The sequence below is a fragment of the Dryobates pubescens genome, chromosome 8 (genome assembly GCF_014839835.1).
Source record: "Dryobates pubescens isolate bDryPub1 chromosome 8, bDryPub1.pri, whole genome shotgun sequence".
In the NCBI taxonomy this organism is placed as follows: domain Eukaryota; kingdom Metazoa; phylum Chordata; class Aves; order Piciformes; family Picidae; genus Dryobates; species Dryobates pubescens.
In genome coordinates this window covers 19,565,463-19,853,820 of record NC_071619.1, presented here as the reverse complement: position 1 = coordinate 19,853,820, position 288,358 = coordinate 19,565,463, and the positions used below count along the sequence as shown (strand labels likewise).

The 288,358-nt window shown below is 42.3% G+C and overlaps 8 protein-coding genes across 12 annotated transcripts in view; 3 read left to right on the top strand and 5 right to left on the bottom strand.

Moving 5' to 3' along the window:
* The window catches only part of NDST2 (N-deacetylase and N-sulfotransferase 2), a 50,427-nt gene extending 25,460 nt beyond the window's left edge, over positions 1-24,967 (top strand). Inside the window, exons 2-14 of the mRNA XM_009897651.2 lie at positions 1-853; positions 8,185-8,272; positions 8,459-8,613; positions 10,086-10,271; positions 10,662-10,790; positions 15,689-15,871; positions 16,645-16,741; positions 17,991-18,114; positions 19,567-19,741; positions 19,982-20,152; positions 21,446-21,555; positions 22,913-23,015; positions 23,173-24,967. The exon at positions 1-853 is cut by the window's left edge and continues 544 nt beyond it. Of these exons, the coding sequence (XP_009895953.2) occupies positions 1-853; positions 8,185-8,272; positions 8,459-8,613; positions 10,086-10,271; positions 10,662-10,790; positions 15,689-15,871; positions 16,645-16,741; positions 17,991-18,114; positions 19,567-19,741; positions 19,982-20,152; positions 21,446-21,555; positions 22,913-23,015; positions 23,173-23,298 (2,500 nt within the window). The 3' untranslated portion in view covers positions 23,299-24,967. The remainder of the gene's footprint in view (positions 854-8,184; positions 8,273-8,458; positions 8,614-10,085; positions 10,272-10,661; positions 10,791-15,688; positions 15,872-16,644; positions 16,742-17,990; positions 18,115-19,566; positions 19,742-19,981; positions 20,153-21,445; positions 21,556-22,912; positions 23,016-23,172) is intronic.
* Positions 24,968-31,463: 6,496 nt separating this feature from the next.
* On the bottom strand, positions 31,464-92,457 carry ZSWIM8 (zinc finger SWIM-type containing 8). 2 transcript variants are annotated; one of them, XM_009897652.2, is made up of 26 exons: positions 92,256-92,457; positions 68,712-68,865; positions 67,519-67,613; positions 62,251-62,423; positions 60,358-60,465; positions 57,762-57,843; positions 56,406-56,526; positions 55,869-56,070; positions 55,292-55,467; positions 51,984-52,992; positions 51,049-51,180; positions 49,375-49,554; positions 47,925-48,108; positions 47,299-47,397; positions 46,281-46,405; positions 44,020-44,251; positions 43,083-43,235; positions 42,272-42,494; positions 41,784-42,073; positions 40,824-41,047; positions 40,050-40,532; positions 39,277-39,445; positions 36,879-37,052; positions 35,450-35,569; positions 34,332-34,510; positions 31,464-33,097 (listed from the first exon to the last, which is right to left on the bottom strand). In XM_009897652.2, the coding sequence occupies exons 1-26, from the start codon at positions 92,431-92,433 to the stop codon at positions 32,894-32,896; spliced, it is 5,469 nt and encodes a 1,822-aa protein (XP_009895954.2). In that variant the 5' UTR covers positions 92,434-92,457; the 3' UTR covers positions 31,464-32,893. The 2 variants fall into 2 exon arrangements, with proteins under 2 accessions (XP_009895954.2, XP_054019299.1); XM_054163324.1 differs by lacking the exon at positions 35,450-35,569.
* A 13,401-nt stretch (positions 92,458-105,858) lies between these two features.
* Positions 105,859-123,072, bottom strand: LOC104297673 (neurotrypsin-like). The gene is made up of 15 exons (XM_009897653.2): positions 122,555-123,072; positions 120,468-120,513; positions 118,932-119,168; positions 117,529-117,652; positions 116,655-116,830; positions 116,021-116,168; positions 114,014-114,192; positions 113,458-113,599; positions 112,200-112,402; positions 111,247-111,388; positions 110,783-110,988; positions 110,158-110,236; positions 109,787-109,909; positions 108,550-108,830; positions 105,859-106,881 (listed from the first exon to the last, which is right to left on the bottom strand). Exons 1-15 carry the CDS (start codon positions 122,624-122,626, stop codon positions 106,571-106,573), a joined length of 2,469 nt encoding a protein of 822 aa, XP_009895955.1. The 5' UTR covers positions 122,627-123,072; the 3' UTR covers positions 105,859-106,570.
* A 1,456-nt stretch (positions 123,073-124,528) lies between these two features.
* Positions 124,529-128,716, bottom strand: CHCHD1 (coiled-coil-helix-coiled-coil-helix domain containing 1). Its single transcript, XM_009897757.2, has 3 exons — positions 128,578-128,716; positions 127,854-127,972; positions 124,529-126,547 (listed from the first exon to the last, which is right to left on the bottom strand). Exons 1-3 carry the CDS (start codon positions 128,714-128,716, stop codon positions 126,437-126,439), a joined length of 369 nt encoding a protein of 122 aa, XP_009896059.2. The 3' UTR covers positions 124,529-126,436.
* Positions 128,717-136,020: 7,304 nt separating this feature from the next.
* Positions 136,021-145,499, bottom strand: FUT11 (fucosyltransferase 11). The gene is made up of 3 exons (XM_009897654.2): positions 144,831-145,499; positions 143,011-143,636; positions 136,021-136,268 (listed from the first exon to the last, which is right to left on the bottom strand). Exons 1-3 carry the CDS (start codon positions 145,491-145,493, stop codon positions 136,121-136,123), a joined length of 1,437 nt encoding a protein of 478 aa, XP_009895956.2. The 5' UTR covers positions 145,494-145,499; the 3' UTR covers positions 136,021-136,120.
* A 1,605-nt stretch (positions 145,500-147,104) lies between these two features.
* SEC24C (SEC24 homolog C, COPII coat complex component) lies at positions 147,105-183,676 on the bottom strand. 4 transcript variants are annotated; one of them, XM_054163847.1, is made up of 25 exons: positions 183,559-183,676; positions 175,606-175,808; positions 173,413-173,496; positions 171,024-171,165; positions 169,881-170,059; positions 169,026-169,475; positions 166,549-166,679; positions 165,260-165,328; positions 163,438-163,549; positions 162,483-162,610; positions 160,233-160,371; positions 159,159-159,274; positions 157,777-157,901; positions 157,319-157,510; positions 156,251-156,344; positions 154,748-154,864; positions 154,138-154,308; positions 153,695-153,791; positions 153,258-153,403; positions 152,631-152,769; positions 151,794-151,912; positions 151,299-151,478; positions 150,467-150,658; positions 149,952-150,041; positions 147,105-149,512 (listed from the first exon to the last, which is right to left on the bottom strand). In XM_054163847.1, the coding sequence occupies exons 2-25, from the start codon at positions 175,778-175,780 to the stop codon at positions 149,372-149,374; spliced, it is 3,528 nt and encodes a 1,175-aa protein (XP_054019822.1). In that variant the 5' UTR covers positions 175,781-175,808; positions 183,559-183,676; the 3' UTR covers positions 147,105-149,371. The 4 variants fall into 4 exon arrangements, with proteins under 4 accessions (XP_054019822.1, XP_054019823.1, XP_054019824.1 ...); XM_054163848.1 differs by lacking the exon at positions 183,559-183,676 and adding an exon at positions 179,088-179,105; XM_054163849.1 differs by lacking the exon at positions 165,260-165,328.
* A 2,328-nt stretch (positions 183,677-186,004) lies between these two features.
* Positions 186,005-221,092, top strand: SYNPO2L (synaptopodin 2 like). The gene is made up of 4 exons (XM_009897656.2): positions 186,005-186,310; positions 199,886-200,037; positions 204,241-204,899; positions 218,763-221,092. Exons 1-4 carry the CDS (start codon positions 186,206-186,208, stop codon positions 221,090-221,092), a joined length of 3,246 nt encoding a protein of 1,081 aa, XP_009895958.1. The 5' UTR covers positions 186,005-186,205.
* Positions 221,093-234,873: 13,781 nt separating this feature from the next.
* On the top strand, positions 234,874-249,237 carry MYOZ1 (myozenin 1). The gene is made up of 5 exons (XM_009897657.2): positions 234,874-234,982; positions 236,588-236,769; positions 245,179-245,413; positions 247,763-247,922; positions 248,685-249,237. The coding sequence occupies exons 1-5, from the start codon at positions 234,907-234,909 to the stop codon at positions 248,914-248,916; spliced, it is 885 nt and encodes a 294-aa protein (XP_009895959.1). The 5' UTR covers positions 234,874-234,906; the 3' UTR covers positions 248,917-249,237.
* The last annotated feature ends 39,121 nt before the right edge of the window (positions 249,238-288,358 follow it).

Here is a 288,358-nt window from a genome sequence, read left to right as displayed (position 1 = left end):
GCCGCCCCTGCCCTTCAGTGACTGCAGCAACCAGCACCGTGTCTTGATCCCACCGCAAGCCAGCTGGAGGCTCACAAAATCCGTGGACACTTCACGCACAGATCCTGTGGTGCTAGTCTTTGTGGAAAGCATTTATTCCCAACTGGGTCAGGAAATAGTGGCCATCCTGGAATCTAGCCGGTTTAAATATAGGACAGAGATTGCCCCTGGCAAAGGGGATATGCCCACTCTGACAGACAAAGATAGAGGACGCTATGCTCTTATTATCTATGAGAACATCCTTAAATATGTGAACCTCGATGCTTGGAACAGAGAGCTGCTGGACAAATACTGTGTAGAGTATGGAGTGGGGATTATAGGCTTTTTCAAAGCCAATGAGAACAGCCTGCTCAGTGCACAGCTCAAGGGTTTCCCCCTTTTCCTACATTCCAACTTGGGGCTGCGGGACTATCACATCAACCCAAGTGCTCCCCTGCTCTATGTCACCCGGGCTAATGAGGTAGAGCAGGGTCCCCTGCCTGGTGATGACTGGACTGTGTTCCAGTCAAACCACAGCACCTATGAGCCAGTACTGTTGGCCAGCACAAAGTCCTCAGACTCTATTCCTCACCTGGCCACCCACAAAGCATTGCATGCCACAGTGGTGCAGGATCTCGGTCTGCATGATGGTATCCAGCGGGTTCTCTTCGGCAATAATCTCAATTATTGGCTGCACAAACTCATTTTCGTGGATGCAATTGCCTACTTGACTGGCAAGCGCCTCTGTCTCACGCTTGATCGCTATATCCTCGTCGACATTGATGATATATTTGTGGGGAAAGAGGGCACTCGCATGAAGGTGTCTGACGTGGAGGTAAAATCCTCAGAATAACAACTGTCTTTTGTGTGTGATATGCCAGGAAAGGCAAGGCTACATTTAATTTGAGAGTTGATTGCTGCAGTCATTCTTGTCTTAAACACAGAAGTAGGCTGCATAGATGCTGAGTCACTGGATGTGATGCTCTCAACAGTTTTTCAGGTTTAAATGGAGCATTTTTGCTTTTGAGACCTGTAGCTGTCTTGTCTGAGTTTGAGAGGAGGATGCCTGTGGTGGCCTATCCTGTCTCTTTAATCCAGTAACCAGGTAAATGCAGATTTTCTCTGTTAAGCTGTTTGTAGCTGTAAACTCTGCCTTTCAAAAGGAAAAGGCTAGTTGTGCTAGAATACATAGAATAGATAGAAAAACTGTATTCTATCTCTTATGTATAAACTGTCTATAATACATTGCAAAACTGTAGGCCACTTCTTGCAGTGTAAAGTGTTACAGTCTATGTCTATGGACATAACCAAAGTGGGAAAAGAACTATTTTATTTAACCCTTCATTGCTCTTCCATCAACAACCCGTGTCCCTGGGCAGGGAATGTCCAAAAATTCACCAGGAAAATATGCTGAGACCAAACCTTTATGAGAACAGTGTCTCTTGCCTCACAGTTGGGAAAGAGATGCCATCTTTCTGGTTTGCTTTTCTTGACAGTTCCCTGAGTAGTACAGTGACTTACTAGGAAAGGATGTGGGAAAGATACAGACAGATTTTGTGGAGGAGAGGAGAGTAAGAAAGGCAAAGGAGAAAACAGGTAGGAAGAAGGCGAGAAAGGAAGTGCCCCTTCTAGTTCTCCTTGAAAGTATGTGATAGAGTGTTCTCCCAAGTCTCATGACGTGTACATATGCTGCCTCTTGGAGCCAAGGACTTGCCACTTCCCCATCAATTCTGGTTAGTAGCTGTTACAGCAGGTGCTCTGCCTGTTTCTCCAAGTGTACCAAGGTTGTTACAGAGTTATGAGGCCCTGGGCCTTTCACTCTGGATTCCCATTTAGCACTTGCCATTAGATAGGTCCTGCATTTAATTCCATGGGTACCAGAAATTATGATAATAAGCCTGTGACAGCAGCTGCCAAGCATGCTAAGCATGTTTCCAAGACAACTCCAAAGTGGGACAACTTTTAACCTTGCATCTGAGGGCATTTGAGGCAAGGGTGGAAAACAAAATAATGTTGTACATACATCCCTTTACTTGAACCTCATCTGTTACATCCTCCTAAGAGCACTCTTCCACCTCACTAGGAGTCTTACTACCTGTTCTACGGGTTTTATGCATCCGTGCAAAATATCACAGAATGTTAGGGCTTGAAAGAGACCTCCAGGGATCCTCAAGCCCAACCCCACTGCCAAGAAGGACCACCTAGAGTAGGCCACACAGGAACACTGAAAGTCTCCAGAGAAGACAACTCCACAACCTCTCCAAGCAGCCTGTTCCAGTGCTCTCTCACCCTCACCATAAAATGACTCCTCATGTTGAGGTGGAACCTCCTGCGTTCTAACTTGTAGCCATTGGTCCTTGTCCTGTCACTGGGCACCACCAAAAAGAGGCTGGCACGGTCATCCTGACACCCACCCCCCAGATACACGTAGCACTGATAAGATCCCCTCTCAGCCTTCTCTTCTCAAACTAAGCAGCCCCAGTTGTCTCAGTCCATCTCCATTTTTTCAGGTCTTAGAGATTTTAAGTTCTGCTTCTGATCCCAGGTTTAGCTTGGGGAAAAGGAAATCCTTGCACTGTCTTGGGAGGTAGCTTTATCTTTTCAATTCATTTGAAGCTGCATGCCTGAGGCAGCTTCAATTAATTGCATGTCGTTATTTTATTTGCTTCATTCTTTAATCATTCTCCAGAGCCACCTTTGACCATAACAAGTATAAGAAAAGTGTTTTCAAGCAGACAGCTATAGAAAAATGAAACAGTTGTGTATCATACTTATTTAAGGAAAATGCTAACATTTTCTTCATTTCACTGCAGTGTCCCTGTGTTTTGAGGTGCTGGAATGCTCCAACAGTTCTGGGTTTTTTGAAAGTTTACGATCTTACCTTAGTCCTAAGCAGGCCTTGCACCCTCTAGTCCACAACCAGCAGAGATAGTCACCTCTCTGAGTGTTTGTGCAGGTTACCGACCCACATGGGAAAATAGGAGATAGGTGCCCAAAGCTTTTGGAAACAAAGGCCGTGCTAGTGATGTTGAAAACAAACCCAGACAAGATAATTCCAAAAGATGCTTTAGAATAGAATAGAATAGGTTTTAACAGGGTGAAATGGAGGAATAATCTGTGATCAGTAAGCAGAGAATCTCAGGCAAAGCAGATAAACCCCAGATTTATCCGTTTAAAAGAAGCTCTCTGATTGCAGAGCCACGAGAGGTTAATGAATTTTTATGTTTTAAAAGCGAGAAATAACTGCATGGTTTTGTTGATAGCCTCTCCCCATGGGGAGAGAAGGGGATATAATAGTGACGGAACAGCTGGCATTTTCTTTGGCCTTTTATATGAAAGCTCTCTTTCAGGGCTGTTATCTCAACACACAGCTCCTTATCTTAAAGCCTAGATTACAGTGGTCAGGGCAGCAGTTTGAAGATTGGGTGTTGTGTGAAGGTGTAAAATTGACTCTGCTGTCCCAGTGAGCCTGTTTGCCATATGCAGGTCCACGTTCAGAGAGCTTCCAGGACAAAATGACTATTAAAAGAAAGTGCTGAATATAATTTGATCAAATGCATGCCCATGGTAGATGTCCTGTGTGAGAGGAGCAATAATTTTATTTGCTTAACGGAGAGCTGAACAGCTTTCTTCCCTAACCAGAAAAATGGGAATCGTGCTTGCTTATATTTAAAGATGATAACCCTTCAGTTCCGCTTTCTGATAAAGGGCTGCAGCAGGAGCTTGTGTTCCTCAGCTGAAAGGAAACAGTTGGAAATGGCAGAAGGAAGACATTTTTCCCTTGTAAAATTTACCAGAGATTTAAGCTGCACATAATTAACAAAACAAAATCTCAGAGAATCTCTTCTCAATTATTCCACATTCAGTCTCTTCTAAAATCGTAATCCTTGGAATTTAGGAACCCTTCGTAAAACTGACCAACAAAGATAAGCAGAAGGATCTGGCTTTTATCATCCTTCCTGGTTGTCTTTAGGTATGAGGAAAGAAGATTAAGTAGATGAGGTTTTGTCTGTTTTGCTGGTAATCATTGCGAGGACATAAATAGTGAGCAGTCATTGCTAGCAAGTCTGAGAGCAAGCTCAGTGAGAATCAAGGACAGTCATTTCATTTTGGGTTACGAATGGTGAGGGTGGAAGAGAGAAAATCTGGTGAGGGTGGCTGTCAGCCAGCTGTTTTCTTTCTAGATTGTAGATGACGATCTTACCTGAAATGAAAATACTCAGCAGTTTCTACCTTCCTGATTCTAACACTATCAGAACCACAAATGCTTTCGCTTCTGGTGGTGCTCTTTTGAGCTATGCCAGCGCCATTAGAAAACGGCAGAAAATCTCTTCAGAATGTGCTGCCCAGTATCCACAGGGCAGTTCGTGTGAAGAAGGTGGGTTTTCTGGAACATGTTTGACAGTTGTGAAGAGGCTGTCAAAGCACTCTGCTTTCTTCCTCCATGTTATATCATGTTGCTCTTCATTTGTCCATGTACTGTTTTCCTAGCTTCATGGTATCTTCTCTTTCTAGTATCTGACTCTCAGCCTTGTCTTTCCCCATTTTGCCCCTTTTTAGAAGGACCTGAGATAGAGGGGAGGTAATAGGTAGGGTTGGTATGAAAAAGATAAAATCTGTACAAAGACTTTTGGAACTTAAAACTTCCGTAGATAAAAAAGCAGAGTTGCTTAAAGGCTTAGTATGAAGTATTATTGTGATGACAAGGACTAGACCCTAAAGATAAGATAAAGAGGGTACACTCAGGGTGCTGTGGCTTCCCATGATTTCTTTCTTGCTCCTAGAATTTTAACCCCTTTGAGAGAGCTCTTATCTTTCACTGGATGGTGTCAAGAGCTTGCAGTGACTGTTGAGTAAATCTTTGCAGATCTATCAGTGAAATATTACAGGTTTGTATTTTTTTATGTGTTGCAACAAAAAGCACTATTTTAAACTTCTTCTGACATTGGTGTGGAAGTAAACATCATATGAGATTGTAAAAAATACTTCTTTAAAGCAATGGGCATCAAACATCAGAGTGAAGCTTAGACTGTTTTTGCTTTGTGACCAGAAATGTGCATTAGAATGGAGAGGTCTGTGACTCAGGCCTGCAGCACAGCCACCCCAATTAAGTACTAAAAGCCTCCAAAAACGCAGCTCGTGAGTTGCGGAGGATATTCTCTGATGGACTGCAACAAGCACGAAGCAGGTCTGGCCTTGATGTGGCTTATCAATTCTGGTGGACAGTGCTGGCAATCTCTTGAAGACCCCATCTGTTCCTTCCTGAGAAGGGCCTGGCTGAGCTTCTAGCAGGGGGTGTAGCTGGGGGCAGGGGAGGGGCTGTTCTGTCTAGCTAGTAGGCTTGGTTGCATCTTGGAAGGATTTTTGGAATGGAAGTTGGAAAATATAAACCCGACATGCCAGAGCAGAGCAAAGTGTCATCTTCCCCACCTGTTGCCACATCTGTATTGATTCACCTCACTGCAGCTCACAGGCCTCTTTGAACCAATGTGCTAAGGAGCAATGAATGCATAATTTGTTGAAACAAAGTTCCTAATATTTTCCTTAGCACCTAAATCTCTTTTGTCCTGTGCAAGGGAAAGACGCTTCTTTAAACCTGTGCCGTGTCATGGATGTGGCTGTGCAAAGGACATCCGCAGAGGGACGGCTCGTGATTAGCAACACACTGGTGACAAACTGCCAAGAAAGCAGGACTCTGCAAGGCTTCATAGACTCAGAATTTCTGGGGCCCCCATGGCTCTTGCTTGGTCCCTCCCTGGACACAAAGAATTGGTGGCTGCTGGAGAAGGGCTTTTTGAGATTTGTCATCAGACAGATGTGTAGTCATGGTAACCCCAGCCAGACTTTAAATCTCCCTCTGCAGAGGAATGCTAAGCCTCTTAACCACTGTCTTTCTTCTCTCTACCTTCCTACCCAAGTGTGAGGAGTTAGGTGTGCCTTTCGGGACAGCAGGGAGAAGCAGTGAGGCTTGGGATAGCTCTGCAGACAAAAAAATGGCACATTCCCGTCTAAAATGTTGGGTGATGTGTTCCAGGTGCTGGTCCCAAATTTGCTGTGGTATTGTCATCCAGCTAAATAGACAGGTGCTTCTCTTTAGAGAGGTGTACAGCTCTTAGTCTATACTCCCCGATTTGTGGAATGAGTCCCCATTCTTAAGGAGTTACATGTGAGAAGGTGACCTCCCATTGCCTGTTCTGGATCTTGAGCCTCAGCAAAGGAGGCGTCAGCCATCAACACTGCTGGCATACCACGTTTTAAAAGCTCTCCCTGTGTTTGTGATAAGTTGTAGGAGATGTCATGGCTATACTTTCCTCAAAACACTACTCTTAGATGGGCACTGGGGTAAGGTTGTGGTAGGCATGTGGCCACGGAGGACCTGGGATCTTTCAAATATGTCCCAGTCTGCATTTGATGTCACAGTTGTACATCTCTAAGGACAAGTCTGAAAGGAGTGTATTGAGAGTGTCAGCAGCGCTGCAGAAATAATCCATCTGTTCTTCCCACCTTGCTGTGTGTGAGAGGCCATGGGCTGCCTGCCTTGGGAATGAAACAGCTTAACTTCTTTGCTCCAAGGTACATTTGCAGTGGATGGGTGATTGAAGTAAATGAAGAAATAATTTATTTTTTTTAAATTAATGTGAAGAGTGCTTGGCCTGCACTGCTTTGATATATTAGTGACAGTGGGGATTTCTCAGGGTATCCTTAACTGGTGGGTATCAAGGCTGGCACCTCCACTGAAGGAGTCTGCATTTGTGAATGCACTTTCACCACCTAGGGTGCAGTGTAGCCAAACAATGCCTATAGAGTGTGAATTGTGTGAAGGCAGCATTGTAGCATTCTGTGCTCCTTGGAGCTGGGTAGCTGATGCAGAAGGATCTGCTCATCTTTCCCACACAGTTTGCAAAGTCTGTGTCCTTTCCCCAGTAATTGTGCCAAGTTGCCTCTTGTGTATTGTATCTGGCCCAAGTGTGCTGAGTGGTCATCACCTTCTCCTTGGTGCAGCCACCCATCCATTGCTGTCTTGGAAAAGCCATTAAAAGTTAAATAACCACCTGGGCAAGGACCATCTCTGCCACTTGCCAACACCCCTACTGCCAGTTCCTCATTTCAATGAGAGCTTCTCCCATAGGGAGCTGCACCAGTGACGCATTCACTAAAGCATGCAGGTAGCAGCAGAGCATGCATCTCAAGGATTCTCTCTATCTGTTGTTTTCCAGCAGACAAAATGTGACTGGAATTAGGTCTTGTCTTGTCTGTGACATACCGAGCCCCTGGGTTGGCTTTTTTTTTCTGCCAAGGTTGTCTGCTGTCTTACTCTGTGCAGTGCTGGACCTTGGGGTTTGTGGCACAAGCCTTGTTTCATCCCTTCACTTATAGTAATTACTTCAGACATTCAAAGCAGACATAAGTGAGCAAGAGAGAACCTGTAGAAGATGTGATGACTCTGAATGTCAGCTCACCCAAGTTCTCTTTCCAGAACCTAGGAAACCACCTTGCTGCAAAAGGGTTTTGGCACTTTGCAAGGACACAGAGCCAGGGATCCCTGCAAGCCACCATAGAATTCTTTGTATGGGAGTTCTGCTAATCCACCTTTCCTCATTAAATAAAAGCTGCCTCCCCTTGGATCTATTAGTTACTGCTCAAATAGTATTTACCTTCCCTTTTTTCTTTTTTTTCCCTCCTTTGACTGTGCACCATGTGCTGCCCCAACCTTACTTTTTTATCACATAGGCTCAGAGAAAAGGCAAGATGTTCAGTAGCAAAATCCCAGCCAACATGGCAGAGGAATGGAGCATTAAGGTTGAACCCAGAAGAGGGAAGGGATCTGTTGCTTGGAAGTGAGAGGGGGGTTTGTGTTTTGTTTTGATTTGGTTTGGTTTGTTTTTCAGTCCCTTTGCCTTAGTACAGACACTTGGGGTCTTTCATATTAAAGTAGAGAGCATCATCTGACTGTGGCTTTAAAATGGCATCATTTTAGTATAGCAGGACTTCAAATAAAGGCTTTGTATATGGAGCACCTGGCTACTCTGTTTCACTCCACAGGCAACAATGCCTTAGCCCCATGCCCTGTTAGATTCTTTAGACCGAACTGGGCACCAGTAGAGCACAGAGAAACACTACAGAGCAACTGAATATGAGTATTTCTTTTTCCTTTCATTTACACAGGCTTTGCTGAGCACCCAGAATAAGATGAGAACTTTAGTTCCAAATTTCACCTTCAACCTGGGCTTCTCAGGGAAATTCTACCATACAGGTAAGCCTGTGTACAGCTCCCATATTGGGGAGGGCGGATGTGTGTGTGTGTGTGTGTGTGTGTAACATGTTAGAACTTGATTCTCTGTTGGAGCAGTTCAGCATTGCAGGGAATTAGCCCCTGCTTTGAAACACTGAATGCCTATTCTGCCTTTTGGTTTTTTACTTCTTTTTCTGCTGTCTGTAGGCACAGATGAGGAAGATGAAGGAGATGACATGCTGCTCAAACACAGGAAGGAGTTCTGGTGGTTTCCTCACATGTGGAGTCACATGCAGCCTCATCTTTTCCACAATGTCACTGTACTAGCTGAGCAGATGAAGCTCAACAAACAGTTTGCTGTGGTAAGGGTCATCACAGTTTGTTTACAGTACTAACCCTTAAACAGTCTTCTTCTGGAACAGCCGTTTTAGACTGGTCGAGTTGCTCAGCTCTTTTTAAGAAAAGCAGTTCTGAAAGTTTAAACTGGTGCGTGATTTCTGCTGTCTTCAGGCAAGAAACACCATTTGGGTGCCGTCCTGCACAATGGGAAGTGTTTCCTGCCACCTGAATGGCCCCAGGCAGCTCCACTCTGTTTCAGGATGCAAATCTCAAGGCTCTTGTTTGCTGAGGTGTGAATTTGTAGTATTGCCATCCACACCAAATTAATTTACAAAGTGTAGCAGCGAGAAAGCATTTTCTTTTCCATCCTTATTCACTGTGATTTTGTAAAGAAGTCACCTGGTCAGTAGTACAAAGTGCCCTGTGTGCTCACAGCCCTGCTTCTGGCCTCCCTGGACAACGCTGCAGTTACTTATCTAGGAAGTCGAGAGGAAATTCCCTGTGTTTAGACAGAGGAGAGGGGAAGCCTTGAACATCCTGCACTGGTGGAACAATGTCTGTTTGATGCTTACAGTCCAGAGCTGAATATAGCATACATGTTTCTCTGAAAAGAAATGTCCTCTTCACCTCTAGTTTGGTTCTTTTGATGGAAATCCCCTTGGGAATAGCAGGCTGCTGTCTTGTGTTCCCATGACACACACAGATCAGGAATGGTCTTGAATTCAGAGCAGAGTTGCAGCATTATAGAAACAATTCAAGCCTCTTTTCCTGGTTAAATAACAGTGCACTCTTTTGCAAAGAGACAAAGCACAGAACACAATTACACATTTAACATAAAACAGGCTAGCAGTGGGAAGGAGAAGGTTGCTGCTTCACTGTGGGACTCTGGGTTTAGTGTACATCACCAGGGCAGAGCCATCATCATTGGCATTATTACCAGAACTACACAGTTGAATTAAAAACCATTGCATTCAGATATTTCCTGTCACTTTTATATAGCTCCAGGCCCTGTATCTTTACCCTTAACTGTGTCTTGCTTCTTGTCTGCTTTTCCTTTGAACTGCTAGAGACAAGACAGAGCCCAGGCATCATCTTCCTTTCCTTTTATATCTGTGAAGGAAGTTTGGTTTTTTTTCCTTCACTAGTGACTCAGATCTGGGCATTGTGGGAGTGAGATGTGTCACTTAACACTATTGATTAGTTTGTAGTAGCCAAGGAACCATTATTAATCTGGTTTGTCACACCTGCAAGCTACAAGACACTCTTACAGCTGTTTCCAGTGCTGGATATGCTTACTGATACAGAATCATCCTTGTATTTCTATAGATCTGTAAAACAGATTTCCCAGTCCAGAGAGTTTTTGTGTTACTCTGTCACCTTGCTCCATCTTGGGGTCTATTGCTAAACATGATCCTTGTTAAGGATATTATGTAAATATCCTTATTAAGGATATTAGTCAAGTATTGAATGATCAAGCTGCATATTCTGTTTCCAGGAGCATGGGATTCCCACAGACTTGGGCTACGCTGTAGCCCCCCATCATTCTGGGGTTTATCCTGTCCACACGCAGCTGTATGAGGCATGGAAATCAGTGTGGAGCATCCAGGTAACGAGCACAGAGGAATACCCACACCTCCGGCCCGCTCGATACCGGCGTGGATTCATCCATAATGGAATCATGGTGAGCACAGCTGTGTGACTGGAACTCACTTGCCTACCCAAGGGACAGTCTCCCAGTGACCTGCATCAGAGAGATGAATCATGATACCACCAGTATTTCCAAAATCATTAAGTCACACAAAGAGAAAAGACTTGGCTAAGGGCAGTTTCTGTGTTTTTCTGTGCAGTTCAGAGGTTGGTAAAGAAGGGAGAGCAAATGCAAGCACCATAGGATTAAACTAAGATCCCACTGACTTGTTCGCACTGTGATAAGTAAATGGTTGGGAGGAATATTGAGTCCCCTAAACCTATGTCCCTTATGTCCCTTACTCTTTGTACTGATCCATAGAGTGATGCTTAGGTTCTGTTGCATCTGCCTCTTACCTCACTTTGTTTTTTCTGAAATTGACAGGTTCTGCCTCGACAGACCTGTGGTCTTTTTACTCACACTATCTTCTATAATGAATATCCTGGTGGCTCAAAGGAGTTGGACAAGAGCATTCGTGGTGGTGAACTCTTCTTGACAGTGCTCCTGAACCCAGTAAGCTCATCTGAAAAAGGGATTGGTGCATGGGTGTCTCAGTTTATGTGCCTGATGTGGGAAAGGACTAGATCTTTTGGGAGAGTCAGTATAACCATCCATCTCCAGTGTGATGCTAAGGAGATGTGAAAGAGGGCCAAGGAACTACTTGCTAATTATTGCTGCTTTGCTTTACATGCTGTGAAGGAAGCATTGGTACTGAGTCTTGAGAAGTGCAATACGCCACAGGGATCTGGCCAGGGTGACATGCTAAGCGTGGCCCAACATAGAGTGGCACTACCATGGTTGCTGCATCTTCATGAATCAGAAATGAGATGTGCCTTGCCTCCCTCTGTTCCACACACATTGCTGCCTGTTGGCTTCTCTGGCTCACTGTTTTGTCCAGAATAATTGCTTCCTTTGTGCTTTCATTATGAAGCATCCTCCCCTTTCTTTCAGTATGTGTACACTTGAAATGATCTTTGCATGCTTTTTTGTGTGTGATGTAGCTGTTGGCTTAAGGCATTCTGGGGGGATCTGGGTCTAATGCAGGTGTTCTGTTTCCCTTTCAATACTTGACAGCTCCATCAAGTCACCAAGTTAATGTATTTTCAACACTCTGCAGTTCCTTCCCAGTTCTTGGCCATGGATGGCAAATCACATGATTTTCTCGTTTTGCACTGAGGCTGGGAAGATGTACCAGGTGGCAAGAGGCACAGAAAACCCCAGCCATTCTTAGAAAATTCTGAATGGATGGAATTAGGAGATGAAGCTTTGTAGCCGTCTCCAGCTATGCTGCACCTGTGTTTTTTTTCTTACTAAAGTGTATTTGGCACCTTTTGTCCTCCCTTTTCCTGAGTGAACATTGCCCTGACAGGTTTAGATAGTGATTTTATAACATCTACCTCTGTAGCCACTCATGAGTACAATGATGTTTAAACTTTTCTCATGACTTCCAGATTTTTATCTTCTTACCTCTCCTTTATACCTATTTTCCACCAGTGCCTGAATATGGGCAAGAAGCCAAGCAAGCAGATCTGAGAGAAAGTAGGTTGTTTCTCTCTAGCATCCTAGGTGGAAACACTTGGGTACTGGTCCCAGTCTACTTGTTAGTGTGATTTGTCATGTAACATTTGTGGCTGTGCTCACCAGGATGCTTTCTTTCATCCCTTCCTTTGTTTGCATCTTGATTGCAGGGTTGGATACTCAGCTTTAGCCACTTATGGTTGGGGCTGCTGAGGCTCAGTGAACTGGAAAATCAAGCTTCTTCCCTCAGTGAGCTCTCTCTTCTAGTATTTAGTGCCTCTCTACTCCTAGAACTGTGATAGTGAGAAGACACTCACAATATGCTCTGGGTGCATCACACAGCCAGCCTGTAGTTTACCACAGGCCTTGTGTTTAGTGTGTGACCAGCATTGTTTTGCTGTATGAGATATGCAGAAGGTATGGGTCTGTAATAGCCCTAGCTAAAAAGCTGTCGGAGTTCATACTTCCCACTCTGTAAGCCAGCCTTCTGTCCCTATCACCTGAGACAGAATTTCTATCTTTACACATAACCACCAAATCTACCTGCTTAATCTAAGTCTATAGTAGTTTTTCCATTACATATGGAGTGATTGGTCAGGTGGAAAGAAACTGCTGTCTTTTCTGGGCTTCTCTTCCTGTATACTAGATGAATTCCACCTTGTCCCACTTCATAATTGTCAGATCAGGCATAAGAATGCCTGCAGAAATAGCCACTGTAAAACTTAGAGCTCTAGGTTTCTCGTGGAAAACCAGTTGCCAGACTGCATTCCAGAGATCAGTGCTGGTTCTCACAGCCTCCTAAGGCAGTGCCAAGGAATTTGTAGAAACAGAGTGTCTAGTGCTACCCATTAAAATTTACTGATAAGCATGTGATGGTCAAAACAGCTGGCAGTGGTCTGTGATCCAAAATGTTTGGGAAGATTGTGGTCCGGTAGAGGATGAGCTTGCTTGCCAGATTTACTATTGACTCTTCATTGTGACTTCTAAACCACTCTCAGGCGCCTTTACATGCTCCCAATGTTTACACTTCTGCTTTCCTTTGGCAGTGGGACATTTTTCTCTGTCAGCACTGGAGTAGTGTGCTCTTAAGCTCCTCTTCATTGCTCATGTTTACACAGTGACTCAGATCATTGCATTCTCCCCTCAGTGATAAAGCCATCTCCCAGACCTGATAGAAAGCTGGCCAGCTTTGTGGCCCCAGCAGTGATCTGTGGCAGTCTTGGACTAGGTTCTTTCAGTCTTTTTGGGTGCTTCCAGCTCCCTTTGAGTGGATGTATGCATACAGGAGCTTCCAAGCCTGTATGTGTATGATTAACTCCACAGTGCAAACAGAAGATGTTTGATCTTCTGACTAGTGAACAAGATCTGATGTCAGAAAGGAGAATAGCTTGATGTTCAGCAGACCCACTGATCACTTCTCAAACACTCCTGCTCACTCTAAACAGACAGCTTACTGCTGTGCCCACAGCTGCTTGACGTGTATTGCAAGGATGCTCATACCCTCCTGTCTAGGCTCTGTGTGACCTTTCCTCTCATCTTTCCTCAGTGTAAAGGAAGGGAAGCCATGGCCTACTGACAGTGGAAAGGAGCGGGGGAGGAGGAAGGTGTTATTACCAAGCCAGTCCCCAGGGTCACTGAGTGTGGATGGAAGGAAGAGAGAGATAGGACTTGAGTGTAGCTAAAGACAGAGGTACTGCTCAGAGCTGTTGTGGCAGCAGTAGCTGTCACAAGGCAGAGCAAGCTGCCAGTCCTCATTAAACAGTGCATGTGTGTTACAGGATATGACTGCATGGTCATGGGAAATGGTTCTTTGGTTGAGCTTGGCTTGTCTTCTAAATCCAGTTGCTTGGGACTGATTGCCAGTGACAGCATTACCTCTGTGAGCAGTTTTACCAAATGTAGTCGGTCTTGAGGCACAGTTGCTAACCTGGATCCCATGCAGGCTGGGTTTTTATTCTGCAAATCTTCAAGGGGCCCCAGGTGGTTACCTCCATCCTCCCTGCTGCAGTAGTTGTTTTTATGCCAGTGAGACAGACACTTCATGCAGCAAATTTTTCCTCTAAATCTTTCACTAGCAAGTCAAAGACAAGCCACCCTTTGCTGTCACACCTCCTTCCCGGTGGCTCCTGTAAATAGGCAAAACACAACATGAGACACATACTTTTGCCACCTTATGTGCTTCGTGGCAGTTAAGCAGAAGGTCTTTCTGTCCTCTGCTCTGTGTTGTATTTAGCACATCCTTTTTACACCACAGCACTGAGCACATGCTGCTCTTTGAAGTATAGGTGCCAGAGACTGTCTGGCAGGGCCTCTCTGTCAGCTCAGTAGGAAACCAGAAGTGAAAGATTCATGGACAGACAAATGGGATAAATCTTTAACTCCATTTACTTTTCATGTGTCCCAGAATTCTACCACTGTTTTCTGTTGCTTACCGAAAGATTCTGTGGTGTGAGCACATTATGGACAGGATCAAACTTACTTTGCAGTGTCTTGGGCATGGGTCAGGCACAAAAAGCTACTTACCTGTCAGTACTTCTCATCACACTGAGACTCTGTGGTGACACTGGGCAGAAAACTGAATTTGGACCTCCTCAGTGCTAGCAAATGTCTTCATCTCAAGACCATCTGTCTCCTCCTTCCTCCTTTTGCTCTTTCCCTACTGTGAGTGGGAAAGCCATTCCTGCCCCCTGCCAGGGAAGCCTGTTGTTTCCTGCTAACTGTACCTGGCATCATCAGAATCTAGCCTTGAACAGTGCAGCAATGGTTGTTCCTGTTGTGTCTGAGGTCTACTTCCTCAACCTGCAGACAGTGGGCAGGGAGCACTAAATCATTCACACAGTAATTCTTACATTTGCCTTAGTAGTATTCTTCTGGTTTGCACTAACTTGTATTGGTGGTGTGGTTTGTGTCTGATAAACTGCTGTTGTGTTACAGCAGTGGGCACTGGGATGCCCAGTTCCATGGAACCTGTGAAAGCCACACTCGAGAGTCAAGCTGATAGCAATCTTTTGCTCTCTTTTCTGAAAGTAAAAATACTGAAAAACAGCCAGAAGGGAAATGAATCTGCATGAGAGAAGAGATGGCTTGGCAAGGCAGAGATAGCACAGCAGCTCCTGAGCACTGCTCTGCTTGGGGGCACACCTGTGGGTGCTCAGTGCCACTTTCATTCACTCTGGGGGTTTACATCCTCATGCTTGGCAGAGCCCTTGTGAGACAAAACCTTATCAGCTGGTATCTGTTCCTACGACTATGTCCTAGTGCAATGTCTTTCTGCACCCCTGTTCAGATGTTTGTATTTTAAAGTGTGAATTGCCATTCGTTCCTTTACACCTGAGATGTCAGCTCCAAAGCAGATGAAAGCTGACAGGCTGTGGGCCTAGAAATAACTCCTGTGAAAACTGTCCCTTGTGCTGCCGTGCCACGGGCTGCAGCATGCTGCCCATTTCCCTGCCTGCTCCTCTGCTTCAGCAGGCACCACAGCTAGAGAAGTTGCCCTGGTTGTGCCTTCGGGGAGAGGGAGGGAAGCCCCTCTTCTCCCATGAAAGAGGCTCTACAAAGTTTCTACTGGGAGAGAGTCACTGACTAACCCTTGTTTCCTTAAATGTCCCGGAGCCACTTGAATGGAATTTTGAAACTATTCTGGCCACGCATCCAGGGCCCGGGTGTCACCCCCACACCATTCTCAGGTGGGGATGAGAAGCCTGTGTTCCTCCTCTCTTGCAAGCACATTTACTTCATTTTCCATCAAGGCGGGGCTGTATCCTGGCAGATGGTATCCATCAACCCAGACAGCCAGCACAGTCTGAGATGTGAAGAGCCTCTTGCTGAGGCAAGCTAGAGAAAGTGGTACTGTTAGGTGATTTACCAGTATCCCATCTCTTTCCTATTCTCAGATCAGCATCTTCATGACTCACTTGTCCAACTATGGGAATGACCGTCTGGGACTGTACACTTTTGAGAGCTTGGTCAAGTTTGTGCAGTGCTGGACCAACCTTCGCTTGCAAACATTGCCCCCTGTCCAGCTTGCAAAGAAGTACTTTGAAATCTTTCCCCAGGAGAAGAATCCTTTGTGGCAGGTGAGAAGACAGCTTTAACCACTCCAAGTAGTTTTTCCAGGAGGTATGACCCACATTTAAAATGTGGCAAGACTGTGATCCAGAGCACAGAATGGTAATGCATAAAACTTTTAGGTTTAACCTTTGTGGCTTGAAGCTGCAAGTGACAAATTGCAAGGTGGAAGGGGTGGGGAGTAGGAGCAGTAGGACATGGTTGAGATGTGAGCTTGGAGACCAGAATGGCTGTCATGAGTAGGGAGCAGGCTTATAAGCACTGGATCATGAGAGAGTTGCTGCTGTGAAACACTAAGTGTGCATAGTTATGTTTGGTGCTAGAAGAGCTTGCAGGCTTGTTAATGTGATTAATCTGAAAGTAATCTCACAGTGCAGGATTCATGTTCATTGAAGAAAAGCATGCTTATTCCATTTTATCCCAGTGCAGCAGCTCTCTGCATGGTAACAAACAGATGAAATGAACTGGAGGTGATAGAGTTGTCTCTCTGCCAGAAGTTCACAGATGCTGAGCTCTATCATGGTGGCCCAGCCCATCATGGCTACATAGGGCATGGCCTACAGTTCAGGCTTTCAAAGAGGTTTTGGCTCCCATCTCACTTTGGAGCTTTTGAAAACATTTCCCCATGTTTGTATGTAAACATGATGCCTGGCAGAGCAATGTGGCTGTGAAGTGTTCTTCATATGCTAATGGCATTTTCTAAAGAGGGCTGGCCCTCCAGCTTTTCGTCCCTTTCCATTAGCTCCTGTGGTAAAGCTTACTCCTGTCACTTGTGCTGCAGAATCCCTGCGATGATAAGAGGCACAAGGATATCTGGTCCAAAGAGAAAACATGCGATCGACTGCCGAAGTTCCTCATCGTGGGACCTCAGAAAACTGGTAATGTGAATACTTTATCTAAAGATAGATTGCAGCTTCCATCTCATTCCTCCAGAGAGGAGAGCTGGGAAGGTCAGTGCTGTAGACCTCTGACTCTGCCCTTGGTGCAAGCTGCCAAACGGCTGCAGAGGGTGTCAGAGAATCTCAGATTCTGGCAAGTCTGTCAGTACTCTGCACCCTAGCACTTTGCTTGGCTCAGTGTGACCTACAGAACCTGCAGATTTGTGTTTTGACTTTTCCATATAAGCTCAGAAAAAACAAGACCTCTCAGTGTCACGACATAAACTGCCAGCTGGACTAAACTCAAGCTTAGCAAGGGAGATGATGAAAGCCTCCTAGTGCTTGTATTGTGACAGATCTATATACCCACTGCATGCTCCATGTCACTGTCAGTGGGAGGCAGGGATCCTCTTTTCTCTGACCTCTTAACTGCTGCATCGCTGTGTATGGCAGTAACATGACAGTATATACTGTACTGAAGAGCCCCATCCAGGCTGAAGAGAGCAAAATCTCTTCAGCCAAAGCCAGGTCTTCAAACTTTGGTGTTCTCTATAGCGCAGTGGAACAGCAGCTGCCAGCCATGCACAGCAGTCATCCTGGCCTTGGAAAGAAGCCTGTCCCAGTCAGGCTGCTGTCCGCTGCCTTTGTGAAGCTCGGTTGGTGTGTGCACAGCATGAGCCCTCCTGTATCGTGGTCCGAGCTGCTTGCAATGATGTGGCAAAAAACCCCTCTCAGCTGATTTATTTGCTCCTGGAGGCCTACAGCTGTGTGCTGAGCAGGATTGTCTGTTTCTATGTGGTAAAGGGAAAACATGTACAGGCAGGCCGAGGCAACTCCAGCTGAATTCTCATCTAAGGACACTAATTTAGCACATATCCTTCCCGAACGTACAATACTGTCCTGCAGTGCCCAGGCCACCTCCCATTTGGCAGGTGTGGGCTCTGCCTCATGACAGCGTGGCTGAGCCAGCACCGTAAAAAAGGCATGGAGGTAACCAACATGGGTGTGGCAGCTGTCATGATAAGGAGGTGACTTAAATCAGCTGCAGAAGATGAAATATGGGATTGAACTGCTCAGTCAAGCTCAGTCCCAGCATCCTTGGTGTCACTGCTGCTGCAACCTGCATGAGTTAAAGAATGCATGATAGGAGTGTGCCCATCTGGGGGCTGTTTTTGCAGTGTAGGTAAGACTTTGTATTCAGCCAAGTCCGATGTGTGGCCCAAGTCCCATTATCTGGTTCCTGTTGCAGGTACAACAGCTGTGCACTTCTTCTTGACTATGCATCCAGCTGTCACCAGTAACTTCCCAAGTCCATCTACCTTTGAGGAGATACAGTTTTTTAATGGACCTAACTATCATAAAGGCATTGATTGGTAAGAACTCTGATGTATTGTATTCTGTGATCTGGTGCACCCCTGTCTTCTCTTGAATCACTGCATGTCCACCTCAGTAGCTTCTCTCTTACTGAACAGCTGTTTTCATTGCTACTGCTCAGTGTATGTTCTCTATTTTCGTGCTAGCCCCACTTGCTTAGTCCCAGGAGCAGGACAGGCAGTTTCTGATTTTACTGACTGTTCACCAGAAGACTTCTAGGCATGGTTAAGCTTTAAAACTTCAGAGTCTTTGTTCAATGCACTTCTGTCATGAGGTTTTTTTTCCTGTGACATGCAAAACAGACAACAATGTGCTCATAAAAATGTTCTCTGTGGTTTCTGACTTACGACAGTTAGTACAGTGGGGACAACCTTCCTGCTGTTCTGAGCCCTTTAGACTTAGAGCCATCACTACATTCCTTGCTCTGGCTCCAACATCCATGTGCATACTTTGACCTTTACCTGTAAAAGCATGCAGTTACGATAAAGTGTTAGCACCTGGCAGAGAGATTCTAGTGTCACTGGCACTACCATACCAGTTTCCAGGCAGAGAAACACAGGTGTTTCTTGCCCAAAGCTTAAACTCTGCAGTCCCTCATGCATGGCTCTGAGGCATACCTGTGTGACAGTGAGGCATTCTGCCATAGGATTTCTTTGCCTGTGAGCTGTAGATTTTGTCCAACTTCTCTGATCACTTAGAGGACCATTGAAAAGGTACTGAAAAGTGGTTTGTACTTGAGCAAAGCTTATTTGAGTCAAGTAGTACAAAGCAATTGCTCTAGCTGACAGGTAGGCCTAGAAAGCCTAGGCTTCTATATGCATCCCCTGGAAAAAATCATCCAACTTGATTTGAGTGTAACATCGCATGCAGGAGGAGAGATTTTGTGTTTAGCCTAACATTTGAGTTCACTGTACAGCTTAAATCTCAGCTTTACAATGCCCTGGTGCCCCATTGCCCCCTATCCTACCATTACCTGAATGTCTTAAGTTTCTATGTTACTAATTTGCTAAACTCTTGAGGCAGAGCAGAACTCTTTGCCCTGCATCTCAGCTCTGGCCTCAAGGTATGGAGACATATGATTTAGACAAGTTTAAACTAGTGGTTAGTGGCAGGGCAAGCGGTTACCTCAGACCTTACTCGGACAAAGCCTCTTTTCTGCTGAGCTTGCAATTAGTACCCTGCCCTCAACCTTTTCCTTCCAACCCCCACCAAGGACTTGGGGAACACACTCACAGCAAAATACTTTCTTACCCTTTTATCATCTTCAACTTTCTCCATCATGCTCCACCACTCGTGCCAGCTCTGCACTCATTTGCCCATTCAGTGCATTACTGGGAAGGTGCAGTTGTCCTGTGAAGTGTGCCTGTTGAAAAGCAGCAAGGGCATCATTTTGTTGTGTGTCATTTCTTGGCTGGACCATGCTGCTCACCAGCATCCCATCTGTTTGGCAGGTACATGGAATTCTTTCCTATACCCTCCAATGCCAGCACAGACTTCATGTTTGAGAAGAGTGCCAATTACTTTGACACAGAGGTGGTACCAAAACGTGGTGCAGCCCTGCTGCCTCGAGCCAAAATCATTACTGTTCTGATCAACCCTGCTGATAGAGCCTATTCGTGGTACCAGGTAACTTCCCTGCAATATTCTGTGGGTGAGGGCCAGAGAGGTGTTCTGGGGGTGAGGCACAAAGTCCATAGATCAGTTTTCACAGAAGGGTGAAGGGACGTGATGCAGGCTGCCTGCAGAGTGTGGAGAGAGTTACTGACAAAGGCAGTGGGTGGTTGCGTGGAGTCAGTGGGATCTGCAGAGAGGTGTGTAAGGTGGGATGTTGTGTTCCCACTCCTAAGCACAGCCTATGTTTTTCAGCACCAGCGTGCTCACAATGACCCTGTGGCACTCAATTACACCTTCTACCAAGTGATCTCTGCCAAATCCCAGGCCCCTCAGGAACTGCGCAACTTGCAAAGCCGCTGTCTGCTCCCTGGCTGGTATTCGACTCACCTGGAGCGCTGGCTAACGTACTACCCCTCTGGGCAGGTAGGAGGCTTGGCAGCAGAGGCTCTCACAGAGCCCCTTGGGAGTTGAGTCAAAAGAACAGTGTAACACATGCATGTGCCTCCCCTTGTTTTCATTTCACTTTGTGTCTTGTCTCCTGGAACAAGAGCCATCATTTGCTCCCTCCCATCATGACCTGGTAAGAAATCAGGCTTGACTACTGTGATTTTGCACTTCAGTGTGTTTGTGAAAGTGAGGACACTGTGCTCTCCTGGAGAGCTCCACCATATTAAGAAGTTCAGCAAGCACAGCAGTGTCAGCCCCACCTTTCTTCCTTTCATCTTGGCAGCCTTCAGCCCACGGACCCTTTTAAGGGCCAGTAGGTGTTCAGCTACTTGCTGACATTTCATTGCTTTAAAGGGAGGCTTTTGGCCTCGTGACACTTGTTAGTCCCCATGCTGTGAAGCCTTTAGCTGTCTGCTGAAGCAAAACTTCACTGCAGGGATGTCAGGTTCCTGTGTTTTGTGTATGTACATTTGCAGAAAGTCAGTTATAGACAACTTAGACCATTAGTATATCTGAATCTCAAAAAAACTTAGAAACTGCCTGATAAGTGAGTCAGGACTTGTTTTTCCAAGTTCCTTTCTGCTGCTACAGCTATCTTCAGTCTGTAATCCAGCAGAGGCTTATAATGCCAAAGTAACAGCCTGAACTGTGCATGACAGATCTGCCAAGACTAAAAGAGACATGGGAAAACATTCTTGGGCTTGTATCTAATTTCCTTACTATTCCTGGAGGTAACTGCTGTGAGGCATGATAGAGCCAGACCCACCATGCTTACCCTACCTTCCTGCCTCGCTCAGACTTCAGTTCATGTGACTATTTTTCTGTTCTGTTCTTTGGACTAGGTAATTTATTAGCACACCTGTTGTTAATTTATTTGCTATGCTACATGTAACAGGAGACTAACCGTAGGTTACAGAGGTACTTGGCACAGTGGCTGCTGACATCTAAAAACAATACATGAAGTTTCCAGAGACAATCTGAAATCATGCTACTGCTGGGCCTTAGTGCATAGTTACAGGAGTTTGGCTAAAGGCAAGTTTATTAGGCAAAGCCTCTGATGATCTGTTGGCTTATGGAACTTGTGGTACTGTCATAGCTTCTGTGGTGATAAATGAGCCTCATCCCTGCAGCATGTTGCTCTAGAATAAACAAGCCTTAGCAGCCTTTACTCATATGTCAGGGCAGTTTTGAGATCAAGGAAGCTCATGGGTGTCATTCAGCACAAGCTGTCAGAAGCTAAGGTGGCTGCTGTCTCTGCTGTCCTTGCAGCTTCTCATTGTGGATGGTCAGGAGCTGAGACACAACCCTGCCTCTGTCATGGACAATATCCAGAAGTTCTTGGGAATTACACCGCTCTTCAACTACACCCAGGCCCTCAGGTAAGGAAATTGTTCTTGGGAGGACATGTTCTTAGCCAGGTGTGATATTAATAAGTACTTGAGTGGAAGAATACTTCTAATCTCTGACTTGAAACACCTGTTAAGGCTTCAGAGGTATACCTAACCATAAAAGCAGGTTTAGATAGCAGTGTTGGGACTGGAATCCAGTGATTAGGCTTTCCAAAAATGACGGGGAGGGTGTTTTTGGCACTGTCATGGAGACACAGGATGAAGTTGCTTTGAGAAGTAATTCCAGTGGTCTTTACGGTGTCAGAAAAGGTGCTTTTTGTTATACCTGTATCTCACAGAACATAGAAGAGGTAGAATAAAAAAAGTGGCAAGCTGCTCCTATCTTCAACCAGATGGAGCTTAAGGGCACATTGCAGAGTTTTGAGGTACAGAGCCTATTATTACAGAAGACAGTGGATTGGGCAGCTGTCCTGAGCTATCCCAGGACGTGGAGCCACTACCACACTGCTACTCAGTTAAAGCCCATTATTGTGGCCTTGCCCACAGTGCAAGTGCAATTAATCTGAACAGATAAAGTGTTAGTTGAAGGGGAACTGTGACTCTTACCAGTCTTCAGTGGAAACTGCACACCCAGTGGAGATCCTGCATGTTGTTATTTGCAGCTAAAACCTGCGCTTTCACACCTTCCCTGCTATGACTGCTGAGGCTAGTTGAGGGTAGTGGGTGGTGTGTGTGGGTGCAGGCATACAGCAATTGCCCTTCAACAGCAGAGGAGAACCAATTCATTTCTCCGGCCACTGTTTTTCATGTGGGTGGCAGATGGCTGCCCAGGGGAAGGCACTGGGGAAGCCTCACTTGCCAAAGCACATATGATTGTAAATGGACTGTTTACAGTGGTGGTCTTAGCTGATACCCTTAGGGCAAAAATTAAACAGTATTGGTATTTGCTCAAACCTCAAGCTCACGTTTGGACAACTGAGGGGACCGACCAGACCCAGACATGCTTCTCAGTATTGCCTTAGGCTGGTTTTTTTTTTAGCAAGAAAATACCAACTGACTCTTTACATAATTGGAGGATTCTCTAATATGTCTCAACTATAGTAAGGAGATTTAAAAGCATTTACATGCACTAAAACAGTTATTATTTCACCTTCCCCAAGCTAAACAGACAAATGTTCCAACACCTTGTTACATCTGCAGTTTGCATAAAGCTGAAACAGCCATGGTCAGAATGGGTAACAAGGAGTGCTAGAACACCAATACCACAAATAAACCCAAATCCAATTTGTAAAGCCTTGAATTGGGAAATACCTATAGAGTTACTTAATTTCTGCAGCTACTAATTGGGCATGTGGTCATGTCTTTTAAAGACAACTGTCCTTTTCAGATTTGATGAAGCAAAAGGATTTTGGTGCCAGCTGCTAGATGGAGGAAAGACTAAATGCCTAGGAAAGAGTAAAGGAAGAAAATACCCTGATATGGATTCCTCGGTGAGTAGCTGCCTCAAACCTGCTGGCAGCGTGAGATGTGGAAGGATCCCAGCAAACCAATCCTGATTTTCCTACCATCTGTGTCCTAGATACCCTGTGGAATGTCTTAAGAATATCATTTTCTTTCACAGTAATGTGGTCTGTATTTTCCACACAGTCACGGCTGTTCCTGAGAGACTTCTACCGGGAACACAACATTGAGTTATCCAAGCTGATGAACAGACTCGGGCAGCCCCTTCCAACCTGGCTCCGAGAAGAACTGCAGAACTCCAGCTGGAGCTGAGAGGGACTCCCTTACCTTCAGTGCCATGGGACGTGTGGTGCTCCAATGCCTGCTACAATGCCATGTCTTGTCAAGCCAAAACATCTGGACCAACTAATTGGAGCAGAGAATGTGCATGTGGAGCCTTTCCCCACCAGTGGGAAGGGCTGCTGCCTCTGATAGTGCCCTGGGGTATGGAGTGCAAGTCACATTCTTTGGTATCAGTGGTGTGGTACACTTGACTCACTTCCAGGAAGCTATTTGGAGCAGGGGAGAGAGCACGGTTAACACCTTATGTTTCAATTACTCTTCCCAGTATATGAAACAGGCACTAGCTGGAGGGTTAATGTGTTACTCCTCTTGAGTCCAGAAGTAAACGCTTAAGAGGCGAGCTACCGAGCCCGCTGCTGAGAGTTGTCTGTCTGGCAGCAGCAGGGTACAAGAACACGTTTTCCTCCCCCTGCAGAATACAGTGGCCATGATCATTACTTACTTATAGTGCCACTGCATGTGGCTGTGGAGGACTGCACCCCACAGATGGAATAGGCTTAAGATTGTCTCTCCCTATCTATCTGCAACATCACTGGTGTGTTAACAGTGTCCAGAGACTTCGGTCAAGGGGCAGTGGGAGATGAGAAAAAGCTGCAGATATTGACACAGAATTGATCTGTTATCGTAGGGAAATCATTGCCATATGTGGCAAGTACTTCTGGGCAGGGACTTGAGACATTTCAAGAGATAATGCACCAAGGAGCAGTATGTCCCCTTAGAGCACTTTGGAGGCATGTGTTAGTGCAGCATAGCAGCAGGAGGAGGCAGAGCTCAGGTATTGTAAAATGAGGCTGATAATACAGCTCAAAGGAGATAATTCAGTTCTCCATGTCTGCTCAGCTTAAAGGAAAAAAACCCACAACTAGCAACATATAGGCTGCCAGCTAGCACCTGTTTTAATCCCCTTGCAGTCCAGCAATCTGAGGAAAAAACGAAAACAAACCACAGTTACAAGTGGAAGGCTTGGAGTTAGCAAAAGTGGTTTCCTATGTCTAAAAGGGGCTGTTTAATTTACTACTTCTGCCTACCATCAAGTACACAAAGGTGCTTTGCCTCCTGCAGTTGCTGCACCATTATTCTCAGAGGAAATCCTCCATCACAGTTGGACATGTTTTGTTGCTGAGCCACAGGCTTCTAGAGTTGTGTAGGCTAATGTCCCTCCCTCCCAGGCACAGATGGTCCTTGGGAGATAGCTGCGGTTCCAGAGAACAGAGGGCCAGGGCCTATACGAACAAATTATGGAAACTTCCACAACTGTCACAGCTCCTTTTCTCCTATCCAGAGAGAGAAGCTGCTTCAACCAAGCTTTTCCATTGAGCCTTAGGTATTGTGTATTTCTGAAAGAATGGTGCATTTACCGTTGTATGTAAATGTATATAATATGCAATACAGTATTTTATTTCATGTGCCCTTGGAAAGGGTTATTTTGTGCAGCCAAAACGAAGGACAGAAAAGACTAGAACCCCCCCTCTCTGGCTCCTGTTAGAGAGAAGAGCCCAACTTCCTGCACTGGATTCATGTATAGCATCATTCACATTGAATGATAATGGAGAAATCCTTGGCTCTCGAAGCTGAGCACAAGTGTCTGAATAAAGGCTAGAAGTAGTAAGTGGAGATTCAATAAATGTACTACTTATTTTTCTTCTTTGTGATCATTTGGAGTGATGTCATGGACTCTAAAGCTGGTGGAAGGGTAAGAAAAACTGAAAACCTGCTCCAGCTCCTGCAGCTGGTATTTGGGAGAGAACAAAGGTGGTTCATTTGTAATAACTCAAACATTCTATGGGTTCTTGCTCTGCAAGTGCACCTGCAGGCTTGCAGAAGCTGGCACACACACAACCCCTAGTTAAGACTCAGTTCTTACTGGTCTGCACTAGCAATGACTTTTGGGCTGTCCCTGGCTCCTGCAGTAGTTTCCAGCTGCTGTGCTGCAGCTACAGAGCTTTGCTGCACACTGCCTGCCCAGGGCTGCAGTAATAAGCAACCTTACCCTGAACTGGAAGCAAAACATTGTTTAAATTGTCATGGTTGTGACAGCTCTATAAAACAGCCTGCAGCTCTTCACCAATAAACACAGCAGCAGCTGGTTTTGCATGCTGCCAAAGGAGGAGGGAGAGGATCTCAGGGACCAATGCTAGTGACCCTCCATTAACATGTTTTCCTGCTCTTAATCCATTACAGGTTATCAATTTACTTACACAATTGCTTCATGCTATACCTCAGACTATGGATCATCTTTGAGGAGATGGATTTAAACACAAAAACAATCAAGGTACCAGGAATAAGTGTTGGGAGGGGCTCAGTAAATGCCAGGGTAAGTGTACTGGCAATAGCAGCAAGGGGCAGCAGTGTAATCTCATTATTTATTATTTCCTTCCCCTCAGCTGTCTCATTTCTATGTTATACTTACTTGTTTATGCTAATGGCAAACAAATTACCTGCTGTGGTCAGACCCAATGGGCTGTCTTTGTCTGATCTAGCTGATGAAGAAGCATTTTCAAATCTGGTAACTCCTCCTGACAGCACACTGCTGCAGAAGCTACTCTCTTTCCAGACATCCCTTCAAAGCTGTGGAAGCAAACATCCCCTCCTAAGAGCAGCTCTTTTGTCAGAAACTGTGATACCAAAAAGCCAACAAAAACACATTTTCCAGTGAGGGAACACCAGTTAATGGATACTGACCCATTAGGCACTTACACAGACCCTCACACTTCACTTAATTTCAATACTGGAATAAACATCTTGACTCACTGTTCAGGAACTAGAGCTTCGTGGTAAGCAGGTCATTTCTAAATCAAGGAGAACACTACTAGAATCTGATACATAGAAAACTCACCCATTTTATAAAGGAATCACTCGGCCCAGGTATCAGAAAGACAGCTGACTGACTGTAACAGAGAGAGTAGCCAGGTCACATCACACTAAGAACTGAAAGGCTGCACAAAAGGTGAGAATTGACAAAAGCTCTAGGAAACAACTTCTTTAAAGAAAGCCATCAAAACAACCTCCAAAAAGAGCTCAGCATATGCAGATGGAACTACCCACATGCAACCTCTGGAATTCAATCAGTAAGATATTTAAAAGCAGGTTGCTGCCTCTTTCTGCTGGGTACAGCATCTACTGGTAGGAGTCTCAGCTTTACAGTAAAGACCTTTTAAGGGACCTGGGAGAATTTCTCCATAGCTAACAGCATGCATCAACTCTGTGTAGATCTGATCACTGAAAACTGCAAAGGTGCAGGAGCCTGCAGCTCATGAAGTCAGAATGACGCACAAGTCTGGAATCTAACACGCTCTCAAACTCATCCTGTTGTAGTTCAGCCTCTCACCCACGGCTGGTAAGAGAATCCTTTGAGTCCTTGATGGTGATTTTGCTGTATCAGTAGTACATGGTAAGAAAAGCAACAGGTCTGAACAGGCCAAATGAATGTGAAACAATTCTGTTCATCCCTTTGCCGAATCCTGAACGTCTCCTGGCTGACGTGGTGCAGCTGCGAGCACAACACCAGAACAACAGCAGCTAATACATACAGGCTGCCTCAAGCTAGGCACAGTGCCTGCCACCATGCAGGACGACGTAGATTGAACATTGATACCACCTCTGCAGTTTTCAGAGCTTTATACTGACAGTTTGTTCCTTCCCCTTTTTTTTTCTCTGAGTATAAACACTGAACATTGTTAAGATGAGGAATTAGTGCATGCTGCTGAGAAACCCTTTGCAAACTGGCTTTGCAACAAGAAAGTATTCCAAACTCGTCTCCACTACTCTTGAGAATTATATAGAAAAAAATTATTAATTGAAATTTGGCTTTAAATCATGGCTTTCTCCCAAGACTATTTGTCCTCATTCTCATCTGATCTCAAAAATGCCTGTACACCAGCATGACCATAATGGTGACACAGTCCCAGCAGGCTGAAAGCCAGCTCACATTTATTTCACTTACGGTAACCAAGGATCATAAATCAGTTTGGTCTCAGGTTCCTCCCCCCATGCCATCGGAAAAGGTGCATTTCAGGACTTGGAACAATGTGTTGACACTATGGTTCTCTACAGCAAGTGTCCCTTAAGCCCCAAACTTCCTGACAGAAGCTCTCCTGCCTGACTTCAAGGAAAGCATGACATGGAACAAAAATTGTGGGGAGGCAGTCCCGGTTCACAGTTCATGCTATGTGCATGTACTATACACAACAGACATTTTTAATGTATTTCTAGCATTTTCCCCTTCTTGTAGCTCACATCTGCTTCATGGCAATAAAGTAACTGTGCAGTGGAGCCTGTGCAGTATTAAGTAGGGATGAGAGCTGTAATCAGGCAGCCCCAACATGAAAGAAAAAAAGCAAAAGTCTCTTGCTCAGGGAGTAGAGTCACTGTCTTCATAGTAACATGAAACACTCTGCCACAGCAAAGCTGCCTGCTGACAGCACACACAGTTTGCATTTGGACATTTCCCTAAGGAAAAACACTGACTAGACACAGGCTCAAACAAAATCCAAGCATAGAAAAGCCCCAAGACACACTTACAGCTTTCACAGGTTAATGCCACTCTAGGGCAGGTACCTCCCTATCCCTTCCCCAAGTTCCAGTACTCTTAAAATAAGAACTTCAAGAAGCAATAAGATCAAAACTCACATCTGAATTATGAGTGGAGGGGGTGGGGTGCCAGTTACAGGGGAAGTTGTTTTTAAAAAAGGCAACACAAATAAAAACAGGTACCACTATGCAAGAAAGACTTCACCATCAGCAGGTCATACGGCACTTGAATTTGGACACCAAAAGAGCAAACAGAACATTCCAAATCAACTGCAGTTTAGAGCCATTCACTATCAACCAGCCAGACTTAAACCCAAAGTCATGAAACACTCATCAAATAATCCTGAAAAGTCCTCATGGCCCACCCTGCCCTTTTACTCTCTTCAGCAGACTGTCAGCACACTTCTGTTTCTGCACACTCTCTCCCCAGGTGCATTGTGGATAATTCAGTTTAATACCTAGGCATTAAGAGGAAGACAGCGTAAGAAAAACAGAACTTCCCCAACTCTTACAGAAGATGATTTCAATTGTACATAACCTTACAGCTGACTGACTTGTACCAGGAGAGAGTGATGAACTTCATGGGTACATTAATGCTTACTCCATTTCCATTGACTCTGGGTTGCTTGCGAGATACTCTAGCATTGTGTAGCAATAACCAAGCTAGTACTAAATAAGCAGGGAAATAAAAGCTTGTATTCTGCTCCAAAACACAACAGTGCTAGGCATGATAAAAGCCAAACCCATTCAAAGAATTAAAAACAGTTTAGGTTCAACAACTCCCCAGGAAGCTATTTCTGACAGGGTTCTCAGAGAAAGAAAATGCATATCCCACATAAATATTAACAACAGTTAATAATACTAGACAGCAGCACAATTTTCAGCTAACTCCAGCTCCACCTATTGCTAGGCACATTGCTTGATCAGATGATAACTCCAACTCGGATTGCTCAAGGGCTGCTAATACACTGAAGTCCAGAGGCAAAGAATTCTGCTAACTCATACTCAACAAGCAAGGAAGATGGTTATAGGTGAACAGGTCCAGAGAGAGAAGAGAGCCACCCCTCTCAGAGGCTGGCATAATTGAGCTACATAGAAAAAGGCTACCTGCAGCACGTGTTCTGAGGAATGACACTTGCAATGATGAAAGTCTTTTATTCAGTCCTTAAGAGAAAAATAAAATAAAATAATAAAAAGTCACACTAATCACAGAGTGGCTTCGTTTGGAAGGGACTTTAGAGACCATCTACTCCAACCTCCCCACCTCTCAACTAGACTTGGCTGCTCAAGGCCTCATTCAGAACAGCCTTGAACAACGTCAGGGAGGAGGCATCCACAACCTCCCTGAGCAACTTATTCCAGAGTCTCACCACCTTCATAGTGAAGAACTTCTTCCTAAGATCCAGCATAAGCCTACTTTCCCTCAGCTCAAAACCAGTTCCCCCTTGTCCAATCACTACACACCCTTATGAAGAGTCCCTCTCCAGCCTTCCTGTAGGATCCCTTCAGGTATTGGAAGGCAGCTCTAAGGTCCCAAGAGGAAACCAATCCAGCATGTGAAAGCAAGTCATGGTGAACAAAGGACACAGGAAGCAGTACAGTCTAAAGATCTCATTTGTCTTACCTTCAAGGAACAGGCAGTGAATTAGACTTTGCCCAAAATGACAATAAACCATTGCAAGGTTTGCTACCACAGAACGTCATCTGTCTTCATGCAAGTTGGGGCCAGGCCCTACCCAGAAAAATACCTGTAGCTATGAGTGTTGACTAAATTCAGCATTTGCTGCCCAGCCTGGGAAGAGGTGGTATCAACACAGAAAACAGCTTCTCAGCTATGTAAAACCATTTTCACACTGGAAAAGCTGTAAAGCCCTCTCTGCAGCCACTTCATGTGTTGCTGGTAAGGACAAGGACCTAGAGAACATTAAATGAAAACACATGGGTTAACTGAAAGTCAAAAGGAAATATGAGCTGGCTGCAAACTTTGCTCTTTTACATTCTTCTGCTAAAATGTGTCTTCAGAATTTCTGAGCCTAAGTATTTTCACCATTCCTGGAACAGTGACCAAACAAACAAGATTGCACTAGTTAATACTTTTTCTTGCTTTAAGAGCAAGTTGATGCTTCTGGGACCACCAGAGCTCATCACATCTCTTACAAAGGGAAAAATACCTCAAGAACCTCCTAGCTATAAAACAATAAATTTCATTATCATCTCATCTCAGTTTCTCCATTCTTTGCTCAGATACATTTCCATGGGATATGGCTCAGGGCCGACAGATTAAGAAATGCAGATAAAGTCACAGAATGCACAGGGTTGGAAGGGATCTCTAGAAGTCATTTAGCAAAAGACCCCTGGAATAAGCAGGGACATCCCCAACTAGATCAGGTTGCTCAGAGCCCCATCAAGCCTGACTTTGAATGTCTTTAGGGATGGGGACTCCATCACCTCCCTGGGCAACCTGTTCCAGGGTTCCACCAGACTCTACTATATAGTAAAGAGCTTATTCCTAATGTCCAATCTAAATCTCCCCTTCTCTAGCTTAAAAACATTGCCTCTTGTCCTGTTGCTACATACCATAGTTAACAGTTCCTCCTCAGCTTTCCTGTAGGTATCCTTCAGGTACTGGAAGGCAGCTATAAGGTCTCTCTGGAGCCTTCTCTTCTCCAGGCTGAACAATCCCAACTCTCTTATTCTGTCTTTGTAGGAGACGTGTTCCAGCACTCTGATGATTTTTGTGGCCCTCCTCTGTGCCATCAGGTCCATATCCTTCTTGTATTGAGGGCCCCAGAGAGAAAATCTCTCTCTTGTCACCAGACTACCAGGACGCAGCTGCCAGCCGAGTTAAAACCAGGACAGTCCGTATTGGCAATGCGAGGCTCAAGCCTGAGGATTCAGTTCTGCTAGAGTCAATCTGTTCACCTTGTGTTTGCTTTAGTTTGCTTCCCTCCACCTTGAGGTACTCACTTTCCTGGCTGCATTGCTGTTTCTGGTCAGGCTCTGTGAGCTCTCACACAGTTTATGTACCTGCATAGCCTGTGGGATCCTCTGTTCATCACTTTGGGGAGATGCCTTAAGGTGCTGCTGGCACTGTGCAGCTTGATGGCAGGTTTAGTATGCTCTGGTTATTTGGTCCAGCTGGGTTTTGTATGCAGTGTCACAACTTAACAGTCATCTCACCCAGCTGATTAATGGAACAGAGGAGAGCACTTATCCATCTTATGAGGGTTTCCAATACCCTTGAGACACAACACCAGCCTGCTTCTGTTGTTGCCTCTCAATTGTGTGCCTGCTCTTGACCATTTTAACACAAATCTTCTCCAAGAATACCATTTGGACACCTGCCCTGAGGTTGGATAATTGAGTGACAGGGCATGTGGGAGAGTATGGACAAGTACCTAGGGCGGTGGTCACCTCCAGTGCTTTGGAATTTCATCCCTGAGCAAGAGCAAAACCCTGACAAGCTGGTGAAATGTTTGGAAGAAGAACGTTGTCAGCTTGGAAATGTCTGAGAGGTACAAATCACTGCGATGAGGTGGGGAATGGCCCATGCCTATATCAAGCTCTTCTCAGTGCTGTTCAGCATGCAGAAGAGAAAGAGGAGGTGTTTGGGCCTACAGACAGAGCAACAGGCATGGCAGCTGTACTGCAGAGCCAGCCTGTGCCAGTATCCATTGCCCATCAGGTCCATGCCTTTCTTGTGCTCAGGGCTCCAGAGCTGGACACAGTACTCCAGATGAGGTCTCACCACAGTAGAGTAGCAGAATCACCTCTCTCCATCTGCTAGCCGTGCCTCTTTGGATGCAGCCCAGGACAAAACTGACCTTCTGGGCTGCAAGCACAATCCAGGACTGAAAGTGAAGATCTGAATAAACAAGCATGCAGCAGTTCCACACAGCTTCCACCTCTGTCTGCTCACTATGAGGAACGTTTTTGGAGAAAAGACTGCAAAATTCTGAAACTACTGACCTGTGTCTCGTAGCACTGAGCTGTCTGTTCAGTCAATGCCAGCCTCTGCAGAGATGCATAATTCTTAGAGCAGTACCAAGCAAGAAATCTTTGGCTCACAGCTTGTGTAAAAGCTCTGGTTATCTGCCTTGTGCCGGACTGCTGTTCCCCAAGGCAAGATGGCTATCTACCAGGGCTCACAGAAGCTCCCACTGACACATTGCTGGCCAGCTCTATCAGACTGTCAACATCATAGCAGAGAGAAGAGAGAGTCAGTCTAAGAAAACGAGTGTTTAATCAGGAAACAAGAAGAGACAAGGGATAAGAAACAGGAGAATAATACCCCAGCCAAAAGAAACACGATTGTACAACTTGGAACAACCAGGATCAAAACATCCTATGAGCCAGCAGTGCCCAGTGGTGGACACTCCTGAAAAAGAACCCAAGTACTTCTGGCTGTCTCCAGGTAGCTCAGTGCAGTTATGGACCCTGACTGCCCAAGCTCCAGCCTCTGCCCTCAGCAGGTGCTGCAGAAAGCCACAGAGATGGCCCCGGCCCTGCTAATCCAGTCTCAGCTTCTCTCAATAGGAGGTGCTGAAAGGAATAAAGGGGCACTGTGCACAGCAATCCCAGCCTCTCCCAACAGGAGATGGTGTGTAGAGTAAGAGAAGCCCATACAAAAAAAAAGAAAGTTTACATATTTATAAATGTCAAAATAAATATTTAAGACAGAATCCCCCACCCCTCTAACACGTGCGTAATCAGACTGCAAACTGCTCGCAGGACAGCCTCCAGGGGCTCAGGGAAAAAAGCAGTGACTACACCACAGGGCAGCCAGTTCAACTTCCTTCTCGTTTCCCGATGCTTCTGAAGCCTGCAGCCCACGGAGGAGGAGGAGGAAGAGCGAGCAAAGCAGAGCGCCAACACGCAGCAGTGCTGGAGAGGAATGTCATGGTATAAATACATCAGCTCAGTGGTTTCCAACAAGGTAAAACTAAATAAAAAAGACACCATAAGGAAGGATGGTATAAATGGAACTACAGCTATGCGGGGCAGAGGTTGCGCGTCCATGGAGCTCCGCCTGCCGTCACGGCGAGAAGGTGGTCATTTCCAGAGAAACCCTTTGCCACAGCTCCTTTGTCTGCTTGCTGCGCTTTAGGTTCTGGAGAATATCATTGAACTGCATCACACCCATGGGAGTCAGGCAGAAGGCGATTCTGGCGCTGCGGATGGCATTCACAAAGTCATCATAGTCAGCTGACGTGAGATGGATCAGCCGATGATGGATGTACTGGATGGGAACAGGGAAAGAGCCTTAAGGTATTTGTTCACCACCCTCATGTTGATGACACTCCGAGGAGCTACCGCTGCACATGATCCTGTTACCCCATGAAAAGTACCAGGATTCAGAAGCTCTGACAGAGGAGAGCTAGCTCAAAAGACAGCAATGTTATATCCTGCATCTTAACACAGCCACGGTGAGTGCCCCCTCAGAGCACCAAAATGCACCACACGGCATCAGCAGACACTCTTTCCTTCATGAGCATCAAATTGTGTCACAGTACAGCACAAAAGGGCTAGCTAACACCACCCTGCCACCCACCAGCATCTAACCCTCACACCATTCATTCTGTAGGTTATACTTGGGGATGCCTTTGCTAAGGTGTATGGAAGGAGTAAAGATTACAATACAAAACATCTCTAGATTTAGCACTGTCACTTCCATCAGCTTCTCAACTAAGGCCCAAAAACCGCAGGTCCAGCTTCTGAAAATCTATTTCCCTAACACAGCTAAGAAAAAGAGCTCAAGTGAACAAGCTGTCTATTCTCAAAAAGATCACCTAGGAGATAGGACAGCTGATCCAAACTGGACAGTATGTCTACTGGTCATTTATTCAAAAGAAGATGACACACTCAGGGTGTCCTGTTCACACTGCTTTAAGGAACAGGCAGCTCTGGTATTCCAGCTGGCTCACTGAAACACACTTCTGGATTCATTAAATCCTGAGATATCTCATCTATACTGGTAGCTGACCAAACCACTTCCACTATTAGTGTCAGCACTGGCACACCAGACTGCCATGCCAGAGCTTCATGACAGGCTACAAACAAGGAAAGAAAGAAAAAATAAAAGCCCAAGATAATAATAATAATGACAATAAAAAGCTAGGAAGGGAGGTGGACAGGGGGTTTAAAACCTAGCAAAGAAAACATTCAGATACGGATAGCATCTGGCGGGGGAGGAAGAGAACATGAAACAGAACCCTGGAAGAAACACTGAAAACTGAACACTAGAAGAAAGAAGTAGCACAATGAGGTCCTTTGTATGCAGCCTCCAAACAGGCAAGCAATGCCTGCTCTAGACCCTGCTGAAGGTGACAGATGCAACAGACAGTGGACCAGTTCAGCTACCACCACCCAAATTGCCATCTCCTCTTCAAACACACACACACACTGAGGTAGTACCTGTGAGGCAGGCAACGGCCTGGCAACTTTGCTAGGCAAGAAGACAGACCACACATTACCTGCATGTAGGCCTGCTGGCACCTCTGCACTAGCTGGTGGAAGGCAGGTGTGCGCAGATGGTTGTGCAGATGGGCAGGGTTGAGCCTCTGTAGAGCTTCCATGATGATCTCCTGGAGCACAAAAGGGCTCAGCACACCCTTGGCTGCACCAAGGCAAAATTGATGCACATAGTTTACACCTGCACAGGAAGGAGAAATCAGAACAACAGAGTTAGGAAAACAGACACACAAGTCAAGTACTTCCCAGCAAGAACCTGGATTTGGAGCATGTTCTTCTGAGTGTAATATATCCTCCAGCAGGCTTGGGGGAGATAGTTTAGGAAACTCACAGGGACGAGAAATCACTCTGATACATTCCCTAAGTCTGAGTGGAAACAAGGACCTACCCTCAGTCACTGATATTCCTGATTCATCTGTCTTATAAAGGGGTTATGAAAGAAAAACTATGAGGCAAGGTAATTACATAGGCAAGGATACGCTGCACTCCTTCCATTGTTCCTTGTCTGCCCATCTAGGAAGCATCTACAGCCCCAACACTCAGGCCTTAAGGAGGCTGGAAATAGTAAAGCTTCCCCACTGATGCCTACAGTGGAGCTGCCCTAGCAGCAGAAGCCATGCCACTAGACAGATTGTATGCAGACTGGTTTGTTGGTTTCTTTTTAAGAAATAATTGGGGGGGTGTGGGGGGTGTGTGTGAACAATCAACCAAACCAAACCAAACAAAAAAGATCCAAGAAAAAAGTGAAACCTAAACCATTTGTTTAATGAACAGGCAGTGTGAGCACAGGTCTTCACGAAGGTGCAAACATACATAAGAAAGAGGAATACCTACATGACAGTAGAAAGGGAGAAAGTTGTTGTAGAAGAGATACAAGCTCTGATCCCTATCCAACCTCATGCCTGATCCCTATCCAACCTCATGCCTCAGCATGCCTGCAGAACCCAGAAATGGGACAACTGCCTGCATGAAAGAGCAGCAGGGTACTTCCGAAACATTCTCAGATATGGGATCAGGTATCAGGTTAACCCTTGAAGTTTCATTCTTTGGAGAGCTCTTTCCCACCATGGTCCAAATCCCAGCAAGTGGATTTCTGCTGAAGTACTGCTCTGAGCCTTACCTAACTTTGCAGCTAACCCAAGGAGCCATTTTACATCCTCTGTGTAGGGTGGGCTGCGGGAGAAGTTGTTTGGATGGTCGTTGTGAGCTCTTCGGCCAAGCATCTCCAGAGCCAGCATCCCTGTGAGAAAGGGGCAGCCAGAGTCAAGCAGCACTCCTGCCCAGTTAGGCTTAGTCTAGCACCTCTCATTGCAATACAACTTGATGGCCTGCCCTTCATCAACAGAAAATTCCTAGCTGCAAAGAGTTCAGAGTGAAACAAAAGGCCCAGCTTGGAGCCTGTCACCAAAAGAAGTATCTGCAAGAACATCTGGATCTGCTACTCCAGGCTGGGAAATGCGCACAACCACCACCCCTGCATGTTACTGCAAAGAGATGGTTCACTAGTTTCTACAGCAGGGTCAAGCAGAAAGGCAGGCTGCACTACAATGCATTTGCTCCAAATTTTGCAGCAAATCAACCTACTCAGGAGCAAAGATGAGAGGCTAACACCAGTCTGCAAACTTTTTGCTTATTCCATTACAGCTCTTCACACAAATCCTCCTATTTAACAAGTTTTAAAATGGCAACAAGCACTATGTCTTGATCTTCTAGACCCTCTTCCCTGCCCTTGCTTTTCTGTCACTCAGGCTAATGAACAACTTCCCAGGCTTACCTGAGCTTACCACTGCAATGCTGCCAATGACACGTGCACCCTTTCTGGCTAATGAGCAGTTTCTTCTCTAGTTTCAACAACAGCAACAACACCTCAAGCAACCTCAATTGAGCCTTCCTTTAATTTTTCTTGCTGTTTCTGTTGATTTGCTGCCCTGTGCTGGTTTTGCTTACATTAGAGGCTCCTTCCTCCCTCCTTAAGTATCCACTGGGTTGGACCATGACTGTGTAAGAGTAGCTGACTGCAATCTAAGCTCAGTCAGAAATCCCAAGACATCCTTGTACCTATGGCAGTTCAGGCAGAGACTGTACTTCCTCATAACCAGTGTGACTGGGGAAGGGATGCTAATTACATACCCACACTCCACAAAATATAAGTTCCCTCCATGTAGGTCTTCAACAACCTAGCTAGAAAGGCACAGGTCACATCCCTCTGTGCTTCTGAAGACTCAGCTGGTATTAAACCAGAAGTGTGCCTTCACCATCCCTGAGCAGCAAGATCTGAACTCCATTTTTTTCACTGTCACACAATTGCAAAGCCCTAACCAGAGTCCTTCATGTACAAGGCAAGAGTCTGCCCAGCTCTAACCCACTTAGCTTGATCTTCTACTCTGATGGCTCTTAACAGCAGTTGTTCAACATGCTATTGCTTTGTCTCCATTTTTAGCCTCCATGTGTCATCACAAACTGGATTTCTCCAAGTGACAGTGAAAACCTGCAGCCCTGCCCTGAATCCTTCTCAAGGGGGCCACAGAAACCCACTTGGCTGTCCTTACCAACTCGGTATGCGGAGTGGAGGTAGTGCAGACCCTGAGGGCTCACGGGCTGACTGTGCTGCTCATCCTCGGCAGGAAAACCCCCTGTAACAAGGGAGTTGGGCTGTGAGGACAGAGTTGTCAAGGAAGCCCCCTGAATCGCTGGGAACGTTGATCCTGCATGGACGCTTCCTACTGAAGAGAGCAAAACAGCAGCATTAGGACCCACCACCAGCTTTAAAGGTTTACCTTGGCCATCATCTCCCTCACCTGACCTGGCAATGTTGTGTTCTGCTCTCTCAAACAAAGTGATATAGTAATCATGAATGACAGACTTGCAACTGAAACACAGTGGGCTTGGAACATCATCATTTCATTTGCAAGCTGGGCCCAAAGGGAGCCAGTTACATGCCTGTCCATCTCTTTTGCAGTATACTGTCAACATGTACATTATCCATCTTTTAGACAGAAATACATGTGCTGACACAAAGGTCTTTGCTATTATTAAATGATGTGCCTGGTTCTGATTTCTTGCCCAAGGAAACAAGCATGTGCATGTCTACACCTGATGAGAAACTGCTGAGGAAAATCATTGAGCAGGAACAGTGTGAAGATCAAGTCCAACATTGTGAGGTTCCTCCGCTTCTGCTGTAACACAGGTATCACCCAGTCCAGCCACTATGCAGAGAGAGGGATGGATAGCCTCCAATCCATCCTTGGGAGGAACAGCCATTGCATATGCTGAGAGCACATATCAATAGCAAAGCAACTTGAAAAGCTGTCACCTTCATATACTGAACTAGGATGAGCAAAATCCATTATATTGTACCACCTATACTTGTATTGACAGCAGTTAATACTGAGCCATTAAGTTGCACTCTGACAACAGACTCAGGTTTCAACTTTCCCTCTCAAGAAAGGTACAGAGAGGAAAAAGCTTGAGAATTCCAGAGCAGAGATGCCATTAGGTGTGTGCATGTTGTTACCCTTATTTTCACATCATCTCTGTGGTGCTCAGTACAGCAGGTTGGGCAATGCTCCAGGTTCCGATTTCTCCTCTTCCCCTGCCACCTCTGCCTTTTGCTTCCTTCTCCCCTCAAATGTTTACTAGTGAATAGTTGAATAACTGAGAACAATGTGCCTCCCAGGAAAGAGCTGTCTGACCTTCTGAACCAAGCAGACACACAGTACCAAGTAACTCAAAGAGTGAGGCAAAAATCCATGCTGCCTTTGAAGTCTGGCCAAGGAGAATAACCTGTAAGAAGGAGCTGAATTGTTGCCAAAGCTCAAGTGTCATGGTGTGACCATGTACTCCAGGAATAGTAAAATAGTATTTTCAGAAGTGAAAATAGAAGTTTATGCAAGCCATAAACTATAGCAACTGGAAAGGGTGGGGTTGGTTTGGCCTTTCATTATTCAAGCGTTCTAAGATGAGTTGGTAGTTCTGGAAGATTTGTAACTCTTTGGAGAAATATAGAAACAATTTCTCACACTTTACAGCATCAGCCCAGGACTAAGGCTGTCAAGCATTAATGCTTTTCAGATCCTGAGGCATTCAGGACTATTCTGATTGCTTTTGTGGTGGCTTTTTGGCATCAAAATGCAAGATAAAAATAACTGAAAAGATTCTCCTGACAATCTGGGTAAGAAGGCCAACACAACTCCAAAATGTTTTCCCACACACCAGTGTTCCAGCATTTGGTGACTTGTGAAACACTGATAAGCACATGTACAAAGAGGCAAACATAACAGCCTTTCCAGTGAGGGGGCCTGGGTCATGACTGACCCACTGGTGCAAAACTGCATGGCAATGACAGCATGTCCACAATTCACACATCTGTTGTTCCAGTGCTGCACACTATTTGATGGGTCTTTACCATCACTCTAGCCCCAACACAACATATATGCAATTACTCAAATTTTCACTGACATATCCTGTCAAAACATCCAACCTCTTTCCAGAAGTTCCACCTTTCGGGTACTGACTGGCACCAATCCCTTCAGGCAGGAATGACATCTATTAGAGCTACTGTAGCAGAAGTCTGCCTGCACTCTCTCTTCATCTCATTAAAAGAAATCACAAGAGCCTGTTCAAGGATCATCTATGCTCATCTTGCCCAAAGGAGATGGGGTGAATAAAGCTCTTTAAGTCACAACAGCCAGGAGGGCTCCAAACGCACTTTAGTCTGAGAGGCCAGAGTAATCTCATACTGGAGAAATTAAAACTTCTCCAGCTGAATCAGGCCCCCTCACGAATCCCAGTACTGCTGGGTACCCAAATTTTTAGTATGGAGGGGATTTGGCCATAACCCTTTAGTGCAAGAGTCCTAGTTCCACCTGTGATCAACGAGGAGTGGGACTTGACTGAGGTACAGTCAATCAACCCATGCTGCACACAGCGTGGCGCTGGAACACTTACTCGCTACGTTGGAAGACAGAGACAGTCCTGTCTCACTGTGATAGGGATGCACTGCGATCTGCGTCATGGATGGGACGGGCACGCCGGGGAATGACACTGCTGTAGCTGCCAAGGATGGTTTGGCTACCGAGTAAGGGTACTGTGCTCCTATGAATGCTGGATGGACACCCTAAAACAGAGGACAAGTAACAGTCATTTTCTACTTCTTCTGACCATTCAGAAGTAGTCCAAAACACAGTGGCCCCACACAAACCCCAAAGGATGCAAAGTCCCAGCTGAAAAGGAGGAAGAAGCAGCACAGAAACTACTTGCATCCCATGATCATTGTTATCTGTTTGCTTCTCCTTTCAAATCTAATCAGTTTGTAGGAAGTCACTCCAAGAACTTTCAAAAACAGGCAGAGGTTAAATGGACTTTCCTTTGGCTTTCCCCCTGTAGTCTCTATTTAGCCTGAAAGCTTACAAGGAAACAAACCGTCTGCCCAGTGCCTTCTGACAAACCATAGAGCAACAAAGTTTAAAACTACCAATGTATTATTTTCTGTATTCCCTTGAGACTTGAATGCACCCACCACACTTTAAATGCTCTGTATGATGCAAAAATTGACACAGGGAGCCAAAGTGAGTATCACAAACTGGCAAGTAAGCCAGAGCAGTAGCTGGATCTCAAGCCACGGCAGGTCTGAGCCCCACACTCTCCCCAGTCTGATGCACTCCCTCTGGAAGCAGCCACACAAAGTCACCATAAATGAATAGGGCACAAGTGAAACTCACCTGCGGGTACGCTGAGCCAGGGACCGGGAAGACAGCTGGGCGTGGCATGTGCTGGATGGTGTGTCCAATATACTGGGGGTTACAGGGGATGTGAGTCTGAAGGGTAGTGTAAGGGTGGAGACCTTGTGTGTGTGTGTGCGCCATTGCTGGCCCTGCCATGGTGTGCTGCTGGTACATGGTAGACCCCACAGAGATCACCGGCATGACTGTTGCTGCCGCAGTTACCGCAGCTGCCACTGTTACAGTGGTTGGCTCAGAGGTCACCCGGCTGTCTGTCAACCCATGTGCTGCTTCAGAGGCAGCCCGTGCACCACTGGCACTGCAGCCAGTGGCACCTTCTCTCTGGGCTGGGGTTCCACCAACAGTCTGTTCGTAAAGCCAGTACCACTGGTGAGCTACTTCAAAGAGGACTTCTGGGTAGACACCACCTCCTTTGGCTGTCTCTTCTACTGCCATACAGGCCTTTTCCAGCATCAGATTGTCCTAGGAGCAATGAAAGAAAGGCAGAAGTGAAGAATGCAAAACTAGATACATGAGATGGCAAAAATACAACTGGAGAAATGTGTAAGGCACTCTAAAACGGCAGGTGCTGTGGGGAAGCAGACAGATCACAACTATGCAGCAGAATAACCAGAATTATTTGTGAAACATGAGAAATCCACAGAAATGGGATTAGGGCTGTCTAGTGGAACAGCTGAGCCCATTGCACAAGAAACGGCATATTATTGATGCTAGGAATCAACTTGCACTAGCCAGTCCCCATGCCAGGCTCACCTGCTCCTTACACTGCACCAGAGCCCTCTGGATCTCATTTGGATTCAGTGCATGGGCATGGGGCAGGCAGCTGAGTGCCAGCTCAGCAGCTGCCCGCACCATGTTGGAGTCTCTGGCCCGTGAAGCTCTGTCTGCCAGTGACGCCACCTCTGGAGGAGTCAGATGTCCATCCCAACACTCCACCAAGATGTTCAAGGCTGCACTACCAATCTCCATTGCCTGCCCTAAAAGGAAGAGAGAAGACTTTCACACCACTGTATGCCCAGCACAGTTCCAATCAGCTTTCCCTCAAATGAAAGTGCACTCCTCACTTTCTTCAGGAGCAATGAAATAGCCCAGTTGCTCCCTTTAGGCTTCAAATCAAATCTAGCCTCTTCCTCACAAAACACAAAGACAGGCAACAGCCCTCAATAAGCAAGTATTGAGTGAAGGTACCATAATCACAGTTAAGGTAAAGATGCATTTGAGGCAGTGAGAGAAACTTGCTATATCTGATTTCACTACCCACAAACCACAGCTTGGCCTATTACTCTATTTCCATCATGTCAGGAAAAGATGAATTTTCAGGGTGTGTTTTTCAGGCTCTAGAAGCCATGTGGATAGAAAACAGGCAGTAGGCCTGGGTGCAAACAGAAGGAAGAAAGTGAAACACTAGAAACAGCCAAAGAGCATGTTCAGACTTTACAAATGTCTGTGTCTTCAGCAGACCCCTGATGCAGAAGCTAAGACCAGTGTGAGAAGACTGAAATATGTTTCAAACAAGAAATAGATCACAAGAACTTCCCAGACCAAAGCAAGCACCACTGTGTGTATCATAGGTGCTCAGCTTCTACTGCCAGCTGAGCCCACAGCTTACATGAATACAACAGCACATCAGCATCATCATTTTTGGGAATAAGCTTGCCTCCCTCTCCTCCTTTCTGCCCAAAAGTAAGCTTCCCAATAAAGATTTGCTGCAACCTGTGATCCAAGAGACATGGGATGAGTATGTTCGAGAGAGCCAGTTGGGAGACACAAAGTTGTGCAGCCCTAGTGCATACAGTCCAATCTCAAATGCGCAGAGATGAAGGTTGCGGTGTGGTCCCTGGTGCCCACCACTGGAGGAAGGGTGGGTGAAGATAGAGGTACTGCTGTTTCCACCTGCTTTGATAAGGACTGTCTTGGCCAATTCAAAGTAGAAGTGAGCAGCTGCCTCTGAGGGCTGGTTTGGGACATGAGGAGCATGGCTCTCCAGCCGTCTCCCTTTGTATCTAAAAGAAAAAGACAGAGGAACCTTTCAAATAGCAACAAGTACCCCAAGTTCACTACCTGAAGTGGAGAGTTCCTGTCTGCAGGGTCCAGAGGAACCAAAGAAAATTCTCTCAAGGAAGTACTTCATGATGCACACATGCTGCCTTCCTAGCATCAACACCTAGAGGTTGCCTCTGCACATTGGTATTATTTAGTACCTGCCAACTTCCACAGTCTTTGCACGGGCTCCCCCACTGGCTCTCCTACTGCCACTGGAAGATGAAGATCCCAGTGAATCACTTGAAGAACTGCTGATGCTGTCACTGTCCTGTCCTCTGCCCCAGGATGTTGCTGCCCATCCTCCACGTAGTGGACGCCGACTGAGTGTTGGAGAACTGTCAGAAGTAGTTTCAGGAGCGCTGCTGTCAATACTAGCCATGCCTACAACACCAGAACCAACACAGTAACATCACCTGGTTTGGTCTCAGTGCTATTTTAAAGTTCTCAGATTAAAAAAGCAGAAGAGTCCAAGAACAATGCATCTTTATTTCCCTCTGTACACTATCCCAGCCCCTGACTCCATCTGCCAAGCTTTGTGGCAGAGTGTATGTATATTTGATTCTCGTTACAGAGTCAAGTCCTACAGATCATATGAGTATGAAGAAAATCCTTCTTGTATATGCTGCACAATATACACAAAGGCTTTTCACATTCTCCACCTCTAACTTACACACTTCTATTGAAGTGCAGAGAAGCAGTGGTTCCTTACACAAACAAACTCAGTTTCTGGACCCAGGAACAGAGTGCTCTACTTCCAGAGTCCAGCAGTCATTCAGCTCCAGACATCTAATCCATCACCCAGAACATACCTGGTGTGAGAAAGGTATGGTAGCTTCCCAAACACCTCAGAGGCAATCAATTGCTTCTGTGGCACAGGAAAGACTGACAAGTAGAATGAAAGAGCAAGAGAACTGCCAAACCTCCAGCAGGCTACCTAGCTAGATGCTATAAGAACTACTCAGTTTCTACCTGTGTGTTTCTTCTTCTGCCTGACAGGTGAACCCCAGCATCTCCCATTGTATCCACCTCGGCTTCCAAGGGCCAGACGACTGGGGACCTTTCCCTCTTGTTTCAAGACGGTGGCCTCTGCAGCTGGCTCACAAGGGGACCTCTGAGAGCTCTCTGCATAAACAGGACAGTGACAAGGTAAGCATTCTGGTTTGTTCTGTACCTCTAAAACCAGATGTGGCTATTTAAGATATAAACAGCAAAAGATGCGGGATGTTTATAAAATGAGTGGCATTTTTGAGCAGGATTATCTCTGTTTTGTTTCAGTACAAAGCACATCATCTGCTACCAGGCCACAAACATTTAATCTTAATAAGCCAAAATTTGGAAAAATTGCTGCATGTACAGAAAAATTTTAGAATTAAAAATGTTCCAGGCAACCCCAACTTTACTGCAGTCACCCTCAGCTGGTATTGATCTGTGGGAAGAATTAAGAGAGCACTTGCTTTCCACCAAATGTTGCTCTGTGTGATGTTTGCCACCAAAGTGGAGACATAGCTTGAAGAAAACCACATTTAACTCTAGTGTCCTTCAGCAACCTTAGTTACATATCTTGCATGAAGGTACCTGGCTCAGTGTGTAACTTTGAAGTCCTGCACCTCTGTGATACAAACCTGCAGGTTGGGAATCATAGTAGTTTTGTGTTAACTGATCGTAGAACTGGCTCAAGATAGGAAAACCAGAAAATTAGCTTAAATTTCTATGCAGTAAGAATGTGTACAGAAATAGAGCCAGACAAACAGATAATGAGGAAATTACATTCTAGTAAAGCAGACAGATTATAGTATAATCTACCACTAACTACCTCCCAAAACAGACCTCCCAAAAAAATGCACAGTTCCAGGTTTGTACTGCTAACAGAAGGGTTTCAGTGTAGCCCTTGCAAAGCACCTCTTACCCTGTGTACTCTTCTCCACAAAGTTCTCAGGACTGCTCTGGACTGCAGTGCTTACAGCAGCTTGCTGAGTAACAGAAGTCCCTGGAAGCTGCTGGATAGCTGCAGTGGACTGCGCAGCATGTTTAGAAGGAGATTTTTGATTTGCTACTGCAGGTTTGCTGGATGAGTAGAAAGAACTCAGAGTCTGTGGTTTGTGAGTTTGACTCTCTCTGTCCAGGAGTTTGTCTAAAATCTTTAACAGCAAGGAAAAAGGGGGAAAAAAAAAAAAAAGGTGAAAGAAAAAAAGGGTGGGGGAGGTAAAAGAGAAGCATTACACTAAGACATACAGGGAAATCAGCTTCATGGTGGACAATAAATTCCATTTGTTGGATTGAAAAAAAATAATAAACCAAAACATTTATTTTCTAGAAAGCAGGCATCATCTTCCTGCACTGAAGATCAGCAACACCAAGTTGAGAGCCGTGTGCTCTGTATTACTGAGGAAGCAGAGATTCATTTGTACTCAGTAATATCCCCATGTTCACTTCAGGCAGCCACTGGATTTACTCAAATAGCACCCAAGACAAACAATACAGAAGTAATCCTGGTACATCAAGGACAGAAAGGAGGACTCTGTGTTTACTTCTGCTAGTAAGGACCTGGGGGTGCTGGTGGATGAGAAGCTCAACATGAGCCACCACTATGCACCTGCAGCCCAGAAAGCCAATCACATTCTGGGCTGCATCAAGGGAAGCATAGCCAGCAGGTTGAGGGAGGTGATTCTCCCCCTCTACTCCGATATAGTGAGACCCCACTGGGAGTACTGTGTCCAGTTCTGTAGCCCCTATTACAGGAAGGATCTGGAGGAGCTGGAACATGTCTAGAGGAGGGCCACAAGGATGATTACAGGTCTGGAGCACCTCTCCTATGAGGACAGACTGAGGGAGTTGGGGCTATTCAGTCTGGAGAAGAGAAGATTCTGAGAAGACCTAATTGTGGCCTTCCAGTATCTTAAGAGAGCCTACAAGAAAGCTGGTGAGGGACTTTTTAGGCTGTCAGGTTGTGATAGGACTAGGGGGAATGGAAAAAAAAAAACTAGAAATAGGTAGATTCAGGTTGGATGTTAGGAAGAGGTTTCTTAACCATGAGGGTGGTGAGACACTGGAACTGATTGCCCAGGAAGGTGGTGGAAGCCTCATCCCTGGAGGTTTTTAAGGCCAGGCTGGATGTGGCTCTTGGCAACCTGATCTAGTGTGAGGGGTCCCTGCCCATGGCTGGGGGGGTGGAATTAGATGATCCTTGAGGTCCCTTCCAACCCCAGCAATTCTATGATTCTTTGATTCTAAGTACAAGAATTCTGGGCTCACCACAAGTGTGACAGAGCATTTATTTGTAGATGACTGATATCTCTTATTTCCAGGAGAAGAGCATAGCAAATATGCTTCTCCTTTGGGAGACAGAAAGACCCTAATACTTCTCTTTGGGTAGAATGTTTCTGAATATAAAAGATACATAAAACTCCTCTCTTCTCCCAAGCAACCAGCACCAGAACAAGAGGACCCAGTCTTAAGCTGCGCTAGGGGTAGTTTAGGCTTGAGGTGAGGAGAAAGTTCTTCATAGAGAGAGTTGTTATCTGTTGGAATGGACTGCCCAGGGAGGTGGTGGAGTCACCATCCCTGGAGGTGTTCAAGAGGGGACTGGACGTGGCACTTGGTGCCATGGTTTAGTGGTCATGAGGTCTTGGGTGACAGGTTAGACTTGATGATCCTTGAGGTCTCTTCCAACCTTATTGATTCTATGATTCTACGAATATTCATTCAGCATTTTTTGGTATTTATTCCTCCCTTGAGGAGGGGCAGAATTTTACTGTCTCTCTTGCATGAGAAATTAAGGCACAAGTGGACTGAACTAACATAACAAAGAGGTGAGAGGTTAAGAAACTAAGGCTTTTCTAGATACACTGTTCTGTAAGCCAATACCCCTGCAGCAAAAGAGAATCAATCCCCAGGTCTCACACACAGTGTACACAGAAAGCAGTGAAAATGTATCTGCTGAGTGGACCTGAAGAAACCTATAGAAAAAGTGCCTCTTTCAGGGCAGTGCACACTGTGCCTTCAGATTTTTGTATCAGCAGAAGGATATAAATACCAGAGCGTGGCTTTGTAAATCATCGGTACATGACACAGCAACTTATGCTCACTGGCAGAACTATCAAATCCATCAAAACTCAAGCATCTTTTTTTGCTCTGCATCATCTTCTTCCATTCTATAGGGAAACTCACCTTCTTCAGCTTAGACTGATCATCCTTGTAAGTAATCATCAGGGCCACTGCCAGATCCCCCTTCTCCCTTCGGGTGCCTTCACACAACAGAGGATGTTCTGCTTCACTGACAGTTGTTTTCATGCCTGCAGGCCAGAAAAGAGGATGAAGAGACAACTGAGCCTATGAGACTACACCACATCCTGAGTACTAACTAAACCTCAGATTATTTTACTCATTTTATTCTCACAGGCAAAAAAAGACACACATACCCCACCCCATTTTTCTGTTAAGTTCAGAAATAAGTCATAAATAAAACCAGAAGCTGCTGTCTGTCTCAGAATATCAAGTTTGCCACAGTTGTCAGAACAGTCAGAGAGTCCAAGCAGGCTCACAACTCCATGTTGAAACAAACTTTTCCAGTTTCTGCAGATGCTATGAGCCAGCACTGCCACACCATAAAGTACTCATGTTCCACATTTCAGATATGAGGAAACAGAGGACAGGCCTTATTTAATCTATTACATTTCTTTTGCAAGCTGCTTTTAAACAGGCACACAGTATTGTCAACATAATATACAGGATCAGCACTTTTTGCAGAAGCTGATAAATGAGGCAAGAATCCATTATTACTATATGATGGTGAATTACACAATGCTTAAGAATACTTCTGCCAGTCTTTCACTATCATTGTCCAACCTATTCTGAAAAAATTGCCTTTCTTTCCTGAAACCAACCATCAATATTAAAGCCCAGGCAGTGCATCTTTTGCAACAATAAAAGCAATAGGAAAGCTAAAATTCATGTTACTGCTTTAACACTGTTCCTGTCCTGTATGCCCCTTTCATCTTCCACAGCTTTGTAAAGGCACCTCAACCCTGGCACATAGAATCCTTCTGCATCTGGTTCTCTCCAACAGAGCAACCACTTTCCTTTCTGCACCAAACTGGAATGAACTGCTAGCTCTCACTAACCAAAATAAGGCAGGATGTAGAACATAGATGAAGAATGACAGACTTTTCCTGTAAAAGATTCTTACCAAGAGCAGCAACAGCTGCCTCAAAACCAAGCTCTTCATCTCCGGTCATTTCAGTATTCCAGTTACGGCTTGGTGGTCTGAAGCCTGTAAGAGAAATCACTGACAAAAGACAATACAATTAACACACAGCTCTCAAAATTAGGACCTCAAGGCAAAAGCCATTTCTGAGGGCTTTCTGAATTTGCAGAGCTTCCTGTTGTCCTATTTATCCGTTTCAAGACCACTGAATTGTGTTGGGTTTTTTTCCCTTTCTCTCCCTAAACTCAGAAGACTCTGCGGCAGGTATATTGCCAGGTCAGTTCAGGCTGTTGTGCTCTTTTTTTAAAGACAAGGTCTATATTGGCTTCCCCTAAATATAATCAGCATAAGAGTAGACAAGTCAGTCATTTATAACTACTTTACAAGCATAGCACACTGAAATGTGTGAGTTTCCAGTTGTTTTCAAGTGTAAGGAGTGACAGTTCCCGAGGCCCAAAAAATCTCTAAAGCAACGTGGAGGGAAGTGCAAGCAACAGTTGCAAAGGATAGGTTGTTCTTATACATAACACAGTTTCTCATTGAAAAGCCCTGAAGACCTGGCATCTCAGAACATGCCCTTCACGCATTCAGGATAGAGCAGACAGTACCTGGAGTGCACAAGACATCAAATATAAAGCTAGCCAACATCAGAGGCAAGACAGGACGGTAGTCACATAGTGTCCCTTCTCGTAGCTCTTCAGCCTTTCCTCGAATAGTGTTCATCTCATTAGTGCCCAAGGGAATCTTCTTCAAGAGGGCTGCAATCTCAGACTCCTGATGTGCCAGCTTCACCTGGTAGTATCCACATGGAAACAGAAGCAGTTGTCATCAGCACAGGTGCTATGGCAGTCAATCTTTTTTCTGAATAAAATACAGCAATAGTGTCTATTGGTTCAGTAAGTTATAGCCACTCTTAGCACCCCAGCCATTACATTTTTGAATCTAATAGAATTCTTGCCTCATATTTATGCACTCTTTTCTTTTTTTTTTTTTTTTTTAACCCAAATATTCATTCTTGAGGTGCACACAGAAACACCATGCATCAGCTTTCATAAGAACATCAGGATAAAGGTTAGACTGGATAAGCCAGTGAAAAAAGTGATTACTCACAACTGCAGGACGAAAAGGATGCTGTGTTAAGTAACATACCCGGCTGAGACAACAGAGACTGACTAGCAGAAGAACGGGTATGAAGTGGCAGCACGCATGCCACCAGGATGAAGACTGTTACATTTCACTATTTTGTGTCATTTCTGCACTCTCTCCCTTCGTAACATGTGCAAGTGATTGTTTTCTTTTAGATACCAAGTGACTGCCAATCTCAATCTTCTAACCAAATCATAAAAAGTACAGATAGTTCGCAAACCAAATGTAGTCTGCGGATTCCTAGCAACAATACACACCTCCAGGGACTGCACAACTCCGCAGTGCAAAGCAAGGCAGCTGACAAATCACACAGACAAGGTCTTAACTGAACGTGCCCTTTTTCTAAACGGGAAGCCTGGTAGTAATCAAGCAGTGCCCAGAGTAATACACCTGTACAGTGCTTATGTTCACTTGCCAACACATGAGGTGTCAGCAAGAGTTACATTTTTCAAATATGTAACATTTGCATCGATTCACCCTGAGGAATAAGTTTCAAACCATTTCATCAATGCAACTATGAATTATTTTCAGTTTTATTTTCAGTTTTTCAAGTTGGAAACAGTTAAGCAGTAAGCTGTTGCAATCAAAATAATACATTCATAAATGATTCTATATTTTCAAATATTTCAAAGCCTGTGACTTCACATGAAACAAAAGGCCTGTTGAAATAGGATGTCTAAGTTTCCTATCAATGAAGGTAATGCCATGTGAAATGGTATTTCTAATCACTTCTCTGGCAGATCAGTGTGTGCTAAACGGATGTGCATAGTCCCACTGCAATCAGTTTTAAGGAAGCACATAAAAGCATAACCAAATATCAGGAGTTGAAATGGAAACCACACGACCAAAAGCATTCAAACAGAACAACGTTGCTCATGGATTCATTCTGCTGTTTTTTGAGATGTTTCATACCTCCAGAGCCTTTGTAGAAGCAGGTGGTCTCTGCAGCTCCAGAGCAAACATTCCTATTCGGAAGGCCAAATTGTGGTACTCCAGTCGCTCACTCAACACCGTCAGCAAGAAAGCAGCTTTAGACAAGGTGTTGGTTGCCATCCACGTCTGCTTGCTGGTTGATACCTTGTTCTTTTTGCCCTGTTTGGGGAGGAATTTGTCACAGGATGCTTTCCTAAATATCCTAAATTTTTCTATGCTTGTCCTCCTACTCTTTGCAAGAATTAGCAAAATAAAACATCTACAGATTTTATTCCCTTTGCTGAGGGATCACAACTCACAGTGGTTATTGATAACATCATTAATTCCTCTTTCTCACCCACAGCACACCACAGTGGAAGAGGTGGCTCATTGATAAAACCTCTGTTCACTACTGGACTGATGCTGTGCAGGCAGATGTTGCATGGGTTCCAAGGGAATCCTTCCACACAACAAACACTGCTTGGTGTCACTACAAGTGATTTTCCAGAAGTTTATGCTTATTTCCTTCCTCTCCCACCCTCTATCCTGAAACAGCAAAATTTCTAATGTTTCCATTGGTGTACATCATGAAACAGGAGACTAAGGTTTTGGAGAGACTCACAAGAAACAGGGTCACTTGCACAGAGCTGCACAAAAATCCAGACATTTTATGACTGCTATATGATCTCATAGCACACAGCACCAAGTATCTCTTAGACACAACATCCTCTGAAACTGATGTTAGATAGTGTGGTTTGTTCAATTGATTTAAAATACATTCATAAAGGAGCTGCAGCTTTGTGGTGGTGAGAGAAAGTTCAGTTCTCCCCACACACACAAAGAAACCACGGCTAACTCAGTCGGAGAAGCAAAGATATGAATTAGCTGTATTTACAAACAGGATGAAATGCAGATGGATATATACACAATATACAATATTTACAATATATAGAGAGAAATATACAGCAAAAAACGTAATACAGAACAAAACTCTCTCCTCCAGCCAGGAGGGTGTCCCCCCCTGTACCCTCTCTCTCCCCCTACCTCCCTTTTTTCCCAAAAAGGGTTAGAGAGAAAGAAAAAGGTAATTATTAAGAAGGAAATTCTGTTAGCTCAAAGCATATGCAAGAATTAGTTTTTCTCATCTGTTAGTTCAAGGTTAACTCTGTCCAGCAGCTCTTGCTCAGAGAGACTGAAACAGGCTGAAAAAGAGACAGAACTGCACTAACTGAGATTCAAACTGAACTAAAAGTTGCATTCTACCTATCTACCAATGAAATTTGTTTAGAATATCTTGTTTTCGTTATTATTTCCAAGACATTCAGAGTGTTCCAGCAACTGTCCCTTTCTTAAAGGCACAGCCTAAAACAGTCACAAGCTTTTAACAGCCAAACCAAGCTTCTCTCTAAAGCATAAAGAATAGTGAAGAAGCTTTTAACTAAGTTCAAGTTTCTGAAGACTCCAAGTCCTGCTGAATGACCTCTTTATCTTTCTCCCTTTTATTCACCTACACACACATAGTGATCAAGCACGTGAATGAAATCTGGAAGTTCAATGCAGAGATAGCATCAGCAAATCACAGCAAATGAGAAACGCCCAGGAATGTGTGGTATCCATCCCACATATTCATTTCAACTTACTCCCTACTCCCAAAACTAGAGAAGATCTCTCTACCTTAGTTGGTGGCTGCTCCACTTTGAGGTCTGGAGGGTTGGCCAATAGATCCCTGGCAAGCTCTACGGTTAAGCGGCATGCTTCATTGCTGTATCCATGCGCATGCAGGGCCTCTGCGCAGGCAAACAGGATCTGTGAGAAAGAACAGATGGTCATATTCAAACCACACTCTCGCAGGTTGTAGCTAGCCTGCTCAAACCACTTGTTGCAAAAAAAGTCTGCAATTAATTGCAGCAGTAGGTGTTTTCAGTGTTCTTTCGTGGACCTTCAACATCAGCCCTTTAAGCACCTCCCATAAAGCCTTTTCTTCCATCTTTCCACCCCCTCCTCTCTCCAAGCACTACAAGAGATCAGAGAATAGCTCAAAAAAACCCTACAGCCCAAACTGTCTGACTATAACTATTTCCATGCATCTCCATTTCAGCTGCTTGCTCATATAGGTGTAAGGTCTGGATGTATTTTGAGGTTACTACAGGAATGTGACAGAGCCTGTTTAGATTGCCTCTGGCTTTCTAGAACATTTCTGCCAACATAGCTGTATTTAACTTTTTCCTGCTAGATACATCTCAGTTTTACTGTTTTAATTTCGGCTCAATATTGCCACCTCCAAGGGTAAGATTGAGTAAAAAGCACACAGTGTTTTCTCTACGTTTACAAATCTTGGAGTGTGAAGTGGGACAAGCTCAATCTGCGATGCACTTGAAGTTCACCCAGAAACAGGGAGTCAAGCTTCTGGGAAACAGACGTCCGACACCAGTGCATTAAGACTGTAGATACCTTATGATACGTTAAGATATGGGTTATAGCAACATTATAATTAAGCACATAATTTAACAATGTACTAGGTTAAGCATGACAGATAGGAGGGTGCTAAGACTGTGATGTACACAATAGGTAAAACTGCAAAACAGTGGTTTAAACTAGATTCAGCTCACCTCCATCCGGTTCTCCTGCTCCAGAGGTTTTATACCAGCAAATATATCCTGCTCCTCTTCATTTCCCCCTTCAGCTTTGTCATCATCTTCCTTGGATACTTCTTGTGGATTCAGATAATATACCTGGTAATCATCTTCCTCTTCTCCATCATCCCCTCCACCTGCTGCACCATTCTCTCCCACTTCTTCTGGCTTCAGGCTCACACCACCACTGTTCTCATCTGCGGAAGGCAGGTCATCATCACCGCTACCCAATTCCCCCACAGGATCCTTGGGAGATTTCTTGGCCATGGAAGCATTCCTGATACTGGGCTCAGGTCCCTCAGAAAAGTACACCCCACCATCCTCCTCAAAGGTGTCCCGGTAGCTCCTGCTCAGTGGGCTTTCTGTAAAACTAAACGTGTTGCTGGCTTCCGCCCCCAGAGCCAAGCTGCTGTCATCCAGGCTCATCTCTGCCAAGTCCGGCTCCAGAGAGCTGTCCTCACTGCTCATGCGGCGTTTCCCACTATGCTTATTGGTCAAGCTTTTACTCACTGGCAACTTTGCTTTGCCCACCGCAGTCTTGTACACAGCTTTGTCACCTTCTGCTGAAAGCCGTCTCAGAACCCTCTGCGGCATTTCAGAGACAACTTTCCGCTTTCCCGTAAGTTCCTTCGGACGAACTGCTGGCTCCTGGGGAGAGGGACGCAGCCTGTCCCCAGGCAGCAGACATGGTGCCCCAGGCTCCTGTCCATGGGTTCTTCCAGCCTCACAGGCAGTTTCTGTACACTGTAATCGGCAGCTCCTCTGCTGGATGGCCTTTACCCAACAGAATGAGTTCTTCTTGTCTGTGCTGCTGTATGTTATCCCAGGAATGGGATAAGCTTCCTCCCAGTTGAAGTAACAGGCTTCCACAGCTGGCTTGAAACCCTGGAAAAGCTTCTCCAGTGATTTCTTGTGCTGACCCCTCTTAACATTATCTATGACTTTCAGCTGCCACTGTCTGAGCTGTGAGCAAAGGTCCCTGCGCCTAAGAGAAGAAAGAGTACAGGTGAGAAAGTGGGCACAAAACACACCTGCAACAAACCACCTCTCAGCCACAGAACACCTCCTTCTCTGGATCACAAACATCTCCTGCTGAATTAAGTACAAACAGGATGAAAAAAGGGAACACGGGTATTACAGCCAAGTGCAAGACAGGCCCATGATAATCAAACAAAATGTGAACAGTACCAACATGAAAGCATGCTATAAACCAGGAGGTGTGAAATTAAATACTGGCTGTCCTGTTTGCTATCTGCCCTAAATAAGGTATTAGTAATGTGAGCCTCATCAGTCTCAGTCTGACACAGTGAGTGCCATGGGGAGCTGCTCTTGGAAACCTTCACAAAAGCTTGCAACTGCTGTGAAAGAGATTTGTGAACAACTCCAGTCAAAACGTTCACAACAATCTAAACAGCCTACCCAGGGAAGCACAATGCCAGATAGGACCACCTAATCTACCTCCCAGGTATTCACCTCTTTACCCTGACACACCAGTCTAAAGCTCAACAATTTAATTTAGGCTTTAGCAGACTATCATCAGGAGATTAAACTGTTGCAAGTCACAAGCATAGAACAAGACAAAAATAACTGATGTTCAAATAACTGAGGAAGCAGCAAGCTGCTAGAGTTATATAAACTTAAAATACACAGCAGTTAGTCCCATGGCACATAATACCACAGGAAGAAGAAAGCATTTCTGCATTTTCCAGCCCTAAATCTCACACAGGGTCTAAGCATATGAGCAAGACATCTAAAGAGATTACACATTTGAGAGATTTAATTAAAGAAGAAAAAGACATTTCTAGAAATTGCAACAAGTGTCTCAAGCAATTGCCATCTTGCTTCTGCCACAGATTTCAGAGAACTGAGGTACAAGACCAAGGCTGCAATCCTCTGATTTCCTATCAAAAGCCAAAGAAAAACAACAACAACAAGTGACCCCAAAACCACAAAACAAACAAACAAAACAATCAAATTAAAATGGTGTAACCCAGTTTAGGACAAAAGTGACTAAACAAAACAGACTGCTTCTATTTGGCCATCTAAGAAATTAACAAGGGAGCAGACTGATAGCACTTCATCAAGGAGAGATTTTCAAAAGGAAAAAAGGTGAAACTATTTATAAAAGGTAACTAGGAAGGAGGTAGCAAGTCTCAGTATGATTTGCTAGGAAGAACAGCAAGAACAAGTAGAAGAGGGTTCTTCTTGGTGACTATTCAAATGCCAAGAGAGTAAGTAATCAAACAGAAGCATTTCAATTATGCATGAGCTCAACCAGGAGATCAGAGCAAATGTGAACTGCACCAAATAAGTCAAATGTGAATACACATTGCACAGCTTCATACTGTATTAAAAGCCAAAACCTTTTTTGGTTTTTCTATTTGAACTGATTGATGCTTGAGTTTATTTTAAGCCTTATTCCAGTTTCCTACATTTTTTAATTTGTTTTCTTCCCCTGTTTAGCTACTTCATATTGTAAACTGTATGTCCAAGACAGAAACTGCACTCATTTTGTTGTCCCTGATGTACCTTACATATATAGGGCATTTTATTAATGTTACACTACTCAGAGAAAGCAAATCCCATTAATTTGTAATTGTGTTGAAAATACCACCCTGTTTTCATTTGTTCTGAAAAACTTTTTCTGGTCATTTATGGCACGTAATTCAGTATATTTTACAACACACTTTGTAGACTAGATATACCAACCAAATTGATAGTAGTGATATACCAGGACACAAAATGGTTCAGAAACCTGCTGAAACCTCACAGTTTTTCCTTAGACAATTTAAAATATTGACTGAAAATCATACACAAGTGATGCTGTTTACTTATACACTGCACAAAAACTCCCTAAGAGCACAGAAAGCAAGAAACAGTTCATCTTGAAACAGACAATAGTGTGTGATTGAGCTGAACAGAAATCCATTACATTGCTGCATAGTCAAATTAAGAAACCATTAAAATTTATTGGTAGCCAGTGTTAGAATTCAAAGAAATATTCTCCACTGAGACACTGAAATGCAGAATTACATACATATGTAAAGAAGAACTCTCAAAAAGCAAATTATTCACAGTAAGTGATATTGCTAAAAGTGAGCAGCAATAGCAGTTAAAGTAATTATGGTGCTCTTGAACCTTACATGGCACACAGTCCAGGAGGACTGATGGTTGAACAGGTAATGAGGTAATGACACAAATACAAGAAATCTACAGAAAGAAACCCTTGAGTGTGCTTGAGTAACACAGAAATAAATGGGAATGCATCTGATTCTGGTGCTCACCTCTGTGGGCTAATAGTTGGGTCAAGGACGGCCAGCCTCCAAAGAACCACCATCTCATCACACATACTTGCACAAGCATGAGCAGCTACTTCTGACTGGCCATTGCTGCGTCCCGTGTGCCCGCTGGCACTGCTGTGTGATGCAGATGTTCGCACGCTGTACCACCAGCCAGTTATCTGTAGAAGAAAATGTTCAGTGGAGCTGTGTTGTGACCAAAATCTCACCCCCTGCTCTCACTTAAGCTCCTAATCACAGGATCTGTAGCTGGTACCATGCTTTCTGGGTAGAAATGAAGTGAAATATGCTGAACGAGAGATAAGACTCTATATATTCATCTTAAAAGGATTGAGGTGTGTTACTGGGATATCACTAAATCAGTACAAGAGCAAAATGTAACATTATTTCAGAATTTGGGGTGGGTTTTTACCATTTTTTTAGCTTTTAGGAGAAGCATGTGCATATAGACTACTATATATATATATATATATATATATATATATACATATTCAGCCATGGATTGTACAGGGACGGTCAGTGGCTCAGCCTGGTTTCACACGCCACAGAGAGATTTGACTACCTGCTCATAGTTGAGACACTGGTCAGTTAAAATCTCCAGCAAAGGAGCTGCATTGCTATCTCGTCTCTTAAACATCTCCCGTACAATGGAAAGCAGGTTCCAGATTCCTTCAGGCTCTCTTCCTCGTAGGGGACGCAGGAGACATGCCCACTCAGCAGCAGCTGGTGGCTCCGTGGAAGAGAGATACATTGAATTCACATCACTGCAGATAAAACAAAAGAGCAGGGATGAGAAAATTTTAAATCAAGCAGAGCCACAACATCTCCTGAGCATATTCCATATAAAAAAGGTGTATTTATACCTCAAATGGGACAGACACACGTGACCTAAAAGAGAGGATGCATAACAAAACTGAGAACATCACACAAAGCAAGGCATTGTGCAAATCCGTGTGCTGCACTCAAATAACATTGGACGATACAGTCCAGAAGAGTGACCGTGAAACTAAGCATCCTTCAGCCCAAGGCATCACATAAGGATACAGGCTATACAGATTACATGAATATCACATTTTCCCTTCAATGGGAAACAGTTTACCTGAAAACAACAGGAGAGGGTCCACAGAATTTATGAAGGGTTTTCTTTATGTTGTCACTCAAAGTAAACTCATCTAAGTACCAGGTGCTTTGATCTGACGCAGAGGGTCCAGCAGTGGGATCTTGACAAAAGAGTAACACAAATATAGTCTGCAGGTTCTGAATGATACTCTCTTCTCTGTGTCCAGCCACAGAGATTATAAAGAGAACGCAGGCAGTGTTGCACAGTTTATTTCACCTGTTTCAGAACTACCTCAAAATGCCATCATAATGTTACCTTAACCACTGACAACACCAAATTGGGAGACTTGGCTGGCATGCTGAACGGTAGCATTACAACCAAGCGAGACCAGGAGAAATTTGTGGACTGTGCCAACAGAAACCGCATGAAGTTCACTGAGGAAAAATGTACACTTCTGAGCCTGGGACAGAAAACTCCACACACCAGTACAGACTGAAAACCAAACGGATGAATAGCTGATAGGTTTTGGTGATTATGGTGGATGCTAAGCTGAACAACCTGCAAGCTGGGCTATATTAAGAAAAGCACAGCTAGCAGATTTAAGGAATTCATTCAATCCCCTTCTACCTTGGACTGGTAAAGTTAAAGCTGGAATATTTAATACAGTTTTAAATCTCCCCAAGCCAGGAACTGAGAAACCAGAGTGGATATAGCAGAGGGGCATCAAGACAGTTGGAGGCACAGAGCACATGACCTATGAGGCAAGACTGAGGAAAATGGGCTAATTTTATCTAAAAAGGGTAATCATTAACAGACTACAGCTACTTGGAATTGCAAACAATGCAGAGAAATTCTTCTTGGTAATAAAAGATGCTAAAAAGGATAATTTATTCTTGACATTAGGAAAAAAATCTTAACTGAAGGGGTAACACAACATCTAAATTAGGAATACCTCTAATACAACACTGAAGTAAGAATAACCTCTTTGGTAGCTATGATTTGGCTAAGATAGCAAAAGCCACAGCCAACCCAATACAGTGTTGCAAACAGTCCTGTTTCAAATAGGTTGGAAAGGTACCTTTCAATCAATATTTCCAGGAGTCTGTAATTAATGCCAATTTAAAAAGAAAAAGCTTCCCTTAAAAAGGTGCATCGCCTGAGGATCCCTTGCTCTGCATACACTCTGAGGTGACCATTACACCAGCAATTGCCTCTTGCTGTGCAATACATGCATGCAAGTGTCTGTACTCATCCCTTTTCTTGAACCTCCACCTGCAATCCCCACCTCCACTGTCCCAATATGCTAACAGACCAGTTCAGAAACTTGAAGCAATGGAAGTATATCCACCTCTTACCTATGACAGAGATTACTGACATAATATATATTTAGGTTACCTGGGGCTCCACACACTGTGTTGATGGCAGTAGACTGAGAAGATAACAGCTCGTCCAGCAAGCGCTGAGCTGTTGGAAGAATCTGAAAACATGAAGCAAACTTTCAATACACACAGCGCTTCTCACCCTGATCTACCTAGCCAAAGATCTGCCTGGATTATCATGACTGAAACACTGATAATTTCAGAAGTATTAAATACACACAGTCAGGTTTTCAGAAAGGACGACAGAGGGTGCTAAAGATTGCATAACAGCAAATCAGCTCTTAGATCCTTCTCTTTCTCAAAGCAAGCTCATATGCAAGGCTACATACTACATTCACACCCTAAGAAGTAAACAAAAGCATCATAGGTAATTAATTAGTTCCTTTCTCATTTCTAGAGTAGGAGCTCACAGAGAGTGATACTACAGCTATGTTTTGAGAACTCAAGATCAACCCTTTCCTGTGCTCTGAGTGTTGTTTTTCGTTCCTCAATCCTTTCATTAAAACCCAAGTTAATGGGAACAGAGGCAAACTATAAATGCCATCTACACATAAGGTTTTGGGCAGACTTTAGCTTTTTTACCATCCTGTTACCATAGGGATCGTCTACATATTAGCTCACACTCAACAGTAAACTAATCATAGCTACTGGACAGTTCAGAGCAAAGAAGGCTCACTTCTCTCCATGGAATAGCCAAGGTTAAGGATCACATCTACTGTGTAAAGCAAGGCATATGCTGTACACCTGCATTTGCAAACAGAATGGATGCCCCTCAGAAGATGGGAGAAAAACAATGCTTCAGAAGGATATTTTGCATATCAGTTATCTGAGGAAAGCACCTCAGCCTTAAGCTATTCTTGTACCATTTCCCGCTACTATGTATTTTAAGTCACGACAAAGCAGAAAAGTCCCAGGTCTAGCTAATGTCATATCTTAAGGTTGAAGCATCAGGGACCTGGAGCAACTACCTTTCAGGTACTTTTGCCAAAATATTCATATTTAATTGGAAGAGGATTACTGTCTTCACAAAGGGAAATAACTCTTGGGAGAAGAACTGGGTAATATATTCCAGCATCACTGATGTTGTCATACATATGGAAAGCACTTTCTGCAGAGGCTTCAAAAAACATCTCCTTATCTAGCTGTATTCCCCCAGACCACCATGCCTTTACACTTGAAAGTAATTCAGCATTATATGCTGACCATAATGTCATTCACAAGGTAGAAATACAGATAAAATACAATTATATGCACAGCCTACTCTAACTCTAGACTATGTAGTCAAAATATGGTATCCTAAGGTACCAAGAGTATTTATCTGCACCCAGAAATCTTGAAGTCCCAGAATGAGACTGTTGGGAGAGTCTATGGCATGCATTCCCCTTTTCAAGGGAAGACAAGTTGAGATGTATGTGCCAACAGACTCCAGACTTTTCTGTCAGGCAGCCTCCATCAGATTATCTGGCAAAAATACGTTAAATTAAATAATCCAGACATTCCTGAGTGCATAGCTTGTACAAAGGACTGAATAAGAAATAAACCCCCAAAAAAGGAGCAGACAGAATATTTGAAAGCAAACAACTTGCATGCCATTCAGGAAACAACTACTACCACTGACAGTCTTTCAAAACCTTCCTTTATTAAGCATCAGACTAGATGACAGAGCTTCAAGTCCATAAGGAGAGAAGAAAAGCTTTGTCTGTTATGTAATGCAGCACACACTATGGGTGCTGAACTCTCAGCAACACAACCCCAGTATTTTTATATCACTTTCATATTATACTATTCCTCTATTTGCTTTCGTAAGAGGATTAGTATTCTGTAGGAAATTGAGAGGACATATTAGCAATAGAATATCCCAGTGTCCCAAGCACAGCATGATAACATGAATTTTAGGCACATGCTGACAGTAATCTAACTCCTACTTAAGACATTATGCACACACTACTGAAATGTGACAGATAGCCATGCAGATCATTTTTTCCCTCAAGCTCCTTTGGGTGAGCCAGCAAAAAAAAGTTGCTAAGCTCTTCTATTTTTTTAAGCAAACATTTCACAATCATTTAGGTGCTCCTGTGTATTTTGTGCAAGCTTTGTAAGTGACCTGACTTTGAACAGCATAGATACTTAGGGAATAAGGGAGAAAATTTGACTAAAAAATAACACCAAGAAGTTACACTAGGGGAACCCAAAAGGTCACCAAATGGGTGCACTGGAAAATGCCCATCTAAAGCACATACAACACATCCCCTAGGTAGTCTTCTCCACTTAACTAACCCAACACACAGACAAAAAACCCAAATTCTTATTTGTGCTGGCATAAAGTTTTCACCAGCGTGCATTGATTTTATGCTGAGTGTATATTCATGTTAATATGCATAGCCACTCTTCTTTCTCCTTTTAAGACACTCCAAATCTTTTACTTGGCAATAGACAATTGTCAAATAATGGATTGTCAAATGTGGAAGGGCAAGAACTGAAAGGCTTCCCAACAACTCACAACTAAATGGCGTAACTAGTCATCCTGCAACAAAAGGCATTATATAAATTGACTCAGAATAAAGACAACTAAATTTCACAAAAAGCCAGTCCTAGTAAGTGTCCCCATTTACCTGCTGTGGAAGTTCACTGATTAGGTACTGAGCAAATTTTTGCAATTGGTCTCTTTGTAGGCGAGACAAGGACTCAGAAACAGGTGCTCGTAAGCATACTGCAGATGCCTGAGGAGAGAAAAGGAGATAGAATACGCCATTAACAGGTCAGACTTCATGAAGCTGTCTCCACTGAATAGGTAAGTGTTATGAACAGTAATTATGCTGATACATGTCATGCTTCATCTTCATGGGCAGGTGGGTTGGGTTTTTTTCTGTAATTATGCGGTGTATTGCAGATAAGATGCAAGTAAGTTGTCTAGGCTTTATAAAAACTGCTTTTAAGAATTTATCTGAAGCTGTGCTTAAGATCTGTTGTTGCTAACAATTGCATAAATACTGGCAGAAATTTCACAAGTATCTTAAAGCTTCTGGCAAACGAAAGCTTCTGGCTTCTGGCTCTGTGGGAGGCTGTTTCACAGAATCAAAACCACCTCTTTCATCTCATTATTGGGTTTCTCTTCAGTATTAGTATCAGTCTTTTCCCACAGCTTTCAATAACTTATAGGCTGTAAAAACAACAGGGAAAAGAAAAACAAAACCACATACACAAAAAAATAAAATGGGAAAAAAAAAACAAACCACCACACCAAAAGTAGTTTCTTAACCTTTATCACTCTACACAACAAAACAATGTCCAGATGTCACCTACCTAAAAATGAACCTGGAAACAGGCAAGAACAGTTTGATATTAAAGATGCTTCTGATATTGATTTCTCTACATAGGGCAATATGTCTCAGCTTGTAACTTCCTAGGGTCAGTAATCAGTATATACAGATATGGAAACCCTTTCACCATCTTTTTTTTATAGGTAGAATAAAGGATCGGAGGAAAAACAATTATCTTTAATCTTACACTGTGTCCTAACTTTAGGAGTGTAAACAACATAAATGAAAATTTGTTCCCTATCCTCACTCTCCATACCCACCATTTAAAAATGGTACTAACAATTCAAAGCAGAATATACCGCTTTTCCAACTCTCCAGTGCCAAGTACAGAAAGTATACTGATACTCTGGTGACTTCACAAGACTATCAGTTTAAGTCTATTATAACTGTCCATCGTGAAACATTAATAAGCTTCAGCAAGTTATTAGCCCTAATTCAAAAATCTGGAGTTGAGCATGTTAGATATGAAATGTTCTGTGACAGCAGAAAATCTTCTGTTCCTTTCAAGCTTTCTTTCCTGAAGAGGTGTGTTTCTCAGCTTCCCAAAGACTGAGGAAACTAATCTGCATGCAAGTCTAAATCCTCAAACTGCATATTTCATGTTTATTCTACCCATTTTCACCTGGAGTTTGTTGAAACAACTAGTTTTCACTCTACAGAAAGCCACACAAAATACAATCAGTCAAATGAAAACATAAACTTGACCAAAATCTTACAAGACAAAATGGTACTTACCTGCCTCAGCATGTTAAAATGAACTGGTGAACATAAAGGGTAGCAGTGATCAAAATTACTTACTTTCCGCACTCTGATCAAAAAAAATACAACCCAACCCTAAAGAAAGTGCTTTCAAATCCCTTATTTACAAAGGCTTCTAATAAAACACTAACTACTGGTGACCTTTTACTCCTTGTAGAACTGAAGAATGAGTAATTCTAGCATTTAAATGAGAAGCAGGAAGGGGCCTAAAAGGACTCTATCTACCCTTAATTTGCATATTATCAAAGAACATTGCCTCAGACAATTCACTCTGCAGACTGCAACTGTGAGCGAACATTTGCACAATCTGTAAGCAAAAGAGTGCCAAGAACAACTTCCCTCAAGAAGGAGTGTGTCCCATAGAACCATGAGGAGGGGCTGGGAGGAGATGCCTAGGGGAGAGCAGAAGAGTACTTAAAGGCCTACATTGTGTATGCGGAAGAGGCAGAGCGCCACGACGTGAGCACACCACTTGGCCCTAGCTCCACAGGTACAGCTGCACGATGTGATTCTGCATCGGTCAAACATCACCGCCACGTTGTATGCACCTTTAGGTGGCACCATCTGTGGGGGTACCACAGTGGCACTCAGATGGAAACCTGTGAAAATTCAAAAGTCCAAAGTGACTCTTCCGGTGCTTAGGAGACAGATCCAGTCTGTGCCATTTAAATAGTGAAACATGGACCTAGAATTTCCAGTACTTCTTTCTTTCCAGTCATCTACAGCGTAACATTAGCAGAGAAGCATAACATGTTATGAGCTTGAAAAAGACCAGCTTTACAAAATATTCATATCATTCATTTATACAGTTAGAGTAATATTTAACAAAGAAATGCATAACTGGATAAAGCCATCACTGAAAAAAATAGGGTTTTGATCACAAGGTCAAAGCTAGACTACACACATTTTAGGCATGATTTCTATGTTAATGAACTCTGGCAACAGGCTAGGCAACTTCTTCCAAATTATTTTTAAGTCAGACAGCTTTCACAATCTTACTGTGAACTAAAAACAGCAGCACTTACACCTGAACACTTAGATTTACTTTGAGGCTTCAGAAGCTACCCGTTTCTCATAAACTGAGTACCCCTTGCAATTCTGCAAATATCTCATTTTTATATATCATGTACTCGGGATACAAAAATTCACTCTTGCTTAGAATAAAATCAATGGAAAAGGGAAATTTCAGCAGTTACACTTCAATGAATCCAGCCCCATTAATCTGTGATCAAACAAATAAATTATGAATCTCATCTCAGGTAGGATGACAAAGAATGTTAATGAGGCTTGGCTTTACGTAAACTCATGATGCAGCTTCTTCTATGGGTAATGGGTTATCCAGAGGCAAGCACACTAAGAGCAGGAAAGGGTCATAAGGAACATAAATCTTCTACTTGTCCTGAAGGTCCCTATCACCATTAAATCACTCTCTACAGCAATGAGTATCAGCCTCACAACCTTTCCGCTAGTCTCAAATTCTGTTTTAATGAATCACAGGACCCAGGGTATCAAAGCCATAGGGAAAATTCAGTTCAACAATCTACCCTAAGTGAAAACACATGGCTTGGGATAGAGGCCTGAAATAGTTTCTCCATCAGCAGCACATGGAAGTGCATTATAAATCAACATTATCAAGTTTTTGTTATGATACTGTGATAATGTAATAATGATCTCAGGCGGTTGGAACTAGATGATCTTTAAGGTCCCTTCCAACCCAACCAATGAATCTATGATGGTGTTCAGGAGTGCACTTAACCTACTAAATCCCACTTAAAACAATGTGCCCTATTTCTTACTCAAAATGTAACCTCCATGCCAACACAAACTTGCTCTTACCTTACCTAACCTTTCTATTTCTTACATTCACCAGAATTCAAATCCACTTCCTGATGTGGGTGATTATTTTGATTAGTGCACACGGTATCATCCAAATTCTTCAGCCATTTTAGCAATTGGAACAGAATCAAAACAAAAGAAGGCATTCACACAAAATTACTGCTGTGCTTATTACCAGCTACAGTTCTAATTTATGGGATAATACAACCCAAACAGTTCAGCTAGTCCTTCTGTTACACTAGAAGCATCTCAGACTAATGCCAAAATGCCCTAATTTTCACAAAAGCAAATTAAGCATTTCAGACATTGAAGTTCAGCAATTCTATTTCACTGAGAAAAAGAAGTATTCAAAAGGTGTTAGAGAAGAACGGGTCACAGCTATGCAATCCCAGCAAGCTCTTACCGTGAAGACAGTTAACTGATCAAATGCAAAGAGGGAAAAATAGTTAAAAAAGAGACAAAGAAAATTTAAGGGGTTCAGCACAATGTACCACAAGCTTCAACTCGAACTAGCTTGATGATCATGTCAGCTATTGACACTGCTAATTCAGGCAGCTCTGCCCAATTCTTTTGCACCATCAGTCTTGCTGTACTGAACAACTGTTTGTAGGACAGCATAGGAAGCCATACCAGGAAAAAATTCTGGATTAAATTAATAGTTACTTTTACCAGGAAAAACACCACAATTCAGTTGACTGTGCTGTCCAAGCATGCAGGGACTGAAAATGTGACCATGAGGAGGACGACTGTGGAATGCTTTAGCCTAACACTACTGTTTAAAGAAATGCTCATCCCACTGTCCCTGTCAAACTGGTTTAACTATCGTTTTCTGCAAATCACAGCTCTCACCCTCCTCCTTAAACATGAAGAGAAGAATCACATCTACCATACACCCCAGAGACCTGGCCACCTCATGGAGTCCCCAAGAATGTTCTTGCCTCCCCCCTCTTCCTGCTCCACTATGTGGTAACAGTTTATGCACTCCGTGCATAGAACGCATACATTCAAAACCACATCTATATGTACCAGAAGCATCCATTCTGCAACTGCATATAGCCCACCAGAAAAAAAAACTAAGATCTATACCCTGTTCTTGGCAAGCTCCATTCCCAGGAGACCTTGAGAGCAAGCAGCAAGCCAAAGCAATTGTTCTGCCAGGACTCTCACCACCCAGCTACCATGTTTCTTAAATGCACTGTGGGCACAGCGCAAGCTTAGTGCCTCTGTGAAAGCACTCGGGCTTTCTACACAGAACACGCATCTTACACTTCTTAGGAGCACCAGTTTTACTGCTTATGCACAGAACAAATGTCAAGCACCCAGCATCAATGCTTTTCAGGATGTGTCAGGTACATGACACAGAGAGCACCAAGAGTAATCTACCACACCATGAAGCAGGTTTTATCACTGCCCTCTCTGATATTCAAGACATGTATTTTGATCAAACATAAAAAGTACTCCAAAATAGCTTCTCTTGTAGTCCATAATCTATCCTTCTCACTGCTCTACACCTGAAACAATGTCTCAGAAAGAGTATACAAAAGAAATATATGCTTCCCAATCATTAAAATACAGCTTTCAGAATTTTAGGACAGTAATGTCAATGTCTTTGGCATTTAGTAATTTATCATTAAAGTCATTTATTAGGAAATTCCAAGTCTGTTTATTCGTTTTTCTGAGGTCCCGTTAGTCCTCATGATTTCAGGTAGAAATGCACAATTTTGACACACCCCAAGCTACTCAATAAGCACCTGGAATTAAGAGTTAAGTGACCTATGAGTTATCAACATCCTCCTAAGAACGCTTCTTGCTGTACAGGCACAAAGCTTTCTTCATTGCTATTTAGTACTTCTGATGCCCCTATAATAAAGAAAGCAAACACACCTTTGCATAGGAGTAACTGAAATGGGAAAAGAGAACTGAGCAAAAAAACTTTCAGACAGGAAGTAAAGCAAGGCAATTGTTGATGTTTGTTTTAAACCAGGAGAATCTCTAAAAAGGGAAGACTTAGTGACACTAGTCAAGGAGAAAAGTTACAATCCAGACTGAACCTGCTGCTGCCTTCTTCATTTTTTAAATAGAAATTAAGATTATGATATAAAACAAGTCCTTGAAAGCAGCAACCACAACATACCTACTTGAGAACACCAATAAAGTCTCCAGTGCAAGGAGACAGGTATGTGAGCACTACTAAAAGAATGTGCCATAGAATGTCTCCAAAAGCCATTTCTTTATCTATATACAGCAGAACACTGTAAAAAAGTACATTTTTGGAATATTGGAAAGAGGTGCTAGTGTCCAGAAGTTAATATGGACTTGCATGTTGTCAAGAGGATTAAGAAAAAACATACAAAAATCTTATACTGCAAAGGAAAATGTGCTCAAAGGACCAAAAGGGACATTTCAAGCTTTGTCCTGTTGATCACAGTATCATAATGCACTGCCTAGTATCCCTCCAAATTAAACTCTCCAAGGGCAGCTTAATTTCCTGCATTTCTTTTCCCATTTATCAGTATACAAAACTCAAAACTGCAATCATGCACCCTAAATAATGTGGAGCAGACCACTGATGTTACAGTCACCCCCACCTATACTGCACAGCTTCTGTGCTGTAACTCATGGGGAGGCAGGAAGGAGAAATCACAAACACCTCTAAGTTTCTCTACTAAGGAGGAAACAACATCACTAAATAAAGTTACTTCCTTTCCTTCCATACACATAATCCTTTGTCAAGAAGCCTAGTTGCTCTATATACGTGACAAGTTCCTCCCCTTTATCATTCACCGCCACCTCTTTTCCCCTACTCCTCTCCCTCTTTGCCCAAGCACAGGTTTTGCATTAATATTCCCAGCCTTTGTTCATTTACACTCCTTTTCACCTCCGTGCCTTTTTATTGCTGAAAGAAATTTTGACCTCAGTCTTGACACTGTCTATTAAATATTCTGTTCTTTTCCATCATGAAAGCCCCAGGAATCACTGAATTTCAGCCAACTGTATTTCAACTCATTTTGTCTTGCTTAAACATTTGCCTTCCTGAAGTCCAGTAAATGCCTTAGAGGCCTTCTCTCAGCATTTCACTGCTGACATCTGGAGATTATGAATGTACTCAAAGTCAGTTTAATCCTATTTAGCTCAATTTTATTAAATGTTCCAGAATTGCTATCTGGTCTCACTGACAACTCGGTATGCCTTTATTTATGAGATACATTCCTCACACATACACAATTCCCAAGAATTCCTGCTATTGTTTTTACAGTAGACAACTGCCTAGAAAAAAAAAATAATCTTTCCAGATGCTTTACCCTATATTCTTGTAAGAGTTCACTAGTTTCTTGCAATTTGTGTTTCTCAATGCTTATCTCCCACTCTTTTAGTTCTTCCCAAACTTCTGCTTCCTTCTGCTAAAATACTACATGAGTAACTGTATTAAATCAACTCTTTTGCTACAAGAGGAATTAAACCTTGCAAACTTCCTCTCTGCCATAGATGCACTTTAGATAAGGCATCCATTTGATCAGACCACTAGAAAATCAAGGTCTCTTTATCAATGAGGAATTTAAACATTATGCAGACAAAGGCATTCAACACAGGTGTTTTTCAAAATGCTGAGACAGATTAGATTAAGGATATCTAATTTTCAGAATACTTCACTAAGTTTCACAGCTGAACTGATTGAGGATGAAATAAAAAGTATTTAATAGCTCACTACAAGGAATGCATCTGGCAGGGAGTTTAATCTAGGATGCCTGAAAAGCTCATCTTGAGCCACAGCCATACCACTGTTCTCCCACTGCAGATAAGGTTTTATGGTTTCAGGAATATGAATTATCTAGAAATGTGGAGGTGCAATGCTCTTACCTATCTGGAGAGGGTCTTTGACAGCCCTCACCCGGAAAAGCTGCTCCCCTCGCTGGAACTCATCTGCACTGCCATTCGCCAAACATGAGTACAATCTGCAGGAGAGACACATAACACATCAAGATCAGTCTGTCTTCAAGAAACTTCACAGTATTATGCTCTTTCATTCTTTATTGACATGGCTTTTGAAAGACCCTTACTATCTTAAAGTTTTTGATGAAGTCTAGCTCTTCTCTGCCATTTCTCCACTACAATTCCATCATACAAAACATCAGTCTTTTCCTAAGTTTATGTATAGCCACAGGCATTTCTAGGAATTTCAACCTAAGGAAATACATTCATTTGTAGTCTAACATGAAGCTTTTATACACAGTATAATATCAATTTAAGGTACAATGTTAACATGCCATAATAAAAACTCCTTGTATTTCTAGATCTGCATGCTCATGTGAGGGGTTTTTTTACATCCATGCTCATCAGAATAATGAACATGTACAACCAGCTGGCTTGCTCTATTCTCCCCCCAGGGGATCTCACAAATTACATCAGCCCTTCTGACATTACCTCCTCCATCTGATAACAGAATGTTACATGAATGCATCTAAGAACTTCCAGGATGATTCTTTCTAGAAGAGTACAATATCGCTACTTCGCACAAAATTATGAATGCACAGTTCCATGGGTAGGCCTCCTATAGTATAAAAGCCTCAGCAAAATCTTTGTTAAAAGATCAAAAAGCACAAAGTTTTAAACTATGTACTCACACAATTTATGTGGAAACATAAGAAATACATTTCTCTCTCTGACTGGATCCACTCAGCAAATTCTGATTCTCCTACTTACACCAACAAAAGGCTTGTGCAGCATACTAAGCCCAGTTAAAGCTCTGACTCAAGCAACAGATTAAAACTGGAAAGAATACTGTGTAAGACTAACATAAGCATAAAACTCTACAAACTATTTACTGCCAGGCAAATTAAAGGGTGTATGTGCTCTTCCTAGGACTTAGGCACAGCAGCTTACTCTGAAATAAAATCCTGTATCATAGCATACCTCATAGTAATCCATCCACACAGAAAACACATGAGAACAGCAGAAGCAGCAAATATACAGGTCAGTAAACAGACAACCATCCTCCCTTAGCAAACAGAACTCTCCTTAAGCATCAATGAAACAGAAGTAGTATTCATTACCTGATATCTTCCTCATTTTCTGGGAAACTCCAGAAGGCGATTCGAAGCTGCAGTTGCTCCGGCACTGGAGGATAAACTTTCTCCACCACCTCGAATGGAATGTGAAATGCAACCTGTTTTGCAGACAGTTCCACCAATGGGATCACCAGCCCATCTAGCAAGACAAGATAGAAAATGCAATCAGCCATTTAGAGAACAAATTTCATGAGAGACTAAAGAGACCACTGGAGTAGGGAGCTCTTCCACTTCCTCTCATCTCACAAAGTTCAAGGACCAATTCTGATAGTAAATTTTCAGTCCCTTACGGCATGGGTACACATTCCCCAAAACCCCAGTTCTTCATCAGGAGAGCTACATTAGCCTAGCAGGTATCAGTGACTCAAATTTTGTCTCCTGACAAAACTGAAGCCATTTATAGCAACACTTCAGGCAACCAAATATTTTCCATACATTTCTGTCAGAATATGGCAGCAACATGCTCTGAATGCCTGGTGATTACAGCAGAGAAGAGTTACTACAGTGTATATGCACATGATAGCAATTGAGAGGTTATCCAGGAACCTCAGTATAGACTTCTTTGGTATCATCCAGTATTTGGCTACTGACAAAATTTCAATTTCAGTTAGCACTTGTTTGATTTCTCTTACCCATGGTGTATGTCTTTGTATTTCAACTTGTTTACAGAAGCAACTGGGAATTCACATTTGTACAGTGCTGACTATACCAAGCCCATGTTAAGATCTTAGCTGATAACAAGAAGACCATTATATAAACACATTTAACCACCATCTTTCTACCAAACTAACTCTACTCTGTATATTTTTAAGTGCAGCTGAAGATTCTCTATCATCAGGCTATGGGAGTCTTATGTTTCTGCTTCACTCTGAGCTATATTACACTCTATACAAAATGCCAGACTTTTCTTATCTGCAACCACCTCACTGCTTTACTTAGATCACTTCCTGATACATCACCACAGCAGCTCTGAATCCCTCATCCAAATCCTGTTGCCAAGAGCCTAATTAATTCAGTTTCAGATATTCAATGTTATGTCTCTTCACCTCCCTAACCAGCTTCTAAAACACCACTGGAAGCCAGAATGTAAACCAATCTGCCCCTCAGTTTTCCCTCCCCACCAGCCTCTAGGCAACATATCAAAGGAAAACTTAAGCCCTGATGTCACTAAGTGCTTTCTCACCCTCTGCCTAGAGAGGCCCTCCAATCCAAACAGCTGCAAAACAGAGCGGAAAGGAGAGGGCTTTGAAAGTACAGCAAAGCAGCCATCATTTCCCCTAGTACTGAGCAGACCTGTCAAATGGAAGGATTATATAAATATGGACAGAAAACACAGTTTTCAAACACCTGCATTTATGACTGTTTGATTGCACTGAAATTAGTTTCATTAGGCAGCATTTCTTTTTCACAAAGGATTGTTTCTCCATCACCAGTGACTTTTGCTTCATGATCTAGACAGAGCTTCTGTTTAACAGTGCTATTATCTCATACAAAAATGTGAGTGCAGCAGACTGTAAGATGAATAACAATGGAAAAGTAGAGTGCTCCTCCCTCTAGAGCTAGGAGATAAATGAGATTTTGGGAAAGAAAAAAAAGCCATCTCATTTCCACTTTTGGCAACCAGAACAGGTGTAAAATTTTCATCAAGTAACTAGAAAAAAAATAACACAACCAACAACAACAAGACAACCTTACTATTTTAAAATAGTCAATAGCAAATATATATATATATATCCTGTTTTAAACAAATGCAACATAGTCAGCTTAGATACCATTGATGCTACTACAGCAGTAGTGGATACCATAGAAAGTTCTAACTGCGGCACTTACATTCTTGAAATTGAGCAATGAAAAGAGAGTTATTCTTGCAGTTTTAATTGTTAGGGTTGGAAGGGACCTCAAGGATCATCTAATTCCAACCCCCCTGCCATGGGCAGGGACCCCTCACACTAGATCAGGTTGCCAAGAGCCACATCCAGCCTGGCCTTAAAAACCTCCAGGGATGAGGCTTCCACCACTTTCCTGGGCAATCAGTTCCAGTGTCTCACCACCCTCATGGTTAAGAAACCTCTTCCTAACATCCAACCTGGATCTACCCATTTCTAGTTTTTATCCATTCCCCCTAGTCCTATCATGACCTGACAGCCTAAGAAGTCCCTCACCAGCTTTCTTGTATGCCCTCTGAAGATACCGGAAGGCCACAATTAGATCTCCTTGGAGCCTTCTCATCTCCAGACTGAATAGCCCCAACTCCCTCAGTCTGTCCTCATAGGAGAGGTGTTCCAGATCTGTAATCACCCTTGTGGCCCTCCTCTGGACATGCTCCAGCACCTACAGATCCTTCCTGTAATAGGGGCTACAGAACTGGACACAGTACTCCAGGTGGGGTCTCACCAGAGCAGAGTAGAGGGAGAATCACCTCCCTCAACCTGCTGGCTATGCTTCCCTTGATGCAGCCCAGGATGTGATTGGCTTTCTGGGCTGCAGGTGCATAGTGGTGGCTCATGTTGAGCTTCTCATCCATCAGCAACTGTCCTTTTCTTCTGGGCTGCTCTCAAGCCAGTCACTGCCCAGCCTATACTGGTGCTTGGGATTTCCCCAACCCAGATGCAGGACCTTGCATTTGGTCTTGTTGAACCTCATGAAGTTGTCATGGGCTCACCACTCCAGCCTGTCAATGCCCCTCTGGATGGCCTCCCTTCCCTCCAGCATGTCTGCCACACCACACAGCTTGGTGTCATCAGCAAACTTGCTGAGGGTGCACACAATGCCACTGTCCATGTCACCAACAAAGATGTTGAACAAGACTGATCCCAATACTGATCCCTGAGGGACTCCACTTGTCACTGGCCTCCACTTGGACATGGACCCATTGACAGCCACCCTTTGGATGTGTCCATCAAGCTAGTTATCCACTGAATCCATCAAACCCATTCTGCACCAGCTTGGAGATCAGGATGTCATGTGGGACAGTGTCAAAGGCTTTGGTCAGGTCCAGGTAAATGATGTCAATTGCTCGGCCTTCATCTATTAATGTTGTGACCTTCTTATACAAAGCCACCAGGTTTGTCAGGCAGGATTTGCCCTTGGTGGAGCCGTGCTGGTTGTGCCCAATCACCTCTTTGTTATTCTTCTGCCTCAGCAGTGCCTCCAGGAGGATCTACTCCATGATCTTACCAGGCACAGAGGTAAGACTAACTGGCCTATAGTTCACTGGGTCATCCTTTTCCCTTCTTGAAAATGGGAGTTATGTTTCCCCTTTTCCAGTAGGTGGGGACTTCCCTGGACTGCCATGACTTTTTCCCTCAGCACCTGTGGGAGTTATCTCATCACATCCCATGGACTTGAACACTTTCAGGTTCTTCAGATGGTCATGAACCTGATCTTCACTCACTTTTAGTATAGAGGCACTTGACCCAAGTTTTTACTAGACAATACCAGAAAAAGAGATAACATCTAAACAACCTCTGCAAGGTACAAGACTCAAAAAAACCCTGTGCAGTACTGGGTGAAACACCTGCACATTTTCCTAAGAGCTACAAGCCTGTGGCCTGGATGGCATTCTTCTATACAAGGATTTGGTACCAGGTGTGTAGGTTAGATTAGAAATGCTAGAGGCAGAGCTGATTAAAAAAAAAAAAAAAAGGCAATGAAGGTACATTATTATTATTCTATCAGTACACCTCACTCTTAAAAAGACATGACTTTACTGTTGCAATGCATTAGTACACACATACAATCAGTTACTAGTTCTCAGTGGTACTAGTACTAGAAGCAGTTGTACAATCACTCCAGTCTCTGCATTACATAGCATGGCTGTTCTCTTTCAAGCTAAACTAAACTAGCTGAAGAAAAATACTATGACAAGTGTTATGGAAATTACCTCTCCTGAGAAAACATTTCTTCTAAGTGGGAGGACAACACGAGACCTCCTCATCTGCTCCAGTGGAAGTCCAGTGCAAGTCAGCCAGCTTGATTTCAAGAGTTTTTACCCAGTGAACTAAGGTAACAGGCTGACTTTGCACTGAACTCGTTAACCAATTCATCAGCTGTACTGTGTTAGTGGTCATTAGCAGAAGACAGGTGGCCAATTATCTGCCATACCATAATCCACAGTTAGGCATTCACAGCATACAGCTGAGACGCTTTTAGAGTAAGATGAAAGCAGTAAAACCTGTTTGGGAATCTAAAAAGTGATAATCTATAAAACCATGCATCTTTCTAAAATGCTGAATTTTCTACAAGGGAAAATAGACATGGAAAAGAAATAGCAAAAATAACTGAAAAGTAGGAAATATTTTTTTCAATGTTACTTTAAGAGTGGGTGAATTTGCAGTTGCTAACTTGGCACACAAGGTAAATACAAAATTAATTAAGTTCAGCAGCCTTAAGTTTCAAGCAGGTATTCCCCCATGTAGCCAAGGTGAGACACTTCCTTAGAATGTGAAGCAGAGCATCACAGCTTCTTTCCCCCTTAGGCCTCCTGTAAAGTCAGCTGGATGGTCTGAGTTAGGTGCTCCAATTAGATTTCAAATAGTCTCCTTTGAGTCCCAACCAAAGACAGATGCATCAGAAAAGTTGTCTCTAGATATGCAAATCCGTGGTTGGTGGACACTTGTATTAAAAAGTATTATCAATAAAACAGGTACTCTCAGGTTCTACAATCAATGTGTTTTGTGCCAGAGACAAAATGTCTGCTAACAGAAAAGGAGAAAACAACAAAGCTGTTCAGAAAGCAAAGACAAGGGCATCAAGAAAGACTGCAAATTTGATATAAAAAACCCCAAACAAACAAACAACCACACGCAAAAAACCCAGTAGTGAAATCAAAGCTACTACAAAATGGACAAATCTGCAAGATAAGTCTATCCAAGGGAGGAGATCCTTTTAAATTGTGGAGGAAAAACTAGCAAGAATCACTGCTTCCTCTTGGGAAGCAGACATGATGACCCAAGCAGAACAAAGGAAACATTTCAAGTCTTGGAAGATAAAAGCTACAAGCAAAGCACAAGCAATTTCAAACAATTCTCATGTGTTAAACGACTTGCAAAACCCAGGTCAGGAAAGGATTTTGCCAGGCTACTCTATACCTGATCAAGCATATCTAAACCATTCTGAACAAATCACATCTCATCTACTTACTGCTATGTAGAATAGACAGCATTGATGAGGACTATCCTACCATTTTAGATCCTGCTTTACAGGAATTACAGGTTTGACTTTTATAGCCATTTTGTAACAACTCAAACATTAATATAATAATTCCTGCAGGAACAACAACAATCAAAAAAATCCCTAACCCCAAAACAGCCAACACAAGTTATGCACAAAAGCACCCAGAAACACCAGTGGAAACAACATCTGTGCTAGCAGAGCTTCCTGACACAGGTGCACACATAGCTACATTACCTAACTTTCCCTAACACAGGTTAGGCTGGAACAAGTCACAGTAAACAATTGTTCATAAAAACAGATCATGTTCAGACTGAGCTATTATTCCTTCAGTACAATAACTAGTTTCCATGATAGACAAATACAAAAGGAACTGCTTGAATAATCAGCAAAATAGGGACCAGGAGAATACCAAAGAGTTATTAATGGACCTGAAATAAAAAACAACTGGGCCAAGCACTTAATGTATTTCTTATCTGATTACATTATTTCCATCAGGTTGCTTTTACATCACATGCAGATCTAAAAATAAACTGTATGTACAAGTGAAAAAATGCAAATCTCACAGCAATAGCTAAGAAACAGTACAAAGACAGGACACATTGCTTTTGCTATATATACCTCAAGAGAAAACGGTACACTAACCTGCATTATGTTTTTAGAGATGAGTCTACAGCCTTGATTTTACACCTCTCTCCAGTCCCCATCTCACATTTCCCCCTCACCTTTCCTACTGGCAGCAGTCCAAAATGTAACAGAGTGGAACAAAGACAGACAACTATACATAGAAAAAGGATATGAATAAAATTAAGAGAAGCACTTCTGATGACCAGTAAAACCAACAAGAATAAACAGAATGCAATCTTGACCAATGAAGGAGGTACATGGGGGTGTTATTAAACCTGTTTTACAAATCTAATTTTTAAAATGGTAAGTATTACATGGCTTTCACGGGAGTTGCCATGTACAAAGTTAAATCTGTTACTAGAGAGTGAACTTTAAAAATTTCTGCTTGCTTTGACTACCAGCAAAATGCCCCTTGACTTAAATCAGCAACGTATTTTCTCTCTGATAGCCCTTTAAACCAAAAGGTGATGAAAACTCTCAAAGATGGGCAAGCAAAGCAAGTATTATATTTAACCATCACATACCTAAATCAGAAAGGGAATATCTTCAGGAATTAATTAATACACTTGTAACCTGTATAAGCAGTAAGGATACATTTCTGTCTGCTTGCTGGTTTGTAGCTTTCAAGCGCAGACTTACAAGACAGGTAGCTAGTATCAGGCTGGATGCTAGGAAATACACCTCTTCACAGAGAGGGTTATCAAACATTGGAATGGTCTGCCCAGGGCAGTGGTGGAGTCACCATCCCTGGAGGTGTTTAAACAGCATGTGGACCTGGCACTTAGGGACGTGGTTTAGTATTGACCCTTCAGTGCCGGGTTGAAGGTTTGACTGCATGATCTTTGAGGTCTCTTTCCAACCAGATGTTTTCTGTGATTCTGTGATCATACAATCACCCAAACTTCATGTAGTATTAAAGAATACAGCACATCTGCAATGTACTAGGAGTATCCTTCAGTAGTCTTGGGACAGCCGAATTGACAAAAGAAGCTGCCCCACACAACCAGTTCTGGTCCAGCTTGACCACATGGAGAATGAAGTATCTGAAAAGCTGAAGATGCAGTGCAATATTCAAATACTGATTCCCAGATGTCTTAAATTAGCAAGCATTCCTCTGCTTCAGATTGATCATTCCATGCCATCTTATATGAACAGAAAAATACCCACAATGTTCTTTGTGAAAAAAACAAGCAATGCTAAAAAGTAGGAGTTTATTTATTTTTTACAGATGAAGGAAACAGTTGTGAAGCTAGGAGTTCCTGGTCCCTCAACTACTCAAGCAATGTCAATCCTAAAAAAACAAGCAATTCCTTTACACTGGAACACCTGCTGTACCAAGAAAGAAGAAAGTTTCAGCTGTTTGTTTTTCGCATTCACCCACTCCAAACGAATTCCCTGCAAACAACCTCAGCATTCACAAAGCCAGCTACAACAACAGAGAACAGTAGCCTTTGCTGGAGTACACCTCCACCATTTTTTCACATGCTGTTTCAAACCAAGAAGGTTAGATAAGGCAAGAATACGGATCAAGTGATGGAGAATGGATGCTACATACAATGCTGCTGACTGATTATTAATCAAGCTTGCTCAGAAAAGATGATGCAAGGGAGTACTCTGTCCTGAGCACTCCTTCAGTTTTGTTTTCTCTCAGCATTTTTGTGTTTTTACCATGTCCACATACTCATAACAGGCTAGCAAGTTCTGCTAAACTGATCTAGAAAAACAAGGACAGGGCACTGTAATACACTCATCAGGTATTTCAGGCACAGCTAGCCACAGGAAATATTCTAAAAATAGGGCTTTCTCCACTAGGGTTCTATGGCAGGATGATATTCTCACTACTCAAGAATGAACATCTATATATACACTCACACACAAACAGATATACAGCTTTTCTTTTTTTTTTCTAAATAACTGAAAACCTAGCCCCAGAGAGAACTAAGTGATCAAACAATTAGCAAAATACTCCAGAGAGCAAATCAAGGTTCAGTTTGAATCACTAGTAAACTGATTTGCTCACAGGATAAAACAAGCAACCAAAAAAAAAAAACAAAACCAACCACACACTATCAGGGTTACGTGGTTATATTTTTTTCTGACCCTGTAATTTACCTGCTGAATTTGCACATTACCCTTCTTAATGCCTGTGAACAGCACAGAAGGAAAGTTACCAACTAAATACAGCAGGTGGGTTTTTTTTAAATTAGGAACAGGTCTGCTTCTTTTCTGTTTTGTTCTTCCTCCACTGCTATTGCCCCCATAAGCTTACTAACAGTATTAAACCCCTAATGGGATCTGTGTTTACAAGATTTCCTTATATCTCTTATTTCCTCAGCTAGAATTATACATCTCTACATGCATCCCATAACCATTCTGCAGCGGTGAAATTGTGCTAAGAATAATGTAGGGTGCTCCAAACCTCCCTTTCCTCACCTCCATCTGTGGAGGTTTGAATGGGGCAAGACAAAGGCACGAATTCCTTTCCCCTCTCCCGGTGGCTTGAGCACGGAAAGGTAAAAAAGGCGCCATTCTTCCCGCCAGGAGCTGAAGTCCTCATGTGTATTCCCACGTGTATTCACCCACACTGGGATCTGGAATTGTGACTGGCTGGGTTCTTCATGCCCAGTATATATTGGCACTGGACACATTGTCTAGAGAAATCTTAAAGAGAGTGACCAGAAAGCAGTCTGGGGCTCATTTTTGGACGGGTTCTGGAACTCACGTTGGGCTTGGACTCACTACATTCGCGGCAAAATTTGAGAGCTTAGCCTGCAGCACACGGACCTGGCTTCTCCCCGGACCTGCCTACCCTGGGGTCCTGATTCCTGGCCCATGCTGGAGCTACCCTGCCTGCCGTGAACTGCAGCTGTTCCCTGGAAACGTGCCAGCAGCGCGGCTTCCCTTGCGCTGCTAAGACAACACTGCTCCACGAGATTCGACTCGTGGGAGCCATGTCTAAGGAGACTTTAACTTTGGCGGGTCCCTTTTCCTTGGGATTTATGCCACGTGATCCACAAACTGGATCACAAAGCTTGCAGTTCTGGAGGCTGTCGCCAAGGAGAGATCCAGGGACCATCTCCAAATGCCTCTTTCACTCTCATGAGTAAAATCCAACAGTTAAGAATATGAATAAGCAACAGAACTTTTTCATTAGCATTTATTGGATAAGACTGATGAGATTCATAGCCAAAAATCCTTAAAAATACAAATCCCAGATGAGCAAATTGCAATCCTGAATGGGGAACCTCACACTTAACTGACAAGACTGCAGCAAATACCACCAAATCAATTCCTTTGCAGCCAGCAGGATGACATTTTAAGAATAGCCCTTTTTTTTTTAATGCAATGCAAAAAGGTTTGTTTTATCACAAGAGGATGTGACATTCACCTCCAAAGTCTCCAATACTTACAGCAAAAGCCATAGCACAGAGTCAAATTTAATCTCAAATTTCTGAAAATTGCATCACAAACAGCGAATACAGGCAAGTCAAAACATTTAATAGCTCAAACTACCTTTTTGTTGCTGTATTTCTATTTCCCCTTAAAATGAGGAAAATATTTTATTTGGAAGACTGCATAAACACATCCTGAGATCATGACTTCTGGCTTCAAGATGAAGACATTTTAGGAAGCAAGAGATAATTTCTTCAGTAAGGCACTCCTTCAAAATACATCAAAATATCAAACAAATAACACTCTTTTGATATCCATCCAGGCCTGCAGATTTGCAGACTAGAATACTAAATCACACTGTAGATTCATAGTGGATGAGCGGGTGATTTTTTTTCCAAGTACCTGCTAAGACTTACAGTTCCCCTTCTGGTCATCTGAATTAAAACAACAACAACAAAAACCAAACACACACAAACCCCCACCCAAAACTAAACAAACAAAACCCCCACACACACACACCACCACACCATCCACCAAAACTTTAAATGTAAAAGTTTCTTACGAATCCATTTCAGAACAGTTTTCTACACTCACTCTCTACATGCATACAGAGCATTAAAACAAACTAAAAAAAAGGCTGACTTAACTCTTATTATTGCTTGCCTGTTAGCAAAAACTTTCTCCAGGTCTAGAAAGTGGTCATGATCTAACTTCAGAAAAGATTTGAGATGTTCTAGTTTCCAGTGCCCATTCTCTTAAAGCTAAATCAATGTTGAAACAAGCACATGCACACAGATGAACAGCAGGGGTTCTTACATTAGCCTATATAGTGCACATTAATTTGTGGAGCATTTACTTTCCCTCAATTTCTAGAGGCTTGTGAGGAAATGATACCTTTTTCTTCCCACACTCTCTCCAAATGAGACTTCTCTCCTGAAATCAGACTTCCCAGCCCTGTACCACACAGGATGAGAACATGAGACACATGGAAAGCAAGTTCGATGCCCTCTGACTGCCAGACCAGCTACTCAGATCACCTTGTCAGATGATCCAAATACAACTCTGTTTGGAAACCTCCACAAAATGAGCCATAAACATTCTTTCATCCCACTCTGTTAGAGTCCTAATGCAACAACAGCCCTTGGTGATACTGTTAACTCCAGTCACAACTTAATCAATAGGGAGAAATTATAAGTAAACCAAGTAATGTAGTACTGGCAGTACTGGGGAGCTTAGTACTGCTGAGCAGACCCGTGCTAGAAGAACAAGGCCAATTCTTTCTCCTACAGGACTTTTTTAAGGAGTAAGAACAGCTCCTCAAGGCAAGAGGCTACAATGTACATGAAGATGGAGGTAAACTTCTCAATACCCCTTAAAGCAGCTGCTTGCTTCTACCCCTCCCAATTTCATCTACGGTTTCCTGTGTCAGCAAGAACACCTCTGAAGGCAAAACATCTGAAGGAATTCTCTCTTCAGAGCAGCACGAGATGTTAGTAAGAAAAATAACCACTCCTGTTATGTTATTCCTCTTTTCACCACTGGTAAACATGACTAAAGAGTTTCAATACACCCAAGTAAATTTTACTTGCCAAGCAGACAACCTGCTGTGCAATCATGCCTCAAAGATCCCCTTGCAATTAGTAGACCAAAGAAAAGCTGCACATCTGAAAACATTTTCAACACTCCAAAAGTCAGCTGGCTGAAAACCAGATTTCCCTTCTTTCCTTACAAACGTGACTTCTTTATGTATTTAAAGCATCATAGCTCCTATATAATAAAACAGATCTCTAGAAAACAAATGCTTGAACCAAGTCTTCAGGACAAAACAGAGGTGGAAAGCTACAAGTTACATTTGGTAACAGAAACACTCTCTTGTGGGGGAGGGGAAGGAAACAAAGATGAAACCAAAATCCACAATTTGGTTCCCGAGACCAGCACATTCTTCCATCACTAAACTTAAATTCCTAAGCTCATAGTCTCCTAAATTCTGCCTCATGGTTCACACTAGATTTTGGTAAACTTTTACAACTCGCCTACATAAAACATCTGCTCTGAGCCAACGTCAGAACCTCTCCAAACACAAGGCAAATCCAGACCAGCAAGGTGTATTTTCCATTTAACTCTGTTGCTTCTTCTATGCAGTAACTGAAAATCTCCTGCACAAGGCTGTGCTGAGGAAACTGTAATATTTGATGTTATGTCCATGCCTTATGCCAGATGAGATCTATTTGTCTCTTCATAAGCTCTTCATCTCAAGAGCAAAATCCTGGTAAATTCTTTCCTCAGCTCTCACCTACTCTAACATGATTGAGATCCCAAACTGTAATTCCAGCATTAAGCAGGCATTGGCCCATTCACAATTTGACAACCTCCTCTGGAAATGCAGACAGGAGAATTCTTAATCCAAACACCCCTGCATTTCCCTCCCTAAAAAAAAAACAGAATTCATTTCATAAAAACAAGCAGCCTGGGTAAGCAACCAACAGCTATTAGAAACCCTAAAATGAACAGCAGATTTTTGTAAAGCAAGACAGACAGTGCTACAAAACACCGTATTCATGCCAGTGCTGGCCAAGGTTTCATGACAAATTGGGCAGCTTGAATTCAGAATTACCCTACAGCTGATGAAGCAGATCAGCTTCAGGCAAGTAATTTCCCCCTGCACTGTTACTCCTCGCTCTGTCACACCATGCAGAAAGCCTACCGCATAACCAGGATTGTGCATTCAGAGCACAGACATCAAACAGCTCCTATTTGCAGAAATCAAGGCTCAGTTATTCCCATTTCTGCCCCATACAAGGTATTTTAAAAGCACAGATTTCCAAATTCTTTCCAGTAGCCTATGGAGGAAAAAAACACCAAACAAACAAACCAACCTTCAAAGACCACCAGGGATCAGACATTTTTCTGAATGTAGATGATGCCAGACTGCATCACTGCTAAGGACAAACCTCTGTCAGGAACTAGTGATACGTTTTCAGATACTGAAAGGAAGTCGTACTAAACACCATGCAACCACTACTGCTTAATGTGCTGCTTTCTACCATGAGTATCCATCCTTTAATATTACAGGCAAAATTAATCTCTAACCAGCTTTTTTCCTGTGCCTAAATCCCAGAGCAGTATCACATGGCCACCAAAACAAATGCACTGGCAAACACCAAATCATTACTGAGCGTATCAGAATGAGATCAGGCCACTTTTGTGGGGGATGATGGGAAAGTTATTGTCTGAAAAGAACAGCTCAAGAATGAGGTATTCTCACCTCCAGGATTAAAAAAAAAAAAAATTAAATTAAAAAACCAACCAAACAAAAATCATCTGTCCAGAATTAAAAGAAGATACCACATCTTGGTATCATCAACAGGAAACCATTATAGGTTTAAAAATCTGCTTCACAGACAGTAGTCAAAAGGAGTCAGATATCCAAATGCTTTTGAAAAATATCTTACCTGACTTCTCTTTTTATATTCTTTGGTTTTGTAAAATATCTCTCTAAATCTAACCCCAGGTCTATGGCTTTATGAAGGATTACAAAGCCCGCTCAGCAACATCCTCCAATTCTGTGTTCTTCCACCACAGTTCAAAGGTGCAGCACAGCAGTCCCTGACCAGCCTGAATCACAGCAGTGGGACACAGGTTTACAAAGCCAGCAGTCCCCAGCCCTCTTCAAGCTCTCAACCTGAAGCAATTACATTTCCTCTCACTCAAAGTCAGCCATCCATCTGAGCACTTCTTAGTATCTTAGGGTTGGAGAAAGTTCCTCCTCTAACAAGACATAAATTCTCTTTCACTTCCCTTGCATCACCTATAGAAAGTACAAAAGGGGAAAACAAAACTGGACACCACAGAACACAACCTCCTTTTTTTTCAGTCTCTCAAATATATTCTCCCCTCCAGCATCCAGCTTTTCTCCCACAAAGGGACAGGATTTCTTTTGAGGACAGATTTTGTCTTCCTCCCTCCATCTTACCCGTTTATCCTCTTCCTTTCTTCTATATGCCAATCCTTATCCCACATGAAAAGAAGAAGCTTGAAAGCTCTACTACATGTCTCACAGCCACAAACCAAACCTCAGAGGAGAAAAAAAAAAAAAAAAAAAGCCACAAAAGTCACTGAGGTATCAAGAAATAACACTCAGGTCCTCCTACTCACAGCAGCAGAATGAGGATGTTAACAATTTGTTTAAAGATACTACTCTGCAATCTTTTCTGCTTTCCCTCTTCTGTGAAAAGAGAATGTCTTCTCTTTCAACTTTTTTTCAGTACTAACCACACACCAGCAGAGATTTGGGTGAAAACTGAAAAATCAACACAGAGTTCCCAGTATCTTAAACACATTCAAGCTTCTCGTAACTGATGCTGGTAAATACTGACATTTCCCCCTTTCTTAGGTTTTTACTGCAATACAGAAACACTTAAAACGATTCATAATAGCAATGATATTTCATTAAAACCAGGTATTTTTCACAGCATCACTTTTCTCAAAATACACAATTCCAAAAGATTTTAGGTAATAGGAAGATCACCACTTGACCAAGCTCCTTTATTTCATTCTTTTCAAACACAGTACGTTTTCAGCTGTATGGAAGCAAATATAGGTGAATTAATCTAAAGCGCAGTTTCCACAGGCCTTATCCATGATGTTTAAAGAACCGTCAGGAAATATGCTCAAACCCATATTTTTTCATATTTTCTGTTAAAAATGCTACACAAGTATCTACAGCCTTGCCAAAACATTACTGCCATTCTACAGGCAAAAAAAACGAGGAAGAAATGATGCATCAAATTATGAGAATCTTCTGGTTGGTAACCCTAACTCTTCATGCTCAAGACCACACAGCCTCACTTCAGAGGAGGTAACTTAGAAACATCTGATATGGTATTTTCAAGTAAGAACCAGTTATTTTAACTGTTTGACATACTATGAATCACTGCTCTTGAATCTTTTTTTAAGTTTTAACTAATTGATACACATGTGCTTTGAATTTTACATTTGGAGGGCTAAGAAGAGTGGCACAAAACAGAAGGAGGGAGGAAAGCCATTAATACAGATAAAGTGCATTAAAATAAAGTTGAAAAAATAACTTCTAGTTAAGTCAGTATTAATTTACTCTTATAACTGCTTTACATTCTTACATTTAGATGACAAAGAAAAGTTGTCAGTCTAAAAAGAGCAAAGAAATCTTATGAACATTCTTATTCTTTAATAACTAAAGAATCAATTGGGTTTGACTCTTGGCAAATGTTACTTAAAAGTAAAAAAATAAACACAATCCCAGATTAATTATAGATATTCTAAATAGCCAAACATTTACTCTGCATGTTCATAAACATACATAAAAATTTTTTGAAGCTGTACATTCCTTTCTTCCTCTGGAACAAAGTACTGTGTATTAACCAGGACATCAGACAATGGTCTCTGATCCCAGTTTTGTAACTAGCATTAAGAGAACCTTTTCAGTATGACAGTATCGCTAAGGCTGGAAGAGACCCCAAGGATCATCGAGTCCAACCTGTCTCCACAGACCTCATGACTAGACCATGGCACCAAGTGCCATGTCCAGTCTCCTCTTGAACACCTCCAGGGACAGCAACTCCACCACCTCCCTGGGCAGCACATTCCAATGGCGAACAACTCGCTCAGTGAAGAACTTTCTCCTCACCTCGAGTCTAAACCTCCCCTGGCGCAGCTTGAGACTGTGTCCCCTTGTTCTGGTGCTGGTTGCCTGGGAGAAGAGACCAACCCCTTCCTGGCTACAACCACCTTTCAGGTAGTTGTAGAGGGCAATGAGGTCACCCCTGATCCTTCTCTTCTCCAGGCTAAACAATCCCAGCTCTCTCAGCCTCTCCTCATAGGGCTTGTGCTCAAGGCCTCTCCCCAGCCTTGTTGCCCTTCTCTGGACACGCTCAAGTGTCTCGATGTCCTTCTTAAACTGAGGGGCCCAGAACTGGACACAGGACTCAAGGTGTGGCCTAACCAATGCAGGGTACAGGGGCAGAATGACCTCCCTGCTCCTGCTGGCCACACTATTCCTAATACAGGCCAGGATGCCATTGGCCCTCTTGGCCACCTGGGCACACTGCTGGCTCATGTTTAGGCAGCTGTCAATCAGCACCCCCAGGTCCCTCTCCGTTTGGCAGCTCTCCAGCCACTCTGACCCCAGCCTGTAGCTCTGCATGGGGTTGCCGTGGCCAAAGTGCCAAGTTTCAAATCACTGCTGTCCATTCCTGTTTCCTCAAAGATATACTGGGGGAAGAGAAGGTTTTCTTTGCTTGTTTAAAAGACTACCCTATGATCTTTGCCATTCTTTTTTTTAATAAATCTTTATTTCTTGTTTCAAATTCCCTACTGTTAACATTTAATTCACTGTGTTAACCCTTCCTCAGCACACTAGAACAAACTGTATTAGCAACCACAGACTATCAAGAACTTGATAGGACATAAAAGCTCTCTCCCATTCACCAGACTAACACTAATGCCTAGATATTTTCCTTCTATTCTACAAGGGTTTAAAAAAATATGAAGACACCTTTGTTAATATCAGTAGCTAGTAGGGTAAATTCACATTTTAAAAAGCCTAGACATCATAGCCAAACAAATGTTCATAAACTAAGCTACAAAAAAGCAACTTAGTTATCCTACCAAAGGGGGGTGGGGGGGGAAATAATCCATCTGACTACTTCAACCATCTCTAATACTCTACCAAGTTTTCAGAGCAACTGAAATCACTGAATATATATTTGCTTAGAAATTAAGCTCACCACAGTTATTACACCAATGCCACAGAACAGATGTGGACTGGAGTACATCCTACTTCAGAGAGTGAAAAGGGGCCTGGCCTCAAGTCAGCATGTAAGTCTACTTCCACAATTCATACAAAGAATAATTTTTACTTTGAGTACTTTGTATTTGAAAAGGTTTGGTCAGTTCACTTCTTTCCTCACTAAAGCCACAAAAAATATAGACTGTACGAAGGTGCTACTTTTCCATATAGGTTATGCTATGGTTTTATTGCTGTTCCTCAAACTGAGCTGGAGCTCCCAAGCTTGAATACATATCTATTGAATCACATTTAACTGATGGCTCTCCAAGCATACAGGTAATGCCACTGTATTAGGATTAAAGGCAACACCAAACCAGAGCAAAAGGAGCATGGAACTAACAACAGCCTAGTGCAATTCATGAAGCTAGGAGGACATGTCCTCCTACTGAACAAGACTGACTTCAGAAAAACTCCCATCACTTTCTGAACTAAGCAACATGCAAAAAAGTCTCCAATGGTCAAGTGAAGAGTCACAAAACCCACAATGCAGAACATCAGCAAAAAACAGACTGAGAAAACACAGGTTCTGAAATTGAGTCAGCCTGGAGAAAAGAAGGCTCTGGGGAGCCCCTACAGTGGCCTTCCAGTACCTGAAGGGGACCTACAAGAAAGCCAAGAAAGGACTTTTTACAAGGGCTTGTAGTGATAGGACAAGAGGGAATGGACTGAAGCTTGAGGATGGTGGATTTAGACTGGATATTAGAAAGAAATTCTTTACAGTGAGGGTGGTGAGATACTGAAACAGGCTGCCCAGGGAGGCTGTGGATACCCCGGTCCTTGGAGGTGTTTAAGGCCAAGTTGGTTGAGCAATCCGGTCCCTTGGAAGATGTCACTGGCCCATGACAGGGAATTGCAACTAGATGATATTTAAGGTCCCTTCCAGCCCAAACCATTGTATGAATCTATGAAAGAAGATGCATCTTAAGAGTAACTAAGCTCAATTTTAAAATCTTCCAGATGTTTGATCAGGGCAAGAATAATATCTTCTCCTACATGTTTCATAATCTATCAGAAAAAGAACCCAAAACTGGTCTCTTTTACTCCTGGTCTTTAGCAGCAACATTCCAGAAGTTGCAAGGAATTATTTTTTTGTTTCATTCCCCACTGCTTCACTGATAGGTGACTTCAAGATACACAGAGGGCACATGGCACAACTCAAAGCGCAGGGCTCACTGTCCTGGCTAAAGACACAGAAAACTACTCCCCTGCCTACTCTTCCTACTTATAGTAGCGGACTAAATTCAAATACATTAATTAAACAAGCAGACAACTTTTAGTGTTAGCATTCAAGTAAGTGAAATAAGCAGTACTTTTAAACATGAAGACCCCTAACTTGAAAGCATGAAAAGGCTGGTGTAGCATGCGTTATTCTGTGTAAAACACTTGACAATCAGAAGACGTTGGTATTTCATTGTTGAACTGCATTTCCCCAGATAGCCACACACTTGAAAACTGAAGTGCAGCCTGAAAGAAATCATGAGATGGTTTGTCTTCATTTTGGTTTTTACCTCAGGACAGACCTAGTTACCTACCGCTAAAAAATAAACAGATACAAATAAACTCAAGCAAACAAACACAAATTTGGGGGTGGGGGTGGTGAAGGAGAGAGAGTGATAAAGGAAACAAAGGCAGAGCACAATCTGAATTCTCACAAGCCTCATCCTTGCTTGCACAGAGTTAAACACACCACAGAGAAGAACAACCTCTGTAGCTTCAGTCAGCCTGAAACGCAAATAGAGCATCTGTGATCTCTGGACTTTCTGAAACAGAGATCTCCTCAAGGTGAAAGGAAGGATAAAACAAACACAAAAAGAAAAATCCATGGAAGCTGGGAAGAAAGCCGAGTAGAAGGATGAGACAGGAGAAAATGAGACATTTCCCAGCAGACAAGACACTTCCCAGTAGAAAGATGAGACATTAGAATAGCCGAAGAATGTGCAACACTTCTTGTGAGACAAACAGAAGCTTATCTAAAGAAGAAGGCCAGATCACAAGCATTAAAACTGGACTAGTCATCAAAATCTCAGCAATATTAAAGCATCTTTTCCTGGTAGCTTCTTTGTGTGATTTCTCTTGTATCAGTTTCTGAAGAGAGGGTACACATACTCAGTTATCTCAGAAACACCGGGAAATGCAAATGAAGAGGCAAATGTGTGAGAGTAATTCAACTTGTCATCATTCCAAAAGACAGAGGTATTACTGCATTGTGAAAACACCTTTTTGTTTAGCAGAGACTTCCAGATAGCCTCTGAAATCTGCATCTCAGCTCTGAAGCAGTGCATTTAATTATGCCAACCAGTCTTGATAAATGATTGTGTCTAGAGTTTCCCTGTGGTGTCTTCAGCTCTAATGAATCAATGTCCCCTTTGCACCTTGTATTACAACCCAGTAAATTCCATCCTGAACTTGACCTCTCACTACTGCAATACAGCAAGTCAGCATCACCAGCCACTATGGAATAGAGTACAGAAGTAGACACAATTAATTTACTAGGATGAGAAACCTGTTTTCCACTAGCATCTAAGCCTTCACTTTCAGATTGTCTTTACTGTTTGGGCACCTAACCTCTGTTTATTTCAGAAGCATTTGTGGTATCTTCTCATCAACATTTATATTTTTAAAAATTCTGCTGCTTCTAAAGCTCAGTAGGGAGCTAAACAATACTTCTGCTCAACAGTTACTGTTTTGGAGTTTTCATGTTATTAGTGAGCTCGGATATGCTATAACAGATATATTTGGACTCAAACAGATTTGGCATGTGTTGTACTAAGGAAAAAACCCAACACGATAAATAAGACATATTACACCTGGTACCTTCTGGAGGCCTGAGTTGTTTACCTAATCTCTTAATACCAGTGGCACAACTAAAGTAGGAAGAAGAAAAAAAAAAATCTGTTGTAACTTTATAATACACAGCAACAAAATGGCAGCAAAACACTTAAGTCTTCATTTCCAGCTTCACCATGCTCAAGGAGCAGACAGACTTTGGATGGCACCAATATTCTTCTCCAAAAAGAACATGAGTCTGAAGAGCACAGTACAAATTTGAAAGAGCCTACATGTTTCTCCTGCTGCTTTCTGCAAATTACTACTTGAGGAAGGGTTAACTCAAATTAATTAGTTACTGGCAATCCCAAGGAAGAAATGTTGCTAAGTCACCTATTCTTTGCCTGTATAAATTGATGAAAATCAGTCACTGTCATTTTACCAGTGTAGACACTGCTCAGATTTTGATCACTGTATCCCTCACCTCAGGCTCTGTCTATTCTTAGCCAATGATTCCCTCTCTGCAGCTTATAGTTGAGGCCCTGTGCTCAGAACTTAACATTGTGGGCACTTTTAACAGTTTGGAAGAACCTAAATTGTCTGGAGCTGGATAATGAGAATGTTTTCTAGGAGATCACTGTCTACATCAATTTTTAGTTAAGTCTGAAGGGGTTTTGCAATGCATATACAATAGTTCAAGCTTAAAGTAATGGAAAGGGGGGAAAAATCAAGTTTTCTTCCTAGCTGCCTATAGAAAATAGTTTCAATACAACTCATCAGCATGCTTCCAGCAGAAGCTGGTGTAAGTAAATACACACCGAGCAACAAATATTGTGAGCACACTATTTAGCAATCATACAGTATTTATAGCAACTTTCTAAGTGTTTGGTAAACAATTATGCTTCAGAAACTGTGAAACAGAAAGGACTAAGAGTGGGAAAGAACGCAGAAGTTTTCAAGAATAAACAAAGCCACAGTGGGTTTAGGGAGATAATGAGCATACTTGAACATTTACTCTTAAGACCTCCATCATAAAAATCTTCCCGTGATAACAAACCACTTGCAGAAACACTAAGCTTATTTCCATTACAAATTAAAAATGCAACAGTTCTAAAAAGTGAGAAGGGAAATGAGTAGATCATAAGTTTCTGGGAAAGAAAAGACTGTCTAGAAAAGTGGAGAAAATGCAAGTGGGTGCATTCATTAACAAACTGGTGGGATGTAATTTGATATGGAACAAAGTGAGTTGGAGCCACAAACCAACTTGTGGAACCTGATGGTTCTGTGTACACTACAAGGACATTGTTCTTCAAAGCATCCATTCACCTTAACTTCAGAGCAGAATCCCATTTCTGCTGAGTACAGCTGAAAGCTGCTAATCAATGATATATACAGGCAATGGTCAAGTATCAGTTACAAGCATTAATCCCACCACCACCAACAACAAAAAAAAACACCAAGGAGTGAAAAAAAAAGCAGTCAAGGTAGTCAAGCAAAAGAACAAGCTATTCCTACAATACAGGTTAAAAATTATGAAAGGATTCCCAGTATTCCCAAAACTGGCATGCTTTGAAGTTTCCCCTGGGATTTCAGCACAGGTGAAACAGTGAAGAATGAGTGCAGTTTCAAAATCTAAGGACATCCATAAAGTGGATGCAATGCATTCCTCCTTCACGTCAGCAATTCTACATTTAAAGAGAGGACTCCTTTTCAGAAAGTAATACAAAAAGACTTTAAGAGGACTTCACCATAGTGAAAATTGTATGAAGGAAATTTAACCAGTTACAGCCCTATCTTTATGATGTACCTATTCAGGACACCTCATTTCATAAGGAATTCCTTTTGAATGCTCATTTTGGAGAAATTCAGGTTTTTTTTCCACCTTCCATCATCTTTCCAACAAACTGAGCCTCTGTAGTGAATACTATGTATATTTTCAATGAGCTACCCCAAGCCTTATTGTTAAATTTACAGTAAGTATATTCATAATATTAAAAATACCCAAGAAGAAAATAAACAGCTGCAAAAAGTAAGAAAGCTGTAACTGGTGTCTATGGATGGTTCAAGAAGAGGACTCCCCAGCCAACCGCACTTCCATCAGTCTCAGGGGGACTCTCTTTGAACTAATTAATGAAGAATTGGATGCTCACAAGAAAACTGAAAACAATTGAAAAAAAGCTAGAAATCGTTTTTATTACATAACTTGTCTGACTGATTCCAAATCAAAACACAGGCTGAACTCCAAACTGGAGGGAAAAGGCTAGCAGAATATAGTCCATCTTGTTTTCCTTTAGTATTTAACACTCAAAAACTCAGTGTCTAAGCTCATTTTTGGTTTGCACAGGCAACTACAGCAGAGGCCACTGCCAAATGGTAAACTGTGGAAATAAAAACAGACAGCTCAATTCATAATTACAACATTTTAGAAGACTCACTGCAACTGACAACCTCAGGATCTGGCAAATTCTCAACACTAACTTCTTCCCGACTACAAAAACACTGTCAAAAGAGAGGAGTCAAAAGTTATAAAATCTGTACCAGAGACCTGAAATGCAAGGAGATTCCAGATGATGAGATTCCTCATCAGACCAGACTTGCTTGCAATTCACTGTGTACAGTAAAGTACTCGCAAACCTTCTATGTTGGCAGCATCATACGTGACTTTGCAGAGCAGGTAAAGAATTATTTAGGCAGCAAATCCATGTTCGCATACTTCTCAAAATAACTCTGATCAGAGCCTGGGATTTGCCAGCAAAGGCCCTAAAGCAGGCAACAGTATCCTTTAATAACATCTCTCTTGTTGAAGCAAAACTTTTGTACAAAAGAATTAAGTCTCTCAACAGACAAAGCCTAAACCATGTGAACCAAGTACAAGCAATACAGGCCTTGCCGATGCGGTTTGCAGAACCCAGAAAAGCAACACCTCAATGTGGTGCAGCTGACTACAATTATTACAATAATGGTAGCTATTGCTCTTCTTATATCAGGCAAGAGACTGAGAACAGGAAGAATGTACAATCTACCTAAGTGATTTTTCATTTTAATGCAACAAGTGGATGACAGAAGAGACTAATTGTTGCTTGCTTTTAATTCGGTCAAGAGATAAAGGAACTAGGCCAGGACCCAGGGAAAACACACAGTCATACACTGAACACCGGCAAAACAGCTGGCTGAAAGCATTTCCAAGTTGAACAAATACGATCACCTTGTCAAGCACCACTCTGACCTGTAGATCTGTACAAAGCAGTTTCATGTGCCTGTGCCAAAATAGATGTCTGTATTGCCACAGTGATGTGTTTTCAAAACTTCATCTTTTCAGCAAGTTAATATACGCCACAAGACTTAAAGCAAAACATGAAGCTAACGTGTTTTGCCTTGTGCCAAATGCTTCTTTCTGTTGTTCAGGACTCGTGTCTTAAAAAATCCCAACACAGTGGCAACATTGTTCCCTTTCATTACACCGGGAGAATGTTCCATACTAAAACGAATGTGCCCCAGCAGCAGGATCCAAGAGAGCTACTCGAACATCTATTGAGCACTTCCCTCTCTCTTGTTTCGGGTGGTTTGGGTTTGTTGGGGGGGGGGGCGTTGTTTGTTTCCATCCCACCCTCAACTACAGTTAGACTATTCTCAACTAGGAGACACAAGCAGTTACATACCTAGGACTAGGCATAGTTCTCATGTCTACTAAAGATTTTAAATTTGAGCTGCTCTGGAAAGCCTACGGTGAATGCAAAGTGTAGTTACTGGTCCTAACCCAGTGACAAATGAACATGTGTCCATAATGTAACATGACCAGATTTCAGCACAATTCAGTATAAACTGCGTTCTCTGTTCATCTAAGGCAAACATTCAGAAATGAACAAAGTTTCACAGTTCCAGAGTGGGAGATGTTAATGAGGCAGGTGATGGTCACAAAGGTCACCAATAACAGGAAAATTGCTGACACTGAATTGAAAGAAAAGAGATACAAGGAAGAGTAGAAAGAACTTGTGTAATTTCCATTAACTGTACATCTGGCTCTGCTTGGTATAACCACCTGAATTATGGGGTCCAGATGGGTCAGGATAAAATAGAAATTGTGTTTCACTTTAAAACAATATTCAAGCAAAGAGCTATTAGCTATATGGGTTTTAGGGCTTTTTTATTATTGTTATATATTTTCCTGTCTGCTATTAAATTACTATCAAAGGAAAGGAAATGTAACAACTCTTGAAGTAGACACACCATAATTTGCTGACCTCTCTGTGACAGTCTTAAGGCCCACTTGCTCTACTACTGCCAAAGAAAGTATGTTAGTTTAGTAGAAAAAAAGACAAACTTAATGAAACAGACAAGGAAAACAGACTGCTCTATGCAATGACTTACATGGATCTACATGAGTAGCTTCATAGCAGTTACAAAAACCTATATGAAGCCTCAGTGTATATCAATCCATGCAACTGGTTTATTTAAAGCCAAGTCTGTAGTTTATTCATAAACGATTTTTCAGATTTCCAAGAGCAAGCCCACAAAATGTACTCAGGAAAGCAGAACTACTATATAGTAGGGCACATGCGGGTGAAAACTCACTTAGCTTTGTCTAAGTTTCCAGTTTCGAACTTTGGTCAAAAATCATCCTGACAGTGATCCTAACTGTAACCTCTTCGCAGCTTCTTTCTGCAGATCGCCTCACCCACCAACCTCCCTTGCCTCACAACTTCCAAGAGTCCAAAGAACATCACAATGAAACCAGCTGATCTCACCTTTCATTTTGACAGTGGGAGAATTGGGTCCAGCCGATTGCTTCCTCCATCCTCTCCAGTTCTGGCAAAGGCTCTCTGCCTCAGAGATGAAGGAACAAAGAGAGTCTTCCTCAAAGCGATCGGAGTCTTCAAATGAAAACCTCTCCCCGTCCTCCCACTCTGCGAACATGAGATCCATCACATCCGACAAGCGACGTAGGGAGAAAAGAAAGAGCGAGCACTGCTCACTTTAAACAGGTGGATGGACTTGAGGGCTCCTGCAATACTTAAAATCTCAATTTGAAGTCGATCCCCATATTACACCACCAGGAAAAAAAGGCGCATCTGAGGTGGAAGAAGCAGGAAATCAACTACGGGATAGCTCGTAAAAATCCCAGGGGGGGAAAAAATCCAAGCAAGCAAGTTCCTAAAAAAAGTTGGGGAAAAAATGCTTATGTCCACAAAATACACTCGAGGCGCAGGGAGTTGGTTAGTCTACGAGAGCTGTCTCCAGACGGGACAGGTGCCGGCCGGAGGATCTGAAAGCTTCCAACGCCAATGGCCCCAAGACTAGAGAACGAGAGAAGGGGGCCGGTTTCCTTCGCTGGGGCTCCCGCTGTGGGCAAGCAGCTATCTGTGCGTAGGGCCAGTCTCCCTGAGGTTGTGCTTTTCTCACTCTCGGTGGAACCGGAGTGAGGGCGAAGGCGGGAAGGGGCTGCGGAGGTTGGGGGGGACAACTTCCCTCCCACTCGCAGAGGCTTAAAAACGGTTCGGGGGGGACGGGGAGCCCGCGATGGGGGCGGCGCGACCTCCTAGGGGCTCGTCACCGGCGCCAGAGGGCGGCGGGCAGAGGCTCCGGCCTCATGGGGGCGCGGGCGACGGCAGGCGGGGAGAGCTCGGCTCTGGTCGCCGGCGGATAGGGGCAGGAGACAACCTGTCGCCGCCGCCGCTCCCGTCGCGGTTGGACCCCGCGACGCTAGATGCCCATGGCCAGCGGGGCCCCGCGCGCGGACGCCCCCCCGTGCCCGGCCCGATGGCGGTCCGCTGTCCTGGCGCGGCGGCGGGTCCCTGCCCGGCGCGGGCACCAAGATGGCTCCGCGCTTCCCAGCTTCACCTGCGACACCACCCCCCCCTCTGCACCAGCTGAGCCCTACTTCCGCCGCGGTGTTTCCGGCTTCCGCCGCCGGGCCCCGGCAGCCGCACTGCATGCTGGGACAGCCGGGCCGTGCGTCGTCTGGCGGGATGGTTAGCTGCGTGCCTACGGGTTGGGACTGGGCCGCATCTCCCAGTAGGGCCGAGCCAAGAGCCAGACCAGCGCCACCGGGCCAGCGAGGAAGGGGAGAGCTGAAAGAACTGTCTCTGGAAAAATGAGTATCTGGTGTCCGAGTTAGGCTTGCTGCGAAGGCAAGCGTCCCGAAAAAAAGGCCATGGTGCTTGGTGGGGGCCTGGGCCCTGCTTTTTAACAAGCGGGTGCCCCCGGGGACAGGCCGAAGTTGCGAGGTGGGTTTGCATTGAAGGGGTTATAGTGAAATAAAAGCTTGCCCGTTGTGCCAGCGCATACAGCCAAAGGCGACGGGAGTGCAAAAAAATGTGGATTTTTTTTTTTTCCCAGAACATATTGCAGATAAGTTGTGTGAGTTAGAAATAACTCAGCTGTGCTTATCTTATTGGAGATAAATGGTAACCTTTCCAGTAGCAGAGGACACTTACAAGAGTTAAGTCCTTGTCAGAAGTACGAGTCAGACCACAGTGACCTCTTTCCTCGAGCCAAGAAAGTCCCTTGCTCTTCCAACAGAAGTCCGCGGGAAGGCGGCGGGTGTCTGGGGAATAGCAGGAGACCGAACAACTTCAAAATTAAAAGATATGGTAACTAGCCTGCCAGTTACATAAACTGCAGAGGTTGGGGATGGTTATCCTATCCCCACTGAAAGAGGGGAGAGGGATATCTGAGGGGTTTTTATAACTTTAATTTGAAGATCTAGTTCATTGTGAAAGTAAACTGAAAATACCAAATTTTCTTTGAGAGTTGTCAGCCAAACAGCTATAGGCTGGACCTGCAGCTACCTTCCCATATTTGTATAGAGGGGGGAAAAAACAAACAATGGAGGGGGGAAAAAATAGAGAAAAAAGAATGAAATACTAAATAATAATAATCATAGAGCTGAGAGAAACAACTGGGTCTGGGAACATGATCTCACTCATCTTAATTCACTATAGTCCTTGATGTGCACCATAAGCCTCAAAGAAAACTTATCTGCATGGCTTGTTCTTACATATGTAATGATTGCCAGTTTAAGACTGTGAATGTAAAGTTATATTACTAAAATGGTCATCAGCTGTCAGATCTTTCAGAGTATAATGTGGCTTCTGGGAAGGGCCAGAACCTTGAACAAAGGGATGTGGTAGCTTTCCTACTTGTAAAGAACAGAGAGTTCACAGTCCCCCTATTCCTCAAATCTCTCACAGACTTAATCTAACAATGTGTTGCTTGTCCAAAGCTGCTGTTCTGAAAATACTTAGAAAAGTAAATTCAGGGGTTCCTCTCAGGCAGATATCTGAGGAAGCAGTCAGGTGCATGAGAAAAGTATTTACTTCATGTCTTTTTCCATAAATATTTTTTAGCTGAATAAACTCAGAACATTACCAGGCTTGCTGTGCTTTTTTTCCTCAGACACTTTGGCCATCAGGTTGTATGCAAATTTTCCAAGTTCACAGGAAGAGCTCATTTTTACTCACGCACACATGCACATGGCAAAGCTTGAAATCCAACAGGTGATCTTTATCAGTCTGTTACACAAAACTAGGTGTATCAAACTATTAGTTCAGGATCTTTGAAATGCAGGGGCTCTTCCTTGGAGAAAATAGAAGAGTTGCCTAGAACCTGTTTTTCAGCTAGTAAGGAATACTCTTAACAGTAGTTGTTGTAATTACCGTGAGAGGTAATGATACACAGTTGGGTGATTAGGTAATTACCATGCTCAGTCCCTTTCTATAGTGTGTAGAGGCAAGCAGACGATACTCAATGGAGCCTGAGGATTTAGATCATCAAGCAGAGCTTTGTCCTTAATTCTAGAAAATCAAAATGTTTATACTTTGGTTCCACAAAGATAGCAGTGATAGAATACTTAATATCCTCAAAACCACCACAGCAGTATGTCAGTGCTGAGCTGGTGCAAAGTGACTTTTCTGATGGGAAGTTCTCCACAGATGTCTGAAGGGGAATCTCCGTCGGCGTAGCTCTAGCTGTTGCCACACCACTCTACACATCTGTTAAATCTGTTTAATATCTAGCCCATTGGTTCTACCATTGCCCATGATCTGAGGTTCAGAAATATCACTTTTTCAGTTAGATTTACTTCTAGGCCTCTCTTACCTATTAATTTACCAGAATTGGAGTTTAATTAACCATCTACCAAACTGCCTGGATTAAGACTACCTCACAACGGAATGCAATACATAACAAAAACTTTGACCTTGTGATCAACACAAAATGGCCCTCAGGCGTAGCCGAGGTCCAAACAACAGTCAGTGCAGCATGCGGATTTGATCATTGCCTTCGTACTCCTGGTAACATGTAATTCTCCTCAGGTATAGCCCACTGCACTCTTAACCAGGTAGAGGTACGGGACCTGTTTGGTTTTGTGAGGAGAACATTTCCATAGATGAGCTGGTCTGTGAACTTGAGGGGTGATGCAGCTCACATGGACACCTCAGTGACCTCAGAAAATGCAGAGTATTGTCTTGGGCCTGGACTCAGAAGGTAATGTCAGTAATGAATGCTCCTTGTCAGCAGGGTTTCTGTTTCACAGTTTGAGAAGGATTATCATCTCTTAAACTAAGATGCAGAAATAATTCCAAATTCAATAGGAATCTTACAGGGCAGTGTTTGGGAATCCCCAAATTCAAGGATGATTTGCATCCTCCAGTGGAAAGAAAGAACAAGGACACCATGAGAGGAGAGACGATGGGGGAGCAGGCTGATGCTTTTCATGACATCAAACATCTGAATCAAATGCTCCAAGAAGATGCCCACTGTCTAGAAGCTGGGGAGGGTGGAATAGGGAGACACTACTCCAGGTAAGAAAGCCTTGCATAGTACATCCATTCATTAATTTGAGATATTTCTCTTTTGGCTCAGTGGTCTGCCAAATGCTGGGCTCTTTGCCAAGAAGCATCTCTCAGGCTCTCTGATCCTGCCATTTCTGTCTAAGTGGGTACTTCTACTGCATGCCATGTTCCAAGCTGGTATCACAGCCGCAACCCCCCAGCCTGTCCATCTTGGCAGGGTATAACTGTCTTGCTGTCTCCCCAGCCTTGGTCTGAGGAGGCACAGCACTATTCTACTCCAGGTATTTTGTTCCTTTCTATACTTTCTCTTGAACTGCCCCTGTTTGATGCAGCTGGCAACAACTTTGAAGCAAATGGATGAATACATGCATAGAAAAGACAAGACAAATTTCTGCAGTATGCAAAATTTTGTGTGATGAAGTAAGAATTGTTTGCCGCAGGGTTGCTGCCTGTTTCTCAGTGCTGAATACTGAAAGAACACAAAGAGATGAAAATGGCTTTTCATGGTTTTTACCATGTTAATGCCAGACTGCAAATGACATCCTGACACTGGTTTGGTGTTCCTTGCAAGACTTTTTCCTAAGTGGTGGCTAAGGTTAGTAACAGGTTGTTCTTCCAAGCAATCTACCACACACCAAGGTGCACTGTGTACCCCACAGATGCACTAGGCAGGCAAATGAAGGCAGGACTCTCTGCAAGCTAGGCACAAGGCGATAGGCCACAGCCCATCGTGGCAAGCTCAGTCACATGTTCTGGTGTTAATGCCTGACTGGATCAAATTTTTGCTGCCACATAACCTGTTAGTGCACAGCACCAGCAGCAATTTGAGAGAGAGACATACCTGCCTGATAATGGGAAACATCAACAGCAGTCTGGGCAAGGTCATTGCCAAGAATCTGTGCCACATGAGAAAGCAGAGATACATGAAGGTATTACAATACCTTGTACACATTGTGGTACTTGAAATGGCACAAATGGGCATGGGGATACTGTGATGGCATAAACGTGGTGCTACTCACCACTATCTTTTGTTAACATTAGTGCAAAACACCACTGTTGGCTTTTACCAGAATCCAGTAGAGAATACACCTTACATCAAGAAAGGCAGAGGAGCGTAGGAACTGTAGAGAACTTTACTAATGTGATATGCTTCAAATTTTAAGTGGGTTTCAGAGTGTTATGTTTAACTGCAATAAATTGGAGCAATCCTCATTCCCATTCCTCCTTCTTCCATGCTTAGAGATCACAAGTTGTGGAAACTTCCAAAGAAATCTTGCTTTTACTTTCTCAAACACTGCTGGCTGAAAGCATGAGAGAGATGATGAAAGTAATGAGGAAAGGAAAGCAAGGTGAACATTTGCACTTCTATTTTAAAATGCAGTTCAAAAGAACAAAGAAAAAAAAATAAGTGTCTTCTGACATAAACAGACCAGACCTGGGTGGGTTGTTCCCCTGGCAAATGTGAGGGAGTGCAGGTGTGATTACTTGCTTCTCCTTGGCCTCAGGGGTATGGGTCAGAAAGGCACAGGAGTTCATCAAACACTCGTGCATTTTTTTTGCAGCCAACTCATTGCATGAGACAGGCATGTATTTCCCTTGTAGATACCACAACAATTATAGTCACTTATGAGGAGACCATGAAAAATAGCATCTGACAATTTCAGTAGTCCTCTGCTAAGAAGAAATTCAGTAAGAAATCCAGCAGTGATGACAAGGTTGCCACTAAAATGGTTTCTTCTTTACAGGGATATATTTTTGGGGGTTTGGTTGGGTTTTTTTTCCCCTCTTTTCTTTGCTCTCATTTCAGAAGAAGGAAATTGCTCTTCAAAATTCCATTGCTTCTGTTACTCACAATTTTCAGAATGCAGCATTTCATGAGAGACACATAGTAGTGCTCACACATACCCTGAAGCAGAATTGCAACATTTATATTTGTTTCCTGTCTTAAGCTGTCACTAAGGACCACAGATCAAAGAGAGCCTGCATTGCACCCCAGAAACGGCTTTCTGCTGGTGAGTTGTGTGGTAGTCTAGAAGTCATAGCTAGCATGGCTTTATTTCTGAGCTCTTCGGAAGTAAAACACATCCTTGCTCTGGCTTGAATCTAACAGAGAGTCAATAACAAAATAAAGCACTCTAGAGATTTTATCTCTGCTGATGCAGCAGGACCCAGCTGTTCAGCTGCATTCTGACTCGGCAAAGATTTCATTGTCTTTTCACACACGATACGACACTCGGAAACGACAAGCAAAGGCAAATTTTTAAAGCATTCATATGGCTTTGTGTCTGAGTAATACACTGAGCGTGCAGAAGAATGGTTTCCTGCACTCAGCCACTCTGACACTATAGCAAACTGGAAATAATTATTTTATCTGGTCCCATTCCTCCTAGAAGATCACTGTTAATAACAGATATTAAACCTCCCTAGAGACCTCACAAGAAGACACTAGGCTTGTAGAACAGATGGATAAATGCTGCATTAGCACAAAAGAAGGGACAGCGCATAGCTCGTTTCCCCTTGCTCTGCTTCTATCTAGACAAGCAGTTGTGTAAGACACACAGAGCTTTACCAGACACTGCATACTGGGAAGCTGAAAGCAAAGCTGCCCTGAGGAATTGCAAGCTCTGGAAAACAAATTTCCTCCATTTGGACTGAGCAATTTCCAATCCTTGACTAATCCTTTCCACAAGAGACTTTGAACTGATGATGTCCAAGGTTCTCTCTTTGGAATCTTATAGAGTATGAACATATTGCTGATATTAGAACCTTACTAAAAAGTGAATTCATTGTTTGTGAGGTGTCTGGTACCTACATACATAGATGAGAAATGGAGCCAGTAGGGGAATGCTTTGCAACAGCTGTTAAATTTTGGATGGAGCCCCAACTACCTCCTTGGGCAATCTGTTCCAGTGTTTCCCCACTCTCATAGTGAAGAACTTGTTCCTAACATCCAATCTAAATCTAGTCTTCTCTAATTTCAAACCATTGTCCCTCATCATACCACTCCAGGCCTTCATAAACAGTCCCTCTCCAACCTTATTGCAGACCCCCTTCAGGTGCTGGAAGGCTGCTATTAGGTCTCCCTGGAGCATTCTCTTCTCCAGGCTGAACAGCCCCAGCTCACTCAGCTTGTCCTTATAGGAGAGGTGTTCCAGCCCCCTGATCACCTGATCATCTTTGTGGCCCTCCTCCATGTCCTGTGTTGAGATCTCCAGACCTGCACACAGTACTCCAGATGAGGTCTTACCAGAGGAATGTGGCAGAATCGCCTCTTGACCTGCTGGCCATGCTTCTTTTGATGTGATTTGCCTTCTGGGCTGCAAGTGCACATTGTTGGCTCATGTCCACCAGAACTCCCTTTTCCAGAGGGCTGGTTTCTATCACCTCGTCTCCCAGCCTGTACTGATAACGAGGATTGTTCAGGCCCAGGTGCAGGATCCTACACTTGGTCTTGTTGAACCTTACGAACTCTTGTTGAACTTCACAAGATTTATTTAGCCAAGGTGAAAAGATGGTGAAAGCAGTAACCTCTCTTTCCTTTGTCTAGAGAGCAGGTCAGGTAGTTAATTTACAGAAACTCAGCAATTGATAACTCAGGTTGTCTACAGAGTGTATTATCCTAACTAGCCATATTACATACTTGAAAGATTCCTAAATACTCTAAAATGCCTCTTTTGATGCAGGCATTAAGTAATAGGTTTCTTGGCTTATTATCAGTCTTCCAAAACTAATCAAGGAAAATTTCTAAAAGTGACATTCCTGTTCTATCAGTCTATAATTTTACAATCCAAGAAATGGAAATAAATAAATAAATAAATAAAACCAAACAACAACCCACACAAAAAAGCTGCAAGTGATGTACAGGTTTCTGTATTTGCTACTGGGGGTATAGTTGATAAGTACAGGATCATGGTTAGGAAGAAATAGAAGGTTCATTCATTCACATTAAGACCAACATACACTTTTCTGCAATATATGTAAGCAGTTCTTGGCTAAGTGAAGTAATCCAACAAACTCAGAGTTACCCTTCTCTGCTGTATTTACCTGCTTCTCACATCTTCAGGAGAGTCTTTCTACATGTAATGAAATAAGTTCAAATATTTTGAGACTTAGAAATGTTTCTGCTGAGACCTCAATAAAGTTGTGCTGAATCATAGTCTCCTCCTTAGTCTTGCTAGAGAGAAAGAAATGGCAAACCTGAAGCAAAGAAGCTTTCCTCCAGTGTATTTGGGTACTGGTTCTAATGAAACTACGGTGTTCAGCAATCAGAATAATGTACTTGTCCCCTCTTAAGCAGGTCTCCATCCCACAAACAGCGGCTGTAATCCTAGTTTATCTCCAGCAAGCCTGTACATGCAAGCAGGGAAGGGGGAAAGCACATTTTATTCATTGGATACAGAGTAAATCAGTTAAACTGCAAAGAGGAGGATTTTGTTGTTGTTTGAAGGGTGCTTGTTCTGCTTTTGAAAAGAAAGTAACAGAGACTATAAACTTTGTAAGTGGTTTCACCTGAGTTGTCCAGTTACATTGCCATGGCTAATCTCCCACATACTCCCTATCTTCACAGTGAGGGGGGCCCACTATCCAGGCTAGCATGCCAGGCAAACCTGAGAGCAATTCACTACATGATGACCTCTCATGAAAACATTTGACAGGTACCTGCTGCCTGAGCCCCAGGACTGGCATGGACTGGGAATCGCCATGCTCATCAAAGGCTTCCCAGCAGGATCACTTTACTGCAATTTTTATTCCTGATGCTGGAGTCAGCACACACAAAAAATTATACACTATAATACTTGAGAGTCTGCAGGCATCAGCTACACCAAGCCCTAGCCTAACTCACAAGTTGGGAAAAGCAGTGCAGTAGCAGTGAGACTGCAAGGATCTGGACTATTTTTTGAAAACACACTTTTTATACAGCAATGCAGATTTCATCAGTGGGAGCAGCAGCAGGGAGTAGGACAGTGTCTTTGTATCAGTGGCTCATTCAAACTGCATGTTCCTCCTCCCACTTTTGTTTTTACATAGGCTGGCTGTATTAGGGTGGTGACAAGGGAATCCTAGACTGAAAGGAGACTAAATCATGCTGAACAAGTTCAGGGCAGTATAAAAAGACCACCTGTAACAACAAACCATTAAGCTGATCTATTAAATGCTGTTAAGTTTTAAGTGCAATGAGTTGACCTGCAGATAAGCCTTAGCTATTTCAAATGGACAAAAATATGTCACTTGAAGAACCGTTGCATTTCACTGTAATGATAGCTAACATGATACTGACTTTGTAACATGCTTTAGGCATGTTAAAGCTGCTCTAAAAAATAACATTAATACAGAAATTTAATTAGCTTGATTAAATGCTGAAAAAAATCCTAAAACCTCCCCTTGGAACAGATTCCCTTATTAAAAATAAGACAGAGCCCCACACAGTCACAGTATAATCCATTTATTAACATACCTTGTAAGCCATTGGTTTGATCCAAGGGACATGACAGTTTTGGCACTTAACTGATTTCAGGAGGTACTCAGTCAGCCCCTGGGTAGTAGAAAAGGATTTTAATAGGACAGAGTGTATAAGTGAGTACATCCCAAGAGATATGCATTGGTCTGGGTCACAAAGACCAATCTAAAGCTGGGGCTTTAGGGGCCATTCTGTTCTCTCTAGCTGCAAGAAATGCCCAGCAAGTCTATCAAGATGGTCTTAAATACCACAGTGCAGTTCCTCTCTTGAAAGTTTTCATCTGATTGCTGAATATACACATAAAAATTTGTCTTCAAGTGGCTGATGGATCACTGCAGCTTTTTTTGGGGTGAAAATACTTCAGGATATTGGCTTCAGAAAGGAAGGCAGACAACAAGCTGGGTCACCTCTCTCACCCCTGAGATAGCAAATAACCATGCTCCTGGTTTCTCTCACCAGTGCTTCCAACCTTTGAGAAACTGATCTGTTATGCTTTGCTACAAGTCTACAAGGATTGTCCTGTCCAGGTTAATAAACAGAACATAACTCACAGAAATCATCAGAACAGCATTCAGCTACAGGAAAGGGATAATCTTTCATTTCGGCCAAAGCCTGGACTGGACAGGGCTTATAAGGGTACCAGTACAGACACTGCAGGTCAGGAAGATACAAGCACTGGGCCAGCCTTTGCCAACATTCTCAGCCAGTCACAGTGACATTCTCTTTCTCACATTAACAATGTGTGCCACACTGCTACAAGAAGTTGTCTCACAGCATCCATGCAGGACAGTGCAGCCACCAGTAGCAGCAACTGAGCTCTCAACTCCTGGAGAATAGTATGTGCATTAGCCTTATCCAATAGGCTAATGCTGCAAAGTTGGACTGTATCAGCCAAGGCAAAGCTCTACACAACTATTCAGGTGTTCACTTCCTAGACCTGTGTTATGCTCCCCAGACATACCCCCAGTAATTGCTTTGAGCTCAGAGAGGCTGCTGCATCTTTCTGAGACATGGGGAGAATTAAACATTGATTGATTTTCATCCTATTGTGGCTAGGTTGCCACCAGGATTACAGTAGCAAGTTTAAAGCTAGTTCCATCATACATACATAATACATAGAATACATAGAATACATAGAATAAACCAGGTTGGAAGAGACCTTCAAGATCATCGCGTCCAACCCATCAACCAATCCAACCCACCTAACAACTAAACCATAGCACCCAGCACCCCATCAAGTCTCCTCCTGAACACCTCCAGGGACAGTGACTCCACCACCTCCCCAGGCAGCCCATTCCAATGGGCAATCACTCTCTCTGTATAGAACTTCTTCCTAACATCCAACCTAAACCTCCCCTGGCGCAGCCTGAGACTGTGTCCTCTTGTTCTGGTACTGGCTGCCTGGGAGAAGAGACCCACATCTGCCTGTCTACAACCTCCCTTCAGGTAGTTGTAGAGAGTAATAAGGTCACCCCTGAGTCTCCTCTTCTCCAGGCTAAGCAACCCCAGGTCCCTCAGCCTCTCCTCGTAGGGCTTGTGTTTCAAACCCCTCACCAACTTCGTTGCCCTTCTCTGGACTCGTTCCAGCAAGTCAACCTCCTTCCTAAATTGAGGGGCCCAGAACTGGACACAGTACTCGAGGTGTGGCCTAAGCAGTGCAGTGTACAGGGACAGAATGACTTCCCTTCTCCTGCTGGCCACACTGCTCTTGATACAGGCCAGGATGCCATTGGCCCTCTTGGGTGCCTGGACACACTGCATAATAATACACATACAGCACTGAAATCTTATCATCACCTACTATAGAAAATAATACTTAAAATAATGAGCAGATAGTACAGCCTTCCCTGGCAAACTGCATTTCCTTCTGGTTACTAAAGCTTAAAGATCCAGCAGAAAGAGTACATGTGGAGAGACAGCATGTTATCAGATACCTAGACTCTTTGGGTTAAAGAGAGACAAAAAGGCCGGAGTTTTAAAAAAGGGACTATCTCTAGAGCAATGGACAACAGAGAACACAAAGCCAGGCTCCTTATTTCCTCTCATAGCTAAGAACACAAGAACAGATGGGACCCACAAAAACAAAAGGCAATTAATTCAGGAACAATGAAAAAGAAATTATGTGTTATGGAGAATAAAATTATATTGGTTCTCACTGCCAGAAACTACTGAAGCTGAGCACTTAGTTGGATTAAACATTCATGTAGTAAATTAAATAATTACATTGCATTAATATTTTTTAAGAGTCAGTGATATAAACTACCAGGCTTGAAAATAAAAAAGACAAATCACCAAAAGGTAGAGGATAGTGTTTGTACAACACCTAGAGAACCGAGTACTCGCACTTCTATTTTTAATTATAATAACAGTAATGCAAGTAATTAATTTAAGTGGACAAAGAACAAAATACCCGCAAAGGAAAAGTTGTTGAACTTGGTCAGTACAAACTCATACATAGCACCTTTTGAAATATCTGCTGCTGGCCAACTTCAGTGACAAAAGACAGTCCTAGGGCAGCTGAGTGTGGCTTATCCAAACAGGCAGTTCCAATAAGCCTTGGTGGCAAAGCACGTGGTTTGGGCCACAGGCCCAGTTTAAACAATAAAGAGCAATAATGGTGCTCTGAAAAATGTCAGGACAATTAAGAGCATTGGCAGGCATGCCTATAGTACCAGTAAGGTGTAAAAGCAGGTGAAAGAGACGGGATACTTCCTTTCATCCTCCCAGCAGGACTCCTAGGATGTTAATTACAAGGATTCTCACAGCTTTCATGGTGGTAAGATCTAGGAGAGAGAAATATTTTCAACTAGAACATGGGAATTTCAGAAGACAATGACAGGCCTGCATCTCACTTGTGTTAAACAACAATTTATTCTAACTCCTGAATGATCACCAGCTAAGTAGGTTTAGGGAAACAATCTCATAGTTTCAATCCTTTGGGTATTTCTATGCCTGTTGACATTATGAGTATAAAGAGAAAGATCAAACCAGGTTAACCTAGAGATGTGACAGAATCCAAGGCACAGAAATGTTGAGCTGCTTTGGGGGGCTGAAGGTAAAAGCCAAATCCTTCGATGTTTCTCAGACAGATACTGCTGCTGCAGTGTGGAACTTAGCATTTAATCCCCTGCCAAACTAGAGGTCTGTGACATAACTGCCCTTAGTCCTCCTGTCATTTTACTTCCTGGAAGATAAGGAGCAATCTGCAGCTTGTGTCTTAGGGACTTTGCCAGCAGCTGTAGGACAACACGGCCAGCATGGAGCCAAGCACAGCACTGCCGAAGGATGAAGCCTGGCACTTCAAAGAGGGTTAGCAGCAAAAATTGCACTGCAGGCATTCAGCTCCTTGAGAAAAGGCACAAACAGATTAGATCTGTCTCAAAGGCAAGTTTGCAGGTGTTCTGACATTGCATGTTTTAAAGATTCCTGCAATTACATTTTAAAAATAGTTTCTTTGCAACACTGGTAACCCAACTATCCTATAGTTCCTAGAAAGCATGAGTGGAACTGTTTAGTTGAGCATTTGCACACAAAACCCAGCAACCTAGCCAGGTCCACACCTGTATGTTAAATTGTTTTACAGAAAATCAATTAAAGCTTTAGGCAGTCACTACTTATTTAATCCAAGGCAATGTCTAGGATTCTAGCACCACATTCCCTGTAATATGACACTGCTAGTCCACAGGATGTCCTCTACCTTCCCTTCTTGCCATGGTAAAACCTAGGTACTAAACACCTTAATACCTTGAGTGCAGATCCAGATGGCAAGCCAGTGCCTGACCTAGTCATTGCAGGAGTAAACCCAAAACATGCACCACCTGGCACAAGTTCTGCAGGTCCCATCCTGTGGTATTACCTCCAAGTTTGAGTCCTTGGCTATACATCAAAGCTTACTGCACCTGGTTGAGGTTAACATTACATTTGTGTTTAAAGAAAAATAATGTGTCTGTTCAGCCCTTGGAGGTCACATTTTTAAGTTGTTCATAGTAATCACGAGGGCAAGAAAGTTCTTTCCTCTTAAAAACGAAGATTTACTCTTGCAACAAGAAATTATTCTAGAAGATGCTGCTTTAAGGAAAAACAAAACAAAACAAAACCCAAACACAAAAGAACCACTATATTGACAAAGCTGAATAAAATCATACCATCTGGCATCTGGAAATGTGTGGTAGAGAATTACAGCAGGAGGTACAAGAATCTCTTAGCGGCAACAGACACTTTAAAATGATCATGTGGGAGCAGACCCACTATTCAGAAGACAAAAGGTTCCCCCTAGAGACATAACAGGGAAAGAAAGCCACCTGTCTGTTGGCATGTTCCACACGTTATCTCTTCTGATTCCTGGAACTGAAGAGAGCTGTTATGAAAAAATAGCTGAAGATTTTCACTATGCCAGAGTCTGGTGCCATCTTCCAAGTATCTCACCTATCTTTGCAGTGTTTTCCAACTGTGCAAACATACAAAACCAGGAAGAGATTTAAAGAAGCAGGTATCTCTCCACTTCTACCATTTCTGTGTGCCAGGGCAAAGGAACAAGTCTGATTGCATTACAGAACACAGACAGTCAAAACAGCATAGACGTCTCATTCTTACCAGTGTGCACCTGCTTCCTCTGCTCAGAGATTACAGACTAAAGTGAAACCAAAATCTTTAAAGAATCAGCCATAACTGTTTTTATCCCAGTTCTACATTGAAGTCTTTTCCCAGTGTCCAAAGACAAATCTCCATCAGTCACAGGCCAGAAGCCAGAGCCTTCTGCTGCTGTAGGGCAAAAGGACCATATATTGTAGTTCCTAGAGCTCAGACATTTTCATTTTAGCTTGGTCACTTTCTTGATCCAGGGTACATATTTGCTGACCTTGGTGTACACACCGGGAGAATCCTTCCGACCACAGCCATAACCCCAAGAAGTGATCCCCAAAATTATCCAGCGTCCATTTGACCTCTGACACATGAGTGGCCCTCCACTGTCACCTTGGCAGCTGTCCACCCGTTTATCTTCAGAGAGGTTCCCAGCACAAATCATGCGGTTAGTGAACTTCTGCCCGTAACGCACCTCACAGTCTTCCCGTGGGAGAAGAGGCACCACTCCCTGCAGCAGGGTTCTTGAATACGACTTCCCTGGAATAGAATAGGCCAGCCAGACCAATTCATATACAGACATCAGGAGTGACCTAGACCAACAGTGCTTTGCACAAAATCAGATATTTGTACTTTTCATGTCAAGACTGCAGCACAGAAATAGGCCAAGCTCAGCATCTCTGAACCACCACAACTTCAGAAAACAGTGCTGCCAAGCCAGACCACAAAAAAGGGCTGTAAGATCAAAGAAATGGGAAAGAGGCTGGAGAAAAAGTTTAGATCAAAGGATGAGTCTTACTCCTGGTTCTGCCAAAGAGTAAGAACCTTGGGCAATTTATTTCACCTCTCTGAGCCTCCATTTCTTCTTCTGCAAAACAAGGACAGTGTTTTCTCAAGAGAATTATTGCAGTCATATTTGTGAAGTGCCCAGGCCTCAGAGAAATTTTGGAAGATGTTTCAGTGGCATCTAAATATTGTACAAAGTGAGCTTGCTGCCTCTTTGACCAGATTTGTCTCTCTTTATTACCTCAGATTTGCTCAGAACATAAGGTCCACATGCTAAATTAGAGTACAAGCATTCTGTGCTCAAGGGTTATGGTAAGTTCACAAGTTAGTAGGTAACTACCCCTCCCAGTGGGAAAGCCAGGTTTGGGGCATGAGAAGGACTCTAACCACTAAGCCCCAACATGGCTTAAAGGAGATACATAGCTAAGTAGCTCCTTGATTCTCCCCCGACACCTCAAAGTGACACATTCAAATGACTCCAAAGGCAAATGTATACTTGCACTTAAACATTTGGGTAACAGCTAGGGAAACAGCTCGAAAGTATGGGTAAATTCAAAATCAAGAGACAGGCTCCTGGGGCTATTTGCCTTTTGGCAGCAAGTCTTTCTTTTTGCTCCAGTCACAGCAGCCCCAGAAAGGCCCCCTTGCCCTAGTTCCTGTGTTGCACCTCTGATTCTCACATGGGTGAGGACTGGACAGCTGGTTATACAGATTCGTCTAGAGTTTAAAGCTATCTCCCAACCTTGCATCCCTGTCAGGACTCCAAGCCCAGCATTTTAAAAGGTCACCTTGAGAGAGTTTAGTATTTAATAATGAATTCTTTCTAGAGTATTCCCCTCTCCCTTTTACCTCAGAAGCTCCACAGTAATGTGCTGCAACAGGACAGGTACAGGCTGTCTCAAACCTAGTGCAGAAAACAGCTTCATAGCCCAGCTGTCCCTGCAGCAATATTCCAGGGAGATCAAGCAAGGTAGTCTGATTGTTTCCTTCCACCCCTAAGCCCTCACTTCACTACTGTAGTATCATGAAGAAAGCAGAAGATCATGCAAACACAGAGGCCTCCCACAGGCTTTGCACATCAGCTCTACACAGGCAGCTGCCTAAGGGGTCTGTTGTGGACAAATATGTGTGTACAAAAGGGAAGAAAGACAGGATTGTGGCCAAATGGCAGCATTTCTCACTCCCATAGCTCAGAAGAATGCTACAGCAACCCAGACTTACACTAAGGGCTCAAGAAACCTCAAATTCAGAAGAAAATACAAAGGTGCAACACCTCACTGTTCTTAACACCATGCACTAGCACAGACAATAGAAACAGTATGAACATGGCCTTGAGTTCTGCAGGCATGAATTAATGGCCCAGGTAGGCTTCTGAACCCAGACTCCTTCACCTTTCCTGCCTTTCACAGCCCCATCACTCACCTGTGTCTCCCCAGCCAGAGATGATGCAGGCTTGCCTATTGATGTCAGACTTCTCTTGCCTGTCAGGCAGGCAGACAGGCAAAACGTGGCGATTGAAGGAGAGACAGTGTCCCTCTCTGCCCCGCATCTGGACCAGGGCAATGTCATTATCATTGCTGCCAGCCCAGTAGTTCCTATGGAGGACAATCCGCTCCACAGGCAGCTCCCTCTCAAACTCATCCTTCACGCCTGTGTGGTAATCGCCTACCCGCAGCAGGTAGCGCCGCACATCAACACCAAACCTGGAGAAAAAGATACTCCAGCTCAATACTCCTACTAAGGAGGAAACAGATTTATACCAGTCTCAGCTGCTATGAGACTGAGCCACCACATCACAAACTGATAAAACAGCACCAGCTGCAGTACTGTAGGACCTCTTTAGCACAAGTGATAATGCCAGCTGTTGCAGTCAGTAGGTACGCCAAATCACTATCTACCATGCACAGGACATTTTTCCCTACAAAAAAGGCTAAAGTAGATGCAACAGGCTTGTAACCTTACCTCTTCACAGGTCCTTAAAGCATTGAAGAATAGCAAAATCATAGAATCAGTCAGGGTTGGAAGCGACCACAAGGATCATCTAGTTCCAACCCCCCTGCCATGGGCAGGGACACCTCGCTCTAGATCAGGCTGGCCAGAGCCTCATCCAGCCTGGTCTTAAACACCTCCAGGGATGGGACCTCAACCACCTCCCTGGACAACCCATTCCAGGGCTTCACCACTCTCACAGTGAAGAACTTCTTCCTCGTGTCCATCCTGAATCTCCCCACCTCCAGCTTCATCCCATTCCCCCTAGGCCTATCACTACCTGATATCCTGAGAAGTTCCTCCCCAGCCTTCTTGTAGGCCCCCTTCAGATACTGGAAGGCCACAAATAAGGTCACCTTAGAGCCTTCTTTTCTCCAGACTGAATAGCCCCAACTCTTTCAGTCTGTCCTCACAGGAGAGGTGCTCCAGCCCTCTGATCATCCTCATGGCCCTTCTCTGCTGGTTCCCTTTAAGATGTAAAGCTTCAAAGTTAAGAGGACAGGTGTAAGCAGTGAAGCAAGCCTGTACTGAGGCATCCCTGTAACTGCTCCAAGATCACATCCACCATAACCTGAAGGTTGTGGTCCTGCTAAGCCTGGAGGATAACCTTGTATGAGGTTATCTTGTTTGTCATTGAGTATTCCTAGGGACATCCCACTGACAAATGTACCTTTTGAAGCAGTGGGCTGCAGTCACTACCCAGCAGCTGCTGATCAATGTTGCTCCACACAGCAGACGAGTGTCTCCATAAAACCCTTTCAACCGTAGGGAGGCCTGCCATGGCCAACTGCCTCTGAAGAAGACACAGAGGAATAGTAGGTGTCACACATGCATGAGCTGTTTTCCTCTTTTCCCACCCACTCTGCCCCATTTGGGCTCAGCTGATGTGCACTTTCCCCTGGATATGCCCAATTGTTCAAACCAAGTTCAAACATCGCTAGTAAAAATGTGTTACTGCACCCAGCATTTTCTAGGCTATTTCCAGAGTCTGTAGGAAAGCTGGAACTAGTTCTGGCTTTCCAAGCAACCCCAAGGTAGTACCTGAGAGACTTGTTTCCACCTATGATCCTTTTCTTGCGACGGTGAAGCAGGCGCATCCCGCACATGCTAGACTCTGGACCTGCACAGCAAAGTTGGGTAGATACCTTCAGCTCAACTGTCAGCAATTACTGTCACACAGCCAAATACCCTTTGTCTTTCCTAGGGACGTTAATCCTCATGACAGCTGACTGCATTCTGTTGCACCCATGGAATTCATAGAAGATTTGATCCCACAGATTTCATCAGTTTTGGTAGAGGTGCTTGGCTGCAGTATCTTCAGTCTTATGCCAAGAATGGGGCCTCTACAGCTGTTTCCTCAGTAGTCTAAAACCCAGAGTTTACTCGTGGTTACTGCTCTATGAAATGGCATGGTGTCTTGGCTGTAGGGAAGTTCAAGCTCAAGGCTTGACCCAGGTGGAGCACCTCAGACTCAGACTCTGGGGGACCCTGTGCTTCTAAGACAAAACAAGTAGAACAAGAAAAAAGTAGGTGTAGGACAGGACAAGCTTGTTTTGTAAGTAAAGTTTTAGCCAAAGAGAAGAACTACAGGGAATAATCACAAAATCATGCAGAGATCCTACAACTGGAGCTTCGGATTTCTGCATAGAAAAAATGGGCACAGCACCTGCTCTCCTGATGTCATGCACCTTCTCTTCCACATAGTCACAGATCACACCAGCATCCTCACTGTGCCAGCAGCTTCGGATCCTGGTGTCAGGCTTGATGCATTGCCCCAGGGAGAGCTCCATGCCACTGCACTCTATGTTGTCCAGGTGTATGGGCCCATGGCCTTCGCCAAAATAAGCCATGGCCCTGGCTTTTGCTGTACCACTGCAATTAGAGATAGAGTGGCTAATATGCAGTGAACAGGAGGCATGCGAACCTGGTGCACTGACACATTTTAAGAGAAATAATATCTGTCACTCTACACATAGCAGCACAGCAAGAATAGGACCCTACTGCCTCAAGCATGTGTGTATGCCAAAACTAAGAAAGGAAACCCCCCAAAACCCCCAAAACCAGGTCCAGAAAGAAGCAATCCCCCAAAAGCAGTTTCTAGCTGTAAGATGCACCTGTCAGAGCTCTTACCTGAATCCCAGTTGCCTGCAAACCACTGCTGCATCTCTATCTGTCCAGCCATCATCACAGACACTGCCCCACTCCCCATTCAGGAATACCTCAACCCGTCCTTCCTTGGTGCTTTCTCCATCCACCAGCCGCACAGGAGGTCCTGCAGGAGAAAACACGTGGGTTTCTGCAAGCAATAACACCAGGGAATGTGAGGTGCCTAGAACCTGGGTTCTAAAGGAAAAGATGAATTGCAGATATCAGTAGGATTGGAGAGGGAGAGGAAAAGGAAAAAAAAAAAAAAAAGAGAGAGAGAAAAAAAATAAAGGGGCAATGTTTCTACATTCACCTCCATGCTGAATCAGATGACTATGTACATATTAACTTATTTAATACATACTGGAAATCATTAGTGGATCATATTCTGAAACCTGAGTAAAGAGGAAAGCAAGAACAGGAGAAAAGTTACTAACTCCTGAGCCAAGAATGGACAAGCTTAAACATGCCTGGGAAACCAACCCATTAAATTATAAAACTATTATGTTATTCTAAGGAAGAGAAGAGTTCTACATCCAGGAAAAACAAAAATGTTGGATGCTATTTCAACAAAAAAGTGTCAGACGAACTGGAAAGCGAAGAGTATCAGGCCTCTTCTTTCATGTTCCCACAGACATGGGGCTGAGGTGTCTCATCAGTGAGCAATGACACACTAAGGTAGCCACCATTATTCAGCCCCTCAAGTTTATTTTGGAGACTGCCAACACAGTTCTCTCTAGTTACAGGTTTTTTACAGGTCTGGTGGAGACTCAATTCTGTGACTGTGCCTCAAGATAGCAAGGACTCTAGAATCCTCCTTCAAAAGCAGCCCCTCATTGAAACAGCACAGGGAAAACTACACCTGCCAGAGCTTCAAAAGGAACATAGCAGCAAGCAACACTTCCCCATCACCCAGGGCAAGAGGCAAGGTGAGTTACCCAAGCTCCCATCCATGACTGTGTTGCTCTCTGGGGAACAGCGGATTCCCACATCCTCAGCATGTGAGCAGTCATGCTGCCCCCAGTTGCTGTGGGGACAGTCCAGGAGGGACAGCTCTGTCCCCACACAAGCCACATCATCCAGCAAGATAAACCCTTGGCCAGTTACATAGTCTCCTTCAGAAGCCACGGTAGCAGGACCACTAAAAGAAGGAAACAGAATGTAACATCAGATGCATTAAAACTTATTAATCCCACAGAGGGACCTAAGCTCACACCTAAAAGGTAACTCCCCTGCAGAGTTCAACTGCGGTATCAGTGGCCTCTTGACCTAAACCACTCAGTGACACACAGGATGGCAACCAAGCAGCTTGCACATCTCACAGATTTTCAGGGAGGCCTGCTCAGGCCAGGGCATTTTCTAGTGTCTGGTCAAAAGCACAGCCATATTAGCATGGAGGGCCAGCCAGATCACAGAGGCTGCTTTGCACACATGACACCAGAAACATCAATTTGGAGAAGGGCTAGCAGAGGAGGCACCAAAAATATCAACATTTAAGTAGTTCTACTTCTTTTTATAGGAACTGAAATGCAGAAAGATGCAAACTTTTAGACTCTACAAGAGATCATAAATACAGTATGCAGCTGAGATCAAAGGTAAGAATTTAGTAATTTTTCAGTCCATAGAACTGAAATTTTACAAGGATACCCTGATCATACCTAAAAATCCACCCCAAAAAACCTCCCAAGAAATGCCTAACCCTTTGCTGGCTCCAAGACTATAGGTACCCAAATTTTAAACCTTCCCCAAACTCATACCTGGAGGGGTGGGGGAAAAAGCATTATGAAAATCCCTAGTACTACGCTTTTTTTTGCCTTGATAGTCTTTGTTCAACTACTGAAGCAGGTGCCGTGTTCAGCTGACAGAGCAGAGCAGATGGCAGTGCTGAGCTGATACACCTGCAAATTCAAAGAGTGTAAAGAGAGCTCTCTGACTTGGGTGAGGGATTCATAAATACAGTATCAAGTCTGTTATCTGCTTTCAGAACAGGCTGTACCAAAAGATAATAAAGATATATTTTCCCCCCTCAGAAAGGACGTGGATACCAATCAATCTTTCCTGAATAATGTTAATGTAACAACCCTTCTAATAAAGACAGCATTGAAGGATTAAAGTACAACCCGTCCTAGTGAAGGGTGATGGAATTTAACCTCAAAATTAGGAAGAACAGATACCACGCACACTCTCACGTCCTACCTGAAGCCCAGCTGTCTGCAGACCACCTGGGCACTGATGTCTGTCCAGCCATCATCACATACCGTGCCCCAGTCTCCATTGTAATAAACTTCGACCCTGCCTTCATGGGGGCTGTGGCCACCAGCCAGCCTGACAGTGCCCTCTGGAAAAAGTGGGAGAAAAGGCCAGCACTTAGCAGGGGAGAAAAGAAACAGCCTGCATCCCACTGCGGAAGTCTCTGTACAGCTCAGGAGTCAAAGGAACCAAAGACACAAACATCTGTGGGTACTCAAAACCCAAACATTCATTGATACCAAACATACCCATCTGTCAGGGGGGGATTCACCTCAGCCTTTTCCATGCAAACTCTGGAAAGCCATGAGAACACCACCAAGCCTGTCTCTAATATATTCCTACCTTCTGCTTGCTCTCTGCCTCCATACCTGGCAGCCCTTCTGGGATCTGCACATAGAAAACCTGCAGGATCCTGAAGCAGTGGTGTTATCTGCTGAGCAAGCTGTGTAATACAGGAGCAAGACTGGACACATCTGACTGCCATAGAGCTGTAGATCTATACCTGTGAAAGGGTCACAAGAGACCCCAGCATCTTCAATGTGGTCACAGTTTTGCTGTCCCCAATCACTCTTCTTGCACTGGTCAAGAGAGAGTTCATTGCCTGAGCATTCCACTTCATCCAGCAGGATTGGGCCAGATCCTTTCCCATAGTGAGCCCATGACAAGGCTTTTGGGTTCCCACTGCAAACACAGACATGATATGATCAATGAGGTAGGTCATTGTTGCAGCCACTGTTCAGAGGGCAGCTGCTGGATGCATGTGGAGTGCATGATTCCTTAGCTGACCAATTGCACGCCACAAAATGCAAAACAATAACATTCCATGTGTGCCAAGAACAGCATCCTCATGTAGGCACCCTTTGATTGGAACATGCTGCAGGAGCCACCTCCTTGACATGCTGGCACCTCTCACTGGGAAAAGATTTTTGCTTATATATGTGGTTGGGTTTTACTGGTTAAGGACTGATAACAAAGAGTATAAAAACAGTAGACTGTGGGGTTAGGGCTGCTAGGGACTTCTGCTCCTGTTAGTTTGCTGCTTGTTGGTCTCTTCTCCCAGGCGGCCAGTACCAGAACAAGAGGACACAGTCTCAGGCTGTGCCAGGGGAGGTTCAGGCTAGATGTTAGGAAAAAAGTTCTATACAGAAAGAGTGATTGCCCATTGGAATGGGCTGCCTGGGGAGGTGGTGGAGTCGCCATCACTGGAGGTTTTCAGGAGAAGACTTGATGGGGTGCTTGGTGCCGTGGTTTAGTTGTTTGGGTGGTGTTGGATTGGTTGGACGCGATGATCTTGAAGGTCTCTTCCAACCTGGTTTATTCTATTCTATTCTATTCTGTTCTGTTCTGTTCTCTTCTGTTCTATTCTATTCTGGCTAAGGCTTTGGTAGCGATGCTGCTAGGGATATGCCTGGGACTTCTGCTAGCTGTTCCATCTGTTAAGGGCTCCTGGGACTTCTTCTGTAAGTGGGACTCTGAGACTCTGTAATGCTGGGGGATTCTACAATGCATCAGTAAAGGACTTCTCATTGCTATACAGCAACGGGGTTCCTGCCTTCATTCATCACCCAATGGGGCCCAAATCAGGAGAAGAAAAACGACAAGTCATGATTTTGTACCCTCAAAGTTCTGCCTCGCACAGGGACCTTCCTATGCTAGGTCAGTGTCCTCCCACAGATACTATTTATTTCTGACACAGTGGTGCTGCGAACTGGTTACTGGTAAGTTTTGTAATATTTTGTAATATGTAACAAAAATGTTACATTCTAAGAGGTAATATTTTGTAAATAGTGCATAATTTTAAAAAATATTACATGAATAGAAATGTGAATGTTACATTGCAGTATGTAATCTCTTGCAATACCTAATGAAAATCTGCTTGCATCATGAACAGTTCAGACACCTGGGAAGTTTGGAGGGCAATGATGTTTTAATCTCAGTAATAGGCAAAACTCCCCAAGTTTTTCATTGTTGGGGTTTTTTTGTGTGTGTGGGTTGGTTTTTTTTGACATCCAAAGGGATCTCAAACTTGACTTGTCTACACAATTCTGTACCAATGTGATTTTCAAGAATGCTCAGCATACAACAGCTCCCATGTTAAGCACCGAATGCCACACAGGAGAATAAGACTCTCTCTGTTTCTTTCCTGTCTGAAGAGGATAAGGGCAATCAGTGAAACTGGAAGTGTTCAAACTTAACCAAGTAAGCAACTGCAGCTCACATATGGAAATCACCATGGCGAGTTAGCACTGTGGCCAGGAAGATTTGCATTAGGACATGTGTGCAAAAACTACAAACAAGGATAAACCACAAGCAAACCTTGGGCAGGGATGCGCCAACTGTTTTTTTCAGAGCATATACCCATAAAACTGACAGGAATTAAGTACAAAATTCCCTTATAGGATGACCAGTCCAAGATTTCTGTATATCTTCTATAGAAAGGGCATGTTCTCATGTTCTTCATTCTGCCTACTTCTGTTACGACTCCATGACACACAGCAGGGGAAATTACCTGAGTCCAAGCTGCCTACAGACTACTTCAGCATCCCGGTCATCCCACTGATCATCACAGATGGTACCCCACTTGCCATCATGGTAGACTTCCACTCGCCCTTCAAAGCTCTCCTTTCCCCCAGCTAAACGCAGTGGGGTAGCTACACCTGTACTTCAAGAAAAGGAAAGAGAGCACAAGAGAACAAAACACAGACAAAGCACATCCAGCAGTTCAGAATATAGAACTGTTCTCCAGCCAGAGGAGCTTTTGAAATGCTTGTCCCACCCTACAAGATCCTCCCCTTTAGACTCTCCAGAAGCATCTGATTGCAGCCCACAGTACTGGGCACTGCCAGTCCAGGGACAGCTCTTTAACTGGCTGCTATGGTGACAAGGACTTTGCTGCCTGTAGACATAAAACTGGTTTGGTAAAAGGGATATGTCAGTGATAGTAGAAGTATGCCCACTCTGAGTATTTGGGATTGGGAAAGGATAGATAATTTTCCACTGGAAGGAAGATAGCCACCTGTATAGCAGGTGAAAGAAGTATGTACTCCAATGTTTTGCTCCTCACAGCTTCATAGCCTCAGATTGTACTTCTTATCATAACAATGATGCAAGAAACAGAGAGCAAACCTTCCCTGGAGATTTACCTTCTGGGGGGACACAAGTTACCATGGCACTCCCCTGGTTACAAGATCCTGACATAGCTTCCTGATAGCCACACTGCAGCAGTGCTTTCTCATTGCCACGGCAGTTCGCTGACTGCATGTGCAGGGGCACATGCCACAGTCCAGGGTGATTCTTCTTCCCAGCTGTGCCAATCTCACTGGTACAGAGAATGCAAAAGAATGGTGAAATGTCATCGCAATGCTTGACTTGCAAGTTCCCCTCAATGCTTATGACTCTCCAGTCTAACTGTGCCCAGTTATTAGGAGTGCATAAGGGGTTGGCCGTTTACAGTCTAATAGGAAAGCACAAGCCAGCACAAAGCACTTCCCACCACTTCACCCATTTTGTGCTCCTACTGACTACCGCGAATTTGGTCTGTCCAGAAACAGCGAGCTTGTCTGAGTGATAAACAAACCCATGAAGAGACTGAAACAGCCAAATATCTGAACCACTGTCTTCCTTCTCTGTCGACCTTATCTCCTTGCTATTTGGAACTTGAAAGTTACAAACCCCACATTCTCAAAGAGGGTTCAGACTCTCAAAATTTCTGTTAGACCACTACAGAACTTCCAGCTGGTAATACTAAAAAAGGGATAGGACCTCACAGCTCACTTGTCACAGTCTGGAGCATCAAGCAGGAACTACTGGTAAAAAATTCTTGCAAATGTTAACTGGGGTTGGGCATAGCCATTGAAAGAAAACAGTATGCAAGAACCCCGGGTAAGTGGGAAATAAGCCCACAAAACAAACTTCTCTCCCCAGCTAACACACTGTACCAGAGTGACTGTAACCAGAGGCTATTCCTTCAAAGGCCACATGGGCATGTAACTCTCACAACCAGACTGAGGTTCCCACCTTAGACCTAGTTGCCTGCAGACAACACTGGCATCCCAATCAGTCCAATGGTCAGCACAGATGGTGCCCCAGAGTCCATTGAAGTACAGCTCCACACTATTATCTTCAGCCAATCTCACAGCACCTTCCAAAAGACAGGGGGGAAAAAAATACATTGTTGTCTTCTGATGGAGGTTTCAGACCAGCAAGTCTTAAACTCATATGTAGCTGAGCTGAACTGCACTTGGCTTCTCTCATCTCTGTTTTGCTAGTGATGCCACTTAAGTGATTTGTATGAAGGAGTGGCACCCTCCTGGTTCCTGTGCCGGTTGCTCGGGAGGATTTCTTTCCAGAGACATGGTAATGGAAGGAAACTTGGCTTCTGCCACAGCTCCCACATTCTCCTTCTATGAAATGGGGATGGTTTTCCATGCTACCCTGAAAAGGCGTATGGAAATGGTAAGCTCTCTAATTCCTTCTGACACTCCACTGGTTTACTTTCCATCAGCCACCTCACCTATGAAAGTTGCCCTTGCTACAGTTAGATGTTCAGTAACAGCAGGTAAATTCTCTTTAATTTGTCTAAGAAAATCAAGCATCAGTGTAAACATCCTTTCAATTCTCACCACACTGCAAATATCTACCACTGTTTAGAACACACATCTCCTTATGCAGTTATGTGTTGGGAGAAGGATAAACTTTCTGCCTGTAGTACCTAAATACAGACACACAGCACAACTACACTTGTTTCCCTCACTTTAATGAAGCCATCTTTGAAAACACTTCCACTGGCAAGGGAAAAAAATGTGGTCATTTCACTTATTAAACTGGTATGGCATTTGTTCTGCAAAACATGGAAAAAAGCAAAGAAGGTCAGAAAACAAGAATAGAAGATTTTCAAGGATGTTGCACTGGAGTCAGTGCCTTGAGAGAGTTCAGCTCCCTTGCATGTCTCAAGGTAAGGAGCAGTCCTTCTGTCAGCTGTGAGGAATTTTAAGAAAAGCCCATGACCTACCTTACAACAGGTTTGTTGTATTTAAACTGCTGCACTTACATAAGGAGAACTCTGATATGGATACTTAAGGAGCATGAGTGGGTTGTTTTCCACGTAAGTTATGCCACTTAGAAAACAATTTAGCAGTAAAAAAAAAAGAACCACACCAACAACACAAACACACTACTCTCCTTGTATGAGAATAAAAACCTCTACACAGGCATTTATGGCCACAGTAGTATAAATCCACCCCCTACTCTATACAGACATTCTTCTTCCACACAGGCTCTAGTCCTAAGTGCTTTGACAATTTGAGAGAGTTACTGTACAGTGCTTCTTTCACAGTGTGTCCCACTTGTTGCTTGCATGTCTGTGCAGAACACATTTTGGTCCTGAGACAGTGCAGCTGGGGACACACAGCAGCCCTTACCTTGGTTGCAGTCACAGTTAGCCCAGCCAATGACCCCCGATACAAGCCGGTAGAAGCACCAGGGTGTTGTTCCTCCATCTGGGTTCCTGCAGTGGTTGTGGTCCCCCAAGCCACGGTCTGGGTACTGCTGAACATAATCGGGGAACTCTGCCCAGCTGAGGCACTCTGCCCCAGCCTCAGTGACTGCCAGGGAGCCATTGTAATACCCAAGTGGTCCAACAGTGCACACATTGGATGCTGGGTATGAGAAGGGAGCTGTTAACATCACTGAAGATATCACACACACAAGCTAAGGCAATGTCTGAGATACCAGCTGGACCCCTGAAACACCTCTAGTGTTGGCAATCTTGTTACTTGACTGATTTCAACCCTATCACTCTTGAAGGCAACTGCTCAAGGAGTGTTTGTAATATGCTCTGTCTATAAACTAAATTGATTTGAAAGTCATTACCTGTCCAGACAGACCTTTGAAATGTGCTAACTCCAAACCCAAATATGGACAGTTTCAACTAGTTCCCATTATTGTTTATTTTAATAAATGTATTCACTTACTCCAAAGCAGCACTTGAGCTTGACACACACTCCTCCACTTCCTTCCACACCTGCTTTGGCACCTGAATAAGATACTCTTAAATTTGATCCTAGGCTCTTTAGAAGATGAATTGCCTGTCTAAATTGATTGAAACTGAGAAGACTTTAAAATTAGATATAATTTCATTCTGCAAATCAGAAAAGTAGGAAATTACATATGTTCCCTAGACACATTCACATATCACCTGGCCAATGTACAGGAGGGGAAAGGGAAGTGAAGGTGTCAATGTTCCAGGCCAGTGCCCATGTAAAATATCTCATACAAAGAAAGTCCAACAATTAATTTAATATGGACTTTAACAAAAGAAGAAACCTGTCCGTTCATGACCCTTAAAGACAGAAATCAGAACCAGATTCTGTATAAGGTGGGCTTCTGCATCCATGACATGGGAAAAGCAAACTCAGAAAGGGTAACAGTTACAGTTCTATTCACTGAATACACACAAAGAAGCCAACACTTTCAGAAAGCTTTTCTGCCATAAAGACACATATGGAAAGCCCTCTGCCTTCTAGCCACTGTCAAGGCCAGACGGGGTGACAGCTGAAGATTAACTGCAAGGTACAAAAAAGAGAAGCAGTTACAGGTGGGTGTCTGGAAAATACACTGTGCACCCTGTATCATCTGGGACCCTCAGAGAGGACTGTATGAGAATTCAGTAATTATTAGAGCAGAGGAAAGGTGAGTATGCAAAAAGGACTAGGCAGAGGAAGAAATGAAAGGAAAAGAACACTTGGGACGAGTAGGGAACTGCAAGAGAAAAGAAAGTAGCCTGGCCATTTTTGGGAAGGAGATAAACAGACATTGAGGCAGAAGAAAAGACTCAAGAAGCAATGGAAATAAAGGAAGAATGCCAGGTAGCAGTGGTTCATCATACCTGCAGTCTCAGATCACCACTGCAGGAAAGAATCTGCCTGTTGACTGAATTACTAACTTCTTGTTCTTACCTGCACTCTGCAAATGGTTCTGGTTGGGCTGGGATCCCAGGAAAGCCTGGGAAAAGAAACAGAGCAAAAGCAGGGAGATGATTATCCAATGAAATAAACATGGGCATGTCCGAAAATCAGCTCAGCCTTTTACTGCTTTATGGAAACACAGCCCAGCAACCAGCCTCTTCTCCACTCTCCCCATTGCTCCTCTTCAAATCCAATCACAGCTCTGCTCACTAACAGCAAAATGAATAATTACAGCCTGCAGTGATTTACCCTTGATCTAAACAGTACATTACAGGGCCCTGCGTGTTCATTTCCAATAGAATTGGAAGCCTGAGTAAGATGCCTAGATGAAAATATTGTTACCAATAAGAAAAATAATGAATAAACATTCATTCTCTCTCCGTTTATAGCACAAGCCATCTGTGGCTACAGCAGCAAATAGAGATATATCTACATGATGCAATAATGCTCACAAGGATCTCTGCTAAAAGAGCAATAAACATCTGTGTGCAAAGTGCAAGACACCTAAAGAGGAAAATCCAATAAAACTTTTTGATTACTTTGGTATTGATGAAAATACGATTATGACCTATGGTATTATTATCCAAATAGGGTGAAATAACTAAGAACAAAAGATACAAAGAAAAGCCCCTAGGAAGTAGGCCCAAAACTACATTTCCTCTTATAGGAAGTGTTTTCAGTAGTTATAATTTGACTGCTGACTTAAGAGATAAGGGATCTCTACTCAACACAATTACATGGTGTGCAGGCCGGTGCAAAATCTTCATAGATCCAGAGTAAAAAGAAGAAACTGTACATGCTTCTGCCAGCTCGTTGTAGCTTAGTTGTTGTCTACATATTTTTTAACAAACATTTCTAATACTTTCATATGAACAAGGAGTTGTAGTTCACAGAGAACTACTGTGCTTATAAAGAACACTAGCTACTGGAAATGGTTCTGGTTTTCTTCAAAACGCAGTAATTTTTCTTCGCTAACTTCCCTGGAAGAAGGGAAAAGTAAAATTTGGAATGAAACAAAATCCACCTCTGGAATAAGCATAGTTCCTAAAGGTAGTTAACAAGAATAACACCCACTCATAGCAGATGTCATTTTCAAATCAAGTTTATGAATATGGTCAAACTCAGCATCACCCTCCAGGAGTCATAACGTTAACACTTCATATTGAAGGTGAATCCCTGACTCAGTTCAGAAACAGCAGTTCAGATCTCAGGTGTGTATGCACAAGGGGGTTCACAGATAAAACAGTATTGAACTGAAAAAAAAAAAATCTCCTCAGCCAAAATCCCGTCTATCTGTATGTATCAGAATGTTGCAAGCCCACATAATGCTCTGTGAACCAATAATGATGAAAGTCTTCACCAAATATCTCACAGCTCTTTGCAAAGAGAGGAAAACTAGCTAAACTACACTTTTGTGGCTGCACCAAACAGGTGACTGAGCCACAGACCAGATCCCCTGACTCCTAGCTTTTATTGTGCATTACACACATGCGTAAGCCTGAAGGTGATACAGAGATGGGTTGAACTAATGAAAGACTATATATAAAAGTCTGACCCTGCTCTTCTTGGAGATGGACAAACTGCAGTCCAAGTAACATGCTTCCCTTCTAATGAACAATTAGCTGCTGCCAGCTCCTGCAGCAGCTTCCACAATCCCCCAGTGTTGACCATCAGCATATTTGAGTACAAACAGCCTGTGCTGCAGTCATCGCCCCAGGGCTGTATGGCTATAAATCACCTATACACAACAGCAACTGAGGTAATAAGACAATCAGCAAGAAACAGAAACAAAAGATCTCTCCTGCCAGGGTCACTGCAGTGCCTGAGAAACGTAGGAAACTCGAGCCAAAGCATCTGCAAGCCCCCGTGCATCCTGCTTTCTGTCCTTTTCTGAATTTCATATGCACAATGAAATAAATCCTTTCCTGAGCCTCCAGCCTAGAGACCACAGCTGCCTAGATGCTTTAGAAAAGATATTCAAGTAACAAGAAGATCCACTTACAGTGAAGACATTAGTGAAGATATTAAGAGAACCATATAACTTCTTACAAGCAAACAGAAGAATAACTATTTCTTACCTCTACACATCTGAGACAGGATAACAGACTGGAGAGCTTTACAAGGAGCACTACTACTTTGGGGATCTCCATCCCTACTGTACAAGTGGGCAGAAGCTCTTCAAACACTGTGGTTCAGCTGCCGGTCTCAGCTGCTGCCTCCTCCCGGAGCTCTGTAGCTGGCTTTCCCCAGGAGCAGGGCACTAGCCGCTCGGCACTGGAGGGAAGGGGCTGCCTCTTCCATTTCCATGCAAGGAAAGGGAGGTAAAGGAAGGGATCAGCGTTCCCAGCAGCATCCTAGAATTTCACTTTCTCCTTCCTCTCAGCCCCTGATTCGCCTCTTCAGAAAGGGGGAAAAGTGGGGAGAGAAATAAGGGAGATCATGCCCCAGAATTTATGTGGCACCCTTAAACACTAGAGGCAAGCGCGGGCGAGTGGGGCGCAGCCCTCGGCAGCTCCCGCACCCTGTTGTCCCCTCCCTCTCCCCGTCTAGGTACGCGTTTCTCCCCGGTGCCAGCCTCCGCCTCCCCGCCCCCGCTGCCCGGGCCAGCCGCTCTCTCCCCGCCGCAATGCCTCCAGTCGCTGCTGCCTCTGCCTTCTCTGCCCGAGGAGCAAAGCCTACAGCCACGGCGGGGAGCGTCCTGCTGCAAAACCTCCAGCATCAAACTGGGAAACGGTTTGTGCGCACGCACGGGACGAAGATTAGACTTGTTGGAAGGAATCTGGACTTTATCCCCCCACTGCTGCCTCCTCGATTAGGTGCTTGCAGCTTCCCGAGGTCAAACTGTCCTCCGATTTGAACCCAGGTAAATGGGACCCAGAAAACTTTTACGTAAAGCAGCTTTCCACGGAAAACCCACAGGTGGCACAGCCCTCTCCAGAAGGCAATCCCAGTTCTCAGCCTGGCATCTTGCCCTCATGGGTATTGCCTCCAGAAACCTTTTCCGTGAAGCGTCTCCTTGATGTAGGATGCCTATGATGATTTTCAGAGGGTTGATCTTTACTGATTCACTAGTAACAATACTGTGATTTATTTTTTTACTGCTCCTTCATATGAGCTAGCGTTAGTTAGGCTTTGATCCATCCAAACCTATTCAGTTGGGGCAATTCTTGAAATGAAATGTTCACTGTGCTGCTCTTCAGCTCAGGCTAATGGGCATTTCCTGTATTTGTATTGTGATCTTGGAGGTATTCACTCCTGGTGTTCTGCAGCACATAACAGGAAGGTCACCTTAAGAAATGAGCTCACTTCTGGCCACGTCTGCTGAGCAGCATTTCCAAAGACACTTTCAGCATAAACACAAGGAATGGACTGACAAAGAGGGTTTTTGTCAAGCAAATGGATTTCTTTTTTCTCTCTCTTCATTTATTGCTCATTACTCATTATTGCTCATCACATGACAGTTTTGTGTTGCCTCATCCTCAGTCACTGCCATTTCTGAAAAGATCCAGCATGTAGTGGCATTTCCTTGCATTTGCTGAGTGGTAGAAGGGAGTATGTTCTGGAGTGGATTTGTGTAACAGTGCAATCTGGACCCAGTGGATTTAGCCAAGACTTACACTTAATTAGATGCAAATCTCCTATATCCTTGTGGCAAAGGAGAGAGATGATCAGGGCAGTAGAGGATAGAAATAGCTTCAATGCTACTGCATGCCCTAACTCTCAGGTGGTTGATGCCCCTTCAGAACTCCCATAAGATGCTCACCTATTTTGCCCTCTGACACATACCAATAAGGTTTAAAACATCTACCAAAGAACTGGATCTCACAGTAGCTTGTAAGTTGCTTCCCTCTCAAGACATGGCTTTCCTAGATAGTGATTCCTAGCTAAACTGATTTTAAAGGAAACATAGACCAGTGCACTAAAACCAACATAAGTCCAGGTTTACTGTTCAATTTTTGGAGGACTGACAAATGTGCAAAGAGTATAGTGGGGTTTTCAGCCAACTCATCTTTGGTGGGTCCTCTTTTGGAATGACTTCCTCCTTGCCTGGTTTTCCGGCACATGTAATGATGTTTTCTTGAGAGCTAGATCTCATTCTCAGTAGCTTCTTATGGCAACATGGCCCTCTCGCAGGTGGAGAGGATGACCAAGAAGGAAATTATACCAATGTAAGTAACTACAGCAGTTTAGATAGGCAAAGAGAAGGTAAAACAGATCTTGAACTTTCTTGTGTGGGGAAGTTTGAAGTAGTTGTAAACATCCAAGTTCATTACGAATCACCTTGTCACCTGATACGCAGTTCTGAAAGTCTACAATTCCCTACAGAGTCTGTCTTGATTTTCCCAGCTTATTTGGCATTGATCCTTCTGAACAAAAAGCACCATCTCCTAAAGTGTTCTTGGCTCTCTGAAATTCAGTCTATTTCTCCTGAACTAGCAGGACTACTATTCCTCAAAATGAGCTGAAATATCAATGCTTCCTCCAGAAAAGATCTCCAGTGAAAGCCTAAGAAGAGAGGTAGTTCATAGCAAACATACCCAGAGCTGGTATAATACTCAAACTTTAAGGAGCAGGAGTAAGATCAAGGAATTCCAGCAGATTTGCTTAAATCCTACAAATCCGACTTACGAACAGCTAGTCGGCTTTTGTTTAATTCTTTCCCCACCACACAATGGCATACAGGTCTCTGCAGCAATGTTCTTAATCAGCAAGCTCAGCTGGGGTCACCAGACCCCACCTTTTATTCCCTATCAACAGTATCATGGGGTGGTGCAAGCCCTGAACTCAGAAAGAACAGGGTCATTCACTGCAGTTACACACACGAACTATTAGTAGAATGATCCCAAATATCAGCATGTCACAGAACATATTTAAACATTCAATATAAGCTTAACAGTGAGATATGGGGAAATGGCAGTAGCTCAAATTGCAAAGGACAACTAGTAACTGGAAGGTTTTTGGTTAAAGCATGGGATGCTAAGCCTGAAGAACTGCTAGAGTACTTTTAGAAGAACTCTTTAAAAAGAACCTGGGTGCATCTACAAAGAATTCTTTTTCCTTCCTTCTTACACTGAATAAATGCATTCTTTAAAGGACTGGAAAACCTTAGCATAGTAATTTCAATCTTACAGTGGACATATAAGAGGTCAGAACAAAATCCCAAACAACTGAACTTGTGAAACTCGCTGTGAAGCAGCAAAATCCAAAAATAGCTTTTCAGATTGGTAGGATTTCAAAACAAAATGGCCTGTCTCCCTCAGAAACAATTATTAAGTAGCTCTCCTTTTGAAAATTTTGTTGTAGACTAGGAGTCACCCAAGCCAAACAACAGTCTTGCAATATTTTATTACAGTATAGATCACATAGTTGATCTGATGTGGAACCATATGGTACCTGCAAATCAGAGGCCTAAATCACAAGTTTCTAGGTTCAAGTTCTATTTGATCCTTACCCATGTATTGTGTATTAACATGGTATTTTGCTGGAGATTTCTTCCTCGTTTTACAGCCCTCTTCTGGAGCAGCAGGCATTAAAAAACTTTCAAGAACTAAATTGTGCATACATACATGTAGGAGTACGAGTCATGAGTTTACTATCGATTTGAAGTTTGCTCTATGTCTGGACCTCAACACTTTTTGATAGCAGCTCAGAAACTAGGCAGAAAGCTTACACATGAGGAAAAGTCATCCCCTAACTGTCAGAAAAGGCATTTATATGCATTCCTGTGGCTAGTGGAAAAACGCACTCCAGAAACTCTATGTCTGCAAGGCCCAAGAACATCATGAACAGAGTCAGCTGATGGTTCAGACAGATGCTTTTCACTCTGGAATCACTGCTGTCAAGATCCACACAGCAGTGCTGATAGACACCAGTTAACACCAAATGCTCACTCAAGTTTACTTCTCACTTTTTTGCCACAGACTCCAATTGCTAACTCACAGTCTCTTTGGCAAAGCTTATCATACGTAACGTGTGATTTGAGGAAACCTCCTCAGGAGCTTGTTCACTTTGCTTGAAGATAAGTTTCCCCTGGTTAATAGGGTATCCTCATTTTGATTCTTGCGCTCCTTCTGAAAGAGAAACCACCAAATATTACTATTGTTTATTTGCACTTAGAAGACTACTTCTAAGACTACTGTCCTATGATCTGTCCTTTAGAATAATGCTGTTTCTTTAAGGAACACTTGCAATAGCAGTTGGCTTAATCACAAGGCTTTCAAATGCTGATGACCCTTGGATTATGTAATTAATGGCACAGACATCTTACAAACACTATTGTTCTTCCACATTCTTAGTAAATGATAATGTAAACTTATGGTAAGTAGTATTTTTTCATTTCTGTTATTTAACTTCATTCTTAGTAATCTATCAAATTAATTGTAGACATTTTTCATTTATGCTGTCCAACAGTAAATAAGTATATAATAAATTATGGTACTATTACTAAAAGCTGCAAAGACTGAAATCACTGTATAAGGACAAATTTAGTACATATACCTTTAGTGTGCTTTTGAAACTGACTTGATTTCAAGTTTATCATATAGCTAGAAGCCTATCATTTCCAAACAATATGAAATTTGTTTTTCAAGAAAATGTCTAACCTTCAAAGCTAGAAAAAGTCTAAAGCAACTCTTAATTTTCAGGCAATTGAGAATATCTGTAACTACATCACATAACCTGAAAACTCTGTCTGTTATGAATGGTAAATCCTCTAACACCTTGTCTCCACTCTCAACCCTGCAAGCACACAACTATTTACAGCTTTATGACAGACTGGAATTTGAGAATCCTAACTCACCACTCTCCTCCACCATCTAGATAATACAGGTATTGCACTGTTACTTGAATCAGCTATTTCTTGATTTCATCAAGCAGGTACAGAAACTTAGCTACATTGTACATCTCTCCAATCACAGTATAATTAAGTCTCACACCATACAAATCACTGTTCTACTTAACAGCTCCAAACTGTACTCTCATTAAAAACTCTTATTTAATATGAAGGAGAGCAGTGACTGTTATTGTTTCATTATTGCTGAACTTTAGAGATTAAAAACTGGAATAGATCGAAATACATGACCTAGCTTAGGGTCAATTGACAGGAAGACTACTGTTTAATCCTTCAATATAACATAGCAAATATCCAGTCCCTTCCTCCAGTCCTATATTTTAATTCCTATTAAATTTAACTTCTGCATTCAAAAAGGAGCACATGTTTGATCTACATTACCCTGCATTTCTTCTACAGTTCAAATGGGTTACAACACAAATCACGTTGCTCAGAGAACATTATTACTACTGCCACCTAAAAAATGATTGAGGGCTTCTTCCTTTCCTACTATTAGCCTTTAAGAACATAAAGGAGGCTTTAATTACTTCTGCCTTTGCCACGCAGTCATAGAACGTCTGGATCTCTTTGGCACAAGCTGTATCACTGAAGTCATTCTGTTTCCAGCAGGCCATCATTACTGACATCTCTGTGATGCACGTCGCCTCTAGAACGGAAAGACATAACCAAAAATCTCAGGTGTTTGGGTTTCAAGCTAACAGCCTCCACAATACACAAAACATCTCTCTGGAGGTTTAAGATGGAGCAGAGGCAGATGAAAAATAAATGACTAAAGATTTCATCTTTATTTTGTGTACAAATGTTGCTAACACAAAGATTAGCACCATTGCAGTTGTGTACCTTCTGACTGAATTCTTACGTAAAGACTATGCTGAGATGTAGCAAAGTATTTCACTTGTATGATTCATACACAGAATATCACAAGACACAAATTTAGGGCCGTTGTAAGAAAAAGTAATCTTTTCAAAAGAGCCCATTGCTAATTCTTTGGCATAAACCAGACCCCTGTCCCAGCTGCTGCCCTGCAGAGCACAAAGCACTTCTGAGCGTCAACTCGACCCAGCTCTGACACCACCATGACTCTCTCAGGGTAAAGCCGCAAGAGACCAGCTGGACAGCATCCGAAGACATTGCTGGAAGGCCCTCTGGCGGCAGGTCTACCCCACAGGGCCTGAGGGCCTAGTCCCACTTCATCCTGGGCCGTCTAATCTTCGTAGAGAAGGGCTTAACGGCCTTGTACCAGGAACTCACCTCCCGCCTGCTCCCTGCGGTTCGCTACCTTGTTGGCTAGCACCAGAGGCCGGGTCGGGCGGATAGCGGGGGGCCCCTTCTGCCGCCACTGCCCGGAAAGCAGGCGGGTCACCCACACAGGATAGACAGGCGCCGCCATCTTCCCGAGCGGCCGCGCCGTCCCGCGCCCCGCCCCCGCGGCGGGCGCCTGCGCAGCCCCGAGCCCGAGACGCGCGCCGCGGCCGCTTGGCTGTGACAGCAGCTGCGCGCCCCTTGCGGCGGCACGGCATCATCCCCTTAACGGCAGCGCAGCCCGTCGCGTTCCTCCGGGCAAAGGCCACAACGACGAAATAACTTACCACACTTTCAGTGTTAGGTAGAAACACCCAGTAACAACTTGCATGCCAAAACGTTTTCTGCAGCAACCTTAATCACTTAAGGTGCATACACACTTCAACTGCAACAGATGAAACCACTATTATCTTAAATAATTCATATGGAAGTTACAGAATTATTTTTCAACTGTACGTAAACTTTTCTTGGTGCTTGAAACTTAGCATCATTTAACTCTCATGCCATACTCCATTCCATACTACGAGCTGGACCTCCTCTGCATTGGTCCTACCTTCCACGAAGATACTGTAACTGATTCTTCTGAAACGGCAGCATTCTCACAGCTTCCTACTCAGTAGTGGAGAATCCCCTTGCTCTCCTATGTTTCTTTCCTAGTGTAGTATTTAACTCCCTGCAAGTCCTCAACTCATCTGGCTGGTTCTGCAGGCTTGAAGTTCCCAGCTGACAAAGGTAGATAATACAGAAGACAAAGTAACATTTCAAGGCCTGGGGTACAAAGAGATTAATGCACTGCATGAGGGACAAGGTAAACATACTGAACTGTGGAGTTAGCCACTGGACACTGGAGATGAAAAATCCTCATACAGTAGTCACCGAATAAGCTGTCTTACTGTATCAGGACTCATTCAGGCACTGTCAATCTCCCTTGTGCACTGGAGGACCAATGAAGAGTCAGCATTCTACAGGAAGAACAGTTATATGTTTGGACCATATGCAGAAGGACAAACCAAAGACACTGGGAACAAATTTGGGGTTTTTGCACAGAATATTGTTTTGGATTAAAAGATATTCAACCTCCTAGCTACAGAAATAAAAAACAAAGCACCCTCCTTGCCTCCAAACTAGTCAAGGAAGATAACAAGACACTGCAAATTTTGTTACCTTGAACTAAACATCATCAGACCTATGCCAGAATATTCTAAGTATCATTACAGATTTGACTGCATCTGCATGACAGTATGTTCTGGTATGTCTGATTTTATAACTATTTATGAGTTTTTTTTTTAAGCAGTCTGATTTAGAATGTGAGAAGATATTTTCAAGTAAACAAAAGATTTGTTTTGGTTCTTTTTAGAAGCATATTTCCATCTCTCTAGTTCCAAATTCAAACTGTCTGGAAGTTCTAAAACATTTTGGTAAGAGAGATGTTTCTCTATTTTGACTTTTTTTTCTGATGGAAGAGGAAGTAAGCTACCATCCATGCTGGCTAGCAGTGCAGAAGAAAAACAAGCTGACACCTTCTAATTAGGCTAGAGTGCTGGCATCCTGCAAGTCTACACACTAGAAACCTTGTAAATTCAAGACAGAGAAATGAAGTACTTTTCAGGACTCCATGCAAGTTTCGCCTATTCTTGGTTTTGGCTCTTTTCCTGTACCCCTACAGACACCCCCTTTCCTGCGTTGCATTTACCTGACAATTACTAACCAGATTTACACAAGAACAATAAAAAGGAAAGACATAAAAACTGGGATGTAAGAGAAGCTAAACTGCACTTCCTGTAAATCTTTCCAAATTACATTAGCTAATGGGGGCAGCACCTTCAGGTACATTGACCTTCAAAAGCCGCTCTCTCTTCTAAGTAATTCCAAGAAAAACAGGGGGGGAAGCTGAGAATGAGAAAGGCAAGCTACACAAGGAGAATTGTAATAGCTTCCTGTCAGTTACTTCCATCTACATTAGATTTTTTTAATATATTTTTTTGGCATTCAGCCTGGGACAAGAGCATCAGCTTAATAAAATTCCTGAGCAGACAGAATAATGTACATGATGGTGTCTGTATACACCACACAAGTTCATGAAGCAAGATACAAACATTCATTTTAAGGGAGCATGTTGAGCTACAGAAGAGGTGTGTTACTCAATAGCCAAGTCTCCCCAGAGCCTGTATTTTGTATGGCTGACAGCACAGAGACACTAACAGATGCGAAACAAGTGCTGACTTTATAAGGACAGGGAGAAACCCAGTTTCCTCAATATAGTGAATGAAACCCACAAGTTTCATTGAATCCTGAATGCACAACTACAAATAACATGTATGATTCTAACTGTACTTACAACTGGTTTACTTGGATCAACACAACTAAAACCTGAATCCTACCCTCTGTTTCAGCTAGTCAAAACCAAAATGTATCGCAGAGATTAAGCCATTAGTTTTGAAAAGAGTCTGTATCGCAACAGCAACAAAGGGCCAATTACGATGCTACAGTAAATGCTATGTCACAATTAAATAAAATGCTAACAATGCCATAATAAAATATCCTCTTGAATGAGATTGTCTTAAATAGCTCTTTAAGAGGTCAGAAATTGCACCATGGATCCTTCACTTTCTGGATTAACTGTGTAAAACCTCCAGATACTGCCTATAAATAATTAGAGAACGAGGCTATGAAATCAGTTGTATTGGAAGAAATTTAAAGATCTGATATCCATGCCTTTTTTTGATCCACATGGATCCAGCTTTCAGGTAAATTCCAGTATATTGACTCAAGTTCATCCTGAATGCCACAATTCTTTTCATAAAAATCAGTTAATACCCTCACCTACCACAACGTATACTCAGCTGTCTCAACCTGACCTCTTTGAAGCCAATTTAATGCCTTAAAAGTTAAGGCATACCCACTTTGAGCTTTAGTAAGCAACATCTTTCTAAGCTTCCAGTTGGTTCAGACTCAATTCTTGTCTCCTGAGGTATTGTATTTGGACAGTATTAACAGTTAATTCACTCATTAACACCAATGCATTCATTAACATGATGACAGATGCAATTTCTTTTCTGACTTGTCACCCTCAACTCCAATGCTACCTTAGCTAATCCTGAGTGATCTCAATCAGATCAGCCACCCTACATTATTCTGTCCACTTGACTAGCTCTGAGCAGTTCTCTCTAATCCCCAACTCCAGATCTACTCAAACCTGGCCCATTTCTACTGCAAATTACCTGATGCCTCATTTTCTCAGAGGTGCCATAAAATACCATGATCTGCTCTGATTCATTCCAAGACCTCCAGAACCATCTCTAGCTGAGACACATAAGCAGTAGATGGGATTTTTCTGTAGGAAAGAATCTATGTAAAAGCACACAAATTAAGATGACATTTGTGTCTGAGCTCTGGAACAAATCCTGCAGCTCCATTATTCTCCACCCTTCCTAATCCCTCTGCAGGACCATGTATCTCACTGCCAGCTCCAAGACACTGAATCATAAGAAGTGCAGTTTGTTAAAGGCTTTGGCTCAGCTGGTCATAACACTAAAAGGATTTTGTCCCTGATTAATTTTAACCTGTCAGTAGAGGTCTCTGGGCAGAAGGAAGGAATCTGCCATCCTGTACGTTTCTGATTATTACTACTTCTCAGAAGATGGAGATCGATCCATCAACAATCTTAATTAAATCCAACCAAATGGATGATAGCTAATCATTAAGGGAGAGACTCTCTCAGGACAATGTCTGAGAGCATGTATGGGAGCATTTTAAGAGAGGCAGATGGCTGCTTGTGTAACATAGCCAAACCTGTTTAAAAAGAGATATCCCTGATGGCTGCATTTCAATTTATCCTGTTCTCAGTCCTTTAGGACTTACTTGCTCTTCCATGCTAGTTAAAACTACCTTCTGCCAAGGTGTGAGAGGAGCATTTCTGCTGTGATTCTCCAGCTGCGGTGGTTCACAGACTGTTTCTAGGGAATTCTTTCACTCCACCCATGCACATCCACTGCTGCTTGGCTTTCATTCTATTTAACATCACAAAGGACTCAGAGATGCATCAGTTTGAAAATGCCTACAGTGACAGAAATAAGAAAAGGCAATTCTTTTGCAGTTCTAGAAATTATCCATGCTAGGTATCAAATCAATATTCTTTGGTAAGGTTATGTGCTTCCTAGAAATTGCAGTCCTTGCTAAAGGACAGAAAACACAGATTACTAATTCAGTATATGCAACACAGCTTCTTACTGGAGAAATAGGCAGCATCTGGTATTGCAGTTTTGGCAGAAAAATGAGAACTTTCATTTGTTCAATGCAATGACCTGGATTGCTAGATTTTTAACCCTCTGTTGGACATTTGTTTCTCCTTTCTCATAGTGCATGATATTCTAGGATAGATTTAAGTCACCTGAGATACAGCATCAGTAGAATCTACTAGTCTTCCACACAAGCAGTAACGATCAGATAGTTGTAGAACATTAATGCTAGTGAATAAAACTATCCTGACAGCTTACAAATACTCCCTCTAGTCACACAGTAAAAGGGCAAAATGTATGACAAGTAGTGAAGTGACTCATCCTATTCATTGGAAACCTACTGAAGCATTCACAGAGGTAATTTCTTTATCATCCTCAACATTTGAAATTTTTGCTAAAATTCCTGATTGGTCTCCCTTGTGTGTATTTACAAGTACAGGCACCTGCACTGTAAGAACCTGATTAAGAAAGATGTACAGACTGTTTAGGCTGGGTATCATAAGCCTTCCCACAGTCACAACTTGAATGATGACATCGTCTGGATTTAAAGCAGTGAAGTGAGAAATTCAGTCAGCAGTCAAGAACATAAATCAGAAAGCTTTCTCCAAAATATTACCAGTTGTGCAGTAACCTTCCTCTTTGCCTGCATTCACATACTTACATTAGTAGAAAGATAACTAGGATTGTAAATTGAATTCACTTTGGCCAAGACTGACAGAAGCCTTTGGACATTATACAGCAATCCTTTAAAATGCCTTATTATGTAAATTAATGACAAACTCTTCAAGGGTATGAGACCCTGTTATTTGGAGGAGGCAGGAGGAGAGGCTGGAAAGTGATGAAATGATGAAAGCAAAGCCCTGGTGACCGAACCACCTTCATTCGGCATTTTGCAGTCCTTGCTGTGCAGAGAAGCGCCTGTTGTGAAGGACAGTCAGCAGCCTGGAACAGAATTGCAACCACAACTCTTCCATCAGCTGGGGAGGATTCCTAAGGAGTTTACCTGGCAGCTACAGAATTTATTCATACTGTGTACGAGGAATATTTCAGCTTTAATTCACTGAAATTAACCATTACAGGATAAAATATCAAAAGCAGAATATGTTACTACCTGGGGGTTTTTTTGTTTGGTTTGGTTTTTATATACTTCATACAAAAAGCAAGATCAGAATTTCTCTTCCTGGCTATCCTGCCAAACACTTGAATAAGAAAGAGTTTTGAGTACAGCTAAATTAAGAGAACCATTCAAAGAAGACTGAATGATTTTCTGTACAGAAACATGAAATTAAGAGAATCTGAAATAACCGAAGGCATTAATTCACTTTATGTCAGTAGGATTAAACTGTTCAGCAGAAGCTGATATTTAGAACTAAACCAAACTTTGTTTAATAATTTACTTCTCAGCCACATTGTGCCTTTTTCAATCCTGAATGCATTTATCTGCCATCTTAATCTGAGTAACTCACCTTGAGGTCTCTTCCAACGTTGGTGATTCTGTGTGTGTAAACTGATGAATGCATTTCAGCTGAAGAACCATTTGTTACTATCATTACAGAAGCAATATAAAAAGCAGGCGAGATCAGCATACAGTGTATGTATTTTCTACATTTACAAGAATCCAGCAATAATTGAGTTTGAAGTCTTCTCTGCCAAAATGCACTGATTTTAACACTGCCATATTGTTGTATCACCTGTGAGGCAAACACTGAGATGCATTTCATTACCCATATTGATATTATACCTCTATACCACTAGGAATGGGAATCTGAAGGAAAAAAATAATTAGTGACCCATCCACAGCAAAGCAATAGTGACTTAATTAGGGACAGAATGTAGATTCAGTCCTGTTCCAAACTTTTACTAACAGTCTTCAGACTTACTGTAGCAACACATGAACTGCCATACAAAATGAAAGTACCCCACAAGCTCTAGACTTTCATAACCACAATTCTGCCTTAAGCATGGACAGACTCTGGCTATTTAGTTGGTAGTTTCTTCTGAAGATAGAGGAGAAATGGAGAAATAAAATACTATTAAACAATTGGAGACATCACTGCAGTGTGGCCTGTGCTTTTAAACCCATGACATTAAGTGAATTAGACTCCCTACAATTCCAAAATCATTTATTTCAGAAAGGTCTTCAACATGGCAAGGAACAGTGGACTTTATTTATATCTGTAAGAGATACAAGCTATGCAACAAAGAGGATATATCCACATGTCATCACTTACTTTTATGAAGTCCAGTCACAGATCAGGATCATACCGTGTTAAGATTTGGTAGAGATACAAAAGCATCTCAGTGCACCCAATTGTCATCATCCACTTCTGCACAGAAAGAATGCAAGATTTGTATCCAAACTTCAGAGCCACTGGAAAGGTATCATTGTTAAAAAATCTATTTGTCTTTGCAGAAAGCTGCAGATACTCAGAATAAACCAAAGGCCTCTGAATGCTAGTGGTTAAAGAGGTAGCAAGAAATCAAGGTTATATCTTGGATTTCAGATCTGATGGAAACTTAAAGAATGAAAACATACTAATTTTACCTTAGTTCTGCACAGTACCAGGTAACATACTTTCTGGTGTTAAACACATTGTTGAAAGTTGTGAAATAATGTAGTTGCTCATGCCATTGCACCTATCACCTGGTAAATCAGGAACAGAGGAAAATCATGCAACGAGTAAGTGACCTGCCCATAGCTATTCCATTGCCCCGTAAAGCAGTATTTGAGGCACACTATGTGGGGAGAAGGAACTTTATTGCTGCAATTTCATAAGGCACAACTGCTCTCCACAGACATTTGTCTTCTGTAATTCCTTCACAGGAAAAGCTATTCATTAACAGCAGCTAAAAGTACACCTTAATGATAAGAGTGACTGATAAAATACCTATAAAAATGATTCATATTTTGGAGATTTAAAAAAATCCCTGAAATTACTTAAGAGCATTTGAGCAAGAGTCTGAAAAGGTGTTCCTCTGAAGTCATATAAGCCATAAGGAAGTTAGACCAAATGCAAAAGAAAAATAAATTCCTCTTTTGCACTGCAAGTTGACACCTGCAAGCTAGGTTTCACACCACAGGGCTGAAAATTTTAATCAAAGCAGTTGCTATGGTCTCCACTTAAACCAAAAACTTACTCCATGCACCAAAAAGAACAAAAACCACCTCTGTGAGTTTTTCTTCTGCTTCAAGGCAAACATTGGGAGTGAGGTATGAATCTGCAATTGTCACATCAAGTCCTTACAAAGATGGATCAGTGTTGCCTTGTCCTCTTGAGAAAAATCTCATGCATATAGTCCCAAAATCTTCCCTGATGCGACTCATTGTGATGAATCATAGCAGTGAGGGCCTCACCCTGATCAAGACTTTGCCAATAGTCCTGCAGCCACGTATCTTTCCAACTGCAACAAACAAAAGAAAGAGAAACCATCATAAACTATTGAAAAAGAATAAATTAATCTGCAGCTGTAATAGCACTGAATGTTGTTTTTTTAATCTTTCACTTAAGAGGAAGACAGGCCCAGAGCTGTTCATAACAAAGCATGTTGTTACTATGCCCTTCCATTTCTTATTTGAAGAAGCTTGCTATGAAAATTCTCTACAGAAAATGTTCACTTCACTGTTAGCTTCACAACATTCTAGAAACAGCAGTATGCAACTATAGCTTTAACCAAAGAAACTGAATTAATTGGAGAGAATAAAAACTGCCAAATCTAACATGGAGTCCTTAGATGATTTTAAGAGTAGGCTTCCATGACCAGTATTTGTGCAGCAATTAGCCTAAGAATCTTTTTCTTTTCTCCTCCGCATAAATCATTTAACAATTACAGAATGACAGCTACTCATTACAAACTCAGGTTTTGGCAGAGACAAAAAAATCATTACATCCCTCAACCCTAGCTATTTTTTATTTGCCAACTAGACATCCAATGTTTTCTCTCAGTGTATATATTCTCAAACTTTTTATAACATCAATTACATCACTGCGCCTTTCACCAATCCCCTTCCCATTCATAATCACAGAATCATAGAATGGGAGAGATCTTAGAGATCATCTACTCCCATCTCCATGTCATGAGCAGGCATGCCTCCCAAATAGACTTGGCTGCTCAAGGCCTCATCCAAAATGGCCTTGAACAGCCCCAGGGAGGAGGCATCCACAATCTCCCTGGGCAACCTATTCCTAATACTGACAAACCCTCATACTGACAAACGTCTTCCTAAGATCCAGTCTAAACCTACTCTCTCTCAGCTTAAAACCCTTTCCCCTTGTCCTATCACTAGACACTCTTAGTAAAAGTCCCTCTCCAGTCTTCCTGTAGGATCCCTTCAGGTATTGGAAGGTAGCTCTAAGGTCCTCCTGGAGTCTTCTCCAGGCTGAACAACCCCAGGTCCCTTAGACTACCCTCAGAGCACAGGTATCATCTTTGTGGGCCTCCTCCGGACTCGCTCCAGCAGGTCTATGTCTACGACAAGGACACCAGAACTGGATGCAACATTTGAGGTGGGGTCTTACAAGAGCAGAGTAAAGGGGAAGAATCATGTCTATTGACCTGCTGGCCACACTCCTCTTTATGCTGCCTAGGATACAATTTGCCTTTCATTTGTCTTGTAACAAGGTATGGCGATAATTTATTGATCTCCTCTCCATTATATCTGCTACCCAGCCATAGAAGCTCATCAGAAATTTTGGAAAGAAGGGCCAAACACAATGCTCTTTCTAATCTGTCTGTATGTGTGATGGTTTAGCTGTCACAGTATGCGTTACCCAGTACTTGTTAACATACATGAAGACAGCTCCCTCCAAATCACAGAAATAAGAACAGTGCCTTCTGCATTCACTCTATGCACCATATATAAAAAGCAAGCATGGCTGCACCACACAGAAGACCAAAAGAAACACAATGTCATGGTTGCTTTCTGTGCCATGGGAATGAATTTTCTGTGGTCAACAGCATCATCTATAGTGAGACATTTGTGCAGCATACACCAACATACACCAAAACCCCCAACTTTTACCACAGATTACAGTGTCAAAGATCATAGAAGATTATTTTTGCATTAAAAAAAAAATCTGCTGAAAGGTTCTTGTAAAATGCAGCACTTGGATGTACTGTGGGATCACGTTGTTTACCAGCTAAAGAGATTAACCTTTGTTCAAGGACTGTCAGCAGGAGTTAGTTGTTTTCTGCAGCACTGAATAAGGGCTCATGTTAGGAAAATGAGTGTACTTGCATCAAGTACTAGACCCATGACTGAGTGGCAGTAGGTAACAGAGAAAAAGAAAGTATTTTCTAGATGAACTCTTTGGAAAAAAACAATGAAAGGAAGTCCAGTAACCAAGTGAAGACTTTTGTAAAAAAATACATTAATACATTGGTGGTTTTCTTTTTACATTGGTGTTACTGGTTTTAAAGAAAATATTTTCACTTTGTTTCTGTAACTAACTAAATCTTGGCACCCCAGGATGAATCCGTCTATATAAATATCCTGAAAGCACAAACGACTTATACCTGAAATGTTACTACCATGAGGTACAGATCTATCTTTAATCATGAGTGATTACTAGATTCCATTGCAAGAGATACCTTACAGTGTACACATGGCACATCTAAGAAGACAGCTTCTTGCTTGTGATAAAGACAGTCTGACATCAATATAAAATGGAACTAATAAAACCATAATGGTTTAAAAATATTCCTTTATCCAAAGCACACTGGATTCTCCTTTCTCAGGATACCATAGATGAAAACTTCAGGTAACTGGAAAAGGTATAGCCACTTCTTATGGTTATCCTCTCAAACACCCTACCAATGACAGAAGTCCAGGAATAATGGAAGATTCTGGTTCCTATATACAGATACTCTACTCACCTGTAGCACAGTAATGAAGCAGCCAAGAATTCAACAGATTATAGCGACTGTTGGCTGTTCCTCAGCTTTTTTCCTTAAGCTTGGGTATGAAGCCCAGAAGGCCAAATCTAAGTGCAGCTGCAAGCATAAGGACTTAGGAACCACATCTCCACACTTGGAGCAGAAGGACAGCAAGGTGAAGGTATAATAATGTACTCCAGCTAAATACACCTACACAGAAAGAAATTCTAATGCAACAATTCTGACAATTCACCACATTCATCAACCCTAAAAACAAATTACATCTGGGAATGAGGGTTACAGAGCATGCAGATGAGCAGGGTAACCTTACTGTAGTAGTTGGGTACTTGCTCAAAAAATATATAAGCTCCAAAAATATGTAAGCCTTTGTTGCTCTCCGAGTTCCAGAAGCCTTCCCAATGTCAAGCTTTCCCAAGTCACAGTGTATGTTTGTAGACACTGTATGTTTCATATAGTCTACCACTTCTAACTCCTGCATAATTTTTTCCACAATAACATTTTCTACAGTACCAAAATGCACAACTGATTGGCTGAGCAGACAATCATCAAAACAGAACACACCGTTGCCATAACAGTATGTCAAACTCTGAGAAAGTATGAGCATGCTTGGTTACTGCTTCCTTGGCAATTTTATGTTACTGTCACATTGTTTACAATTTTAACTAGAATCATAGAATCAACAGGGGTGGAAAAGACCTCCAAGATCATCCACTCCAACCTATCACCTAGCCCTGTCCAATCAACTAGACCATGGCACTAAGTGCATCATCCAGTCTTTTCTTGAGGATCTCCAGGGACAGTGATTCCACCACCTCCCTGGGCAGCCCATTCCAATGGCAAATCACTCTCTCTGTGAAGAACTTCTTCCTAATATCCAGCCTGAACCTCCCCTGGCACAACTTGAGACTGTGTCCCCTCATTCTGTTGCTGGTTGCCTGGGAGAACAGACCGACCCACACCTGGCTACAACCTCCCCTCAGGTAGTTGTAGACAGCAATGAGGTCTCCCCTCAGCCTCCTCTTCTCCAGGCTAAACAACCCCAGCTCCCTCAGCCTCTCGTCATAGGGCTTGTGCTCCAGACCCCTCACCAGTTTTGTCACCCTTCTCTGGACATGCTCCATTACCTCAACATCTCTCAAACTGAGGGGCCCAGAACTGGACACAGTACTCAAGGTGTGGCCTAACCAGTGCTGAGTACAGGGGAAGAACAACCTCCCTTGTCCTGCTGGCCACACTATTCCTGACACAGCCCAGGATGCCATTGGCCTTCCTGACCACCTGGGCACACTGCTGGCTCATGTTCAGCCTACTATCCACCAGCACCCCCAGGTCCCTTTCTGCCTAGCTGCTCTCCAGCCACTCTGTCCCCAGCCTATAGCCAAAGTGTAGAACCCTCCACTTAGCCTTATTAAATCTCATCCCACTGACCTCTGCCCACCCATCCAGCCTGTCAAGGTCATTCTGCAGGGCCCTCCTACCCTCCAACAGATCAACACCTGCCCCTAACTCAGTGTCATTTGCAAACTTACTGATGATGGACTCAATCCCCTCGTCCAGATCATCAATAAAGATACTGAACAGGATAGGGCCCAGCACTGATCCCTGGGGCACACTGCTAGTGACTGACCTGATCATAAAAGGAGATCAGGTTGCTCAGGCAGGACCTGCCCCTCCTAAATCCATGCTGGCTGAGCCTGATCCCTTGGCCATCCTGTAGGTGCTGTGTGATTGCACTCAAGACAACCTGTTCCATAGTCTTGCCTGGCACTGAGGTCAAGCTGACAGGCCTGCAATTTCCTGGTTCCTTCTTCCAGACCTTCTGGTGGGTGGGCATCACATTGGCCAGCTTCCAGTCCAGTGAGCCAGGAATCATGTAATCAAGTAATCATGTTCCATTTTGGAGATAAAACCAGTGAAAGCTCAGATGCTTACAAGATATAAACCATTATTATTTCACTGGAGATCCCCTTGATTATGCTTCAGAATCTGTTGTGCCTCTTTCTAAAGTAGACAATGTAAAAGCTTCCCTGGTACATTTCTTTCAGACACACCTCATGCCTACAGGCAAAAGGAGAGTAACATACTACGGTTCAGTAAGTCAAGGAAACTAGTGTGGTGCCAATGTATCTTGGATTATGGACCAACTGTTCAAAACTCCTTACTGATGAACACTGAACAGAATGATGGAAGTGCCCGAGCTTGCAAGTGGTGTATCACGCATGCTGTGCCTTCAGAGGTTTTCATTTACTGCCATCTGCTGCTCCAGCAAAAGCATATCAATAAAAAATTAGAGAATGGTCTTACAGAGTAGGATGCTGTTTACATAGCACACTGCACACAAAAACCATGTTTATGCTACTGAGACTGAAAAAAAGGTTTTACTAGAAAAAAGCTCCAATAAATCAGTCAAGCAACAAAACCCAAAGAATTGTGGATCCCCTTTTACTTCCGAGAGTAATTTTTCAATTCGACAATATGAGAACTAATTGCACTGTGAAAAAATTCTTTTTAATAACAAACAAGTTTTGTGAAATCTGTATTTCCTAAACAACAGGAATGACCTCACACTTGTTTTCCTTTTCTAACTTTAGGTGGCCATTTTTAAAAGCATTCAAACCTAGGGCAAAATAGTTGCCCACACTTACAAAATCTTTTGCTTTTTTTGGGGATAGGTAACATAATAAAAACTTCTGTGGATTCATATCCACGTAGCACTTAGCTCTGTGTCAGCACACTTGAAATGATGAATTCATCATTTGAACATTCTGAACACATTGTTTCTTCTAACATTTTAACACTCAAATATTAAACTCCTTGGTCTAGGTTATTATTAACAAATCTGCAAATTGATATAAACTAGGATAGAATATAATGACAACTTCCTTCTATACAGTGCATGAGAAGTTCCCAGTATTCTGAAAAAGTCATGAATTTAGTATTATACTGGAGCTGACACCAAAACATTGTAATATTTGGTTACAGTCATGAACACAGGCGAGGTCTGCTATAGCTGAGTTTGCCTTAATGACACCTATCTGAAGACTTAGAGAAAGTGAACTTTCTGCACTTGAGTAAGAGCCTAAATTGTTGCAGGTAATGCAAAGAAAACGGACAAGCCTGGAAGGTGATCCAGACATCTTACACTAGCAACATAAACCACAAGAAGTGCATACATGGCTTATGAACCTCTTCTAAAATATGCAGCTTCAAACTGTCAGTGGAAAAATTCAAGGTTTGGGAACCCAAACACTGATTTGTTTTGTAACAGATCATGTACAAAGACTGAGCAGACCATGCAAACAAAACTCAGTAGAGCTGTCTGAGGGCTGCTGCGATTAGTTCCCTGCCGACAGATTTCACAGCAGCTCACAACAGAGACAGCTAACATGGGGCTCCAGGCCTGGGAGATTTCATCAGCACCAGCAATCCCAGTTCATGAAGGGGACAAGAAGCTCCTCCCACTATTCTCTGTCCTTCATGCTCCCTCCCTCCTAAGTAAATGGGATTGCATCCTTCAAAACAAGCCAGAATTTTGTCACACAAACCAACAATGCATCTCATGTGGTATTCTGGGTGAGCATAACTTCACCATGAGAGTGGTGAAGCCCTGGAATGGGTTGTCCAGGGAGGTGGTTGGGGCGCAGTCCCTGGAGGTGTTTTAAGACCAGGCTGGATGAGGCTCTGGCCAGCCTGATCTAGTGTGGGGTGTCCCTGCCCATGGCAGGAGGGCTGGAACTAGATGATCCTTGTGGTCCCTTCCAACCCTGACTGATACTATGGTAACTTCTGCTCTGAAATCAACTGGAGTTAACCAGGCCTGCACTGAACAGTAGCAACCCCATTCTTAATACGGTAGTTTGTAATGAGGTCTAAAGCTTCTTTCACCCGAGGGCTCTCAAGGGCTTTACTATCACTGTACCCAAAAGCATCCCTCCTCCAAACAGGCTATGACTGACAAAGGATAACCAAACTGCCCAAGGGCACAGAGCATTTTACCAGAATATCACCAGTGTATCATGCTCCTCATTTAACCGCTAACCAACACCAACATCCAAGCCTCTTTTCCAGCCTCAGTTCTACACAATGTTAGCAGAACTACTATACCATGCAGAAGACTTAATACAAAGTGTAACTGGAGATGTATTAAGAGATCCTTTAGGTTCACAGCAGTATTAAAAATTACATCTACTATTATTTGAAGCTTTTTCTTTTTTTTTTCTTCAAAAAAGGCATAGTATTGGTACATTACCTGTCTCCTTCAGAGAGATCTTTGATGTTCCCAAAGCCAGGGGTCGGCATAGGACATCCCATGTGCTTGAACTGAGCTATGCGAGGTTTGGGAGCTGGAACTTTCCCATGAGACTTTCTGTGTTCCTGCTCCTCTTTGATTCGGGTGTTTTCCCTGTCACAGATGAAACACTCGAAACCATTCAGGTAATTAGGCAGTGTCATGTCATTCACACCCCACTCCCGCCTCTCCAGGCTCTCCAGCAAGAACTGGTTTTTGATTCCACCAACGTTTTTATACTCTAGATACTTCATATATTCCTCCCCATTCTTGTCCAGGAAATCAAGATACTTTGCAAGCTCCTGGGGGCTCTCAAAGTCATCTATAAGAATGATGGAGAGGTTATTTGGCATCCAGTCTCGCACAGCTGGGGAGCCTCGGTATACCGGGACAGCACCCAAGTGCATTGGGCGCCACAGCTTCTCTGTCATGTAGTCATCACATATAGCATTCTCCAAGGCCAGATGAAACTTATACCTGGCAATAAAAGTCATAAATTCAGAATCCTCTGTAGTGGCTGTAGAAGTGTCTCTCAGTCGCTCGCTAGGCAGCTCACGATTATGCAGGCATTTCCCATAGGAGTCAACCTAAAATAACAACCAGCATCTTTACAAAGTGATTCGCCCAGAACTTGTTTTCAGAGCTTGTAAAATTTCTAACTTTGATCAGTTCCCAGCCACCTTAGTTTAGCTTCACTTTCACTCCAAGTTCTTTTGCTTATGAGTACTCCCAAAGTTCCAGTTCAAACAGCTTTAAAGGAAACTGAACACTCAGTTATGGAGGGTTGAAGGGAGTGCACAGAAGGGAAGATATCACCCACAAATATATTTATTACTGGAAAAATCAAAAACTAAAAGGTAAGAAACAGCATTAAATTCTCTTTATGTTAATCTAAAATCTTCCTAATAAAGAGAGACCAAACACTTTTCCTAACAGTTACTACATTCAGTTCCTGCCAGTCTCAACGGACCGGCAAAAATTTTCAAGACTCAAAAAATTATTGCGGGGAGCTAAAAGAATGCTGTGTAAAAATGAAAGACATTACACTTCATCTGGAATCAGTTTCACATTTTGACAATATATAGTTGTATTTTAAAAATTCTTTGGTCTTTGCATGACAAACTTCTACAATAAATGAATCATCACTACTAGAAACAGCAGAAATAACTACGAAAAAAAATTATTTCCCCCCTAATCTATCATCCTTCTGAACTTTCCAGGAAGAAAAAAACACACTTTTTTTTTTCTGATTGAGAAAAACAACATCATTTGAGTTTACAAAGATATTCCCCATCAGTTGTACCACAGCAGCACAAATCCCCCAAAAAATTACATGGCTCTAACAAAATGCAGATAAGGAGCAGATTCTAAAGGCACTGTAATCTGCTTTTTTATCGCACACCTACAGTTTCCAATGGGAGCAAGGCCTGTACACTCACTTGAAGATCAAGAGATTTCAGCAGGTTCTAGCACCTGTCCACAAGATGACGTTTATTCAGGCCTTGTCCAACTCGTGACTGACCCCATGTATGGCCAACTCAGCAACTAGCAGCTAACATCAGGCCTACCTACTGGTACGTGGTGTAGTCTAGAGCACGCTTTAGGAAAAAATACAACTAGTTTTCCTGTCCAGCTTGTAGTCGGCATGCATCCCGTTACGATTCGTGTCCTGGCTAACAACAAGGCCAAACAAACCCCATTAAATAGAGGAGATGGAGCAGTGCAGCCGAAAATAAGACGCAGCCATACCATGGTAAAGCTTCCCTGCGCATCCCACCTACCTGGATGTATTTCATGAGCTCCCGCACGTAACGGTCCCTGTCTGAGGGGACATCGCAGTGGGACTGCATGTACAACACCGGTGCATAGCCCTTCCGTCGCCAAGCATCCTTCTCGGACAGGGGCACGGCCGGGCCCCGCAGGTACCCTACGTCTGGCAGCCACTGCAGTGTGAGGGGGTAGTCAGACTCCCGACGAAAGGTGGCCGTGTAGTTGAAAAGCTGGATGCCGGCCGAGTGCGAGAGGACGTAGTTGTTCATTGGGGACTCCTCGTGGAAGAGTGCCCAGGTCTGGTGGGGCAGGCGGGGCAGCGGTGCCTCGTAGGCCCTGAAGTCGGTGCCGTAGAAGATGAGGGCCTTGGTGCGGCGGTACCGGGCCACGCGCCGGCTGCGCGTGACGAGGCAGGAGCCGCGCGGACAGTCGATCCGCTCCGTGTCGCCGGGGAAATGGGGAAAGAGGCTCCCGCTCCACCACAGCAGGATGGGCAGCGCCTTGTTGCTCCGCGTGTCGTTATTGCCGGGGCCGCGGAACGACGCGGCGGCGACGAAGGCCGCGCCCGGCGGGATGGCATCCTGCGCCCACCCCTCCGTCCCGCATGGCTTCTCGGCGGGCGCCAGCCCGGCCTCAACCCCCACCTCTTCCTCCTCCGTCCCCAGTCCCTCCATGGCCAGTACGGCCCCCATGCCCCAGGCCAGCGCCAGCGTCACCCAGAAGCGAGCGTACGTTCGCCACCGCCCGCATCCCGACTGGCCGCCCCCCATGCCCGCTACCCGGCCTAGCCCCGCCCCAGGAAGAGGCCGCAAGCGCCCCACCCTCGGCGGTGCTCCGTCACGGGGTGGCGCAAGGGCCAGGCGAAGCCCGGCAAGAGACGGGCGACGTCCAGGCGGCTCCCGGGCGCGGGACAGGGTTGGCTGTAGTACAACCTTTCTTCCCCTCACCTCAAAGCAAAGGAAACGTGGATAGCAGAAGAAGCGGGCGTAGTGCAGATCTGTTAGAAGAACAGCAGCACTTAAGTATTTGCGCAGTCTTATTTCAAGGCGGTGTAAATCCTGTCTCTAACGCAGCTGCATCCCGCCGTGAAGACACCTGCATCAGCAGTACTTAACAGCTGCCAGGGAAAACCCGCGCCGAAAGCAAACACATCTGCAGCGGTGATTCCTATAGCAAGCAGGCTTCTAGATGGTGCAAGAGAGCACATGGGGAGTAGCTACTGCTGAAGACCATAAAGGGAAGAAACATAAAACGCCCTTTAGTAACAAAAATTTGGGAGTGAGGTGTGTGTTTGGTTTAGTATCTAGAGCTAGAATCAAAGCTCACTTAAAGCTGCTTTTCTGTAGAAACCGCAGACAACTACTCTGCTGTAAAAGTACTCTGTAAATGGGAAAAGGGTTTTCTGCAATGATGAGTTTGGGCTACGTTATGCAAGTACTAAAATCTTCCAACTCATTCCATAAAAGTTAACCCCAATCACAATACCTATAACTGTGAATACAGGACATTAGTTAGTATGGACATGGGCAAAGAATTATTCTCTCTGTGTAAGGAACAAGTTAAAACATAGAAATGCTTTTGCTTTCCTTTGGAAAGTTAGGTCTTGACACTGCTCAGGCCAATTCAGAAGCACACCACTCAATGCAGGAAGACTACCACCCCCACATCACCCCCAACAGCTCCTCTACTTACATCCTGACAGAATGCTAATAAACATGGGCTCTGCAAGATAATTTCCACATGCATTAGAAGGGGTGCTGCCACAAAAATGCCCACAAGCACAATTTACTCCACATGATTAATGTACAAGATGCACAAGGCCCATCATTATCACAACATACCATTTCAGTAAGAGATTCTGGACATAATGCACATTCTATAGGAGAGTAAATTTCAAAAATACTCTACAGAAAACTAAGTATCACTGTATATTTAGCAATGATTGTCCTGTGCTTTCATATGGATTGTTGTAAAGTCATCACCAAATTGTACATCAGTGTTCAGGCTAAAATCAAGTTACACTGCCAGTTCACTCTCATTTTTGCAATTGGCAACTTCCTCCTCCCCCATTCTCCCCCAAAACAACAAACCAAATACCCCCCCCAAAAAAACCCAAAACAAAACCCCAAACACCAACCAGCCAACAATAACCCATCCCACTCAGCTTCCTTGCTACTTCAACTCCAAAATAGTAGCTCTATTTCTCTCTAAAAAAAATAAGACTACAGAAGCCTTTAAGTTAACATTGTCATAAGGTAAGGGTAATACTTTTCAAAGTCCACCAAAAACTTCTCAATCTGACTCAGTCTGTTAGAGAAAAGGGAAATCTCTGTAAAATGAACATTCAGAAAGGGCAGAAAGTTAAAAAACAATCATCTAAGTAAAGTAACACAGATTAACCAGCACCTTGTCTGTTGACTCATTAATCATTATTCAATATTGAAAACAAAAATAAAAGACTGAATTTGGTCATAAAATTTGATTAAAAAAATAAATAAATCAGCTGGACTTCAGCCCTTCCCACTTCCTCCATCCCGCAAAATACAGGGTTTGGAAAAATAAGCAGTGTTTATTTACTAACAATGACATAAAATACATCTTAATTTTTTTTTTTATTTCTTTACAAATTAAAAGATGCATTGGAAAAAACAAGTGAAGAAAATGAAAGGTTCATTTATGATTTCATTTCCACCCCCACACTCCCCAATATTAATACTAGAAATTAGCATTTATGGAAGTCTGTGGTTGCTGTGCCTTATATACTTGGGAAGTTCTTTTTCCCCTCTGGTTAAAAATCCTCTAGATTTTTTGGTTGGAGGCAGTACGTGGAGTAAAAAGTCAGCCACATCCATACAAAAACGCTGAAGTTTTTGTCAACTACATCTTGAAAGAGTTTCTCCATTACTTTTCATATTCCCCTTTCTGTGTAGTGATGGGAGGGAAGACAAACTAGCAGCATTAGAAGAAGAATGGACTATGTACATGCTACAGGATATGGAACTAAAACCACAGCCAGATACTTTTTTTTGATCTTAACAAGGACTTTCCTCTGAAATATTAAGCATGGATAATATACTCTCTAATCCACACACAATCTTCCTTTCACTTTTAGTGCTATTGGTAGCTCAGACTCCTGGATGTTGCAGGAACATTTGCTAAGTGTTTGAGCTAAAATATACACACCCCCTTTCAAAGGTGAATGAATGAAGCCCTTAGAATTCTGAATCTGATTTACATTCGCTCTGTCTTCTCTGGGGTCTTCCCATCCACCCTTGCAGAACGGAGCAACAGAATGGACAAAGTGGATGCATTAATCTGTCTGAGGTATTTAGTTTAACAAACAGGCTTACAAAAAGGTTTTGTGCAAGCTGATCAGTAAGTAGAATGGGGGAGGGTATAAATATCCAGTAATGAAACTCCTCACTATGGCCCAGATACTTGCAATAACCAAAATCAGGTACTTGCAATTCCACCAACAATACAGTCTGAATCTTTGTTTTTATATCCACTTCCTTGTATTCCAGTATAGAAAGCAGCCTCAAATTTGCATCAGTATAAATCAAATTTCTGCTTGCTTGCCATGATTCACAATAATGCAGTTGAAAATGGCCTCTTCCTTACCATCCAGTTTCTACACAGCCCCACATCTCCTTGTTGAAAATATTTTTTGCTTAAGGTTAAGAGGCTTTTGTTCCCACCACCACCTGGACAGATAGGTAAGCTCTGCAGGAGAAGCTGTAGAACACGGACTGAGTAGGACATTATGGAACTGTGCAACGAGAAGGAAAGGAGTCACCACACGCCAACAGGAAGCACCATCTCTACTCCTATGCTGTTCAGAAGCTCTTGATTGTTGCCCACTGAACTACTACTTACTCCATCACAGATCCGCACAGCAACATATAGAACAGGGAAGATTGTGGAAAGAAATTTGCCCTGCTGCCTCCTGGCTTGCCGCTCATTTCTGTGTTCATGGATTTCTGTTTCAGAGTGCCATGTGACACATCTGTGCTCTGCAACATCATGTATCCTTCAAGAGGGGACACAAAAGGTTTGGCTGCTCCAGCTCCCATAACCTGACCTGCCTCTTGTTCTCCCCACCTGCACATCCGCTTTGCTTTTGGAGCATGCACACACACCCATACAAACACACAGCAACTACCAGAAGTTTTGAAGAGTTATCGCTTTTTCACCCAATGTTGAATCATGTACAGTGAACTGAAAAAACCCAACCCAAACCTACATTCATTACAACGGGATTAGCGAGCATGGGGTGGGGGGTGAGCTCCTGCCAAGCACAGGAAACAATTTAGATGCAAGTAAAAGACCTGGTGTCAAAGGCTTTTTTTTCTTTTAGCCCTCACCAGGAAAATTTTCATCTCTCATATGGGACTGGGAGAGGTTGACAGGATTTCTACTTATGCAACGTGTATTAAAAATTATGGAATTGTACAGATTTCTACGTTGTCCTTTTTGAGGGCGCTGGGCCTTCTGATCAGGTCATTAGTGGAGACTGAAATGTCACTGCTGAGTTCCAGCACTACTCCCTCCTCTAGCTCAGTAGCTGCCGAATCTCCTTGTGCATGTGACACAGGAAGTCCACGTATGAAGCACCCCCACTCAAGCTCTTGTCCTCCACTAGAAAGCGTTTGAACAGCATTTCCAGCTTATCTTCTTGCTTCACAATTATTAACTACAAAAAACAAAACAAGACCAAAATCAACAGTGATTGAACAGCAGTATTAATGTTCTTGGAAGGGCGGGGGGGAGGAAGAGAAAGGCCAGCATAAAGCTAAAACAGCTCAAAAATCTAAAGACAGACAACCAGAATCACAACATATATGGCTTATGTGCTTTGACTTCTGTGATTAAGCTCCATTAAGTCTCAATCCTTTCTAAATAGAAGGCAAATAACATGTATCTGGTTTGTGCAATAGTATATTATAGTAGGCCTGAAAAAATATTTACACCTGCTACTAGTATTGGAGTTCCGTGATCACTACATTTTTTTCTAGAGAACTTTGTTTCAAGTTACATTTATGTGATCAGGAACAATATGTTCAGCATTGCAGCATTACCCCTGCAAAAAGGGAGGGGGATTTAAAGCTACAAATGGGGGAAAACATTTTTACCTTCATGTAGCGGGATCTCTGCCCTTGAAGCATGTCAATAATAGATCGTACTTTCTTTGAAAAAGGGTTTTCCAAGACAGGCAGTGTAGTCTGGAACAGAAGATATCCAATCCACATCAGTCATGCTAACTAGAGCAATATTAAATGAAACTCAAGAAATTTTGTTGTGTTACTTAAGGGTATAGATAAATCCACCCCCACTGACATACAATCTCTTTGACCTTAACTAGTTAAAGAGAATATAACATATCAGAATTAGCGGTCAATTATTCATTCTATATACATATCAATCATTCTCTTCACCATCAGTGGTGATATTGCTTGTCAAATAAAAGTAAGCAAAAGCTTTCCTGTGTATGCCCAGACTAGGGATCCTTCCATTAGTTTCACACACCTGTGTTTCTCTTGTTCCTAGTACAAAAAAATTAACACTGGTCCCTCAACTTGCTTTCTCATTTTTTAAAGTTTTGGGCATCTATCACAGACACTAGCTCCCACACTGCCATCCAACTCACCAAGGCCTTGTTGATCTGACTGAAGGATGACACTCCAAAAAGGTTCTGGATCAGGCCTTGCTGCACGTTGACTCCCACCCACACAAAGATGTTCAGCCCATTTTCCAGCAGGTATATGTCACCTTTGGAGAGACGTTCTTCTGAGTTCCGGATTGCTGCTGGCAAGGAGTCGCTGTTGACATCTGCTTTGGTCTGTTTTAGAATGAAAAATAAAATCAAGATTATTTAAAAAGAAAAAAAGTCTCACGAAGTCCTGAAAATTTCTGCCACTAAGACCCTAATGGTTTTCTCATTTCTAGGATTCTTAAGACAGCAGCAGCTGTTACTGAAGTTTCCTCTTCCTTAGCTTAGTTTTCTTAGTAATGTGATACAGACAGATCAGAGATTACTCGTCAGCAAAAGAAAACAATGTTTCTGTCAAACTACTCTGTAGTTCCAATATTGCCTCCTCCTGGAGTAGAAATGCAATTAGCTGTTATTGTTTTTGCAGCAACTATGGTACTGAGAAATCAGAATACCACATAGGATTGCCCTGCAGTAATGAAAATTACTCCATAAAGTAACAAATTTTAGTGCTTTCAAAAGACTATGAGAAGGTCAAAAATGTCATCTTCAACCACTAGTTGTGTGCTCACAGCTTAGAACATTCTCACATCAAATTCACAAGATGTAGTAATGCATCTATCACTCAGTGGAATTAAGTGAAGTATCCCAACAGATGGCAGACCCCAAATCCTAAAATCACTGTCCCTTATTAAAATACGCAATGCCAATCCTTACAAGTCAAGACAACAGCAGTCCTCAAGTGGGAAGAATATCCTGAATTACTCACCAAGGGCAAAAGCCTGGGATAAAAGAAAACATTTGTTTCTGCCACATCCATGGATGTAACTAACTGACGAATGTAAGCACGGTCATCTGTTGTGACCTCTAGACCAGGCTGAAGGACATCGCTCTTCAACACACAATTCAAGTACACGGGAAGCAGCTTCATGCATTCAGGGAGGATCAGCTACAAGTCAAAAGCAGACAGAAGCTGGTCAGCTGTAACACTGAATAAGTATACCTTTGACAATATGAGGCTCAGAGGAACCAAAGAAGTGTGGTACAGCTGCAAGGAGTGAAAGCTGATAGTCTAGTTATGTCAAGGACTTGCAAAAGAAACACAAAACTTTTCCCAGGAGCAGGAAGTACTTTCTGGGCTCCTGACAGGTGTCCAGTAAGTCATTGTCAACTGTAATTTCACTTGCAGTCTCTCTACCTCTGAGTCTTCTCTTTGCAAGTGTCTGCTGAGCAAAGCAATTGACTTAAAGTAGCGTAAGTTTACCTGACCAGCAGAAGAGGGACTAGCACAGTTCTTTCGATAGCAGGCTAGAATCTGGGCACACTGGTTGATCAGCGCATCTCGTACAGTCTTTACCGGACTATTTAACACTCCACGATATGCTGCATAGAAAGAAGAAAGAGATGGATGTGGTTGTGCGTGAACAGTAAAAAACCCAATACTAAAAACTATTGTTTATTAAAGTCTTATTTTATGATACGCTGTTACTGAAGATGTGATGAAGAGTTAAAGAATATGTAATAGAGTAAATGAGCTATCTCCTATGTACTTTAAAACACACTTAGTCATAAAGCATGGTGCCCTACAAAAAACCCCACCTTTTACAGCCTAGTCGTTTTTATTTAACGGACTGAAAATGGACCGTTTCTTACATTTTAAAGGTGATCTCTCTCTGCTGGATTTGTAGGCCTTTACTGCAAACTAGAAAGGGTAAATAGGGTACAATGTGTAAAAGTATGATATTTAACCCAGATTTATGAGCAAAGGCCCCCATTTCTTATTCTCTGAGCAAAATTCTGGAACAGTTAAAGAACGAACTAAAACAATTCAAAAATAAGTAAAAAGGTTAATTCTGACAGCTGTCAATACAAACCTCTTAATAAAATGCAGACAAGGATTTGTATGAAGGATAAACCCCTATGCCTGTATCTCTCATCCTAAGCAACAATACTATCATCAGAGATTTATGCTTTTTGCCATAAATGACTGAAGTACCAGGATTGCTACCTGACTTTTGATGCACATGGATGACAACAGGCATTTTATCAGCAGTTAACAGTTGCAATTTTTCTTACACTTACCTAGAATATTTACACTTACCATATTTAGCCAAATAATTGATGAGTGTGTCTGTCTCACAGTTTCGATAGAGGTCAGCAAGCTGGGTGCAACAGTTTAAAGAGAGGTTGTGAATGCGGAGTCGTCGCTGTCCTGCGCAACTTGTATACAACAGAGCACACTGCAGGAGACAAAAATGCCAGGATATGGAAAAATGAAGTCCTCTTATAATAGGAATGGCTGAGTCTGAATATAATTCATTAAAACATAGGATTCAAATGCCTAAAAAAATAAGGTAATTAGGTAAAAGATTTGCACAACAAAAAAGCTAAAATCATATGCTAAGAACCAGGGTTAATGGAAGGTAAGAAGCAGCAATGTTAGCAGTTTGTATTAAGAGAATCGGTGTTGGAAAACAGACTTAATTTGAATCAGTCTAGGTCACCCTGTGAACAAGTATGCTGAAATGTTAAAGGTATAGTAAGGGGCAGAAAGAAATAAAGAACAAACAGTTCCTTGAAGGAGTGTCTAATAATTCAGTTCAGAGCGATCTTATCTTCTTCCGCAACTGGCACTCTTCCCAGGTAAGATTTGGTTCTGCCCTGACACACTTTTGTTGACAATTCCAAACACTCAACTCACTTTCTCCTAGAAAGCCTCCTCTCTCACCTGAAGGAGTGCGCCACTGTCTTCACTCAGTTTGTCATCATGCTTGAATTCCACTGTAATTGTTTTATCGCAGTCCAAACCTGCCATCTCGACATCAGTTGTGTTACTCATATAGAAAGCTCCAAAAAAGTCAGTTGCTCGAATACCTAAAAACCAGAACAAACACAAAACAAATGAACCAGTTTTCATTAGAATAACAAGATAGCCTTTGGAACCCTTGAAAATCCTCTCATCACTGACACCACATTATCTTGACAGAATTCAGCACAGATCTTTGCTCAGTCTTGACAAATGCCTTCAAATTCCAAAGCTTCAGCAGCGCTTTTTGCATAGCCTAGTCTCAAGATGTTTTAAATTAGGGGAAAAAAATCTGTTATTTCCCATATGGCATGCTTAAAGTGGTCAATTTATTAAGACTCATTTGTGCTAACACCCACCTGTGCTTGTACGTACTCTCATTACAGCATCAAATCCCACTTCTTTCTGGACATCTCTTCTCAGGTCATTCAGGAACCTGTCCTGGTCTGTCTCCAGCTAGAACACAAGCAATAATTCAAATTCCATACTCCAATAAATCAGAGCTGCTTCATAAACCATGTAGTACCTCCTGCAGTCTTACTCTAAAAATCAACTATCATAAAGGGCTCAGTGCCCTGCTACAAAAGTATCGTGCCTAGCTTTCCTTTTTTTGTTATTAATAAGAGCTATTTTGTCTAAAGACACAAAGCTAATGAAATAATTCTGGTGAAATCTTGACATTTAAATAGCAACTTATTTCTAAAGAAGTACTTGTTCACTATGGTTCACACTAAGGAAAGGAAATTTTAACTAAACAGTAATTGTTACTTAAATATCAGTCTTAAGTCAGTGTCACTCTTACCTGGAAATATGCATACTTATAAATGGAGCCTCCTGTCTGGTATGTTACTACACCCAGTGTCGCCACATCCAAGTACTGGTTTGGAAACAGGAACAGATCCACACAGCAGCCCTGGGCCACACAGTCTTTGGCCAGATTGTTGTAAAAGCTTGTCTGTGGTTGAAACAAAGTCTAAGAAAGGAAGTCAGAGACGAGAAGTTTGTGATAAGGAAAGTGAGATCCAGTTTATCAGCTCAGTCAATACACTTTTACATTTGAAGTCTGTCTTCAGAGAAATTAGGATCTTACAAATTCCTCCTGACCCTGTTTTTTAAGAACCCTTTAACACAAAAATTACTCCACATCTTGCTTGAATTGTAGTTCAGCACATGTACCTTAATCTAGTTACAGAATTTTATCCTGTGTAACAGACTATATCTATCTCCTCTTCTCATACCAGAGCTATCCTTACGATGTCAAGTTTACACAGCTCTGCTTGAGAACAGAAAAGTGCAATGCTAAAAAAAATAGCTGGGATGGTTACATTATGTGCTGCTCTTGTAATTTTTGTAATGTTGGTCCAAAGTATAACATAGAACTGTTATGTAAGCATCATGCAAGGTATTATTACCTTCTCCTTATCTGTGTTGATCAGTTTCTTATCATCCCTGTTCTTTAACTTCCCTGGGGCCTCTGCTATGGGCAGAGAGGTATGGAAAATGAAGAGCTTGCCAGCACACTCAGCTGCCTGCAAGAGAGTGCAATAACACAGATTAGAAACATCTATAAAAAATATAATGAAAACTGTCATTCAAAAGCAAGTGTTCAAACATCTTTTTCACTGCTTTACATCAGGAAGGCTATCGCACACAGAGGCTCAGCGATCACTTGGTTACTTCAGTGCTATCCAACACAGGGAGCACAGCTCACTGGTCAGCTAGAGAGAACTGGTTCCAAGGAAACACAGAGCAGTAAGCAGGATTTAGCTACACAACAATTTGTGCAAATGTGCTAGCCTCTTCTTTCTCTGATTTGCAACTACTGAGTTTATAGAAAAAGAGTCACAGAAACAGCAAAAGCTTTTGTAATCTGAGCTTCAACAGATCATTAATTTTAAATCAATAAACTATATTAATGGCCAATATTTAGTAAGTTATGTTCTCTGACACACGCAGTATATAAACAATCAGTAATTGGTATTATTTCTTGATAGAATAACTGTCATGAAAATGTGAGTTTAAGAGAGACTTCTAAGGACCTTGATGACAGACAAATAGAGCTGTATAAAGAGGTTTGGATGGAATCATATAGGCCATCAATTCAGTCAGTACATAGAAATCAGAGCTAGATCATATACGGAATTATCTTGATGAAGTACTGGAATAGAAGAACTTTAGGAAACATTTACCTGGTTAGCACATTTTTGTGGACAACTTAACACACTGCTTTATCTTGTTTTATTTTATTTATTTAAGACTATACCAGAACTTTAAGCACAGGATTAGAAAGATGCCATGCTACAGAATTACTCAATGAGACATGACCAGACTTCAGCACTGGTTTCAGTTGGAGGGTCTTCTGTAAAGTGATCAAAATCCATCCAGGTAACTGGGAGTAAGCCACCTGTCTTGTACTTTGATGAAAAAAATCTTAAAAAGCAACTGGGTAGAGAAGAGGCATATGCACTTGAAAAATAAGCCAAGTATCACAGAATTGTCAGGGTTGGAAGGGACCTCAAGGATCATCTAGTTCCAACCCCCTGCCAAGGGCAGGGACACTTTCCACTAGCTCAGGTTGCTCAGAGTCACATCCAACCTAGCTTTAAACATTTCCAGGGATGGCACTTCCACCACCTCTTTGGGTAACATGTTCCAGTGTCTCACCACCCTTATGGTGAAGAACTTCCTCCTAAAGTCTAATCTAAATTTACCCTCCCCTACCCTGGATCCATTTCCCTTAATCCTATCACTATGCTGCATTCTAAGAATTCCCTCACCACACTCCCTACCTGTAGCACATCTACCACAAGGAGACTTACAAAAAGCTTTACAAGTGTTAGCAGCATGTGTTAGCAGAAGTGAACTTCAGACTACTTAAACTGAAAACAATTTGCCATGACAATGCATTTACTAACCTTCAGTGCCTCCAGCCCTGCTTGAATCACAGGTGCAAAAACAGTTTCTGTTTCTCTTGTATCTGCAAACATTTCTGGAATCTGATCCAGCAAACTGGCAAAGAACAAGGAAAAGGAGGAATTCAATATCCCATTTAATCGGAAAAGCCACACAGTTGCAGTCCATGCATGACCTGTGAGACTGAGGCAGTTTAAACAGAAGTCCCTAACAAGTCCCTGTAAATTTGCATAATTGTTACAGTATTTAGCAAATCATCATTTCACTGTGAAAAAATAAAAAAAATGATGCTTTGTCATTCTCCACTGGCTTCTCTCATCCACATCCTCAGTGCTTGCTGTATAAGCCTCAACTGACACCTGCTCCAATCACTCTTCTGTATTCCTGCTCTTTTAATATATTCCAATATATACTGGTAAGTAGACTCCTAGGAAACACCAGTGACACTTGGCCTCTGTTTGCAAAGTATCTTATGCACTGTTCAAAGCTTAACAGGTTTACTCCACAGTTTACTATTTATGCTTGTTAATGCACTACAAAAACATGTAGTACCAGGTCTAGTTCCCAAAACATAGTTAGCTTTGCACTGTTTAATTACAGTTCAAGTATGTTAAACACTTTGCTCTCTTTTTTTCATCTTCTCTATCCCACTTATTTCATTCTCCAGAGAATCAAAAATAGAGACCACTGTTGTCTTAGTTCACAGTTAAGGCAGTTGGCTTAAAGATATATTCCATATTCTTACAACATTCACTCTGCATCATTCCATTTGTGGTTTGGTTGGTTGGATTTCTTCACCCCTCACACCATTTCTTTTGTTTGTTTTCCCCCCAGAAACACCCTTTTGCACTAAATCCCCTTATATACTTATACTTATATATACTTTCTGCTAAACTGGATTATAAACCGTTAATTTTCCCATCCTACTTCGGAAGCTTAATCTCAAAGAGTACAGGAAATTAAAACACATGGAGTGACTTCTAGGTGAATAACATGACAAATAAGCATGCAACACTTGAATCTACCAAACAAGAAGTTTACTACAGACATTGTAAATCAGTTTCTGTTACCTGGCAATAACTGTCCTGGAATCATTCACATTCACCAGAAAACCATCAAGGAGTGGCACAAACATATCTGCCACATCTGAGACAACCATCATTTGTGGCTGTGCCAGTGAGCTCTTCACGTTATAGAAGTGTAACACTTTATTATAGGTGACAAAGCCTACTCGAATGGCTGATTCTTCCATGTTGCCTTCCCTGTAAGAGACATATTTGCCTTGACATCTAAGCAGACAGCAAAATCATTACACAGAAACTAACACAATAAGACGTAAGGAAAACAAATTAAAGGGAAGTTTTATTTTCACCTAGAAAAATATCCAGTAAGGTGTTTTTCTTGGCCTTTTTCTGAAGAAAAACTTGATAGGATTGTCAAACAATTTTTAATTTCTATCTTTTTAAAGCAGAAAAAAAGGGCAGTTTCTTCCATTTTGACTGGCTATAGTAGTACACACAATTCCTACCTGGGCAGGTAATCTAGGAGTGACTTCAATTCTTCACATATTAACCTCACTAAGCCACTCTTCACAGCATTGTAAGACACATCAATCATAAAAATGAAAGCAGGTGGACTGGGAAACTTGTTATTCTGTGGACGAGAGGGAAGAAATCACATTATGTCCATATAATGAAGCCCACATAACAGCTCTGAAACATGGACAAATGAATTCTGGTCAAAATTTTTAACAGCTTTTGTGTACTCTTCCAATCATCATCATCAGTTATTTCTTTAGATCATTCTCCCATCCCTGCACAACAGACATGTAAGCATATTGTTCTTGAAATCAACTGGACTGCTTTCACTATTGCTCAGTGAAGAACAGGCTAGTTACATCTATAATCCATTTACATGACTACGCAAGACAGGGAAGTAGACAGTGAAGTTTCCTGCCTGTTCGTAAGACTCTGGAATCTGATCAGACTTACTATAGGTGATTTCATCAATATAAAACAGAAGATGTTTTTCCCTCCTTAAAAAACACTACCTTTCCCCTCTACTTAAATACAAAGTTTACTTTGGGAAAGAAAAGCTTGTTTCAGTCAAGTTTACTCAGGTCTACAGGTCATACTTAAAGGAGCACACAGAACAAAAGCAAAATGGAAGAAAAATAGAACAACTTTGAAAAAAGCTGGGAAGGTTGCATCTCATTGGAATTAAAAATGTTTCTTTTTTTTTTTTTTTTTTTTTCTTGAGAGTAAAGAAAAGTTTTTTCCTCTTAACTTGAAAGTAAAGCTGAGGCACCAGAGGGTAGCCAACAAAAAGTCACAACATTTAGACATCTCTTTTCCCAGCACTTATTTCAGTAGAAATCTAAGTTGCTTAAATAAACATCTTGCACATTTTTCCTATTCCTCAGAAGTTAGTAACTGTTTAACTCTTCAGTTTAAAAGTGAAACATTTGTAAAAATATGTACTTCCATACTATTCTGGTTTTCAGCCACTATGGCTAAAACTATGTTCAATAGGTAAGGTTTATCTTGGACAACAGGTGACACGTCGAAGAGTTACTGTTTTACTTTAATCACTCCTATATTCTCCTTCTGTCCCAAGGACTACTGCAAGAGAATCCTTCCTGCAGAACTGCTAAGGTAACAGCAGCTATAGCTGCTTATATAACTCCAGAAGAAAATGACAGAGGCAGCTATAATCAAATTATACTATGTCCCAAGTGATATAAATGTCCTCTGTTTTATTTTATGCAGTTAAGTGGATTGAATTAATGATGTTTGTTATATCTGCCATCTGGAAAGCAGCCTCAGACAATTCATGTCATTCTTAATTTTAGGCTTTTTATTTAAAAGTAAACAAAACAAAACAAAAAAACAGTAATAAAAACATACATACCTTGCAATAGTCAACTGTTGCTAGAAACTCATAAGACCCCAGTGATAACTCAGGTCGGTCATAGAAGTCTACTCGCTTTCCAGTATGATCCAAATGCTGGAAATAGTGAGGTGGCACTAGGAAAGGAAAAGTCATTAAGTGCACTGACACACCCATGATAAACACCGAGCAGAGAGATAACATGACAACAGCTGTTTCAAATGAAACTCCAGGAAAGCCAGCTAACACTCTGTGCTAGCACACAAATATTAAGTATTAATGCAATTTATGAGCATCTTTAAAGCCAAGAAATACAGACAAACTGTTTTCTGTCTATCTTATGCACCAGGTAACACATTGTGTAGTCACTACTGTAACTTTTCTTCAATCTCCTTTACGTTCTCATTTTATGTTTCAGAACAGAAATGTCACTACAATATGCTCTTAGAATTATTCTGAAGGACTCAGTCCAAAAGAAAAAGAAAATGATCTTATAGTAGTAATAAATGACATACAACAGAGGTTGAGGCAAACTACAGGCTATAACATTGCTGAGTCAATTCAAGCTTACCAAAAGACTGAGCTCCCTATTTTGCTGTGTAAGTTAGCTTTTTCCTTCCCTTGCTGTACCAGAGTAAAACCCTCTAGGCACACTGCCATAATCATTTAGGCTGAATAGACAGGGTACTTCTGACAACAGACTGCAAAGCATTAAGGAGGAATCAGAAGTATAACCACATACCTAGCACACAATACATTTGTGCTGGTATCAAGCATCAGAAAGTAAAATGTCACAGAAAAATCTAAGTTGTAAATACCCTAAGAAAACAGCATAAATATTTTTTCAAACCACCATGCTTCATGCTGCAAGTACCTCATGTTAAAAATTTGCCAGAATAATGCATAAGCAGTTACTTAATTTGAACAATTTCAGACCTAAGCACCAAGTATGTTTTACAATTTTTTACAAGACTGAACACACAATAAGGCACAGCATATGTTATAAATTATTGTAACACAATAAAGATTTGCTTCTGTCTTGTTCAAAGATCATTCCTGCAAAGCCCAGAGACCAATTTACAGAAGAAATCTTACCCTCAGTGACACAGCTGCAGAAACAACACTGGAACCTCCTTCCACCCTCAATGAATTGCATAAAGGGGCACATGTAAGCCTTGCACCTATTACATCGGACAGGACCGGATTCTCCATGGTCTACCAAATAAGGAAGGGTCTGTAGAAGCGGGGGGGGGAGGAAATAAAGAAAAAAGGGTCACATGATGGCAAGAAAAAAGTGACCATACCTGTTGCAGAGCTTAGAACTTATCTCCCTATACATTTGGGCAGCTGTAGGAGAATGCAGAGAGTAGGGGATACCTCAACAAGTATGCTATAAATGTTTCTCAACTCAAGCTCTGCCACAGCAGGCTTCTGTGGGCTGCTAACAGCTATCCCACTTCAACACAAAAAATATTTCTCCATGGTGCTGCACTACCTTATATAGCAGCCTGCTTGAGGAGCAAGAGCAGGAGTACCACACAGCACAGATGTATCTCAAGTGGAAACAAAAGATTGAAGTGATAACCCTATGGGAGTGAGCATACAATTTACATTTCACCACTATTTGGATGTTTTAAAAGCAACTCTTCACCTCTTATACTCTTCCCTTATAAACACCAAGCTTTTTTGACTAAATAAAAGCCAGTCACTTAATTCCATATATTCAAGAATGTAGAGCATCCAGATAATCTTAAGTCTTACCAGCTGAAACTTGTTAAGTCCACTATGAAATACAGTGTGTATGTAAATTCTGCTTGTCTTGACCCTATTATATAGCAAGTCCTCAAAACTGTTACATAGTGATACCAGCTTTAAAGTATTACTGATAATATATTCTTTTTGCAGCCAAACCAGAGTAAGATGCTTGACAACTTCTACAGCTTCTCAACCTCAGAATGAGCAGGAAGCACTTCAAAATTATTAAGACAGAACTCATGCAAGCTACAAACTGCATTCACAGCTCAAAGCACCTTTCTTAACCAAGAATATAGTTCAACAGAAAGCTTAGCTACTTGCAATTTTCCTGATACTGAAGGTGTCCAAGTCTTAATTCTTAGTCACCCTCAACCTCTCATCAGAGACAGGAGTTGAGCAAATGCTTCAGCAGCTTTCTTACTCTTCATACCACAGATATGTCACACCTTTCATTCAATCCCACTAATCATTTATTACCATTATAATGGTATTGTGATCAGCGTTTCTCAGGTCCTGTTGCCCACAGGGAATTTGCTCCTGCCATAAAGAACTTCCCAATGCTGAAAACTGACAGATCTCCAGGGCAATATTCTAATCCTAGTCACTTTTTTTTCTGGATATCACAAGTGTTTGTTCAAAGCATAAACAAACCCAGGAGACCTAACAACTAGTTGTTTGTAAAGCCTCTCTAAAAACATGCAGCTCCACAAGCCTCCAAGTTTCTCAAATAAGACCACATTCTCCTATTGTTCTCCTTTTAAACTTCAGGCACAATACAGCAATACAGGAATTAACTTGATGATTCAGTTTTATCACAAACCAGTTTTCAAAATCCAAATCATAGTTTAGGAACACATAAGGAATTCAATAGGGGAAAAAAAAAATCCTTGAAAGCCCAGAGGATGCTAAAGTCAAGTTTAACAGGGCACAGAATACTGCAAACATAGGTATTCAAATTTAACAAGCTATTTGTCTTTATGCCATTACTCCAAGCAGGCCAACACTACACAGCAGCCAGAGTGTTTAGGATATTTTATAGAATTCTAGCTCTGATATTCTCAAAGCTTTCATGTACTCAGCAACCAGACAGAGAGGGTAAAAGGCTATCTAGCCACACATTAGAACTAAGTGGTGCACAGAGCAAGGGCAGAAATATCAGGGCAGCTCAGCAGTGCCCAGTACTCAGTCTTGTGCTGTCATCCCACACTGTTCATGTACATGCATATTGGACAGCTTAACCAGTGCTGCTTGGTACATTCTAATCTAATTTCACAACTTGACATCCTACAAAAGAGCTGACATCAGTGATTGGCAATCATTTCAATACTTCAGGCCAAGAAAGAAATTGAGACCCACTGGAAATGTACGCATTTGTGACCACCATAGTATTTTGGTCATAGTGCTTGAGAGTCACTGCAGAAAAGCAGAAATTGTCATAGCAATCCATGTCATGAACACAACATTCTTCTGCATTACAGAACTCTACCACACACTTGTGGAACAATCACTGTTCACCTAGACTTGATTACCTAAACATTTCTTCTCAACATATCTGTTCAATGCTGTGTTCAGAGTGCACACAGTTCTCACCTCCTCAGGGGGTAGAGTAGCCAGCGGTTTTATGACAGCAGCTAGGGGAACTTGGGACTGTTTGGCCATATCTGAGGTGCAGGGAATATTGTAAGATGTACATCTGATGTAGCGGGGGCTTGCGTTACCTGGGGAACAAAGTAAAAATCCCCACAAATTTCAGTACAGTTAAATTTATATTCAAAAACAGAAACAAAGATACCTGTACCTGTGTTGTTAAGTCACAGAGCCTAAAAGCTGATCTAAACAATCAGTTAATTTCAAACTATGTAAAACTTCAATTCCAAACAAAATGCCTCTTTATGATTAACCATGTATAATAAAATCCCTTAATACACAGCAAATGAACTTGACTTCACTTCAACTGAAACCTCTAACGAAGCACTCCTGTTTCACTCTTTTTGCAGAATGCAATCTGTTCTAGGCGGAAAACTCAAACATTGCTAGTGCTTCGATTTTGTAATTTTGGCAGAAGAGGGAAGAACTTGATTGTGGAATCAGATTCTGAAGTTTTAATGGAGTTTTACATCTCAAAAACTGTGGGAAATTAAAAGATGAAACATCCTTTCTCTATGAAACCTCTGGACCAACTGACATCCCACTCAATTGAAAAAAAAACAACAACCCAGTTTCCAGCACGATTTAAATGATGTTGTTAGTAAATCTCAGGTCTCAACTGTTGTTGGCTTCATTCGCTGCTTTCTGACATCCCTCCTAATACTTGTCCCAGTTATATGCCTTGCAAAATGGTTTTTTTTACTTGCAAATTGCTTACTAGCTACGAGTCACAGGAATCTAAACTAAGATCCACACAGGACTTCAAACTAAGCTTCTGGTTGTAAAGCACACATCCCCAGCCACTGAAATCATTCCTCAAACTTTAAAGACAGACAGTTCTGTCACTGACTGTTTGGGGGTTGCATTTTGTTTATTTAGGGAAAGAAAAATATTTTACCTTGATCCTTGACCAGGAAATTTGTAGTAACAAGAGGTGGGACCTGTCCTCTCACTCCAGTGACAAACGGTTCTGCCCCACGGTTAGTTCTGTCATCTTCTATCACTTGAATCTATGATGGGAAACAGGACATTAATATTTGGAGGTTTGGTTTCAAAGTCCTGCAAAATCAAAAACTTTTATCTGTAAGACAGTGAAAATGGGACCCGAGGCAAATACTACTATCTCTAGAAATACAGTCTAAAGCAAGTAAGTTTTATCAAGCAGTCACCTCTCAGACTGATTTTGAGTAGTACTTAATGACTAACATTACATTACAAGCCAAACATATATCAAGAAAGGAATTTCTGATAGTATTCCCCTGTATAGTGGTCCTAGTCAAATTAAAATTAGAAGCTTCTGTAAGCCTCAGGCTGAAGTTCTATAGATAACCTGGCTTTTGCTTTCTGTATTATTCCCAGTTTTCACAGTATGCATTTATTTCTAACCACTGTAACTCTGACCTAGAGAAAGATGCTTGCAAGCTCAGGTGGAAGTCTTCATTGCTCCATAATGCTCAAGTGTGTGATTTGAATTCTGGGGATGTGAAAAGTGAAGTTTCAATAGACTTATCAATGAATGAAGCTTAAACTTTAAAGCTAGTAAAAATACTAAATTTCTTAGTATTTCAAATTCCTCATTAATGCAAATATGCTTAAAATGGAAACATATCAGAGTTTTATTTGACTGAAATATCCACTGATCTCTGCCTAAGAACAGAAAAATGTGATTCTGTAACTTCCAACTACATTTCTATACTGGTGACAGAATGAAGTATTAAAGCTAGCAATCATTCTTCTGATCTTATTTTGCCATCAAACATGCATGCCTTTGCTTAGGGTAAGTTGTGAAATGAAGATATTTGCATGACAGAACTATTCTGCCACTAAGGATTCCAAGTTGTCAGCAGAAAGCCTTCCAGTGACAGTGACTATTTTAAGATAAATTTAGTCCTAATTCAAAACTCTGCAGACTGACTGACACCGGTGAGCTCACCACTGTAGCTGTTACATCACCAGCTTTGGAAGAAGCAATACAAGGGTAATAAAAAACTGAATGCGTTTGTGTTTTGTAGTTGGGGTTTTTTGGTTTGGTTTTGGCTTTGGTTTTGTTTTGTTTTCATCCAAAAGGTAGCTGCTTTTTTCTTTCTTTAGGCAAGATTCTCTACACATAAACATTAAATTTTCAAATAAAAAATTTAATGGTTATGTATGAGCACAGATAATGAGAGAATGTTTATGGCTCCCCATGCCTCATATTAATCTACTGGAAGATTCATATCAGAAAATAACATCAAACCAAAAATGTCCATGTGCAATTTTAGAACTTCAGAGCATTAGCATACACAGTACTTGTATATCAAGAACTGTAATAGAATTCTGTTCAAAACTGTTAGAAAATATGGCTAAAAAGGCTCATGCTGTGTGTATAAGTTAATGTAAGACACACTATATGGACAATTGCACTGATAGCTTACATCGAAAATGCCAGCTGGAATCTGATGAAGAAAATACTCTAAAGACCAGACAACATGAAGGGGAGACATTCTTCATGATCTGTTTCTGAAACAGTCTGCTTCCTATTGCCTCACCATCCCAGTAGAGAAGACTTTTAACAAACTCTTGTGGTGTAATGTTACTCTTTTTGATAAGGCAAGCAGAAGACAGCAAGGAAAGGGTAAAGGATTAATGATGTGAGGGTTAGCAAGGCGAAGTTCAGATTCCAGGCATGCATGGATGGTCACCAACACACACACTAAAATTGACATATATACAGCACTTACTGGACTAGGAATTGCATCTGGGTCTATTCTGTGCCTGGGTTTCTGCTGGGGTGGCAGCTCATTAACTTGCTTTTTTTAAAAAAAATAAAAAGTAAAGAGTGCCACCAGGAAAAAAAAAAGGAAAAAAGAAAGGAAGAGAAAATAAAAAGAGAATAATAAACCAAAAAGTAATACTGTTACTTCTCCCTACCCAAACCTGTAGCACTGGAATTAAAATACATTTGGACATTGGTTCATTGAACAGGAAACATCAGCGTCTGCAGCATACACGGATCCCAAAATCAGCCTTGACAGGATACTGGGCTTGAGCTCTGAACACACTGCTAACAGAGGTAGTGGCTCACATGCTCATTTGAGTTAGAAATTGGGGATTTACGCTTCAAGAACATGCTGGAGAGAAGGCAACTGACGCAAGCCAATTGAGATCTAATTTAGTAGAAGAGAAGCAGACAAGCAACTGAAGACTTTCTATACTCCATGAAAAAAATACAGTCATTAACTTTACATAAACCTGGCATTTAAGCACATAATCTTTTCTGAATAGCAGTAACTTCTGAACAGCACCAGTCCAGACGTAAGATGTAACTCAAAACTAAATTCTCCTTATAGTTTTGCCCTGGAAAGGTTTCCCGTTATCAAATGACTGTGGCCTTCTGAGACAGTAACAGAACAGCAGCAGACAGAACAGCACTGGTAGACTCGTGGCAGTAACAGTGCCAAGCTTAGCAACTCATCATTGCTGACCAGTACACAGCACTTCTTGTCATTTCTGGATGATAAACCCTGAGAAAATTTCCATATCTGACTGAAGTACAGTAATGTCCCAAGAGAACACTAATCATTTCTTTCACAACTCAAAGGAGAACAGAAAAGCACAACCATTTCCTATTAACCATACTTTAAATGTGGATCAGACAGCTCACAGACTGTCATCTCAAAGCCTGAAATTGGTTCACTTTGAAGTCGTTAGGCAAGAATCCAGAAATGGAGAAACAAGCTCAATGAGAGTCCTCCAGGATTCCCAAAATACAACATAATAAAGAAAAACACCTGAGGAATCAGAGCACTGATCTGCATGTGCAGTGCCTTTCTTTAGTCAGGGAAAAAAATACTGCTTCTGGTCATAATCATAAAAGATGGAGGTGGGATGTACCAGAGAAAGGTAGGCAGGAAAACAGTCTGATGTTATTCAGAATGAGAAATCTGTTTTCAGCTTTGGTATTTTTCAGTTTTTCTTATATAAAGACACTGTGGAAGAGTTCACACTGATAAGAACAAAGTAAGCTTACAGGGCTAGGAATGGAATCCGGATCCAAGCGTTTCGGTGGAGGTGGTGGTCCGGGTTGACGTCCATAATTTGGTGTTCCTGGATAGGCTCCTCCATAGTTTGGCTGGGGACCCCTTACCTGCCCAAAGAAACCTTACAAGAAAGGGACAGCAAAATCAAACAATGGCTATCACTAGAGAGACTTAAATTTGATGTCTAGTTGCATAGCTGACTGAAAGTTCATAACAAAATTTTGATCATAAATTTTCAGTGTTATGGTACTAATTAAGCAATTTTTTGTCCAAGTAAACTAGGATTTATTTACTTAGAATCGTAGAATCAACCAGGGTGGAAAACACCTCCAAGATCATCCACTCCAACCTATCACCCAGCCCTGTCCAATCAACTAGACCATGGCACTAAGTGCTTCATCAGTCTTTTCTTGAGGATCTCCAGGGACAGTGATTCCACCACCTCCCTGGGCAGCCCACTCCAATGGCAAATCACTCTCTCTGTGAAGAACTTCTTCCTAATATCCAGCCTGAACCTCCCCTGGCACAACTTGAGACTGTGTCCCCTCATTCTGTTGCTGGTTGTCTGGGAGAACAGACCGACCCACACCTGGCCACAACCTCCCCTCAGGTAGTTGCAGACAGCAATGAGGTCTCCCCTCAGCCTCCTCCGAGGGGTACCGCTAGTGACTGGCCGCCAGCTGGATGTGGCACCATTCACCACCACTCTCTGGGCCCGGCCCTCCAGCCAGTTCTTGACCCATTTCAGAGTGAATCTCTCCAAGCCATGAGCTGCCAGCTTCTCCAGGAGCTTCTTGTGGCAGACAGTTGTCAAAGGCTTTGCTGAAGTCCAGGTAGACTACATCCACAGCCTTCCCCACATTCACTTGGCAGGTAACCTGATCGTAAAAGGAGATCAGGCTGCTCAGGCAGGACCTGCCCCTCCTAAATCCATGCTGGCTGAGCCTGATCCCTTGGCCATCCTGTAGGTGCTGTGTGATTGCACTCAAGACGACCTGCTCCATAGTCTTGCCTGGCACTGAGGTCAAGCTGACAGGCAGCTAAGAGGGCCAATGGCATTCTGGCCTGCATCAGGAACAGTGTGGCCAGCAGGAGCAGGGAGGTCATTCTGCCCCTGTACACTGCACTGGTTAGGCCGCACCTCGAGTACTGTGTCCAGTTCTGGGCCCCTCAGTTTAGGAAGGATGTTGACTTGCTGGAACGAGTCCAGAGAAGAGCAACAAAGTTGGTGAGGGGTTTGGAACATAAGCCCTACGAGGAGAGGCTGAGGGAGCTGGGGTTGCTTAGCCTGGAGAAGAGGAGACTCAGGGGTGACCTTATTACTCTCTACAACTACCTGAAGGGAGGTTGTAGACAGACGGATGTTGGGCTCTTCTCCCAGGCATGCAGTACCAGAACAAGAGGACACAGTCTCAGGCTGCGCCAGGGGAGATTCAGGCTGGATGTTAGAAAAAAGTTCTATACAGAAAGAGTGATTGCCCATTGGAATGGGCTGCCTGGGGAGGTGGTGGAGTCGCCATCACTGGAGGTTTTTAGGAGAAGACTTGACGGGGTGCTTGGTGCCGTGGGTTAGTTGTTTGGGCGGTGTTGGATTGGTTGATGGGTTGGACGCGATGATCTTGAAGGTCTCTTCCAACCTGGTTTATTCTATGTATTCTATGTATTGTATGTATTCTAATTTTCTGGCTTCTTCTTCCAGACCTTCTTGTGGATGGGCATCACATTGGCCAGCTTCCAGTCATTAGGGACCTCTCCAGTGAGCCAGGATTGTTGACAAATGAAGGAGAGTGGCTTGGCCAGCTCATCTGCCAGCACTGTCAGCACCCTAGGATGGATCCCATTTGGTCCCATGGACTTGTGAGGATCCAAGTAGAATCCCAGTATCTCAGCAGGTCCCTTACTGCCTCCTCCTGGATTACAGGGGGACTATACTGGTCCCTGGCTCCATCTGCCAGTTCAGGAGGCCACTTTTCCTGAAGACAACCTGTTCCACTATTGAAGATTGAGACAAAGAAGGTATTAAGTACCTCTGCCTTTTCCTCATCTTTTGTTACTATATTCCCCTCTGCATCCAATAAAGAGTGGAGGTTGTCCTTGCCTCTTCTTTTGCCATTAATATATTTATAGAAACATTTTCATTCTCCTTTATAGCAGTGGCCAGTCTAAGTTCTAAACGGGCTTTTGCCTCTAATTTCTTTCCTGCATGACTTAGCAATGTCCTTAAACTCTTCCTGGGATATCTCCCCTTTTTTCCAAAGGTGATATGCCCTGTTTTTTTCCCCCTTACATTACATTGATTATCACCTGTAAGACATTTAACTTTGAATGACACATTCTGCTGTTTATCCTGGATTTGCCCTTCAGGTATGAGTACAGGGAAAGATGAAACCTCCAGAGTGGAGTCAGGAGCCCACAGCTAACAAGCCTGGAATCCATAGCTTTCAATTCCTATGATAGGAATACTCACCGTTCTGCTGCATTTGGTATCCTGGTTGAGGAGGATGAGTGGGAGGAGGTGGTCCATGAAGGCCACTAACAGCAGGCCCAGGGTGTGGCCCTGACATAGTTGATGGAGGTGGTGGTGAGGATACATGATTAGGTTGTGATACTGGTGGTCCAGCAAGTGTCTGCCCAAGTGGTGGTGGGCCTGGCACTGTAGGTGGCCTTGGGGCACCTGTGGTAGGAGGGTAAGAGGGAGGTACAATCCCTGCAGGAGAGGGAGATGGGGCAAAACCAGGGACTTGAGTAGGCAGGCGCTGAGCTGTTATTGGTTGACCAGGAAAAGGAGGTTGTGCCAAAGGAAGATCCTGAGACACAGTGGTAGGAGGAGGTCCTGGGCTTGCAGTGTAATGTGTGTAGAGACCAAATCCTGTTGCACTAAAGCTTTCTGAGACTGGTGGAACTGATGTTGGAGGACCTGGTAAGAAGAAAAGAAGATAGAACATCATTTCCTTCTATCTTCCAGACAGTTAAGATGCAAGTAAAGTCCAGGTGCTCTAGATTATCTAAACAGGTCTACCACTTCCAGTGGTTTAGAGACAGACTTTGTTTGACACCAAGGTTCACCTAGCTGAGCAGAGGTATTGTTACTGCAGTGTCCCTTACAAGAGTCTCAGTTTTGCTTTCCCCAATGACAGAATCATTATGGTTGGAAAAGACCTCTACAATCATGTTATTAGTCAAGGAAACTATTATTTACTATGGCAGATGTCAATACTTGGAGAATTCCCATCATCATATGGTAACTAATCACTGATGAGCAAGTCTTTGATGAAATTATTAGTATAAATGAAAAGCAATTTATGTAGCCAGGAAACCTCACCATAGCCCAGACCAGCTGGGGGAGGAGCAGAAGCTGTAGTAATGCCAATCGTCATCCCTGCCATGTGATTGCGGAGCTGCTGTACGTTGGCTGGGGTGGGACCATATTGCTGGAACGCAGATGTCTGGATGACAGGCGTGGGTGCTGAGCCTGGCAGAAACGGCTGAGAAGCAGGTGGCCTGAGAAGAAAGACGAGAAACCTCACTGGATTCCCCATGATACAAGCACTTAAGAGTTCTCTGCCTTTTAAAATTGTTCCACCACAAACACTAGCCAGTTTTCAATTATTTACATAAACCACTGCAGCTTAATTTTGGAAAAATAATTACATATCCAGAGTGGATAATACATAAATAATCTACTGGTTCATAAAATACATACTCTGTTTGATGCTTCTTTTTGTTAATTCCACTTCAATTATCACAGCAAATCAGAAATCTGCAACAGAGTCTAGAGAGCAATAGTAAGGCCTGCACAGCTATTTAATAATGCTCTGTTGCTCAAAGGATGTGGACACTCCAGCTGACAATGCTAAGATTCACCAAAAGGAAGCAAAAACCAACCACCTTCCACCATAACAACTAATCAGAACTGGTAAGAACTGTTGCTACTTGCACCACAGGAGTAATGGCAATATCTTTCTGAAGAAGACACTCGTGAGCTTTAAATGAAGACAACTCAGTGATCCAGACAGAGAAAGCCCCAGGACCAATACTAGGAAATTACTCAGGAATGACAGATAGCAACATGCTCCAGACAAAGATAAAGTCACACTGCCAAGGAATCAAATACTATGGCTCTGTGGATTCAATTGTTTTAAAATAAGACAGATTATGGGAACTAGAAAATTACTTACAGGAAAATTACTACCACAAAAAAGTCTTTGGAGCAGAAGTGATTTTGATCAGGCACTGACATCTGCTCACATTCTTCCAGAAGTTCTTCATCTCCAGAGATTCTTATTGTCTAACAAATAGACCTATGGCAAAATGCTGTTCTAAAACAATAAGGAAGCACTGAAGAAAGCCCATATGCACCACAAGGAAAACAAAGTATTTACTTTGTTTGAGATCCTAGAAGGTCTAGAGCTAGCATAGGTCTACCAAACAAGGCATTTTTAGGATTTGCTTTTAATGTACATACGTCTGCACTGGGGCCGCTGAGGCTGGAATTCCGTTCTGCACTTCTCCATGTCCAAACGGACTGTATGCCAGGTGGTCAGAAGGAAGAGATGCTCCAGAAGTTGGAGGAGGAGCTTCAGATGTTTCAGGGGCTCTTAATGAACCTAGAGACATCAGGAGGAAGACAAAAAAAAAAATTTAGAAATCACAAATTACTCACAGAAACAGGACTTTGAACCAACTACCAAGAGAAAGCCAAGAAATAAAATTGCAGAAACAACTTTGTGGTGGCCAACCTGACATATCAGTACTCCATGAGCAACAAACCCTTCACAACTACATTGGAAGTAGCAAAACTGAAAACTCATGTTTTTAGACACTGTCACTAGTCATCATCTCCACACAAACCGAGTAGAAAATATGTACTGTGGAAGCTCTTCAAAAAGCATCTTTGATGAAGAAAAAAAAAAGTGTTAGTTTGTCAGTAGCCTATTAAATTCTTCCTCTTCCAAGACAAATTGTTTTTATCTAGCCCAAGGAGAGTACTCACACGGAACCTAATGATGAATTACAGGTCTATCTTCCCTACTTGAAAAGTAAGCAGCTTATGCAAGTTAGATTCACTTTTCCAAGACATGTCTAGTTGCCACTGTTCTTCACAACCTCTCAAGGTTGAAGGCTAACAGGAATACTTGCTCATCTTTCAAACTGAGTTGGTTCAGTCACAGTCTGAACGTATTTGCTTCAGAAAGAAGTCTTCACACTTTCTGCAGGCTGCAGCACTGGATGCAACATCAGCAGACCAACTGTTGTGTCTACTTCCAAAAAGTAGTATATAAACTTCTATTTCTATAATAATATGCTAAAACTTATGATAAATAGAACAACTCTGTAACCATGCCTGCTAACCACAGGGAAACATTTCAGGCATGGGATATAGTTAAACTGTCCCATGAGACCAAGGCAAAACATGCACACTGCTGTGTGTCTCTGACAGTGACCAGCATGACAAGTTTAAAAAGGACTCTTGAAATGATCTTGTGAGGAATCATCATTAAATATGTAATAAGAAAAGCCATTTCACAACTCTACAGCATAATTCATACACCAAAGCATGAGGTTTCAACTCATCTATACTTTTATCTTATCTGCTACATGTAATTCTTAATAAGATAGATAGAAAATTTAAGGCAGACATTAAGTAGACCTTGTATGAATAACCAGTAATTTCTTGGTCTTTTTCCTTCATAACTAGACCTCCTGTTCTTCATTTTAAGACTCAGGACTCAATGTTTAATGTTTTTATATAACATTTTAGTCTTGAAAGCATATTTAATTCAATTCCTGGAGGGATTCTGTGTGCTGTTTTGGGATGGGTTTTGATGGGGTTTTTTGTTGGTTTTGTTGTTTTGGGGTTTTGGATTTTTTTACAACAGTCATAAAATTTGACAAATAGAATCACAGAAATAGATGCTTACTTCAGAAAAGGATTCTGAAGTCTGTTTTGGTACTTTTAGGCTGGTCGAACAGCCACCAAAAAAACTTCACTTGAAAAGGTATGAATATCTAGCGCTTTACTAGCTTAAGTTTCATTAGGGTTGGGGAATCCTGAATTGCCCTTCAACACCTTTGAGGTATTGCTCTTGCTCACCACAGACCTCAAAATGTAGGTAGACTACAAGTGAAAAAGGAAGTGCCTGTGATTTTACTCAAATCCCTGTTATTTGAGGTCTTGGCTCAGTTCTAATTCCCTACTCTTATAAACAAATTAGCACTACTGGAAATAGCTCTTCAAAATACTACTCGTTCGAATGAAGGAAAAATAAAACACATTTTCTTGCACCATTTCTAATTCTCACACCTTGACTGCTAGCTTTGCAAAAGTATTTCCTTCAAACCACAGCTTTTGGAGTTATTACTATTCCTAACATACTTGGTTTCTATGCTACAGCCAAAGAAGCTAAAAACTTTGTTTCCCTTAATGACAGCACAAGTTACAAAAATCTCATGACTTCCAGTAATGGCCTCCCAGTGCTTGTGGAGATTTTCCATTTCCTCATTGCAGTGCTGTAATTTAAAGCCTCACAGATTAGTTCTGTCCTGAATAGGACTAAGTATTGTCCCCAACAGAATCCAAAAAGGTTTTGAGATCAGTCTCCAGAAAACATCAGTCAAAAAGTCAAGCTTTAACTATGAATCTGCAGGCAAAAGGGATTTCCATGAGGATTATTTCTTCAGGTCCTATTTATGTTTCTGGAGTGCTGCCTATAATTAGATTGCAAAGTGTCCCATCCACCTCTGCCTGAATGATCAGGTACCCACATCTCTGAAAAATACAATTGTATTAAATGGAGACTTGGCACAGAAGAAGTGGCACAAACACTCCCACAGAAAGGACGGACATCATTTACCTATGAAATTAGGTGCAAGAGAATTGTCAGAGTTGAGAGATACAGGAGAACCCTTCAAAGGGAATCCCAAGGAAGGAAAGTAACCTGGAAAGACAGAATACACCAGTAAAGCAAGCCTGAGAGAAAGAACCGTGAGACAGTGCTTCCAAAGCTGAACACAGTCTGCAGTGATGAAAATATCACATACAAAAAAGTCACAACACATTTACCACATTATTCCTTAAGCTACACTCCCTTCACACTGTTCTACCTTGCATAATAAATATTATAGTTAGAGCTAGAGTCTGTTACAGAAATCAGAAGTGAAAGACTCCCTGACTAAGGATGGCACCTGTTGTCCACATTCTTAACACTCGAATGTCATATTCAGCAGCTAGTAACAGGTCAGCTTCTGGCCACTATGCTACTGCTTCATTATAGAGATAGGAATCCTGGCTTTATAGTAACAGGTCAAAAAAATGCATGACTTGACAATTAAGATTTCCTTAATACAGTCTGCTAAGTCTAGGAAGGATGACCTCAGAAACAAAGACAGAAAAGAAATCTCCACAAACCATGGGTGGCCTTTGCTCAATATATAAAGTACAGATAATATTACTGAAGAGTAGTGTAATACATCTCTGTTGGTAAATGAGATCCTTGTGTTGCCCTCAGTGTAACAGCACCTTTCAATCATTACTAGTACAAACAAAACTTGCATTTCTCATCACAAGTTTACATGCGTATTATCAAGCTTTCTAGGCATATCCTTACTAAGCTATCATGAACCACCTTTCTGTTGTTCTAAAATTAAGAAAAGGCAAACCAGAAATAATTCAGAAGGAAAAAGATCCCCTACAAAGAAGTACTTTTAAGGCTTGTAGTGTGAAAGTTCATGAAGTATCTGATGCAAACTCTACTTAATTGATGGCTACACTGAGAAGCCAAAGAGTTGCTCAATGGCTGAGCTCTGCCTCTGTCTTCCCAGGAAGCAGGGTTTTTTCCTCTGTGCAATGCTGGTTTTCATTACATTTACAGGAATTTAAACCCTCTGTGAAACTAAATCAAAACTCACAGATTAAAAGTGCTGTTGGAAAAGATTTATTGAGAGGATTGAAGGAAGGGGATTAAGGAAAGGAAAGGAAGATGGAGCAGTTGAAGCACCCATTCTTTAGCATGCCAAACTAAAATTTCTTCTACTCAATGAAAAAAATAAAAACCCAACAGTATAATAATTTAGCTCTCAAATTAATCTCCCACTTCTGTTAGTTTCCAGAAAACTGGAGGCACTTTGATAGCTCTATTCTTCTCACTGACTTTGCTTTAAAATTTACGTTGGCAAACCTCAAGACGTACTTGGAAGCGAGAGCAATATAGAGACTATCAGCATGATTAGCATATTGCTAATTTCCTTAGAATACCAATCTGAAATCAGAACAAACATTTGAGAGTCAAAGTTTCTGTTGTGCTTATCTCAGCAGAAATTAATTCATCCATGCGATCACAGAATTATTTTGGTTGGAGAAGACCTCTCTTTACATCTTGGATGTTCAAGTCATTATTAATCCATTCAAGTAGTCAGGATTAAGCCATTCAAGTACTCAGAAAAAAAATACCTAAAATTCTTCCATAATTTTAAGATAGCCTTTCTGTTGAAAATAGAGGGGGGTGGGAAAAGTTGAACAAAAAACAAGTTATATGAGAAATTATGGAACCCATTAGCTTGCCAAGTATCCACAAACCACCCACTGATTTTAAAGGCATTAATGAAAATAGCTGCATCTACACTTTCTGCCTAGAGTTGTATGTTGTAACCTTTCAGGATGAAGTATGCTTTACATGATTATTTAGAATGATTTAATCTCAATTATAAATCTGTTACAATACCTAAATACTGCCTCCTCTCAGTCCTAGTCTGGTACTTCAGTACTACAGGGGGAGGGGCATACAGGGGAAAAAAACCAAAACCAGGCTGTGCTTTTCAGCGTGTTAATTTCATGATCTACTAAAAGAAGAGTAAGCCCTCCTAAAATGGACAAATGAAAGAACAACAACCTTAGAAGGTACAAGAACATGATTTTTATCATATAGGCTACATACAAAAGATAAGGTAACTGCTACCACAAAATAAAGACTAAGGAATTATACAGGAAAAAGAATCCACACACACAGTATTTCACAGTTATCAATCATTAAGTTTTGATTGAGAAATACCTTGTGGAGGGACTGGCTGTTGATATCCCGGCATCGGACCATTATAAGCTCCATACTGTGACTGTGGAACCCCTGGCAATGGCTGTCCTCCATAGGCAGGCTGCTGGTATCCCTGATATCCAGGCTGAGGTTGCCCATAAGGAGGCCCTGTGTGAGTTTGCTGGTTTACACTCATTGTATTCACATCCCCAAACTAATCTCACCTGCAAAAAGAGGGGGGAAATTCCTTTTAGCAGATGTAAATCCAAACTGGCCAGACTTCCCCACCATTTTTCACAGAAATTAAAACTCCTGAAATAAACAGAGGTAAAACATTAAAGGTAACTGCACAGCAATTTTTTCAAGTAAGATAAATGCTTTACAAGAACTAAGTAGAAAACAGTATTTTAAGAAACTCTTTTCTAATCAACTTACTGACTGCTTCATCCTGGTCAGATTTGTGATCATCTTTTTAGAAAAAAAATACCTAAATTGCCATTCAAAGTTTTCTGAGACACCTTACAAACTACTTTCACCTCACAGATCAGACCAACAGAAAACAGAACTCATGGCACAGATCAGAGACTCCTTGACATAAGCTTCAAAAACACTGAACAAATTCAGCTTTCACATCTGTTAGTCTGCTAGATAGTGTTTCCTTACTACAAGAACCACATACTTCACCATCCATAACTTCAAGTGTTTGACAGAATCCAGAACACAAGAAGTATTCAAGGTTTGGCTTGTTTTTAAACAATAAATCTAAATAATTTTAAACAACAATTTAAACTTCTTGCTATGTACATAAATTGCAGAAAATGAAAACATTACATAAAAGCAGCATGTTCACCTAAGAAAGGTGTTCAAAATGGAAAGACATCACATGTGAAAATGTCACTAAAGAAGGTATAAAAAAAGTGTTAAGACCTGAAACAGAGCATCAGAGACAGAGAGATGTTTCTTAGCAAAACTCTGCAAGAAATCTTGCTTACCAGTCAGACTCCCAACATACTTCTGACTAACTTTATAATGAGAAAAGCAGAAATTGCACTGGGAGACGCCAAACCAGTCAAGCATATCTTACAATAACATGGTACCAAGCAGCCACAGAGCCCTTGAGCTGTGGAGAGTCCATGAGATGTCTTCATGGCCAGGAGATTCTCTCATGGTCTGTTTCTCAAGGATATTTTGCATCCCCTGTACTCTTCTGGACGCTTTCTGTGGCACCATTACCCTCTTCAGCTAAGACTATCTACACTAACACTGAAAAAAAAAATGTCTTCAGAGAAATTTAGTTTTTTACTGAAACATTCCAGTTCATATAAAAATGCAATGGTAAGGTAAAGCAAGTAACTAATTCTGCCCCCATATTTTGCTCCATATCTCATGATGAACTTGTGGGTTAAAAGATACACAGTAAATCTTAACACAGAGGAGACATACAGCTGCATCAGTCACCAGCCAGTTGAGGCAAATGCCAATGAGGAATCTATAATAACAAGCACTCCAGTTATTTTGCCTATACATTGATTACAGTATGCTGACCAATGCTAAGGTCGGCTCTACACATTGCCACAAATATGACATTAAAGAATTATTACAATAATTGACAACACAGTTGCACAGCAAAGGTACTAAAATAACTACAGCTTCTGTATGAACCATCCATACAGAAATTATTTCAGATCCACATATATAGACAAAATAAATATATCACAACAAATCAATTATTTACAGAAGCTAGCATAATACATACAAACTACATTTAACCTCCTCCAGCTGGTAAACATGACAGAATGTAGAATCATAGAATGGTTTGGATTGGAAAAGACCTTGAAAATTATCTATTTCCAAGTCCTCTGCCATGGGCAGTGGCACCTTCTACCAGACCAGGTTGCTCAAGGCCCCATCCAGTCTGGCTTTGAACACTTACAGGGTTGGGGCCTCCATAATTTCTCTGGGCAGCCTGTTGCAGTGCCTCACCACTTTTCATGGCTGTTTCCTAATGTCTGTCTAATCTTGAATCTAGCTTCTTCCAATGTGAAGCCATTATGCTTTGTCCTGTCATGTAAATACTAAGAATGTTAATGCTTACTCTGAAATCAGGTATTACATTTCATATGAAAGGAAATAAAGCTTTATATTTTTATTCTTCAAGTTACGTAAATGTAGTGATAGGGGGGTTGCTTATAAAAACAACTTAAGCATTTAAAAGTAATTTGCTCTTGAAAGTAACACATAACATTGTTCATAACAACTTACTACAGTGTGACAATTTCTGATTAGCCTGCAGTGTTTTTAAACGTGATTGCACATAAGAAACATGCCAGCAAGAGAGTAATTTCTAACAACTCTGGTTTACCACTACCACCTTTGACTTAGTTCTGCAGAACAGTCTAAACTGAGCTGCCATGAGGCCAGGAAATCCGGACTTTGGGACCTGCTCCCTTCCCAAGTTCCCTGAAGGTTAACCTCTTCCTCCCCAGGTAGGCAACTGATATCACCACACTGCAATCACAGACCTGCCCACAACAACTTCCTGTTCAGTAAAGGAGGATGGGTCTGATTGCAAAGGTGGGGATTTAAGGGAAGGGAGAATGCTTTGAGAAGACTGCTCTACCCAGACATCTTGAAACACATAGACATGGCTTTCTGCCAAGAAAGGAGGGCTCCTCCTGACTATTGCTTATTGGACTGTGTATGAGGAATTTGACTTCTAGTCACAGCTCCTTCCTCCACAAAGAGTTGCAGGCAAAGTAGTAGCATCCTGGCAGGATACTTCCTGAGCTACAATAATTACCACACTTTACAAGTTACACCGACAGAAATCCCTGAACAGATCTAATGCTTGAGCAAGGACTTACTACAGGGCAGGAGAAGATCAATCTTACTGGTTTTTTAACTCTCATTTTTTAGAGCATGATGGGGCAAGAACTCAAGCATATCTCTTGCAAACCACTTCACTTTCTGAATATACATTCAGAATACAGTCAGATCTTACTCAATTACCTTTCACTGTTCTCTTTTCAGACTTCCCTCTCCTCCCTCACATGAATACCAGTATTTCCCACTTGAGTAGGCAGTATCTGTTGGCTTGTTGCTGTCTTCACAGTATACCAAAATCAAGAGATAAGCTTATGTAATGCAAGCTTACAGAGGCAAAGAGTTCTGACATAATTTCCTGCACTTTCTGTGGAAAAGGTAGATACACAAAGAAAATGGTTCTAATTCAGTGTTCCCAACTAAGAGGAAGATAGATATATTTTAGACCTGGCCCATGTGGCAGCCAGCAGAGGCTAATCATCTCAGCATAAGCTGGTGCTTGCTCTATATTGGCATAGGGTCAAGGAGGAGGAAGACTCAAGACTAAGCCCAGTGCTGAAGCTGGGGACAGGGCTGCTTCATTCTTTTGGTTGCTCAACTTGCTCTAAATGTAAGGCTAGAGGCATGCTTGCTCATCACTGATGTGCAGTATCACAAAGGGCAGGGCCAAGAGTATGAACCTCTGAGAAGGCAGAAGACAGTTGTCACTGAACGAATCTGGTTTTTTTTCTTCCCCGGTACAAGTAATTTGTGTCAATCAGCGTTCATTTTGTCTCCATTCAAAAAACCCCAAAACATTAGAACCTGGTTACACAGAAAGAATTAAATGCATACATGAGACAGGGAAAAATGGAGAAAACAGGCTGCTTCTGTGATAAGAAGGTCTCATGCTATTGGGAAAATGCTATGACAATTTTCTGGCAAAGCACAGAAGTCATTCTAGGTCATTTTCTCTTCCTCTGTATAAAGGCAGTTGACCATGGAATTTTTGGTCAAAATAGTTGCACACCTAAAATTCATACTAGAAAGCTATTATACAAGACAGACAACCAGTGCTGATCAGAAATGAACTCATGTTAGAAAAATACACAGTAATACTGGGGGGGTGGGGATCTTTCAACTTTTACAATAGTTCCCAGATCAAAACAGATAATACAGTGTAGTTTCTATGGCCTGTTTTTGAGGGGTTGGTTTTATTAAAAAATGAAACTACTGTTTCAATTAGCAAATCTCCCAAATCACTGAAAACTGCATACTTATGTTTGATGTTCTTCATTCACCATTAATTCAATTTTGACTCCAAAAAAACTTGATTTCATCAGTTTTTGATCTCCTCCCAAAGGAAATGTATATAGCAAAATTACTTTTCTTCAGAAAGATGCTAGAGCCTTTTTACTGGTCCCAGAGAAAAAAGGCATGCTTACTCCAACTTCTGGGGAGACTTATCCTCAAAAAAAAAAGTCATAAAGAATCAAAAGCATGTCCTTCTATAGTATGCTAAAACTAGAAGTCATACCTCTACTTAATTTCTGAATGCAGAAATCAAAACCATTTCCAAAAGATGGGACAGAAGGGGAAAACTGGCATCCTCAGAAACTAATTCACAATATTATCCACAGTGGGTTTAACGCTTCTGTTCTGCACCTTTCTGAAGAAGGAGTAAAGTTATGCTGGTCTTATAAAGACCAAGACTCTGGAACTAAGAACACTTCTGAAAAGCAGATGTCCTTGCTTTTGTTTCACTGACAGCTTGACCGGATCCTCTATAAGCACTCATGGAGCCCTTGGTTCTTTTCAGACACAGAATATTTTGGAAGAGAATCTCATATCCTGGAAAACAGACTGGAAACTGATCTGGAAGCACTCAGGCCATTTGAACAATAACCTCCTATACATTTGTCCAAATGAATCCAAATGGCACTGCTGGACCTGATCCTCCTATTTGGTTCTATTTTTGTGGTGCTCTGTCTTTCCACATGGGCAGATTCTCAGTTTGTCACATCTGAGGTAGCATTTTCTCCACCTATGCATTTTAAGTCACTGCCAGAAATATCTTGTTATGAGAGGTAAAAGACAAAGTTTTCAAAATTAATCTTTACAATTGAGTATCAGTCAAATCCAGAAGACATTGTATTTTTCACTGAAGATGCTTTCAGGAGAAGAAAGATAGATCAGCTGCTAGAATTTCTTGACACAAGTAGTACTGGAGCAGATTTTTGCAGCCCTGTTCTTCCTGGGTTGATTGAAAGAAGGCTTCGGGACATAAAAATCATGGCATACAGCTAAGATGTGATTACTTTTACATTCTCCTAAAGAAGAGCCACATTAAAACCCTGTTTTAATAGGCTGATTCATCATACGGGGCAAGATCCAATACAACATTCAAGTTGCTAGAGTCAGATTGCTTAAAAACTGAATACAAAATAGTTTAGTCTTGACCTAACCTTAAACCTACCATTATTTCTAACCCCTGCCATCATCACCAGATTTTCACTTCAGTAGTATTTTATACTCTTTGTTGACTTAAATCTTCTGGTGGAACTGATTTACATCTCTGTTTCTGTAATGAAGGTCTAAGAAAAGATACCAAGAACACTCAGTTATGGGCATTGCTTCTGGAGAGTAATCCTGTGGAACAAAAGTCATTGAAAATATGACATCGACTAAGTCACAGCAAAGATTTCTCTCTTCCTTAGCTACGTCCGCATGCGTGTTACAACGTGTGAAGTCATCTGACTCATTTCTGTGAACTTCGCACAAGTATAATTGATTAGGAAGTTACAACAGTAATTTACAGTTTAGAGAGAAGGCCAGAAGGAAGAATAGGTAAATAGGAATACATAGGATGTAACTTTAAAATGCTACAATCCCAAACAAGTTTCCTTTGTATATATTGGAACACCAATGATTGTTCATCCAAAATCACTCCAACTTTTTCTACTCAAACATGCATTACACAAGTCCCATCATTCACAAGAAACTAACAAGTATACAATTAGATTTTCCTAATGTATACTGTGCAATTTATACTTTTAGTGCTTTATATGTTAACAACTAATCTTCCTGAACATTTAAGAACAACTTCTACCTTCACAAGTCATCTCTGATAAAGCTTTTCAAACCTTAAGAACAAAAAATATCCACTTTCTCTGTTCCATGGAGCCCATGTTGTTGATGACTTTTAGTCACTCTTTGTACCTTGCCCTTCCTTAGCCAACCATCAATTCTTTCCTGGATTTTTGACCCTCCTGATAAGTGTTACAGGAAAAAAAACAACAGTCCTACAGTAGCATGAGAATACATTGAAAGAGGTATAAGCATCAAACGATTCATTAAAGAAATAATCCTCTAGACATCTGTTCACTGTTATAACTCAGCCTTCATCCATGACATTAGAGCCCGGAGTGAATGTCATAGCATATTAAGAAGTATCTCTTTTATCAATGTCTACTACACAGCCTGTCTATAACAAAGAATCCTGAGTGGTACAGCTCCAACCAGAGTAGTTCCAGAATCAAGAACTTTTTCCACACAAAGCTGTATAGAAATACTTATGCTTCCACACACGCGATGGAAGGTAAGTCTCCTTTTAAGAGCCAAGCCATGTATATTTCTATCAATCCCCATAACCAGAACACCTACTCTGTAAGAAGGGAGAATAAAAGAGAAGAGGGAAAAAAACCACACACAAAAACCAAAAAACAAACAAACAAACAAAAACCAACAACAACAACAAAAAAAAAACCACCACATTAAAGCCAAAGCTTTCTAAACCTATTCAGGACAACTTCATATTAACAAACAGGAAAGACTTTAGTACAAAATCAGCAACAAAACACCTACCAGTTCTACAGATGTGATTCCACACTGCTTCTAAACAACAATACCTCAGATGGCAATTTCTCTCCCTCTAACATCCCCTGCCTCGCATTTGGTAAAGTTGACTAAGGAGCTGTGATGCTTGAAAGGATCTAAAAGCATTTTTAAGGAGCCTTCACATTAATGGCTGTAAATCAACATCAAGTACCAAACTGAAAAATCTGTATTTGAACAAGATAATATAAATATTAACTCTGATGGATAACTTCTGGTGTGGATATAACCATTTCACCACTGTTTCTGCAACCACTTCCATCAGCCAGTAAGTCTAAACAGAACTCCAGTATGACAGCTACCAAGAAGGCCCAGTTTATCTGCAGTTTTGCAAAGTCTCTCTGATTTTAGATTTTGGAGTTATGACACTACACACACATACTGAAAAATACCCAAGTATATCTCAAGAATAAAAAATAATTAAACTAGTCTTCATTCTACTTAAAAACAACAAACAGCATTGCTCAGAAAGAGTTAAAGCAAACTCCAATGATACAAACTAAACACGTTTAATGCACCATCTACATGGAAAGCAAGAGACTATTTCACACAACCATTCTTTCAAGACCAGACTTTGGCTGTGGTCACACCATCTTCATACCTTTCCTCCTTCCTCTTTCAAAGCTACTGACAGACAATCCCTAAGTTTTACTACCAACACCAATCAAACTCAGTCATCAGGTCTCTGCACGGGACCACGATCGTTTACAAGCCTGGAATGAATGGAATCTTGAACAGCACAACACAAACGCTGGGTGAAGATCTGTGGATTACGAGAGATTAGGGACGTTGCTGAGGGGGTATCTACCTCGCAGCGCACCCAGGACTTTAAAAAAGTGCCCGGCTCCCCAGGAGGGTGCGACAACCCGACTCACAGACCCCCCTTTGGAGGGGCTGTCGGCTCCCTTTTGAGCAGTCTATTTCCTACAGTAAAAATCCCCGCCGACAGCCAGCCCTGCAGGCCTCGTTGGGCCGGGCCAGGCCGGGCTGGCCCCTGGCAGTGCGCTCTCGCCCAGATGTATTACTAGGGAAGACTTGGGCTCCTGTAGAGGCCAGACGTGGTTCGCAGGCACGACGGATCCGACGTGACACCGGGCTGGATGCTGTCAGGCCTCAACTCCTTGGCGGAGAAGAAGAGACGGCTCAGGCCCCGGCCGGGCCCCCACGCGCGGTGCCAGCTGCCCGCCCTGGGCACCTATGCGGCCGCCACCCCAAGCCCAGCACCGCCCTCCCTTACCCCTGCGCCCCCGGCAAAAGCCGCTCCGCGGCCTCACTCACCGCCGCTGCCCGCCGCTCCTGCCGCTGTTGCCGGGCCCGCTTCCGGTTGCCGGCCTCGCCGCTCCCCCGGAAGCGGCACTCCCCCGCCCGCTGCCTGCCACGTCCGCACTCCCCACCAACCTCCGATCGTCGCTGCGCCCCACCCGGCAAGGCCCGGATACTGCACAGGCGCTGTGAGACGGGGAGCTCGCGCACCGCCTCCGCCTGCGGCCGCTGGCGTCACTGCGTCGGGCGGACGGCGCGCTCGCGCGGGTGGCCCTGGTTGGGTGCTCGGAAGTGCCGAGCCGTGGCGGGCGAGGACAACCCGGGCCAGTTTGACTGGATATCAGCCGCCGCTCCAACGGCGGCCGTTGCTGGCGCGTTCAGGCCAGAGCCGTGCTTGTCCATACGAGCGCTGTGCCCTTGCCTTGGATGCAGGACAGCCCCAAGTAGGGCGAGAGGGAAACTTGCATGGCCGCTGTAGCTGTGGTGTGGGGCAGAGCCGCGGGGCTGTTTTCTCAAATTGCCGGTACAGTCCCAGAACCGGCGCTTGGCCTCAGGAGCGGCTGAGCCGTCACTGAAGGCCTGGCTGGAGCCCACCTTGACGCAGCACAACCGTGGGCAAACGCTGCCGATCCTCATAGATTCACAGATCACATGATCTTGGAAGAGACCCTGAAAGGTCATCTTGTCTTGACAGTCTCCAGGGACGGGGCCTGAACCACATTCCTGCGCAACCCGGTCCACTATTTTACCATTCATTGCAGAGACCTTCCTCCTTATGTGTAACCTAAATCTACCCTGCTACAATGTAAAACCATTGCCCTCTACTACAAGCCCTTCCCCAGCTTTCCTGTAGATCCCCTTCAGATACTGAAATTTAGTTACAAGGTCTCCGCAGTGCTCTTGACCATGTGTCCTGCCAGCAACCTGTGAAAGGCAATGACACAGGAGCACCCAGGGCCAGGTTTACATTGAAATGTGATGCCTGTGCAGGAGTTGTTTGTTACCTACAGTTTTGTGTGCCTGCCAGCACCATGCAGTGGCACTGAATGAGTGGTGTTATAATACTGGTAGTGGAATAGTCAAGTGAGCAATGGTGTCACAGCAAAACTGTTTCAATGTTAGAACAGCCTCACAAAGATTGGTAAGGTACTTGCTAGTCACTGAGAGCTAAGCACATGCAAAATGTAAAAGATAAGTATGTTCTTAGGATCTTAACAAAATTCTTTTAAGCCCTGTAGCAAAGGGGAACATGGATTCCTCCTATTGCTCCCAAGGAATCAAGGTGATGACTTGGGACAGCCAGGAGACCTTGTCTGTCATGGTTTAAAAGAGAAAAGTGTAAAGGACTAGTGTGCACCGGTGAGACCCCACCTGGAGTGTTGCATCCACTTCTGCACTCCTCAGTTCAGAAAACACATGGTTCTGTTGGAGCAAACTAAGAGAAGGGCCATGAAAATGATCAGAGGGATGAACACCTATGAAGAAAGGCCAAGAATGTTGGGGTTGCTGAGAAGGTGCTGAGAAGACCTACTAGCAACCTTCCAACACATAAGAAGGGTTTATAAGAATAATGGGGACAGGCTCTTTAGTAGGGCTTGTAGCAATAGGACAAGGAGTGATGGTTTTAAAGTAAAAGAGGGGAGATTTAGACAAGATATAAGGAAGACAGTTTTTACAATGAGGATGGTGAAGCTCTGGAACATTAAAGGGTGGGGTTGAATGAGGCTCTGAGCAATCTGATGTAGTTAAAAATGTCCCTGTTCACTGCAGGGTGGGTGGACTAGATGACCTTTAAAGGTCCATTCCAACACAAACTATTCCATGACCCAGGTGCAGAGCTGTTCTCTTGGTCATTTGGGAGTGTACATATGTAGTGCCCTGCAGAGAACTGAATCCCGTCTGTGTAGCTAATCCTGACTATTCTGGTTCCATGTCTAATTTTAGGAGTTGCTGTAGGAGATGTCAGGGAACAGGAAGCTGCAGAGAGAGCACATTACATCTATAGTCTGTCTGTTTTTCTTTTCAGAGCAGACATAGTGCTACTGTGTAATAATGCTAGCTGCACACAGAAAACACAAGTATAGAGCATGTCACTTGTAAGCTGGTTTTATTCAGTTTCTGAGGATCATGTGCTATCACCTGATCTTCTATGAGTTTATGCCTGTGTCACGTCCTTGTCTGAATACTGAGTGTTGGGTGGCTCTAGGATTTGCATTTGGAATGGGAAGTGGAAACAAAATTTTTCTGAAATGCTTCCAGCTTTCAGAGTGTCAGACAAAGCTCTGGAGAGACAGGAGGTGTGCTATTTTCAGCAGTGCTCCAGTGAGAGATCTATGGTGTATGGGGGGGGGGGGGCACAGAGGGTGAGATTGACGTGACACGTGTGTAGGGCAACTCTGGCCCCTTACCAAGAGCAGAATCAAATGTCTAATCATAGGCAGAGCAGCAGCTGAGAGTCCAGAAGAGCAGTGAAGGCTGGACTTGACAGTTTTAACTCCTCTTCTGTGTGTGTGTGAGCTTGAAAGAGAAGGTAAGCAGAGTACCTTTTGGAGAACCAGAGACTCATGGTGTGAATTGTGAAGATGGGAGTAGCAGATATCACCTGTTAAGAACTGGGTTCTGTTTTGAAGTGGGAAGACAAAATATCCATCGCACAGAGATCATGGGAGCTGAAGAAGAAATGCTCATCACGCTGTCTGGAGGTGCCCCCTGGGGCTTCCGGCTACAAGGGGGTTCAGAGCAGAAAAGACCCCTTCAAGTGTCAAAGGTAGGACCTTGAGATGTGAACTGTGAGGTCAGAGTTGTTTTGCTGAACTCAAATACCCCTACTGAGTTGGACATCTATCACTACTGTTAAGGAATGCAGGAACTCCTTACAGTGGCAGCAGATCTTAAAAGGAAAACTTTAGTGGAATGGTCAATCAGGGCATGGGGTGGGATGTGGGACCTGAAGTAGATGCTGTTGAGGTACAAACAAATGTCTGTACAGCTCAGAGACTTTGTACAACTCTCCCCAGTTGTCAGCAGAGATATAACCATAATGACAGTGCAGGAAGGAGCAGGGCTCAAAAGTGGAAGCTTCAGTACTTGTGCAAAACACCCAACTAAAGAAAAAATATTTTAAATTGAAGCCACAAAAGCTGTATTTGTATTTCAGTTCAACTGGCCCTAACACATCATGACTATATTCCAACTTTCAAAATAGACAATTCTTAAGGTCTCTTCTGTTGGTGAAACATTCTTGATACTATCTGAAGTGAGTATTTTTGATGCTCTAAGCAACAAATATTGGTTCCATCTCAAGAATTAAAGAAAAGCAGTTGTTTTGATGGGAATAAATATGAACCTTGAACTGCACTAGTTTCAATAAGCAACTGTTACTGTTCTCTTTTCATGAAGACTACCAAGTAGCTTAAAAATTAGGGGAAAAAAGTCTTCTGTTTATTAAGCTCATAGCAGCTGCATCAGTCTTGACGAAATGGTATCTTGGGATGTCTCACTGGAAGGCATCCAGCAGCAGGAAGGAAAAAATGCTATGCCCAGCTCCTTCTGTTTCCTTAAGTAGACTGTGCCTCTAATAATTTTTAAATGAAATATTCTGTATCATTTGGCTCACCCCAGGTCAAAGAGTGTTTGTAACTTTTGCCAGATGGTTTGGAATCCCATAGCTTGGACCCAAAGTGAGTGTTTCTTAAATGGAGAAAGCTCCTTTTTTTCCAAGGAAAACAACTTCCGTGCATACTCATAGAGCTTCAGGTGCCAAAGAGTCAGTGTCCTTGAAATAGGTATCTGGCATCAGTGATTGTTAGGAAATGGGATTTTCAGTGGCCACATAAATCGTGTAGAATCTAGAATTATTTTGACTCTTGTTTTTCCCTCAATAGACAAGAAGCTGGGACTGAAAAGGGAGTAGATACTGTGTGTCTTATAAAGATTACTCAGGATTGAACAGCAGCAAGAACCAGACATTACCCAGGCTAAGCTGCTCCTTAAGATTAATGGAATATTGCTCAAGGATTAGTAGCATGTCTAGAAAGATATTAAGTAGAAGTAGCTGTCACCCAGAACTGAGTGTCATATCTTAAGTTTAGCAAATAGAATGTCATGGGTTGGGTTGAATCTGCTGATGAGAGAGCAGGCTGTGTTAACCCAGCAGATATAGATAGATATAGATATAGATATAGATATAGATATAGATATAGATATAGATATAGATATAGATATAGATATAGATATAGATATAGATATACACACACACACATATATTTTAGAATAGAATAGAATAGAATAGAATAGAATAGAATAGAATAGAATAGAATAGAATAGAATAGAATAGAATAGAATAGAATAGAATTAACCAGGTTGGAAAAGACCTTTGAGATCAAGTCCAACCCATCACCAAACACCATCTAGTCAACTAAACCATGGCACCAAGTGCCTTGTTCAGTCTCTTCCTAAACGCCTCCAGTGATGGTTACTCCACCACCTCCCTGGGCAGCCCATTCCGATGGCCAATCACTCTTTCTGTGAAGAACTTCTTCCTAACATCCAGCCTAAACCTCCCCTGGCACCACTTGAGATTGTTTCCTCTTGTTCTGGTGTTGGTTGCCTGGGAGAAGAGACAAACCCCCACCTGGCTACAACCTCCCTTCAGGTAGTTGTAGACAGCAATAAGGTCTCCTCTGAGCCTCCTCTTGGATATTATGGAAAATATAATTGATTCAAATCCATTTGAGGCTCAAAGTATACAGTGTTCTTCAAGCAGGTCTTAGATCTTAGGTCTTAGCAGGTCTCGAGTACTGTGTCCAGTTGTGGGCCCCTCAGTTTAGGAAGGATGTTGACTTGCTGGAACGAGTCCAGAGAAGAGCAACAAAGTTGGTGAGGGGTTTGGAACACAAGCCCTATGAGGAGAGGCTGAGGGAGCTGGGGTTGCTTAGCCTGGAGAAGAGGAGGCTCAGGGGAGACCTTATTGCTGTCTACAACTACCTGAAGGGAGGTTGTAGACAGATGGATGTTGGTCTCTTCTCCCAGGCGGCCAGTACCAGAACAAGAGGACACAGTCTCAGACTGCGCCAGGGGAGGTTTAGGTTGGATGTTAGGAAAAAGTTCTATACAGAGAGAGTGATTGCCCATTGGAATGGGCTGCTGGGGAGGTGGTGGATTTGCCGTCATTGGAGGTTTTCAGGAGGAGACTTGATGGGGTGCTTGGTGCCGTGGGTTAGTTGTTTAGGTGGTGTTGGATTGGTTGATGGGTTGGACGCGATGATCTTGAAGGTCTCTTCCAACCTGGTTTATTCTATGTATTCTATGTATTTTATAATTATTATTTTGGGCTATTATTTTCCAGAATTTAGTGGCATCCAGGTGACCATATGTACTCACCATCCTAAAGGCAACTGCATTTAAACTGTCTCCAAAGAAACAGTAAGATCATATCTGATTGTTAACTACTTAGGAGAGAATAAACTCCAGTAGTCATGGAGTAACATAATTGTCTTCCTCTTACCATGCAGAAAGTAGAAGTTTCAGGTTTTGGGTGTTTGAGTTGAAAGATTATCTCTTCATTTCTCTGCAGTTAAGATTCTGCTATGGACACCAGCAGGGTGTCTGCAAAGCATCTTCCAACACTCTTAACATCATTAGTACTGTCCATTTGGATATTTTAGGAGCCAAAGATGGGAAAGGTCCCATCACTAAAGAAGCCTGACAAGTGATTGTGGCCACATGATATACTGCATATAGAAACAGGGCAGTATTGTCTGTTTCTCTGTTGGTTTGTTATTGCTGGAACCCACATGGACGAGCAATTTGCTCTATTCAGCCTCCATCCAGGAGATCAGAGCACACTGGAAGTGTGGTCAGAGAAAGGTGTCACTGAGATGGAGACTGCCTAGCAGAGGTAAGGTCAAATAACAATATGATGCTCATCAGCACAGTGAAGAATGTGTTGTGTGTGTATGGAAAAACAGATTAGATAAATGAGAAGGTCTACTAGTAAGCTGCTGTAAAAGAAAGAACTGTTCAGGGAGAAAGGGAAGTGTTCATATGAGACCACAGAAACTGCGGCTTAGCAAACCAGAAACATTAGTGCTTTGGTTCTCACAGCAAAACTCATTTGGACAGAATGGGGAAGGACAAAACAGAAGCATAGATGAATTTGGAGAAAATGTGATGGGAGATACAGCCATGAATCTGATAGGTGCCAGGAGACAATTGAGTGGATGCAGTCAGGGGAATCCAGTGCTGTCATTTTAGGCAATTTCAACTACCAGACTAGAAAATTCAAGGTAATAGCACTAAGAAAAGATGCTTATTCTTGGACGCCTAATCAAGTATTTTTATATATACCTTTCTGGATGAAAAAGAATTATAAAAAGCTCACTGAGGCCTAGTAAGTGGAAATTATTTCAGTATAACAAGTTCTATATAGATTATTTATATCATAGTTATATAGAGATGCTGGAACTGCTAGACCAGAGTTGGTTAATGGTCACTCCATCTCCCACTTCCTGCTTTTTTTTTTCCCTGCAAGTGTTTAAGAGGAAGTTGTAAATTTCACCAATGCATTTAATTTTCTAGTAATGCTCTGTCACTTCAACTGATTATCAGCATGCTTATGAAGTACATAAGAACTGACAGCCCTGGTGGTTTACCCTACACATAGAGATAATTATTTGTGTACAGACTGACTAAATCTTACATGGTTTCCTAATGAAGATTTGATAACATCAAGCAGCCAAGCATTTTGGAGACTAAATGTTGCACAAAAGGGGATTTCCTGTTTGAGTCTCACTCTTGTTTTACAAATCCCTGCATAACTCATCATCGTACATGATCAGTTTACACAGTAACAGGTTTTCTTGTCTTCTTTTTAAAGGTTACATCATCATCTTTTTATTTGTTTTATTTTGCATCTTCTTTTGTCTCACCCTCCACTCCTAGAGTATCTTTTTTTTTAAATGAGACTGAATTCTTATGGTATCCCTTTCATATGCATATCAGTATGGTATTATTCATACACACATCAGACACTTTTAGCACCTAGACACTGCATATGATTGTTTGGGTGGAACAAAATAGTCAGTATGTGCTCTCATAGACACATGCAAGAATAGTTTAAGATTGTTCTCATGGGTTTTTTGGTTTTGTTTTGTTTTCCTTATAATTCTTTGAGTCTGCTGTATGGTTTTGGTTTTGTTTGTTTGTTTTGAGACCAGACGGTATTTAGTGACATTAGAATGTTTTCAGCATTATTCTTTATCCTCTTCAAACACATTGGTGGGCCTGTAATTGATTGCTCTGTCACAAGTTGTCTACAGTAATGGCTTAAATTACTGGCTTTTTTCAAGTACAGCTAACTCAGAAAATGCACTGAGCAGATGAATTTTAAACCATCCTTTCTAGCACAAGAAATTCAAATGGCCACTACTAAGGAAAATAAATCAACATGTTGGAAATCAGGTGTGAATCTATTTTTCTACAGAATAAGAGGATGTATAACTGTTGTTTAAACCATTTGACCAAGCAAGGGATCCATTTCAAACCTAAGTCCAACCAGCCCAAAGAGGTAGAAAAGCAGCTGTATCTTCACAAGCTGAACTCCCTGGGGGTGATGGGTTCAGGGACAGGCTTAGAGCTAGATGGTGGAATTATTTACCTTGTGGACAGCCTCTTGGGTCATACAGTACTAGCTGCATGTTCAAGTAACCTGAGGCAATCTAGCTCAGCCTACCTCAGGGAAACACACAATGCTTCTTCCAGCAGTGCCCGGTGGATATGGAGGAGTAAGTTCATATTTAAGTAACATGATCAACACTGAAAGATAGCATTAAAGCCAACTGACTATATGGTTCCAGATTTGTAATGCAAACAGAGGTTTTCTTTGCAGTACGGATATGTGCATCAAATGCACTTGAAACTAAATGGAAAATACCTAGTCTGAGAAAAGTTATAAGATAGGACATAATCATTAAGTCCATAATCAGCCAAAGCAGAAACATAACAGGGAACTGTATTAGGGTAATAATTTTTCTGAAGATGTACAGGGCAGCTTTAGGATGGTGCAAGTGCATGCAAATTGGTATTTATGGATCCTGCTACAAAACAAGATTTATCCCATTAGAGGGAAATCCAGTTACTTACTATACAAACCAAGGGAGTTGCACCTCCAGTGTAGTTTGGCGCACAAGTAATTCTGAAGAAGTGGAAACTGGAGGCTTTCCACCTTGTATTGATAGTAGAGGAGAAAGTCCGGGGTGTATTAGTGCATCACAGGAAGATAATGAGCCAGCAAAATGATGCATCTCTGAAAAAAAGGCTAATATGAACAAATGAGCCTCAGGTAGCTGTATCAAATACAGGAAGGTACTGTCTGAAGCACAAGTGAGAATTCACTGCTTCCTATGGAGACAGCCACTTTCAAGGAAAATGTATGTAAGGTAAAGCAGCTGCAGAAAAGGAGAGGAGGAGGGAAGATTTCTTTCACCTGGCAAAAGCTTGAGCAATATGATTGTTGTCTACAAATAGATGTTGGGCAGTATCGCATCTGAAACAACAGGGGTTTGGCCGTGATAACTGAAGAAGCTCCTTTCATTTCTCTGTTCTGTACTAATACTCTGCAGCAATGGAGTGAAGTGTTAGGAGAAGCAGTGACACAGGACTGTATAGCTTCTAAAACTAAGAACTGTTTGGTCATTCAAGAGCAGTTTATCACAACCTTGTTTTCACCTCTTTCTCCCATATCCTCCGTTTCTCCTGTATCTTTCTCCAATCACAGTTCACTGTCTCTGTGACTCATGGCCTGGCTGTCCCATTCACCTTTACTCACATCATGTTATTCCTGCTGGAGGTGCCGTGCCAGTTCTAACCCAAATAGTTCTGATGGCTTCCAGAATTGCAAGCACCTTCCCTTTCAGTGTTCTTTATCTGTTTTCACAAATGTTTACTGTCACACCTTAAAAACCACTGCTGGGCCCCTAGTCTATAGCAGTTCCTAACCCTGATTTTGGAGGGCCAAATATATTTGCCAGTGCTGCAGAAGAAGTGCTTCAAGCAGCTTTCGGAGTGCTTCTGGACATGTTTTATGGGCCATCAACGCTTAGGCAGGTGCCACCCTTGGTTGCCAGTGAGGGAGCCCAGACTATGGTACCAGTGGGACTTTCCAAGGAGCAGGTGGGCCCAATAGTAACCTCATGCTGGGAGAATGTGGAGGGCTCCAGAGATGCTGTCTGGACAAGTAGCTGCAAGCTCTGCAGTGTTGAGACAACAGTGAGCAAGGTGCAAAGATTGGAAAGGGAGCTCTGTGCATCTTTCCTAGCAGAGATAGGGGTGTAGGACCTCCAGGATAATGGTGAGGTGGCCTAAACAGAAAATCATATTATCATGGTTGCAAATCACCATTGCTGATTGGGTTCACAATTCCTTGTGCCTTACTAGGGCTTGGAGCTTTTTGCAAGGGAAATGTCCTTACACAGGAACTCCCTTCTGAAATGAGTACAGATAACAGACTGTGTGGACAGACTGGATCAGTGGTTATGCCATTCCCTCTATTAGAATCTTGATTTATACCCTATATTTAGCATCATATAATCTTTAACCATTTGTTAAAGTATTCCTTTCACACTGCCCAAGCCACTTCACTCTGTCTTTGTTTATTTACTTATTTTCCAGTTCCTACCTTCCCTTAAAAAAATATGAGGCAATCATGCCTGGGACAAAGTGTGATGTTGACTCCTGGTCTCTCACACATTAATGTGTAGGAGAAGGTTGTTTTCGGATAGCTTTGGAAGGTTATGCTTGGTCTCTGACTTAGAAAAGAATGTAAACATCTTGTAACTGAAGGAAGAAATTTGGTAGAATTTGGTTGGATGTGTTAAAATATTGTTTAGTTGTTTTAATCTGGTGTATGCTTTAATTACACGCATGCCAGTAGAAAATAACCAAGTAAGATGTGACACATATGCCTTCTGATAGAGTATGTAACCTTGCTGTATAACGTAATAAATATCTTTGCCTGCTTACGTCTTGTCCTGGAAGCTGTGCTCAGGGTGACCTAACACCCATACTACAACATTAACGTCCTGAGTGGTTTGTCTTCAGCTGTGTGACCACAGACTTCTCTTTGAAGGGAACTGCCAGAAAAGCTTTCCCTCTCTTTGCAGAGGGCAGTTCCATCTTTACATTGTATTTGTTCATTAGTTAGCACAAGTCCTGGAAGAATTTCTTGACTGATGACTTCAGCAGTCATGGTGAAACCATACAGGCTACATCTATAACTGGTGTATTAAAGGTACCTGGGACCACTCTCTGGTACTGATTCCAGCTGCTACAGAGTGGAACGAAGCCTAGCAATTAACCTCTTCTATTCTGCCAAACAAGATGGCTGAATGCAAGCTGCCCATAGGCAGAATGGTCTGCTCTAGCTCTTCCTGGGAATTATTATGGAGAGCATTATCTGACCTAAGCCAAATTTGTGCCAAGGATCATTTCAACAGTTTTATCCTACAGGCAGCTGCAGTCCAGAACTGAGGTTCATTCACTGTCATTATGCAGTCTGCTATTTGCTAGAACAACTGAATACATCTTTGAAGACTGAACCTGTTTTTTTCCTGCTTGTTCTTACCTACATGATGCTGTAAAGCGCAGGAAGTTCTCTATACCAACGTTCTCCTGGAATCCTTCAGGAAATGGGATATTTGTCTAATCCATATCTGTGGCTGCAGAACAATGGTGCCTATCCACCTTACTCCATTGCTAAGAGGTCCTCCTAGGGTTGCGGAATGCTGTTCTTGGTACAGTGTCCACCACTTGCAAATATGAAGAATGCTTTGTACAAAACCTTTTTTCAAACATAAGTGTTCTTTTGTTTTGGATTGCATCCTCATTCTATCAAAACAGGAGTAGGAAGGTCTTCTTATAGTTTGCCCTTTCTCAGCACAAATACTGTGGAGGCATATTATACTAAAGACTGATGTTGTACAATTGGTAGCAGCTGAAGAGAGTCATCTGTTCTGACTCAGTGTGTTTTTGGCATCCTCACTGCCCTTTAGATCACAGTGCCAGTGTGCAGTGCTAAGGTCAAGAACATGCTGTTCTGGAGCACTGAAGCTATGCCTCTGGGTGACTCTGTCTTGTGTTCAATGGGTTTTCACTCCTTCTGTCCTAGTTCAACACCTATCCTTGTATAAAGACATTTTGTTGGCTAGATTTGCTTATGAGCTCTAATTCCCTCAGATTTTGATCCTAAAATCTTTTGTCAAAAGGAGCAAGGCTACCTCTCTAGAAAAGAACCTATGTGTGACATGTATAATAAGCATGTTTCTTTTAAATACTCAATTCCTTTTGTCCCAGCACCTAGATACTCTTGCTTTTTGACAAACATATCTATTCCTTCTGAATCCTTGCTTCATATAAAGTCCCTTGATATCCTGCTGTTTACTCTGTTGAAAGTAAAATGCTTATCAAGTACTTTTAGTACTATTCTAGTACATGTGGCATTATTCCTTGTCATTGGTATTACGCTTCACTCGCTTTTCAGCTAATCTCTCATCTAGTAGCAGAAGCCCATGGAGATAAAACCTCTTTTTATCTACCTGCAACCAGCTCTGTGCTAAATTTTTTACTTAGGCAAAGAAGGTGGATTGTTTGTTTTTTTTTCTCTCTTCCCCACCCCCCCTTGTATTATCATAACAAAATGCTCTTACTAAGGCACAGGGTTTCAACAGTGAAAACTAACACCTGGTTGCTTGCCTAGGCAAGTGCCTATGCCCACTGGTACAAACCAGAATTAAGTCTAGTGCATCAAAGTTGTTCTCTTTCCCACATTGGGACAGCAATATCCCCCTTTGCCACATTGGGACAGCAATATGATAACATATTAGAGTATTTACAGCACCAGCATCCTCTGCCACTGCCACTTTGCACTCTAAACTCCTTGTCCAGAAGCCAGCCAAGCCTGTTCTATCACTCATGATATGTTGTTTCATCACCGTCCTTTGCTATGTTCAACACAGAAAGTATGTGTACTCTCCCTTCTTTCCATATATAAAGGCTCCCTAAGTTTCACTGTGAGTCACCTGTGAATTTGGTCTGTAGAGATGCTGGACCTGCTTTACCAAGAGGCAAGTTATCCAGTGTCACCTCTTAAACATTAATATGATATTTTGTCAGGAAGTTATTAGAACTAAAAAGAGAAATGTAATTTGTTTTCTGGCATTGTAGACTGAGAGGAGGTGGAAGGTGCCTTGGAGAGGGAAGGGGGAAGATAGTATGAATCTATTACATTTTATTCCTGACAGGCACTGCAAATCACTTCTAACTATCCACAGCATATTTCCATTTGTGTGAAGAAGTGGTGCTGGCCAGCAGGGAGGGTGGTTGCAAAGCTTCAAGACAGGTTCCCTGGGCTGTACTCAGGCAAGATGTGAAGCCACTGAGTTACTATCAGGATTATTCTATTCTTAGCATGCCAGCATGTGTTCAGCCCCCACATACCACTATCTAAATATAGTCCCTACTGAGGGACAGATGCTGCCAAGCTGCATCTGACCCCCTCCTTGCTTGCATTCTATTCCCAAAAGCTAGGCTGTATTCACACAAGACACGTCCAATAATCAGCATGTCCTTTTGTCTCCTTAGAGCTTTACTGTAGAGTTGTACTGTACTGTGAAAGCCTGATTTGAGCCCTGGACTTCCCTGGCCTCTCCTAGCACTGGCTTTCCCTTAAATGCTTTTTCTTCATCCTTTCTTCCTCATTTGTTGCCTTCACCCTTTTCCTTTGTTTTTTTTGTTTTCCTCTTCTGCTTCTGCACTTGCCCTCCTATTTCATTCAACATGGTGAGTGATAGGAAGAGGGCAAAGTAATGAAAGAGAATATGCACATGGATGTGTATGTACCGAGGTGCTGCAGATACCCAAACCTCTCTGCCATGAACTTTTTTTTGTCACAGCAGAAGTCCCACCAAAAAGGCAGTGAGATAGACCATCTTGCAAATAACTGTTGTAGTATTTTATAGTTCCAGTTTTCCACACTGATTTGTATTTACAGCAAAATCAATAATGCCCTGAAACTGGGATTCCCTAAACAGGACACTCCTGCTGTGTGAGCCAATGTGAGCCACAGAGGAGTGTGTTCAAGGAGGCACAGAGTGGAAAGTGTAACAGGCAGCTGGTTAAAGGAGGCTCAGAGAATTTGTGGAGTTTGCCCCCTAAAAGGAGAGGTCAGTCCTCACATTATGTGATAGAAGGTTGGAAGGTGTAATCAGCAAGGGCTAGGTCTGGGGCTAGCCCCGCCTACTTATCAGAACGCCTCAGTGCTGACCCTCACTTGAATAAGAAAGCTTTTCAACGATCTGCTACAGGAAAGCAGAGAGGATTCTTTCTGAAAGGCCACTTTTCCCATGTTTTCCCATCTCTTCAGAACAACTGCTGTGTGATACCTTTCAACCTGTCTGCAACCTAAGCAGAAGCTCCCTGTTAGTGACACTTCATGTGGGTCACTTGGTGCCCAGGAGATGGCATCTTTTGGACATGAGGAGCAAACGGCTGAGCCTAAGGGCAGCCTGACCTTCAAAGTGGGCAGCTAGCCTGGCTTTCCGACTGGACAACTACCCTGGCCTGAGCCCTCAAAGGCTCCATGCTGCCCTTGCTGTGAGCCAGTCATGTAGGCTATGGGTTATCATTAAAAGTCTCCACAGAACCGTGCTTGCAGTTATATAAAAACTAGCAGGCTTATGCTGTTCTCTGTCCAGAGGCTTTTCAACCTCCAGCACACTGCACCCTGCTGTCATGGTAGTGGATTGAGTCCTGTCCTTTCTGCACACCATCGTACTTTCTTCCTCCTCTCCCTGCACAATCCTCTTCTGCTTTTAACCCCTTTGCTTTCCTTCCTGACAAATGCAGTGGGTAAGGGTTTGTCAAATTGTTCAAATGAAGCTGTGAATAGTTTGTTTCCCTTTGCTCCTGGGAAGCAGATTCATAAACTTCCAGGGAGCAGTTTATAAAAATGGGGGGAGACTGACAGGAACATTTATGTGGATTTTTTTCAGACTCTGTATGTCTCTTCCTGTGCTGGAAGAGGCCTGATTGTATTTTCCCAAAGTCCCCTCCCAGATTATGGGACTAGTTTGAAGGCTTCTTCAACAGCACTGAAGTAACTATAGCTGTGTGGGCATTCTGCCAGTAGAATCTGAGCATAGACCAAGACAGAGCAGCATCTTAGCTAACTACAAAAGATGAACATTGCCTGCTCACATTGTTCAGCCAGCACGGGGCAGCTGGCATCCCACCAGTTTACTCTGATCTAAAGGTGCCTGAAGCAGCAGCAGGCAGTGTAGTGAGCGCAGCCTGACCCTCCCTGCCTGGGAATTCCAAACACTTGCCTTCGAAGTCCTGCAGTACTGTGGGACCAGCGGATTGCAGGAAGCTTACTGGCTCTGCTCTGAATGGCCACCAGTCCACATCCAGTTGATTTCAATGAACATGGAGGAGTACGATGGGATGTCAGGAATGCTCTGAGCACCTGTTGAAAGCCTTTATCCCCTAATCCCCTCACTCCATAATTGGGAGAGATACTCAGCGTGTTCCTATCCAGTGCTGTGCCCCAAGCACTTGGTCATGGAGCAGCAGTTGGCCTTTTGTGGAATACCAGGAGACCCTCCTTCTAACATCTCTTCAACTTCCTGTCTAATTTAGCTGCTGTGTAGGTAGGCAGGACTGGGAAATGTGTCTGCTATCTCTTCTCAGTTAACAGCTGCACCTTGAGGGAGTGCTGGGAAGCACCATTTATACTGTTACAGCAGAAAAGTGGTTCTTCAGCAGTAGTTCATTACAGACCCACACATTCTCATTCCAGGCTTATATTAACAAGGAAGGAGATAAAGGACTAAAATGACAGAGGCTGATGGATGTGGCAGCTGAGATGAGCCAGTCCTTATTTTAAGCCGGAGAAGCTAGAGAGTGATAAAATGTCAGTGAACATACAAACAACTTGAACATAGCTCTCCTCTTTCCATCTGCTTCCCCAACACCTCTCAGTCCTGTTGACAGGCTGACCTAGGAGGAGCGCCGCTGTTGCCTGCTCAACACGAGTCAGCAGGGCTGAGCCCTTGGCCGTACACACACATGGGTTCAGAGGGTCCTGACAACAGCCAGCCATGACATGGGATCTCCTCAGGGCTCCAGGTTTCTTCTTTCCTGATCTCCTCCTGCCCCTACAGGAACACTGACAGGGCAGCAATCCTCTCACATCCACTTAAATTTTGAGTAGCTGCTATGGGAGTGCAAGTGAAGTGGCAAAATAGCTTGTGCAATTTTACAGCTGAGTCTGGTTGCTTGAGCAGCAAGGCTCTAAGATATGGCAGAAAATGTCTTGCTGCTTTATTACTTCTCTGCAGGGATCTGCCAAAGTTTGTTCACTTCACCCTGTGTTAAACAGCTCTCTTGCTTAACTGCAAGATCTGAAGAAATACTCTAGAAGCACCTGATTTGCCTTGACCCAGTGTTTTTGCACAGCTATTATTTTATGTTCAAAATGAGTGCCTTATGCCAAGCCGTCCTACAAGATCATCCCATTGCTTGCCTGTATGGGAGAGGTCTCCTTGGTTTTGAGCTGAGTGGGCAGTTGGTTTGCAAGGTTCAGTGAGAACTAGGAACTTCAGAGACAGTCTCTGTTCTCAGATATAGCAATGCATATCCTGCACAGCTCCTGTTAAGGCAGAAGATTTGATCCAAGTTTACACTTGTGTAATAGGACACCATATGGCCTGATGCTAATGTCTAGAAATACATTGGCCAAAGCCCTTAAGAGCAGGAAGGCTTGACAGTAGGAAGTGCCTTGGAGCCACCATCTTTTCCCAGTGTAAGCTTCCCTGTGGATGGTACCTGCACAGGCTCTGCATGAGTCTGGGATCATAGCAAGGAAGCATAGTAGGGGTGTATGGAAGGCACACAGCCATGTACAGGGAGAGTCTGGAAAAAGTTCCTGTTCCCTCTCTGAAACACAGACTCCCTAAACAACTTAAGAAGACAGGGAACAAGAGAAGAGTATATAGATGTTCTTGAGGATTTCACCTGCTCTGAAGGACTCTAATTGGTGATCAGATCAGACCTATGCTCAGCAGAGTGACTCCTAGAATTAAGAGGAATACTGAGACCAAAAGGCACACCGAGGACTCACATAAGAAGGCTGGTCCTCCACCCTGGCAAGCACAGTAGGCCTAGGCCTTATTTTATTCTGTCAGGGACAGAGCAATAGAAGGGGCACAGAATGCAAGTAACAGAACCAAATAGCTACTGTTCTTCCCTTCATCTCTATTCTCTCATTCTCTCTCTTCTGCTTTTCCAGATCAGAAAGAGAAGCAAAGCATGCCGTGGAGGCCTGTGGGAAAATGATGTGCTAGTATCTATCAATGGGAAGTCATGTGCTGGCCTCTCCCATGCTACTGCCATGCAGATCATCGATTCTTCCAATGGCATGCTCAACATCCATGTGAAAAGGTAACCTTCTCCCAAGCACTAGTGCTGTGGCAGTGCAAGCAGCAGGGCAGTCATCCAGCTATCCACACCTAGCAGAAAAAAGGCTGGCAGGAAGCCTTCAGTTCGTCTGTAGTTCGGGATGTACTAGGAGGACTTTCCCATGGCTAACACATGGCCATCCAAAAGTTTTGCATTCTCTGGGCTGCTCTCCAGAGTGCCTGGCCCTGGGGCTGAATCATAGAATCAATAAGTTGGAAAAGACCTCAGAGATTATCAAGTCCAACCTATCACCCAACACCTCATGACTAACTAAACCATGGCTTCAATTGCCACATCCAATCCCCTCTTGAACACCTCCAGGGGTGGTGACTCCACCACCTCCCTGGGCAGCACATTCCTATGGCAAACAGCTCTTTCTGTGAGGAACTTTCTCCTCACCTCAAGCCTAAACTTCCCCTGGCACAGCTGGAGGCTGTCTCCTCTTGTTCTGGTGCTGGTTGCCTGGGAGAAGAGACCAACCCCCACCTGTCTACAACCCCCCCTTCAGGTAGTTGTAGAGAGCAATAAGGTCTCCCCTCGACCTCCTCTTCTTCAGACTAAACACCCCTAGCTCCCTTAGCCTCTCCTCATAGTGCCTGACCTAGTCCTCACTGCCACTCAGGCTGGATGGAAATGTTTGTAGTATGAGGGCTATGCTTCAAAGAATGAACAATTTAGGCTCTAAGCAAGCAGATGCCATGGGGCAGTTTATCTTGGTAATTAACAGAGACACCAGTTCATTCTGGGTAAATAACTGTTCTATAGAAATGGATTTGACTGCATATTGGATAATTGAGCCAAGACAAGATTACCTGAATATTACATCAGGACGCCACTGTAGTCTGTTGGGGTGTGAACTGAATTGCACAAACATGTGTAGCTGAACCTGCTTTCAAAGGAAGCAGTAACTCTGGTAGTCACTAGTACAGTGGGATACTGGAGACTGGGCTCAAATTTAAGCAGAAAAAGTGGTCCCAGTAACTTATCCGGTGCCAGCTGTGCTAAGCTAGCTCAGCACCACAGTGCATGCTGGATAAGGCCCAAGCTGTAAATTAATTATATAAAGACAAAGGCCACAAAACTGAGTGAGATCTCAGCTAGTTCACACTAATGTGTGGTCGTTTGAGGCTGTGCCTTTAAGAACAAACACTGCTGGAACACACTGGCTAATGTTTTTGGTACTAGAACCAAAACATTCTGATATTCTAAACGAATTTCATTGGTTGATAAACAAAAATTCAGCTTTAGATTGTGAAGCGGTTGGAAAATTTTTTTTTTTTCCTCAGTTCAGTTCGGTTTGGGAGTTGGGGGAGTTTGGTGTTTCAGCCTGTTCTCCCTGCCTGCTTCTTCTGCGAACTGCTGGACTTGGCCTTCAGATAAGCAAACACTAATCCTGCATGGGCTTTTGAAGCTTGCTAACAACTCTTTTCCTTAGTAACTTGCCTTTCTCTCTCTCTAACCCCTTTTTGGGGAAAAAGGGAGGTAAGGGGGGGAGAGAGGGGGTTCCAAAGAGGGGATCCCTCCCTGAGGGAGGGATTTTTGTTGTGTTATTTGTCTTTGCTGTGTATTTCTGTGTATATATTGTAAATACCTGTATATATTGTGTTATATATAACCTGCTTTCCATATATGCTTGTAAATATATAGCTTTTGCTCTTCGACTGAGTTAGCTGTGGTTTCTTACTCTGTGGAGGAGGGAGAGCTAAGCCCTCTCTCAACCTACCACATAATGCCAAAAGAGAAGTCACCCTCAAGAAATAAGGCCCTGGTGAAGGAGGCTGGGAGATGTGATTTTCTACAGTCCTGAAAAGACAGAACACTGTGGGCGGTGGGGAGGGAGAGCCACTCTGATTGCTGGCATCTGCAAAGCTGGGGCAGAGATGGGCAGTGCTCAGAGAAGGAAAGCCTGAATGTGTGGGATTTTCCCTCTGGCTTTAGGGAAAGCACTGGTGCCTTCTGATGTGCTCACTCTATACCCTAGCTGTGATTAAATGAGATGAGTGAGCCCTGCTCAAGGTGTCCAGAATAGCTCCTGGTCCTTTGCCAAGGCCTTATCTCACCCCATAGGAGCCTATCTGCAGCCAACAGGTGCCTGGGCAAATTCCAATGGTCCAAAATCAGCAGACTTTGAATTAGGAAAATGACAAAGGCAGGCTTCTTGCAGCTCTCTAGGAGCCAACATCCAACGATTTAGAAATAACGTAACCTTCATCTTAGAGTAGAGAACTCATCAAATATTGCTTCCTGGTCACACCTCTATTCCCACTTCAAACCTATGTTCCCATAGAAAATACTAATCAGTCCCATCCAGAAAGGACAGGTAGCTTGATGCCTCTGGAGTATGCAAGGTCATATATGTACTTCTGTGTGTGCAGGATGTGTGTGGGGAGAGAACTTGTGACCTGATGGCGCAGAAAAGAGAAACTGGCTTACAAGCACTAATGCTTTTCAGTTATCTAGTTGAGTGTTTAAAGAAGAGGAAAGACTCTTTTGCTTTGCCCCCCAGTGAGAGTTCATAACAGCAAATATTAAAAAAATAAGCTGTGAGAGAAATTGTGACACTCTTAGCTTCCACAAAGGTTTGCAGTTGACTGTAAAATTTTTCACAGCTCATAATTAAGATTCAAGTCATGAATTCCACAACTTCACAAAAGCAGTCCTGCCTGCCTTGCTTCCCAGTATGCATACTCAGAAGGCAAATACCTTGGGCTTCTTTATAATTCTAACAAGCCCCAGTGATTCCAGTAATGGAAAGAAGTTCCCTTCCCTGTCTGTGTCATCTGGAGTCAAACTGCCATTGAAATCCAGACTCTTGAGGAGACAGAGGACAGGCTGGTTCTTTTCTCATCAGCACAGCCAGTTCTCCCTCCCTTTGGCAGTCAGCAATGGGGCTGAGTGCCCCAGTCTGCCCTGCCCCTACTCTAGTAATTTTTCCAGCTGGCTTACCAGCAAGAAGTTGCTATGTCTACACCAAAGGTGAAAGACAGCATGGATTAGGCTGGCTAGCATGGCTGCAATATGGCTATCAACACCCAGGTACTGGTAGCTAGGTTACAAAGCAGTCCCAACATGAGTAGGCCATACACGAGGGTGAACCCCTACCACAGGATAACCAACCTGCTCCCAGAAACCATTTAGGTCTTTTTCTCTTATGTATTTGCTATTTACTCCCACATAGAAGTCAGGGCAAACTGTGACTGTTTGAGGCTGTGCCTTTAAGGAAGGGGCACTCTGGCTAAATGCTTATAAAATATTCTGTATTCTAAACGAATTTCATTGGCGAATTAAGGGGGAGGTGAGGTCTTAGACCCAGAGCAGCTGGAACTTTCATTTCAGTTTTCCTCCCTTCGCTCTCCCTTTCAGCTGCACTGCTTCTGGGCTTCTGGCCAACTAACAGATAAGAGATACTAACTCCTTAAGAGATACTAACTCCTTGTACCTAGGCCTCCGTCTGCCTTGCTAACTACCCTTTTTTCTAACCCTCTTTGGGGGAGAAGGGAGGTAGGGGGGTGAAGGGGGCACAGGGGGAAGCCCCCTCTGTTGGGGGTCTGGTTTCTGATTGTGTTTATTTGCTGTATATTTCTGTATATATTGTAAATACCTATATATATTGTGTTATATATAACCTGCTTTCCATATATGCTTGTAAATATAGTCTACTTTCTCCGACTGAGTTTAGCTGTGGTTACTTACTCTGTGGGGGAGAGCGAGCTAGGCCCTCTCTCAACCTACCACAGCAAACAAACAGCACCAACTTTATTTGGAGCCCAGTCTGAATAAAGCAGTTTGGGGGTGCAGTCCCAGCTGCAAGAGCAGCTGGAGTGTGGTGGGGTAGCTGAGGCATCCAGCCTCCTCTGGCAAGTGACTGTCCTGAGGAATGTTTGCTGTTGAAGCATTCACCTCTGCAGGAGAAATGCCTGGGGAGTTGATTAAGCTATCTGGGTACACTTTCATGCTCTCAGGACATTCTGATTTGCAAGTGTTTAACACCTGGTTTTCAGTCCTGAAGCAGAAAATCAGGATGAAAGCATGTAGCTGATGTCAGACATGAGTCTGCTCTTGGTGTCTGCACTTCAGGTGCCCAGGACAGACACCTGAAACAGTGGCTTCTCTCACATGTCAGGGTTTCTTTTCAGCTCAGCCCCAACAATTAGACCTCACTCACCACTTTCCTTCTCTCCACAGGATAGTTGGTGGGGCCCAGACTGGCCCATGGCTTGAGCGATCCCCTTCTCCAGGGCAGCGAGTGCTCTCCCCACCATCCCCACTCAGCCCGGCAGCACAGCTACTCAGCTCTCAACCAGCAGGAGCCTCATCCACTGCACAGCCCTCACAGCCACGAAGGTCACAGAGGCACTTGGAGAGCCTCACCTCCCCACCAGACAGTGAAGCCTACTATGGAGAGACAGACAGTGATGCTGACAACGTGGCCCAAGAGAAGCACCGCCGGGCTCGCAAGAAAAGCCCACGCTCCCCGCCTGACAGCATCAACAGCAAGGCGGATGTGCCTCAGGATGAGGTGTCCCTGTCCGAACAGAGTGGCTATGAGAGCATGCCAGAGGCTGCTGCGCAGGGAGCCAAGGTGGCTAGCTCTGGTGGGGTGGCCAAGAGGGAGATTGTCTGCCTGCCTGGCAGCCGCACAGACACTCCGTTCTCTGAGAATGAGGGACAGCTGCAGCCACCATCAACAGAGGGACGGGAGCCTTCTCCAGAAGCGATGCTACTGCCCCATGCCACCAAGGCTATCTCAGCAGAACGCCATCTCATCCCCATGGTGGGGCCAGTGGAGCACCCAATTGATGAAGACCTAACCACTTCATACACAGAGAAAGCCAAGCAGGCCAGTAAGTCCTCTGCACTCTGCCACTCACCCATGACCCTTCCTATGCTGGATCTCCTTCCAAATGTCGAGTTAGCTCCTCTAGCTTGGGAAGAAGCAGTCAAGTCAGATCTGCAGGGACTGGGGCCTCCTCTTGCAGCTTTGTCACTGGCATCTGCCTCACCTAAGATGAAACAGATGAGGGAAAAGGTCTGAAACCTAGGAGTCACACTCAGCTGTGCTCTAGCACATATGCTGAAAACAGTGGAAGTCATAGAATCATAGAATGGTTTGGCTGGAAGGGACATTGAAGATCATCTAATTCTATTCCCTCTGCCACAGGCAGGGACACCTTCTGCTAGACTAGGGTGCTCAAACCTGGCCTTGAACACTTCCAGGGAGGGGACATCCACAACTTCTCAGGGCAACCTGTTCCAGTTTCTCACCACCCTCGCAGTAAGGAATTTGTCATTGGTTGTTTCAACACTGATTTCTTCGACACTGTGGGCTGAGGACTCAGGGAAAATGACAATGTTAGGAAGGAAGTTAAGGGTTCGGTTTCCCAGGCCTAGCCTTTCAGACATCTTACAACAGCTCAGTTTGCACATTAGCTATCTGTGTCCAAACACTGTGTGCTTATTCCAAGGACCTCCTGAGGAGTCCCCTGTTCAGTTCAGCCCTCCATGGGCACACAGGAATGTAATATTGCACACAACTAAGTACTAAGTAGACATAATTTTCAGTCAGCATAGAGTGTTGTCACTAGCTCATTTAATTCTCTCACCCTGTCAGGCTCAGGATGGGAATTGCCTACATCAATTTTCAGAGGATGCTTTCTGTGTGGGCACTTACTCCAGCAAGGGTGTCCATGTCTGGCAGCAGCTGGTGAGCTGTGGTAGAATTCATGGGTTTTAAATATTGTCAGTGGAGAGCTGCCAGCCTGGACAGGAACAATCCTTGTAGTAGGATCTTTACTAGTCAAGACCTTTCCAAATGGAACAAAATACTGAAAAAAAAAATACTACAATACATGGATGAAGGACCTCAAGTGAACTTAATTGTGAGTATCTTTCCTGGTGTCTTACACATGAAGTATTTCAAACCCAAACATGAAGGCAGAACAAGATGATGCCTGATTTCACAGTTGCAATCTAACCAATAATATTAAAAATGAGGCAATCAAAAACTTTTATTTCATGTGAGTACCCTGGTGTGCAGCACAATTTGCTAATTTACACTTCTCTGAGCCTAGCAATAAAGCAGGTTTTTAAGGTGGTTTAGCTAGGGCACAGAATGGGCAATGGAATTACTGAAAGGTTACTAAATGGAATCAGAAATAAAGCTCACAAATTTTAACTTCTGATTCTCTGCTCCAAATGCTAGACCTTTTCCCCCAAGACAGATTATATTGCAAGGCAATTGTTAAGCCTATCTTTCCCTTGGGCTAAACATTCCTTTATCTATTCTGCCCAAGGGAACCTATAGAGGCGAGTTTCAAATCTAGGCTGCTTCTGTCAGGCAGGGCACTGTCTTAATATTTTGCTCTGTATTGAGAGGACAGACTCATCTGGGTCCCTTATGTCTGGGTCTGCTGGGCAATACAACTGACCTGGTGCCTTGTACTATTTCTTTCTAGTCTTTAGCACTCCCTTTCCTTAATCCAGCAAAGAAAGTAGCAATTTCAGCCTCCCTGAAGATAAAGCTATTTTTTCCCCCTTTGAATAATGTACAAGCATGAGGTGAATGTTGAGAAAGGCATGTTCAGCTGCTCCCTGCCACCTGATAGTCCTAGCTGTGGATGAGCAATTGCTACTTATTTTCACGGAGAGTGTCAGTACAGAAGGCTCACAGGAAAGCCATGCATTTAATGCAGAGCATTTATGAAGGCAAAATAATATCACATGGCAGAAGATGATGCAACTCTATTGACAGCTAGAGGTTGGGTTCCCAGAAGCACTGCAGACTGAAATAATATTTTATTCTCCAATTACCTATCCACTGCTCACCCTACTTCTGGTTTATGTTTGGCCATGGGTGTCCTCATGTAAGAGTTACTCTGACATGGATGGCAACTCATATAGCCAGATTGGCCTTTTCTTGAGTTAGGATGTGAAGGTAAAAATCTAGGTCCTGATCATGCTGAAGTACAGCAGCCAGTAAACCAAAAGTCATGATCAGCACCCAATATCTCTGTGAAAGACAGAAGCAAGGAAGGAAGAGGTTTGGAAGATGTTCATTATGTTGTAAACAGAGTTAAGGAGCACCTACACCTGAAATAGACACAGGAGGATGTAGGACTGCTGATCTGCATTGGCTTCATGAGGAGGCTGCCTGCAGCAAAGTTATCAGCATGAGAGGCATGTGGTACAACATCTCTTGCCAGAAAGATGTAGCCTTAGCAAGGATGTTTTGGCTTGCATCAGTTCAACTCCTACCGATGCTCCTGGCTTCTACTGAGCCAACAGATTCTAAACCTCTGTTTCTCCGCCTTTCCTTAGCAATGCCCACAGCACACTAGCTGTTTACATATGGATCTGAGGCTCATGTATTCCAACCAGAGAATTGCTTACAGCAGACCAGAGCAGACTTTCTTTTCCTGAAAGAACTCTCTTCTCTTTATTTTATCTTGCAAGTGGCATACTTGCGCCTGTAAAGCAGAGGTAGTTTTTCCATTCCATCAGCTCATATTGTCTCCACACTCATGCAAGAGAGACAACGGAATATGTTGCAACATGTACTGTTCCCGTTTAGCAGGTCTCGTAGGAGAGTGTCCTCTCCTAATGGCTTCAATGTGGGCCCACTGAGGGGAAGAACAGAATTTAATCTCCCTCCTGTCTAGATTTTCAAGCAATTTTACAAATGATTTCTTGGTTTCCTTGGGCATTTTCTCCAGGGCTGATATGTGAGCCTGTTTTGCTCAGTGGGGCAAGAGAATAGCCAGCAAATAGGGACTGTGCTGTATTTTAAATGAACACAAGAGCATTTATACTTGTGACTCGCTAATATTTTGCTTTGTTTCCTTCCCACTGAAAAGGTAACTTGCTCTCTTTAAAGGAGTGATTAATCCCTGGAAAAACTGGGGATCTTTAGGGCCTCAGTTCATCATCACTGTAAAGGGCCAAGGCACATCCCTTCCTGAGATATTTCTGGCCTGCTTGGACAGTGCAGAAAGACAGGAAGACATAACAAGACAGAAAATACAAATACAAAATTGGAGTGACTGTCAGGACGTTAATCGAAAGCAGGAGCTTGTGGCAGGGACATACTATAGTTGTCACAAGAAGTTGGTAGTGAGGCTCTTTGGTTCCCTATGGTTCTCCTCTCAACCCAGCCTCTGGCTACATCTGTATCCAGGTCTGCCTCTCCTCAGCCACCTGTGCTTTCTAAGGTGCACTGTATTTTCACCCCTGTCCTAAATCTCCTCCCAGGGACAATGGCTTTTTCACAACTGGAAATAGCAATTGCTCACAGATACCAGGACAGCAGTCTAGTCCTAAATTGCAATCACACTGTAGGAATTTGTGTCAGTGCAAGAAGTGCTTTAAAATATCTCAATTTAAACTTATCCACTAGACTATTTTTAGTTCCTAGGACTCAAGAGGCTCTCCATGTATGGTAGGGGAAGGGAAAGAAAAATGGGTGGGGAAATTTCCTCCTCTGCTTTATATGGACCACACCACATTCCATATCAGAAAAGGAAATCCTAGTTGTTTATAGCGGATGTACAGCAGCATCACTTGACAAGATAGGATGCTTATAAATAAGTGGCCTGTTCATCAGAGGGTAATACAGATTACTGCTTCTAAGGGTGACTGTAGTCACGTTTCTCTGCAGACGGGGTGAGTGCAGCAAGCCATCTATTACTGTTGGTAAGGCCAAAAGAGCCATGAGCAAGATAAAGTACCTGAATGGCAGTTTGAACTTGCTGCACCACATTTTTTACTTGGCCTTCAGCTTTGACAGTTGCGACTAATGATCACAGTTGCTGGGTTTGCAATTCACTGCAGTCTAGAAGACTAAAAGGTATAGGATAGTAGTCGATTGTCCCCATCCTACCCACTTTAAAGTAGACTAGGAAAGCATTCTACACAGACTAGGAGATTAAAATTAATTGCCTGAACTACTGGTCTTACAGGAAGACTGTTCCTAGCAGTATGAAGCAATGCTGAATAACCTTGCAACTCAGTGAGCAGCCGATCACTAGGAAAACAGGGACAACAGGCTCCATGGTTGAATTGTGGATGGAGAGTCTTGATCTCACTTTAGCATGCATTAAACAGGAAATTGCCTCCACTTGGGAAATCAACCAGTGTATACAAGTCTAGTCATATGCCTTTGCTTAAGAATATCCCACTTAATAACACTCAGTTTTGAACTCTCTGTAGCTTGGAAGGCATTTACTAAAGAAGACCACAGTGAGATAAACACTGTGCATCCAGAGTCTTGCTCCTCTGGTGTGAAGCTCAAGTATGGCATTTGAGCTTATGCTTTCAGTTTGTTCTTCTATCAAAAGCACGGAGGCGATATTTTCAGGCTGATGTATTAGTTGTTAGGGCAAAAGACAGAGATTATAAGATTGTGTTGTCTGTCTTGGCCAGTGTGGGTGAGTTTTCCCTTCTTTCTTGACCCATTTCAGAAATCGTCACAAGTAATCTGCTGTCTTCCTCAAGCACTTTTACTTCCAGCATTGTTCCTTCAGGCATCACTCTTGTCCAATATTTCAGTGCAGGTGCTGTGGGTTTCAGTACTGGAAGTACAGCTGACAGAGCTCTGCTCTTCTTCACATTTGTACCTCACTGCTATCCTACTGCCCCAGAGCTTGACAGAGACATGGATTTGGCAGAACATGTGTTAGCTGTATATAGTATTCTCTGGGATCTTAGTATTTGAAGCTGTTTGGAGGAAAGCTGTATGGAATCCCCGAAATGAAAAAATAAATACTTTCTTTTGTCCTAGTATTCCCATCACATAGGATACCATTTTGAGATCTTTTTAAAACAGTTACTCAAACATAATAACTCTTTGTTATTACTGTCAGTGCAGGAACTATGACTTTGGGCCACAGTTCTTCAGCCACGATCAACGGCCATTCATCATCCTGGTGCAATTCTCTTCTGAGCTCAGGCTTTCATGGTCCTTGCAGGGCTCAGCTAATGCTTTTTCAGAATATACTGCCACACATGTTAAGTTAACACAGTCTGTCCTTGCACATGTACTTCTGGCATGATTTAGCATGTGTAAAGCTTACGGGGAACAATAGGATTAAGCCAAAGTTCTGCCAATAATTCAGATCTCAAGGTGATTAGAGCAATAACCACATTGAAACAACTACACATATCATAGAATCAATCACAGAATCATAGATTCACAGAATGGTTGAGGTTAGAAGGGATCTTAAAGATCATCTAGTTCCTCCCTCCTTGCTGTGAACAGGGACACCTTCCACTAGTTCAGGTTGCTCAAGGCTCCATCCAAACTGGCCTTGAACACTTCCAGGGAGGGAACATCCACAACTTCCCCAGACAACCTGTTCCAGTATCTCACCACCCTCACTGTAATTAATTTCTTCACAACATCCAGTCTAAATGTATCTTATTCCATCTTAAAGACATTACCCCTGTCCCTATACTACAAGCCCTTCTAAAAAGTCCCTTCCTGGTGTTCTTGTACGCCTCCTTCAGGCCTACGAAAGTGATAGCGATGGGAGAGGGAGAGACATAAAAGGTCTTTGACAAGGGGTAACTAAACAGTCATTGCTCAACTGAGTAAGAAAGTTACAGCTACAAAGGAGAAAACTGTCAAACTGACAACTGTTCTTCACTTTCACTTAAATCCATTGTAAGAAAGGAGATCAGTTTGTTGTGAAATCTGTGAAGGTTCACAGTCATCAGTGTATCTATTGCTTGTGTTAACCAAGAACTCAACTCCTTGTATAAAAGAAATAGGAGAAGGAACAGGGACAAGTAGATCCAGCATATCCTACTACACTTACTATACCAAAAGGCTGAATCTTATTCTCTGTAGAGATGAAAGGTAAGGAATTAGCAAAAATTGTATCAGAATGGTTCTCAGGCCTTGATAAATTCCCTGGAATAATAGGAAGGGTCTCAGGGGAAGAGACCAAGAACAGCACCCTTCTTACAGACACAGGCTCAGGAGAATGAAGTAGTTCTTTTGAGCACACTTTGGAAAACCAACATAGGCTAATAAAAACTAGAGAAAGAGATACTGTGTGACCTATTTGGTAAGATAAGACTTTGTGGCTAGAGAAGCAAGGTGGACACAAGCTTCTGCAAGATATCTGATAGTGTTCCACATGACTTTTTCAACGAGAGAAATATGGATGAGAGGGGACTACTGTAAGGTGACTGCACAATTGGCTAAGAATAGAGCAGAAAACATAACTATTAATGGCTCATGATATCAGATTAGCTAACTGGCTAAGTTGGTAGTAGTGTTTCACTGGGCTTCTGAATTTAACAGGACTACCTCTATATTTTCACCCACAGAACTTTAAATGCTAACATATGTCAATCAAATGTCCTCTCCACCTCAATGGTACATGACTGGTGGGACAGATTATTAAAAATCCCAACCCTCCTCCCTTCTGTCAGTGGATCTTGTTCTCTGGCAGAATCTAGACTTAACAAGCAGTATCTGCTCTGGGGGACCCTACAGCCCCCACATTGCTACTCTTTAGAAGTGGGACCTGTCTGGGACACCTTGCAGCTTTTCTCTGTTTTTTCTTCTCGCAGAAATCCAGGTATGTTGGGGACATGGGCAAGGGAGTGGGTTACCTGGATTGAGGAGCTCAAAAGTGTTCCTAGGTACATGACTGCTGTCATCCTGTCTGCTTTTTCAACTGCAAATCCCTGATAGCTTTTTGCATATTTTGGTGTGTGGGGTTTTTATGATTTTTTTTTTTTAATTTCTCTTGAATGTGTTGTACCCAGGAAGCAGTAACAGGAAATAGCAATAACACCATTTTCAATGTGTGACCTGAGGATTCAGCAGAGACTGCTGTGTGTTAATCTGCAGATGACATAAGGTATGGCAGGTATAGAGTTGTCTCATGAAAGGACGGATTTTTAAATGTAGTAGGAGCATGACTGATTGCAGAAAAGGACTAAAATCAAGTTAATAACATGAGTATATGGCAAGTGCTACCATATGGTGAGCATATGTTTGTCTGTATTGCTAGAGAGTAGATCCTGGAAACATTAAAGGACAAAGAGAAGATGAATCAGTGGTGTCCTGCTGTCAGTCATGAAGCAAGTTTGTGAGCAGCAAAACTGACAGATCTTGGTGTCATTTTAATTTATGTCTTGTATTTGATAGCTCATTCACTTATTTCTAGTAAAATGCAAATCTGCCTGATGCCTCTCACATTCAGTACGAAAACTCATAATCTCTCAGTGGTGTGTGTTTTCCAGGTTTTGGTGCTTAATTAAGACTGCACTCAAGCATCCTGAATCCTATGTTGAAGTCTGTTCAGCTAATTACTTGCACGCAAACTTGCAGTAGCACTGCATCTTTGTGACTTCAGACTCTTGAAATTAGCAAATGGGCTCAAAAGCCTTTAGCATGAAACAAGTAAGATTGAAAGACATGCATCAGGATTGCATAAACCTTTCTCACGAAATCAGGCTAAAACTGCAAAAGACATTCCCTGGTGCATTCAACAGGAGCTGGCTGTCCTGGCAAAAGAAAGCTCCTGCAACTTTGGCAGATGTGTCACAGAAGGCTGTGTAGGGAATATCCGGGGGTCGAGTGCGAGGTGTCAGAACAGGAAAGCTGGCCATGTGTGCTACCTTTTGTACTGAGGACACATTTCCATCCATCTCAGGAAGAAAGGCCTACTCTCACTCAGCTGAGGGAGAATTTTTTGAGTGAATAAGCTATTCAAGTCTCCAGCAGGATACCATGAGTCTAATACACTGCAGCCACAAACACAAATGCCTCAACACCTCCACTGCCTATCAGAGCCCCTCAGTAGCAGTGTGGGAGTCATGGAATAGCTAAGAATGGTAAAAAGTCTACAAAATTACTGGGCTGTGACTAACCTGCAGAGAAGCTTGAATTATTTTTTTTCTAAAACCAGGACATTACAATGGGGCAGTGTCTCACTGTGATCTCTTTAAATCACTAGCCATTTAAGAAGAAATACTGGGTTTGACAAGTATTTAACTATGTATTTAACCTCAGATACACACCTAAGTGTTGCAGACTTGAGCAGGACCGAAGCATTTGCCTGCAGCATCTTAAATGACAGCTGAAGCCTTATCTATATTTTGCATTATGCATAGATTATGTGGTGGAAGAGTAAAATATCCAAGAAGGAGAAGAACTTTTTATTTCCTGATTTTTAACACTTCTTTTAACTAAAATAATATATACTCCTCTGATTCACTGTTAGTAGTTCAAACATTGGTTGAAGCCTGAGAGGTTGAAACTTTCAACAGGGAAATACTTAGAAGGCCAATATAACCTATCCAATTCTTACTTTGAAATGACTCCAGGTATTAAAAGCATGAGATGTCTTTGCCCTCTGATGACTTACTGAGATATTTGCAACATTAGCCATGGAAAATGACCTTGTCTAACATAAATAGCTGGAAGAACAAAATTCTAGTTGATCCCATATGAAAAGAATCACAGACTATGTACTATTTTGTCTCTGAGGAACAGGCTTTTTATCTCTGAAACCTGCAGCATGCTTATTTTCTTTGGTTAACAGTTTTTCTAGTATTTGATCTTTGGTAATGAAATTTACCATGTTTGTTTCCTAGTGAACATGAACAGGTTCTATCATTCTGCAAGCCTGCTTGTTCTGTAGTTTTCCTGGGCATACATTAAAATGCATTATTTTAATAGAGTCTGATCTTGAAAAAAAATACACTTTTTACACTTCTCTTTACTGTAATTTGCAATGTAATTAATTTCACTTCAGTGAAATTTAGTTAAGTATATGGAAAAAAATCTTTGTAGGCTTTGCTTAATAGATTTTTTTCCTTTTGGTGGATTATTCCAACAGAATTTAATAGGGACAAGAACTAAATGCTTTAAAAGTGAACAACATTTTTTACTATAGAAATTATCAACCACACAAACAGAGTTTTTTTAGTTTTATAACCTCTCCACTTACTCTTTTACCTGTTCCATTTCAATGTTCATAACAGATACTGTAGAGCTATACTTTCAATTCCAAATGCATATTGTATATATCATATTCTACAAGGTTTTCCCAATATGCCTATCTATCCCTGTACGTGTAAACATTCATTAGAATGTTTACATTCATTAGAATTCATTAGTGGCTGAACCACTTCTATTGCTATTGATGTAGAAGCTTCTGTATGAGTGATGGTAGGCCTCTGTTGCCTGTGGAAGTTGTCTTCTTGGCATGAAGTAATGGTTAATGGATTTCAGGAGGCATGGTCAGAACTTTGATTTTCTAAACTAACACTGGAGATGGTGTGGGTTACACTGTTGCTAATGTTGGGACCACTGGGAGGGAGAATCATAGGATAGTGTCCCTTGGCCAGGGCTCTGGGATCCTCTCACAGGAGCTAAAAAGGCAGTAAAATGAGACCTAGCTAAAGTGTGAGGAGGCTGATCAGGCCACAACTGCAGAGATCTGTAGACTCCTAGCACTCTCTCTTCCCTTCCTCCCTGTCCACTCCAGTCCTCACTATCAACATCACATCTTTCAATACCTCTCAGTCTCCAGTGCTGGAGCTCTGAATGGTGTTGCCAAAGCATCACTCTTTGGCCCCCGAATGCTCTGTCATCCTCCCTTGGCGCAGCCACACTCTTTAGTGGTGGAGGTAACAGTGTCTGCCATTTTAATTCAACTAAACAATTTCACTGCAGGCACCCAGGATCCTAATGGTGCTCTGTTAAATATTTCTCAGTCCAGGTACACAACAGAAATGTGTGTCATGGACTGCTTCTCCTCATACATGGAGGGAAATTGATATACATAGGAAGAGAAAGCACCTCTCTCTCTTTTCTTCCTTATGTTTACCTGTCACTGGGTTTCAGACAAGGAAAGGTGTCTTCCTCTTGGGTGGGTTTCTCTACCCAAAACCGGGTATGTTGGACTATGTTAGACTCATCTCTTTGAAGGGCTCTTTAGCACAAAAATGATGGACTTTGAGGCATTGGAAACACTACCTTCAAGCTTGCACCACAGAAGTGAGAGTATAGAGTATATTTTCTTATTTTAAACTAAGAAAAGAGGAGTTTCTTCTCAGAGGGAGTAGAGGGTGTGAGAAAGAAGGAGGGTGCTTAAACGGCAGGTGACAATGTCCTTCACACTGCTCAGTGATGAAGCTCAGAAGACAGAAATAGACAAAGTGACCTCATGGCTTTGAGCAGCAATGCCTATGAGACAAAAGACAGGCTTTAAAAGGCTTGTGGAGCTGATAGCAAAGGGCTTGGACACCTCACAGTTTTGGTTCTGCTCCAGCAGGGAACTTTTCATTGCCTCTCTCTCTGTTTATGGGGAGTTGTGAATTAAATGGGCTTTGTGACATGCCCAGCTCTCCAAGTCTGGAGTCTGCCTTCTCAAGCTTGGATCAGCCTTATGCAGGTATAGATGTCTCTTATCTTTTTTTTTTTCCCCTTCCTTTTATTTAGATTTTTATTTTCTGCCTTTTTTTCTTTATCTTTATCCTTTTTTTCTTTTCTTTTTTTTCTTTTTCTTTTTCTTCCTCTCCTCTCCTCTCCTCTCCTCTCCTCTCCTCTCCTCTCCTCTCCTCTCCTCTCCTCTCCTCTCCTCTCCTCTCCTCTCCTCTCCTCTCCTCTCCTCTCCTCTCCTCTCCTCTCCTCTCCTCTCCTCTCCTCTCCTCTCCTCTCCTCTCCTCTCCTCTCCTCTCCTCTCCTCTCCCTCTCCTCTCCCTCTCCTCTCCCTCTCCTCTCCTCTCCTCTCCTCTCCTCTCCCTTCTCCTCTCCTTCTCCTATTGTTTTGCCTATTCTGATTTCACTCTTGCTCTTTGCCTTCAGCATGTCATCTCAGAAAGATTTCTTGTTTTTCTTAAACTGTTGTGGGAGACTGTAGCTTAAATAGCATGATGATTTTTCTGTTTGGAGGATTGGAATAATTAGGTTTGTGCTTTACCTTTGATGAGGAGAAAGTAGGAAGAAGTAGGTGAGTAGCAGATCCCAGGGGACCTTGTTTGCCAGCTACTTCAGAGTATCAGGCAGTTCAGAGGAACTTCCAAGTTGTACATGGATGCTAATGCTGAGCCAGGACCATGAGCTGGTGAAGGCACAGCCAAGGGTGTCTACTGCTGTATTTTCTCTGACAGCCCAGACTCTAGAGTTGAGTGCTTTTATGGTATTCTGCTGTCAGAAGTGGCTGCATGGATGCTTTGGGAGGTGTAGGTTCCCAGCTGTTAACTCCTGATGCCAGAAACCCTCCTGTGAACCACTCAAGGGCCACAGTTCACCTATTCTGCACTTGGCTCAGATTCTGTAACGCTGCTTGTCCTCCTTGTAAATTCAGAAGCAAAATACACCCCAGGTGAGGTGTAGTAGCTTGTAGCAAGAAAGAAATCTCTGTTTCTTTCCTTCATTGCGAACAAGCCCCAGAGACACATGCATGCAGACTTCTAAGTGGAATGGACAAATCTTTATGGATTGTAGCTCATTTCCATCATGAAGATCTTCGAGGGCATGTCTACAGTGTCCTGAAGAGCATTAAGTCCCCACAAAAGTCTGGACACTACTTTAGTCTTTGTTCAGCAGGATGGAGTCATTCTGTAAGGAAAGATTTGTAAAGAACCTTCAATTTACAAGTGCAAGTACAAATAGTGAGCCACTTTTTTGGCACTGCTTTTGCTGCTCCCAGTTTTTTGGGTACAAAGGGGAGGAATGAACTGTGCATCCGCATAAGCTGGTCTCAAACCAGAGAAGTCCTCTTGCTGAAATCCCAAAGTAGCAGCATGCAGTATGGAATGGCCACAAACCTTGGGAAGAGTCTTCTATTTATTTTAAGCTTTCTGGAAAGATGACTGCTCTGCCAATCAGCACCTTTCAACGTGGGTTCAGAGAGGGAAGCTCTTTCTGTTGTGGTTACATGGCTGCAGTATGGAATGATGACACCTGCCATAATTTTGCAGCCTAGCCAGGTTTTAGGCAACATCTGCAGCCCTCAGGAAAACAAGTATCCTTAGCTAAGCTTTCTGCCACCCACTTGTCACATTAGCAGGTCCCATTTGAATGAATGCTCTGTGATAAAAGGTCAGAAGTGAGATCCTGAGAGGACTGAGCAGCTTCCATCTTCTCTGGAGCTAACACTGTGCTCTAGCACTACCTACAGCTCTTCTCTCCTCTTCTCTCCTCTCCAGCAGGGCATAATTTTGTACCTCTTTCTTGAAAATGTCAGGGCTGGATAAGGTGCTACACATTTATTCTTTGGACAAATTATTAAGTGCAGGCATTGGACGGACATTTCATCTGTATTATCATACTGGAGGGGGGAAAAGGACAATAGGAGTAAGGAAAAGAATGGAATGAAAGAATCAGAAATGGATCTATGGTTTGTGGCAGTATGAGCATGGTCTCTGCATACAGTTCCAAGCCAAGAGGTTTATAGTGAAAGCGTTGCAGGCAAAGATGTCACAAGTGCAGACTTTTATTACTCACAGTTGACTTATGTATTTTTCTAATGCAGTCTTGTCACACTCTAATCAGCTACCCTTCTACTGACATGCACTTACGCAAAGCATACAATAGGTTTATGCTAGCAAACAATCTTTTCAAACACTTCTCAACATATCCAGCCAAATCCTGCCTGGTCTCTCTCTCAGTTACTGATAAGGTGTACATTCCTAGACTCAAGACAAAACAAGGCCATCTCAAAGCTATCTGAAAACAACCCTTCTCCTACAATGGTTTAGGTATGTGGTTTTTTTTTTCTATGTAAGTTTAGTGCTGACTTCTGTCACTTGAACACTGATTCAAGGCATGTCCACCCTTTCCTTAGGGCAACTGAGTTTGGTTTTACTAATGAATCTTGTTCACCCCGTGCTGCCCCTGCACATGAGGCAGAGAACTCAGCATTCCTCCCTGGGGCTTTACTGACCACTGGGCTGGCAGAGCAGGTGGAACATATCATTCCACAGTTCCATGCCAGTGTCCCAATAGGTGTTGGCTTTTCTGGGCAAACCTGTATAAGTGGATTGGTTCTGGCCTGGCTGATCAGTTGTGGGGTCTGGGCTTCCTGCTCAGAAGCACATGCTCTTCCTTGCTCGGCCAGGGACACAGGCAAAGGACTATAGCAAGGGTGAAAATATGCCTCCTGCTGTTACAGGGCTGCTGCGGAGAGCAGCAAACAGCCATACACACAATGCTGCTGCAAGACATTCTGACTTTGTGGCTGGCATTATAAGGCCCAGAGCAGAAGCAGCCCAGCTGTGCCTGCAGAGCAACTTTCCTATTGCGCACATGCATCCTCCATAAGGTAGAAGGAAGGCCTACAAAAAGCAGGGCTCCACCTTAAGGGTGTTATGCAAATGGTAAAAATTCCCACAAGCAAGAGCATGCACTATAAAAATGCTCTGAGATACAACCTGGCACATGCTTCAGAAATAGGAAATCCCAGGTCTGACCAAGAGACAGAGACTGGCCATCAAAGTGGGGGGAGTTCCCTCCCCATACCTGAATGGACTTCTATTATGTGTGCAGAGAAAGAAAATTGCACCTGGATTTCTATCAGAAGTTCCTAAAGATACTATCAGCAAAAGCAGGAAAGAAAAAGGGCAGGGGGTGACAATGTGTTTCCCAGTATGGGCACTAGAATTCCTGTATCTATATCCCCATTCATCTTTGCCCACCCTACTTTTTGCTGAGCTCTAAGCTTGTCTCTTTTTTCCTTTTGCAGAGCTCCACCGCCACGAGAGCATCCAAGAGAAGAATGTGAAAGAAGCCAAAACCAAGTGCAGAACCATTGCATCCCTGCTGACAGATGCACCCAACCCCCACTCCAAAGGGGTACTGATGTTCAAGAAGCGCAGGCAGAGGGCTAAGAAGTATACATTAGTAAGCTTTGGGAGTGTTGACGAAGACCGCTCCTACGAGGAAGAAGACGGAGTTTTTCCAACTAGTGAGTCTGAGTTTGATGAGGAAGGTTTCTCTGATGCCCGAAGCTTAACTAATCACTCAGACTGTGACAACATTTATCTGGATATTGAAAAGTCCAAGTCTGACTCTGAACAGAAGGAGGAGAAGCAAAAAGGTTTGAGTGAGGCCTCAGGTAAAGGAGCACGATTATTTGAGCAGCAGAGGGAACGGGCTGGGAAGTACACAGTTGAGAAAGTCTCAGTGCAGAACAGTCCTCAGCTTGCCCCAGCTGCCCAGCCACAGCCTAACTTAGTGAACGGAGATATGCCTGTGCCACAGAAGGCAAGCAGTGTGCCCCTCAGCATCCACCTGGAGGGTGTGCAAGTGCCCAGCACGCAGCCAGCCAACCTTCCCACTCAGCCCCTGGTTGCCCCTAGCCTCACTTCCTTCCCACCTCCCCCAAGCAACCCTGACCCTTTCTCTGCAAGCTCAACAAGCATGTTCAACAGGTCTGCAAGGCCCTTTACTCCTGGTTTCTCTGGCCAACGTCCAGCAACATCCTCTGTCATCTTCAGGCCATCTGCACCTAAAAAGCCCAGTGAAAGTCTGGGTGGGCAAAGCACGATGGCACCCCCTTTCTCACCTCTGGCTCCAGGAACACCTGCCAATGCAGCAGTGCCAACACACCATGGTCCAGTCAGCTCTTCTACATCTCTGTATATTCCTGCACCAGGAAGGCCAACACCACTGCTGGGCTCACAACCAAAAGGGGCAGAAAGTGCTCCAGAGCCTAAGCCTTCTCCTAACACTGCCCGGACATCCAGCACCTCTATCTTTCTGTCAGCTCCCTCAAAACCAGGAGGAGAGGTGGCCTCCACAGTGCAAATCCCTGGAACAGCCTCTTCTTCTTTGTATATTAGTCCAGCACCATCACAGCACATGATAAGCAGTTCCCCCATACCAAAGCAGCCTTCTCCTGCTGTCTCACCAGCAACGCCACGACCTCCTTCTGAGCCCTTAACTTCCAGGGAGCAGAGGATTGCTGTGCCAGCTCCCCGCACAGGCATTCTGCAGGAGGCTCGCCGGCGGGGCAACAAGAAACCCATGTTCAGTAAGATTGAGGAGAAGAAAAAGAATTCACCCAACCCTGAGCTCCTGTCTCTGGTGCAGAACCTGGATGAGAAGCCAAAAGGTGACCACCCTGGGGCAGGGTTTGAGTCTGGGCCTGAAGAAGATTTCCTCAGCCTGGGTGCTGAGGCATGCAACTTTATGCAGTCCTCCAGACGCAAGTTCAAGACTCCACCTCCAGTGGCTCCTAAGCCTCAGCAGCAAGATGCTGGACTGGTAAATGGGGCCCAAGACATGCCTCAACTTAAAGGCAAGGGGGCAGAGCTCTTTGCCAAGCGCCAGAGCCGCATGGACAAGTTTGTGGTGGAGACAACACCAAAGCCAGAGTCCAAGCCCAGGACCCCTTCTCCCTCCCCTTCTTTACCCTCATCCTGGAAATATTCACCCAACATCCGGGCTCCCCCTCCAATAGCTTACAACCCAATGCATTCCCCTTTCTATCCCCTGGCAGCCAGCAAATCTCAGGCTAGCAAAGCAGAGAGCAAAGTGAAAAAGGCACCAGGCCAGAAATCGGGGATTAAGGTCATTGATGTAATGCGGCACCAGCCCTATCAATTAAAGTCTGCCATGTTCTGTTTTGGAGATCCCCCAAGCCCCAGCATTCAGGATTCTCCTAGTCAGCCAGCCCCACAGGCTAGCTCATCCTTCATGGCAGCCAAACAGGTCCCTGTGAAAACAGCCAAAACCCAGGAGATTCGTCGTTTCTCCACTCCAGCTCCCATGCCAACCTCTACCAGCCTGGCACCCACTGTGCTTGTGCCCCGCTCGGCTACCACATTGGATGAGCCAGTGTGGAGAACAGAAATGGCCTCTTCTGTGCCTGCTACACCAGTGTCCTTTCAGGTGGAGCTCAACCAGTCCTCTAAGCCATACCAGAGCTCCCCAGAGCCTGGGCAGGTGGGGCAGGGGCCTTCCCCAAACCCAGCCTCGGCCTCTCGGTTTCAGGTGGCCAGGCCCAAATTCTCAGCAGCAAGAACAGGGATGCAGGCCAATGTGTGGCGGCCAAGCTTTGGCCACCACTAAGACAGTGGTGGCCATCTCATCCCAGGCCCTTCCACAAATAGTGCTCATTTTGTCTTTCATGTCAGCTGAGTATATTGGGATGAGTTACATAAAATGAAGAAAAGAGAAAAAAAAATTACTCCTCTTCTGCATCACCCTCTCCTTCAGCTTCCCCTTGGACTCAGATGTGCAGCTTCATGGCAAGACTTACTGGCTGTGGCTACAGCAGAGGGAAGAATATGGAGAAAAGGCACCTGTGTGGTACATAGAGACTGGGAATTTGCACACAGCAGCAAAACTTGCCTCTGGGTGGGGGGAATGGCAGAGGTTCTCTCACATGAGGACATGAAAACAGCAGTGGTTTGCCCTTCCAAGGGCTTTGCAGTCACTCCTGAATGGAAGGAGACTGGGTGGGGCAAAAGCTATCCAGGAAGAAAGGATCAGAGGTAGCATCACAGTACAAAACCCCTAGCTTCTGTACAGAAGCCTACTTAGACTTTTCTCTGAGCCTGTCAGTGTGTGGACACACACCTATGTGTGCATACAGCCATGCACAGCCAACACTCAGCAAGGAGTAAAAGCGGAAGTGGGGCTTCACCTGGATACTGCTGTCAGACTCCTCTCTGGAGGGGCATGGCAAAGAAGGCAAGAGAGCAGAGTGAGCAGAGGTGTTTGCACATGCACACATTGGCAGTGTGCCCTGCATGGGAGGGTGGCCATGTCTGCCTGTTTCTTCAGTCACCAGGGCTGGGGATGAAAAGGAGAGTCATACTGGCTGGCACTAAACAGGACTATCGGGTCTGGGAGCAGTTTGCTGAAGAGAGGTGTGGCATGGACTTGATGGAAATATCACAAGTTAGAGGAACTGTAGAAAGAAGTATCAGTTTTTGAGGATGCACAAAGTCAAAGCTAAGCTCAGGCAGTGACTGGTTGACACAAGGAAGGCCCTGCAGCATTAGTCCCACTGGAACAGGATATAGATACTGTAAGTACAAAGGAAGATTGTGTGGGAGAAGGTACAGCTGGCTTTAAAAGGAGGCAAGATTGAATATGCATTTGCACATAATTTTTTTGGTTTAGTTTAGGAGAGATATGTGGCTAAATTGGAAATGGTTCCTGACATAAGACACTGAAAACTCTTTGATGAGCTGGAAAACAGCCCCTTTACAGACACTTTCAGTATGGAAGTGGAGGACAGGAAGACAGTCAGTCACAAGCAGAATTTCACACTAAGTTATTTAAAGTATCCTTGGACTCTATTTGATAAGAACTGAAGTGCTCTGAGAGTCCCAAGAATCAGCACTGACACACATACAGAGCTCAGTTTGCTGGTGATGGTGGGGAAACAGGACTGTTATTCCTTGAATGTCCCAGGCTAGTCTCAGCCTTAATCCCTATGCTAAATGCATAAAAGAAGAAAACATTCCTTTTCCCAAGGAAGAATTCAGGATATTAGCAGGCAATGTGTGTGTGCACATGTCACCTGTGCTCTGGTTCACACCCCCCTGCCATTTGTTTTTCACCCTTGCTCCCCCTTTTGTAGCAGCCCAGTGTGATCCTACAGGTACACCAAGAAAGTATTACTCCTGGAGCACTTGCTCCAAACACAGCAGATGTTCATCTGCAGGGAAGGGGCTTGCCACCTCTTCTTGCTGAGAGGTTACTCAGTCTTTTGCTAGACCCTCAGGAATGAATGCTGGAAGCAGGATGAGAGTCTTATAGCCCTGGTGGTGACACGTCTCCTCATCACACTTGGTTCTCTCCTTCAAGCAGAAGCTATTCTCTGATTGGACTGTAGATGTACAAAACTGCAGGTTCTGGTGACAAGACAAGGAGTGCAAATGGGTCTGTAAGCAGTGCTGCCAGTGTGGTTTCACACTAAATCCAAGCCAATGTTTCTCCATATATCTGAGACTTGCAACGTGTAGCTCTTCTCACAAAAGCTGGAGGCTCTACTTTTTGGTGGAAGCTCTAAAATATTTCCTTGTGAGCACTTGGATATTTTGCATGTGTTCTCTCCCACAAAGAAAAAGAGGGCTGGATAACCTAGGTAGCAGCTCTAGTCCCAGACAAGACTGGAAGGAAGAGAATAAGAAAAAAGGAAAAGTAATGCACAATCCTGCCTTTAAATCTTTCATGCTCTGGCTGGGCTTGTTTTGCAGGCCTGTCTGTGTTTGCTATGCACATTCTTGGGACTCTGAAACACAAGATGAGCATACTGGGGAGGGAGGAGGACAACACTTACACCTCACCTGGCAGACTATCAGCCATTGGAGAGGGTGGAGAGAAAACCTTTAGGAAGGTCTTGAGTTAATAAGCAAAGAGGTGACTAAGAAGAAGTGCTACACCTGGTTGTATGATGTAGAAGTAGAATCCACTTAGCTCTGGTGAAGGGAAGCAGACATGCTTAAAAATGTGACCAGTACAATTGCTTTCTCATGCATCCTGTGCTGCATTGCCTTGCTAATGTTTCTGGAAAAAAATCTTGCTGAAACCTCTGTGATTCTTCCCAAACATGAGAGGAGGAGTCTTCAATTTTTCTAGGAAAGCTGTGGGAAGGACCTCAAGGAATAGCAGCACTCCAAAACCTTTATCTCTTTGTGGGGTGCTGTCAGTGGCTAGTGAGTTTAGCTGAGGCTGAAAGCTAGTTCAGACTGAAAGCATTACTGAACTTAGGTGTAGAAAGGGATTGTGTGGACCAGAGAAAGGATACTCAGGACAATTCTACAGTGAAGAAATAACTGCAGAAATTCTGAATCATGTTCAGTGTCCCTTTCCTTTAGGCCCCTAAAGGTAAATGCTCACAAAGTCTAAGTGTCTTGGGAAATTCCACTGGAAAAAAGAGAGGTCCATGCATGTAAGGGAAATTGTGTGTGGTTAAGATTTCAGTGGTCTTGCTGCAGATTTCTGGGAGATACTGATGACAACTGAAAATTGATGGCCAAACACTATTGAATGTTAGATGCAGGACCCAAGTGAGTAGAATAACTTTATTTGGTCCATCATTTCTGATAATGGAATGGGCAAGATATGAAAAAAAAATTGGGTTCTTCTGGAGAACAAATATTAAATATCAGAGCAAGGAAAATAATCAGGATGTCAGGGATCCTGTATTTCTGACATCTTTGGTTCAAAGCTAAGTTTAGAAGCAAAGCAAAAGTAGTTTGAAGGATCTCAGCCCTTCCTGATCTTTTCTGGATCCTATGCTGACCATGGCTTGGTCTGCAGAAGCAGAGGGTGTTGCAGATGAGGCCTTCAGTGCTTGTGGAGTATCCCAAAGACGACCTGTGGCTGTACATAGCATGAGATGACAAATAATACCAAGATGTACCTGCCAAGATATAAGGATGAAACATGCACTACTGCTAGTGCCTGCTCATGAAAATATTGTGGCTAGCCTGGTAGAAAGGTCACAGGTGAAATTGCAAGGAATACTTTTGAACCATGTCAGTTTGTCTTGAGCCTCTCCAAATTTTGAATTCCTCAGCTGTTGAACAAACACAGCCATAAACAGTTGTTTGACAAGTTTTAGCTCCCACCTGCTAAGTTATAAGCTGCAGCAGTAGGCCAAACCCCAGTGTTCTCTTGTTAAGCATTTGAAGATGTCTCATGAGCTCCAATTTAAAGCTGCCTGTCATCCCTCCTCTCTAACATGCTGCAGGTATGCAATGCAGCCATGGCAATTCTGAGGGTGTATCTTTGCTTCACAAGTATCAGTCCTTTCCCTCCGGATATATGGGAATGCTTGCCAGAGATAAGCTCAAGATCCTGCAGCAGCTGAGAGGAAGAATATCCGAAGAAACTGGTGTGATGAGAAGTCACTGCTTGCCAGACATGAGCACAGTGCAAGCCAAGATTGTCTCTTGTAAAGTTATGTTCCCTTTCTGCTATAATATCCAGCATCCCTTACCCTACCTTCTTCTCTGAAAATGGGAGCCCAGCAGCCCAGTACTCCGTGTGGTGGAAGATATGACCCCAGAAGGAGAGAGTTGACATCTTTGTTTATGGAAATGTTTCTTTTTCTTTTCTGTCCTTTTTTCCCCACTCACCCCCACCCCCTTGTCTTTTTATTTCTTTGTTGTTCCCAATTTACAGTCACTTCCCATTTGTTTGTGCAGAATAAACTTGTGATATGCACTTTACACGTGGCATTTTGTCCTCTTCTTTTCATGGTGCCCAGAAGGAATTGCCATGTCTATAGAACATGCAGTTAACACTTCCAACAAACTACTAAGGCCAAGAGAATGTAAGGGGTCCAGAAAAGGATGTGATGTTTCAGCAATAGAAATACCTAAGTTTGACTTAAACCCCCTATACATTAAAAAAGTCCCATGCAAGCAAAAACATGAGATTCAAACCTTTGGTACTACACACTATAAGCCACTCTTACTGACACGGTGAAGAAATTTATGGGCCAGGCCCAGCTGTCCTGCCCCACCCCTGCATCTCAGCCTGCTCTAATCTAAACCCTACCCTCTGCTTGTAAATGTGGTATCAATGGAAGTTTGCCAGCTTGGGTATATCCTAACCACTGAATGATTCAACTTAGTATTAACCAAGAGATCAGAATACCAAATCAATCAGAAAATAAAGAGAGTCCAAAACTATTCCTAACTCTAATCCTAACCCAATTCATGTTAAAGTCTCTGAAATTTCTGAGTCCTCAGAGGTTTATTGTGCTCAGTTTAGGACAAACATTAGCAAATTGCCTTTCCCAGATGCATGTCAGTGACAGGAACTGCTGAACAGTCCAGGAGTTGCTGGGGTCAGCTGTAGGATTAGACTGCAGACTCTGGACACTTGTCCAGGTACCAGTTTGAGAATGTTTTCCAGATTAACTTCAAGGAGGGCTTCCTTACGCAGTGGTCTGGAAGTGGGTCTTGGGACTATCTAACATATTTCTGATTGATTTGCAGACAGCAAACACACAAAGGGGCAGCAATGTTTGCTGATACCAAACCTGAGCTTCTATCCAACCAGAAGCACAGCTCCCTAAGAAATAAGAATACAGATGCACAGGCTGCAGATTAGGACTGCACCTTGTTTAGCTTAGTGAAAATGACATAGTAGGATTACGAACTACTCCAGATGGTTTGACACATTGCAGGTCAGTTGCTGTGTCCAGAGCTCTGATTAAATTCCCTGTTAACCTCTACAACCTTCTCAAGTGAGAGTCATTTCTTCTCAAGCAGATCATGTCAGAAGCAGCCGGACAAACAGACTTTCAAAGGTGGAACAGGAGACATCCCTGAGGTTACTGGCACAAAGCAAAGCCAAAGAATAACAGAAGAGCTATGCAACAGGATAGAGGGATGAACTCAGACTTCAGTGTGCCACTCGCAGAGTAGTTTAAAATCACTCGTAGTTTAAAACCAGTAAACAGCAAGGAGCTTAGTGGAGACATTTATCTCCAATCATGCCCAATGGAAGGAGAAGTGTCCAGCAAAAAATAGCCCGAGTATTCCGAGGCAGTACAGGCCTATAGCTTCAACGGCCACTAGATGTTGCCACTGTTCTTCTTTGAGTCACCGGGCGGTTTGACTTTTGCCCGAAGTGGTGGTAAATCTCGAGTTTAAAATCTTAAGAAATCCTTTCTTCGTAATCTGTTCTCTTCTGGCGTTCCCCTGTGGTGTTGCTCAGTCCCATATACCAAAGGAGAAGGTCAACACCATGCCAAGGAGTTTTGGCGGCGAGAGGCTTGCTGCAGCTTAGAGTGGATTCCTGGGTGGTAGCATGTGGGATGTGGAGCCTAACAGGCTTTTCAGCAAGCAACACGTCATGGGCATGCCACGTATTTCAGCAGATACTTCGGCTCGGTGATCAAATCCTACATATTTCCGTCCTAGTTCTACATCTCGTTGTGCATTAAGCCCACTTATTGGTAGAAGTGAGCTTAGCATTAACTGTTTCTCTTACTGTGGTATACAAATTACTGGCAAGTCTTTCTGATTTCTGCATAAAAGTGGAAGAGATTCAGCACATATGAAATATTTTTAAATAAAAAATATTATATATTATTTAAATAAGAATAATACCACAACAACTAGGGGGAAAAAGCCAAATCAAGAGTTTTGAAACTTTCTTTTCTGAACACACCGAATCATGTTGAAATCTGCTGCTTATGAGTACTTTCACTGCTGGGCTCCAGGAGAAAAGGGGAGCAAGGTTAAGGTTTAATTCTCTCACTTTGGAAAAATGAAATGCCAAAGCGTAGCTCTAGACTGATGCTGTTGCCACACTTCCAAATGATCAAAATGTGTTCAGGAGCCAGCTCTGCTGATGAAGCCTGTCTTAGATGCTGCTTGTGTCCATCTGTCACTGCGCCATGAGGCAGATCTCACCTGCTGCTCTTGAAATGGTTTTGCAGACATCCACAATTGAAAGTTAGGCCATTTGAAATCAGGTTCATAACAATGAAGTGCAAACCCAAATTAGTTCTGAAGATACAAGTCAGAGAAAGTGAAGCTTTGTACAGGCTGTTCCTAAAGCCATCTAAGCACAGGGTATATTTGGAAAGAGGGAGGTGGTCAGTGAGATACAGCCAGTCCTTCATGTGATTAAAAGCTCCTCTCTGATGTGTCAAAATGTCCTACAGACAGCATATATGCTATCTCCCTGACCTAAATGGAAACTCCTAGTATTCAAGCAAAGATTGAATTGAGCCACCAAACTTCACCACACTCAAGTAAATCTGCACCCCCACCCCAAACTAAAGCTATACCAACTCATCAAGCAAGGCTTCTAATGATTTAAAGCATTGAGTGCCGGGTAGCATGAATAGGTAAGGTAACAGCAAGAGCCCTACATAACTTGTTACCCAGGCCGAGGTCACCATATGCAATCATATCATAGAATCATAGAATCATCTAGTTCCAACCCCCCCACCATGGGCAGGGACACCTCACACTAGATTAGGTTGCTCAGAGCCACATCCAGCCTGGCTTTAAAAGCCTCCAGGGAGCTACCCATTTATAGTTTTGTTCCATTCCTCCTGGTGCTATCATTACCTGACAGCCTAAAAAGACCCTCACCAACTCTTCTGTAGGCCCCCCTTAAATACTGGAAGGCCACAATTAGGTCTTCTCAGAGCCTTCTCTTCTCCAGACGGAATAGCCCCAACTCTCTCAGTCTGTCCTCATAGGAGAGGTGCTCCAGACCTGTGATTATTCTTGTGGCCCTTCTCTGGACACTCTCCAGCACATCCAGATCCTTCCTGTAATAGGAACTCCAGAACTGGATGCAGTACTCCAGGTGGGGTCTCACCAGGGCGGAGTAGAGGGGGAGAATCACTTCCCTCGACCTGCTGGCTATGCTTCTCTTGATGTAGCCCAGGATGTGATTGACTTTCTGGGCTGCAAGTGCACAGTGGTGGCTCATGTTGAGCTCCTCATCCACCAGCACCCCCAGGTCCTTTTCTTCAGGGCTGCTCTTGAGCCAGTCACTGCCCAGCCTATACTGGTGCTTGGGATTTCCCCAACCCAGATGCAGGACCTTGCATTTGGTCTTGTTGAACCTCATGAGGTTGTCATGGGCTCACCTCTCCAGCCTGTTAAGGTCCCTCTGGATGGTATCCCTTCCCTCCAGCATGTCTGCCACACCACACAGCTTGGTGTTGTCAGCAAACTTGCAGAGGGTGCACTCAAAGCCACTGTCCATGTTGCCAACAAAGATGTTAAACAAGACTGGTCCCAGTACTGATCCCTGAGGGACTCCACTTGTCACTGGCCTCCACTTGGACATAGACCCATTGACAGCCACCCTTTGGATGTGGCCATCAAGCCAGTTGTTTATCCACTGAATGGTCCATCCATCAAACCCATTCTGCACCAGCTTGGAGACCAGGATGTGGTGTGGGACAGTGTTGAAGGCTTTGCATGTTCCCAGTGGATAAGGCCACTGAACCTGGCACCATAGCAAGGCACAAGTGAAGTCTGCTAGATCCACCACTGACACTTGTAAACTAGTGACCTAGACATTTCTAGCGCTTAGGAGAAACTGCGCATAGAGAGGAGAAAGGAGCAGGATTTAGTTCTCAGCCTGGTAACTGAAAATGGAGACATAAAATTTTATGTGAAATTAGATTAGGAGGTGAGAGTGTCAGTTAAAGCTGTGCCTTGGTGCTTAAGTGTCAGAGGCTGGACTGCTTTATCCAAATCACTCTTTAAATCCTGGTGCCTTACTAATAGGATAAACCTTCTTTTACGTTCGGTCTGGGTTTAAGACTCAGGTGATGTGCAGTACATTTCACCTGCACTCTTAGGACCTGTGTTTCACCCAGTGTTTCTATATCTTCACATGCAGATGAAAATAACCTCTGGAGGATCAGGGTTGCAAGGACAGAACAGAACTTTGCATAGCACTGAATGAGGGCTATGGGACATCTTCTAAAGTGGAGGTGGCCAAGATGTCTTCATAATTTGAGCCTGACTACAGCCATGGGCACAACAACACTATAGACCTGGGCAGCACACTGGTTTAAACCTTGGATTTTGCTACTGGACTGTCTGAGGAGTGTGATGATTAGCCTAGGAAACCACCAGCATCTAGGGAATAAAGGAATTTCCCCATCTGATCTTTTCAGATACTATCTATGAGCCTTGGATAAAGATCTTGCCCTGTACTCTGTACTTCTAGCTCATTTACCATCATATTTGCTCAACCTGTTTTGTTTCCAGTCCCTCACCACCACAGTTTTCAGTCCCTCACCACCTACTTCTCACATGAGACCTCAACTTGGTGTACAAATATTTTGTTCCCATCAGACCACAGTTCCCACCAGTACTTGAAGCTGGACTTCAATGTCTTTGGCTTGCCTTTACCCTGCTTGTCTCTTGACCTTTGGGCTGGGGATCCACAGAGGAGTCTTGTCTCCCAGAGCTGCTATCAGTGCCTTCTTCCTAGTCCTGGACACATCTGCTCATATCCTGACTGACATCCTCACACGCTGTGCTAGACATTTCTTGTCTTCATCTCCTTGCTATTGCTTTCCCCTAGTCTCTCTTCATTTTTTTAAGAGGATTCATTTCCTGTTCACCTCCAGTTACCACCTATCCATGGGGCACTTTCCTCCCTTCCTGCCCGCTTAGCTCCTCTCCCTGCAGCTGCCTGCAGAGCAGTTGTGAACCTCTGGGGTGGGAGGAAGCAAAGGAGCATCAAGTCATGCTTGTGGCAGGAAAGAGCAACCACATGCATCCCTGTTGTCATCATCTTTGGGAGCTACACAATGCCTCAAAATCTAGCAGGTTTCAACATGATATGCATCTGCCACAAACTGTTTCCCAAGGTGCAATTTGTGCTCAGGAAGGCACAGGGAATGACTGCAGAAATAACAGAGCAGCTATTAGTTAGTCTGAAAACATATGCTGAGAGCAAGTAGAAAGGAGGCAGAGTTTAGCATCACTCTAGTGGCTGCAAGGAAGTGCCATACATATAGTGGTAGCTGCATTTCTCAGCTTCTCACTTCAGAAATCACATTAATTTCTTAGATGGTTATCAAAATGGGGTTAAAAACTTCTTGAAATTAAGAGGTGACTGTACCTTGTGCCTTTGGGAAAGGAGAGGCAAAAGCCCGCTGATTTTAAGCAATATACCAGCACGTGACGTCTATTCTCACTGTGCATGTCCCCCCCGCCCCGTACCACTGCTTTGTGACAGGCAATAGCTCCCCTGAGAAACAGGGTTTAGAATGCAGGAACCTGAACAGAAGAGCAGCATCTCAAAGAGCACGACTGGACTTCACAGCAGGCACTGGGATCTCCAGGCAAACGTACAGCATGGTGCTAAACCAATCCAAGAGAAATAAATATGGTGAAAAAAATACTCCTCTTTGTACAACCTGCAGTGAGCAGAGCTTGGTCAACACCAAAAGATGTGATCCTCTGTGGCAACCTGCACTTGTGTAGAACAGGTGTGAAGCATGGACAGATGGTCAGTTGTGATAGCAGTATTTGACACCCTCCAGCTTTGTGCACATGTAAATGCCTTCACCAGGCGTGAAGCTCAGTGATGGTACCCAGAGCAAGCAGTGGGTGTTTACAGTTCAATTGTGCTATCCCCTACACCTGTTTTACATTGGCACAACTCCAAGGAGTTACTCCCAAATCACCACCATGGGAGTGTGGAGGCAGGATTCAGGCTGTCCGTCCCCCATGAATCATTCTGGTGTATCTGCTGGGCTCAGTGAAGGATGCAGAACTCTTTGGATAGTGGAAAACTTACAATATGATGCTACAGTAGATATGAATGAGGGAGAGCAAGAGCAGTGCTACAGGCACAATGTGAGGTATACAGAGTGCTTATATGGATGCAAGTGAGAGGATAATAGCAAACCTTAGGCTGAGACATCGCCATATATATCCTGGCTGCAAGCAGGGTATCAAGACTGATTATTGCTCACAGGTATATTACAGCATTCTTATACAGGATCTTCCAAACAGTACTGGGTATTAATGTTTTGTGCTTTCAACCCACTAATCATACTGGGAAGTTTTATACACAAAACCAAATGAAAAATCTAGTAAAAAGAGAAAGTTACTGTTCCCTGATACTTCTTTATATCAACTTTGCTTGCAATTCTCTGTACAGATGATTTGCTACTAGAATCACAGCTGCATTGGGAGTTTCTTCCCCCCTCCCACTAGACTCTAGGTTTAATCAGTTGACAACTTGATTTTGATTCAATGTGAAACAGGGAGACAATGCTTTCTGCAGGATTTCCACTTTACACAGAAGCTAAAAGTTACGTGTGTCCTTGAGTAATCCAGTAAAACGAGACAGGTTACCTTAATTCTAGAACCAGAAACAAACTGTAAAAAGGGGGGAAAACAGGGAAAGTCACCTCATAATGAACAAGAACTAAAGAAAGTGAGTCATTTTGCATGTATAAAGCTGAACCAAATGCAGGCAACCAAACCCTGCTTCTATAATGAATCAGGAAATTAGTTTCCTTGCAATTAGATTCTGCTAGGTTTCCTGTATACATTATCCATCTACTCCCTAGAAATCTGTACATAGCTCTCCAGACTTTGTGGGTTTCCTACTACTTCTTGCTTCATGCATACAATTATTTTTCTTCTGTGCTTTCTGGTGTATTATTTGAATGCCTGGCATTTTAGGAATTATGTATGAGAACCTAGAGGACATTGGGATGGATTGAGGAGGGGTCAGAAGGAGAGTTAAAGCAGAGCTCAAGAGCGTTTTTGAGGCGTTACGACCAACAGGATATTGAGAAGGTTTTATGAGTTGCATTAAGATGCAACAGGAGGAGGAAGGGGAACAACATGTTGATTTTAACAGAGAGAAGGAAGTAGTGAGGGACTTGTGCAGTGCTTGGTGTTCCTGGGAACTGAAGCAATGACTGCAGGAGGCCTGAGGATCAACCTCTTGCTTTCCCCTCTTCCCAGGGCTGGCAGTGGTGCTATCTGAGACTCTACCCTCTGGGCTATTGGCTATTAATAACTGCAGGATGCCTCTGTGAGCAGCCCTCAGGAGTCAAATTCACAGCACTTTGCATCAGCACTTTGTGCTGGGCAGAGCTTGCCTGCACCCAGGCACCCTGGGTGAGAGAGGTTGTTGGACAAGCCTCCCAGCAGCACCCAGAGACGGGCTGGGAGGAAGCAGCCCACTGACAAGCTCTGAGGCAGGCGTGTGAGCTGGTCTGAGCCTAGCACTGCAAGCCTGAGGTGAGTTGACTGGGCAGAAAAATAGTTTAGAGAAGATGCTGGAGAGGTAAAGACTGGTTTGGTTTTGGTCTGCAGCAAAAACAGGGGAATGACTGCTGCAAAGAGCAATGCAGAAAAAGACAGAGGAACCAAAGCATACAGGTCAGGGGACAAAAGGGTAATTGTGGCCCTGGCTTTATATACAGGATAGTAGGGAGGATGGGGACTGACGCTCCAGCAGTCTCCCCATGGTGGGGGGACTGAAAGAGCCATGGTCCCAGTGTAGCTCTGGTCCCTGTCCATAGTGAAAGGCTACTGCCCCTTTCTTTATGCTATACAAAATGCATGCAGCAGATTTCCCACCTCCCAGTCCTGCTGGATTAGTAAAGGACAGCAGAATGGGACAGACTTGCCCTCAGTGCTCCTTAGGAATGGGTGTGCTGGAGAAGCATGGTTCCCTGATAGGACCAGTCCTTCCTGCCTTGCCTCAGGTAGTCCATGTTTGGGGCATACAGATTATTTCCCTCTATTTTGCCAGTCTCATGACCCATCAGATGGGCCATAATCTCTCACCCCACCCCCTCCTGGCAACATTGCCCCTTTCCTGTCAAGCAGAGCCTGTTTCTTTTATATAGCCAAGCAGATGTCTGTCTGCTTGAGGAGAATGTGCAGCGCATGCTTTATGGCCGCACCTGCTCATGCTTGCTTTGGTAATACATCAGGATGGGCTCTTTTATGATGTGAACTACATAAGCAGCATCTCAGTAAAAAGAAAAGCTTGGAAATTTGAAAGAACAACTAGTCCAAGAGACTACCTGCCACTGGCATTGGGGCCAGTTTGCTGCGGCTGGGTTTCTTTCAGCAGTTACCATTACCACACTACAAGAAAATCATGTTGCAAATGGAGCAATGGAGGAATGAAATGGAAAAATACATAGAAAATAAACATGTCTTGATCACAAGGGCAGTATACAAACTCATAGAGCCAGCTGTTTGTTTGCTAGTTTTAAAATATAATTAATGTCTTCAGTTCTGAAATTTTAAGGAATTAAAGTGCAAAGAAGCACAAGCACAAAGATGGTTTCTTATTGCTATTGCTGAAGCCAACAGCTCTTTGCTCATTTTTCTTTGTACTGTATTAATACAAAGAAATACAATATTAGGTGAGGATCTGTCCTCCTATATGCTGTTGTTTGGGCATGGACAGTGCTGAAGTGAAGGCAAAATATTTGTGTTCGCTTGCCTATTATGTGTGATAACCCCCAAAAAAGATTTGAGAATCTGCCTGAAGTGGAATTGCTGAGATTTCGCCTAAATTTCCCTGACTTTGCAGTACAGATCTCTCATCCTGACAGAGATGGAGAACACTGTACCAGAAGAGATCTCCCTCTTCCCCTCATTCCCCCCTCCAAAGTGATACACAATAAGATCAATACAGAAGAATCAGATATGACTTGAAACAAATTAGGCAAAGAAGTTTTCCTTTAGAAAGTCTGCCTGTGCCTTCTGTAACAAAACAGTAGCAATCATAAGAAACAGAATTACTAAGGGTTTGGGTTGGTGTTTTTTGTTAGTTAAGAGAACTTGCAGTTTAGTGGTTTGCTGAATATTCATTCTAATAGAATCCTATATCCAAACCAAACTTGTGCATTATTCAGAATGCTCTCAAATAACCCACAAACCCAACATCCTTATACAAACATATATATAACTGTCTAATGATAACTGCATGGTATGATAATAAGGTATGATAGAGCACATTTTAAAAGTGTGCTTTCAAACTGACATTCTGTTACTGCAGCACAAGATGATAACAGAGTTTCATTGTGGCACACATGGGTGCTCCAAGACTGCCATGTTGCAATTAAAATGCCTATTTTGGATGACAATGCTGGGTGGCACCTTGCTTCTACTGTGACCTGTTGCCATATTTTGTGTCATAATTCCAAGCCTCCAAAGAAGATCAAAATGGCCCACTGATAATACCATTGTATGGGATGATACCATTCACTGGCTCCTTCACGTGGAAGAGACAGGAAAGAACCTGTGTGGGAAATTAAGGCAGTGTATCTTTTAACTGTAGATGGCAAAAGAGTGAGGCAAGAAATACCTTTCCAGTGTTTCATTCTCCATTTCCTTGTGTGTTTAGAGCAAAGCAGAGAACTCTTTGTGGGAATGCCCCTTGCAGGGACTCCTGCTCCTGTTAAAAGAAAAAAGCCCACTAAACTCATTGGGAAGCTGACAGACGAAGGTAAGATATGCAGAACTGCACACATGAGAATTATTTGGATTTCAACCTGAATTTTAGCCTTCAAAATTCCACACTCTGACTGAACTCCCAGAGCAAGACATGTGGTAAACATACCAGGAGGCAGAGCCACAAACGTTACCAGAGCTCAGTCTTCAATCACATCACATTTCTAATTTTCTGTTCAAAAGTATCACACACACACTGAGGTCAGAGATTGACCCTAGATTACACTGTGTAAACTCACATTCTTCTGCAGCATTAATCTGGATGCATCCCATTGTGAATGGAAAGAGAACATGATTCTTTGCAGGTATCAACACTGCAGTGCCTAGTTTTAGTCTGTCTTGTTCTCCCTCTTATAACCTTTGTGTCTAATTTGTTTTTACTCGATGGGAAAGGATTCTTTTGATTCCATCTGAAAAACTCAAAGTTGAAGAGTGGGTAATATAGCAGGAATAATATAACTTGGGGCACTTCTTTCTACTGAATAGGGTGACTTTTAATTAACTGTGGTATCCTTATCTTCTGTTTACTTTTAACAGCATGGGGAAGGTTTTTAGGTTTTCAAAAGCAGTAATTCAGCACTATCCCTTTCTTCAACCATCAAAAAGGGATGTAGAAATGTCTTTGTTAGTGTACAGTCTTAAGAGTTTTGTTTGTCCCTAAGCTCCTTTATTCGAGTAAACAAGTAGGTAAAAATCCAATTTTCAGTTAAAGGACATTTCCTCCTGTGCTATGAAATAGTGCTATGTAAAACTGGCTTTCTGGGGGAAAAAATCTTTAGGTAACATGCAATAAAATAAATGGGTTTATACCAATTTTATGCCAGTTTAAGGATGGAGATACATTTTCTGTTGTAAATGAGACATAAAGGTGTCTAGGTGGTCTTAATCTTGCTTAATACCAAAAAGAAGTAAGCCCAGGAAAACTTGCTTGTTCCGAGAAAAAAGCTGTAAGTGCATTTCTGCAAGATTTTTACACTGGAAATGATTGACTCCATTATTTTCATGGAGAATTGGTGGTAATCAATTAAATGGAAAAAAAGACTTCTAGAGTAACCAGTATGTTAAGACTTAAAGAGACTTTCAGCTGGTTATTGCTTTTCAAAATTTGCCTTAAAACAAACAGATATAATAACACTGCATCTTGCCATGGTTTTAGCATAATGTTTAAACCAAAGCACACCATGGGAGCCTTCCCTCCTAGGAGAGGGAGCAAGAGTAGGGCAGTAACCAGATGCAGTTGTGGAGCATTTTGAGGCAGTACTAAGGAATCCTGCTGTACTGACTGAAGTGCTTCAGATGTGGGACACATGCATCTAGCACTACCTTTATGCAACTCTTCTCTGTGCAGATTTGCCTTGACTGCAGCCCAGAGTACATTCCAGGCACCTACATCCAAAGTGTCATCAATGTAAAAATTTGGTGCACAGGTGTCCAGATTTTGGCTGTAAGGGAAACACCAATTAAGTCAGCCAGCTGAACCCTGGACAAGGTTATTTCCTAAAAAAAATAATTTCAAAGGTAATTTGGCTGCTTTGAAACAATGAACAGGAGGCTTGGAACAGAGTACTTTCTAAAGTGTCCCATTTCATATGTTTTGTAGTCATGCCACAAGAGGTGTCCAAGCTGAACCTGGGGAAGAAGATCAGCATCCCCAGAGATGTGATGCTAGAAGAGCTTTCTCTCCTCACTAACAAAGGATCCAAGATGTTCAAATTACGTCAACTGAGGGTGGAGAAGTTCATTTATGAGAATAACCCTGATGCCTTCACCGACAATTCTGTGGTAGGTTGGAGATTAAAACTAAAAGCTGCTCCATACACCCAGGGTAAACAAGAATGGAGTGTGCCCAAGCTCTCCTGTGTGTGCATGGCTGGAGTCAGGAAGAAAGTGCAGGAAAAGCCCTCAATTATATGAACACACAGGTTGTATTTCCTTTTGGCAGCAGCATTAAGTTTCCTTCAGCAAATACTTGGTATCACACATGCAGAAGCATGACAGCATTCAGCACTGAGTGACAAGGGTATGTTTGGCAGGTGTTCAGAGCTGCACAGGGCAGGACTAATTGATTTTGTACCTATTGCATTTCTTCTTTGCAAGAGGGATATGATCTGCCCAGGTCTGACTTCAGCTCCAGTAGGCGCAGTTCTGTTTTTATCCTAGGATACACTTGTATGCTTCCAGCTGGGCTCATTTCTGCAAGAAGTTATAAATGAAAATCAGATTGAAACCTCTAACCTGACACTGCAATACCTTCGGTTATTTGCTAGAAGTTTGCTTTCTTCTAAAGTATTTTCCTACCAGATGTAAGAAATTATTCCTACAGTATAAATACAGACATTTTCCCCCCTTTCCAATGAGTTATTTAATCTTTGAATTCATATCTACAGTTAATTGCTGATGCAATGTTTTCTGAAGACACTTACAAATTAAACTCTCCTTTTGCATGACTGCCAGCAGTTCAGTACAATAAATAGGAAATGTTCCAGGTTCATATGCATTTTGGTGTAGCACCTTGTCTTCTGATGTTCTTTGAATCTTATTTGGTGTTATTTCATCCCTTTATGGCATCTAGCTTCCAATCCAAGGAAAATCAAGCAAAGTAACAAATGTCAAGCTGAAGAAAATATTCTGCCAAACAAAACCATGGTATTCTTATATCCCTCTGACGTTTTGAAAAGCGACAAAAAGTAAATCTTTATAGTTCACTTCTAAAAATGACAATTTGGGAAGCAGGATGTGGAAAGATGCTTGAAAAAAATAAATAAAACAAAAGTACTTAAAGCTACAACAAAGTGTCAGATTACAAAGCAGGGATACAGACCAGCCACACAACAAGCATATCTGGTGTTGTTAGACTTCGGACAGTTTCTTAATCTCTTTGTGCTTCAAGTAGTTCATCTTTTCAGTGGATTATCTCCTAGAAAGAATGTGAGAATGAATGATGTGTTGAACTTAAGACTCTAGAGATGAAAATCCTAGACAAATGCAAGTGGTTTTCATAAATACTCAGCACTCTCAGAACTTCTAAAACATATCAGAGTGAGCGCCAAGTTCAGATGTCGAAATCTGCTGCAGTAAGGTGGAGTGAGAAAATAAAAAGGTGAGGGAATAAAAAAACTGAAGTCCAAACTTTCAAAGATGTGAGGGTGTCACTTAAGGGAGTCCAGTCAGAGAAATATAAAGCAGATGAGTTGTGACTGACTCAAAAATGGACATGCAAAAAGTCCATCCAAGACTTACGCTACAAAGGTGATGACAATCCCTTCTCTTTTGCTCTGTTTGTTCATTTGCACCTGACTTTTGTCCCTACCTTTTATGTAGTGAATCTTTCCCACCGTTCTGTAAGAACATCCCTTTGTCTTTGAGCAAGACCATAAGATACTGTGCTGTGGAGAAATGTATCTGGAGGTTAGACAAGGCCCTAACCAGCCTAGGATTTTCTTAATGGCTTTGCTATATGAGAACAATGGCATGGTCTCCAAACAGCAGATGGTACTCTGCTTTAAAATCCTCCATGATTCACTTTCAGACCTATCTTTTCTCCACATTCATGGCACATGTAACAAATCTCTATTGGAAGACTTCAGCCTGCCCTAAACTCCTTTCTTGGGGCCATCTTAGCAGTATCACAATGGGTACCACTTGCTGGCTGCCTGTGTGCTCTGTGCAAGGACTCTGACAGGCTGCATCCACTGTGGGTAACTTTTCTCATTTTACTGCAGTCAGAGCAGTAAGAAGAAAAGCTGAGTGATCACAGCAACTGAGCCACTGTCTCAGAGAGCTGGTTGCTCTTAGACAGGTAATGGCCCAAGATCTGTGGCTTCACTTTCATCAAAAAGCCCCTTTGATTAGCTTTGTGTTCCTTTCCTTTCTTGCTCCTGGCTCTGCTCAAAGATGCAGAAAAGAAGACTTAAACAAAGGGAAACTGTGAGAAGAATATAATGGCAAAGAATTCCTACTGCTACTTCTCATACTTCCTCCTCCAAGTTAATTTCATGTCCTTTGTTCCCCATCCCAAATAAGTCCTTGTGATTTTAATCCTGTGGGACAGTGAATTCAAAGCTGGTAGTGTGTTTTCTGCTTTTATGTCACAGATTTCTTAACTGTCCTAGAATATCCTCAGGACACCCTTAGCAAAGTTGAGCAAAAAAGGCCTGGGATGGAGTACAGACTGTTTCTTTCCCTTAATAGAACTTTAATAGTAAAGGTACTGTAAGATAAAAACACACAAAGAGACAGATTTGTAAAAATAAATCCACACTATGTAAGGGATACCAGAAATAGCCTGTACTGTAGCCATAGGCCTTCCACATACAGGGGATCTCAGCAGATCCGTTCTCCTGCTTCTGTCCTCCTCCTCCAGCTAAACAATGACACTGGACAATCAGATCATTCTCCTTACTTCTGGTAGAGAAAAGACACCCATATTGTGTATGCATGAACACCAAACAGCTCCATGCAAGACTGAAATCTTGCCACTCTCTGTCATGGCTACGGCTCCATTCATCCAGTTAAAGCCAAATGGTAGCTAAACCCACAGAAAAAATGCCTGGCAGCTCCCCACAAAACAAAATGTACTTCCTACTGTGTAGCTGTCTTCAATATTATGAGCTTCTTCTCTTGCAAATATAGTGTAGATGGGGATGTTTTTTTGAGAGGGCTGAGTTTGACACTTTTAAATCACTGACACCTTGCCAAACAGGGAGAGGCTGTGATGATCGTGATATCCTCTTTGTTTGGTGCTGTACTAGGGAAGCTGGACTCTGCTGAGCCCTCTATAGTGAATCTGAAGAAGGATTTATTCTCCTTGCCCCAGGCTATGCCACCCTGTCACAGGAGCTGTGGTTCTCTCCATGTCTCAGAGGATATTATCAACCTCACTGTGGAGCTGCAAGATGCAATTTACTACTGACTAAAGATTATGATGAAATCCTGGTGAATCTTGCTATGTTCTCTATTACTGTAACATGTGACCAACTATAGTATGAATGAAATTACTACTTTTTTTCTTTTTAATGGCGAAACTGAACCATGGAGTAGATTAATGCATCACCACAAATCATAGAGATTTGATCTCCTAAATCCGCCTTCCCTGTTCAGCAATTAATAGGTCAGTAGTTCATAGACCTTTCTTTCACTTTATAGTGCTAAATCTTTTGGGCTTCAAACACATCAAGATCATATGAAACTGGCCTTATAGACCCACTGATTATTGCCCTACCTCCTTTCAAGGTCCCATCTTTCCTTTGGGAACTTCTGTGTGGCTTCTTGCTATCATCAAGTGGAAACTGAATATAGAACCACAGCTTTTTGGGTGCTGCAGTTATGCTGGTTGTCTTCCTGTACGGATCCTTAAAAACAGTCCTTCTAGCCCTTCTGCTAGTAAAAACCTGTGGCCTGATTTGGGTTACATGCAGGAGACAATTTATAGAAAGACTTGATTTGCCTTTCTTTTTTTCCTGCCCCTTCCCTCCCTGCCCTTTCTATTTGACCTATCAGACCTGAAATTCAAAACATTAGGAAGGTGAAACCACCAATATCTGATCAGACAGTTATTAGCAGCAGTACATCAAAAAACCCAGACCCACAAAGGAAAAAAACCCTCTATGATACTTTCTCAGACTTGCCCACAAGCAAAAATAAATATGGTCTCCACACCTTGGCCATGCTGTATGAAAACAAACTGAATGTGTTGGTAAGTAATTTCTGCTGGACTTCAGGTCAAGAGGCTTCTCCAGATAAATTATGACACCAAGTGTGAAACAAAACAGAAGTGAAAAAGGGCTAAAGAACTGGATTACTGTTCTTCTGGATAATGGCATGAGTTACTCTGTATTCCTTTTGCTGCTATACCAGAACTTGGAGGAGTAAGCAGAGGTGGCAGAAACAAAATGGAAGTGGTTAACATTCCAACACCAAAAGTGGCCTTCAGAGCAGATAGAAGGACAGGAACAACCTGCTACAGAGATCAGAAACACTGAATATCCAGACAGGATACAGTGTGGAAGGAAAGGATAAAGATGGAGGAACAGTCAGCAGTTACCTGATTTAATGCACAAGCATGCACTCATGGCTCTTTTTGTCCCTTAGTGTACTTAGAAGAATGCCAGTCAAGATCATTTGAGGTAGGGTAAAAAGGAGAGTGCTAGGAGAAACATTCTTTCTGGGAAGTCTGTTTTGCAGGGAATAGTAAACTTCTCAAACAAATGTTACAGGATCATTATAAACTGAGATATTACACCCTCAAGTTATGACCCAAGTGGAGAGAGTTTGCTGATATGTAACTTTTCCAACAAATTGAGCATTGCTGTTCTGGAGATGGACAGGTACAGAAGACCTACAGGTCCAAACTATACCCAAAGGTGGTAAGACTGACTATGAAGTCTGCCTTCTTCTCAAGAAGTGACTGGAACCAGCAGAGTGAGAGAGAAAAAGCTTTCTGTTTTCACCGTAGTTTGTTAGAGCACTATGAGAAAATACTGGACCAAAACTCTGAAACTCAGTTTCTTTGTTCTGCAAAGAATATGCAGCAAGGATGATATAAAATATACAAGGAACATAGAAATAATTTTGGGTAGTATTAGTTAAAAATCCCTATTATTTAGATGGGTAAATTCAAGCATAGAGCTAAAAAATAATCTGCCTAAGATTAAACAGCAAGCCAGAAGTAAACCTGGAAATAGCAGGAGCTCAGCCTGCTGTGCCTCTAAAGGGAGCATGTTTTGTTTTGTTTTGTTTTGTTTTTTAAATCATTAGGTTAGGACACTTTAATAGCTCAGACTGCATTTATTTTCATCCTTTTTCAAAAGAGAATCATAGGCTACCCAACTCCAAAATAAGGACTGAGGCACACGCTTTGATAAAAACAGCAGGCAGCCTCTGAGACTCTCCGAGTGTCTGAATTTTAAATCTCCCATCCCACCATTAAGGAGCATTTGAGTGGCTGCCACTGAGAGGACGTAGACACAGTAACTTCAGAAGTGTTAGTAACCACACAGGCATCAAACCTTTGGGAAGCTCTTTATCAGTGAGGTGGAAATAGAAACACATTTGGTGGCCTCAATCATTCTTTTTAGGGCACAGCAAGGAGCTGATGGGGAGCACAGAGTGTCTCCTCCTGGGGACTGCCTCCAGTGACATCAGAACCTTGAGATACTTAGAGATCTCCGTTTCATTCGTTGGCTCATCTTTCATTATTTATTTTTCTCTAGACAAATGCAGCAGCTCTATAGAATACAGAATTCATCCATCTAGGCACTCAGCCTGCAGGATAAGGCGCTTGCTGACACTGAGGACTTCTAAGACATGAGCCCAATTTGTTAAGCCAACCCAGGGAACTAAACATCACAGGAACTTGTCACAATTGTTTCCTTGTTAATGTGGACTTAGGGATGCTGAGGGACTGATAACAGCCACTACCTCCAGTAACACAGACAGGGCAGACCCTGCCACAGAGGAACTGTTGATCTGCCTCCAGAACCAAGGAGAAGGTTATCAGCCTTCTCAACTGACACTTCTCGGCTTCTCCCCTGAGACATTTGCCAATAGGGTCAATCGACCCTACCTGAAAAGTCAGTTTTTTGATGAGAATATGTACATGAATATAAATCACTGTTAGCAGTGATCCAAGATATTAATTTCCCTAAACTGTAAGCTGTATTTCACTCTGAACACCCTGACCAGAAGCATGCTCTAAGTACCGAAGACAAAGCTGCACTGACCCATCTTTGACTACATTGAGACTCCTGCTTGAAGCTGTCTTGGAATGAGCTCATTTTAATCCAGCGAGGTTCAAGATTTAAAAAATAGGAATGTGCCTTTGCCTCCTGTTAAATTGAGCCAAGACAATCTGTTATGGTGGCTAAACTACAGAAAACAGTATTTTTATTCTAGCAGGTGAGTAGACTAGGGTATTGCACGGAAAATACATCTATCCTATCTGAATGGAGATGTCGGCTGAACATAGGATGTTTTCCCAGTGGTTCCATGAAGTATCATGAACTAACCTGAGACCAATCAAAATAATTTTATTTGCAGTTAAGACTTAGGTGTGGCTTTCCTGAGGCAGACCTTGTGTTTCAGAGAAACTTCACTCTCACTTAGTGATAATAGTGCCACTTAAAATAACACCACCTGACAATGATGCCCCTACCTGGTCACAGCAAATACTGCTGTGCACAAAATCAAACCAGCCCTTTTTACTGTACTTTGTGTTATGCTAATATTTTGTGACCTTGTTCGGTTTTGTTGTTTTGCTTTGCCAGAATGTGAATTTAAGTAACCAGAAGTAAAGAGAAATAAGCGTTTAATTCTCAGGAAAGGCACACACCATGGGTGAAACTTGAAGGAAAACTGATGCAAATCATGTTTTGAAATTACAGAGCAAATCAGCAGAAGCATTAACCTTGCATATATGTTAGCATTTGGAGAATAACCTCATTCTGACCCCTAACCCTCAAAATACCCTCTTCTTTTTTTTTTTAAAGTTTGCCTTTTTACAGCTACATAGCTCCCACACATAATTGAACAGATTGCCCTGCTAGCTCCTGTGTACAGATTATTGCTCACAATCCTCTCCCCTCTCAGGGCTTCCTGACATTCAGGGGAACATTATCTCCTCTGCTCCTAAAAAGGGAATTCCCTGCAGCTAGGAGGACAGACAGTCCCTAAAGGCCCTGGGGGCACCAGCTCTGCCTCTTCAGCTTGCAGCTGGCTGCTTGCCTGGGTTGCAGCCTGTGACCTGCTGTGAAACCCTGGACACTCTTGCTGGAGATACAGGGAGCAGAGGGTTAGATAATTCTGCCTTGAGCCTTGTGGAGTTTTCACTTCTCATCTATATTTAGCTGACTGAACAGCTGGCCTTGGAAGCCTGTTTACAGCCTGGAAAGCTTCTTTTTGCTGAACTACTAGGTATAAGAACACTGAGAAAGCCTTAACCCTTTGAAAGCCAGCCCCGAGGTTGGCATTTGACTCCTGTTGACTGCCCGAGATTAATTTATACAAGCAGAATTGCATAAGGGAGAACTACAGATTAATTTGCTTCAGCTGTATCTGTTGTGTCTTTGTGCATCTGCAGCCAGTCCTCTAGCCCAGTAAGAAAGACCTTATGTGATGTAAAACTCAGGTTACTTGTATTATATGCCTATGTGGGCTACAATACACAAGAGAAACTTTTTTATATAGGAGTCAAGCTTTGATCTCACTTATGACTGATACATAAAACATTTTTCTGAACATATTATATCAGTTTCTCTTCCACACAAGTACTCATTAAATTTGCTGTGGGCAAAGACAGGACCTTGTGCTGGCACTGCAGGGTCTGTAAATCCTGCATGGGCTCTTTGCCCCTTCACTATATACTGCAGGGATTGTGACTTCTAGCCTGGAATGGCCAGAATAAATGGCCTAGAAAATACTGCAAGCTTGATTTTACTGATGGATACAGCTTGCTTTCTTGCCTTGTTGCTGGTTAGTTGTGGCTCATTAATGCATGTATTGCTACAAACAAAAGTGGGTTTTTTGGTGTTTTTTGTTTGTTTGTTTGTTTTGTTTTGTTTTTCTGGTGGTGTCCTGATGTCATTCATGGTTTCCCAGGCTACTAACTCTTCAGTCTTTCTCATCATGTAAACACCTCTCCCCATGCAGATCTTCAAATACATGGAAAACAGATATATGGGCAGTCATCTTCCAGGCTTCTATATAGTCACAGGTACCCTGTTGTACTGTGTCGCTGTGCCCTATAACACTTAGCTTCCACACAATAATCAAGCTGACTTTGCTGGGCTATCTTTTACCTTGACATACTTTCCCACAGGTTAGCCAGTGTAGTTTTGACTGGACCTTTACCTGATCTGGCAAAACCTGTATTTCCTTTCCCCTCCTCCTGTATTTCATATTGATCATTGCTGGGTGCAATATGCAGATCCCTTTCTTCTCACTCTGATCATATAAAATTACGGAGGTGTCCATTTAAAGGTGTGCTTCTATTGCCCTTGCTGCTATTCTACAACTGCTCCTATATGGAGCATAAAGAATAACTCACATGAATTTTTGCCACTGGTTTTGTAACTGAGAACACAAAACCGGTCAGATCATAGACACTCAGGATTTCAGGTTCTGGGACCCAAACATCAAATGTGAATGAACCATGTCCTGTAACAAGGATTCCTACTCTCTTTTCTCCTGCCCTAGGATCACTTTCAGAAGTTCATTCCACCAGGAGGGCATTATGGGGAAGATGCTCATGGCTATGCACACGGACAAATGGTAGGAGGAGTGACAGCTGGGCAGCATGGCTCCAGTAAGCAGCAGTATCCCACTGGTCCTCCAAGGCCTGGAAGCAAAGGAGGCCCTGGGGTCAGTGAAGGGCAGAGTGCTGGGGAATCGGCTGGAAGTGGTGGAGAAGGAGGTGATGGTACCGAGAAAGGCAAGTATCTCTCTGCAATATCAAGAAATAGCTACATCTCTCCAGAGCTTGTACCAACCTTATTCTTAGGGACAAGTAAATTCATATGACTAAACCCCAAATTCTTCTACATTAAGTTCCATTGCAAAGCCTAGAAAAGTTGAACTGCCTTTAACCTGATAGTTTTGTTTGCCTCCTTCTGTATTGCTCAGTCATAGGCAAGAGGCAGAAATATCTTCCTTGGGTGGACCAAAGAAATGATAGGAAACTTTACTGATCTCCTGCGGTTGGTACAGCAGTAAGCCAGCCAGTTGGTACAGCAGTAAGCCCTTTCCTTTCAAGGATTTCACACAATGGTGACCACTACTGGAGACAGCAGTACAAGCTCTTCAGCTCAGTAGTCTTAACTGACACATCAGTTTCAAGTATATAAACCCTACTTTCATATCAAAGCTTCCACCTGAACAAACAGCACTTTTTAGATAATCTTCAGAAAGGAACAGCAATATTTCAAAAAGTTATCTGTAATCACCACTGGTCTGCTCAAGCAATACCTTAATGAGTGAAGGCTTTTCTCACTGGATTTTGTCTTTGCAGAATTTTATTCTGTTTAGTTTGGCCAGAAATCTCTAGAACCAAATCCTTTTTATGAAAATGAGCAGGAGAAATCATTATTTAACAATTGCTATGGTATTTTACAACAAAAAAAACCAACAAATCTGCTTGGGAACTGGGAACCATTGTCACAAATGACCAAACAAATGACTAGTAATATCCAAGGGTTTTAATTTATATTCTGGGAGAACCTGCATTTTATATAGGAATCATCTTTGGCATTTCTCTGTGAAAAAGAAATCTGCGAAAACTCTCTGTCTTCCTATAAGAGATTTTTCTCTATTGTTACCCTATTTCTCCATGTGGGGAGAAGGAGAATTATATAATCCAATAGATTTCACTGCAGAAACACATCACAACTGCTTTTATTTTTCAACCCTAGAAATCAATTTACTTCTAAACTACTTAGTTTATGGCTTTCACACAGAAAGATGGGAGTAGTTGTTTGGTTTTTTAAAAATTAAAATGAGATTCTTGCACATGTCTACAATTCTCTGAAACCAGGGAAGCCCAGGATTTGGCAAGGTTTGAAGAAAATAAGCAAGACAAAGAAATAAGGTGTGATAAAGTTTCAGACAAGAATAATAGTGTTCATTCTTTGCCACTTACTTCAGAAGAATTTATCTTTTCCACACAGTCTATAGCACCATTTCAAGACAAAAGGAAAGCTTTAGAATGTTTAACTCCATTAACCTATTATTCCTATCTACCCTAATCAAGCTAAGCAGACAGCCTTGCCCAGGAGTTTTAAGGCTTATGAAAGTGTGCTACATACCAATATATAAACAAAGCTCTTAGCAGAAAGGTGACATTATACAGAACTGGGAAAAAAAAGAAGAAAACAAAATAAGAGGCATACAGAATGAAAACCTTTGTCTAAACTAATTTGCTTAATGAAGCAGCTATAAGCTAACCTAAAATTTCTAGCAATCAAGTATAGGACTTAACAACAAAGTGTAGCTCTGTCACTGACAGCATTTTAGCTTTCAGAGAGATACCACACCATATTTTCAAACTGCTTTTAGCCATCCTGAGACTAACCCAGACTTACCTCTTAACATCCCTGTTGAGGAGGGGAAAATATTCATGTCTGTTCAAGTAACCACAAAGAAAATGTCAACTTATGAAAATACTGAGTCAAAGGAGATGGTGATTTAGAATACTCAAGAATAGACCACTGAGGAAGACAATAGTAAAGATGGTTGTGGGTTGCCAAGACCCTAACAGAATACTTAAAAGATTTTGGCCATTTAGAGCCACTTCAAAGTCTCAGCCTAGTTTTGGAGTTTACAGTCAGGGCTTTGGTTTTTTTGCTTTTGATGATGATGGCAAGGTTTAGGTAGATGCATTATGCCTGTAAATTACGCTTTTTAAAAGCTTCCCCCAGGGTAGTGAAAAAGATGATGGAGTAAGGACATTGGTTCTTGAGGTAAGAGGTTTCTATCTGAGTGGTCAGAAAGAAGAATGAAAAATTGGGTTGTAAATATATGCTCTAATGCAAATTCCTGGACAAGCAGCTTTTATATTGTGCAAAATCTGCTTTTCTGGATAAGGACAGAAGTGGTGTATAACAGTCTTTTTAAAGAGAAATCTAATCACATAATTTAGAACTTGATCTAGGAGTTACAGAATCTGGAAACAAAATTGGTGTTTCAACTTCAATAGCAGAATACAGAAAAGCAATCTATTAAGACGAAGTGTAACTAGTGTCTGACTCCAATATAACTAGAGTGTTTTACCTTCCTCTTTTTACAGGTGGAAAGTCAGGAGACAAGAAGGTCACTATATTTAAAACTTACATCTCCCCCTGGGAACGAGCAATGGGTATCAGCCCTGAGGACAAAAGCCAGTTCACCATTGACTTACTGTCATATAGTCCCAAAGGTGATTTCCCCCATTACAAGTCCTTTAACCGGTGAGTCTTCTTAAATATTCAATTCAACTTTATTCAGCATGAGAAAAGACAACAACCCAGGTCATAGTCGTCCTGTCTTGTGCGATGTAAGTATTCTCTTACAAAGAGAAGATACATTAATAGTAAAGATTTTAATTCAGCTTATGGACAGAAAACCTGTGCAGCTGGCTAAGAGGACCTTTAATCCTATTGCCCTTTCTTTCTCACCTCATTTGAGCAGGGAGATTTAGTTTGCTACTGTTTATTACTACAGACATTTAAAGTTCAAAAGCTCAGGAAAATTACTTATGATCTGAAGCCACATATACTGCACAGCACTTCAGATAAGAATCAGAATTTTCCTGCTGCTTCTGATAAGAACAGAAAGTTTTACAAATATTTCTAGGGTAGCAATGCTTTTCTGTTAACCTCTCTATATAATCTGGCCACTCACTTCAATAGCCTCAGGACATCAGAACCCAGGACAAACACAAATGCCCCTAATTTGTGCAATAATGCAGCCTCTGCTTCCTACATGTACAGGGTACCAATAGTATGAAAGGTGTGTTGCTTAGTGGAGACTGATGAGACAGGGAAAGGAAGTGCACAGGAGCAGAGAAGGGGTTTTTTTTGTTTGTTTGTTTTGAAGTATTTTTTAGAACCTTCTTGGGTAGAATTTGTTGGTAGTTAAATTTACAAATTCAGTAAGTTTGATTATTTATTTTCTAAATCCTATTATTTACCTATTTTCTGTTGCTAACTCCATGTATTTCCCTGTGCCAGGACTGCAATGCCTTATGGGGGTTATGAGAAAGCGGCCAAACGGATGACCTTCAAAGTGCCTCAGTTTGATATTTGCCCTTTGATACCAGAATCTCTCATGATATATAATCAAAATTTCAGCAACAGACCCTCCTTCAACAGAACCCCAATACCTTGGATGCCTTCAGGAGACACCTCTGAGTACCATACTGATGTCAACGTGCCAAGGAGTGGTGAAACAGAAGAGCTGTAAAATCCCACCTCCAAGGCCTTCCTTTTTTCTCAGCCCCTTCTATTTGCAAGTTGATAGTAAGGAGCCGAAAAGCACAACTCCAGTTCTGTCACCCCACCCTTTCTTTCACACTTAGCCCAGACAAGTTCCTAGCAGGTTCTAAACTTATCTTTGTTGTGGTGTTGATCCATATCACAAACAGTTTGAATGAAAGGAGCTTTTTATTCACCAGGGCATAAAAGGGCAAAACTAGAAAGTGTTTTTCTGTTTAGCAATGCTAAATGCTACCTGTCTGCACCATAATAAATCTGTTTTGTCATATATTAAGAAGTAATAAACCACCAGAAGAAAAAAGCTTTTGTGTTTTCTCTTTTAAAAATGCTGCTGAATCAACTTGCAGATTGGCAATAACAAAAGTTTCACAATTAGACTGCTAGCATGTGAAGAAAGACTGGGGACTGGCGGAGATGGTCATAAGTGGGTTGGATAAATACCACAAAACTGATGAAGAATGATGACTTTGAGGGGAAATACACAGGAAATCATAACAGCATCAGAGATAAAATTGTGAGACAACCTGTAACTGTAGAAGACAAAGCATTTCACTGTCACCTAAGATTCCCTAATTATCCAGAGTATGAAATAGGTGACAGTTTAAGCAGGTCTTCCCTCACACAGAGAGATCAAGAAGGCAACAGGGGCAGAGAAAGGCACAGTCACACCCAAGTGAGATGAATTAGGTGGTACTGTATCTTCTGAACATTTCAACAAAAAAGGAAAAGATTGTCTTTTTTGACATGTTCCTACAAAGTGTTTTGAGTTGAAAACCAATCCTCTGAAAAACTTGCTTTGTTTCTTTGGATCAAATGGATACAGAAACTAATCGAAACTACATTTCCCACGCTGATTTCCTTTTTTTAATGCCTACACAGATACATGGAAATTTCATGGTGAAAGATATTTAAATGTGAAATTCTACTATTTTATTCTGTATTTGTGTCTGGAGATAAGGTTGCTGTGGGTTTTCTAACATTTTTAATCAACCTAGCTTTTTCAATTGCATTGTAATTAAGGGTGAGAGTTTTCTTTTCAATTTCACAAAGCATTTTAACTCTATTCGAGGAATCCAGGCTACAAAGAGAATGATAGAGACAGGGAAAATTTCAGAGAAAATTAGGTGACATGAAGCAAAATATTTTCCCATCAAATATGCCATTCATTCCCTCCTATTTTCTGACATGGATTTTAGACTCTTGCAACACACAATTACATGATTTTCTTTAAAAAATAAATACATTTTGCTTTCATAGTAAATATGTCAGAATCAGCAGAAACAGGACAGTTTTGTACCTGGATGTCATGGTCTTTTTTCACTAGCAGGTGTTCCAAATCATGGGCAAATTGCACAACTCAGCCGGTGCAGAGGGCAGGCTGCTCCAAGGAGAGGTGAGCCTCAGGCAAGCTCAGTGCAGGTAGTGCCCTCACCAACCAGCACACAAAGCCCACCACAGCTGAGCATGGCAGAGAGAGATGAGTGCTTGTGACAGGGCCCATGAATCATGCCAGACATGGTGAGAGGATGAATCAGGCCATCCAGAGAGTCTGGTGAGAAGCAAAGAGACAAGGCTGGACACAAGCTACACTGTGGGTCCAAAGTCCCTCTAGAAGACAGGCTACCTCCAACACAGGTCTCTGGCCCACCTAGGAGGCAAGCCTGCAGGCCAGCACTCCTATAACATAGCTCAGACAAGGATCCCAGGCCCAAGACTGAATTCGAATGGAATTTCTGGGCTGTAAGTGGAGTGAAGATCCCAGGTGAGGCTGGTAAGGGCATCTAAGATCCCTGAAAAATGTTACCAAAATGTCTGGTAATTCCAGTATAATCACAACAATCATTAGTTCTACTGGAACACAGGAGAAAACAAGACTAAATAAAACAAGTCTTTAGAAGAGGCGGGAAAAAGTAAGAAATATTGTGCAGAAATAGAACAGTGCTCCCTGGTGGCAGCATCCAGCAAGTAGGTCAAAGGACTGGGCTATATGACCAAAGCTCTCTGGTTCATCATTTACTACCGGAAAAGGTGTTTTGTCTGTGTGTTCCATTACCCCAAACCCTAAATACGGATAAAAAGTTGCAATGTTCTTGGAATTAATATTGTATCATGGCACATTAATAATAATATAGCTATAATTCATACTTGTAAGCTAAGAGGATACTTCGGTTTTGCTAAATGTGCTTAATGAAGCATACAGCTCTGCTTTTGCCAGCAGACTTTGCATCGCAAATCCTGTCAGGCAGGATTTATGTCCTTTTGTCTGTAGCACAAAATGAGAAATACAACACTCCATGTTGTAGAACAATTCAGATAACTATTCTCTTGCTGTTTAAGTAGCATCAGATTAAACTAGTTTAATGATTTATTCAAGGTAATGTTAAAAGTGAGAAAAATCAGTAAACCAAATTCTGTCTGGAAAATAATTAATTTCAGTGAGGCTTGCAGCTACTGTAATCAGGGCAGAAGTTTGTCCAAAATGATCAAATATTTAAGAGAAAGTAAGCAACTGTTCCTGCTCTTTGTTTTCCTTGGGTTGTGATGTAGACTAAGGGGAATTGCCAATGCCAGAGAATTATTTATATTGGAAATAAGAGGATTTTATAAGATATAATTACAGTGGATTTCCCCACATACTGGGAGCTACAGAATAGAAACTTAGTCATGTGCTTTTAAGCAGGATCATAGTCAGAGATAAATAAGAATGAACAAATTATTGAGCCCATCCTCTTGTAAGGGCAGGCTACAGTTCCCTGGTAGAGGATTTACTGGATATTAAGCTTACACTCCATGGAAGAGCAGCCAAAAATTAATTTAATAGAGAGGGGCTGCACCATGAAAAAGAGATTGGGAAGCTTTTTGTGACATTTAGATCATCCACTCCAAACAAAAAGTTCTTATATTTTTAGTTATTTACAGTGTTTTAGGGATTTAGGGTTTTTAGGATGGGGTTTCTGGGACGTATGCAGCAAGAAGGAAATTTATGAGTAGGGCTTTTTCAGTTTCCAAGCTTTGTTTCTCTGATGTAAGGCAACTTCTATGATAAAGACTGCAAGCTACACTGAAAATGCATAAAAGTGCCCATGTTTTAATGCAAAAGAAAGGTGTTCAACAAAATCTCAGCAATACTATCAACAAATACAACCAGTTCCTGAGAGCAGCTGCTTCAGAATCAGCCCATCCAGCAGTGCTCATCCTACCCAACCCTTAAGGCAGAATGGTGGGCACTTGGTAGAAAGCAAAGGCTTCAACTCCACCCAGGGAGCCTGCACCATCCATGAAGGTGGCTGAACTGCAGGAGACCATGATGTGAGAAACGAACTCACTGCTGAAATTTATAACCAGTTTATTATAAAATAAAAGCAACACAGCGCTGGGCGCATAGCGAGTTTGCTAGAGGCGCACCTTAACAACACGAGTTGAACTTATCTAGACGGCAAACATACATATTAATATAGTAAAAGTACATATTCATATATTCCCCAGCACGCTCCCACCCCTCTCCATCAGGACTGAGACAAAACCTGCACTTTTAACCTGGCCAGTCTTTAGACCTGTTGGCACCTCACCTTTCTCTCCCAATGCCCCACACAATACAGACCATCACCAACGAATGAGCCCAACAACCGAACCCCACGGTCCTTGCGAAAGCCAAATATTAAAGGCAACACAATTTCTCACAATGAGAAGTCTGCGTAGCATCAGGGAGGCAAAAGAGGAGTTAGTCTTCTTGTTCCAAGCACAGCCTGCTGAGAAAACACAGCCTGCAGCTGTATGGTCAAATACACCCTCACTGGCACATACAGAAAGGAGAGGACCCAACAATGCAGAGGAGTGGAAGCTTGCAACTGCAAGAACCAGCAGAAAGAAAATACCTTCCTCAAAGCCTGAGGTGCTCTTGCAGAACTGTTTCATTGTTCTGCAGGCTGAAGAGGTAAACCACATTTCATCACACAAAACCCTGGAGCTAGGTAAGGCAGCCTGAACTGTGCAACTAAGAAAAAGTGATGGGTGTTAGGTGATTGAGAAGCATGGAAGCTCCCATTTGCTGACCTGACTCACTCTCCACTGAGGTTTGCTGTTTATGGGGGGCTTGCATCAGGGATGTCACTTGAGAGATTACCAAACCTTGTACAGCACACTATTATCCACTACTGCTGTTTCACATAGGAACCAGTGATAGAGACAAAACCAATCTGAGGACTGCCAGGGACTACAGGGCTCTGTCAGTAGCAGTGAAGGACTCAGAGGTAGTCTTTTCATCAATCTTCCAAGTCAAAGAGATTTAATGGGTCAGTTGAATTGGGCAAATCAGTGAATCACTACAGGAGTGATGTCACAGTCAGGGTTTTGACTGCTGAGACCATGGGAACCACTTTGAGAAACGTGGTCTCCTGGGGACCAATGAGGTCCAACTCTCCAAGAAAGGGAACAGCCAAAGGCTTGGGAACATAGTAAAGAAGTATTTAAACTAAAGTTCCCAGAGGAGGGAACAAAAGGGACAAGAGACAGAGCAGTTAGAACTTAGCCAAAACAATGCAGCCAAAGTCAAGCAGGAGCCAGCAGAAACACAAAGTTAGTATCTCCCAGATTGAAGAGGCAAGAACAGAGAGAAACTGTTTTGCAAACTAAATCTTATGGTAGATAACTCTTCAATGGAGTGTTTAGAACTATCATTATTTTCTTTTTTTACATCCAATAGTGATTTATTTACATTTTACTATTTCTGTTCAAGATCTGTGAAAAATTTTAAAGGCATAGCCTAAAACTACCACACTGCCCATCAGCAGCACATATGCCAGTTTCTCTTGAATGAGTATTAGAAAAGTTTGCAGGCCAGCCTGCTGGCTCCCAGCACACTAATACATTTATATGCAATCTCGTCTCTGCCCAAATCCTCAAACTGCAGGTTAAAAACTAGTTCAGGCAAGTTGCTGATTCTGTCTTGGAGATACGCCTGACCAGAATGACAGATAAGCATGCAGAATTTGCAGACACAGGCAGAAGCAAGATTGCACACATTTTGTGGAACCCTACATTTGTGAACTGCTGAGCATGTGGGATTCGAGACACTATTAATTATATTAATGGCATCACATATCCACTAATAGAAGTCTCTTCAGCTAATGTAATTAGCAGAGTCTCTAGTTTGTATCTCTTGCTTTCCGCATTTTACACACAGTAAGCATCATCTTCTCTCTGATGACCATCTTCTGCTAGCAGTACGGTTTACACAATGCTTTAATGAGTGCAAGTCCTTGCTTAGATTAATATATTGTGTTAATTAACATATGAAGTAAAGAGAACTACATGAACCACTACACTCTTAGACAGAGTCTAAACTCCAAACAGTTCAATAAAGAAATTCTCAAATAAAAACTCTTCCTTTAATTTTGATTATATTTTTTAGAAACATTATTTATATCAAATTTTGTAACATACACTTTCCAGCTTTTTTGTTTTGCTTTGACATTTTGATAAATAATAAAACCCCACAAAATACTTTTTTGCAAAGAGTTTCAATTTTAGAAGTCTGGTTTTCATTTAAAGAAAATTCTACCTAATGTACATTCAGGCAGAAATGACACAAATAAATGTGCAGACAGGGACCACCAGCCTTTTGAAATAGGAAGATATTAAAGCTATAGGTACAGCCAAAATTATAGTGAACATTTGCCTTTCAAAAATCCAGTGAACAAGTAAATGCATAAATAAGGTGAGATTAATTCATGATCTTCTTATTCTCATGCCAAACCAAAATAGTTATTTTCCTTTGTTCTTCTAACAAGGCTTACTAGGAACACTTATTTTTGGGAAATTTAGACACGAAAGGCACAATCATACCACAATAAAATGATAAAGTTCTCAGTTCTTAGGCTCAGACATGAACCAAAGGTAGCACCACTGTTTTACACCATGTCCCTGCATTTGTTGCTGGGGATCAAAAACACACAAGAAGAGCACTAACAACAGTGAAAAAGGCTACCCACCAAGCAATGCTTTACATCTGCTCCACAGCATCCCTCTACATGAAAGGGTAAATAAGGACTCTGCAGACTCCCCCTTCTTAGCGGGGGAAGTTCCTGCCTTAAGCAACAATCCCATTACATATCATTCACTGCAGGGAAAACAAAGTGGCCCCTGGAAGGAGGAACAAACAAATTAGAAACTTTCTGCTGGACAGCCCAAGGATGACCTACGGGCCTTATCGCACAGGACCTCCCCTGTTCACAGATGCTACACAAATCCAATTACACTGAAGAGTGCTTTAGTCAAACTCCACAGTGCCTGGCTCAGATGAGTAATTACTTCCCTATTCTATCATAAAAATAGCCATACTTTAACGGGCCTGAAGCTAGCTTCATTATGCTTACTATCTCTAAATATTTTTCTTAATTATCTTTGGTCCCTAAGAAAGGCTTGAGGTCTTCCTCACTTGCTCCCTCTCCTGGTATGATTGGCTGGATTACCAAAGCAAAAGACTGAACTGGAATGGGAAGTCACAAGTAAACAAATGAACAAACATTTTTTGGTATTATTTTAGTGCTGCTGGAAATGCTGTACCAACAGCACTCACACAAACGGTAGTTCATACCCCCCTATATACAAACAGTATACTTTCAGTGTTTGCTATAGGCAGAACAAAAGGTAGTTTCAGTGCTCTAGCCATACTGTATGCATCCGGTGTACCACTGATCTCAATTATCAGAAGCTGGTAAATCAGGCATACAGAAATACGTGTTTTAGATATACAACATTATATGTCAACTCACTTCTTGTATATAAAAATGGGGTGCAACAACAAGAGGAAAAAAAACCTTCCTGCACAACTTACAGAGGTGGTGGCACTCCTCCAATGATTGTTACAAAAGACGTAACTCAGATGTCATATACACTGAAATACAAAGGCAGAAAAGAAACTATTAGCCCTCATGTCTTCAAGTTTCAGTTTGAGTAATTAATTACATTGATTAGCCAGGGTGCTAGCACTGAGATACCAACTGCTTCATGGAAATGCCAGTCCCACTAATCATCTTCTAATCATCTTCCTCCTCTACTCACATGATCCTGAATTCATTGGAAAGGACCCATTTATTTCATTGGGCTTGAAACATGTTTCTTGGTTATCACTAAAACTACTACGACACCAGTTAATATAATTTCCAGCACTCTGTACTAGTGACAGGAAAATCACATACTGCAATGTGCAACTGATGCAGAAAACAGGAATTTGGTATTATATTTACACATTTTAATAATCAGGAGGGGGAAATATTGTATATAGCTTATTAAAATTTTCCCAGGTCCTGAGACAGTCTTAATTCATGCCGTAAGTACTGGGACGGATAACGCTGAACATACGATGTTACGGCTCTAACCTGTGAGGAAACCCAGCTCCCACATGAACTAAAGGTAACCTTTTGCTAGAGGTAAACGCGTTGGACGTTACCTTTGGCTAGTCATATCCTATGGCTATTACAGCCCGTATTTTGCACTTCTTGTAAATTATACATGTTCTGCAAGCGCACCTGCTTCCTTTCTAGTAAGAAAAAAGTTATTTCTATTTCAACAGCTCTATCGAGAAAACTCTGCTGCATCGGCTGAAAAGCGCTGACCCTTCGCTAAGCAGCGTCAAGTGAAACAAGCCGCAGCGCCTCAAGCGGGAAGTGCTCTGCGGCGCCCGGCCTGGCCTGGCCCGCCCCGAGCGGCGTCTCCCCCGGCGCTGCGCCACCCCGCCCCGCTCGGAACCCGGCAACCACCGAGCCCCGAGTGCCGCCGCCTCGGCAGAGTATGGCGGTTTGCCGGTACAATCATATACTTCCTAGCTTCGGGCTGCGTCTGGGGACAGCATTATGGGCGGCCTTGAAGTGAAGGGGGGGTGAGGTATTAAAAGACAGTGAAGATCTCTGAACCCTTCTGGGAATAGACAGCGGGTTATGCCGCCTGCCTCTGAAGCGCCCCGACTCGAGATACGGCCGCCCTGAGCGAAGGGAATCAGCACCAGCCCTGGCAAAAACGGACGGGACGGAGCCAACCTCACGGACAGCACTCCGCTACCTCACCTCTCTCGCGAGAGGAGGTGCCTCCGGCGCGGCCCGCGGCTCTCGCGGGACGCTGAAGCCTCTCGCGAGAGGCTGTTGCCGCGGCTGCCCGTAGCTATAGCAGCGGGAGATGAGGGCGACTGAGGGGAGGGGATGCTGCGCGCCGCGGCCGGGCGCGACGCCAGCAGGTAGGGACTTACCACGCTGCTTCGTGGTGGTGTTGGAGCCCGCCACCGATCCTTCCCCCCTTAGCGGGAAGCCGTCGGGACTCATGTGGTGCTGGGCAGCACAGGGGCCGTGGCTCCGGCTGCCAGACGGGAGGGGTCGCTCCCTTCGGTGGCACGGGCGGGCTGAGCGAGGGGTCCGAGCAGTTTGTATCTCGGTGCCTGCAGCGGCCAGGACCCTGTGGGGCGCGGCCGAAACCTAGGATTCACCGCTATCGTGGTTTTGTTTTTTTTTTTTTTCCCCGTGAGGAAAAATAAAACCAAACAAGCGTTAACTGGTGGCTTGTTCCATGTGCCTGGGGACCTACCAGTGTCTCTCCCAGCTCTAAAGTGGCGCAGCCCGGACGGCCTGGCCTCTGCTTGTGGAGGGCAGCCAGCCCACACGTGGATCGGCGGTGGTCAGCAGGGTTTCTGTGCTGAGGCGCAGCCGGGGCCGGGGCCTGACCTCGGGCGTGACTGCCTGAGGGACCCTCGCTGCCTGCCGGCAGCTGGTCAGCTTGAGAACAGGAAAAGGAGTTGCAGGTACGAGAAAAAGAGGATACTGGAGGTTAGGAAGGTCTTTTATCAACAGAGATCTTTGAAATTAATAGCACTGACACTGCGTTGTGTTGGTTAATAACTCGGACGTGATCAACCGGCGTTAAAAGTTAAACTTGTATGAAAGCTGTTGGTTGGGAAAAACCTCTCAGTTATAGTATTATAGTGTTGGTGAAAGGCAAAAACATGTGCCTTCCCCCCCTCTTTCTTTCTTTCTTAAAAAAAAGGAAAAGCTGTTTACTTTTCAGGACCTGATTTCAGTTGAAACCCTTCGCGCAGTAGGAGGATTATGAGTGAGGATTCCTGAGGATTACAGCCCTACATAGAAACTATAACAATACACATCTTCTGCTTTCAAAAACTTGCAGACACAATGGCTTGGTTTTTTCAGCTGAGCGTTGTCGAGGGTATTATGGTGCCTGATGGTGCGTGTGAAAAGAATTCAAAGAGCTTTTCAGATTTCTGAGCAAGTTCTGAGTGTTATAATCGTGGAAAAGACGTACATGTGAAATGCTGGAAAATGAGTTGTGCAATTTCTCACGTAGTTTGAAAGAAAGAAATACGTGCTGAAAACAAGTGTCTCTATAGACTTGTGCTACTTCACAGGCTTGAAAATTTACAACTGAAAGGTTTTGTGATGCAATACACTTGACACAGAATAGCAGTCTCGGAAAACAGCGGCAACACAGGTAGTCTTGTGTTTGCTTCCAGAGGGAAAGTACTGCTGTGCTGAAAACTAAATTACTGAGGTCATGTGTAACTTTAAGATGGTAACGTCTAAAAACAATTACTAGAAGAGTATTATGGGCTAAAGTAATCAGAAGTCTTTTGAACTCTGTTATAATTTAGGAAGTGATAAAAATAATAATTTCTATCTAAAGACAGGATATAGTTTAAATTGTATTTCAGCACCTATACAAGAGTATAGTGCATAACACTTAGACTGAATTAAATAGAAGTTTTTTTGTGTTTTGTTTCCCCCCCCCCCCCCCCCCCCCCCCCCCCCCGGATGATGTCATCCAGGAAGCCTTTTGCCACATTATTCATGGGGTGAGGAGTAAGGTTTCTGCTTGTTTTGTTCTGTAACAGACAAACTTAGACTTATCCCAGAGAATTTATAAACTTTGCATTGTTAACGCTAGTGTCAGCTGTAAAAGCATTTCAATAAACTTCTTGCAGTCATTGCAGGTAAAAATTATGCCAGTTCTTCTCTCTATTCTGGGTTAGCAAGTCTATTTTGAAGCTGTAGTCACTAGTTAATTAAAAAGGATAATGGGAATTTAAATCCTTCCTTATCCAATCCTGGTGATGTTATTAGGCATTAACCCTTCTTACGTGAATTTTCGTAGAGAGTACATTGAAGAGAAAGTGTAGTTATTTCCCAGTTCATGGAGCTTCAAAAATCTTGTTACCTGTAGTTGTTGGAAAGGAAAAGCTTTGGTATATTACCAACACCTTAGTAAAAACTAAGGAACTTGCAAGGAAGGCAAGAGGCTAATTTCTTAAGTGGGTTTTTTTCCACGCTTCCCAAGATTTGTGAGCTGCATGTGTTCTGTTGTACTTTTAAATGTTGGAAGCAACAATTCATGTTCCTAGAGTGTAAAACTTGTAGTAGATTATTTTGTCTGGTGCCATAAATATAAGCAGTAAAGATGCTAGTAGAGGTGCTATATTAGAAGAGGCTATAGACTTATGGTTTGGAAATTGTTGTTCAAATTATGGAAGCATGCAGGAAGTTACATGCTGTTATAGGCTAATCTGTACATTTTCTGTCTAACATTTATGAAAAAATACTGTAAAAGCATGACTTCTCTAGTGTCATTCATAGTAACTTGTAAATAAATCTTTCAGATTTAAACCCATCTGCAGGAAATCCGGTATCTGACGGGGGCCTACAAGAAGGCTGGGGAGGGACTTCTCAGGATATCAGGGAGTGATAGGACTAGGGGGAATGGAATGAAGCTGGAGGTGGGGAGATTCAGGCTTGATGTGAGGAGGAAGTTCTGCACCATGAGAGTGGTGAAGCCCTGGAATGGGTTGTCCAGGGAGGTGGTTGGGGTGCCATCCCTGGATACTATGAAAGAGTTCTTAAGCATTGCTGCTACAAGTGTGGTTTAAACATTTTCGCTTCAGATGCATCGTACCAAAATAGATACTAAATTTGATGTTCATTTAATAGAATAAAAGGAATAGCAAATGTGACCATTTTCTTCAAAACCTTTAGCCTTATCTTTGAACAAGATATCAAGAGATGTCTTCAAGCAGCACTGTGAAATTTCAGTTTTATACCCTGTATTTTGGTGTCTCTTCTTTCTTTAGCTATAAAAAATTTGAAAGCTTTTTACTAGTACAGAGGTAATAATAATTTGGTATCTGCGAGGCAGAAGTAATCTGTATCCACAGAGGGATGTGTTGTGCTACTAGTGGTGTAATTTTTCATTGCTCTTTTGGCGGTCTTCCTAGGTCTTGGTCTGGAGATGGTGCCTGACAAGGAAGAGACTACTCTGTCTCTCTCAACTATTTTTTTTTTTTTTTTTTTTTTTTGGTTTTTTTTTTTTTTTTTTTTGTTTTTTTGTTTGGCTGGGGCAATTTTGGTTTTGGGAATGCAAATTCTAATAGTGAAATTTGAGTTTGATGGGAACTGGACTGAGCCTGACAAATGAATTTGCAAAGGCCAAAGCTGTCATATGGTAATAGCTTTCTGTCGTTACCAGCCAGTCTAGATTTGAAACAGTGACCTAGAGGTGAAAAGCAGTGTTGTATTACCAATCCTCTGATCTATCCATATGTAGTCCTTTTAAACAGAACACACAGTAGATAATGAGCATCATTTGCACGTGTAGATACTAGAACAGTGTCCATTCCCATTGTCTACTGTGCACGTGAAGACACTGAAGTTAAATATAGCAACACTTTCTTACACTCTGGCTTTTCCTGAGAAACCCTCATGCAAATCCTACCATATGGCAAAACCCAGCATTATCTTAAAACTATTAACGAAGAACCTGTTGCTACTATTAACAGGAAAACGAATCCACAGCTCTCAGTAGCATACTGCAAGTTATTAATAATGTCAGGCTACTGCTCAGGAAATGAACTTAAATGAAATATCATTAGGAGCTGAGTCATCCCACCAACACTTCTGCATGTTGTATCCAGGTTTGTATTTATCTATTAAAGCCTTTCCAGAGTATATGAATATCATTATATGTCTACTTTGTTCTTCATTGAGTATCTTCACTGTGCTCAGTGCTATAGGAAGTACCATGGAAATTTATTTCTGTGGATTTAATAAAATTGATTCCAACAAAATATTTGAAATATGCAGATAGGAGTGCATAATCCATTTCCCCATTCATTATGAAGTAAGAATTTTCTAGGCAACCTACTTAGTGGAAAAAGGTCAAGAATTGTAAATACTTGTCCAAGTTATTCTCCAATTGTAAGGCTATCAAAGTAAATTACTGTCTGCAGATCATGGTTCCTGTGAGATGTAGAAATAATAAAAGCTACATTTGTATCTATTGCTTGTCTTTTTATCTCCTTATTCCTTCTCCTCCATAACAATGGTCAGTGTTGTCGATGGTCTGTACTGATTGCTGACTGACCTGCTGCCCCATCAAATGAGAGACAATTTTTCCTGCTTCCTCCTCACTAAAATTGCAAATTGGGTCTGCCTGACTGTCAATTATGTTTCTGTAAACTACATTAAAGTAATTTGGGAGAACTCTGATGTGCTTTTTAAATTATTTCAAAATATTGGAAATTGGGCAACTGATTCAAAAGGTGTTGCACAAAATATTATTTTGGTCAGATGCTTCTCCAGACTGTAAAAATAATTTGCTGCCTAATCACTATGGAAATGAGAGTTATAATCATATTGATATATCCTTAGTTCTGTTTGTTTTCTCCTTTTTCAGTTAAAGCATCCCAATTCAAGCAGTATCTTTTTTTTTTTGCATAGTGTTTCTGGTATACAGGATGTGATCTATATCTGTTTTGTCATTTTTTCCCACTCCTTTGATTATGCTCTACTCATTTCCCACGGGTTCTGTCATCAAAAGCAAGATGTATGAATCCTTGTGTTTTAATGAGAATTGGAGAAATGAAGTAGTGAAGTTTTTAGAACTCATAAATTGTGAATGCCTCCTGCTTTTGACTGTCTCTCAACCCTGAAATTATGTCTTTTTATGTTGTATATAAATTGTGATTGTCTGTAAAAGTGTGACAGGACATGAGCTCTGGTAATCTTTTGCTTAATTGTATTGCAGTAGGCCCTGACTTGTATTACCCCATGGATTTGGTCAAATTTGCAGTCCTTGAATTTATTTTCCCCTGCTGTCTTTTACAGCTCTGACTATTGACAGTTAAAGCTCAGCTGGTTTCCCATCTTTTTTAAATCAGAGCAGTGAATGTCAGTGTATTGCAGACATCTATTTTTCACATTTATTCAAGTTTATAAAATGATACAAACACTTCTTAGCACAAGAGTAGATTTTTATTAGTATGTGCATTGCAAATAAGCAGTAAATAATTGCTCATTCAAGGGTTAATAATGCCAAAAGCAGGTAGGATTAACTGTAAAAAATAATGATCACATATTTATGTCTTGTCTAAAATTCTTTTTATGGTACAGTTTGACTCACCAAAACTTCAACAGACATGCACAATGTATACTGAGGGAGGCAACAGTTCACATGAGAACCTTGTAGGGGACCAAGGAGAAAGTGTGGGGGAGTTGGTTTTATAGTTGTGTGGTGGTTGGTTGTGTTTTTTTGGTGTGGTGTTTTTTTAATTCTTTCCCTTTCTATTGCATAAGACTTGGCATTTTATGTTCTTGAATAAGGACCAGCTAGCTTGTTAATTTCTAATACTGGATAAGATCTAAATCAGTATTTGTAGTAGATAATGTTCAGTGCATGTAATGCTTGCTTTTTTATTTAAAAGAAATGTGATTTTTACTTTTGAAAAGAATGAATTAGCTAAAAATATGAGTGATTCAGATGTGGGAGACTGTTTGAAGAGGAGGAATTTTCTGTTAGTATTTCCACTAGATCTTAAAATAAATGTATTCTGGGAAATAGCAAAGTGTGTCACAAAGCAGAGGCTAGCAAAAGACTTCCTAACCCTCCATCTTTTATTCTCAGTAGAATGAACTTCTAAATAGATCAATAAACAACAGCTAATGTATCTCAGCACATTGGTACATGAGCTGTACTGTGACACAGAAACAGGGCAATGTCCTCACTATGTCTGCATGGTATTCAAGAAAGTAGATTGTGGTGGGAGAAGTGGAGGGGAAACCTAAAAATTTTGAAAAGGATAAAACCCCCAAGAAGTCTCAGTTATACACTCTGCCTGTTTCCTAAGACTTTTCCATTATACTATACCTGAGGCATGCTAATAAATAGACAGCAAAGCTTCATAAAACTTGTGATTAATAAACTGAAGCATTTTCTGTGATGTCTATTATGGATGTTTTTATGCACAACAAATCTATGCAGTACTTAAATTGTACTAGACGCTATCAGGGGACTGTATGTAAATACTGTTGAAGTATGTTTTGAAAAGGTGTTGCCAGCAAAAACTTCAAGATCCTTTGATTATGGATGTTTGATAGTTTTTAAAATACAGATTTATTTTTCCTCAAAGAGAAACAGAAAAGAATGCTACTGTGTGAGCTTGGCAGTGCTGCAGGATGAGCAACAGCATTAAAGTGCCTTTTGTAAGATGTTCCGGATATGTTTGAAGTCTTGAAGCTAGAAGACTTACACAAATTTTTAGCTTTAGGAGAAACGTCTAACTGCTTTTTCATAAAAGTCCTTGCTTCAGGAGAGGACAGGCAAGGAGGGAAGTCATATTCCTAGTGAAAAGGTATTTGTATTATCTTCCCATTTAGTTAGCTGAATTTGTTGGTTTGCTATGGAAATAGCCATCTTCTGAGAAGAAATACCTTCTGTTATGCAAATATATTTTCTTAAAGGGTATTCCCTTTTGGGGAAAGATAGAAAGGTAGTTTAATTTAGTAATGTATTTCTTCAGTTAGTCTATTTACTGTTGGTAATAATTATAGCAGTCATATTCAGCAATAAAATTATAAGCTCTATTTATTGTATAAAAGCCATTTACTACTTCTCTATTGTGTTTTTTTCCTGGTCACTTTTTGCATGTGATGGGTTTTCCTCTGTCTGTTTGGCTGGTATGACAGCTGCATCCTGGAAAGGTACCAGGACAATTCCACTGTATTCTGTTCTTGCTCTGGTAGGAACCGGCAGTATGCAGAGACAGACGATGGTAGGCTCTTGTCATCTCTATGATAACAGAGCTTCTCATGCTTAAGGATATAGAGTAGCATTTTCAAGTTGAAGTTGCTTTTTCTGACTGTGTAGCTTTGGGAATGTTTCTAGGCAGAAGCAGCATTACTAGCAAGATCTTATTTTTCAGGATTATTCCACAAAGTAATACTTGAGTTTTTGTGAGAGAAAATTTGGGAAACTATTAGACTTTTGCTGTGCCTTGCCAAATTGAATTGCTTAATTCTGTAAAAAATACTACTTCAAATATCAGTTGCAAAATTACATAACTTTTTGTTTCTCTGATAAGGAGTGTATGTAGTGTTTGTACAGGAATTAAGATTGCTATGTCATTTATCAATAAATTTTAACTTTTGAGATATTTTATCTCATGTGTGCATAGTAAATAAAAAGTTGTAGAATTGTTTGAACAGGAATCTAAAGCCTGCAATAAGATTTCCAATTAACTCTAAACTCTATAAACAATTGTAACTATTTAATTTATTGTATTTTATTTTTAAATTTGACTTTCACAGCAGGAATCATTAAATACTAATTTGTGTTAGAATTGTTTTACTCAAGTGTGTCTGTCTCTGGCAGGTTTGAAGATGGTCATGCTAGCTGTAGTGCTTCTTTGCTCGTGTCTTTGCCCTCCTCTCTTACTTTGACAGTATCAATAAAAAAAAAAGCAACAATATTCCAGGTTGTTTGTGAACTTCCTTTCCTTTTATTATTCCAGCTTGTCTGGAATCCAAATAGTGATATGAATGCTAAATGCTTGGCCTGTGTTGTTATGCTGCTATCCAAATATGTGAATGAATTATGACATTCATCTTGTCTGTGATTGCAGATGGCCGTAACTACTAATAACACTCAATTTTCTATAATCAATAAAACAATGGAAATACGGATATGCTGTTCTTGAGCTGAATCTGAGAATTTTCAGTTCCTTAAATTTTCACTGCTTCTGTGTGATGCCAACCTTTTGAGCTGATATGGGAATACCAATAGGTCCCTGTTTTATATAAGTACATAATAATGTCTTCATTTATCCAGTCATATTCATGTCCTCGTTTGATTTGTGAAAATCACTCATAAATAAGCAGTAAAAACATTGATCATGAAGCATATGAAGTATGTTACAAATGTATGGACATAAATATTTGAAATGAGGAAGATTTTTTGGTGTGTTTTTTTCCTTCCTTCATTAGAAAAGTTATGCGTTTGAATGAGAAACTGCACAGTCTCCATTCTTAGAAGATTCTGAGTGGATAAAGCCCTGAGAAACCTGTCTGACCTCTTGGTCATGCTTTGAGCATGAGGCTAGACTAGAGACCTCTTCTGGGGTCCTTTCAAGCTTCAGTTATTCTGTGATTCTGATTTGCTTGTTGGTCACATTCCTTCAGCATTTGCTTTTCTCAACTGCATGAGCTGATGATTTGGAGTGCTCAGTAAGAACAGCATCACAAGACTGAAGAATTAAAGACATCACCTCAGGAAGAAAAGGAATGCAGAGAAATTGCTGTCCAGCTGTCCTTAAAAGTGGATGAGGCTGTGGACAGATTAACTTCTGCTTTGAAGATTATTTCTATCAAGACTTAGTATAGATCAAGCCAATTTTCTAAGAGGACTTAACCAAACTGTGTTCTAAATTTAATAAATTATGAAGGAAGTTGACTACGCAAACATTAATTTTTGTATAAGAAACAGAGGATTCTGACACATAGTACAAAATATGCAGAACAAATTCTAGCTGTTGATAGGATATAGCATAACTTAGATATAATGCACACAAGAATTAGTAAAACTGAGATGAAACTTTCAGATAATTTCAGAAACTTCAGGTAATTTTAGCATGGCTTTTAAGTAAGAAGTCACCAAGGCACTCTATAACATGCATGTTACTGAGTTTGTTGCTGCAATTTTATGTTTTTTGGTTGCTGATTTGAACAAAGTCAGGAAGTGGTCCAAAAATGCTAATTGCAATCAGCTCTCAGACTGAACTATGTAAATGTTCTTAAAATAATAGCACTATCAGTTACTTTTAGTCTTTTAGAAGAAAGAAGATGCATTTTGAATGAAAAATAAAAATTCTCCAAAAGAATCTTTCCAGGAGTTGTTTTTTGGTGTTGTTTTTTTCTGAGACATTGGAGTCAGGGTTAAGTTGTGGAACTATCATAATTTATGCCTCTATAGTATAATCAGTTTTAGTTAGTTTATGAAGAGGTAAATATCTGCTTAAATCTCCAATGGGAAGGAAGAAATCTACTTTCTTTAGTAGTAATTTATTTATTTAGTAAATGAAAATGGTCCTTGACTTCTTGAGGTCAGTTTTGTTTTAAATACCCATCTTACATTTCCGAGTTAACCGTTGGTGTGGGAGGAAGATCATTTATATGTTTTTTAAGGAGAGTTCCAGGTTCGGGGCCTGAAAGCTGCATCAGAAATGCTGGTGCTATGTAGTGTTATTCTGCATGGCCACTGCAGTTTACCCAGTTGCTCCAATACGAGGTAGGTGCTGGCAGTGCTTTCTGATGTGAATGCCAAAGTGAGATCCAGCTCCTTGTTTAAGAGTGCAGGCTGCTGGTAAAAACTGAAAACTTACTCAAGAAAGAGCTTGCCCCTCATTTTCCCCCATAATGATCTTGTATCTATCCTCCCCCACAATGACTGTAGGCAATAAATAGAATTTTACCCCATTAATTAATGTTTTGATTTTCTTTCCTCTGCCCATTCCCATTATTTAGGTGTGTTGTCACGCAGTTGTAATTCTGCGAAAATTACTTATTCTTAAAAAACAATCCAAAACCCCAACAACTAATGAATACAGAAAAGTGGTGTCAAATGAACTGAAGGGTCTTCCATCCCCTGCTTTTGTTATAACCTATTTGGTTAGTATGGTTTTTTAAAATGTTTTAATTTTTTTTTTCTTTGTCAGAGAGGGGAGAAGTTGTCTTCGCTGCTTACCAAAGAAATTTCCATTGGCTGATATTATTATCATATTAATAGACTCAAAATCACCATCCCTGTTTCTTATTGAAGACTGGTGAAGGCCAGCTTTGGGCTACTCTAACAACGTTGTGGAAAAACTCGATTTTCAGGGGGGTGATAAACCCTAGGTGCCTTTTAATGGAAGCCAGGATTTTTGCCTTATCGTCTATAGGTGCCCTAGGTCAGGACAGCATGAAGGCTCTCGGTTACTAATTCTATTTTTAATATTGCTGCCCTTAATCCTTCATCTTGCAAACAGTTTGCCTCCTCAGAAGGAAAAATGTACTCTTGGAACAGTAGCTAATATGTATGATTTTCCATTACTCCATGGAGGTCTTCTTCTGTCCATACGTTTCTGGAAAACCATTCTTTGTTTTCCAGTCAGCTTTCTCAGATGTTGTTATTACTTTTTTACAAGAACAGTAATAAAAATCAAGGGATCACTACACATACTGCTCTAGGCAGAGCTAATCACTTGAATTCTGTCTTTTGAAGCACGGACACTTGTAACGCTATAACTTCCTGGAAGACCTAATGGTCAAAATGGTGTATGCATCAATTTTTTTTCTCCTGTCTTGGCTTTACCAAATAAAGGTTACACCTGCAAATTCTAATGACTATAGTTCCTTCAAGTGTTCAGCACTATTTTCAGGCTATAATTTCCCAAATTAGAGGGGGAAAATTATATTCCTCTGCCTCAATAGCATTTGCTTACAATGTCTTGATTTCTGTGTTTGAGGGCAGAGGATGAAGCGTGTGTATGTTTGCCTGTCATCTGCATGTTGCTTGGGAAATGTAATGCTAAATCCATTTCCTTCCTCTAAGTTCCTTTCTCTAAAATTACGTGGACTTAATGTCACAGCTTGTTTACCATCTTACCCTGCTGGCAGATTGAGATCTTAAAGATTTTGAAAACTGGAATAGGAAAACTGTATCCCTGCCAAAAATTCATTTGACATTTTTAGAAAGAAACCTATCTTCCTGCTGGTGGAATTCCTGGTATCTTCATGTAGTTTCAAGGCAAAATTGCTTTAGAGATTCTTCAATGATTAGGGAAAATTTTATTTGTTGTACTAGGATTTTATCAATCTATGCTGGTACTGCACAATTTACTTGGCATTTAGAGTTGGGTGATGTGGAAGAGCATTTGTCTTCCTTTTAATGATACCTATTTTTACCAGAGTAACTTTTATCTTGCAGATGAGTTTCTCTGAGGAGATAATTTCTGGGACTTTGGTGGTTGTTGCCACCTTAGACAGCAACCCAGGACTGGAAATACAGACATTTTTACAGCTGGAATCAATCTTGCCTTCTTATGCTGGTTAAATTTCAGCATTTATTCACATTGAATGGAGTAATGGGAAGATATGTTTGATAACCTTTGGATTTCTGGATGCAGACAGGATGCCAGCGTTGAAGGCTTTGTGTTATAAATGACAAAGGTTTTATATGTTGATTGACTGCATATTTAATAACGTTTTGATGAAAAATATAACTCTGCTTGGTATAAAAGAAAATCAGAATTGTTGGGCAAAGCATTGGAATGGAGTTTTGAAATGGTGTAGCACTAATGCACTAATAAAAACATTATCTATTGTATAAGAAGTTGGGACATTGGTTGATGTACCTTTCATATTTACACTTCTTATTCTCACTTACTCGGGTCTTTCAGACCATTTGCAGTAAGGAGAAGAAGAATACAGAGGGAAATACAGAAGAACGTGAGTCTGGTCTTCTAGTTTCAAACATTTGCAAGCCTTAACAATGAGTTTCCTCATGACTTTCAGTCTTCCTGACCAGCTTGGTGAAGAGCATGAGAGCTGTCATGCCAAGTTTAAAATGAGGATCTGCTTAGCCCAGTTTCTTATTCTGGCAGTAATCTGGTATTCTCCTCCAGCTCATGCATTTTACATTTCTTAATCTTTCACTGTTTTGCTACCCCATTATTTTAATTGGTTATTCCACAGAATCACTTAATGGGATTCTCTCTTCCTCCTTGCCTTCAGTTTAATGACAGTGTTGTAGCTGGTAATTCTTTTAGTTTCAGCTTATACCTGTTGCTACCAGGGTTCACGTATTTAGACTTAATAGCATTCCTTCTTTTTTTTGTCTTTATGTGTTGATAGACTGGTAGTTGCTGACAGGGAGAATGGTTAATACTCGATGATCTTTGAGGTCTCTTCCAACCTTAGTGATACTGAATACATTTGCTTGGTGCTCTTCTCCATGTGCCTCATTTAAAGTTTGTTCTTCAAGTTGACTTTTACCTTCTCTGTCCCAAACAATCAATTGGTATTTAGTTATCTTTCTTTTAGTTGCTTTTTATTTGTTCAGTGTCATTTGTTTGTTATGTGGTCTTTTAATTTGCTGTGGTGGTTGGGGTTTTTATTACTATTGTTTGGGGTTTTTTTTAGGAAGGGCTTTTGGCTATAGGGTTACATTATTTCTTGGTCAAGCAGTGTCAACTATTGCATTAAAAAAATGCTTATGAATTGCTTAGATTGCAAAAAAAACCCCCAAGGCATACCTAAGATGTATCTTTCTCTTGTTTTTTTTTGTTTCTTTGTGTGTTTGTGGTTTGGTTTTGTTGGTGGTATTTGTTTGTGTGTGGGGGGGTTGCGTGTGGGTGGTGGTTGGTTTTTTTAATACTTCTGATTGTCAGTAGTTCAGAGGTATCCTGAACTGGATCTAGAGGATAATCTGTAATTGCCTCTGATTGACTTACATTTGGTTAATAAGTCTAGTTTTGAACCAAATTGTATTTTGACATGGACAATATTCTGTGGTAGGGAATTCCACAATTTATGTGATGTATAGTAAATTTATGAACTGTTATTTGTTTTTAAACCTGTTACCTCATAATTTCTTTGTTTTCCAGATCATAGTATTGTGAAATAATGCATAATCACTTGTGATATAAAGACCTCTATTGACTCCCCCTTGTGCCTTTTCTAACTATCTACTTTTCTTCTTTTGCTGTCTCTTTTGTGGTTCTACTGTAATATTTCAGAGTGGTGGCAGGAATTACGTAGCAGAGTCAAGCTTTAGAAGGTATATGGATCTGTGCATATAATACCTGTTAATGTTATGTGCCTCAGGAAGATCTCAATGAAGTCTGTGTACAGCCTATGCCATCTACAGTTCTTGATACAATTTTTTTTAGCACTTTTATAAAGAATGTTTATCTGTAGCTTTGCTCTTTGTGAGGAAGGTTAGCCCTTGCTTGTGTTTAATAATCCCATTTTGTTCTATCCAATTGCACAGCTTTCTAGGTTATTTGTGGAAGGTGTTTTTAGTGAAACAGTATGTTGTTTAACTTCTCTCTTTGCCTTGGCTCTAGATTAATTCTTGCTGTGCCCAATTAAGCAGAGATAACAAACATCTGTGTCTGTAGAAGTAAGAATGTTGGCAGAAGTTGAGTGTGCTTGGTAAAATAAAAGCACATTTTTAAATGGAGCTATAGACATGATCTGATATTTTTTTTAAGCATAATCACTTTGAACTTTGCAATTTCAATTAGCCAATTTTTAAGTTGCAAAGCTGTCGACCTATCAAAGGGGGAATACAAAGGAGAGCAGGCTGTTTGGGTCAGTCTATCCATATGAAAGGAATAGGCTTCAATGATGTCTTTAGGTTTACCTTATCCATTCAAATAGTAATGGTTGGTGGGTTGATAACTATGTTAAAGATGACAGCACTTAAAATTTTAGGAGGAGGAGAACTGGGCCACTACAGCATTAGTTTCCACTGGGCATTTATTATATCAGCCTCCATTCCAGCCTTCCCTGGCAAATCGTATGTAGCTGTTACCCAGGCTTAAATATGTAGGAATTGGGCTCAGCTGCTTTGTAAGTCACCGCTCTCTTGCTTATTGTTAAAGATGTCCAGAAACAAAGCTTCCTTTGACTATTAAGGGACTGAAGATTTATTTATTGTCTTTGCTTTGTAAAAAATGTTTTATTCCTTTTACTGTTTGAAATGTCAATCTCAGTTCTTGGTATGTTTTTTCATGCTGTTTTTTGTGGGTTTGGGTTTTTTGGGTGGTTGTTTGGGTTTTTGTCATTCCCCTGGATCCCCAGAATTCTATTTTGAGTCTTTCAGTACAAAGATTTCAACAAATATACTTTGGCAGGGTTTCATAAGTAGCCAGGACAATTGGGCACAGAGGCTTGACTTGTTGGAGAACATTAGCGTAGAATTGGGAATAAAACGAGGTTCTTCAGGCTGTACCAGTACTGTTACATCCACACATCACTGAGAAGTGAAAAAGAACTAGATCTTGTGCTGTTGATGTTCTTACAGAGATAGTCCTAAAATCTTTTAACTTCTGCTTTGGGAGGGTGAAGTTCTTGGAGGATATGCAAAGCAGCATAATTAAGCTACATTACAATGAATTCTTAGGAGTTAGCAGAATGATTTTGCAAGTGTAATGTGCATATCTATAAGCAAGAGAGAGAAATTATATTAATTCAGAAGCATAGTTCAGTCTTTCTCTGGACATGGATTATTCAGTAGGAATTATTTCTGGTTACAGATCCTGATCATATAGATAGAATGCAACTGAGCTTGTACCTAAAAGTAAGTTTAAACAAGCATTGCAAATACAGATTGTACTAATTACTCAAATTCTGTTAGAGAATTGTTTAACTATATATATATTTGGATTGAATTCCAGTGTGGTTGTGAATCATGGAATATTCAGTCATCTGTGGAAGATAATCATATAATAGATAGTGAACTAGATAGGAGAGAGATCTGACACAAATGTTTAAAGGTTGTATGAAGAGCCTGCATCAACATAATTTTGTTGATGGAAACAGCTGTGATATATGCTGCCTCAGAGCAAATCATATCTGAAAGGTGATGTGCCTCTTACTATGTTAATTTTCCTAAACACATTGAGTTCTTGAGCTCTGAGTTGAAATTATTATGTTATGGGAGCTCTAGTAATTATCTCCTTCATGTAAAAGAAAATCAAACACAGTTGGTTTTTAATGTGTCTTTAAGAATATACTGAATGCAAGCTCTCTTCAAATTGGCCAGTAAAATGCTATCTAATAGTGTTTAATATTGCTAAGATCAACATAAAGAACAGCAACATTTGTAACATTCTTACTAATTTCCAAAACATTAATCTTTCTAACAGTGCTCCTATAGAAGAAAGCAAACCAACCAACCCCCAAAATCCCACCAGTTGAAACCCAAGTATTTGTTCTTGTAAATTACTTTGCCTCATCAGGAAGATGTGGTAAACTGTAAATTAGTGAATGAGCAGTTGGAACATGAAATCTCCTTTGTTAGTGTATTGTCTGAGATTTCCCATGAGTATATGTAGTTAATTCACTAGTGGTTGATACTAATGTGTTTTGCTTCTAACGGTAATTGGACTAGAAGTGCATTAGTCAGTTAATGCAGTTTTGCTGATGGTCAGTATCTTGTTAAGTCATGATAAATCAGTGTTTGAGCCTTCCAGTGGTGGGCAAAGCAGAGTATATCTGGTACTTGTTTTTATCTTCAAAACTATTAGTATTTGTACTGTTAACTAGATAAAGCCAGATACCCCCCAAAAGCTAAGCATTAACTTACAATCTTAACCCAACCAAATAGTATTTTTTTCTTTTTCTTCTAATGTTAGAATTGTTAGTTTTTGCCCTGCTATTTATAAAACATCCTAAAATTATATGTCAAATGAATTTTGGATAATCTTAGGAAAACTAATTAATTCTAAAGATACTTTAATTACTTTTTTACTTTAATTTTTATTATTACAGTTGTCTTATAGTGCCATACTTCTTTTGTCTGGTATTTATATCAAAATGAAAGTTTTCAAGAAAGGAAAGGACTACAAGGTTATGAGTATACTTAGTGTATTCAAAAGATAATTGTAGGTATTCATTGTATAAATACTGTAGGTATTCATTGTATAAATACTGTAGGTATTCATTGTATAAATACTGTGAAATGGAAATAAACAACTTGGGTGCATGGTGAATACCATACAATACACTTAAGAAAACTTATTGTCTGGCAAAAATCAGCAGAGCTGCACTAGAGCTGCTGATGTCTTTAAACTTTTGTGTGTGTGTGTTCTTTGTTAATATTTTAAAATAATGAAAGTGAACATTTACATCTTAAACTGTCACATATGCATGCTCTGTAGTAAGAGTCCATTATTCTTTAATTTAATTTTGGGCAATGGCAGCAAGTAACTTACATTCCTGAATGTTAACAGTGCAACCATGTAGGAATGTTCAGAAGAGTTGCTGGTTTTGTGCACTGTGCTGTGGGAGAGCAAGAGTATCTAGAGGATCACCTCTATCAGGCTCAATTCTGTTTTTTTGTCTGCAGTCCCTTATTCAGTATATGCGTGCAAGTATGTGAACAAAGTATGTGCTCTCCTGCCCCAATCTAACCCAGCTCCATCATCCTAGCTGGCTGTACAGAGACAGACAAATTTCTAATTGACATAGAAGCGACGCTAATATGCTGCAAACGATCCTCTAATCAGTCTTCCTGGTGTAATGGCTGGTCTGGATTGCAGAGCTCTGGTTCTGTTCATGTTACTGCCTTACTGCAGATACCCTCCATGCCACTGTTGAACTAGAAATGGCTGCTGCATTTACAAGTACCCCTTCCTCCTGGAGCCTTGTCATCTTGGTCTTTCTGAGAGGGCTGCATGCAGCACTGGACCTACTGCTGAGTTGCCCTCACCACTTTGTGCTCCTAGCTGCCAATATGCCCATGGCTCTGTTACGTGGGGTTTTGATAGGCAGCACAATTTTGTAAGATGAACTAAGTACTATGAAAATAACCTCAAAACATTAGCAGGAGGAGAACATAAATGAGGAGCAGTTGGTACAAGAAGAAAATAAAAAGCACCGAGGATATATAAGGTGGATGGTAAATCTGAAGCAAATCTTTTGCGTACTTAGTACTTGGGTAGGTTATTTATTAGGCTGGACCTGATGACATTTGTCCTTTGACATGTTAGAAAATTTCAGAGCCATCTCAGTACCATTTGCTGCTATCTGAGATGCTGGAAGAGTTGAAAATGAAAAAGAGATGGGAGGAGAGGACCTGGGAAATTATAGACCTGTCATCTTCCACACTGAACAAATTCTTGTGCAAACTGTAAGGCTCTCTGAGAGAAGAACACAAGTCACAATCACCACAAATTTAGGGAGGGTAGTTATGCCAGTTTAGTTTTCTTCTGCATTATGACAATAAGGCCCATGAATTGACAGGAGTATTATGAATGTTAGCATTGTTCCATGTGATAATCTTACAAACAAGCAAAGATGTAGCCTGAAAGAACTACTGCAGAGTATGAGCAAGACTCATTGGATGACTGTGAGTAGTTGTTAATGATTGTCTGTCAAAATGAAATGGTTGTATTGAATGTGGATCCACCACGGTCTGTTGGGTCTGTACTCATTCTGCTTCACTTCAATTTTTTTGTTAATGACCTTGATGATAGAGAGTGTGCTTACAAAATCAATTTACTAAAAATGCCCCCAAAACTTGGAGGGAATGTGTGTATATATATATAAAGACACAAGTTTAAGAGCACAGAATTATTTAGAGAAAATCTTAGGCACTAAGCAGGGATGGATTGAAGTTCTACACTTAACAGAAATCATGCGTATACAGCGTAGGGGAACAGGTAATTAGGTGATAATTCCCTGGAATTCCTTATGTTCTCAAGGGGCATATGTTATATCAGAAGTGATGAAATTATGAGCATAGCCTGTAAAACATACAGCATAATATTTTTTTAGCTACAGGTAATTCCTCAGTTAAGTGTTGCATCTGGTTATGACAAAAGACCCAAGAAACAGCTGAACAGAGACTGCAAGAAGAGTAATCAAATAATTTGGGGCCTAGATAATGGCTCCTAATAGGAAAGACTGAAATAATTTGAACTGGAGAGAGGCAATCCCAAGAAATTAACTGAATGGTATAAATCTTTTTGTTTGTACGTAAGTAGGCTACAAAAAGGTAGGAAGTTGTCAAGTGTAAGGCCCATCCATAAGAGGTATGGAAAGGCAAATGATCTTATATTGTTGCAAAGGACCAGTTCCTGAGATAACTGACTTTTTTTTGGTCAGAATGACAATATTTTAAGATTAATGAACAGGACTTAACAGGCTTGTTGGAATGTTACTGACTTATAAAAATGAAAATGGACATGATATCCCAAGACAATATCCACTAGACAAAATGATGATGCAGGTAGCCTCCGTATTGCCAGTCCTTCCATTTCTAATGTCCTCTAATTTAGTGGCCTTCGTCTTGTTTGTGTTGGTACTTCATTGCATACTAGGAATACCACATGAGATTTTCAGCTCACTTTTCCTTTTAACAGGCCCTTGACAGGCCTGTAAGTAGTCAAGCTTTATTTCTTTCTCATTTTCATAATGACTTCAGTTGTCAGTCCAGCACTCTGGGAACTCAACATATTATTATCATCTGTTGGTAATTGTTTTGTTTATAAAATATTTCTCAATTTCCATTGTATATTTCTCCACTGAGAAATGAGTGCAAACCTCAGTTACCTGCGTTGTTAGCATACTTTGAGTCTCTGTATTGTTATACCCTAGAACACGTCTTTAATCATCTTGGAAATTACCTTGCTTGGCAATTTTAGTTTCTATTTTCTCAAAGAGAAGTAAGTGATTTCATGAGTCAGAGCCAACAGCCTGTTTACAGTGTAGCCAGCCAAACCTGAATTCTGCGCCTGAGAGTGGAATTTGTCAGCGCTTCAAGCACTTTATAATAGGACTTTTTGTTTAAGAAATATGAAGGAAATTTCATCATTTCAGTGTTCCCTGTTTCTAATAACTTACTATGAAGTGCTTCCAAATTTTTGCATTCCATTATTTGTTTGTTTGTTTCCCATTTGAGATGTTAATGCAAGGAAACATGGAAGTTCTAACAGCTGAACAAGAGGTGGTGAGCAGGGCAGATGTCTGATGTGAAAACTCTAGGGGTACAACATGCTGCAGGGAAACATTCTGCAACTTCTAAAAAGTGGAGGTTTTTTGCATATCACAAAATGGATCAGTGTAATTTGAAAGACACATTTGTTACTAGTTTGAATATGAGGGGATGATTTGAAGTACTCTTCTGCTTGATCGCTGGTTGCTCTTAACCTACTATTTTGCTTCTCCATCCTCTAGTGAATATGGACTAAATACTGTGATCACATACCAGGCTTTCCTAGTTGTGTGGTCCTGGTCCTATCATCTGCAAGGGAAGTTTTTGCTGATATTTGAATAACTGTTGATCATTAGCTTTCAATTTTTCAGACAAATACCTGTGGCAGAACTCACATGTTTGTGCTTATTCTGGCTCTGGTCATATTTAAATGGCGTTCTTTTTAACAAGAGCGAGAAATTCTTGCCTTTAAATTTAAGGTACAGAGGTAGCTGTATGAAACTAATAGGTGATACAGATACTTAAAATAAATAGGGGGATGCTGAGCATGGTGGAAAGCAAACTAACATTGTTTTTTGCTGATAAACTAGTCTGCAAAAAATATGCCAAAAAAAGCTAAGTCCCCGAGAGCATGCCAATAACATGTGCCACTGGAATTGAAAGGATGAGACTACTATGTGGGAGGAATGTATTATAAAGACATACCGTAGTGTAGAATTTGCAAGATGTTGCAACATCATCAACCAGCTCTCAGCAGTACTGATGCTTCCAGGTATATGAGGCAGAACCAGCATTTGGTGTGATTTAAATGATCTGTTTGAGAATGCCTGGAGTTTGGGAGTGGTGCAGTGCTGCCAAGCTGTGTGCTGAGCTTGTGAGCCCTCCAGGTTAGGGCAATAGAACTGCTTTTCCCATGTGGGTGGGTATCAATGAAATCTACAGCAGAGAGGGCTGTTGGTCAGTGGATAATTTCATGTTGTATCTTACTGATCTTTGAAAGCCATAGGTAGATCAGAAAACTCATGGCTTTCATTTTTCTTATAAGAGCTGGAATGTGGATGCCTTAAATAATTTGGTTTTTTCATATAATGGACTTCTACCTTGCTTATCTGCACTTAAAATCAGGGAGCACAGACCGCCTGTCTTACTGTTTATGGCATACCATGTTGCACTTCCTATGCTTGACTTAGTAAAGACAGTAATTAACATTCTTTCAACCAACAAAAGTTACTTTAATCTTGATTTACTTGGTAGAGGAAGGATGCCTCTAACTGCAGAATGCTGGATTAGGCTGTTGGATGTCATTTTGCCTACTATTTGTTCATTTCTTTGTAGAATTAAAACCTTAGGATACATAATAGAAGCTTTATTTATAAGTGTATGTTAAAGTATGGTGTTACGAAAACCATGTTAGCAGAATTACAATCCAAACCTGCAATTTAGTTACGTCTCTATGTCTAAAATTTGAGTAGTAGGTTTCAGTTATGAAGCAGAGGAAGGTCCATGCTCAACACAGCATCAGATGCTGATACACTTCTAAAGTGGGAGGTAGGGCATCTTTGTTGTAAGGTCGCTGCTGTTTGAAAATGCCATAGATGACTGTAGTAAAAAATGAAGGCTAACAAGTCAGTCCTTCTAGTCTTTTTTGCTTTCTTGGGCACAGATGTTGCTAGACTGTACTACTACATTAGTCTTCATCAGTATTTCAGTGCATTTTTGTTATGTGCCTAAACATGGACTCTGAGACAGGTACACCCAATTTTACCGTAAAACAGAAGAACTGTCTCCATGCAATAAAAGGAAATAAGGTTTGTCTTATGTTAGAAACTTAGTAGCTAAGTGCTCTTAAATGACACTACATTTATTTAGGCTACTAGAAGGACACAATATTAAGGCTACAAAGATTTGGAAAAAATCCAGTGGTCTTTACATAGAATAACATTTAGAAGTGATTCTGTTGTGATTTCACTGTGCAAGGCAGAACTGAGCTGTAATTTTAGGTCTTGAATATTCAACATTGTCAGTGGATAGCTGTGTTGGATGGTAATATGTGTAAATATATTGGTTTAATTTACTGTTTGATCTAGGGGAAGGCAACAGGAAGGCAGCACAATGGTCTGTATAAGCAATAGTGCTGCAAACTTGCTACAGACAATAGTTGATCTGCCAGCTGTGAAGAGCCGACTTCCAGCCTCCAACTGAAGTTGCACAGCTGTCTTTGTAAGGGTGGGAGCTCAGTGATCAAAAGGGCACCAAACAGGATGGATAAAAATCAACCAAGGGTTGGGAGTTTGTGGTTTAGTGGTGGGTTTTTGTTGTGTTTTTTTGTGGGGTTTTGTGTGTGTCTTTTAAGTTTTTGGGGTTTCATGTGACATTTTCAAGTGATTAAAATTGTTTTTAATGAGAGAAAAGTGCATTTGAGTGTATCTAAACTCCACATTTAAGACTATCAATAATTAAGACAATCTTTTCTAAATATACTTTAAAATAAAATCTCACTGCTTGTTTGCCACTAAAATTCTAGTGAATGAGATGCTGAATTGAAACTAGCACTAATGAACTAACAATGTACTTTTTGACAATAAGTTTGTATTTTAATTATAGTGTAGCTATAACAGTTTTAATTGCAGTCTTTTTCAGCTTAAAATGAAAGATGAAAATGCAAGAAACTCAATGTTTGAGTAATAGCCTAGAGAACTGAGAGGATGAGATCTCCTAGTTGTAAAAGTGTTTAGCACTGGTGCTTATTGTCAGTATCAGTTTAATTCAGATTACTCAAATACTTTTTTTTTTTAAATTAAAAGCAGTTAAATAAAACAATGTCATGTAACTTCTGCCCATGTGCAGTTTGAGATTACTAAGAATGTGAAATTCTATTTTAGAAAATATACCACATGCCATTCACCATTTTCTGAAAGATAGTCCTGGTTATTTAGTATAGTATCTTAGGTAAGTAACCTCAGTAAACCAGAAATACAGCTCTTACAAATACTCAGAAAATGAGGGGAAAAAGAGAGTCTAAATGTTAAGAAACTGGTTTTAGACATATGATTGCTTAAAAATATCAGGAAAACCAAAAAGGAATAATGTCTGTAGGGGAAACTGAGAGTGTAATTCAGGTATTTTAGTAAGTATGTCTTTTGCAGTATCCTCCTCATTATCAAAGCAAGAATCAAAATTTTGTGTATGAAGGCATAGTATATTGAGTTAAAGCATAACAGCCTGCTCCTATATAGAATAATGTCTCTCATCATCTGCTCTGAATGATGTGCTTCCAAAGGCCGACATGCTTCCACCACTGATCGGTAGTGGAACTCATGCGTAGAAACAAAAAGGGGGATTTTTTTCAGAATCAGATAATTGTTTGGAAATAGCTGTAGAATGTTGTTAAGTAAAATCTTTATGGTGTTAGTTAGCCAATGAGTGATCCTTTCCTCTATTTTTTCATCTTTGATATCTAAAGGTAAGAACTGTCACTGAAAGCATAGATGAGAATTGGGAAAGTATCATGTGTTGATTGTTTTACAGTTGAGGAACTGCAGCAGACAAGAGACCAATTGATTTGCATGAAATTGCCCAGAAAGTTGGAGGACATGGCGATTAATCCTGGTAGCTGGTCTAGACTGGAGGCTTTATGCTGACAGTAGTGGAAGAAATAAAGTGCGTGCATGGTTGCAGCTTGAGAATTTCCAGTGAACTTCTCGAGGTTTAAGTGAGGCTGGTGTGTTTTCATAACTGAGTATATGGCAATACAGTGTATTCGGTATGGATTAGATATAAATAGGAAGGATGACATAGAGGAACAACCATGATTTTGTTCGAATTTGCCTCTTGAATAGATTTCAGTGTTCCTGTCTTCCCTTTAATTCTCTCTTCCACATCTAATGTTACTTGCCCAGCTGAGTGGAAGTGATGCAGACACTGATTTAAAGGTCTCTTGTCCTCCAGCATATTTTCTTAGTTGGGAGGATCACTGAACAGAGTAAGAGGACAATTGATTTTGATTAGGGGAAAGGATAGTGATAACCATTTGATTTGCCCTAGTTAAATTTTGAGTGCGTCTAATCTGGCAGGCATGGATGGTATAGACTAAACGGTTATCAGTTCTGTGCCATGTTAAATCGGTGGGTTTCTTCTGGCTGAGTATCTAAAGTAACTGTTGTTCTGTATGTGCCCCCGGGAGGAGGCAAGCCTCCCTTCACTGATGGGTAAAGTTACACAATGTTTTTGGGGTTAAAGTGTAAAGTTACGGCCTTCAGGTGCGTAAGAACTTCTGCCGTTTGTATTCGTGGATGGCAACTGTAGAGAGCGAGCTATGGAAAGAAGGGGCAAAAATTTTTAACGATGCTGCTGAAATCCACCAAGAGTGATTTTCTTACCAGAATTATTTACATAGGCGGAGATAACTTTTTCCGGGAAGGAGTAGGACAGCAAGCGTCCGGCAGGGCTGGAGGGAGAGGGCCCTGGTACTGAGGCAAGAAATCTCTTCGTCATTCCAGCAGGTGGAGTAGAGGTGTTGGAAGGCCTCGAGCAGCACACACATAGCCCTGTGCTTCTAGCCTCGCCCATGGCGGGAAGCTGACGGGCTCTGGGTGTTACCGGAGCCTGGCCATCTTCCATCTTGGGCGCTGCTGGCTGGCGATCTTCCCCACGGCAGCCGCACTGCTCCAGCCCCGCCGCTGCCCCTTTAAGACGCGACCTGCCCGGGGATCAGGTGCGCGGCTGAGCGGTGACGTCATGGTGCTGGAGGCGGGGCCCTGGCTCCCGCGCTGCCCACGCCGCGGGACAGGGCAGCGGCGGCGACTCTCTCCGAGCGGTCGGGCCTGTGGTGAGTGCGGCCGCCTCTGTGGGTGCTGGTGCTGAGCGCGACCCGGAGAGCGCGGCGGGATGGGCTGCGGCGGCTGGATACGGCGTCCTAGGTGCAGCTGAAGCCTGGCGCCGGGAGGGGCGGGAAAGACTTCTCGATGCGGCTCCGCTGCAGCAGGTGTCGGGTTATTTCGCGTTGTGCTGGCTGCCGTATAAAGCGAATGAAAGGTTTTCTCCTTCAGCCAACTCGGCAGGAAAAATGTCTTCCGTGTAGGGTCTTTAATTATTTGCAAGCATAATTTTTAGCTTTTTTTCGGATGAACATACGTAATGTTATAAGCTTCATCTGTAATTACTTGTTTGAACTGTTTGTGAGATAGTAAATGCACACCAGATACGCTTCAGTTGTTTCTGTTTCTCATGGTGATGAATTTTGCTGTGCACCTTCTGTCCTTGGTAGATGGTGCTTTGTTAAGTTAACTCCTGATACTTGGGTAATCAAGGCAGTTTGTTACATCGAATTTGTTATACAGGAAGGCTGCAAGGTGTCATACAGCTGCTTTCCCCTTTGCTAATGGGAACTCACCTGTATAGAGAGGAGCAACGACCGTGCCCTTTGCCTGTTAGGTGGGAATCTGCACGTCCATATAGAATTTATGCCACTTAAATCTTCATGCATGGGAACTGCATTTGCTAGTTCTGGTGAATAAAAGGAAAAGTATTGATTATGGCTTGGGTTGTGGGTTTTGGTGTTTTAGTTTTGTTTTCAGTAAGGGTAGTGGAGACACTGAAACCTTTCTTTGATCATTCATTTAATCTCTATGACAAATGGACTTTTACATTGTACTTCTAATTTCTGGCCTAATGTGTTCACTTTTCACCAGATAAGTTAAAATAGGCAGAAACACATAATGGAGAAAATTCCCTACTCAAGGGAATTATTATGGGATGATAAAGTTGGCAGGAGGGCATCTGTCACTTATGTGGTAACAGAGGATGTAACAAAGTAAGGCAAGGATTTATTAGGCTTCAGTACTGACTGAACAGACTTCAGGAAGGTCTCTTTGGTATCCTTATGCTTAAAATGTAGACTAAGACTTGTCTTTGAAATCTTGAATTGGAAAGCCCATCTCTACCACATTAGATTCCAAAACACATTTAATCTAAATATATCGAGCAGGGTTCTGGATTAAATCCACATTAAAACAAAGAAAAATACTTTTATGTATGTCTGTATGTATTTGTTATCATGTGTGCTATTTTTAGTTTTGAATGCACACCTATGAATCCATCTTTCCACAGGTCTCTTTTTGTCTTTTGCCTTGATAGCATCTCAGGCTAATCAGTATGCAGTGGATGATATTTTTGCTCTCTAAATTTAGCTGCTTGGCATTCAGTATTACTCTTGGTAGTGGGCATCCTGCATGGATAGGTGTGCTATAACAGCCTTTGTCCTGGAATAGGCATCATCCCAATTGACTTAGAGTAACAGCAGACTTTTTAAAGGGACAGGGGATGTTAATCTAGCATGGTTTAAGACCAATGGATTCTTTAGATATATTAATGTATACTTGAATGTGCCTCACATTCGAGGGAGATGAACCTCTGAGTGAATGTCACGTTTTTATAGTGTTTAATTAGTACTATTTTTTTGCATGCTAATGCAGAGGGTACCTCTGTTCTGTCTGAAGCAGATATGGAGCCCAAAGGAGGGGTGATGCAGCTTTAGGCTCTAAGCTAAGGTGACCAAGTAAGTAATCCAGGACATAGCAGGATTAGGCTACAGGGTGAAATCTGGTCAATTACTTTTCTACCTGAAAATCTCTTTAACTGCTAAGTATATATTTTTTTTGTTTCAGCACCTATTATTGTGACGGATGTTACTTTCCAAGGATTTTTGGCGAGTGGCTACTTGTTTCTTCTGGAACTCATCCTCTGTTTCTTACCATCCTTGATGATATTTTAGCATCTTAAGCCAATTCCATTTCACTGGTTGTGAAACAAACAATAACCCTCATAATGTGTTGTCGTATATGCTATTGAAAAAGTCACTGGATTTTGAGCATATACAAAAGGTTTTGCAGGTTTATGCAGCTATAAGAAATAGTGGCTGTTCTAATGAAATAGTGGCTGTTCTATTGAAATGATTAGGAAACATTTTGAGGTGAGAAGAGAGGTAGCTTAAGAAATGCTGTTATATCTCTTTTTTTTTCCAGTGGCAGATTTTCCTAGAGGATTTACTTTTATGAATTGTTTTAAAATAGTGCATTGCTAAGATTCTGATGTATCAAGGCTTATAGAGTAGGTGCCATAATTTAGGGCCATAAAATTATGTAAGGTCTTGATGACAGTGGGAAAAGTGGATATGCATTTATCACTCCAGTTATGCTTGTCCAATGCCATGTGCATGCTTTACACAGGAAAAGTTATTTTCTGATTTCCAGTTTAGTCCAACTGTAAATGAATTTCTGAATGTCACAGCATCATATTTAAACCACAGGAAATTCCTGTTCCTATAGGGAAACACTTTTTTTTTTTCTTTTTTTTTTCCCCATGCCATTCAGGGTATAAACAGTGTGTGTGTGTCCACCTCATCCTCATAGGTAATGGCTTTGGACATGGAATGGCATCACATTCAGAGAATAATCTCATGCTTTGACCAAGTAATCAAATGTAGTACTTCATTTGATTAACAGACATATATAATCTGGTGTCTTTCTTGTACTCAGGAAGACCTTCTCTCATCTCGTTTTGATAGGACATTTACAAAACATTCTTTTGGGTCTGGTCCACATACTGAGGTGTAGATCACAAAAATCAGGATGGATTAACTACAGTGCATTGTGTTTTGCAGTCACGGGAAATAACTATACAGCAGAATTGCTTTTCTTGGTTTTGTTTTGGTTTTCAGAGTGTAGCAGCCACAAGAAATACAGGTTATTTGTGGTATTACGGGGTATCTCTTTGGTAGAGAGAGGTATTTTGATTGCTGTCTGTGTCTGGTAACTTTTAATCCTTGACTGTTTTGTAGACTCTTAGACCTGCCACTACTACATGTAAACTAGTTTAAAGCACTGGGTTAGAATTCCTAGATGTAGAAAGTTAAAGTACTAGCAGGATATTGTTGTAATTATGTGCTAGGGTTCCTAATGCTTTGTTTTCTCCCAGTATTTCTTTTTGGTTTGAGTTGTCTGCCAGAAGGAACACTGCTTTTGATGAAGAGGACTCTGCCTTGAGGTACCTAAGTGTAAAAAAGAAGACAGATAGCTCTTTTCAGTTAAATGGAAAATACTGACTGTGCATACAAACTGTTTGTGTACACTAACTGTTTTTACTTCTCAAGCTGTAAATGGGACAGATTAATTTTTCAAACCATAAGGTTTGGAAATGGAATTATCTGATAACCAAGGACTGGCCTTTATACACCAAGAAATCTTTTCCACTTCATGGCTCCTAATCTTATTTTTAAAGCTAGTTTAGATTTTCGTTTAGACCACAGGCCATGGCTTCTCAAATAATTTAGCTGGCACTACCACCTTGAGGCACTTGATGCAAAAAGTAGTTGTAGGGCTCATGTAGGGAACATTGAGGAACAGATCTGACTTCAAACTACCTGGGCCTCTCTTTCCGCCAGTTGCTGTTTACCCTGACCAGGTGTCTCTGTGGCCCCACAAGTGCTTGCATTGCCATATTGGAAACAATTGTGCAAAGATGGGAAGGGGAGACTGTAATAAGGTGAAGGCCTTACATTAGCAAGCCTCTGAATAGTCTTAAAGTATTTCTGATTCTCTGTTGGTAACTGCTAAAACAACAGTGTGTGTGGTTATTCTTTAGAAAAATGGCAAGGACATACTTTTTACTCATAATTTAAAAGCTACTAGCATATCTCTAGGTAACCTGGTTTTTTCTATATAAGAACAATACAGATGGTAATGGAGAAAGCAGTATTGATTTTTATCTGTTTTCATTGTGTGGGTTTGTTTGGCTTTAAGGCTTTGCCCACCCTACCAAAGCAAGCTATGTCAGTAAAGCAAACTCAAGATTTTGCTGTGCTTTTTCCCTGCCTAGACAATATTTAAACAGTTGTGTTGCCATGTGGAGGAGGTCAGTTGGGTACAGCGTATGCATTTGCTTAATGTATTTGAACACATTGCCCTAAAGTTTGTTAGTCTGTTGTTAAATTTTGTTGTTGTTGGCTTTCTTCCCTCCTCTGCACTGCTGATGTGGGAATATGAGGTTCTGTTCCTCAACATGTCCTCTATGTGGTTGACCCTCCCCACCTCCCAGAAAAGAAGTTGTTGATGGTCACTGTTTTGTATCCGTTTCACTGAATTAACCTTTTTGTCCTCAAAAGTTTTCCATGAAGGGAACAAAATTTTAGAAGTCTTAAAGGTCCAAGGGATACATATACTGTAAATTAAAAACCTGTCTTAGAAGAATGCAGTTACTTAAAACAAAAAGGCTGTTAAAAAGATCAACCAGGGAGTTTAATTTGCAGCACTTACTTTGAACTGGTTATTCCTGGAGTGCAGCATGATGTTAACCTAATGCTGTTTCACTTAATCAGAAAAGGGCTGGGTGCTCCAGCTGCTTCTTGCTCTTCCATGTGGAATGACTGTTCTCAGTTGAAGTGGCTCATGCAACTGGCTCGCAGCTCAATGCAATACTCGGAAGCAGTGGGAGCATAAGGCTAGGGAAAGTAAACAGACTTCTGTAGTCGTATGTTTCCCACAGTTAAATAAAACCACACCTTTAGTCCATGTTACTGGTTGCCACACAGACATCTGCCTGCAGATGGAGAGGCACTTTTGTAATCTGGCTATGAGAATGTAAACTTCAGGCCTCTGTCGAGAAGGTATTGCTCATCCGGCCTGCTTTTTTGAATCCTTAGTGAGACAGATGATTAAGATAACCCTTTACATGTTAGTTCTGTTGGTAAGAACTCTTTTTTGCTGACTTCCCATTCTATACTAGCTCATTTTGCCAACTGCCCAATGTTGGCATAAGGGAAGCAGAAGGGGTATGTGATGTTGAACAGATCCACCCTAGTAGCAGCTGCCAGGTTGGCAGAGTTGATTAATAAAATGCTATTAAGTTATCCATGTAAGGAACTAGTGCATTTACATGGTATCTTGGCTTCAGTGTTGCAACTCCAATTTCTCTGCTCCTTCACCCCTTGTAGTTTGTTGGCCTATGTTCTGCCAGTTAAAACTGCTTACTGTGGGACTGCTCTGTATTCTGAGTATTTGGAATTATAAAAACAGGCCACTTCATAGTTTTATTTCCTGGTTATTTTTAACCCAGGTTGTTTTAATCATGCAGTTTGTGATGAAGCCATTTGCAAACTAGAGCATCAGATGAAAACAGAAATGAGTGATCTGTGAAAGATAGGAGGGAACTTGTGCAACCAGCCACTTTGTTGAAGGCAGTCAAGAAACTACACCTTGAATCTGTGGCATGTATTCCTGAAAAACTTCTCCATGTAGACAAACTTACAGTACTTAAGATACACTAAATGTGCTGACATTTACAGCTCTGTGAGTAGGAGTGTTCTGGTGGAAAATTATTTGAGGGTGAAGAGAAGGGCTAGCATAGCCTTTGCTGGGTAGGAAGCTATATGATCTGCAACAACAGAAGGAAGCTGAAATCATATGACTGCAGACATTGGGGAAAAAACACTGTTTTCAGTATTGAAGGACTGGTTATTGCAGCTCTCTGTCATCTATACTTTGCTTCTTAATTTATCATTTTTAAGCTTATGCTTTTGTAATTTTCTTAGTCTCTCTTTATATTTCCAGCTGTGAGTATATGCTATAGACATACATGCGTCTAATGGATAGGGTTGTCTGCAGATACATTGGCTTCTCAGATTGCTGATCTCTGAATCAAAGCAGAAAAACAAGGAAGGGAGAGAAGGAAATTCTGGCTTGTTTCTGTTTATCTTGCCTGGTTTTCCTGCTTCATTTCAGTCTGAGGTAGCTATGTGGTTGACTATAATTGCTAGCATTGCTATCAGGTCCTAGTAGCCCTCAGGGTCTGCAGTACATGACCAGAGCTGTTTGAGGGTTGTTGTGCTGTCCTAATTTAGGTGGTATGTTAGAAGAGTGGAAATGCTCTTATTTGTGTTGTGGGATTTATTTATTAATTTATTTATTTTTCCCCTGTATAGAAATGTGATAATTGCTCTGAATTCTTTCTTAGTTTGATGGCAGTGAGTCAGTTGCTTAGCTGGTGTGTTTTGCAAAGCTCTCTCCAGGGGATGTGTCCCCTTGCTTCCTGTTTGAGGCATGAAGCACTGCTTACTCTCTGAACTGTTTGCCTGTGAGCAGTGGGGAGTGAAATCTTACTTTCTGTTGCATGCAGAGGAGTTTAAGTAGTAAAACACCTGTCCTTTGTTGCCCTGTGATTTTTAAAAGTTTAATTTTGATGTGTGATAGAAACACATCTAATCTTGCTTTAAAGAGGGCTTCTAAAAATAATGGTCATGTTTCCTTCACACAGGGAAGTATTGAAGAATTGGATAACAGGTTTAACTGTTAGTCTCCACTATCCACATGCTGTGTGACTGTGTAAAAGTCATTCTGACTGGTGTCAAAGCAGATATTTGAAAATGTCCACAATTTGATCTGTACTTCTATCACTCAAGTGTGTGTGGTCACTTGAAGTATTTCAGCAAAAATCTGAGAAAGTTCTCAAATGACAGAAACCGGAGGGCGACGATGGGAATTTGTAAACATCTGTACTGTGAAATTCTTGGTATTGCTAATTTAATGTGGCCTTTATGTCTGAGAAGGAAAGGCAAATGCTTCATCCTTTGGAACAAGGAGGAGGAAGGGAGCATAGAGACTAGTTTTCCTGCAAATGGTATTTACCAACCTGGGGTCAATGAGCCATGGAAATAATGCCACTTGAGCAAATGCTAACACTTGGTATGACCTGTACAGACCCAAGTAATGGTGTGAGATGCCTGGAAGACTTGGTCACTTTTTGTATGTTATAAAAATGAGAACTGGCATACTGCTTTTGCCTGGAAAAGGTCTGTGTTGATGTTGCAAACTATTCTTTTAAAAGGCTTGACTTCCTTGAAACAAGCTGTTTGAGGGAAGAGTGCTTCAGAGCAAACATGTTGTTTTAACCACACATAGCTGTGGAACAGGTTTCGAGCCCAGCATGGTTACTGAATATTGTGCTGGGTTTCGTTCACAATTATGCCACAATTATAACACTTCAGAAATTTTATATTTGAAATGTCTAGCTGCATCATGAGGTAAAACACTGCTTTAGAATGCTGTGCTGCTTCTGTAATTGTGGAAAGACGTCGATAAAACTTGGCTCAGTCCCTTCTGTCCAGCAAGACTGAATTGTTCATAAGGCAAACCAATTTAATTGTATTTCAACTGCTTCCTTTTTGCATTGTTCGTTTCTATTAGGTAAGTGGTCCCAGTGGGGATAGTATCTTCAGTACCTTGTATGGTCCAGAATGTTGTTTTATTTCAGCCAGATTCTGTTTGTTAGCATTATATTGTGCTAGGACAGAAAGACAATGGTGTGAATTGTTTTTTGTAATATAAGCAAAGTTT

What these genes read in the sequence shown, in the direction of transcription:
- FUT11 (XM_009897654.2), bottom strand. Translation starts at nt 145,493, where the DNA reads ATGGAGGGACTGGGGACGGAGGAGGAAGAGGTGGGGGTTGAGGCCGGG. An exon ending in AGCTCATGAAATACATCCAG is followed by an intron (nt 143,637 to 144,830) that starts GTAGGTGGGATG and finishes TTGTTATTTTAG; the next exon opens with GTTGACTCCTATGGGAAATG. An exon ending in GATCTCTCTGAAGGAGACAG is followed by an intron (nt 136,269 to 143,010) that starts GTAATGTACCAA and finishes TGTTTGTTGCAG; the next exon opens with TTGGAAAGATACGTGGCTGC.
- ZSWIM8 (XM_009897652.2), bottom strand. Translation starts at nt 92,433, where the DNA reads ATGGATCTCATGTTCGCAGAGTGGGAGGACGGGGAGAGGTTTTCATTT. An exon ending in CCAACTATTAGCCCACAGAG is followed by an intron (nt 52,993 to 55,291) that starts GTGAGCACCAGA and finishes TTCTTCTCTTAG; the next exon opens with GCGCAGGGACCTTTGCTCAC. An exon ending in TGTGGAGAAGAGTACACAGG is followed by an intron (nt 43,236 to 44,019) that starts GTAAGAGGTGCT and finishes CTGTTTATGCAG; the next exon opens with AGAGCTCTCAGAGGTCCCCT.
- CHCHD1 (XM_009897757.2), bottom strand. Translation starts at nt 128,716, where the DNA reads ATGGCGGCGCCTGTCTATCCTGTGTGGGTGACCCGCCTGCTTTCCGGG. An exon ending in CCGCAGGGAGCAGGCGGGAG is followed by an intron (nt 127,973 to 128,577) that starts GTGAGTTCCTGG and finishes TTTCCGTTCTAG; the next exon opens with AGGCGACGTGCATCACAGAG. An exon ending in ACTGCGTGGCAAAGGCAGAA is followed by an intron (nt 126,548 to 127,853) that starts GTAATTAAAGCC and finishes TTTCTCTTTCAG; the next exon opens with AAGGAGCGCAAGAATCAAAA.
- SEC24C (XM_054163847.1), bottom strand. Translation starts at nt 175,780, where the DNA reads ATGAGTGTAAACCAGCAAACTCACACAGGGCCTCCTTATGGGCAACCT. An exon ending in ATACCAAATGCAGCAGAACG is followed by an intron (nt 166,680 to 169,025) that starts GTGAGTATTCCT and finishes CTTTCTTGTAAG; the next exon opens with GTTTCTTTGGGCAGGTAAGG. An exon ending in CAGGGCTGGAGGCACTGAAG is followed by an intron (nt 154,865 to 156,250) that starts GTTAGTAAATGC and finishes ACTCTCTTGCAG; the next exon opens with GCAGCTGAGTGTGCTGGCAA.
- LOC104297673 (XM_009897653.2), bottom strand. Translation starts at nt 122,626, where the DNA reads ATGGAGATCCCCAAAGTAGTAGTGCTCCTTGTAAAGCTCTCCAGTCTG. An exon ending in GAACCATTTGCAGAGTGCAG is followed by an intron (nt 119,169 to 120,467) that starts GTAAGAACAAGA and finishes TCTCATACCCAG; the next exon opens with CATCCAATGTGTGCACTGTT. An exon ending in TGCAGACAGCTGGGCTTCAG is followed by an intron (nt 112,403 to 113,457) that starts GTAGGACGTGAG and finishes TCCTTCTTTTAG; the next exon opens with TGGTCCTGCTACCGTGGCTT.
- SYNPO2L (XM_009897656.2), top strand. Translation starts at nt 186,206, where the DNA reads ATGGGAGCTGAAGAAGAAATGCTCATCACGCTGTCTGGAGGTGCCCCC. An exon ending in CTCAACATCCATGTGAAAAG is followed by an intron (nt 200,038 to 204,240) that starts GTAACCTTCTCC and finishes TTCTCTCCACAG; the next exon opens with GATAGTTGGTGGGGCCCAGA. An exon ending in AGAGAAAGCCAAGCAGGCCA is followed by an intron (nt 204,900 to 218,762) that starts GTAAGTCCTCTG and finishes TTCCTTTTGCAG; the next exon opens with AGCTCCACCGCCACGAGAGC.
- MYOZ1 (XM_009897657.2), top strand. Translation starts at nt 234,907, where the DNA reads ATGCCCCTTGCAGGGACTCCTGCTCCTGTTAAAAGAAAAAAGCCCACT. An exon ending in TGGGAAGCTGACAGACGAAG is followed by an intron (nt 234,983 to 236,587) that starts GTAAGATATGCA and finishes TATGTTTTGTAG; the next exon opens with TCATGCCACAAGAGGTGTCC. An exon ending in CCTTCACCGACAATTCTGTG is followed by an intron (nt 236,770 to 245,178) that starts GTAGGTTGGAGA and finishes CTCCTGCCCTAG; the next exon opens with GATCACTTTCAGAAGTTCAT.